Raw genomic sequence first — 287,524 nt, forward strand, 5'->3', positions numbered from 1 at the left:
TCACCCCATATAAGGAGCAAGCTTGCCCTCCCTCAGGGAGCGAGCAAGCAAGGGGACCTGTTGTTTGTTCTCCGCTCCCCCCTGCTGCAGCAGACCCCCAATTTAAAGACTTGCCTGAATTTCTTGTCTGGCCGCTAGTCAATTTCAATTGAGTGGGGAAGGCCAAGAACCCTGGTCGGTGACACAAATATTTAGTTTTGGATTCACAATTTCTGTCCCCAAGGGATAGATAAGAAGAGGAGGCCCGGTATTCCACTAACTTACCAGTTCAGACATATTCCTTCATCTTCCTCTCCTCTCTGTTTGCTTTTTCTTAGGGTAATTAGATGCTAAGTACCAAGGGCGGAAGTCTAGTGATCACACTTGTGATGTTAGGGATTGTAAAGTTGCAGTCTGACGCAAGAAGGAAGAGATATGGGAACATATGTATATGTATAACTGATTCACTGTGTTGTAAAGCAGAAACTAATACACCATTGTAAAACAGTTATACTCCAATAAAGATATTAAAAATAATAATAATAAAATAAAAAGAATTAAAATTAAAAAAGAAAAAGAGTTGTAGTCTGGCTCTGCCTGTATCCTCTCAGGCTTCACCATTTTCAGTGCCTGCTATTGGTGTATAAATACCTCAATTCCCTTGCTCCAATGTGTGATAAGTTTGCAGCATGTGTAGCAGGCGGGCTTCCAGAGTTCCTTAGAGAGATTAAGGCTCAAATTGCTCATAGTTTGTAATTTATTCACACACCCTTTATTAGCTGCCTCCCTTCCCTATCTCAGTTCCTCACTCCCCTGCAGGTTTCGTAGGATCTTCTCCCAATTCCAAGTGAACCCTTGTCTCAGTGTCTGAGTCTGGAGGAGCACAGACCAAGGTGAACATGCCCATGTGCACATGTACACAAACATATACAACAATGAATTGTATTAGTGTCTGGCAGACACACCCTAAGGTGACCTCTAATGAGTCACACCCCTTGTGTAATCCCTTCCCCTTGAATGTAAATGGAACCTGGGACTTACTTCTAGCCAATCAAATAGGATGAATAGTGATGGAATAGGCACTCTAGGGCTTATATTACATTATAAGAGAGAGATTCTCTAGTCAGTTTCAAAGAAGCAGGCCACCATGTTTGAGGTGTTTGTGGGGGTCAGGACACAGAGAGCTGTGGTGGCCCCTATGATCCGAGTGTTGCCTCTGGACAAGTAAGAGGACCCCGCTAAGCTATGTGGAAGCCCTTGACCCGTGGATATTCTGAGATAACAAATGTGTTGTTTTAAGCCACTAAGTTTGTGGTAGATTGTTAAGCAGTAGAAAATGACTGTGTGCTCTGTGGAAATTTTTGACCTGAGGTTGGGATGTGTTTCTCCCATCCCTTAGGACCTTGCTGGCAGGAATTCAACCTCAAGTGCCTCCGGGACCAACTTTGCTCTTTGATTTGTTATCTAGGAACAGTCAGGATTGACACTTTTTCCTATTCCTCCTGAGTTTTTGCTAAAAGTGACTATTTGGATGGTCCACCAATTCTCTGGTAAATGCACATTTGTTCAATAATGGCTCTCTCTAATTCCTTCTGAAGAACTTGATCCAGAAGAGCCTGATCTTTCCAAGGTCAGGACCAGGTCCAGGCTCACAGGACCTTGTTCCATGGCTCATTTAAAAAGTCTGTTGGGTTTTAACAGGATATGTAAGGTTCTTTTCTTCTTCCTGTGTATGTCAGCAACTTGATTTATGAATTAGGGCAATCCTCTAAACTGCTATAATGCTGAGGCTGTCTCTTCTGTTCTCTGAGAAGTTATGAGAAATTTTACATTATGTGGCAGGTGTCTATATTTTCAAGTATTGTTTTATGGGCTTCCAAGAATTTCCCTACAGCTTTGGAGCAGAGGCAGCTTAGCCTCCTCTGTTCTTGCTTTCTGATATCTGCTTTATCTAGCATTTCAGTACCATTTCCAGTCAACATTTAAATATTTCTTCCCTGGGGATGGGGTGCAAGTGGGAGTTATGTGGAAGATTCTTTCAGCATCGCACATTATTTTATTTTATTGAAGTATAGTTGATTTACAATGTTGTGTTAATTTCTGTTGTACAACAAAGTGATTCAGTTATGTGTGTATATATATATTCCTTTTCATTATGGTTTATCACATGATATTGTATGTAGTTCCCTGTGCTACACAGTAAGACCTTGTTGTTTATCCATTCTCTATATAATAGTCTGCATCTGTTAATCGCCAAATCCCAACCCCCCACACACCCCCCCAAGTCTATTCTCTATGTCTGTAGCATCTCACATTTCAGTCTGGCCAAATGGAGCTTTCCACTGACTGCTGCACATGTCAGCCCTCATCTTTGTTGGTTGGCCCCAGTGTGGGCAATAGGCATGTTTTTGTAACCCAAGCTCTACTGTGTTCACCTGTGTCCTAAAAAGAGGATTAGCCTTGTGAGACATTCAGAGACAAAGGCAGAATCTTAAAAAATCACATTAAAGGTATTTCCCTGCTCTGTTATCACACTGGAAGTCAGAAAAATTTAATATCCTAGTAAAGCTGTATTTACTCTCTCTTCTGTGAAAAATTTTGCAAGCCACTTTATACTTGCTCCCATTAAAAAAAAATTCTTCAGGTAGGATCCTTTCAAACTCAGTCTCATCACAGTCCACTGCTATTTCCAAAATCAGCAGTGGTTCTGAGCATCCAGGCCACCGGTGCCATGGATCCTTCACAGGAGCAGACAGCTCTCTCAGATACTGGTCTACTGCTGCAGCTCTAGGTCTTCCTACTGTTCTAATTGTTAGAGAGTGTTCAGGCATGTTCATTGGATGTATTTGACCACTGCTACAGGAAAAGCACTTCTGGTCCAGCTGTTGGCCCATGATTGGGCTCTAAGCTCACCACTGCCTCATGTCCCCCTCTTATGCTCAGCCAGTGTTCCCCAAAGAACAACCACTGTGTTGGGAGAGCTGCTTCCAGGAGTTTATAGAGTCAGCCACAGGCTGGGCCACCCCCTCATTCTCCAGAGCACAGCGTGTCTCCCCCGTCCTAGAACTGCTCATGCAGATGATCCACCTCTTCCCCTGTGACAACTTTGCTCACCGTGAGTCTCAGGAACTTTAATCAAGTGCCGAAACTTTTTGTTAGATTCTTATCCCAGGACAATGACTGCCTGAGGCGATATAGTTATAATATTACTGAGAGTAGCAATTCAAGTGTGTTATTTCTTTAGACGATTTGCTACAGGAGTATAGGACACATGTCACTGTGCTCCCAATTTAATACCTTCCTTGACGAACAATTTCATTAAATCTACTCGATGATCCTAAAAAAAGTCTTTTTTTTTTTTTTCTACTTTACAGATAGAAAAACAACCTCAGAGAGGTTGAATGAGCTGTTCAAGGTCACACAGCTCTTAACTGACAGACCTGGGATTAGAACCCAAGTGCCTTTGACAACAAAATAAATGTTTTGTTCTTGTCTTCTGACAAGAAGGAAGAGAACTCCTGGGCTGATGGGGGAATATAAAGACTTACCTTATGAACCTAAACACGGAAAGGTGTTTCTCAAGCTAGAGTCATGTACCCCTGGTACCTTAAAGGACTAATTTAGGGAGTTTGCTCGTTCTCTGAAAAAACTTCTAAAAGTGTATTTTCATTCTGCTGATAATGTGGGGAAAAAAAATAATTTTCTGTATAATATGCTTAAATACTTTCTGAGGAATGCCTGAGTAATGCATTATTTGCATGCTGCATTTGCATTTATGGTAAAAGTCATTGGCACCAAGTAGTACTTCGTTAATTATGAGTGAATGGGAGAGAATACAGGCTGACTTTCTATGTAACATGGTGTGGAGTTGAGGCTGAGTGATGCAGGGCTGTCAAAGAATGAAGGCCTTGTTGTAGTTTGGAAGGAGAAAAGCTACAGTGATATATGAGTCACAGAGTAACTGTGGAATGCCAAAAGAATCTGAACCGTAGCAAAACATACCAGGCTCCTTTTGTAAGCCTTGTGATTTTTTGGTTGAAACTGGAGGATGCAGTGGCTCTGGAAATTGGATTCTGTCCCTTCTCCAGGGTTTGCTGTGTTTTTTTGTTATTGTTTTTGCTTTTTTTTTTTGACTGTTGTAGGCCATCTCTGTGCTAAAGACCAGCCTGAGGTGTAAACTTAAGCTTTTCTTAGGTGTTTTCTGAGACTTTGCCTTGCCCTGGGCATGCACAGTCACTTTCTATTAATAATTTCCCCACATACATGATTGCTTTTGAATGTCCTAGTCTTTGATGTCTGGCTCCCAAGAGTGGAAAAAGAGGAAAATGAAGCAGGATGGGGGAAAGGGTTCCTGCTCTTTAAATCTTTGGGAAGTCACTGCAGCTTAAAGGGGAGGTGTTGCAAAAACGGAGCAAGGTATGAGGACAATGGCCTCTGTGTTTGCACCTTTGTGGTGAGAAGCATCGGTCAGCAATCAGAGCACAGGTCCCCGATATTTGAGGGATGGGGTGAATTATTCCTTATTGGGAATTTGGATTTATGGTCTATTTAATGATCTCTGTAAATAAATTAACGGTTTAAAGAGATTTTTGTTTCTGTTGGGTATCCCAGGTCATTTCTTCACAGAGAATCTAGTTTATTGGCCTTTTCAGTCAGGAGTTTGGTTTTATGGTCTGTTCATTTGATGATCTCTATAAATGGATTAATAGTTGATAGATCTTATTTCACTGGGTGAGAGGTGACAGAGAATCTGGTTTGTCTTTTCTGTTTGTTGACTCTTTGGAGCTCAAAGTAATTAAGAATTTTGCAGAAAAGAACAGCTCTTTGAAATGGACCGGTGAGTTTTGTAATTATGTGTTTATTCTGACTCATAGCTGAAATTCTAGAATTGAAGTTGTAAACTCCCTTTGTCTCAGTCTGGATGTCTATGTATCAGATTCAAGAGATCTTTACATCTAGTTGTATGAGGGTGTAATATTTTCCTACTTGCCATCGGTGTTAACAAATTAGATTATAAATTATCTTAAGTTAAAGGCTCTCTATTCTGATTAGCTGATGAGATAAATAAGCACTTACATAAATTGAATATTTCTAAAATTCCAAGAAAATAAGGAAATTGAACCTTTATTGTTTTCAATGTATTAGACTTAAAAAGTATCCTTACAGAGAATAACTCAGAAATGTTTTAAGAATTCAAATTCACACAATTTAGGTAAATATTTGGCAAGTGAAGCTAGTTTAATAATTTTAGTTACTAAAAATAGCTGTCTTCACTGATTTATCACAGATGAGTATAAATGTAGATTTTATTCTGTTGTAGGTATATTGTTCCCAAACTTAGACAGATTTACTGATCAAATAAGCTGTCATTATTTCTACTTAATACTTAAAGTTATGAAAAATGTAAAAATATGAAAACTGTGTTTCACCAAATTGACTCATTATTCTGATAAAATTTTATTTTAACAATTATGTTTTGTAGTATATCAACTTGAGGATAATTTCCAAAATGTTTAGGTAATTTAAAACCTTAGACTACGATTAAATTGAATTAATAAATGAAATTTCATTGGATACCTGCATAATTTCTAAGTAAGACAGAGCACTGAAACATTACTTACTAAGCATTATTTTAACTTTCTATGTTTTTGCTTCCTCTTATACGCTACAGAGAAACTATATAGAGACTTTCATAGACTATCTTTGGGTCTATTAAAGAACTGTTCATTTTTGCCATTTTGAGAAGTTGTATAAAGTATGGCTATAGAAAGTTGTATTGTATTTATGAGCTCTGCAGGACTGCGAAGATGCTGGTGTGTAACTCCAGTTGTCTACCCCAAGTTTTTTCTGTGAAATAAAAATTACTTTGGTTAAAAGTGATGATTAGTATATGTGAATGAAACTCTGTTTAGGAACAATAATTTCAGGGAAATACAACTCTGCACATATTTGTTTGCTAAGGAAAAGATTAGTTTTGTCTTAAAGGACTGTTTTGGTGGTCTCTGAACCCCTTTGCACTCTTCAAGCTGATTGAAGACCCCAGGGAGCTTTATTTATGTATTGTAACTATTAATGTTTACCATAACCATATTGAAAATTGAAACAGAAACAGAAGTGTTAAAATGCTTACTTACTGATTCATTTGAAGATAGTGACAATGAATGCATGGCATGTTAATGATATTTTAGCAATGTTATATAAAACTTAGTTTTAACCTCATGAACCCCCTGAGATGGTTGTAAAGTAAAACATCAGTTTGTTCTGGAATATGGAAGGACACAATTTTTAAATAAATGTTATTTGTCTTTGTTTATAATACTTGAATTTGAAAGTTATGAAATATTTAAATTCTTATAAAGTGAGCTTAATTTCAATGTGCTTGTTTCCTAATTTACTGTTTATTGCCTTCAGTTACAAATATAAAGGGTTATTCTTTTTTATTTTCTTTCGGTGACACTTGCCTAGAACAACAAAGATTCAATGTCTACCAGAATAACCTTCTATGGTTTGTGTTGACTTTATCATGTCCTTGATTATTTAAGAAAATAAAGGCTTGTCATTTAAGAAAGAGCTAAAGTTCTTTATAATCATGTTACCTTCTCTCTCTCTCTCTCTTTTAATGTTTTATTGTTTTAATGTTTTATTGAGTATTGTTTCTCAGGCACCATGATCTTTTTCCTATTGTAAGTTTTTGAATCTCCTGACAACTTGATCTTTGCCTTCCTAAAATCAAAATTTACATTCAAAAAAAATTTTTTAAATAATACTTTGGGATATTTTCTGCATGTAAAACTACCTTTAGGATTTCCCAGTTTTCCCAGAGAGCCCCTGGTTAATCACAAAGATTTGTTCTTTCATCTTATAAAAAGACAGCTTCTAGAAATAATTAGATTTATTTAATATATTACTATTGATGAGTTACATGGGAACAGCTGCCAAATCAGAAGAGATGCTTAGCTTTCCCTAAGTTACATTTGTATGAGTAAAATGTTATTAATGTAAATATTTCAGAAATCTTGTACTCTATGAGCTAGAGATTTGTCAGAGCCTCACTGTCCATGAAATATCGCTATTTATCAGCCCTGGTGCTGCTTTGCCTGAGATTAGACAATGGCATACTGTTATTAGTTGCCATTACAGTTATTGGAGATTCACATCAGTAATGTATTTTTAGCTGCTTGACTACCATGACAGAAACTAACATCCTCTGCTGGAACACGGGAGGACAGCCATCTGGGAGTTTATTAATATACATATTATTAATACGTATATTAATAGTAATAATTATATTATATTAATATTAATTATATTATATTAATATCTAATTACTATATTATATTAATATTAATAATTAATTAATATTATATGTTAATATACGTATTATTAATATAAGTATGCTTAGGACCTATGCTAGACCTGCTGAATCTTTTACTTGAAATTGCTATATTCTTGGTATATTCTTACTAACTGCTTGGCATATTCATGTCCTATTACATCAATAATATCATATGGTATATTTGAAGCTTTTTCTCTGTAAGACTTATGTCCATCCATTTTTACAATAATTATTATTTTTTGATCTTTTGGGTGGATCAAAGAAGGAAATAGCATAAACTACTCTTACTCCCTTCAAGGAAGACTTTAAGGCTGAGGATGGGTAAGGAAGAACTGAACTGGCCCAAATGAAAGAGCTGGCAATCCAGACTTCGCCTTCCAGTGCAGGGGGGGGCAGGTTCGATCCCTGGTCGGGGAGCTAAGATCCCACATGCCTCGTGGCCAGAAAACCAAAACATAAAACAGAAGCAATATTGTCACAAATTCAGTAAAGAGTTTAAAAAATGGTCCCCATCAAAAAAAATCTTGAAAAAATGACCAGCAGTGTTTTACACTGTCCTGTTTAAGCCTTAGCCTCTCATGGGAATCGTCCCCGATGCTGTCGAGACTTGGGTCCCATATTCTGCTTCATGTGTCACTCTGACTACTGCTTGTTGAAAGTAACTCTGTCAGACATACCCGCATATGACATCTTGATCCCTGTTTGTGACTGTTTCTAGGGAAGCTGTGCTGACCAGTTCTGCTGTCTCTGCTGTCTGTGACCACACACACGGCTCTATGCCAGCAGTAGCATTGCTGGGAATAGATCCCAGCCACCCTGAGCAAGCAATGCTGTACCTTCAGTGCAGTGCTGCTCTTGGCTCAGTGGTCAGCCTCTGCCGACCTGACTGTAGATTATGTTCCTAAGGCTGGACCAGAGAAAGAAGTATTGAATGTGTTTAATCTGCAGCATAATGTTTGAAAGCATGGACTTTGGAGTCAGACACTCCTGTGTTTGAATCCTGGCTCTAGGGCTTCCCTGGTGGCGCAGTGGTTGAGAGTCCGCCTGCCGATGCAGGGGACGCAGGTTCGTGCCCCGGTCCGGGAGGATCCCACATGCCGCGGAGCGGCTGGGCCCGTGAGCCATGGCCGCTGAGCCTGCGCGTCCAGAGCCTGTGCTCTGCAACGGGAGAGGCCACAGCAGTGGGAGGCCCGCGTATCGCAAAAAAAAAAAGTGAATCCTGGCTCTACCACTTATTATCAAGGGCAGATAGCTTGCCATCTCAGAGACTATTTCTGTAAGGTGGTATGTTTTTGTTTTGAGGATTAAATGAGTTATATGTAAATAGCCAGGAAAGGATCTTTGAGTCATTTTGTTAGTATGTTATGTGAAACTTCCAAACATTTTTCCAAAGTGGCAGCACCCTTTTGCATTCCCACAACAATCTTTGAGGGTTATGGTTGCTGTGCATCCTCACCAACACTTGGTATTAACAGTCTTTTAAATTTTAGCCATTCTAGTAGATGTGTAGTGGTATCACGTTTGGTTTTGTCGTTGCTATTGTTTTGGATTTTTAAAAAGAGCTTTCTTGAGATATAATTCACATACCTTGTAGTTCATACATTTAAAGTGTACAATTCAGTGGTCTGGGCATATTACATCACTACATTTTTTTTTTTTTTTTTAGGTACATAGGGTGAAGTCTGGGAGGGTTCCAAGTGCAGGAGCTTCTGTCCCTGTGGAGTTGGGGGGCATCACCCTCCTGTGGATATGTTCACCCACTGGAAGCTTCTGGAAGTCCATGCTATTGGGATTTTTTTTTTTTCTTTCTTTTTTGCGGTACGCGGGCCTCTCACTGTTGTGGTCTCTCCCGTTGTGGAGCACAGGCTCCAGACGCACAGGCTCATCGGCCATGGCTCACGGGCCCAGCAGCTCCGCGGCACGTGGGATCTTCCCGGACCGGGGCACGAACTCGCGTCCCCCGCATCGGCAGGCAGACTCTCAACCACTGCGCCATCAGGGAAGTCCCACATCACTACATTTTTTGGCAAAATACATAAAGCATAAAACTGGCCATTTTAATAATTTTAAAATGTACAATTCAGAGGTATTATTATATCTACAGTGTTGTACAATTATCACCATTGTTTCCAAAACATTTTTCATTACCCCAAACAGAACCTATGTAACCATTAGGCAATAAATCCCTATTCCCTTGACTCCCTAGGCTCTGGTAACCTCTAACCTACTTTCTATATTTAAGAATTTCCTTATTCTAGATATTTCATGTAAGTGGAATCATATAATATTTGTCCTTTTGTGGCTGACTTACTTTGCTTACTTTTCAAGGTTCATCCATGTTGTAGCATGTACCAAAACTTCATCACTTTTATGGCTGAATAATATTCCACTATATGTATATAAAATATTTTTTTACCCATTCATCTGTTGATGGACACTTTGGTTGTTTCCACATTTTGGCTATAGTGAATAATGCCACAATAAACGTCAGTGTACGAGCATCTGTTCCAGTCCCTGTTTTTTGTTCTTTTGGGTTTATACCTAGGAGCAGAATTTCTGGGTCATTTGATAATTCTATGCTTAGCTTTTTGAGGAATTGCCGAACTGTTTTCCAGAGCAGTTGCACCATTTTACATTCTAACCAGTAATGTACAATTTTCCACATCCTCACCAACACTTTTTTTGTGTATTTTTAGATCATAGCCAGTCTAGTAGGTGTGAGGTAGTATCTTGTTGTGGTTTGATTTGCACTTATTTAATGATTAATTGTATTGAATATATTCTCATGTACTTACTGACCATTGTGACCATTGTGTATCACTTTGGGGAAATGTCTGAGTCCTTTGCCCATTTTTTCAGTTGGGTTGTTTGTCTTTTTGTTGCTGAGTTGTAGGAGTTCTTTTGTATATTCTGGAAATTAAACCCTTATCATATATATGATTTGTAAATATTGTCTCATATTATGTAGGATTTTTTCACTTTATTGAAATGTTTGATGTACAAAAGTTCTTAATTTTGATGAAGTCTAATTAATCATTTTTTTTCTTTTGTTGCTTGTGCTTTTGATGTCATATCTAAGAATCTACTGTCAAATCCAAGGACATGAGGATTTATGCCATATTTTCTTCTAAGGTTTTTATGGTTTAGCTTTTATATTTAGGTCATTCACACATTTTAGGTTTATTTTTGTTTGGTGTGAGGTAGGGGTCCAACTGAATTCTTTTCCATGTGGAAATCCACTTGCCCCAACACCATCTATTGAAGATACTGTCTTTTCTCTATTGAATGGTCTTGACACTTGTTAAAATTAATTGACCATAGATGTATGGGTTTATCTCTGGATTCTCAATTCTGTTCTACTGGTTTGAATGTTTGTCTCTATGCCAATGCCATACTGTCTTGATTAGTGTAGCTTTGCAGAAGTTTTGAAATTGGAGAGTGTGAATACTCCAACTTTGCTCTTCTTTTTCAATATTGTCTTGGCTATTCAGGGCCCCTTGAAATTTCATATGAATTTGAGCGTTGGCTTTTCTATTTCTGCAAAAAACACTGTTGGAATTTTGATAGGAATTACACTGAATCTATAGCTTGCTTTGGGTAGTATTGACATCTTAACAATATTAAATCTTCATATCCATGAACACGGGATGCCTTTCCATTTATTTAGATCTTTTTTTCACTTCTTTCAGCAATGGTTTTTAGTTCTCAGTGTACATATTCTTCACCTCCTTAGTGAAATGTATTCCCAAGTATTTTATTCTCTTAACTGTTATTTAAGATGGAATTGCTTTCTTAATCTCCCTTTTGGATTGTTCATTATTTATTTGGATTGTGTATGAAAACACATGTGATTTTTGCATGTTGATTTGGTACCCTGAAGCTTTTCTGAATTTGCTTATTCACTCTAATAACTTTCTAATAGCTTTCCATATATAGAATCATGAACAGAGATAGTTTTACTTCTTCCTTTCCAATTTGGATGCTTTATATTTCTTTTTCTTGTCTAACTCATCCAGATAGAACTTCTTACAATGTTGAATATTGCGAAAGTAGGAATTCTTGTCTCATGCCTGATTTTGGAGGCAAGTGTTTAGTCCTTCACCATTGAGTATGATGTTAGCTGTAGGTTTTTCAAAAAAGCCTTTTATCATGTTGCAGAAGTTTCTTTTTCATCCTAGTTCCTGAGAGTTTTTATTATGAGAGGGCAATGGACTATGTCAAATGTTTTTCCTTTGTCAATTGAGATCACCATTTGGGTTTTTTCCTTCATTCTGTCAGAGTGATGTATTACATTGATTTTCTTGTGTTGAATCACATTTATATTCCTGGGATAATCACATTTGGTTTTAATTTGCAGAGCTCTAATGACTAGTAATGTTAAATCTCTATTTATGTGCTTTTAGCCATCTGTATATCTTTTTTGGTGAAGTGTCTGTTCACATCTTTTGCTCATTTAAAAATACTGAGTTGGGGCTTCCCTGGTGGCACAGTGGTTGAGAGTCCGCTTGCCGATGCAGGGGACGCGAGTTCGTGCCCGGGTCAGGGAAAGATCCCACATGCCGCGGAGCGGCTGGGCCCATGAGCCATGGCCGCTGCGCTTGCGCGTCCGGAGCCTGTGCCCCGCAGCGGGAGAGGCCACAGCAGTGAGAGGCCCGCGTACCGCAAAAAAAAAATTTTTTTTAAATAAAAATGCTGAGTTGTTTGCCTTTTGATTTGCAAGTCTTTTCTCAGATATATGTTATACAAATATTTTATTCCAGTCTGTAGCATGTTTTTTAGCTTTTTAACAGTATTTTTAAGGACAAAATTTGAACATTTGAAGTACAATTTATAATTTTTTTCTTTTATTGTTCTTGTTTTTTGTGTCCTAAGACATCTTACCCAAGATAACAGAGATTTTCACCTATATTCAATCTTAAAATAAATGGCTTCTGGCTTAGTGTTCATGTTCTCAGATTACTCTCCTCTGTTTTTATTCATGCAGTGACTACAGACTTCACATATAGTAAGTCTGATGGAAATGTGTATTGCATTTTAAAATTAATACTTGGTATGTGCCTTCTTCACTATCTTGGGTCTGTACAGTCATCCCTCAGTATCCATGGGTATTGGTTCCAGGTTCCCCACCCCTACCCCCAAATACCAAAATCTGTGGATGCTCAAGTCCTTTATATAAAATGGTGTATTATTTGCATATAACCTACGCACATCCTCCCCGTATACTTTAAACCATCTTTAAATTGTTTATAACACCTAATACAATGTAAATGCTATGTAAATAGTTGGTGGTGCACAGCAAATGTGAGTTTTGCTTTTTGGAACTTTCTGGATATTTTTTCAAATATTTTTAATCCGTGGTTGGTTGCATCTACGGATGTGGAACCCACAGATACTGAAGGCCAACTGTACTGCTTCCTATGTGGTCATGCACATGCCAGGCAGACCCATAACACAGAGTTTTCTGGGACCCAAGGTTTCTCCCAGATGGCTGTCCTCCCGTGTTCCAGCAGAGGATGTTAGTTTCTGTCATGGTAGTCAAGCAGCTAATTACAATAGCTCACGTGACTTTCATAGAGGACAACTATATTTGTTAATGCTTATGCCAGGCCCCATCCTAAACTGTTTACACATTTTCACTAGTTTGATCCTCAAACCCCACAGGAAGTAAATGACGGCTCAGAGACTCCAGGCTCCATCTCATACAGCCAGTTTGAGGCAGTCAGTCAGATCCAGAGCAGCTTAATTCCAAAGCCTTTGCTCTTCCCACTATAAGAACGACCATAGGCTGCGGCTGGAGTCTTATATAAGTGAGCACATTTTGGGAAACAACATAGACCTGATTTTTCTTCTTACATCAGATGCATCTCCAGATGCATTGAAGTTCAGACATCTGATTCTGAAGTCCTGCCATGGGGTCTAAGGACAGAGTTTTCCACAGGGTGGCCCTTAGTCCCCAGGTAGAGAACCACCTTTCCTGCGCTCAGCCCACATGTGTCAGCAGGGCCATAGATGAGGGCAGTGTGGCTTGTGCACTGCACAAAGGTATATGGCTAAGGGGGCAAGTGAGGGTTAGAATATGGCCTGCTTTGGTCCTGTGGGTCCATGGGGCAGTGTCATCCCAGAGGGGCATCATTCTTTTATAATCCCTACAAAGGCACCATATCTGCTAGCAGTGGCCCTGTCCTTTAGGTGAAGCTGACTAAACCCCTGGGCTCTAGAGAAGTTACACATAAGATAACTTAGCTAAGTTAATCATCACATTCTATCCTCCTGGCCATAGTGATTGGTTGAGGAATGAGCACATAACTCATGCAGGAGACTCTTGGCCAGTGAGGCTTGATTTGGAGGCTTTTGTTTGAGGGCTGTGGTTGTTGCCTGATAAGGTGAGGACTGGAGCTGCTGCAGCCATCTTGCAACTAGGTGGGGCTTGATAATGGAGTTAATTCCCAGAAAAAGTCAAAAAATATCGAGAGAAAACCTTATCCTGGTGACATTGTTGAACCTTTGGTCAAGTTACGCCTGAAGCCCAAATCTACTTACTTATGGACTGTGGAATAACATAAACCAATAAATTCTCTGTTTTGCTTGAGACAGTCTGGCTGTCAGTTGTGACCAAAAGCACACTAACTATTCCATACACACCCGCACACATGCCTGCTCCCTATACCACGTCCTGGCTTTATATTTTCATCATAGCATCTGTCGCTTTCTCATAGTACTTTATTTACGTATTTAGTTAATTGTTTTCCTACATCCACTCCTCACCCCCGCTGAAGTGTATGCTCTAAATGGCAAGGAATTTTATCTTCTTTGTTCACTGATGGATCCCCAGTTCCTGAAATGAGTTCTTAGCACATAGCATGCCTTCAATAACATTTTGTTGAATGATACACACCTACTCAGTGAATTATTAAGGATTACTAAAATTCCAGATGCATAAATGAAAATAAGCACAGTTCTAGAGTTGACCAAGGACCATCCCAGCCTTCTAATAAGACAATGGGAAGGTAATAAAGCTTGCACTGTGCACGTGTACATGCAGTTTGTTGGCATTTCAGCAATTGCAGGGAGGAGGCTTAGTTATTGTTACATCACCAAGATTGTTTTCAGTTGGTGAGGCTTTTCAATTGGAACTCTTTCTAAGTACATTTAAAATACTTTTGGGCTTCCCTGGTGGCGCAGTGGTTGAGAATCCGCCTGCTGATGCAGGGGACACGGGTTCGTGCCCCGGTCCGGGAGGATCCCACATGCCGCGGAGCGGCTGGGCCCGTTAGCCATGGCCGCTGAGCCTGTGCATCCGGAGCCTGTGCTCCGCAACGGGAGAGGCCACAACAGTGAGAGGCCCGCGTACCACAAAAAAAAAAAACTAAAATACTTTTAATATATTTATAGAATGACTGTTAGGTTTTACTTTTTGTTTTGTGTTGGTGTATCTGCTGTTTTTTACTTTTTGGAGTTTTATTTTGTTCACCTCTACTTCTTTACTATCATGATGTATTATTTTTCCTTTGGAAAGTGTAACTGAATTAGGGGAGATAGGTGAGCCATCTTTTATCTCTCATATGTGCGATAGAAAAAAAACTGAGAACCTCTACCTTTTGGGGGGTTTGTCATCCACATTTCATTTACATCCTTTCACTTCTTACAGGTAATACCACAGAATCTGGAACTTAATCTAACAAGGTTTACATGGCTCCTGTCAGTCTGGTAATCCCCATTTATTTACCATCTCCATCATGGAATCTGATATTTTCGTTTGATTCTCCACCAGTGATTTGCCCCAGAGCCCTCCTGGGAGTTGGTGGTTGCTTTTTGCGAAGCTAACTGTATGCTTCGTAAGAATGACCCTTTTCCATCTACCTGTTGGCTTATCTGAACTCTCATCGTTAAGAGATTTATCCTTTGGGTTAACAAGCTATTTAACACTTCGGGGGAGCAATACATTATTTCTGATGTTTTTCTTTGACAACCAAAATGGTGACAAGGTTGTGATGTGAGGAAGGAAGAAGAAAGGAAGGACAGAAGAAGGGGGAGGTGGGTAGGGCCAATGCTCTGTTTCATTTCCCCTCTCTTCTTTCAGCCGGCGCTAGGTAGCTAGTCTTAGGCTGCTTAGGTGATAGGGGATCATCTTCAGGTTGGGGCATAAGATTTTGTGTTTACTAGTCAGCAGTGCCATGTGGGTGAAGTGAGTGGCCATCTGCATAGCCTGGACTGCATGGCCAAGCCATGGGTCCTCTCCCCTCTGGCGATATTTCCTGCTAAGTAACGGGCACGGGATCACACCAAAGCCATGTTTTCTGTAATTGTCAGGTCCATATTGTTTTGTCTTACATTGCCAAGTAGATTCCTGACCTAGGGAGGAAAAAAATTACCTCCTCGGTATTGGAGCCACCACCTCATAAAGAATCACAGGGCTTCCCTGGTGGTGCAGTGGTTGAGAGTCTGCCTGCCGATGCAGAGGACACGGGTTCGTGCCCCGGTCCGGGAGGATCCCACATGCCGCGGAGCGGCTGGGCCCGTGAGCCATGGCCGCTGAGCTTGCGCGTCCGGAGCCTGTGCTCCGCAACGGGAGAGGCCACAACAGTGAGAAGCCCGCCTAGCACAAAAAAAAAAAAAAAAAAGAGGAATCACAAACCTCAGAAGGCAAAGAGACTTGAGCAAGACCACGTGAGTTGTCAGTAGCAGGCGAGAGAAGAGCACCCAAGGCCAGGTCGGCTCCACTGCACCTGCTGTGCCTGTCACCTCCCCTCATGAGCTGCAGAGCTTACAGTGGAATAAACTGCCCCCCACTCAAGCCTGCTTAGAGGTTGGCCAGGCGTGTCACCTCCGTCTCTCCTTTGTCACACCAGGGCTGCAGCTGGGGAGGAGCTCTTCTAAGGGGGGCTGGGAGGCAGAGACTGGAAGGAAGGAAATGGAGAGACACTTGGGCGTGTTTTCTGAGTCGTATTTCACCTCCTCACTCTCATCACTACTGAAGTGGAACAGAGCAGGCTTCTCTGCACACAACCATCTGTTAAAAGGTGGACCTGGAATTTATGGTCCACATCACCCTAGTAGAGACTCTGCTGGTAAATGTTTCCCATGGCAAATGGAACAGTAAGCAGGTGGCTGAGGAGGATGAGGGCAATAGAGAGAGGGCAGGGAGATAAAGGAGCAGAAGGGGGCTAGAGGCTCTTTCCTGAGCTTCTTTCTCCTGTCATCAAATCTTTATCCCCGATGGCCAAAGACCTGGCTCTTTCACCGGTGGCAGATGCGTACCCCTCGTCTGCTGAGGGCAGCTAGAGGGGGGGAGGAGGAGAGTACCATGGAAAGGGGTTATGGGGTGAACATTTAGAGCTAGAAGACACTGTCATACCAATGTTGATGTCCCTGTCCCTGAGCTTAAAAATGTCAGTGCAGTGAGGGCCTCATCAGTCTTAGCGGCTATGTATACTCTCCGAGCCAATGATCAGATCGCCAGCATGGCAGAGAAGGAAGAGGAAAGGGGCTTGAGCAAGGGTTGGCAGGATCTTGATTCTTTTTGCTCTATGGTCGGTACTTCCATAGGAAGTGTTGGAGCTTGCTGCATGCTTTGCTGTTCCAAGTCAAAAAATCTATAAGAAAATAAACAGACCTTTGAATCTGTCTGATTGTGTATTGAGCTTATCAGTGTCCTCGGGGTGTTTTGCTTGGACCCATGGATAAGGTACATAATTTTACTGGTCAGCTTGGCTAGGATGTGGTGCCCAGTTGTTTGGTCAAACACCAGTCTACGTTTTGCCGTGAAGGTATTTTTCTTTTTAGATGTGAGGAGCATTTAAATCAGCAGACTTTGTGTAAAGCGGATTACCCTCCATTATGTAGTAATCATCCAATCAGTGAAGGCCTTAAGAGAAAAGACTGAGGTCCACGGAAGAGGGAGGAATTCTGCCTTCAGACTACCCTCAGCCTCAAGACTGCAGCATTAACTCACAGGAACGTCCAGCCTGCTGACCTGCTCTGTGCACCTCAGACTTGCCAGCCCCACAATCGCATGAACCAATTCCTTAAGATAGATCAATCTCTCTCTCTCTCTCTCCCTTCTATTTCTTCCATTTCTCTGGAGAATCCTGACTCAAAGAGGTACCAACTTTGCTAATGGAAAGAAAAATAATTTAAATGTCACACACAATTGCCGACACTCCACACCAGCACTGCTTTTGAGGGAAGGCAGGGCTTGACGTAAAGCAACTGAAAACGAGAGGCTCTTTCATGTTTGAAACAGGATGCTGTAACGAACAGGCGGTGATCTTTCCTGACGTCCACAGCTGGGGAGCTACAAAGACCCCATCTGAAGTTCAAAGAATTGGAAGCTGCTGAAGCCAGCCATGTCCCATCTGGCCACTCATGTATAAAGAAGGACTGAGAGGAAGGACTTTTGAAGGACTGAAGTATTTTTGAAGAGAGGTCCAATTATTTCCCTTCCAGAAACCAAGCTCCACAGAATCACTTGTCATTCTGGGGCATCTGCCAGAGAGTGATGAGTTGTTCCCCAGCTGGATGTCTGCCTGGCTCTGACTTGCAGATCTGGCCCCGACACCAGTACCAGCGTGTGTTAAGTCGATGGGATGAGAGCCCTGAGAGAGAGGGCATGTAGGCACAGCCAGACAAGGCAGGGTGAGGCGTGCCCCCTCATGCCTCACCTCATGCCTAGTTCTCAGGAGGTATAGAGGATAGGTCCTGCTCGCTCCTGCCGCCACGGGCCCCACAGCGGGGACACAGAGTGTAAATGAGATGGAGATACAAGCATTCTGGGCACTGTTATGGTGTGGGGCAAAGAGAACGTGGCACAAGGCATCAAACAACCAAGGATTAGCAGGCTTCCCCGTGGGCACTAATTTAGGGAGGTGTCTCTTTTCACTCTCTTCCTCCATTCCTCAACACCAGAGGGGCAAGTGCAGGGATGCAGTCTCCCCTCCAGGCCACGAGAGCCACGAGCCAAGACTGCACCGTGATAAGCACTTGACATATATTACGATGATTAGTAGCAGTATTTTCTCTCCTTTACAGAGTGGCATCTGAGGCACAGAGAAGTAAAAAAATCTGGTCAAGGTCACAGAGCTGAGTGCAGGGGCTGGACTCCTAACCCCAGGCATTCAGAATGCAGAGCCCAGGGTTTTGACCTAAACTATATTGAATATGAAATTTATTTTTCAGGTACAGAACCCTAGTTATTGTTATTCAATATCTCAAGGTGGACCAGCAGATAAGTCAGGAGGCACCATGAAATACAATTTTCCAGCGGGTCAGAGTCTTTCTAAATAGATAGAAAAAAGGAACAAGGCCAGTCACACAGACAGGCACACACATAGGATGTGAGTGTGAGGCCTAAGAAAACCTTGTGACTCTTAAAAAAACAATTTAGCCACTGAGTTGGTGAGGCTAAATCTGTTATCCAATTATAAAGTGACATTGATGAGGCTGAGGGAATGTCCTTTTACGTTCTACCTTCACCAGTTTCTAATCCTTGCTTCATTGCTTGTACTTTTCTGCCTTAAGAGCCTGTATTCTGAGAGTGGAGAGCTGTGCTGAGTGAACGGGAAGGGTAGCGTCCAATGGCCTGGCATTCTCAGGTGGACGTCTGGCTTCTGAGCCCCCCCACAGGAAACTTCGTCGTTGGGAAATTTGCTGATGTAAACACGGACTGACAGGGGAAAGATTTCTGTTTGAGAACTTTGTCCAAGTGAAATCTTAGGATCATGGGAGGGACTTGGGGAGGCATCTGGGCCATTGCTTCCCTGAAGCTTGGTCCGGCATCCAGCCCTAGAGATTCTCATGTCGTTGGTCTGAGGCAATCCCTGGAGTTCATATTTTTAAAATGTTCCTCAGTTGACTATCATGTGCTGTGAGCCTCTTTTAACACTTTTAACGCTGCAACTACAACAACAACTACAATGTCCACTTTTGCTTGGTTAACTCTAGTGATGGGTTTCTCACTACTTCCTGGGGTAGCCCATTATGTTTTGAGACAGTGCTGATTGTTCAGTATATTTTTCCTTAGTTTGGATAGAAATCCACATTTTGGTAGGTTCTACCTATTGGTCTTGGTGTGTTCCTTCCACCTGAGATGAATTATTCCTTTAATAGCAGCAGCTGTAGTCTCTGAAAGACTGTGGAAAGTCCTTTCTTGGTCTGTGATATGACCCACTTACCTCTGAGAGTTTACCTAGAGCTTGCTTCAGAGTTTGTCTCCACATGGCCATCATTCATCCTTTGCTGTCAGAAAGTTTTCTCACTCTTTTGTGCATATAAGCTTTATTCCTCAGACAACAGTAAACCCTGTTCCACATCCCTTTCCACCTGAGCCCCAGTACCTGGGTCCTCAGTCTGGGCTGTGTCCCTGACCCACCTCCTGGCTAGTGGGGGAGTCTTAGTGACACTATGATGGCTTTTTAAACCCACTGGGATGTTCTCTTTAATATCAAGTGTGCTTTTTATCTTTGACATTCTGTTTTCTTTTCATATCACTTATTAGCTGTGGTTCTCAAATAGGAGTGATTTTGTCTCCCTAGGGGACATTTAGCAAAGTCTGAAGACACTTTTTGTTGTAACAACCTGTGTCTGTGTGGATGCTACTGACATCTGCTGGTTAGTGACTAGGGTATGCTCAACCTACAATGCAGAGGACAGGCCCCAAGACAAAGCATTACTCACCCCCAAATGTCATTTGTACCAAGGCTGAAAATCTTAGCTTATTAGCATTAAAAAAGCAAAGACTTAAATTTTTTTTTTTTAAAAAAGCAAAGAAATGAAGGCAGGCAAGAGAAACGAGGAGGCTGCAGTGATTGTGTGCAGCCTGCAGCTGAGGTTCTGGGCACTGCATCCTCAGAGAAACAAATGAGGAAATAACCCAGGCAAAGGCGAGGTTTCCAGGGCTCATGGGGAACCCTAACTATAAAGAAGCCAGAAAGGAGTCACATATATTTGCTCCCTGTAGCCTGGTTTTCCCCAAATGTGACATATTTCCCCCTCATGGTATGTAACAGAATTTTAAGATAAACATATTTAAGAAAAAAAGTGAATGTAATTACTTTGCTGCATAGGAGTAATTAACACAGCATTGTAAATCAACTATACTTCAATTTAAAAATGAGTTATTAAAAAATCAAAAAAAAGAAAGAAAAAAGTGAGTGGATTTAAAGAATATATTGATAACTGAACCGCTGGTACAGTGATATGGCAAAGATTGTAAAATGGTCGGTAAATAATGTCTGCGACAAGGCCATTGCCTTGTAGAAAAAAAAGAGTTGCTGGTGTGAAATGGAGCAAAGAGGAGTCAATGTGCATCTTTGCTCTTAATGGGAAAGGGAAGGAGTTGCGATTTGGCAAGGGATGCAATAGAACTTACTGTTCTTGGCGTTCATCTCAGCATAGTACTTGTTGCCACCCACGGACTTGCCAAACATAGTTCTGTAAATATACGTGGCACCATCCAGCCACTTCCACTGTTGCCTCTGCAAATAACAGGAGACAGGAGACATGTACACGTCAGCCTGCCCACCTGCTCACAGCCCAGACCCATGTAAAACATGGTTCTCATTGTAAAAACTGGGAAAGCACAGAAATGTGTAAAGATGGGAAAAGAAGAAAGTCACTCCATTTAATCTCTAGGAGGAAAACATTACTAATATTTTACTATATTTACTTTTGGTGAAACCATTTTTGTCTATCACAATATTTTTATATATTGAAAAATGTGGTGGCCTTTAAAATATATATTCAATTTTGTAGCATCTTGCATTCCAAACATTTTTTAATGGTAAGAATGCACCATAATTTACCGTACTAATTCTCCTATTGATTGATGTTTACGTTGTTTCCAATTTACAATTATTGCAAAGAATACTGCTATGAACCACTTTATTTACAAAGCTGTTTCTGTACTTAAAATTCTTCTTTTTTTTTTTTTTTTTTTTTTTTTGCGTTACGCGGGCCTCTCACCACCGTGGCCTCTCCCGTCGCGGAGCACAGGCTCCGGACTCGCAGGCCCAGCGGCGGCCATAGCTCACGGGCCCAGCCGCTCCGCGGCACGTGGGACCCTCCTGGACTGGGGCACGAACCCGCGTCCCCTGCATCGGCAGGCGGACTCCCAACCATTGCGCCACCAGGGAAGACCTTAAAATTATTCTTTAAAGCTAGAATCACAGAAGTAGAATTAATGGCCAAAGGCATGAATATTTTGAGGATATTGATATTTATTGCCAAACTGCTTTCCAAAAACAGTTCAGTTGTAGGAATTTACATCCTCATTTACTGGGAAATTTCTGCTTATCCTTAAAAATATTATTCATTAAGACAAAGCAAAAGTCTAATAATCTGATAAGCAAATTATATTGTTATTCTAATTTACATTTCTTTGATAACTAGAGACATTGCACAATTTGTTAGACTGTTTATTAGCCTCAGTCATGAAGGTAAAAAAATTAAATTACAAAAAAAATCTGGTAGAAATTGATGTAAGTATTTATCCTATCTCTGAATGAGAGAGCTCTGATTGATAGCAATGTGAATATATAAAAATGTAAAATTCATTGTATAAAATATATGTAACATCTAAGGCAAAGTTTATCAAGAAACAGAAAGTCTGGGGTTTTTCTCCTTGTATTCTTTGCATCTTGGGGGGTTAACATAGAAGCCCCACTAAGAATCTGTAAACTGTAGATCCCACATAGAGACCTCAGCAACCTCACATGTTATTTCTTACTATGAGGTATAGAAGTGGGTAAAATGAGGGACCAGTGAAGAAAGTTTAGGATAACATAAAAAACATGATAGCATCTAGCAAAAAGCTTAGCTGAAAGTTTCCAACTTTAACTCAAGATCTAATGGGAGTTTAACTAAGCTTGGTCTCATAACGGGTCTGTGTGTGTATCTGTTTATTTGTATATACCCATATATACTTACACAAACTTCCTTTGAAAGGCTCTGAAGAGCTGGTAATTTTGTGTTCAAAGATGTAGGAGAACTTTAATTAGATAGGTCTGTAAGTGGAGGAAATTGTTTCCTCCCTAACCTTGAAGCCTTGGCCTCTATCAATCGGAGGCAGGTGACTGAAGAAAATCTGTTGTGTGTTCCCTTGTCAGTAAGCCTGGGGCTGTTTCCCAGAGAGGGGCTATCTATCTGGCTTTCCCAAGGGGCCATTTGTGGGCCAAGTCTGAGGTTACCTTCTGCAGGTCATGCAGGCAGATCCATACGGGCTTGTTTCTTCGATAGCCACCTATGTACATTGCTATGGTGTTGGCTTCCTTTAAATTCAGGATAGATGCCAGGTGGGCTCCATTTCCATACAACTGACACTCAAGCTGAGGGCAAGGAGGAGATGTGAGGTTTAAAAGCACAGCCCACAACCTAAATATCCATTGACAGAGGAATGGATAAAGAAGATGAGGTATGTATACACAATAGAATATTACTCAGCCATAAAAAAGAATGAAATAGTGCCATTTGCAGCAACATGGGTGGACCTAGAGATTATCATACTAACCAAAGTAAGTCAGACAAGGACAAATATCATATGATATCACTTGTATGTGGAATCTAAAAAAATGATACAAATGAACTTATTTACAAAACAGAGATAGACTCGCAGAGTTAGAAAATAAACTTATGGTTACCAAAGGGGAGGTGGGGGGAGGGATAAATTAGGAGCTTGGGATTAATATGTAAACACTACTATATGTAAAATAGATAACCAACAAGGACCTACTGTATAGCACAGGGAGCTCAATATCTTGTAATAACTTATGAGAAAAAAGAATATATATATATGTATATATATGTATAACTGAATCACTTTGCTGTACACCTGAAACTAACACAACATTGTAAATCAACTATATTTCAATAAAAATTAGAGAAAAAAGAAAAGCTCAGCCCTCACCTCAGAACCCTAGAGCACCAGGCAGCATGGGCACACACAGCCCCTGCCTCCCCTTGGGATCTAAGTCCCACAGAAGACTTCCTGTCACCTTGGGAGAAAACACAACTGTCACAGGTGTCAGGCCTCAGAGGGGGAGGCAGCTCGAGGCAAGGACACAAGCTTTAGGGTCAGTGGAAGTGCCTGGGGTCCTGGTCTTGCCTGTCTTTACTGTATGTGACCTTGACAAGTCACTTCACCTCTCTTCCTTATCTGTACATGGAGGAAATAATTAGGGCTACACAAGGGAGTTGTTAGGAGGATAGAATTGTTAAAATTATGTATTATAATACTTCACTTCAACAAACCTAAGAAACCACTGATTGTAAAATGTGCTGTTCTCTAACAAGACACTTACTGCCCAAATAAAGAAATCATTTTAAATACACACATTTTATAGCTAGACAGAGATATATACTTTATGCTCTTTGGGGGTTGTGTTACAGGATCTGCCTACATAATAAAACAAATTAATTTAATAAAAACATGGTTTTGGCTGTGGTTGCTACTCTCATGTTTGCCTTTGAACTTGCTCAGGATTAGATATGGTGACTGCTTAATGATAATTTACCAACCACTTGATAATACCAGAATGTTTTTATACCCATAATTTCTTTTTTTATTTTAATTTTATTTTTTAACATCTTTATTGGAGTATAATTACTTTACAGTGTTGTATTAGTTTCTGCTGTATAACAAAGTGAATCAGCTATACATATGCATATATCACCATATCTCCTCCCTCTTGCATCTCCCTCCCACCCTCCCTATCCCACCCCTCTAGGTGGTCACAAAGCACTGAGATGATCTCCCTGTGCTATGCGGCTGCTTCCCACTAGCTGTCTGTTTTACATTTGGCAGTGTATATATGTTCATGCCACTCTCTCACTTCGTCCCAGCTTACCTTCCCCCTCCCCATGTCCTCAAGTCCACTCTCTACGTCTGTGTCTTTCTTCCTGTCCTGCCCCTAGGTTCTTCAGAATGTTTCTTTTTTTTTTTTAAGATTCCACGTATATGTGTTAGCATACGGTATTTGTTTCTCTCCTTCTGACTTACTTCACTCGGTATGACAGACTCTAGGTCCATCCATATACCCGTAATTTCATTTGACTTTTAAATTTGTGATGCACAGAGAAGCTGGATTACCAGTCAACGTGTAGTGAGTATACCAGTTACAAAAGATTCCTGGGACAGAAGAGGCAACAGGCTCCATCTGTTTAAATGATGTTTCCCTTTCCTTTCAGTTCACACAGCTAGAACTCAGAAGGCTGCATCTTTGGTCCAAGATCGGGTCTTCCTGTCATTTTAATTGCCACCTCCAGAAGTCTTGTGAACTAAGATGCCAGCTAGGAACCAAGGAGCACAGCAGCCATGGTGTCAATTTCTCTGGTCCTTCCTGGCACCTTCTCTGCAATCTGGTTCAGGAGTGGTTAACTCTGCTAAGGCTTGGTATCCATCATGTGGATCGTTTGTGCCTTGAAAACCTGAATTGAGCATCCACCGTGTGCCACAGGCTTTTTGCAAGTTCTTTTCAGGAATCCTCCCAAGAACCCCATGGGATAAAAGTGTTATCCCCATTTTACAGAAGAAAACTGGTAAAGTGAGGTATAGCAGCAACTAATGCATGGCAGAGCGTGATTTAAACTCGGGTCTATATTATTTCAAAGTCCCCCAGATATCTTCCTCTTCGTTTTGGTAGAATCAGTGTTGGACTCTCCAGGGACAGGCAGTACAAACATCTGTCCAGGATTTTTCCAAGTTGCTTCCCAAGAACTGAGGAGAAGTCCACTGCTGTCTATGAGCTTTTTCTTCTTTCAGTGGACAGAATCTGGGAGGCCCTTTCTGTGTTTGGCTCTTTTTTTCTTTTTTGCTATCATTCACATCTGCTTAGGAAAGCATTGCATTGGGGCCAACTTCCCTGGGTTTGCTCTGCTGGTTATTCTCCGTGTAATCTTGGGAAAGTCGCTTATGCTCATACTGCATTGCAATTTTTTGTTTAAATGTCACAATCTTGCATCAGTTCTGCACTTTTTAAGGCCAGAAAAGATCTTTTCATCCTCAGTAGCTATCATGTGATAGGTGCTTCCGCATTCTGAGTTATTGATTTACAGGGATTCTGAGGCCATTCTGGGCCCAGATCACATCGCATTTCCCCACGTAGCTCCCTGGTCAGTCACTTCAGTTTAACCACAATTCAGAGACACAGCAGACTCCCAACACTCTGAAGTAACTTATTCTGACTGGCTATGTGGGTATCTCTTAGAAAAGCGTCAGTGAAATAAAACCAATACATTTGTTGGGTTATGGAGACAGTGAGGCCTTGCATTTGTCTGGAATGCTTCACTCTCCATCAGGTGGCTCTGAGGCTGTCTACACACGGCTCTCTTTTTTTTTTTTTTTTTTGTGGTACGCAGTCCTCTCACTGTTGTGGCCTCTCCCGTTGTGGACCACAGGCTCCGGACGCACAGGCTCAGCGGCCATGGCTCACGGGCCCAGCCGCTCCGCGGCATGTGGGATCTTCCCGGACCGGGGCACGAACCCGTGTCCCCTGCATCGGCAGGTGGACTCTCAAGCACTGCGCCACCAGAGAAGCCCTACACATGGCTCTCTTGCTGGTAAATCTTGTATCGCAATTCAGTTGTTCCTTCTGTAAGTTCCTCATCTCATCGTCTTTGGATTTATGTATTTCTGTCTTTCTCCCAGACAGTGAACTCCTTGAGGGCAGGCTGTTTCTTGCTCATCCTCATGTCTTTGCAGCCCATCCAGGGTCTGGGCCTATAACACATATGCTCCATCAATGCTTACACAGTTAAAGGAGTTGAGCACATAACCCTCTACTCTCCATTTCACCAGCCAGGTTACTTCTCAGGATGCCAAGGAAGGACCCTTGGCTCTGAGTTGAATGATAACCTGGAGCTTTGGGTAGCCCCTTGCTCTAGAGAAGCTTCTCCAAGCATGGGCCAGATTTCTTACCTCAGCATCAGACCAGTTCCTCAGCTTCTGGAAGTATCCCCAGCACCAGGACTTGTAGTAAAACCATCCAGTAGCACAGCTAGGTCTCAGGATGATGGCTGCACACAAACAAAAGGCAATTACAAGTTATGATGGCAAAAAGAAGCAATTCCCACACCTGAGCCAGTTTAAGACCTGGCTCCCCTTGAACGGAGGGAAGGCTAAGTGTCCTGGAGGAAGGATCCCTCCCTGCTGCCGAATCTTCATACTGCTAATCTTTCTCATAGCCTTCTCCAAAAGGGACCGTGGGCTTTTACCAGAGTAACTGTGCATTGGGGGAAAGGAGGTAATCAGCTCTTTGAGGATTACCGGACACTGGCTCTGAACTGACACTAATTCCAGGAGACCCCAAACATCACTGTGGTCTGCCAGTCAGAGTAAGGGTTTATGGAGGTCGGGTGATCAATGGTGTTTTAGCTCAGGACTACTTCAGAGTGGACCCAGTGGGTCCCCAAGCCCATCCTGGGGTAATCTCCAAGGTTATGGAATACATAATTGGAACAGACATCCTCAGCAACTAGCAGAGCTCCCACACTGGTAGCAAGATCAAACAGCTATAATTCAAGACCTCACAAGAGTGGGTGAGGGGCATAAATTGGTAGTTTTAGGTATTACAAGGAGGGAGTGGTGTTTTGGCTAGGGGGATGCAGGACAGGTTAGATGGCAACTTGGCTGGAACTTGAGAATAGGGAGGCTGAAAGTCAGTAGCAAGGGGAGGGGGACATTTTAGACGAAGGGGGTGGATGAGCAGAGGAGTGGTGGCAGCAAGAACAAGCACTTAAGTTTGCCTTAACTGTAGGTCATCTGTCAAGCAAGCACTGTAGAAGAGAAGGAGACAGTCGGGGCCCAGAAGCCAGGCAAGCGGTGATCAAGAAAGGCACAAACTCCTCTAGCTAGTGGGCTGGTGAAAGGGCCACATCACTGAAACTGAGGTTTCTGAAGAAGCGGAGATGTCTGGAGACACAGAGGGCCCAGAGGATGAAGGGGATGCCAAGCTAGGAAATTTGGACTTTGTGCCAGTGTGACTGCACTCCAATGCTCTTGGTGGGTGCAGGGGTCTTTCCACCCCCAGTGCATGTTCACAGACTTTTCTGGGGTCACATAGCATTTCCTCTCTCCCTACTGAGATGAGCACTGTTGTCAATTGCTTACCCCACTCTTCTGTTTTACTTCATTCCTTGCCTATAAATCTCTAGGGGCTTCCTGTTGCTTTCAGATAAGCTCTCCACTCAGTTTGACATTTAAAGGCGCTCACAACCTGGTCTTATGGCCCTATTGAGACACAGCTTCCGTGCAGAAGCCTCAGTTCTATCTTGGAATATGACACTCATTATTGACATAGATCCTTTGCTTGTGCTATGCTTTGTACCTGTGAATGGTGGACAATGACTAACCCAGCTGAGGCACAGCAGACAAGGTTTCAAGGTGAAAACAGCTCTTTTGCCCCTTTCCTCTTTGCCCATTTCTGTTCCCCTTTAACCTTAGAAGAACTTAATTATAGGAATGAGCTCACTAGGCAATTTAACCTAACTCCTGACTTATGCTCTCTTGAATGCACACCATGCCTTGTCTAACTTGCTGATTCTTTTCCTAGATAAAAAGAAGTGAGAATGAAGAATTAAGCAGTTAAAAAATGATGAGCTCTCTATTCTCAACAGCCCCCTTAGCAATCCTGCAGGCTGATCATGCAGGCAAGATAACATCTGAAGAGTCAGCAAGTCTTCAAGCAACGGGGAATGATGCAGAATCCAAATTTCTGCGTTGATGATTCATTGAGATTCTTCCTCCTTTTTCTCCTTTAAAATTGTCATGGCTGAGCAGAATCTTCGGAGTTGGTCTCTGGGCACAAGCCTACCTTCTCCCTAGATTGCTGGCTTTTCTGATTAAAGCACCTTTCCTTTCTACTGACACTTGCCTCTCGAATTATTGACTCTTGAGCAAGAAGCAACCGAACCTGGGTTTGGTAACAAAGGGGTACATCAAATGTACTAGGAACAAACAACATAGACACTCATGTGCTTAAATACCTCATCTTCTACTATCTTTAGAAATACAAACATCATTTGATGTTAAATAAAAAGAATGCCTTTATGCTGAGACAGGCTGGGATCTGGGACCCTTTGCTGCGGTGCTGCAATGCTTGCACCTGGACACACCTCTCCTCAAGCAACAAAATACAAAAAAGCTGTATGAGACTAAACATAACTGCATGCATGCTCAGCTGGTGCAAATTCTCCTACCCAGCTAGCCAATAGCTGGCTTGCCTTGCTCATTTAAGTAATTTTGCAATTCTGTGGTCTCACAATTTATACAACTGAATTTGAAAATATATTTGCCTCATGGATCACCTATTGCAAATAGCAATGTTGTTAAGCATAAAATAATCTCCACAAATTAAATTTATGAAAGCAAATAACTGGAAAAGGAAGGAGGGAGGAAGGAAGGGAGGGGAATGGAATTACTGAGAGGATATAGGAGTCTCAACTTATATTACCTAATTTTTGAACATCTGAAACAAATATGAAAAAGTATTAATGTATTATAATTTTAAAATATAAAATTATACATAGTTATATACTACAGTATTTATATTAGGTGTTTATACATTTCTGTCAGTATTATAGATACATTTTATTGAAGTATAACTCACATTAGTAAAATTCACAAATCTTAAGTAAATTTTACATGAAATTTTATGTATACATTCATGAAATCACCACCAAAGTCAAGGTATTTTCTGTCTCCAAACAGATTTTTCTTGCAGTCTTCTCAGTCAAGAACCCTCTCCCCCAAAAGTACCCACTATTCAGATCTTTATCAACTGTTTGCTTTTCTGACTTATATAATGGAATCATACAGAATGTATTTTTTAGTGTCCAGCTTATTTTGCTCAACATTATGTCAATGACACCTCTATCTTTCTGCATGTTATTCTTTTTCATTTCTGGGTAGTAGTCCATAGAGTGACAGCACCATAATTTATCCATCCTCCTGCTGATGATTATCTTCACTTTGGGTGCTCAAAGACAAGGTGGTGAAGAAACACACTAGTTGATCAGGAAAAGAAGTCAGGATTATCAGTACATAATTTCCCTGCCTTCACATATCAATGGCAGGCTGTCAACAGAAGTTTTTTAGAAATATTATCATTGGAGGATCAATGTTTTGGATAATGTTGTTTGCACCTTCCAGATCCACTCCCTTTCTCCACCAAGATTTCTCCTCCAGGAAGCTGATCTGTATCGATGGTTCAATTCCAAAAGACTCCTTTATTTTCAGACTTCGACTTGGATTCAGCAAATAGAAAGTCCAGGGTGGAAGTGTGGTGGGGAATGAGATCAGGGTGTTCATTTCTTGGCTTCCTTGCAGTGAGAGGGCCTGGGGCTCACCATACCCCTGGCAGAAGTCACAGCTCTCCTTGAGTTAATTTGTTCTATAGGATTCCCTCCTTTCAGTTTCCAGTAACCTCTCCCAGCCTTCACGCCTTTGGACCGGAAAGTGGTAACAGATGCTGACGCTAATCAGGACTTTCTGCACTACCCCTTAGGTTTCCCCTACACCACACACGCATTGCATAATTAGTTTTGATAAATAAGCCCTTCTTAAATTATCCTCATTTGAATTTGCCCAGACTTTGCCGTCAGGACTTGACTGGTGCAGATGTTTTAAATGTGTTTTCTTAAGGTCCTTTTCAAAAGAAGGAAAAGTTGTATTCACTCTTTGTTTCACACACATTCACACACACACACACACACACACTTCACACACACCATCTCTCTTCGGGGCTTTTGCAAGCACCTGATTCATATTTCATTTAAAAAATACTATCACCAGGGAATTCCCTGGCAGTCCAGTGTTAGGACTCCGCGCTTTCACTGCTGCAGGCCCAGGTTGGATCCCTTGTCGGGGAACTAAGAGCCCACAAGCCGCGTGGCACAGTCTAAAGAGAAAAACAATACTGTCACCAAATGAGGTGAATGACCTCAATATCATGCAGCAAGGCTGAGGCAGTGTTTATTGTGAGAACTTGGAAGCAGAGGCAGTAACAAGCTTGTAGCTTGCCTATTGCCCATCACATCATTACAGTGTGCAGACATTAAAGACGCTTGGTCTATTATCATGTTCTGAGAAAAGAATTCACCCCCTCTCCTTGAGCTGTGAGGCCTTTTAGTTGCATGACAGGGAAGCCCAGTCCCTTCCTTGGTGTGACCATGGCCTGGGGTCCAAGTCTATTGTTCCAGCTGTGTGATATGGCAGCCCTTGGCCTCCAGCCCTGCTCTCCCTTCTTGCATTTCATGCCTAGGAAAGCCCTGGATAGTCCCTGCACGATCAAGCACTAGGTTTCTACGCTTGCAGTTGCAGGAATAGGATGTGATGGACAGCCCAGATCCACTGAAGTAGGTTTCCATGGGGCAAATTTTCATTGCCACAGAATCTGAAAGGTTCTGAGAAGCCAGCCTGTAGAGAACCAGACTTGGGCAAGACATTCCTTAGCTCTCAAATTCATTTTCTCTTTACACCATTTCAAAACCCAACATGAGTACCCAAATGTGTTTTATATAAAATTATAACACTCAGGAAAACCAGTATATGATACCAATTGTGTTTAAAATGCCATATATACCATCAAGGTCAAGTATTTGCGTTTAAACATCTCACTGATTGACAAGTAAATGTATGAATGAACTTGGTAACATCTATTTATGCAAAATAATATTATATAGCTGTATATTTCAACTCTATACAAAATTTAAAGAGGAATAATATTGGAAACTAATGGTTTAGTTAATAGCACCATTGATTTTATTAGTTATATCCCAAATCCCAATTCTGGCTTTAGCAAATATTCTACATTTCCACTGGAAGGCACTTTGTCCCGAGCCATTGTCCATTTGTCACCAGTTAGTGCACAGAGAAGTAACTCAATCTTGTGATGCTTCCTATCTGGCAGAAGCTTTCTCCTCAAAAGCATTTATTTATTCTTTGCCTGGTGAAAGAAAAAAAGACTAGTGCTACGCTCTGTGGGATTCAGAATGAAAAGAAAATGTTTTCTCTCTCAGCAAATTATGACATCATAAGGTAAATCATTACAAGACCAGCGATGCTAGAATGGAAAATAAAAACTGCAGTGCCCATTGAGCTTGACATGTAACGTTTTTTATTTTGTGATAAAAATGCTTCCATATAAATTTCGTCTTAACTACTTTTAGAATGAAACTTTGAAAATTAAAAACAAATTGTGCATTTTCCTTACTATGTATAGTCAGGAATATGCAGTCATTTTACTGGTTATGGGTTTCTCATACAAACAGATATCGTATCACTTTTATGAGAAATGTACACAAGGAAGAAGCCACAGTACCAAGCAGTTATGAATGGGAGCCTCAGGGCACATAAACTTGTCCTCTCAAACAGTCATTATACATTCAGTATATTAGTTAAGGCCAAGATCCCCAAACCACCTGCCAACAGAACATTACACCTTTGGTTCTTTTTTATGCAAGAATTATGAACTAGCAAATTTAATAAAAAGATGATATAATGGACTTGCACATCATAGCTGACTGCTTACATAAAATCTTTAGCTCTCAGTCTCTCTTTCCCTCAAACCTCTCCCTCCCTCACCAACATGTAAGTCAGAAAATTACACTTAATACAAAAGAAACAAATAAAAAACATATCCCCAAAGGCAGACAGAAGAGGAATCAAAGGAAGAATTTATAAAGATAAAACAAGAATGTGGGGGGCACAGAGGGTGACCTATACCTGGAATAAAAGTTGTATCCCATACAAACTTAGTCTCCAACTCAGCACCCGTGTGAGAAAGTGATTCTCCATCTTACCTTCTCTTTTACTAGGTACTATACAACTCAAGTGTTCTTACAATCTAAGCAATTCATAAATGCTGGAAAGGCAGTGTCTTCCTCCTCATCATTGAAGCCTGTTGTCTGTAATGGCAGCTTTCACATTCATTTCCCCAAAACCCAAAGAGGAACAAGCAAGTTAGGCCTACAGTGTGCTTGCAGATGGAGGAGGCTACAAGGGATCAAGCTACTGGATCAGAGGCTGACACTTTGAGGAAGCGGGGCTGGAACGGGATGACGGAGTAGTGCAGATGTGTGGGGTCCACAGTGATCCATGAAGATAGGTTCTCCCCACCTGTGAATCAACAAATGGGTCCAAGGATAAAGAGTCACCATTTAGAATGATAAAATACTACATACTAAGAAAGGGGCTGGTAGAGTTGCCATGTGAGAGAATAAAATACAAATGAACAAACAATCTGCTTATATCAGGGAAAAACAAAATTATTTTTTAATTCAATGAACTTGGGCAGGACTGGGAAAATCCTTTGTACACTTCCATGCGAACAGACACACAGGGTTTCCATACGAAGTCACAGACAGATCAATCAGGTAAATGGGAAGAACTGATGAATACTCCCAGGCAAGACAGGAATAAAAACTATCGAAACCAATATGGAGTAGGCAGACCACCTATTAATATCTACAAAATGTCCCCAGAAGAACTAATTTTCCATGTGTCATGACATCATAGTACCAGGCAGAAGTAACAGTGCGGAGACAGGACCAGTTGTTAGCTGACTCATGGAGAAGAGGAAGAAACGTATTTTTCTCTTCTTTTTAGTGTTGGCTAGAATGCTTCGTCCTTGACAGAGGGTCAAAAACGTTGCCAACACCACAAATACAGGAAGCAGACTCAGGTGAGATACAATCACAATCTGAACATGAGGGTGACAAGACAGTGAGTCTGTAATTGTCCATTATCATCTAGCAGGTGACTCTATGAAAGGAAAATGTCCCTGATAAGTGTCCACATTAGTTCCCTAACAGAGAATCTCATGATTGCTTGAAAGGAAAAGAAATGGTAGCAAAAAATAGCAAAGGCTACCTCACAGTTCCTCCCCTTCCAACCTTCTTGTAAGCCAACATTCTATTTCCCACACTCGAACACAGAAAACCCACGTGTTCAGTGAGAACCTACTGGGTGCACCAGTAATCAGACCCCACAGGGAAGCTAGGTGAAGGGGCCTGGGATCAGAAGGAACATCAGGAAGTAGAGACTATGGCCATCTGACTAGGGGAAGACGACTGTCACAGGGGGCCCCTGAGCGGAGGAAATTTCACTTCTAAACAGCGAGGGAATATTGTTTGAGACATTTTCTTCTTGGAGATATATGGAGGGGAAGGCTCAACAGCTAAGATGATCTTCCTCTGCTGGATGTGTGAGTGAAGCAGGCCGAGCGTTCTAATATCAGGGAACAAATGCGTTTCACACTGGCAGTCAATGGAATGCTTGGCAGGGACGGGTCAGTGGGTAACCACTCCTTGCATGAGTTACCTTATCTCTTGGTCATTCCAACATTCCAAACCTTTGTCTGTTTGGGTTTTTAAAGGGCTCATGTTACCTACACTGCCAAGGATAAACCTTCACACTTACTAGGCTCACAAATGGAAAAAACAACAGATTCTTACTCTTCTTCCTGGTAAGGTTTGTAGGAATCCTGCATGCAGGCAAGAGAATTCAGGGGCAGCCTCTTGAAGGGGGTTCTGGTCCCCTAAATGGGTTCAAAGAAAAATATTTTGCTCCCCTTCTTCTTTTACGAATGATATTATGTAGGAGAATGCACTATGTCCATTTTCTAAAGAAACATACTTGAACGTTTTCTGCTGAGAACCATAAAAGTAAACCCTGTGAGACTCCTAGGGACAATGGGAAAATAGGAGGGGAAAAGAAGGCTGCAGGTGCTTTCCAGAGCAGGAATGATTAAAAGCACAAAGGTCCTGCCCTATAACATGCAGGTGGGGTTCCAGCCACAGAGAGGTGCAACAATTACAGCACCAAGTGAAGTCAAAAGACTTTCCAAGGATGAGAATATATGATAGGTCAACTCCAGCAGAATTCCAGGGCACAATTCCCAATAGGACTCTACTATATAATCTTCTCATGGATATAGCAATAGCCCCCAAGGCTGAAAATACAGTCCAAGCTGCAAGAATGTCTGCAACAGGCATCAATCTTGTTGCCCACACTGAAGAGAGGAAACACGGTCCCAAGTCTTGTATTCATCTTGCAATTCCATGGACCTGGGCTTGATGGGCAAGAGATTACAAGGAGCCTTGTCCCTCCCCTGCTCCCCAAACCCTGCAGATACACAGTGAAGCTAATAAAATTGCTTCCTTTGCATCATCTACAAGATAAGAGCATCTCCTCTCCCCTGCCTCTGGAAGCTGGTTCCAGAGATTTCTTCATTTCTCTCCCGGACGACCTTCATTTGCTCCTCAGCAGCATTTACGATAGGAGTTCTGTCCCTACGCTGGAGGCAGAGTGTTTCATGCATAGACCTGCATGTTGCTGCGTGGTGGCTCAGACATGTGTGCCCCAGGTCCCCGCTGACTTCCTCCAGCACCCCCAGGAGTGGGGCTGGTGGTCACATCTGACCAGTCAGAAGCAGAGTGGGGGGATGAACTTGACCACTGGTCAGGAGACTCGGGAGATGGCGTCAGGTAGGGATGCTCACCCTGGAGGTGACCACTGTGACTGGGCGTTCTCTCAGCAGCGTTGGAGGAGGCATAGCTATGCTGTGAAGGGGGTGTGGGATACTTGCCCACAGAGGCTGGAAAGGGATGGTAGGCTGGGAGAATGGTCTGAGCGACCTGCCCGTCCTGCTGGGGCATCATGGCAGTGGGAAAAGCCATACTGGGCAAACGAGCCATTTCTGGGATCTGATACATGGTGGGCAGTGTGCCTGCTAGAGCCGGAGGGCAGCCGGACGGAGGCGGGGCAGCCCCGGCTGGTTGGGCTATGCCGCCTTTGGGGATTAGCTGGAAAGTCACGATGGGGGGCAAGGGCTCTCGAGGGGCAGGTACATGCTTCCCTTCGGGCGGCCTGCTCTGGGGACTTATGCCAGGGTGAGTGCCCTCAGCTGGAGCCAGGACCATACCAAACATCTCGTTGTACTGGGTCTCATTCACCTCCACGCGGTTCACCCAGTCCGCTGGGACAGTGACTGGATGTAGCCTACCCAAGCTGCCCGCACTGCCACTGCCCGGGGGGACAATGTGGTGGTGTGACAGCAGCTGGCTCACTGAGGGAAGCACAGTGCTGGCCCCGTGAGCCAGGGGCTGCATCTCATGAAGGTTAGAGAAAGACAGTGCATGCTGTGCACGGACTGGGGCAGGGGGGGCAGCAGTGGCCAACACAGGGTTGGGTGAGGCCTGTAAGATTCCGGGGGATGTAATCATCGGAGAGGATGTGGTATCGGAAACATATGTGTGAGGAGACTCTAGGGAATCGACGGGGGACAGAGTCACTGAGCTCTCAGACAACTGGCCCTTGTCACTCAGAGACTTCTTCCTCCTACTCCCCTTGGCATCCTTGGCCTCCTTGGCAAGGTTAGGGAGGCTACAGGGCACAACGCTCTTGGCATTGGGCCGTCTAGACTTCTTGCCCATCGGGGTGTGCTTCAGACTGAGAAAAGATCTGTTGGGTCCGCAGATGACAGGTGAGAGAGCAGAAGTCAGCACGGTGCCTGGAGGGCTCGAGGTCACATTGTACTCATCCAGCAGGCGCACAATGTCATGGTGCATGCGGTCCCGAGCCACGTCCCGGGGAAGACGATCCATGTGGTCTGTGATGTCCCGATTGGCGAAATGGTCTAACAGGATCTTGGCTGCTTCATAGCTCCCCTCCCGGGCAGCAAGAAACAGAGGGGTCTCTTCCTACAGAAAAGGCCCACACAGAGCACATTTTAATAACACTCTTGCGAATACAGTGGTGTTTCTCAATCTGTTTGTTATCATCACTTTAGACATTTTTTCCTAACTTCCTTCCCGGATGAAATTTTAATATCACAGATAAAGTGTATAACTACCTATGTACTGAATGGATATCTGTACTTTATACATAAAGAAAGTTAAGATTATCTTACCCCTCCCCAAGAACCAATTTTGCCCCATTGAGTGCTACATCTCCTTAGTGGGGAACATGTGAGATAAAGCATGTCCCCAAGCCAGAAATTCACTTAAAAGAGCACTGAGCTTATTAAAATAGGGTTCTAAAAGGAATAATAGGTAGAAATAAGAAAGGTATGAGGGGAAGAACCTAAAGCATGTATAGGACTGGGAAAAATAAGGGAAAGTAAAAGAAAGAAGAGATAAAACATCTGAGAGAAAGAACTAACATAAGGGAAAAGAGGAAATGAATGAGAGAAGATAAGATGAGCAAGAGAGGGGAAACATGACATAAAACTCAGAGGAAGAAAAGCAAACAGGAAAACATCATGGTGCCCAAGAACAGGGGGGGGAAAAAGTATCAAGAAAACAAATAAGAACAAACAAATGAAAAGGAAGTGACTGTGAACGGAATGAAGACCAGGAGAAAGGGAAATGTCAAAGAAGAGAAACGCAGAGAAAGCTACACCAAAGTTATTGACAGGAGAGCCTGATGCAGACTGAGTACTGAGTAGGCAGAGGGTCAATCCTGACACTTCCCTGGTTAAGCCCAATACGAGCACTCCAGCTCTCTGGACCAAGTTCCAATCTGCTTCCACCTTTGTCTATCCTTATCACAAGAGGAGCTACAGGAGAAAAGCGAAGGCCTTATAATCTGAGGTACTGCTATGCCTGCCCTCCAGCTCAGAGCCCAGACTGTACCTTGTTGTCCTGCATGTCTCGGTTGGCTCCATTTTTCAACAGCAAAAGGGTCGCCTCCACATTATTCACAGCAGCTGCCCAGTGAAGAGCAGATTTTCCTGCAGGGAAAAACATTTTTAGGGCTTCCCTGGTGGTGCAGTGGTTAGGAATCCGCCTGCCAACGCAGGGGACACGGGTTCGAGCCCTGGTCCGGGAAGATCCCACACGCCGCGGAGCAACGAAGCCCGTGCGCCACAACTACTGAGCCTGCGCTCTAGAGCCCGCGTGCCACAACTACTGAAGCCCGCGCGCCTAGAGCCCGTGCTCCGCAACAAAAGAAGCCACCGCAATGAGAAGCCCCTGCACCACAATGAAGAGTAGCCCCTGCTCGCCGCAACTAGAGAAAGCCCACGTGCAGCAACAAAGACCCAATGCAGCCAAAAATAAAAATAAAAATAAAAAATATTAAAAACAAAACAAAACAAACGAAACATTTTTATAAGCAGACAGAGCAGAGGGACATGTCCTACTCCTACTCTCGGGAAGCATCAGGATTTGTACAAGGAAACCTTGAACTTCTCAGACAGCAGTAGGAAGCCAGTTCTCTCTGGGGGCCCATAGGAAAAACCCAAGTATTATCTTCATTTTCCCCTATTCTAGAAATACTTCAGCACAGGCTGCCTAGCCTCCAGAAGACCTCTAAGTAAAAGGATCATCTGTCTATGGTACCACATCCCTCACATAGCAGAATCTACCCTGTCACACACTGAAGACAATAACCTACTTATTGATTACATGCCAGAATGCATAGTTAGAATCACCTCCACAATGACGTTGCCTCTCACATCCTCATATCAATAGCCTGGGAATGTACACAGGGCAACCTTCCATAGACCTCTGCTTTGAGACCCAAGAACCCTCACTAAAAATCCCTTCCCAGCTTCATCTATGGACACCTCCCACTGTCTCAGATCTCTGAACTCAATATGGTAAAAGGAAGAATGAATGACTGAATGAATCTTCAGTGGATTTGGATCTGCGACAGCTCATTAAGGATCGTGCAACAATCCTCCTCCCTAGAGGCTTGCTTTGCAGGTAGGAATGTGAATCCCTGCTTCTCATCCGTACCGTGGTCGTCCACTGCATTCACATCTGCTTGGCAGTTGATCAACTCTGCCACCATTCCCTCCACAGCTAGGCGGGCAGCCAGGATCAGGGGTGTGGTGCCATCATTCATCCTGGCATCTAGATCAGTTACTCGGTTGCGGATCAGTATCTAGAACACGAGAAAGTACAGAAAAGAGAGTCACCTGGATACAAAAAACAATGAAGCTAAGATAAGAAATAACAGCATCAGAGCTGAGGCTACACTGTAAGTCCCTGAAGGACAGGGAACGTCTTGTTATCTTTGTGCCCATGGTTCTACCAAGGTCAGTCAATAAGTATTTGTTGAATGAATGAATGAAGGAGTAAATGGATGAACAAAAATACAAACAAATAGGTGCTCAAGCTTTACAATGGCTATGCAAACTAATGTACTTCTACTTTCTAAAGAAAGAAGAGGGATGTGGGAAAATACCACAACCTCAATTATGGTGTATAGGTTAAGATGATACAGCATGCCTCCAATTTCCTTATAAGGGTAGAATAATAGGGCATCAGGTATACATCATGAACTCATGCCAAGAAACCCACCAAGGAGCAGCTGGAAGCCCATATGGTCAGATATATCTAGAGGGAGAAGCTGACACTAGTCAGAGGCTTCATTAACAGGTATCACTCCCATCTGATCTTTTCATTTGGGAGGCATTTTGCCACATCAGAAACAAAACAAAGCTAAGCAGTGATTAACAATCAGAAGACTGGTGTTCTCTGCTGTTGGCTCTATTATTTCCTGGCTGTAAATAGTCAAGTCTGTTTGCCTGCCTCCCTTTTCCTGCTTTCCCTTTTCCTTTCCAGCAAGCAGGACTCTATCATCTGCCTTATTTTCTCAAAGAATCACTGAACAAATGTAATGGGATATTAAGTGCCTTCATAAAGGGAAAATATACTAGATCCATAAGGAACCAACTCTTTACATGTTCTTTACCTGGAAGACACCTTGGGCATCAGCTGCCACTGCAGCATGGAGAGGGCAGCGGCCCATGTTGTCCTGGGCATTGGCATCTGCACCTGCATCCAGGAGGCGCTTGGCAGCATCAGCCCTCGAGTAGCGGGCTGCAAGATGCAGGGCCATCTCACCAGTCCGGTCTGTCTGGGCTTGGAGGCTGGCACCCTGGTAGACCAAGTCTGTGATGATGTTGGCGGAAGAGTCCTCTGCATCTTCATCTTCATCACTCATATCTGAGCTGCCTCCTCGGAGAGAAGCCAGCATCAGTGGGGTGCACCCATCTAGAGGAAGGGAAAATTCCAAAAAGTATTCGAGGGGAAGGACATTAATGTTCAATTAACCCTATTGTTGTTCAATGTGAAGAAAATTATTATTTTGTGAAAAAACTCTGTGATTCTTGTGGTAATCGGCAATTGACTTTTCCCTGATAATATCCTTTCTGTAAAGAGCAGCTATTCTCTACGTTAAATAAGCTTTCCTGTTCAAGTTCCTAAGTGCTATGTTATTTTAAATTGGACAACTTTTTTTTTTTTTTTTTTTTTGCGGTACGCAGGCCTCTCACTGTTGTGGCCTCTCCTGTTGCGGAGCGCAGGCTCTGGACGCGCTGGCTCAGCGGCCACGGCTCATGGGCCCAGACGCTCCACGGCATGTGGGATCTTCCTAGACCGGGGCACAAACCCGTATCCCCTGCATCGGCAGGTGGACTCTCAACCACTGCGCCACCAGGAAGCCCTGGACAACTTTTAAAAATATCCAGTATTAATAAACTATGTGCACTAAGGTACGAACTAAACAAATTCTCTATCCCTCTGCTTTGGAATATTATTTTTTTGTCCTACTAAAATCTATCCCAAATAATCAGCCTATTTGCTGTAGAGCATGCTGTATGTGAAGCAATGTGAAATCCTTCCCTCTTTTCTCATATAAATTCATAATTTCTGCAAGCCTGCGTTCCTTAAACATTCACTTCCTCAAGCTGATTTCCAATCTGTGAAATCAGAAGGTGGGACAAACACAGGGATAAGGTGGAAGCCAGGGCAGGCATGTGCAACGAAAAAGGGGAGGCTTGCAGGTGCTGACCTGGGCCGCGGACGTTCACATCCAGCACATCCACTTCCTGCTCTGCCTGAGGAGGAGTGAGAGCCAAAGACGGTGTCCTACGGATATCTGCAGCTTCAAGGTGCTGCTGTGTCCACGGCCGTCGATCGATGGGATCATCTTCTTCTGAGAGTAAAGCCTCATCTTCAGCCTGAAAGGAGAAGACAACTCTCCCTATCAATGTGGCCCACGCCAGGAGCTGCAGACAAGGAGCTAGTCCGGAGTCTCCCGTCACTTCTAATCTCCCACCCAGTTTTCTCTGTCCTCCTATCTAACCTTCCAGATTATTATCCACATTGGCTTCCCACCGCTCTCATGATGTGGTTCCTGTTTACCTCTACTGTATCATCTGTACAACTCTCCTAACCTCCCCAATCCCATACTCTAGGCTTCAGCCTTACTACGTCACCTATATTACCTACCTAACATGCCATCTATGGATCCCCAAAGCACCATTTTCCTGCTTCTGGACTTCTGCCTATGTTGTTCCTTCAGCCTGCCATGGTCTCTCCCAATTCTTTGTCTAACTAACTCCTGTCTACCCTTCAAATAGAAAGTAGACTCTAATTCCTCTTGTTGGTCCTAAAGAGCACCCTCTGCTCACTCTTCTTAACTGAGCATGTGTTAAGTACTTACATGGCACTACACGGCAGTTTCCACCGCTACCTGAAAGGTTCCTCACAATAGGCAACAAGCCTTGCTCAAGGTTGTCTCCTTGTACCCTGTATTGAACCCAGTGCCCAGCACAGAGCAAGCATTCAGGAAGTATTTATTGACTATTATTATTTTAAAACCAGCTGCCCTTTATGAAGTATTTAGTATGTGACAGAAAATAGCTAAGGCAAGTTACACGTATTGCTATATTTAAACCTCACAACAACTCATAGAGGAAAGAATTATTATTATTTTCCCTATCTTACAGATTAAGGTAATTAAATACAAAGAGGTTAAGTAAGGTACCAGAGTTTTGGACTTGAATCCAGTTCTGACTATAGCTAAAGCAATGTTCTTAACCATCATGGTGTACTTCATGCCTGTATTCCTCAAGCATTTATTTCCTCAAGCTGATTTAGACTATCCCTGGGATACATGCATATCCCAGCCATTTATATCGATGGGTAAATGGTCTCCTTTTTCATGTCAGACTCAGCCCAATGTACCTCTTACTTCTATATGGCTTCAGTTTCCAGGGCTCAAGCTTTGAAGCCTCCAAACTCAGTGGTCATTGGCTCTCTTCCACTGATTAGTTCCACCTTCCCTTCCAGAAGAAGTACCCAGAGAGGATAAGGGAGAGATCTAGCCATGAAGGAAATTGCTATTTACACACAGTGGTCCTTATTCAAGTACCATCAGCATGACACTTGAGGAAGGAAGCATGTTTATTTTATTGTTTTTAAAGAGTTCTTTTTGAAAAACTTATATAGGTAACCCAAGGCCATCAGTGACCTAAAGATTCCTGCCTTTTCAGACAACCTAGGATAGCCTCTGCCTGGGCAACATGCAAAGAATAGCACCCTTTTCTCCCATTCATGACACTCTAGGTACCAAAGGGCAGAAATATGAAATGTGAGCAGATAATGGATAACAATGGTGGTTCTACCATGGCTAGCTCACCTTGGCTTTCTTTGGCTGGGGCCCTTCATCATCGACCCAATGTTCACTTGTTCCAGAACCAATTAGGTTAGCCTCTGAGACTTGCACTGAGAGATTTCTGATGTGACAGAATTAGGAAGGTGTAAAATAAGAGCAGATGTTATACCATATACGAACATAGCAGTTTTCAATATTTTTTCTACCATCACACACTCTCATGGCTATAGTCAGACTTTCAGGGCCTTTGGCCCAGGAAAAATGGGCAATATTACATCCCATTGCCTGAGGAAATATCCTTTCCTTTCCCACTATAATCAAGAGCTGACAACAAAAGTGTGCCTGCCTCATCACAGAAGCTGAGGACCACTGTGATTATATATGTACAGAATTGAAGCATCCAGACTCTTGTTATTTTGTAGTCACCCAGTAGGCATCCAGAATCATGGTCAAGTGTAATAACACAGCATGGCCAGAGCTCAGAATATAAAATCACGATTCAACAAGATCTGATTTTCCCCTTATCCATGATCATTATTACTGTGAATGGTAGCTTGTTGGCAGACTCCCTTACTTCAGCCCCACGGCATCCTGTCCCACTGGCTCACGACGTTTGTGATTGCTGGAGTCACGGCGAAGGGTGAAGCCCTCAGGCAGCCAGAGGGAACCATGCTTACGCTTTCGTTTTGCCATGATAACCCCCAGCAGGATAATAAACAAGACAATAACAACAGCAACAGCAAGTAGATAGATAAGCTGGGTGCGTTTTGGGGTCAGGGATTCACCTGAAAGTGCAGAGAGACAGGGAAAAGTGATGAATAAAACGTCCACCTCTCAATATTCCCCGTACATTCCTTTAGAGAACAACTTTGACCTCACCATCCCTGAGAAATAGAGAGCTGCACATTGTAAACTATGCCCTGTTCTTTCTGCCCCCAAACTGACACCTTTCTCTCCATACTTTCCCCTTAATTCCAGTGCCACTCACTGACAACAGACACAAGAGGGTATGACAGGGTCCCCTGGATGGCGTGAGATGCCAAAAGAGCTGCTGCTGCATCCGTATTCTTGAAGCACTGGTCTGAATCTTGAACACACTGGCGGTTGTCAATTTCCAGGAATACCTGAGAGCTGTGGGAAGCCGAGGGGAAAGAGGTAAAAGGGAAATGGTGAGAAAACGGAAGGACGTCAGTCCAGGAATCTGAGTTAGAGAGGGTGACATGAGCCTTCTTCCTCACCCTCAGCCTCAGGCTCTCCACCTCTGGAAGCTGCCTCCAGAAAGATCTCAGAATTTAAGATGTTGTCCATCTAGATCCTAAACACTAATTCTCACTTGGGAGATGTCTTGCTATCCTTGGTTTGGCTGAGTCTAAGCATTCTGACTTAGGCAACATAAGACAAAGTGAGAAAATGGGGTGAAGCTGTCTTTGGTGGGCTTCTCCTACCCGGTCCAACGTACTCAACGGTACATAGAGCCACTCTAAAAATACACCCCTGCCCCTTGTTTTTGTTCCTTACTCTCCTTTGTCTCTGCATCTGTACTTCAGCTAGCTATTGAGTTGAACACTGTGAGATATACTAACAATGTGGGGTGTGAATGACAGAACATATGCGGAACATCACCATTGTCAAAGAGACATAAATGGAGGGCCTTGAAAAGAAGGCCAGGATTAATATAAAGAGGAGTCATTACTAGAGGGATTTAAGGTAACTCCGGCAAACGGTTAGAGATTCTAGCACTTGAGGAGGCCATCCTGACATCCTGCCCCCCATTTGCTCCAGCCCACTTTTCAGGATCCCCAAATCAAGGCAAACCTTTGGCACTAACTGTAAATACTGGGATCATGGGCTTGTGTTACTTGGTTGGCTGTTCTTTTTCTGACCTTTCATTTTTATAGATGCAGTGACGACTTCTGTGTATCAAAGTGCTCAGCTTGATGAAATGAAGCTTTAAGAAGTTCATAAATTAAAAAACCTACCCAGCCACTTCCTGTTCTTGATCGCCAGGAAGGGACCTGCGTGCCAATCTCTGCTTCTTCATGGCAGCTGACTTTTCACCATAATAGGGGTAGACCATGAGGTCCCCCTGGGCATCCCGTTTGATGCGTAGGTTGGTGTGGAGCAGGGTGCCCAGCGCCCGCAAGAAGCTGCGAGCATCCTGGAGCAGTTGTTCAGGTGGCATCAGCACCACAATGACCAGGGTACCCTGTGCCAGGTTTTCTGGCCGGTCAGCAGCACAGTCCAGACCGTCCCAGCCACACGCCTCACTGTTGCATCCCTGGTCACAATGGTTGTCTTTGAAGTGGTCTGCACAGTATTTGTCATATCTAGGCAGGGGGAGGCAGAGGAGGAAGAGAACAAGGTAAGGGTCTCAGACCAGACCGGAGCTCTATTTGGTTTCCCCTTGGAACTAATGTGGATTTTCCTACCCATTTTCTATGGCTCAGATTCGATCCCGAATGCCCCATGAAGCCTTCTGTGACTCTCCCATCGCTGTCTTCTTAGAGTCTATATAGTCTACACCCCTTAGTGTCAGTGAGTGCTCTCTGAATGAGAAACAAAACTGTTCTCACTACACTCATGGGCCCCCAGGCAGCTCATAATCTTGTTACATCAGATTTGTAAACAAATCTGGAACAAAAATCTACTTGGTTCATGCTTCCTTTATTTTTTTTTTTATCCATTGCCTCTAGGCTTTCAGAAGTAAAACATGACTCTAGAGAGTGCTTCCAGAAACTGGAGAGTAGCCCTGTACCACCGAGAGATGCTGTACAGTGGACCACATTGATATGGCCCAATTCTTTTCTAATCGAGATTGAATCCCAGCTCTGGAAGGTAGGTGGGGGAGCAGTGTGTCCCACACAGGATACCAGATCTAATGTGTACTGTACCTTTCAAACACTGGGAAAAGGAAATTGAATCCCAAAGCCCAGTGATGCAAAAATCATTTTATTTTCACTCTCCTCTCCTCCTCCACTCCCATCCCTTGATGGTTCCACCACCTAGTACAACTTGTGCCACTCTAGCTCAATGAGGAGGTCAGAAGTAGCTGTACGTGCTTTGGCAAGGTCTTGAACCTCCTAGGTCTCAGTTCCCTCACCTGTGAAAGGCCATTAACAATACCTATGCCTCACAAGGTTGGTGAAAATTAATCACAGTTAAACTAAATGGGATGACTAAATGGAAAGTCATTATGTAACCCACAAAGCCCCCTATAACTGCAACAATGAAGACCTGGAGGGTTAAGTTGCCTAAGCTAACTTATGCTTCCTGACAAACCTGATGGGGAAACCCTGTCTTAGGGAAAGGAATGGGGCAAACAGAGAGAGGTACAGACCTTTCCATCCATCCTGCAGGCAGGTTATGTGACAGGCTGCCTGAGAGTGGGTAACAACACTTCCAAAAGTTATTTCCCCCAGGAGGTTGTGAGAGCAGCAGGCGAGGAAGCAGAGACAGGCAGAGAGAGGGCGGTTGTGCAGTGAGCATTCCTGCACCTCTGTCAGCAAGGGAGAGCACAGGGCAGCGCGTGCTGGGACAAGGCTGACACCGGGAAGAAGAGGGCCCCAGGGCACCAGTCCGAAAAGCAGAGGCAGCTTGGGCTGAAGCACTGGAGTGGTTAGGAGCAAGAACAAGAAACCAAGGTATGTTAGTGACAGTGTCCCTCGGTTCTGGGGACCCTGGATGCTTACTTGCATGTCTTGCTATTCCTCTGGCATTCAAAGTTGTCAAACAGGCACTCAGCCGTGTTGCACAGCTCATCACACTGGTTGTTGATGTAATCCCAGCAGGGAAGCGGGGAGGAGCAGTTGGCCCAGGGGTTCTCCATGGTGAGAGAACAGTCACCCCCATCCCACTGGCAGGCATGGCTGTTGCAGGCCTCATCGCAGATGCCATCCCGAGCTTTGTCGGCACAATACTGGCTCAGACAGGTGGCAGGAGGGGTGCTGGTGGGAGCTGTGTAGAATTCACAGTGGCTGCCCCAGAACGGTGGAGAACACTTGCAAGAGTAATAAGGAGGCTGGCGCTGAGGGTAGCAGCTGCCCCCGTGCTGGCAGGGGCTACTGGCACACCCTGAGCCACAGTCCTGGGGGTTGGGGCAGAAGCAGCGGGGGCCTGAGGCTGTGTGCACACACTGCTCCCCTCTCCTACACTTCACTTGTCCACAGCTGCTCTGGCATCTCGCCCCAGAGAATCCCTGTGGAAATCAGTGAACAAATGAGAATGGCAGGCTGACTCTTGAGGGCATGCCCCATTTCCCCTCCCAATCCCCTCTCGGCCACACCTTTAGGGAGGTAAAGACTAGACCCTTGGCTAAGATCCCTCCGTGTAGCCTCCTGGACCAAGTTCTAGGAAGAGACCTCTTCAAGTCAACCTATAGGTTAGGGCTGGCAGTTCCATAGGATGAATATAGAATTTTCTCACTCTAAGAGCTCAGTTCTAGAAATGAAGTCAACAGTTCATGGTAGGATAAGAGTCAGGTGACACCGTATCTATTAGCACCTTTCCTAAGCGTCATTAGATCACTCATACAGTGACTTTATAGGGGAAAAAACTCACTTCAGAGTACTAGGTGTCTAAAAAACTTTCCTATGCCATTTCATTCTTAGCCTTCTTGCTCAGTCCAGGCCAAGGTTACTGAACAGGTTTCCTTTTGGTATCTTTCCACACATAGCAATCTGTGTTAGAGAGGTTTTAGCCTCTGGCAGTAGCAAAAGTGTTTGCACAGCAAATGGCTAATGTTAGGCTTCCTTCTAGTTGAAGAAGCAGCCTGCTCTCAAATAGTCCCTGCCAAGGAATGTGAGCAGAGTGGCATTTCCAACCAACTCTGGCCCAATCTGGGCAGTAAGACTACCCTCCAGCATAAGACCCAGAAGCCAGAGACACTAGCCCTGATTTCAAGGGAACATTCCATCGCCCTTGGTGCTTCTGAAGATTGACAGTCACAGATCAGGGAGCTCACTGTTTCTGGAAGTATTTTAACAGTTCTAAATGGAAAACTGAAGCACTTTCTCCTAAAGAGGCTAAAATTAAGAAATGTCCCCACCAAGATAGTTCCCCACAGAGCTCAGAAACACCAGGTTTAATCTCAGCTTCGTCACAGACTGTGGAAGAGAGCATCCTCCTTCAATAGGCAACATGGCACTCACCGGCGGACAACGACAAATGAAACCATCAGGCATGTTGCTGGCCACAGCACAAGTCCCTCCATTCAGGCAAGGCATTTGGGGACACACATCGACGAAAGTTTCACAGTGACGACCTCAGAGTAGAAAATGAAAGGGTGTTTTAAAAGGCAAAAGTAGTAACTGCAAGTTACACAACAGAATACTACCGGGATGTGAGCCAGTCAAAGGATTAGAGAAGGAGGAAGAGGTATGAGAATTAAGTTCTAAGCCTAAGGGAACAAAAGAGGATGAGGAAGGCACTCATTGGGTCTCAACATGCGTGGCCAATCACCGACTCAAGGCAGTTCCCTCATTTGTCTTATCTTCAGTAATAAGCACAAATGGCACACATACGTGCCTGAATCGACTCACAAAATAAGAATCGACTCACAAAACAAGATTTTTTACAAAAAAAAAAAAAAAGGAAAATGACATCTAAGCTTTTTTTGAAGGCACTTTAGCTTTCATGAGTCAAAAGAAACATTTAGCAAAAGTGTTCACTGCATTTTAACACCGTCTATTTCATAAGAGAGGCTACACCAGACCAATACATCTAAATGGTGATTAACATATACACACTACTATATATAAAATAGATAACTAATAAGGACCCTATTGTATAGCACAGGACACTCTCCTCAATACTCTGTAATGACCTATATGGGAAAAGAATCTAAAAAAAGAGTGTATATATGTATATGTATAACCGATTCACTTTGCTGTACGGCAGAAAGTAACACAATGTTGTAAATCAACTATACTACGATAAAAATTAAAAGGAAAAAAACTAAGAAAAAGGGTGATTTGCAGTTTATAGCGAATTTTCATCAGTGACGTCTCTTTTCAATCATTTTTTAGCCCTTCTGTAACCTGACTGGCACTGTTTCAAAACACAGCTTACTATTCCCAGAGTTAACGATCTCTAGGCACAGTTCTAAAACAGAAGGTATCCTGAGCCCGCTGTTCCATGACAAACTGAACTAAGCAAATGAAATCATGGTGGGGACATAGGGTAATGTTGGGGCCTTTTGGCAAATGGCAGGATTCAGGCCCCATCTGGCCTTCAGGCACTTGGAAGGGAAGAGATGGCTTTAAAAATTAAAATGAAATTAAAATAGCAGTAATTTTGGCCAACCAGAATTATGAGGCAGGAGTTACAGATATTTGTTTCTTCAAATCATAGCAGCAGACAATAAGCAAGAGCAGCCACCACATTTGCACGGGGCTCGGGGACTGATGGTCCCTTGATGTTCATCTCAGTATCAGCACCCCACCATAATTACAATCAATAAGTCAAAGGATTTTTTTATTCACAAGTGTAGACTATGTAGAAACACCACTTCCTGACTAGGGGACCCCAGTTCAAGGTGGCCTCCATTCCTTCCTTCATCTATTTCCTTCTTTCTTTGTAAGAGCTTATCCTTGTTTCCAGATAAAGGAAGCCTCAGAGGTAATGAAAGGAACAGGAGTCAGTTCTGCTCTTCTGGCTTCTCAAACACATCATGAACAATATGAGACTACAGTCCAGTGTTGCCTCAAAGGCATGATGTTCATAATGGATTGTTTCTCTTTTGATAATGTACCTAGGCATCTTCTATATTTGAAAATCCATCCCATTTTTAATAAAATTCCCAAGTTCTTAAAGGTAGCACATCTTCAAAATTGGAAGGAAGAATGTCTGGATATAATAGGCTCAGAATGTAGCAGAGTCCAACTTGCCAAACTATTAGTAAGTAGACTACTGCAGACTCTCATCTGACTCCCAAGGAATACGTCTACAGCATAAGATTTGGATGGACCCCAGAAGTGCATAACAGATTTCGGAGTATCTGATGATACTGCTATACCTCCAGAAATAATTAGTAAGTGTCTATGATAAAGTCCTTATTCTGAAGCAGGACTTGGTCATCTTTATAATCTGTGATGAACACAGCCAAATCTTATGACTGCAGGTTATACTTGTGACTTCTGAAGTTTTCCTATTCAAACCCTCATCAATCAATTTTGGTTAAACACACCCCAATTTGGATCCACTCCCTTTAAGTGTCCTAGAAGACCCTAAGCCTTTCTGGATTCCCACAGAGGTGGAAAGGTCACAGTGGCAGCGACTACCCAGTAACTCAAGTCACTACATGCCAAAGGAGGCAGGGTGATGAAACCAAAGTTAGATGTAAGGTTCCTGAAAACAAGATGTTATTTTGCTCAGAGGAAGAGTTCTGGAGATGGATGGTGGTGATGGTAGCTTAACAGTGATGAATGTCCTCAACACCACTGAACTGTATACTTAAAAATGGTAAAGATGGTAAACTTTATCTTATGTGTATTTTACCTCAATTTAAAAATGTTATTTTGCTCAACTACTCCCAACATTCTATTTCTTTTTTTAATATTTCTGCTACAGTATGATATAATGAATGTATAACAAAAGAGATAGCGTCTCTCAGGAATAGCAAACGTCGATGGAGCACAGACCTAAGAAAAAATGGGCCCTTGAATTAAGCTGGTTTAGTTTTTCACATATGAGAAAAGCTTCACTCGAGTCTGGGGTGTGTCATACAGGGCCCAATTTCCTCACTAAGATCTCCCTCAGAGGCAGAGTGGCTGGGGAGGCTGGGAAGTCGCTCACCGGTAAAGGCGCTGCGGCAGACACACAGGTAGTCGTTGGTAAGCTGTATGCAGTCTAGGCTGCCCTCAGAGCTGCAGGGGTTGGAGAGGCACTCGTTGATGTCCCCCTCACACCGCTCTCCAGCAAAGCCAGGCAAGCAGCGACAACTGTAGCCCCCAATCCTATCCAAACACTGACCGCCGTTAAGGCAGTGGGGACCCCTGGCACAGTCATCAATGTTCTCTTCACAAAGCAGGCCTGGAGGAAAGAGAGGAGAGAGAGAAAATCATGACAATTCTTGGAACGCTCCTTTCCAGCAAGTGAGAATCACCCTTTTGGCACTTTCACAACTAGTCAGGTTACATTCCTCAGTCTGCGGTGGGAACTTTTAGGTCAGGCAGAGCAAAACACACTCTTGATCAAGGACAGCTGCCATCCTCTTGGTCACCAGTAAGGAAGGAATGTACTCAGGGCTTCACATGTACTCTCCCGCACAACCCAAAGAAGCAGCTCATTAGGTAGTAAGCTAGCATCATTTTCATTAATTTATTCATTTTGATTCAAAATATAAAAACAGTTTAAAAATAACAATAAATAAATAAATAGATTACAAGTAAGAATTGGAAGAATTCTTGGTAAGAATTGGAAGTAAATTTTGAGTGATATAATTGACTTTTCCTGTAAAATAGTATAAGTGCACTAATATCTTATATTGAAAAAACAGAGGGGAAATACCCTGTTGAGAGCTCAAAGGTTACTCCACTTAAAACAGAACTCATTCAATGTGCTGTAGTTGTAAATGAGCCATCAAGCAAGAGTATCTGTAAATATTTTTGAGAAAGAAACAAAAGAAATCAATGACTATTCTAGAAATGATTTCATGATTAATTCAAAAAAATTGCAAAAGAAAGGAAAGTAGTTCTGTATTCCTACCACTTGTAATAGCAAGACTATTGGAAAGAAAAGAAAAATGTAAGAAAAGGCCTCATTTTCAATAGCAATAATAAAAGATAAAATACCCAAGAATAATCTTAACAAGAGATGTGCTACACCTACATGAAGACTTTAAAATAGACCTGAAAGACTCAAAAGGAAACTTGAATAAATGGAAAGACACTATGGTTTGGTTAGGAAGACTCCTCATCATAAAGATATCAGTCTTCTTTACACAAATTCATAAATTTAATGTGACTCCAATAAAAATACTAACAGGATTTTTAATAGACAATCTGATTCTAAAATTATATAGAAAAACAAACTATAACCACAGCCTGGAAAACCCTGAAAAAGAAGATCCTTAATATTTAAAGCAGAGAGGCATTGATAAATTAATAGAATAATAGAACAAAAAAGAAAGTCCAGAAAAATACCCAAATACACATGGGAATTTAGAATTTGATAAAGGTGCCATCTCAGATCACTGTATGAAAGATCAAATATTCAATAAATTGTGTTGGGACAAATCAGTAGCCATATGGAAAAAGTTCTCCAGTATTCTAGTACTTGAAGAAAACATGTGAGAATTCCTTTATAATCTTAGAATGTGAACAGTGTTGCTGACTAGGATTCAAAATACAGAAACCATAAAAAAAACTGATAAATTCAACCTGATTAAAAATTAAAATCTCTGCATGAAAAATCCCCATAAAGAAAATTAAAAAACAAAAAAGTAATACATCGGGAATATACTTATATTTTGTTTCATAGACATCTGTTCTCTGTAAAATATAAACAACATAACAGGAAAAAAGGATACAGATATGAACAGAGAAACCATAGAAAAAAGAAAACCAAATGACTCTTAAGTGAGAGTATGTCCATTCACATTGAGGAGAAGCCCATAGGTTTGCTCATACATTGCAATTCAGTAATATCAACGAAAATTACAAATGCACATATTCTCTAATCCAGCAATTCCATTTCTGAAAATTTATTCTACAAATACACTTACACACAATCTAGACAATTCACATTTCTATCATTAGGGTACTGGTTAAGTAAAATATGGTATGCCCATAAAAGGGATTTCTGCAGAATAAAAAAGATTAAGGAGGTTCTATATTTTGATATAGAAACATCTCCAATTAAGTTAAAAAAAAAACCAAGTGTAAAATACTGTGTCTAATCTATCTTTAGAGTAAGAAATGGGTATTAAAAATATCTTTGTCCTTGGCTTCTATATACATAAAGAAACTCTGAAGGATGCATTAAAAAAAAATTCAAAAAAGATACACAAAAAACTAAAGAAAAGTGGTGTTTACTTGTTTGTGAGAGAAGGAGAACTAGGTATATGGGAAGGAGATTTTTCACTGTATGCTCTGTCTCTGTATGTGTGTGTGTGTGTGTGTGTGTGTTGGGGTGGGGGGTTGTATAAAATTGTGGACCATGTGCATACATTACCTATTAACAAACAAAATCAAAAACTGCAAAGTAAAAGCAAACCAGTATGTGCTCCCACTCTCATAGAATATTTGGTATTCTATGGACTGCTAGTAAAATGAACACAGATGCTTATCCTCCTATCAGAATAGAACCAGCAGTCTTGAACAGACCTATCAAGTAAAAGAGAGGTCAACCTCAGCCTGAGGCAGAAGAACTATTACAGTTAGCTCTTGACGTGGGGGCCTGGAGGCAACCCAGGCCAAGATCCAAAGCTCAGGAGTATAGAAAGAAAAGCAATAGTGGTAACTCTAGCAATGAGGCTGTGGGACTTGAGAGTTCTCTGGAATGTTCACCAATGGCCAGAGAAGTCAAGCCAGGAGAAATAAATACCACTCCACATATCTAACCAAACACAACAGTATAATAACTCAATGAATTTTAAGTATGACAAACTCAAAGAGATCTACACCTACACACGTCATAAAAGACAAAGAGAGAATTTTGAAAGCACCAAGAGAGAAGCGACTCATCATGTACAGGGATCCTTGATAAGGTTAGCAGCTAATTTCTCATTTAAAAAAATGGAGGTCAAATCACATGGGATGGGATGACACATTCAAAGTGCGAGAAGAAAAAGACTTAATAATAATAGGAAAACTACTATTTCAGCCATCCTTAACAAATGGTTAGAAGAGAGAAATTTCGTTGTTATGAAACGATCCATTCTAAGACTGATATCTCTAATTAATAAAAAGTTAACGGTAAAAAAAAAAAAAGTTAATGGTATAGCAGAGATTTTAGTGTAGAAGAATATCTATGTCCTTGCCTACATTTCCCAGTCTCCCTTGAAGTCAGGTTGAGACCATTTTACTACTTCTGGCCAGTATACTGTGAGCAGTAGTGATGGGTGTCACTTCCAGACAGGTATTGAAAGCTGCTGCATGACCCTGCAAGTCTGTCCCTCTTCCCCTGCTGTGGAGGTCTTGGAGGCCCCGTGCTGCAAGCCACATTTCTAAAACATAAAGAGAGGTAGCCCAACACACTCAGACTTGATTTGAGTGACAAAAAAAAAAAAGTGTTGTGTTAAGCCACTGAGATTTGAGGTTTAATTTGCTACTAGCAGAATCACAGCTTGTTCCATACAGGACAAGTATTCAAAGGACCAAGCTAACAACAAGTCAAAATTAACTTCTACTTCTCTTTCAAGTACTGAGCAGAGAACTCAGTACTTTTACAGGACAAATCTTCAAATATTCAAAGGCTGTTTCTCCCTAATTTTTTCTTCCCTGTTAACCCAGTTGCTCAATAACTAGCCTACTAGTGGGGTACTCTTCCATTTTAATTTAGCCAAACTCTGAACTCAAGAAGGGTAAATTATCAAAATTCACTGACGCAAAGGTCTAAGACAGTATAAATATTTCTCAAACATTCTATTCTCTTTGACAATGAGAATCGATTTCCCACCATCATGGATGGCCTCTTGCTTTTTATTTTTTTCACAAGTTGCTCAGAGCAGGTACCATTATAACTACATCTCTTCTAAAAAACAATACTCTAAGCTCCTTCCAAGAGATTGTTTGGAGGCAGGGGAATGCCCCTGGCAAAATGATGGCTCCATCATCCACCATCTAGGGTTGTATCTCATCAGGTCTTAGTGCAATTCTTAGTTACAGTCTTGGGCCATCAGTGTTCTCCTCTGTCCTTATGAAAATAGGCAAATGTTTTCACGTCATTCATTTCCCCACTTTATGGAGGCAAAACTTGGCAAGTTTAAAAAAATACATGAGCTGGTAAATATGAATTACTTTTTCAAGAGGCTACTAGTTGTCTTCCCTTGAAGCACCAAAAAATCTTGCTAACCAGATTAACTTTGTTGCAACCTTATGTCATTTTCACATTCTGTGTTTCATGGATTCCAACAACAACCAGACAGAATTGGAGTCAGAACATCAGAGCTAGGCAAGAGATGAATGAAATGGTTTGAATTACCAGGATTCAGAATAATGCTTGATTTTTAAAAACCCACTCAACACTAAAAATGCATTTATAACTTAGAGAATGCCCTGGATGGAAGACAGGTAAGGCTGATTTCATACCCCGAGTGCCTGGTGGGCAGGAGCACTTGAAATGGTTCACGAGGTCGATACAGGTGCCTCCATTCTGGCATGGCTGGTTCTGGCACTCATCCACTTCATACTCGCAATTGACACCCTGATATCCTGGGACACACTGCCAAGAGCAAGCAAAACGAACAAGAAATATTGGCCCACTGTAGGACACAGACCATGAGAGCAAATGAGATCTGGTAAGTTACTGTGACCCTCTTCCCCCAACCCCTATCCAGCCCTTGTACGCTTCTCTGGCATCATCACACTCTCTACTAACCATCTTGTGCAGAGTTAGCTCACATCTTACTGGCATTTACCACTTTCAGCTGAAAGTGATAAAAAGCCACTTGAAGGGGAAGGCAAAGACTGAATATTCTGAGCGATATTTCAGATGAGGCCTGAGCAAAACTTTTGTCCCTCTTGTGTGCAGGCTTCCCCTAAAATATGTATTCCTTTGTATGTGATGAGGACCCTGTGACTCACTCAAATGGTATGTGTGGATGGTAGTAAAGATATCACATGTATTGATCTCCAGGTTCAGGAAACTACATGTTTAAGTGTGAGAAACTGACTGGTATGGGGTGAGGGCCCAGAGAGGTGGGCTAGCTAGCTGGGCTAGAGGTAGGGGTTCCAGGGCTTTTAGGGCTGATCAAGAAAGAAGATATTGACCACAAAGTGGCTCTATTTGGGAAATGCTTTGAGTCCCTCACAGCATAAGAGCATCCAGAGGGAGAAAGAGGGTAAGGAGAGGAGGGCAGATGAACTTGGAGGGAAGGGGGTTACAGAGATGGGGCTGACGTGTTTGGTGATATCACTCAGCAGCCAGGCCAGGGTCTCTGGATCAGAGAGCTCTGAAGGGCAGCTGTGGCTTGGTATCTTCATGTCCTGGGGCTTATCGTACCTATGGCTAGCAGTGTCTGGTGCAGGTTTGCAGAATATACAAAGTAGGCAGGCTCTAAGTGGCTAAATTCAACTTATTAAGGCTATGTTTAAAACAATCGGATGTGTAAAAATTTGAGTTTGGTTCCAGTGGTTTTTGAGCTAACAGGTCTCAGCCTGCTGTGAAGAAATAAACAACTCAGGGACCAATATACAGATGCCATCTTTGGCTCATTTATGATAAGTAGACAAGCAAAGCTTTTCTCAGTGTTGCTTGGTGGTCTAAATTGGGATCAAATCCATGTCTCTGGTCTTTTGTTAAAATCTTGATCTAACCATTATCAGCCCAGACATTAAGAAGACATGACATGTCCCTTAAAAGACACACACATCCTCAAGTATACACATGTAACAGTATGACACTACACAGAACAGGCTAAGCAACATTTTTTTGAGAGAATTATTAGTTGGTTGATCAATGACTGTATACAAAGATGACATGGGTCAAAGGGACATGCCTCAAAGTAGCTTCTCCTATCTCAACTGCTATTCAGGGAAGTACCAGGGGCCGCTGGGCTGGGTGGGACTGTGAAATGCACAGCAGGCGAATGTTGGCTTTGAATCCTAGAAGCAACCCCGTGGAAGTAAGATGGCTCCAGACCTCTGTAAAAATATCTTACCAGAGCTATTTTAACTTATTGCACAGGGGGACTGGAAAAAAACAGTGATTCGTAAACACCGTAATTGTAACTGGGAAAATAAAATCTATAAATTGTGAAAATAAGACATAGGCAGCTAAACTCAATATGCTAATGTTCGTAGGAGTTGTGCCATCTTCTGGGAGGTCTCTGACCTCTCCCTGCTCATCTTACTCACCTCACATCTGTATCCACCAATGAAGTCCCTGCAGGTGGCTCCGTGCTGGCAGGGGTTGGATGAGCACTCATCAAGCTGATCCTCACAGTAGCTGCCGGTGTAGCCCAGGGGGCACTGGCAGTGATGCGAGTTGCCAGCACTGATACAGATGCCTGAGTGCTGGCACAAGCGGTCAACGGTCACCCCTGGGAAACCCGGTGGAGGAAGAAACATCATGGAAGAGCATACAACACGTCAGGTTCAGACCAACTACTCTAAGCCGGCTGACACATCAAATTTTATTATTGTCTAGTTCACAATCCTCGGTACCAGTTTTATATTAAAAATAAACAAGCCCTGGGCTTCCCTGGTGGCGCAGTGGTTGAGAGTCCGCCTGCCGATGCAGGGGACATGGGTTCGTGCCCCGGTCCGGGAAGATCCCACATGCCGCGGAGCGGCTGGGCCCGTGAGCCGTGGCCGCTGAGCCTGCGCGTCCGGAGCCTGTGCTCCGCAACGGGAGAGGCCACAGCAGCGAGAGGCCCGCGTACCGCCAAAAAATAAAAAAAAATTAAAAAAAATAAAAAAAAAATAATAAAATAAACAAGCCCTGAAAGTGGAATATGCCTTCATTTCACTTCAAATACCTTTCTTTTTGGAATCTCTAGAGCTGTTCCTCTGCCCTTTCACCTTCTGTTTCAGACCCTTTCTCCAGAGTCTTGTCCATCCACTCCTGTCTTCCCTTCCCTCTCCTCCCACGATAACAATATTTGCCCTAAAATGCTGCTGGTCAGTCAATACTTTGTGGACTGACCCTTGAGTCTGAGGGGGCACAGCTCACCTCTGTGGGAGGCTGCAACCTCACAGGAGACATTGGGCACGTCACAGTAAGCACCAGCCCATCCAGATGGACACAGGCACCGGGACTGTGCTTTTTCCTGAATGCAAGTACCTTTGTTTTTACACGGAGACCGACTACAGAGGTTCACCAGGGTCTGAAACAGGGGCATACACATACATCAACATTCAGACACCAGAAACGAAAAAAAAGTTACACTGCATTTTAAGAAATCAAAGGAAAGCATACTAATTAATAATTTTAAAAAAGAGCCCTCACCCAAGCCTTACACTTAGATCCACTGTTCCCAGATAATCTAATCATTTTATACAGTCTAATTCCTTTTAGCTCTGCTATTTAAAAATTCTTACCACATAAGTTTAAGAATCTGAGGAAGCCCAATAGGTTAAGTTATCCCCTACGTCACACTTATGTCTAAAAACATGGCCACCCTATGGGGCTAGAAAGAAGGAGAGAGTTAAAGCTGTCAGACAGCTCCTATGTGCTACTCCTGAGTGAGAAATCCACGTGGGGCTTGATCAAATCTGTCTGTGGTGAATATGAGTGAAAGGACTTAAAGCCTGTTAATAAACCTAAAAACTGTCAAAGAGCTTATCTGATGGGAGAAACTTAGGCTTATGAAAAGCATGAGACAAAGACTGTAAGTGAACTAGCACCTTCTCTGAAACTCACATGTGGTGGCCTGGCCCCCGGGGAGAGGAGGGCCATATTCAACAATACAGACCTTTTGTGAAAGCAAGGGGGAAGGGCCGAGCGCTCCACTAGCACCTGTAGTCTACACTGTGAGAAAAAGCAGGAGCCCTGTGAAGAATATCCTCCTGATCCACAGAATCAGCAACAAGCTGTTTAATAGGCAGAGGTGCTCATAGCACCTTTGCTTACAGCAAAGCCTTATTGAAGTGTACTTTGTAAGTCTAGTTAAACTTGGCCATTTATTCCTAAATTCTTTGGACTGCTGTTATTCTATCATGTACCACTGTTTGAGAGGTAAAGCTACATAAAATTAAACACAGTGCTGTTTGGTATGTAACCTTGGAAAAGTTACTTTGCCCCTCTGGGGCTCAGTTTCTTCTTCCATGAAATGAAAGGCTAGACCAGTCAGCTCTGAGGGGTCCTTACCTTATAAGAGTCTATGAAAACATATATTATTATAAATAGTTGAATTTAAAAGACATGTGAATAGCTTGGTTTTGAGACTGTTACAATATTGCAAGACATGATAATTCTCCTTATCCCCTTAGATGTTGTACCTGAATTTTAAAAATCGTATTTTGATTGTTCTTTATTTCCCTTTTTGTATTTCCTAAATGATATCTATGTGCTTACTTCCCACATGCATTTTCTGCAGTTCTTGGTTAGCCTGTTATAACAATTTTATATTTGTTAATCCATATAATCTTGCCAGTGTCACCATTTTGGAACCTACCAGCTATTAAGAAGCTCTCCAAATTTATCTCAGGGACATCCCTAAGATGTCCTGAACTTTCTCTTTTGGGTGGGGCTTATTCTGCCTAGAAAAGAATAGGTGTAATATTCAACTATTCTGAGGGAGCTGAATGAATGGGATGGAGTCTAATTACCTGACAGTTTTTCCCAGTGTAGCCCAATGGGCAGATGCACCGGTAGGTACCCAGGCCATCAACACATACTCCTTCATTCAGGCATGGATGAGAGTTGCATTCATTGATCTCATGGAGGCAGAAGGGGCCAGTGAAGCCCACAGGGCACAAGCAAGAAAAGGAGTTAATCCCATCGATACATGTGCCACCGTTGAAACAGGAGCTAAGAAGCAAACAGGGAGAACAACATTAGCTACGTAATCTGGTTCCTCTGACATGCTATTTAAAAACTAAGGTTTCTGGAATTTAAGATATTACAGAGGCAAATACTCCTGAGCACCCAAAACTCCTATATCCAGTAAACTTTACCTTTTCCCAAACTAGAATGGGCACCAGTCAGCCTGAGTCTCAGCTTCCTATGCACAGCCAAAAAGATTAAAGGAGTACTTAAAAGTCTGAGCTTATTAGAGGCTCCTAAAGAAAGCGAAGGTTTCCAAGTTTTACCCCATGCTTCTGTAGCTTTCCATGTATCAATTTCATTTTATCCCTAAGTCAATTTAATTTATAAGGGAAGTGTTAAAAAAAATAGCTCTTGACTCTAGATTTCTTTATGGAAGAGAAACAGAACAAATTTGTTGATAATAAAAAAAGAAACAAATCTCCCCAGAAATTACTTAAAGAGGGATGACAAATCTGCAAAGAAATGGGAATTTTTAAATTGTCAACTAAAATGAACAAGAGACCAAAAGGATATGGAATAGAATTATAGCTCTTTCTGTTCCCTATGCAAGCAACAAATGATGATCCATCTCACTAAGTTTTTCAACCTCTAACCTTTGAGCTTGTAACTAGATGCCTACAAGGAATCAGGAACTAGGAAATAAGAGGTGATTATGGGGTGGGATCCAAGTGGATGCCTTATGCCTGTCCCTTGATCCCAGTACTGTGCTCTGTAGTTTCCTCCTGTTTCTCCCTTTGCCCCTAAGACACTGGTGCCTGAGGACACAGGCTGCTCACCTCTCAGTGCACTCGTCAATGTTGTTCTCACAGTGGACTCCATCAAATCCCGCCTGGCACTTGCAGGTGTAACTGTTGACATAGTCAGAGCAGGTCCCTCCATTCTTACAGGGTTCACTCAGACACTCATCCATGTCTGTCTGACACCTGTCCCCAGTGAAGCCCAGAAGGCATAGGCAGGAGAAAGTATTCACTCCGTCTACACAGGAACCTCCATTCTGGCAAGGATCTAAGCCATTGAACACAAGAATCAGAACTCTGAACAGCAGCATCAAGTTAATCTTAGACTCATAAAGGTGAGTACCCTGCACTGAGTCACACAAAGAACAGAAACAATTCTGATGTTTCTTTGCATCTGTTTTGCCTTGCCTCCTCCATTTATGAAAATGAATGCAGTAACACTTCCCTGAGATTCTTAATAATAAGAATCTGTTTAATACCTGGAATGAACTTTACTTATACCACTAACAGTTTTGCAAACTTAATAGTCATAAAACTTGTATCTGTCCCACAAACTTGCATTTGTAAATCAAATATATGCCCCAATACACAGAATCTCAGAAATATCAATAAAGATTTTCAAAAGGTGTATGTGGTGGTGGAGTGGGTTGGGTAGGATGGAACAGATACTAATCAGCTCCCTGCGCTAATCTATCTTTGCTTTCTTTTCCCTCGCTCTCTTCCTTTCTTCCCCCATTTCATTTTTCAAATGCACATAGAACATTTACCAAAACAGACCATACACTGGGCCATATGACATGCTTTAATAAATTTAAAGTAATTCAAATCATGTGAAGTATGTTCACTGATCACAATGGAATTAAACTAGAAATCAGTAACAAAACCTACCTGGAAGGAATCAGCAACAAAAGATATTTGGAAACTAAAGAACACACTTCTAAATAACTTATAAGTCACAGAACAAATCCATATGGAAACCTGAAAGTATTTTGAGCTGAACAAAAAGAACATGACACATCAAAATTTGTGAAATACAGCTAAAGCAGTGTTTTGAGGGAAAAAGTATAGCATTAAATGCTTATTTTAGAAGTAGTAGAATGAAATAAAATCTAGACTTCCATCTTAAGAAACTAGAAAAAGAAGGGCAAACTAAAACCAAAGTAGGCAATGAAAAGACTAAAGAGCAGAAATCAATGAAATAGGAAACAGTAAAACAACTGAGAAAAATCATGAAACTAAAACTGGGTTCATTAAAAAGATTATAAATAAATACATACCTACATACCTACATACGTAAGTACACATAATACATAAACAGGTAGATAGATTACTAAAACCAATAATGCTCTACCAAGAGCAACCAGATGAAAAAAGAGAGAAATCATAAATAACCAATATCTGAAATAAGAAAAGGGAAATAACCCCATTTAAAAATAAACATTAAAAGTACAATAAAGGAATATCATGAAAGACTCAATGCCAACAATTCTGACAACTTAGATAAAGTAAAACTCATTCCTTGAAAGATGCAAATCACCAAAGCTCAATGAAAAAGAAATAGATACCCTGAACACCTATTAAAAGAATTAAATTTATAATTAAAAACCTTCCCAGAAAGAAAATTCCAGGCCTAGATGTTTAGAAGAAATGATACTAATTCTACTCAAAGTCTTCCAGAAAATAGAAAGGGAACACTTCCTGATTTGTTCTATGAGGACAGCATCACCCTCTTATCAAAACTATACAAATATAGTATAAAAAAATTAGAGAACAATATGCCCCATGAACACAGATACAAAAATCCTTAGCAAAATCTGGGTAAATAATATCCAACAATATATGAAAGAGTTAACACATCATGACCAAGTAGAATTTATCCCAGAAATTTAACGTTCGTTCAACATTTGAAAATCAATTAACATAATTCACTTACATTAAAAGACCTTAAAAAAACAGTATTACCACCTCAAGAGATACTGAAAAATCATTTGAAAGAAAAGTAACCCTCATTCATTATTAAAAGGAAGAAAATTCTCAGCAAACTGAAGGTAAATTGCAAAATTCTCACCAAATTGAGGTAAACTGAGGTAAATTCCTCAATTTGATGCTTTTCCCTTAGAATCAAGAACAAGGCAAGACTGGCCTCTCTCACTACTCCTATTCTACATTTACTGAAGTCAGTGCAATAATGCAAGAAAAATAAATAAAATGCATACAGATTTAGAAATAAAAGGACACAGAAAAGAAATAAAAGGTATAACAGTTGTATTTATTTAGAAATAACAGTTTATTATCTCTATTAAAAAAATCCTAGGAATCTAAACTAAACTAGAAGCTATACTAACCTAGAATTAATAAGTGAGTTTAGCAAAATTACAAAACAGAATTACTCATTAAAACCTTTAAAACTCATATTCCCTCTCTTCAAAAAAAGAGTTTTCATTATATGATTCTATTTATATAAAACTAAAAAATTCACACAAATCTATAGTGACAGAGATAGATCCCTGGTTGCCTGGGACAGGAAAGTGGAAAGGAGAGTTAAGTTACAAAAGAGATGAGAATACTTTCAGGGGGGTGGATATGTTCAATATCTTGAGTATTGGTTTCAGTTGTCATACGTCAAAACTTACTGACTGGTACATTTAAATACTGGCAGTGTATTGTATGTTAATTATACTTCAAGAGGTGTGCTTTTTTAAAAAAGCTTTCATAGCATTGTTCACACTTTGTCAATGTATAAAAATCAGTAAGGCAATACTTAGAAGTGACTACCCGGCCTTAACTCCGAAAGCCACTAGCTTCAAAAGGAAGATTTTTAAAGTACAAAGATTAAAGACACGTGGTAAACTATTGGATGGCCAGTCTCAGCACTGAGAGGCAAGTGCCTCCACTGAGTTCTTCTCTGCTCCCTATGTTCTCCTCTCCCTTGGGGGCTTAGGAGCAGGCTGGCATACTCACTGGCAAGGCAGTCATCGATGTCCTCTTCACAGTCCATACCACTGAAGCCTGGAGGACACTCGCACATGTAGCTGCCCTGGGTGTTATGGCAGAGACCGTGGTTCATGCAGGGCTTGGAGACACACTCATCAATGTCAACTGTACACCGCTGACCTGGAAACATAGGGGCAATGAACGGTCCAGTCTTTGGAAGTTGATTCCCACAGAAATTTATGTGGGGCCTGAGCTTCAGCTGGGGTAGGTGGGGCTACTCCAAGGATATTCCAGTTGGTCTCCTGCTTTTGGAAGTCCCTTAAGGCTTCTATGTCCCTAGCAGTTGATGCTACAATCCCCTGTAGAACATCATGGTTTCAGACTCTGGTTGGAGTCCTCTAGCCCCAGAGACATGCAAAATGGAAAGGATTTCTAAAACATTCCAGTTAGCCGCTTCTATACAAGGCCTCCATTCTTAACAAAAAAGGACAAGCCTCAAAAGACCAGGTCCTCCGTGTCATCAGATAACCTGACCACTTTGTTTAAGGCTCTTGGTTTCCCCATTCCCATGTTGTTACCTTGCCAGCCAGGAGCACACAGGCAGGTGTAACTCTCAAAATTTGGTGCCTCTTTGCAAACACCAGCATTCTCACAAGGGTTTGGGGAACAGGGTGCTAATACAGTCTGACAGTTCTTGCCTGTAAATCAAACGACAGAGTTTATTATAGAGAAAAATTCCAAGGAAATGGAAACTCCCCCACACCCTGCCAAATTCTATACTAAAGGATGATCTCTGAATTCAGGTCTAATGTAATGGATAAGAGCTTTGGGATCTGAGAGACCTATGGACTTTTGTGTCTTGGCTCTGATGTGATTACTAACAGTGTGATCTCAGGCAAGTTAACTTCTCTGAGCTTCCACATAAATAAGATGGGAATTAGGATGGTATATAACTCATAGAGGCTTTTTGTGGATTAAATGGAAAAAATGCTTACAAAGTCCTTATTAGCATAGGGCCCAGTACATAGAGTAAGTACTCAACAACTGTTGGGCTGCTGTCATTTTCATATTATTATCATGAGTGGTTACATGTATTTGGAATCCTGCATCAATCAGGGGTGATAGTTTCTGCATCTCCATAGCTAAGATTCAGCTATTCAGAAGCTTAGCCACAAAGATCTACCTTCACATGAGCAGGGAAGAAGTAACACAGCCTCCTACTCCTCAAAACCTCTGCTGGCCTGTTCCAGAAGGCAATGGGGTTGATGAGAAGGCCATCAGAGGTGGAAAACAGTGAAGTAATACTGAATGCCTAGTAACATCTCTCCTTATATCAACATCAACAACATGACATTGATGGCTGCCCATCAACATTTCCTATCTTAGTATGTTGAATATAAGACTCCAGAAAAAAATTAAAAGAATGCTTTTATTAAAGGGGAGATAGGCTTTTTCCAAGATGGCAGAGGAGTTAGGAGGACGTGGAGTTCACCTCTCCCCACAAATGCACTGGGAATACATCTACAAGTGGAACAATTCTCACAGAGCACCTGCTGAACACTAGCAGAGGACCTTGGACACCTAAAAGGACAAGAAAGATCCCCACGTAACCAAGTAGCATGAAAGAAAGAAGAAGGGAAAAGGAAGAGGAGAGAAAGCAGGATGGGACCTGCACCCCTGGCAGGGAGATGAAGGTGAGGAGAGGTTGCCACATCTGGGGAAGCTTCCTCACCGGCAGGGAGATCAGCTGGGACAGAAGGGGAGACTTGGAGACTCACAGGAGAGCCCAGCAACTGGTCTGTGGCAGGCAGGACACAGTGAGACCTATGCAGATGGTCCGTGCCACAGCCCTGTGCACCCCAGCCTGAGATGGGTGCCTGCAGGTGCACACGGGGGCTGGGTGCCAGAATGTGGGGTTTGGAGAGCAGACTTGGGAAGGGGACTGCTCTTGGCTGTGAGGAGACAGAGTGAGGGGAATGAGGAGCTCCACAACAAGGAATGCTTGTGGAGGAAACCCAGACCGCCACAGAAGTGAAGCGCCATGTGCAAAGGGCGGGGTCGCCATTGTGCAGACTCTCTCCTCATGAGACGGCCCCTGTCTCCACAGGCATGAGGGAGGGCTCTGGCTCGAGGCAGTTTGCATACCCCTGCCATTGCTTCCTCTGCCCCCATCCCCCCCACCCCAGCCTGGGCAGCACACTGGCCCCCGTCGCCAGCTGGGCTCCTTCCAGCCTGACGAGCTCCTGTATTCCAGCCACCTCTGGAGCAGATTCCGGCGAGAGGAACACACACAGAGGTGGGGCTGAAACCACAGCTGAGCCCCAGGGGCCGTGTGACTAAGGAAGAAGAGCTTAAACCACTCCTCACAGCTACAGGAACCCAGAGGTACACCTCCTCTGATGGCTTCCTAAATTCAGCGCCTGCAAGACATCCAAAAAGACAAGTGCTCTTGCAGCTGGGATGGGTCTGGCTTTAGCAGCTGTAGGCTTTGTGGGCACATACACAAAGGTTGGGCCAGGTCAGAATCTGAGCTGCTGCCACAGCTCCCACAGCGGGTCCAGGTTCATTACTACTGCAGTCCTGGGACCTGACTTCAGTGGATCTGCGCCAGTGGCCTGCTGCAAACAATGCCTGAGAGTCACCAGGGCCAACTGCCAGCATACCCACAGTTAAAGTGGGAACAAGAGCAATGCCAACAACAGTGTACTTTGTGAGCCTGCACAATGGGCAAAAGGGGACACAAAAGAGCACATTCACAGGTGAACAGCTCCAAAGGAGGAATACTCAGTGACTCCTCTCCCAGTGGGAGCACTCCAATCCCACCTACCTTGCACTGCAGATCAGAAACACAGTTAAGAAACAGATCTGGGGGCCTCTACTCCAACAACTAGGGATCAGGCCCTGCCCCTGACAGGACAGAGCAACCACAGAGCAAAAAGGAGGCCCTGCTCAATATACAGGACCAGCTCTGGTCACCACAACACCAATCAAACTCCCTATCAAGGGGATAATGGTACAAGCCTCTGGACCAACCTCACCCACCAGGGGGCAGACACAAGAAACGAGAGGAACTACAATCCTGCAGACTGTGGAAAGAACACAAACACAGTAAGTGTGACAAAATGAGAAGTAAAAGAAATATATTGCAGACGAAGGAGCAAGACAAAAACCTATAAGAACAACTAAATGAAGAGGACATAGGCAATCTACCTGAAAAAGAATTCAGAGTAATAATAGTAAAGATGATCCAAGATCTCGGAAAAAGAATGAAGGCACGGATCGAGAAGATATAGGCAATGTTTAACAAAGACCTAGAAGAACTATAAAACAAGCAAACAGAGATGAACAATACAGTAACTGAAATTAAAAATACACTAGAAGGAATCAATGGCAGAATAACTGAGGCAGAAGAACAGATAAGTGACCTGGAAGACAAAATGGTAGAAATCTCTGTGGTGGAACAGAATAAAGAAAAAAGTATGAAAAGAAATGCAGACAGTCTCAGAGACCTCTGGGATAACATCAAATGCACCAACATTCGAATTATAGGAGTCCCAGAAGAAAAAGAGAAAGGGCCTGAGAAAGTATTTGAAGAGATTATAGTCAAAAACTTCCTTAACATGAGAAAGGAAATAGTCACCCAAGTTCAGGAAGTACAGAGAGTCCCATACAGGATAAACCCAAGGAGGAACATGCCCAGACACACATTAATCAAACTAACAAAAATTAAATACAAAGAAAAAATATTAAAAGAAACAAGGAAAGGGCAAGAAATAACATACAAGGGAATTCCCCATAAGGTTATCAGCTGATTTTTCAGCAGAAACTCTGCAGGCCAGAAGGGAGTGGCATGATATATTTTAAGAGATGAAAGGGAAAAACCTACAACCAAGAATACTCTGCCCAGAAAAGCTCTCAATCAGATGTGATGGAGAAATCAAAAGCTTTACAGAGAAGCAAAAGCTAAGAGAATTCAGCAGCACCAAGCCAGCTTTACAACAAATGCTAAAGGAACTTCTCTAGGCAGGAAACACAAGAGAAAAGAACAAATGAGGAAAGGAAGAAAAAAGGATCTACAAAAACAAACCCAAAACAATTAAGAAAATGCCAATAGGCACATACGTATCAATACTTAACCTTAAATATAAATGGACTAAATGTTTCAACCAAAAGACATAGACTGGCCGAATGGATACAAAAATAAGACCCATATATATGCTGCCTACAAGAGACCCACTTCAGACCTAGGTACACATACAGACTGAAAGTGAGGGGATGGAGAAAGATATTCCATGCAAATGGAAATCAAAAGAAAGCTGGAGTAGCTATACTCATATCAGACAAAATAGACTTTAAAATAAAGACTATTACAAGAGACAAGGAAGGACACTACATAATGATCAAGGGATCAGTACAAGAAAAAGATACAACAATTTTAAATATATATGCACCCAACACAGGAGCACCTCAATATATAAGGCAAATGCTAACAATCATAAAAGGGGAAATTGACAGTTAACACAGTAATACTGGGGGACTTTAACACCTCACTTACACCAACGGACAGATCATCCAGACAGAAAATTAATAAGAAAACACAAGCCTTAAATGACACATTGGACTTAGATAGACTTAACTGATACTTATAGCACATTCCATCCGAAAGCAGCAGAATACACTTTCTTCTCAAGTGCACATGGAACATTCTCCAGGATAGATCACATCTTGGGTCACAAATCAAGCCTTGATAAATTTAAGAAAACTGAAATCACATCAAACATCTTTTCTGACCACAACACTATGAGATTAGAAATCAATTACAGGAAAAAAACCTGTAAAAAACACAAACACACGGAGGCTAAACAATATGTTACTAAATAACCAAGAGACCACTGAAGAAATCAAAAAGAAAATCAAAAAATACCTAGAGACAAATGACCATGAAAACACGATCATCTAAAACCTACGGGATGCAGCAAAAGCAGTTCTAAGAGGGAATTTTATAGCAATACAATTCTACCTCAAGAAACTAGAAAAATCTCAAATAAACAATCTAACCTTACACCTAAAGCAACTAGAGAAAGAAGAACAAACAAAACCCAAAGTTAGTAGAAGGAAAGAAATCATACAGATCAGAGCAGAAATAAATGAAATAGAGACAAAGAAAACAATAGCAAAGATCAATGAAACTAAAACCTCGTTCTTTGAGAAGATAAACAAAATTGATAAACCTTTAGCCAGACTCCTCAAGAAAAAGAGATGACTCAAATCAATAAAATTGAAATGAAAAAGAAGTTACAATGAACACCATAGAAATACAAAGGATCATAAGAGACTACTACAAGCAGCTGTATGCCAATAATATGGACAACCTGGAAGAAATGGACAAATTCTTAGAAAGGTACAAACTCCCAAGACTGAACCAGGAAGAAATAGAGAATATGAACAGACCAATCACAAGTACTGAAATCGAAACTGGTATTAAAATTCTTCCAACAAACGAAAGTCCAGGACCAGATAGCTTCACGGGCAAATTCTATCAAACATTTAGAGAAGAGTTAACACCTGCCCTTCTGAAACTCTTCCAAAAAACTGCAGAGGGTGGAACACTCCCAAGCTCATTCTAGGAGGCCACCATCCCCCTGATACCAAAACCAGGCAAAGATATCACACAAAAAAAGAAAATTACAGGCCAATATCACTGATGAACATAGATGTAAAAATCCTCAACAAAATACTAGCAAACCAAATTCAACAACACATTAAAAGGCTCATACACCATGATCAAGTGAGATATATTCCAGGGATGCAAGGATTTTTCAGGATCCGCAAATCAATCAATGTGATACACCACATCAACAAATTGAAGAATAAAAACCATATGATCATCTCAATAGATACATTAAAAGCTTTTGACAAAATTCAACACCCATGTATGATAAATGCTCCCAGAGGGAACCCATCTCAACATAATAAAAGCTATATATGACAAACCCACAGAAAACATCATTTTCAATGGTGAAAAACTGAAAGCATTTCCTCTAAGATCAGGAACGAGACAAGGATGTCAACTCTCGCCACTATTATTCAACATGGTTTTGGAAGTCCTAGAAATGGCAATCAGAGAAGAAAAAGAAATTAAAGGAATCCAAATTGGAAAAGAAGAAATAAAACTGTCACTGTTTGCAGATGACATGATACTATACATAGAAAACCCTAAAAACACTACTGAAAAACTACTAGAGCTCATCAATGAATTTGGTAAAGTTGCAGGACACAAAATTAATACACAGACAATGAATTTGGTAAAGTTGCAGGACACAAAATTAATACATAGAAATCTCTTGCATTTCTATGCACTAACAATGAAAGATCAGAAAGAGAAATCGAGGAAACAATCTCATTTACCATCACATCAAAAAGAATAAAATACCTAGGAATAAACCTACCTAAGGAGGCAAAAGACCTGTACTCAGAAAACTATAAGATACTGATGAAAGAAATCAAAGATGACACAAACAGATGGAGAGATGATGCCATGTTCTTGGATTGGAAGAATCAATATTGTGAAAATGACTATACTACCTGAAGCAATCTACAGATTCAATGCAATCCTATCAAATTACCAATGGCAGTTTTCACAGAATTAGAACAAAAAAGTTTACAATTTGTATGGAAACACAAAAGACCCAAAAAAGCTAAAGAAATCTTGAAAAAGAAAGACAGTATGGTGGTACTGGCACAAAAACAGAAATATAGATCAATGGAACAGGATAGAAAGCCCAGAGACAAACCCACGCACCTATGGTCACCTAATCTATGACAAAGGAGGCAAGAATATACAACGGAGAAAAAGACAGTCTCTGCAATAAGAGGTACTGGGAAAACTGAACAGCTACATGTAAACGAGTGAAATCAGAACACTCTCTACACCATAAACAAAAATAAACTCTAAATGGGTTAAAGACCTAAGTGTAAGGCTGGATACTATAAAACTCTTAGAGGAAAACATGGGCAAAATGCTCTTTGGCATAAATCACAGCAAGATCTTTTTCAATCAACCTCCTAGAGTAATGAAAATAAAAACAAAAATAAACAAATGGGACCTAATGAAACTTTAAAGCTTTTGCACAACAAAAGAAGCCATAAACAAGATAAAAAGACAACCCACAGAATGGGACAGAATATTTGCAAATGAAGCAACTGACAAGGGATTAATCTCCAAAATATACAAATAGCTCATGCAGCTCAATTAAAAGAAAACCAAAAAACAATCCAATCAAAAAATGGGCTGAAGATCTAAATAGACATTTCTCCAAAGAAGACATACAGATGGTTAAAAAGCACATGAAAAGACGCACAACATCACTAATTATTAGAGAAATGCAAGTCAAAACTACAATGAGATATCACCACACACCAGTCAGAAGGGCATCATCAAAAACTCTACAAACAATAAATGCTAGAGGGGTTGTGGAGAAAATGGAACCCTCCTACACTGTTGGTGGGAATGTAAATTGATACAACCACTATGGAGAACAGTATGTAGGTTCCTTAAAAAACTAAAAATAGAACTATCATACGACCCAGCAATCCCACTCCTGGGCATATATCTGGAGAAAACCGTAATTCGAAAAGATACATGCACCCAAATGTTCACTGCAGCACTATTTACAATAGCCAGGACATGGAAGCAACCTAAATGTCCATCAACAGAGGAGTGGATGAAGAAGATATGGTACATACATACAATGGAATACTACTCAGCCATAAAAAGAATGAAATAATGCCATTTGCAGCAACATGGATGGACCTAGAGATTGTCATACTGAGTGAAGTAAGTCAGACAAAGACAAATATCATATGATATCACTTATTTGTGGAATCTAAAAAAAGGGGCCAAATGAACTTATTTACAAAACAGAAATAGAGCCATAGATGTAGAAAACAAACTTATGGTTACCAGGCTGTAAGTGGGGGGGATAAATTGGAAGATTGGGATTGACATATACACACTAATATATACAAAATACATAACTAATAAGGACCTACTGTATAGCACAGGGAACTCTACTCAATACTCTGTAATGACCTATATGGGAAAAGAATCTAAAAAAGAGTGTATATACATATATGTATAACTGGTTTACTTTGCTGTGCACCTGAAACTAACACAACATTGTAAATCAACTATACTCCAATAAACTTTTTTTTAAGGGGAGATAAAGTTGTTTTTAAAGTCAAGTTACAACACACACCTGTCAGAATGACTATCATCAAAAAGTCTACAAATAAAAAATGTTGGTGAAGATGTGGAGAAAAGGAAACCCTTGTACACTGCTGGTGGGAAGGTAAATTGGTACAGCCACTATTGAAAACCGTATGGAGGTTCCTCAAAAAACTAAAAACAGAACTACCATATGATCCAGGAATTGCACTCCTGGGTATATATCTGAAGAAAATAAATACACTAATTCAAAAAGATACGTGCACCTCAATGTTCAAAGCAGCCTTATTTATAATAGCCAAGATATGGAAGCAACCTAGGTATCCATCAATAGATAAATGGATAAAGAAGATGTGATATGTGATACACACACACACACACAGAGAGACAGAGAGAGAGAGAGAGAGAGAGAGAGAAAAAGGGGGGGGGAATATTACTCAGCCATAAAAAAGAATTAAATTCTACCATTTGCAACAACATGGATGGACTTAGAGGATATTATGCTTAGTGAAATGAGTTAGACAGAAAAAAACAAATACGGTATGTTATCACTTATATGTCGAATCTAAAAAATAAGACAAACAAATGAATATAACAAAATTGAAACAGACTCACAGATATAGAGAACAAACTAGTGGTTACCAGTGGGGAGAGGAAAGGGGAGTAGGGCAAGATAGGGGTAGGGGATTAAGAGATACATACTACTACATATAAAATAGATAAGCTACATAGATATAATGGACAGCACAAGGAATATAGCCATTATTTTGCAGTAACTTTAAATGGAGTATAATCTTTAAATATACTGAATCACTATAGTGTACACCTGAAACGAATATAATGTTGTAAATCAATTATACTTTAACAAAATAAAGTCAAATTACAACTAACTCAATTTAAATTTTTATCCTAAAATTTTGTATTCAGAAAGAAAAAAATATTACCACAACTTTTCATCAATATCCCTAACCAGTTTTTAATGTGTCTGGTCAGAATAATGGCTCACAAGGAAAGGCAACATTGCCTAGTTCCCTTCACGCTGGCCAAATTCAATGACACTTAGAACACTTAGTGACACTCAGCACTGAAATTTTAATCTGCATAGGTTTCCAGTCTAATGTAATTTCTCAAAATTCACAAGCAGTAAATTCTTTTAATAAGATCCTAATACACAGAAAAACCAACAGCCAGCATTTAGTCAAATATGCTTATAGCATCTGAATAGCAAGAAGACAAATATTTTCAAGATGACCTGTGTACCTCAGTCATATTCAGGTAAGTCTATGATGTGCCTGAGCATAGTGACACCTGCTTATATCTCCCTACAGCCATCAATTCTCAGTCTTTATGGTTGTAAGTGAGATCATCTGCTCAGTACCAACAAATGTGATCAGCACTGTCACTGTGAAATGGCGTTATTTAGACTGTCTGTCTGGGGATAGTTAGAGATCTCCGATAACTTTGATTTTATCAGTCAGGCTGGCTAAATGCACTTTCCCGACATGAATGTTTCTTCTAAACAGGTGTCAAAGATAACAATGTGGTATCAAGTCTTCCAGGTAACAGAGGCATGCTTCTGGCCATGCTGCCACTCCAAACAGCCTAGAGTCACTAACAACAGCTATAATCAACAGCCTAAGACTCCAGGGGAGTAACAACTCAGCCATGCTCCTGCCTGCATGCTATGCACTGCAGAAACATGCAAAGTCATTGTCCATGTTTCTGTTTTGTTCCCCACAGATGAAGAAAATGGCTGATGAAGAGGTAAACGAGCCACACAAATACAACCAATCACAAGATGGCAGTAATGAGGCAGGAGACGACAAAGAAACGTCCAAGCACACTCCTACGATACCACCTGAAACAAAGAACACCTGATATGCAATGAAGCCACACCCATGTCTTCTGTATGTGTGTGATTGCCATCCAAGGGGTAGTACCTCTCTGAATAAGATGCAGTGGCGATGAATGTGAGGAGAAGAATGACAAGAGGACAAGCTTTGGATTCAAAGAGACTTAGGGACAAAGCCTAGATCTACCACTTATCTATGTGACCTTCAGCAAGTAACCTCTCTTTGCCTCAGCTTCCACATGTATAAAATGGTGACAGGAACTTCTAAATACTTTGTAGAATTATTGTGAGCACTAGATCAAATAATGCAAAGTATGTAAAGTGTCTGGCACATAGTAAATGACCAATAAGTGGTAGTTGCTGTGCTAGCAAAACTCAGACTAAGAGCACAGGCCACAGAGACTCTGGGTCCATTCAAATAATGACTAAACCATCAGCTATGTGTCAATTCCAGCCATATATAATTTAAAAAAATTTTCAAACCCTAAAAAATAAAGGCAGCAAATGCGTTTCCCCACCACTTGCATCTAGAGAGGCCACAGTGTTTTCTCAGAGCTGAAGACCCAGTCAGTGAGGGCAGGAAGGGTGACGAGGGAGTGATTCCTCAGAGCAGCATCACTGCCCCACAGACCCCATCTCTGAGACGCAGAGGTTTGGAATGACAAGGCAAGACCAAGCAACCCTTCTGGTCCTTGCACTTGCAGGACTCACCTGTGTATGGCAGCACACAGTGGCAGGTATAACCACTTATATCATCAAAGCAGGTTCCTTGGTTCAGACATGGATTCGAAGCACATTCATCAATATTCACCAGACAGTTATAGCCTGTAGACAGAAAAGGGGAAAAACCAAAGACAGTGAAACTTCGTTAGCCTCCTCATTATCTCATTTACTAAGCAATCCTCTCAGTGGTAAACGTTAAACACCTCAGAAACTGCATTAACTTCTTCAGGCCACTGGAACACCTGTTCATTCATTTCAGTGTCAAGTCCCTGACATAGTCAGTCAGTAAAAAGTGCTTAATCCGTCAAAAAATGAATGGAAGAACAGTATATTCTAATAGCTTGAAAGTCTAATGCACCTCCAAACATAAGTAATTTCTCCATTTTGGACCATGAAGTTCATTAGGGTAAAGACCTACTACTATATCTAAATAGAAGCTCTTTCTATACAGAGTATCTGGTCAGGGCTTAAAAACAGCCTGTAAGTTATCAAGGGATAAAATATTTGAATACTTAAAGCCTCTGGTTTATGCCCACTCTTTCAAATGCACAGTCTCTACCATCAATGTATGTGGTAGGGCTTCCTGAAGTCACAAAGCTGTTTCCCCTGATCCAAGACACGAAATCTACTCCCACTATGAAAAAGAGAAAAGTAAGGAAGCATTCATGGGGACAGGACTGTACCAAATGCCACACGCCTTTGCACCTTCAGTAGGGCCTGACACAGACCCTTAAAACTGAGGAACTACAGCACTGTACAAAAGAAAATGATGGTCTAGGAGTATAGAGGTCTGGGTTCAAACTGTACTCTGCTACTCAATAGCCGTACAACTTTGGACTTTAAATTTTGATTTTTATTTTGTTGATCAGAAAGTCTCAATGAGACAAATAAATAAAAGTGTTTTTAAATCTATAAGTTTCTTTGCAGATGTAATATATCTGAATGTCAGAAAATTACTGACTAAAATATGGTCTCAGAAAATTTTCAAATAAAGTGACACTGAAACATACTGATGTATTACAGTAGCCTGGAACAATTTTTGAGTGGTGAAATCAGTGACTATATGGATAGCGTAGTACAAATGTGAATGATTTACCCACAGGTTTCTCTCTCTTGAGTATCTAAGAAAAAAGCGATGGGAGAAATACAACAGAGACAACTCAGAACATGATTTTACACAATACCCACTAGTATGCATTTTTCCAGAAGGCCATAGGTGACTATGTATCATCTAAGAATATCTTAATGTGTAAGAGAATTTGTTGGAAAGATTTTAAATACATGGATTCTTCCATGATATTTTTGCTACAATTACAGTAAAACAAAATTTTCATTCTACTACCAATATCTCTTTCAAATTATCATAGAATCAAGCCTACAATGGAGCTTATAATAGAACACCTGTCCAAAGTTGTATAGTGGAGTTCTAGTTGCTCACCTTAAATGGTACTGTTTCAATAACTCACCTCTCTGCTAGTCTGAAAATAGAATCCATGTATAAATATATTTATGTTCTTATTCCCCAACTGCCCTATAAATATTAAGTACTCAAATTATGTTTGCTATATGAATGAGCAGGAAAAAAGGGAAAGGAAGAAGTGAGTCAAGCCATATGCACCAACAGAAAGGCAGAGAGAGAAGGGAGATAAAAATATGCACTTCTGCTTTCACCTTTAAAGCCCTTCTTGCAAGTGCACCTGTATCCATTCACCAGATTGTCACAAGTTCCTCCATTCTGGCATGGATTAGAAAGACATTCATTTCTGTCCACTTCACAGTTGATGCCAACCCAGCCTGCATCACAGAGGCACTTGTATCTGAAAGAAGACAGAATTATTTACTGTTGGGGGATGAATGTACAATTGAGTCATAGTTGAAATACACCATTCTGAAAAAATGAAGGACCAAGGAACTCTTGGGTAAGCTTATCTCATTTCTGATCCTCTATGGACCTATACTTGGGTCACCATGTGAATCACGTGGGCCCATCTGGAGTATTCAGTAAACACACCTTCCTGGCCCACAAAGATGCTAGAGAAACTAAGTAAGTATAGTGAGTTTTCATACAACAAATCAGGACAATCTGAAAGACACGTTAACACAGATAAATCTGCAGTTTATTTTATTCTATATAAACTAAAAGTAACGCAAGCCTTAGGATCACTTGTTTCTGGTGTAAAACAGACACCCAGGAAGTAGTGTAGTTATCAGAGACACTAAGCCACTCTGAAGAGCTCCTGGGATGTCTGACTTCTGAGACATGCTTTGTTCTGACCTGAATCCCTGCCCCCAGAAAGCACTGAGGGTACTGAGCAGGAAAAGGAACAAAAATGAAGGTATTTGAAATATATACACATTGTTCACAATCTGAACATCATTAGCACTTAGAATGTGGTATCAGGAGATAATAGCCTCCTAGTCTGGAGATCCTTTTAGATGGGTTGGGATTCTTTGAAGGCTGCTATACTCTGAAACAGGAATACTGAGCTAATTCATCTTGGAAATAACTTGATTTCCTATTTACCTCTAAATACACTCTTCGTTCTTTCACCTGTTGTAAGCATGACAAATGGTAATGCCCAGAGTCCTGTCCTCTGGCAAGCACAGCAAGAGTACACGACTATCTCATGGAACCTAACATCACACTCTGTGATTCTAGAAAATTACTTACCAACACATTACACAACTCTCAGGGGCTTGCAAACTGTGAACATTTCATCAGGGCCATGTCTAAAGTTAGCTGAGACCAGATCTACTTCAGTGGCACCCACTGGTACCCTGATAGAACAAAGTTGGGGTTTTTTTTAAGCCGGGGGGAAAACCAAATAGAACATCCCTCAGAACTCAATCTTGCAATAAGTACTAAAAGTGCAATTGCCAAAGACTCATAAAATTGCCCTGGATTCCTCCCATGTGCTGACTACCCACATGAGGAAAGAGACATTCCTCCTTGTTTTCCACCTACTCAGTCACAGAAGGTAGAGAAGAAGTGGCGATTTGGAAGACTACGACGCAGACTACCGAACTCTTCAGCGAAGTCTCAGCTCAAGTCCTGACTTACTTCTACAGGGTCTGGCCAATACTAAAACTCAACTGGCTTGACACAAGTCAATAAGAAACTATTAACACATGACAGCTACTCACCCACTGAGGCCCCCAGTACAGTTTCCATGGACACAGGGATTGCTCAGGCACTCGTTCACCTGTGAGTAGCAGCTGGGATGATGGGGCCCCTCAGGGCATATACAGCGGAAACCGTTCACATCGTTGATACATGTTGCACCCTTACGACAGGGATTGGAGGCACACTCATCGATGTCAATGTTACATCTCTGCCCTGTAGAGAGGGAGACAGTTTTTGTCAAATACAAAATGCTTAGGGAATAGACACATAACTATGAGATCTACTGTGTTGATACCTTCATCTTCATAGGCTATAAGATGCCTTGGGCACTTGCATGTCAAGACTTAAGGAATAGCGGCTTCCCTGGTGGCGCAGTGGTTGAGAGTCCGGCTGCCGATGCAGGGGACACGGGTTCGTGCCCTGGTCTGAGAAGATCCCACATGCCGCGGAGCAGCTGGGCCCGAGCCATGGCCGCTGAGCCTGTGCGTCCGGAGCCTGTGCTCCGCAACGGGAGAGGCCACAACAGTGAGAGGCCCGCGTACCACACACACACAAAAAAAGACTTAAGGAATAAGACAGCCAACAGCACTTAGTGCCATGTAAGGAAGGAGCAAAGGGCACTGTGCTTTGATAATAAAGTTAACAAAATGCTGGAACAGTGTTGTAGTGTTTTGACATGTATTTCTTCACTCCATCTTAGAAATGGGGAAACTTTACAAGGATTCAAAGAGAGAACATCAGGGCTTCCCTGGTGGCGCAGTGGTTGAGAGTCCGCCTGCCGATGCAGGGGACGCGGGTTCGTGCCCCGGTCCGGGAAGATCCCACATGCCGTGGAGCGGCTGGGCCCGTGAGCCATGGCCGCTGAGCCTGCGCTCCGCAACGGGAGAGGCCACGACAGTGAGAGGCCCGCATACCGCAAAAAAAAAAAAAAAAAAAAAGAGAACATCAAATGTTACCAAAGTTGGCTGCTCCTCTTGTTGCTGTTTGGAGTACTCTCAAAGAAGCTTTCCTTATCACTGCTTTCAGCTGGTTTACTGCATTCATTATTTCAGTTAGTCAATCTCTTACATTTCCATATATGGTGAATCTCAATTAACAGGAATGTTTCGTGAGTAGACTATTAATTTAATGATTAAATTGGTTAAAAAGAAAAGCCTTTTTACTTTCACTTTTAGAGTTGTATTAATCCATCTTCTGCCTCAGGAAGAAGAGTATTCTAAGCCTAATTTTATTGTTCTCTGATCATTGAGAAAACCATCCCGGGTCTCTCAATCTAGACCAGTGGTTCTGAAACTTTAATGTGCAAAAAGAGTTGCTAAAAGTACTTGTTTTAAAAGGACATCCTTAGAGCCCCCAAACCACATTTTAAATAATGTAGGTGATTCAAATACTACATTTTGAGAAACTCTGATGTAGACAATTATTAGTAGTTTATCATCAAATAATAATGTAAATGTTCAGAATATATGAAATTGAACTGAATATGTTCTTCCTCTAAAACATATCCAAGGGCTTCCCTGGTGGCGCAGTGGTTGAGAATCCCCCTGCCGATGCAGGGGACACGGGTTCGTGCCCCGGTCTGGGAAGATCCCACGTGCCGCGGAGCAGCTGGGCCCGTGAGCCACGGCCTCTGAGCCTGCGCGTCCGGAGCCTGTGCTCCGCAACGGGAGAGGCCACAGCAGTGAGAGGCCCGCGTACCGCAAAACAAAACAAAACAAAACAAAAACATATCCAAGACTGCACTTTGAAAAGATGTCTGCTATAACCTTCACATTTATTTCTTTAAGTGGAATAAAGTATGCCAGTTACATAAGAGTTTTGCTTTGTGAAGTTTTGAATAAATGAGATTTAACTATATATTCCAAAATGATATAAAATTTTAAAATAACCCATAATTCTGTAAATGAGTGGCAACAAGCAACTGCTATGAAGGAATTTATAAATTTCTAAGAAGACAATTTTCTGATTTAGATAAAAACAGGCATTTTCATTTAAGAGAGCAACCCTGCATTTAGAACAGGAAATTCCAAATGAAATATATACACACCCCTTTAAAGTATGGGTATTAACATTTTTTCACCCTCCACTGCTCTCTAAACCATTATTGGTGGTTCTTGAGGTAAAAACCCATAATCTGGTAGTAGTTGCTATTTTCCTCTTAAGTGTTTTATTAATAACTTATTTTAAAATACTACTTTCTTAGCTTCAACCTCTGATTTTTTTTTTTTGGTGTTTGCCACTGGCACCAAGATAAGAGCCAGAACTCTTCAACTGTAGCACTATCCTCAGCCTGCAATCCAGTGGAGAATGAGAGGAAAAAGCTTTTTCATTTTCTGTCCTTTTTTTGGGAAGAATCTTCTCAGAAGTCACTCCTCTCACATTTCCTTCGTTTGCTTTTAAAGCTCTTTGCAGAATCAATTTTCAAGTCATCTTTAGCTGAGAGGGTTAAGTGCCTCTTTGTGCAGTCTACTTGATGGACTGACAGCTGCTTCACTAGCAAGGTCCCATGCTTAAAGTAGCATTAGAAACTCCAGCATCAGAAACACCCAGCACAAGGCTATGTGCCTTGTTGGGCTCAGTAACTACTGAATGAGAAATTAACCAGTGTTTCTTATCTTGTAGGTAGGTGCCCCCCAAATTAGTATTTAATGAATGAAAGCATGGTATAGTCCAGACTCGAGAGTCTGGTGTTGGATGTCAGAAGTTCCATATGTGATTCTGGTCATTCATTCAGCAACATTTTCTAAGTGTTCCCTCTGTGCTAGACACTGTTTTAGAAAATGCTGGCTAAAAAGATAATTAGGGAGGTCCCTGCCTTCTGGGAACTCACAGTCCTACCAGTGTGACTCACTAGCTAAGACCATGGACACATCAAGCTCTATCTTTCACTTGCCTTATTTGTTAAATGAGGATAATAAAACCTCCATATCTGCTTTTTTGTTTTGTTAATGTTTAAATTAAGACATAACTGACATATAACATTGTGTAAGTTTAAGGTATACAATGTGCTAGTTTGATATATTTTATATATTGCAATATGATTACCACCACAGAGTTAGCTAACACCTCTATCACTTCACATAGCTATAATTTCTTTTGGGGGTGAAAACAATTAATATCTACTCTCTTAGCAATTTTGAAGTTTATAATGTAGTACTGTTGACTGTAATCACTATACTATGCATTCTATCTCTAGAACTTATTTATCTACTAGTTGCAAATTTGTACCCTTAAACAATATCTCCCCAATCCTCTATCCCCCCAGTCCAGACCCTGGTAAACACCATCCTACTCTCTGGTTTTATGAGTTTGGCTTTTTTATATTCCGCATATAAGAGATATCATATAGCATCTGTCTTTCTCTGTCTGACTTATCTCACTTAACATAATGTCCTCAAATTCCATTCATGTTGTCACAAATGTCAGGATTTCCTTCTCTCTCACGGCTGAATAATATCGCATTGTATATACACAACATATCTTCTTTATCCGTTCATCCATTGATTTACACTTAAGTTGTTTTGCTATCTTGGCTACTGTGAATAATGTTGCTATGGACATGAGTGTGCAGATACCGCTTCGAAGTACTGATTTCACTTCCTTCAGACATATACTCAAGTGTGGGATTCCTGGATCATAGGGTAATTCAATTTTTAATTTTTTGATAACTGCCATATTGTTTTTCCATAATAACTGTACCATTTTACATTTCCATCAACAGTGTATAAGAATTCCCTTTTTTCCACATCCTTGCCAACACTTGTTCTCTCTTATCTTTTTGAGAACAGCCATTCTTTCAGGTGTGAGGTGATTATCTCACTATGGTTTTTTCATTTCCCTGATGATTAGTGATGTTGAGCATCTTTTCATGTACCTGTTGGCCATCTGTATGTCTTCTTTGGAAACAGAAGGTCCTTTGCCCATTTTTCCCCGATTCTAAACATTTTTTTTCCTTCATCACTTTTACTTTTTTTGAAGGTTTCTGATGAATGCAGTCTGGGTTCCGGATCATACTCTAAATCTTGTTAAAGGCATGATCTCATTTTCTACCACCTTTGCCACTACTCAATGCTCCTCACTCCTTGTGCTTAGAAGTGTGCCTGTTCAGGATATGCCATTATTCTCTTGACTAAGGGCTGGAGAACCAAAAGCAATTGCATGTTCAACATTTATAATTTATAAACATTTATACACCTTACTCCTGATTAGAAAATACTGTAAGAGATTTAGAGAGAGACAAGACTGTAAACCTCGTATTTATTTTTTAAATTGTATTTTGGTGATTTTATATAGTTATATAATGACATTTTAATGAGGATTAGCTATATTGGTAGCTACTCATGATTAGCCTTTCAAATGCTATTTGAAAATCACTAGGCTTTGGTAGATTGTAAAGCTTTCAGAACCTCACCTGTTTCAGATGATACTGGATTTCAAAATACAAATAATGATTTACAAGTTAAAAATACAATCAGTCTGTGGCTAAATCATGTAGCTCTGAGAATTAGAGTGAACACTGCCAATATCCTCTATCTGGAAATTACTGGGTATTTTCCAATAATATTTTCCAAAACTGGATATAGCTACTCCTGACTAATGTCTTTTCATTTTTAATTGAGGTATAATTGACATAGAACATTATATTAGTTTCAGGTGTACAACATAATAATTTGATATTTGCATATATTGGAAAATGATCATCACAATAAGTCTAGTTAACATCTGTCACCATACATAGTTACAGAATTCTTTTTCTTGTTATTTGCCCAATTTTTTATTGGATTATTTGCTTCTTTACTATTGAGTTGTATGAGTTCTTTGTATATTTTGGATATTAACCCCTTATTAGATATATTGTTTGCATATATTTTCTCCCACTCTGTAGGTTGCCTTTTCAACTTATTGTTTCCTTTGTTGTGCAGAAGCTCATTAGTTTAATGTAGTCCCATTTGTTTATTTTAGTTTTTGTTACCTGTGCTTTTGGTTTCATATCCAACCTATGTACTTTCATGGACTGTTATAAGAAGTCAGCAAAATAATGGACATCAAGGTGAAACTGAAAAAGTAGTTCATAAAACTGGAAAGTATTATAGGAGGACCACACGATTTCTTACTTTTCCTATTGAATCATTTAGTATACAGAGGTCTGCAGAGAACAGAGAATTTAGTCTTAAAAAAAAAAACCTCCCTTAAATCTGTTCAAGCTGTTATTAAAATTGTAATTAAAAAATAGTAGTATTAAAATAAAACAAAGGCAAGACTAAAACACCTCATATTTACAGGTCATGAGTATATATCACAGTTGTCTCTGATATTTTCAGCAACTGACTTAAAAAAACAAATAGGAAAAACAGCCGTAGAAAACTATTCCAAGAACAGGGTACCACCCAGTAACCAAAACATTCCATTTCTTGGTTATGCAGTTTCATGCTACACCTTAAGTTTATTTTAGAATATTTTTAGCCTATGTCCTCCCTCTTTGACCTTCCTGATTTGTGAAATGTTAAAAAGAGAGAACATATGATCCACTGACATTTCCAAAAAATTTAAGACCAGTCTAAGGCTTACATATGTAAAAAGAAACCACAGCAGGCACCTACTTAGGCTGTCCAGTGAAGTGGGAATGAGTATGGACTCTAGAGTAGGACCCCTGGGGTGGAATGCTGGCCACAGTGCAGTAGTACTGTTACTTAAGCTCTCTTGAGCTCTGGGTTTCTCATCAATACTGTAGAAATAATAATAGCAGTGACAATTCAATGAGGTTAGGCACTTAATTTAATGCCTAGCTCAAAATAAGGCCTTGAAAAATGCATATGTCATTCTATCTAGCAGGAATTTTTGTGTATTCAGTTGGCTGTCACTTAATGTTGGAGTAACACGTTTCAGGACACAGAATTATGTCTGGCTATACCAGCAGTGCTGGGCACTAGATATAAGAGGTTTCACCACACCTGTCTTCTGAGTTATCTTCCATTGAACAGAGATTACAGTGACCCATGTGGGCCATAAACATTCCTCTCTCATGTCCATAATCACACCAAGCAGTGCAAAGGCTTGTGAAGTACAGAGAGAAGTAAGCTTCCAGCAAGTAAGAGGTATCTCTTCACTTGGCTCTGATGGCCTTTTGACATCATAGTTTAAAGAGCTCCATGGGAAGTTTCTCACATTTGTTTCAAATGACCACATGGTATTTATTAAATGGTAACATCATTATGTAAGTGCCTGCTTCTATGTGGCATTGTCTAGAAAGGATGGGACAGGCACATTATATGCTCTCTGATGGTGCCATTAACAAACGGATGTGTCAGTAAAAGCCTTCAGTAGAGGCTCAGTAACCTCTAGCACTTTTTGATCAGGAGGGTAAAAGATAAAAGGTAATCTTATTAGCAACAAAAGAGGTAAAAGAGAAGATGCATGTGAGTTTGAGTGTGTGCACACACGGTGTGTGTATAAATGTTCTAGCTGCTTATAATTTAAGAAGAATTATAACCAATTTTATTTTAGTCACTTACCTTCTTCCTCCTAGAGAGAAAAAAAACCTCTCTGTGCTAGCCAAAAATAGTTTGATCCTCCCAAGTTTTGGCCTTACCCAACAATCCCCCATAAGAGGAAGTACTCAGAAAAAAGCATTTAGTGTTTTCATAGAATTTTACTTCGGCCAAGCCTTTACAGAAGGTATTCACTACTAAGTGTAGAAAAATAAGGGTGGCTTTGAAAGCTATGTAATTCAAGTCTGAAAAGAAATTCTTTTCAGGTAGTTAGTTATAAACACATGGCTTAAAAACCCTAACTAATGAAAAGTTTCATGTTACAGTTTAGGGAAGCCCTGTAAGTAGAAAACTGGGCCAGAGAAGCACAGAAACAAACTTCTAACTTTCCAAGAGACAAAGAAATAGGAAATACTTGAAAAGTAATTTTCCTTTAGATGCCCTTTTCCCAAAATGATGGGGCTGAAGGAGGAGTCACCCAACAAAAAGGAGCATTACCTGTGAATCCTGGTGAGCAGACACAGCTATAACGATTAACGCCGTCCATACAGACTCCATGGACACAAGGACTACTTGCACAGTCATCAAAATTGATTTCACAATTAACACCTGCAAAGATGAAAGCAAAGAGAAACCATGCAATATTAGCACAGAAAATACCAATGATCTCTGCTTGTGATGCCAGGTGTTAAGAAATCTAAAGAGTATCCAGCCAACCCTGAATACAGGAAAGTAGCAGTTCTCAAAGTGCCGTCCTCCAGGCCCCATCAGGGGCATCATGAGGTCAAAATGATTATATTAACCATACTAAGTCACCATTTGTTGTTTTCATTGTGTTGGGATTTGCACTAATGATGCAAAAGCAATGGGGGTAGGACTGCTGGCATCTTAACAGGAATCAAGGCAGTGGCACCAAATTGTACTAGTGGTCTTTTTATTCTTCACCTCCATGTACTCAGTTAAAACAAACAAACAAAAAGATAGTTTCACTTAAGGATGACTTTGGTGAAGCTGTCAAAATTATTAACTTTATAATTTGATTATACCTTGACCCTTGAGTATACCTCTACTGTTCTATGTGATGAAATAGAAAACATTCATAAAGCAATTCTGTGGCATGTCAATGTTCAGAGATGTCTCCAGGAAAATTGTTTGAGTACTGAATTGAAACAGTTGCTTTTTTCAAAGAATCCCATTTTAATTGAAAGAACAACTGACAGACAAACCAGGGCTATTCATACCTAAGTATGTAGCAAACATTAAGTGAGAGAAATAAACCTGCCATTTCAAGGAAAACAACTGTGACAGTACTGTGCTCCAAAGATAAAATTTAAGCTTTCGCATGAAAATTAGAATTTTGGAACTTGTATCTACTACTGTAAGCTTGATACTGACTGTCCCTGTGATGGGCTAAAGTTCAGGATAAAGAGTCTGGTAACTTCCTCCTGGGGTATGCTGCCTTTCTTCTGGTCTGTTCCCCAGATGAATGGTAGAGTTTGGCTCTGTTTAGGAAGGTTTAATTGTAGATATGGGTAACTAAATAGTAGAGATACACCAATCATTATTGTTACCATTATTCTCTAAAACTACTCATGACATTTCATTATTTATTTAACATGAACTTAGTGAGGTGGTTGGGTATCATAGTAGAAGAATATCTTGATAGTTTAAAAAGTCTAAAAATAAAGCCTGATAATTAGGACACAAACTAATAAACGAAATGTCCACAACAAAATGCCATAGTTTTTATTCACTCACACTTTATATTAATATTTATTGATAATAATTACTATATTAACAATTTGTTGAGCCATTATCATGAGCCAAGTACTCTGCCTCCTACATTCCATAACTTTATTCTCCTCACTCCACTGCCAAATCAAGTTGTGTTACACCCATTTTATCACGAACTTGCACAACTGCATCAGCACAGTTAGGACATGAATCCAGCTCTCTGGATTCCATACACTTCACCACACCATACTGGTTATTCTGTGATTAATGAGGCTATACTGCCTTACTAGCCACAGATGAGGCAAGGCTTCAATATTCCTTGATTACAAATGGATACCTTTAGGAGATGTGTCTAGCCCTTGTTTGACAACCCCCGTTTACTCACAATGGACCAAGGCAGGCCCCAAACAGCCATGGAGATCCAATGTGTCTCTGCCCCCAAATCCATGTTTCATTCTAGCAGGAAGAGACACCCAGCTCAAGCTGGGCCAATGAGATTATCTCACTGAGACGTTGGAGCATGAACTGGGTGACCTATGGTCTGCATGTGGCCCTTACTTCCTGTTCATCCCCCCAAAGCCTCATTGTTCAGTTCTCACTTGGCATCTGTAAGATACTTCTGTGTGCTTTCACAAAATTCTTTCTGCTTGTCTGTATTGTAGTTGTTGTTTGCTTGTTTGTTGATGATTCTTTTAGCTAGTCAAGGTGGTTTATGTGACTTGGAACCCAAAAAAACTCACTTAAGATCACAGGTATCAAAGGCATCAAAAGTGATCAAAAGGCATCGAAAGTGATTCTGGGTAGTGTATTGCACTTTAAGTACTTAGTGAGTGAGAAACCACAATTATAACCAGCAAATTGTAAAGCATCCCTCTATCCACACACTCATCCAAACCCCAACCTACCAACTCAGAGTATATTATGAATGGGTTGTGGGTTCTTATTCTAGAACTCGAGTCTATTCATAATGATTGATTGAATGAATCCTTTCACCCAGGCTCCTGGTACATGCCAGGTCTTTCTCCACCCATTTCAGGCTAAGATCTCTTTATGCTGCCTGCATCTCTTTGCTTTAATTCTCCAAACAGCCACAGGAATGGATTTGGCAGTTTTCTGAGAGAACCAGGGCCTTCCTTCTCTACGCTGCCTGCACACCACTGATATTCACTGCTTGCCTTTCTCACTGACAGCTACTTTCACCTTGACTTCTCTTTCCTCCCCAGGGAACACACCTGACCCAACCTGGCATAATGATGTAATCCCAGAGAAAACAAAGTGCTTGCCAGCCTACCACTCACCCAGGTGTCCAGTACATTTGTTGTAACGGGGAAAGACAGCAAAGCCTAAAAGAGCCCCACCATTCTAAAGGCATCCATTCAGTTGCTTGTAAATCTCTCAAATTTCTTTTCGTACTGCAATTTCTCATGTCGGGGAGACCAGTCCGGAAGCAAATTGCTTTTGGAAGGTTTCACAAAGATCTATTCAGCTCTTTTAGTGAGTTATCTAAATGTGGGGAGGGGGAAGGCATTTTCAACTGAGAAGGCATGGGATGTTTCTCGTATGCTTGAGCAACTCAAAAAGGACTTTGTTTTCAAACTTGGCATGTATGAGTTCCTGGATGAAGACCAGGCCTTTGACAAGTTTGAAGAAATGGATTTGGAAATAACAAGATGAAATGAGGGCAGCTAACCTCCTCCCCCACCTCTGCCCCCTACATAGGCCATTTTCCTTAAATGGAAAATGAGTTCTCAATAAATCACTCCTCATATTGGCAGGTTCCCTTCTAACAAAGGCACACACTAGTTAACCTTCCACTAATACATTTTCCTTTGATTGGAGACACAGAACTTCTCTGTCCATTAACCACAGTTGTGACCACAATTATTCCTCGAATAAATAAAACGGGATCTACTGAAACCTGTGAAATGCTGCTGCCTGAGAAAACAATTCAACATTTCCCCAGCAAGGAGCAGCATGCCCTCACGACTAACAAGCAGTCATTCAACTGGAGTCAGGAAACAGCAAGGAACTTGGGATGGGAAATGGCAGCTCTGAATTCTAACTGACAGTGGAACGTGTTGCAAAGTCTCTCCTCTCCTTTAGATTCCTCCCCCAAATGGCCAAGGCCCACCAGAGAAAAATATCAGGAGAAAAGTGTCACATTAAAAATACTGGACTCTGAAACAGAGGAAAAACTACTGGAAGAGCTGGAGGGAGGGAGGGAAGACCAACTTCATTAATCTGATTGAGGTGGAGGTTAAAGAAAAAAAGACAATCAAATCAAGCCACAAAGGCAAGATGGCTTTCAATTTTAAATAATAATTTCAATTTTTTGAAGTGGTGTGCCTCCTTTTAATGAAAAACACATACACACAGTCATCAGCTTTGCAAAGCTTTTGTCTCTAATTTCTCTACTGGCTAGAGCCATCTGCCTCTGAGACATTTCTGGCTGTGGCTTTGGCTGAGCTTCTTAGAATCAAGACTATTTTTTAGGTATCTAAGCATATGCCAAGAAAGTCTGAGACATCTGCGTAAATTGTGTCTGAAAAACAGTGAACACTCCAAAGGAAATACAGTGTGGGCTTACCTGATGTGCCTGGCTGGCAGTTGCACTGGTAACCATTTACCAGGTCAATGCAGCGACCCTCATTCAAGCAAGGGCTGCTGTAACATTCATCTATCTGGTCGCTGCAGATGGCGCCCATGTACCCTGGATTGCAGATGCAGGTGTAGGAATCAATCCCATCCTGACACTGGCCATGGTGGCAAGGATCAGGGTCACAGTTGTCGATGTTCTCCTCACACAACACACCAGTGAATCCTTGGAAGAAATTGTACCAAAGATGCTTAAAAACAGGCAGACATTGCATACTTGAACATAAATGTAGCAGGCATCCACTTATCCTACACATTCCAAGTCTTAAACAATTCATACTGCAAAAAGCAATAAGCAGTTGAAACTGACTATTTGCATTGATTTATAAGGCAAGCCTAGAGAGTTTTGCTTAAAATTAAGTTTTTCAAGTCTGATTTGTAGAATTCAAATAGCTTTTTCTAAATAATCAATAATTTCATTGCAGAGATGCTTTAACTGCATCTTCATTTAATATTGGACTTCAGTGGGGAATAGCTCTCAATATTTTTCCTTAATATATTTATCTCTATATTCCTTTCCTCCCAAACCCAAGTGCATATACAGGTACTATATTAATGGTTTCATGTACCTTATCTTCCCAATTCTGACCTGAGAGGACAGAGAACTTTTCTCTGTTCCTCTCAGCCTCCCAGGGATCTATGCATATACAGTAAGTTTTTAACAAATACTTGTTAAATAAAACGAATGAACAAGTTATGATGGTTAAAAGAAAAGGGACAAATAAAAGTTCCTTTATTCAACATTAAATCCTTTTAAAAGACTCTAGGAGGGCTCTCCTCCCGTTTAAACATGAGTTCAAGGTTTGTAAATTCTCTCCAGTGAAGGTTATTCTCCACAAGCATAATCTGGCCAGAGGAAGACAAAACCTGAAACCTCTCCAACCAGAGACAAACGTCCGTGAAAAGAGAAGAAAATTAAGTGGATCATCTGACAGGGCCCTCTCTAAGTAGGCCTAATAAGTGGTAATGTTCCAATACTACTGAAATAGTAATTCTCCTTGTTTATTGTTATGACTTAGTTTGCTTTTCTGTGATCACAAAAAAAATCATGCACATGATGCTTAAAATCCTTTAAGAATCCATCTTCTAAAATAAGACAAAATATCTTGAATTATATCATAACTCCTTTCTTAAACAGTCACATGAAAAAAGAAACTGGGAATTCACCTTTTCTACTAATTTCTAGTCCTTTTCTACACAATGATGGTCTGTGCAAAAGCAAATGTGTAATAAGGAACATTTGGCTTATTCAAATCCACTCCCAAATTAGAAATGTCGCCACAGATCAGAAATGTAGAATATTTGTAAACATTCTTTTTGACCCTAGTAGCAAAAGTCAGGAAACAGGACCCAAACTTTCCCAGACAGAGCTCCCTCCCCTGTTCAAATACACATCCAACTCTCAAAGCATCAGTCATCTTTTATGCAGAAAACCTCTGCACTTGCACACCACTGCCCCCAGATTTCTGGGCCTTTGTTCGATCACTTGCCTCAAGAAACAGAGACAGGTCTCCTGCTGAGAAGCCCCAGTGAAAACTAGCTTTCAACTGGAACTCTTCCCTTTTCCAAAGGAGTAGGTCAAGCCAGCTGGAAACTCACCGTTGCCAACATCTGCCCAAGAAAGACAGGAGCACCAAATGGAAATGTCCAGGCCAGGCCATGATTGTGGTGAAGGAGGCGGGGGTTGTAGAGGAAACAGTGAGAGTAGCAAGAAAGAGTCTTGGAAGGAGCTCTTTCTAAACCCAGAGCAGCCCATGTTAGTGGACTGGCCTGGCAGGGCAGCTAGAAGAGGACGGTCTCCTGTTCTGTTCAGGCAGACCTACCAGGGGAATAAGAAGTGAAAAATTCTTACCTGTGGCGCACTGGCATTCATAACCATTTGGGTGATCTATACACTTTGCCCCATTCAGACATGGAGTACTGGAACAGTCGTCAATATCAATCTGGCAAACTGGCCCAGTGAAACCTGAAAAGGGTACAGCAATGACACAAGTCAAAGGATTATCCTATGTTTTCCTTACTATGAGAATGATGCCCAAAGAGAACTGGGTTGTTATTGGCAGGGTTTATACCCATGGGTCAGCAAATGTAGAATTATTCTCCCCAACAGGTAACTAGGATAACTGGGTGAGGCTCAGGGCATCAGAGGTACCTGTGTGTCTCTCTCTACCTTTTTCTTCCCAGCACAGATTTCACTTCTAGTTAGAGTAGGGACTGAATGGTGATAGGCAGTGCCCCCTAATAATAAGTGAATGTAGCTTCAGAAGGACTGGGACCTCCTCTCTAAAGAAACAAGAGAGGCTATAGACTCTGGCAGAAAATTTAGCATTCTGGCAGAAAATTTAGCATGTCTTCAACAACAGTTTTGGGGAGCAAAAGGAGAGACACAGCGTTCTCTGGAAAGAATTGCCTTGGGCTGTTCCCGTACCCATAGGTGAAATGTCTAAAAATAATCATCCCACAGAAAGGTTTCAAGAATATGACCCACAGGAAAAAAATAAAATCCTGAATAACCTAGAACTAAGGCTTCCGGGAGGTATGAACTTTCCCAAATGTACACACAGACAGAGAGGTCATGGGCCATTCAGAATAGACTTGGACTTCTGGCCACAGAGGATTTGGAAGATACACTAGCTGAAACAAATCCCCCATTTCTGTACACATACACTCCTATCCTGAAGCACTCGCTTTAATGACTTCCTCATGTACAGCCCACACACGTTCTCTCCCTCCTCCCTTCCCTGTGGCCAGTCAGCTTTGTGCTTTCAAAGAAAACAGGGGCAGCTGGTGGGCACTTACCAGGCGGACACAGACACTGGAAGCGATTGACTTTATCCACACACTGCCCATTGTTCACACAAGGGTTGCTCTGACATTCATTTATCTCCAATTCACAATGCACACCTTTGAAACCTGAACAAAATGGACCACACAAGAGGCTTAGAAAAAGACAAAGGCATGTTCTAGCCAAGAAAGCACAAAGTTGCAAAGATGACTATATCCTCTATGAGTATCAACATTTCTGCAGAGGGAAAAGAGGACTCTGCTATGATTGGAAACAGTCACTGTAAGCATCAGCCAGACAGGGGAATATTCTAGGATATCCATGTCTCTGTGGAGAGGGGGAAGAGGTCACCTCCAGAGACCTTGGTAAGACCTAGCATGCCAACAAAGACTGAACCACATTCTCTGATCAGTCCAGGCTTTGCTTTCAGGACAGTGCCAGGCCCACTGGGTCCCCAGTCCAAGTTCCAAAAGACCAGCTGAGTCAGAGATGCTGCTGCTCTCAGGATGCAAGTCAAGGTCAGGAAGGCCTGCCAAGGCTAGAGAGGCCAGCACCCTCAATCAGGCAAAGCAGCCACTGGCAGCCATCATTTTTAAGCTGGGTTTAGCTGTGCTGTCTGAGGATTCAAGCAATAGTCTCTGCAGAAGAGTTCCAGAGTATAACAAAGCATGTGTATCTCACTATGAGATAAATGGCAAGTTCCTATACAATTATGGGTAAAATTATTTTCTATAAATGGAATGGTATGCTATTTGTAACATATCAGGGGATAAGGAAAGCCTGCTATTTAAAGAATTTTTATGATAAATCCTTTATTAAATCAAAGTATACTTGCATTTTAAAAATCTTCTGAATTTTTCTCTCACATGTATCTGGGTTTCGACATAATGGGATTGCTTTCCATAGCTCTAAGAATTCTAAGATGGCCTTACTCCTTAAGGGTCCCCTTGGCGGGGGATTAAATAGTAACAGAGCTTACGGAATTGCCACACTATACTGAGTGCTCTGCCTAAGAGAAGCACAGTGCAGTGCCTCCTGTCTAGATCCCACAGACTGATGGCCCATGTACCTGGCATGCACAGACATGTGAAGCCTCCAATCTTATCCAGACAGGTGGCATCATTCTTGCAGGGGTCTGAATGGCACTCATTGATGTCCATCTCGCAACGAGGCCCTGCATAGCCCTTCAGACACTCACAGTGGAAGGCACCATCTGTGTTCACACATTTTCCCGCATGCTCACAAGGATTGCTGTTGGCTGGAAGACACAAGCACCAAGCACCAGGATCAGAGCACTTGATGGAGTGTCCACAAATGTGGACTACAGAAGTGGGTCAGATTATTAGCATTAGGGCCAGGTCTTTAATAATCTGGTTCTCAATTTCCTATTTTCTTCTAATCAATCAATCAATAAGAAAGTAAGTAAATAAATAAACAAGATGAAGGAAGGAAGGAGGGAGGGAGGGAAGGAAGAAAGGGAGGAAGGGAGGAAAGAAGGAAAGAAAGACAAACTAGGACAACCTCAACTCTTGCGAGTCTCTACTGTTCTTATGTCCATACTGTCACTAAGGTAGGGCTTTATGTTAAGAGTCAAGTACAAACCTTCTATATATTTCAATTCCCAGAATAGAATATATGGTTACACCGAAAGGTTAGCCGTGAAGAGTGGGCATATAACAGGTGAGATCCGAGGTTTGGGTGAAACGTGCTCGTAGAGTAAAATGCGCCTCAGCTTAAATGCTTGCTGAGCTCGACAGACACCATGAGGAATCGGAAAGGTTCTGTGTACTCACCCATGGCACACTCATCCACATCTTCTGTACAGTCACCCCCTTTGTAGCCTTGTGGACAGGTGCAAATATACTGCCCATTCAGAGGGTTGGTATCACACAGTGCCCCCTTGTGGCAGGGGTTGCTGATGCATGCATCATCCAGATGACATAAGAGACCTGTCACAGGGTGGAGTAAGGAGAAGAAAGAGAAAATGTCCCTTACTTGGGGAACAGTTTTCTCTTTCATGGAAGAGGGAAAACCTTATGACTGGCATATCAAAATCCAATATGAAGATTTAGAGGCAATTTCCTGACCCAATCTTAGGGACATGCTGCAGCCAGCAGCAAAGCAAGGAGCTTCTGCAGACAACCCTGATACTCTGACCCTGAGCCCTTAGCTGGACCCCTCCCCAAGGGTAGATAAAGTGAGGCCATAAAGTGAGATGGTTAGATGATAGAGACAGGAAAAGGGAGATACGCTTCCCATTGTGCTGTCATGTTTAACAAATAAAAATAGAGGACTCCCAGTTCAATCTGAATTTCAGAGAAACAACAAATAATTATTTACTATATGTCCCAAACATTACATACATCCTATATTTTATTAGGCAACCTACTTTCCCAAGATCATGCTACCTGATGATCTTGGGGCCACCTGCATTTCACTAGCCTCAGAAGAAAAAACCAGCTGAACATCATCAGCCTATACTTGGGCAGCTTTTTAATAGTGTCAACATTCCTGGCTCAAGTGCCCTCAGGACTCTGCAGATATTACTAGGCCTCATGTTCTGCATAGTTCACATGGGAACTGGATTTTCCAGTCTGAAATTAGCTTAAGAAGAGGTGACTAAGGCTTCTTCTACAAAGCTGGAGGTGGGGCTTTTGGAAAGGCATAGATATAAGAACATTTCAAAACTGCTAGGCACAAAGTTCTCTCACTAAGCAATCTCCTTCCATCACATTCCTCCCTTCACTGCTCTATTCCTAGAACCAGAAGCTGTTAAACTGAAAGACTAGAGCAATATTAACTTTGCAGTTGGTAAAAACCTTCCCTTAGAGGACAATATGGAGAGCTGGAATGCACTTAATTGTTTCCCTCTTGCCAACTTTTTCTGAGTAAATAGATTATTTCTTCTTAAAATTAACTGCCTACATCCATTTGTGAGTAATTTTGTCTTAATTTCTGAGAAATTCATCTTAACTTTGGAGTTGCCTTTCAGCTTAAAATCTTAAGGAGGGCTATAGATGTTCCCAAGGCAATAGCTGCTAACTTTCATTTTGGGGGGATGAAAAACTGAGGTACACAGAATTGAGAGCCAAAAGTCCTAAGGAAGAAGACTAATTTCACAGTACTTTGGCTAGCAATTACATTTCCAGAAGAACAGCTTTGAGAAGCATGTTCCTACAGATGGAAATTAAAAGGACATACCCCGAAAGGGATGAAAGAGAAGGAGGCAGAAATCCCGATTGCTCACCAGCCCTTTCCCTCATTTCCAGCTCTGTTCTTCTGCTGGCCTTACCTGCCTTTCCTTCTGGGCACATGCAAGAGAAGGAGGCCACACGATCAATGCAGGTGGAGCCTGGAGTGCAGGAGGCGAAGGCGCAGTCATCAATGTTCTCACTGCAGTCATCTCCACTCCAGCCATTAACACACACACAGCCATAGCCCCCATTGCGGTTGGTACAGGTGCCCCCATTCTGACAGGCATTGGGTTGCAGCAGGCACTCATCCACATCCTCTGTGCAGAACTGTCCTTTGGGTGGAAAAGTGCCTTTGATTAGGGCTCTTCAGTCTCAGAGGATTAGTACCATACCAGCCCCCCCACACTCTTCACCCTCAAGTGACCTGCCTGAAATTGAGGCAAAATTAACTCACAGCAGACCAGGTCCTCACATGAATTTTAAGGCCACCTTGAGACATCCATATAGTTATTCCAGGCAAATAATTTAGAGAATGAAAGTTGCCATCCCTAGAAACTCTGACACCATGAAATCTAGCCAGCCTATCAAAGAGAAAATTGAGTCTTACAAGATCCTTAAATCTGATTTGGTTAAATCCCTGGGACAATGAATACATTAAGTGAGAAGAGAAAGGAGAGAAGAGTCTAAGAGATGAGTAAGGACAAGAATAATGAGAAACAACCTAAAAATCAAAGCTTTAGGGCTACTGTTCTATATCTTGACCATATCAATATCAACACCCTGATTACGATGCTGGATAGTAGTTTTGCAAGATGATGTTACCATTGGGGAAGACTTGGTTAAGGGTAAACAGTATCTCTCTGTTAATTCTTATAACCTTGTGGGAAACTATAATTATCTCAAAATAAAAGGTTTAATTAAAAATAATGGTAGGGCTTCCCTGGTGGCGCAGTGGTTGAGAATCTGCCTGCCAATGCAGGAGACACGGGTTCGAGCCCTGGTCTGGGGAGATCCCACATGCCATGGAGTATCTAGGCCCATGAGCCACAACTACTGAGCCTGCGCATCTGGAGCCTGTGCTCCGCAACGAGAGAGGCTGCGATAGTGAGAGGCCCGCACACCGCGATGAAGAGTGGCGCCCCGCTTGCCGCAACTAGAGAAAGCCAGAACAGAAGACCCAACACAGCCAAAAATAAATAAAATAAATTAAGTAATAATAAAAATTAATAATGGTAAGGGCAAGCAAGGGTAGAGAAGAAATTAAGGAACTAAGGACAATAAGAGCCATGATAAAATATGAATGTGAAAGGCAAAGCCAAGATGATGAGACTGGAGCAAATACTGGATTAGTGGAATAAGATGTGGGAAGTCGACCTAATGCAATAGAAGATGGAAAAGGATCAGTTTGTTCTGCCTAAGAAAGCAAACTGAAGGATGGTAATAAGACCACTTCTGAAGGGACTGCAGGTCCCTATGAGAACAAGGATGGGGGACTATGGCAAAGGCTCTTAGGCCCAGTGACAATCGACTTATAAGCAAGGAATTTGTGATTAGCAAGCATTTAGTGCCAGGCCACCTGAGTTGTAAAACAAACTGATGAATCTGTCTTATCAGAGGTCTTTTGTTGTTGTTGTTGTTTGTTTGTTTGTTTGTTTTTCAGTACACTGGCCTCTCACTGTTGTGGCCTCTCCCGTTGCGGAGCACAGGCTCCGGACGCACAGGCTCAGCAGCCATGGCTCACGGGCCCAGCCGCTCCGCGGCACGTGGGATCTTCCTGGACCGGGGCACGAACCCGTGTCCCCTGCATCGGCAGACGGACTCTCAACCACTGCGCCACCAGGGAAGCCCCAGAGGTCTTTTAATACCAGTTTAAGGAACTACCAAAGGGAATGAATATTCAGAACTACCAAAGGGAATGAATATTCGGATCATATGAATTCTCTAAAACAGAACATGACAAGTGGCTAAAACCCAAAAAACCTCAAGGTGTCCTTAATTCTTCCTCTGTAAAAAACTCACTGAATAACTCAAAAAGGCACTCTGATGAAGAGGCCTCTTAATGACAAAGCACAGGACTTTTATACTCAGAAAATGCCAAGGCTATACCTAGTCCCCAGATAACAATTCAACTTGGCTCAAGTATTTTCAGAGTCTGCAAAGTGCCTAACTGTGTAGCCATCACTGCTAACAGAAGCTAGTTGTGTCTGATCCAACCTAACTGACAACCTATTCTTTACTCCTATCTAACCTATACATCCATTATTACAGAACCAACATCATTCTATTGCACTTCTTCGATTGCACAGCAATCTCCCATCACTTGGCTGCAAGCAACCTCAGTTCAGGAATATTTTTTTTATTCCCAGCTAAGATCCCTCTACCTAAGATGGCAGAATGGGTGTGTGGGCATCTCTGGAACTCTGTGCTCAGGACCCTGCTTCTGTGCTTTTCTCCTCACCCCACTTCATCCATATAATTCTTGAAAGAGCCACCATATCTTTACATGATCATGCATGCCTTCCTGGTCACAGCTGACTGATCCAGGATGGGCATCTTATACAAACTGTCACTGTGTCTCTTTTCCAAACTTTTGGACTAGAGACCCTCTACCACATGGACCAAAAGAATAACATGACCAGTCTCCACACAAAATGATAACAGTGAATCAGAAGTACACAGAAAAGAAAAATAGAATCTGGTGGCATTCAAGTTACTGATTCCAATTGTTCCCAAAGACCGACTCTTCATAAGTCCATTCAAGAGCACAGCCATTCTGAGAGATGTCCCTTCCAACAGGTTTCCCTAATTTCAGATGGGGATCTGTCAACTGCAACCTGCAGTATTAACTAATACAAAGTAAGTGAGTGAGTGAGTGAGTGAGTGAGTGCAGGAGCAATCATTTCCCCAGGGTAGATGATGTCATTTAGTGTAGAAAGCTTTGCTCCCCTACTTTATTGGCAGAAATGTCACCTCTGATTAAAGACAGGTGTGTAATTAAGATGCAGGTGGGATTTAGAAATGAAAACATAACCAAGAAGCAGGTGAAGAGTTTCTGTAACCTGGAAATTACTGAGAGTCTTGTCTCTTACACTTATGACTCAAATACTGTGCTATCGTCAAACCAAACTGACTTGCTGAATGTGAGAAATTTGGATGTTATTTTTCTTTCTTATTGGCTCTGTGATAATTCTGAGTATAGGACACTGATTTTAAAACATCTCATATGTATTTTGTATGCATTATAATTCCCAGACACTTAAATATTGTAGTAAGACAGACTAGGTTAATGAAACAATGCTTGGAATGAAAATTTTGTTCTCTTGGTAAAGGAAACCAAGAGTCACTGATTGCATACTATGAACCAGGCATTGTGCTTAAGTTGTCACAATCATTATCTCATTTATAGTTGAGGAAATGGGCTCAGAGAAGTAAAATAACTTGCCTGTTGTGAGGCAGGGAGTGCAGGAGAGCTGGGATTTAAACTAGAGCTGCTGACTCTCAAATTTGTAACAAAGACTTGAGGTGTGAATCTCACCATATCAAAATAATCTCTGTGCATCTCAGTTTTTCCAAGCACACAAAGGCATGGGGAAGGAGACAGGACAGGAAAGGTGAAGAGTAAAATCATGATTTGCACCATAAAATTACTGGGAAAAATTATAGCTTCAAATTACTGTCCAAAAATCAAATGTATTTTTTGAGTACAGTTGACTGTTTTTCTAATGAGGTTGATTTTTGAAGGTTAGATACCTTCATCAAATACCTTTGTTGTTTGGTGTTAGATACTGTTAGAGAAATCAAATCTACAGAGTCAAGAGAATACTGGCTTATAAATAATCTTTTATAGAATGGATCATTTTTCTCTAAGGTTCAGGCACATTTCTCCAGAACAAAACCCTTCTCAGGCATATTTATGCCAGAATTTTTCCCTCATTCCAATTCTAGCAACCAGTCATTACATTCAGAATATAAAAACAGTAACCAGGGTGCCACTAAATTGCTTGTTCCAAAGCTCCCAGTGGAAAGTATGCCAACATACTGCACTTCCTTCATGTCACCACCCCTCTCGGCAAAGGAGGAAACCAATGCAGAAGCCTAAAAATAAGAAACAAATGAATGGACAAAGAAGATGTGGCACATATATACAATGGAATATTACTCACCATAAAAAGAAACGAAATTGAGTTATTTGTAGTGAGGTGGATGGACCTGGAGTCTGTCATACAGAGTGAAGTAAGTCAGAAGGAGAAAAACAAATACCGTATGCTAACACATATATATGGAATCTAAGAAAAAAAAAATGTCATGAAGAAACTAGGGGTAGGACGGGAATAAAACACAGACCTACTAGAGCATGGACTTGAGGATATGGGGAGGGGGAAAGGTAAGCTGTGACGAAGTGAGAGAGTGGCATGGACATATATACACTACCAAACATAGGGTGGATAGCTAGTGGGAAGCAGCCGCACAGCACAGGGAGATCAGCTAGGTGGTTTGTGACCACCTAGACGGATGGGATAGGGAGGGTGGGAGGGAGGGAGACGCAAGAGGGAAGAGATATGGGAACATATGTATATGTATAACTGATTCACTTTGTTGTAAAGCAGAAACTAACATACCATTGTAGAGCAATTATGCTCCAATAAAGATGTTAAAAAGAAACGTGAGGCTCAGAAAGGTTAGGTAACCACCAACCCCACCATCCCCACCCAGAGTCATAAACTGGTAAGTCAGAGCACTATCATTCAAACTCAGATCAATTTGACTCTAAAACTACTGTTCTTTCTATTGCAGCACCGTTAATTATCCAGCCCTGGGTTTGACCCACAAGGTCTACAGACTAAGTCCCTTATCCTAGGATCTTAAAGCACACAGAGAAGGCATGGAAGCATGAGACAATAAAAGAAGACCCTTGGTAGAAATGAATAAAGACAAAAAATCACTAAGTATTGAAATAGGAAAGTTTCTTGGAGATCTACTAGAAGGGCTGGGTCCACTGTCTGAGGTCATTCAGCTTTTCCCACTACTCCATGGCAAGAAAGCGTCAGCCTGGGCTGGAGGAAGAAGGCTTACTCAGGTTGGTAGCATTAGGTCTTGAAGACGTCAAAATGACTGGAGTCTATTCCTAGTTGGGGTTTGAAATGAGAAAAGGCTGGAGACCATTTGAGGCTTTGAATTCTAATATGAATTCTGAACTTGATACAACAAGCAAAGGGAAGTTATTGTAGGCTCTCAGGTGGGAGAAGGTATGATCAAAGTTGCATGTGAACATTAGCCTGCCAGTAGAATACAGGAGGGACAAAAACAAATGACTTTCTTTTAGTAGGGAGAGAAGGAAAAAGCACTAAGTTAGGAGCTACCTAGCATATAAAAGCCTCTGGTGAAAAGCAAGAGTTGCGTTCTTTCCATGCCCTACCTAGCTACTACACCTTCAATCCAAACAAGTCTCAGCATGTGTCAGCACACAAACTCTGCTGGTGGACTCCCAAAATATGTTGCACAAAGCTCAATTAGGCAAGTTTTTGAGGGCATCAATTATCCTTCTTACTAATTTCACCTCCCAGGTATTGCAGGCTACTGGCATCTGACATTGGGACTAAGGCAGTGGGCTATTAGGCTTTTCCCACCTCCTATTAGAAAGGAAACCACTTGTTTCTAGAAACTACTTTCTCTATTGCCACTATGAGTCTGTACTAATTTGGTATGAAATGCTACACTACCAAATCCTTGGCTGACACCTTAAACACTTAGAGCCACCTGTATATACTGATAATTCTCTGGGTGATAGCTTTTGTTTCATAAATACATCTCAAATCTCTATCTTTCCTTCATATATTTTACTCTATAGCCACAATGGCTTACTGTTGGCTCCTTAAGCATTAAATTCTTTCCTACCTCAGAGCCTCTGCATATCCTGTTCTCTTCACCTCAAATATCCTTCTTCCTCTTATTCATATGGCTAATTAATATTTCATACCTTGACCTTCCTTATAATTTACGTAGACCTCCAAGCTCACACTCCTCATTTTTCTCCTTCATTGCACCTACTCCATTCAGTCTGTCTTGTCATTTATCAAATGGTGTAATTTTATATTCATTTGTGTTTTGCAGTCTGTGTCTCTGTTAGATCATAAGCTCCATGAGAGCAAGGACTTTATTGGCCATTCACCTCGGTTTACATGTCTGGCACTGTACCAGACACTTAGCGTCAGTGGCAAAATAGACCTTAGATTCAACCTAATGTGCTCATTTTACAGACAAAACTAGGACCAGAGAGGTGCAGTGACTTGTCAACATTTACACAGCTAGTTGGAAGAAGAATTAGAAATAAACAAAATTAAAAACAGAAATCAAGTGCTGAAAAGGACATTGGGGTGTGAGATCACAACACTTCAAGTTAGTCTTCAAAATGACTGTTGAGGGAAAGGGCAGGGTTGAGAAACATATGGGAAGAGCAAGATGCCTAAGCAGTGCCTACAAATGAAGACAATACAACTAAGAACGAGTATGCTATTTTATATATAGTAGTATATATATGTTAATCCAGCCTCCTAATTTATCCCTCCCCCCACCCCCCTTTCCCTTTGGTAAACTTAAGTTTGTTTTCTATGTCTGTTTTGTAAATAAGTTCATTTCTATCTTTTTTTAGATCCTACATATAATTGATATCATATGATATTTATCTTTCTCTGTCTGACTTACTTCACTTAGTATGATAATCTCTAGGTCCATCCATGTTGCTGCAAATGGCATTATTTCATTCTTTCCTATGGTTGAGTAATATCCCATTGTATATATGTACCACATCTTCTTTATCCATTCATCTGTCGATGGACACTTAGGTTGCTTCCATGTCTTGGCTATTGTAAATAGCCCTGCAACGAACATTGGGGTGCATGTGTCTTTTCGAATTACGGTTTTCTCTGGATATATGGCCAGGAGTGGGATTGCAGGATCATATGGTAGCTCTACTTTTAGTTTTTTAAGGAACCTTCATACTGTTCTCCACAGTGGCTGTACCAATTTACATTCCCACCAACAGTGTAGGAGGGTTCCCTTTTCTCCATACCCTCACCAGCATTTATTATACGTAGACTTTTTGATGACAGCCATTCCGACTGGTGTGAGGTGGTAGCTCACTGTTGTTTTGATTTGCATTCCTCTAATAATTAGTGATGTCAAGGACCTACTGTATGGCACAAAGAACTGTACTCAATATTTTGTAATAACCTATAAGGGAAGAGAATCTGAAGAAGAATATATATATATATATATATATATATTTGTTTGTTTATTTATTTATTTATTTAACTGAATCACCATGCTGTATGCCTGAAACTAAAACAATACTGCAAATCAACTATACTTTGATTAAAAATAAATAAAATATGACACAAATGAACCTATCTACAAAACAGAAACACACTCACACAGAGAACAGACTTGTGGTTGCCAAGGGGGAGGGGGGTGGGGAAGGGAGTCTGTGGTTAGCAGATGCAAACTATTATATATAGGATAGATAAACAAGGTCCTACTGTATAGCACAGGGAACTATATTCAATTATCCTATGATAAACCATAATGGAAAAGAATTTTTAAAAGAATGTATACATATGTATAACTGAATCACTTTGCTGTACAGCAGAAATTAACACAACACTGTAAATCTACTATACTTCAATAAAAAATAAATTTATTTAAAAAAAGAAAAATAAGTACGTGGTATTGATTTTGTAGGAGTGGGGTCACTTTCATAATGATCTTTTCTTATTGCACCGTCCTATGGTCTTAAAAGCAAAGGATGAATAAGTAAGACTATGGGCAGTGCCTGTGTCAGAAATATAATAGAGTGAACCCAACAGGACTGTACTGAAATGGAAACTATGACCTGAGCCTCCCAAGCATCAGGTTCTAGCCATGTGAGCTTAGGACCACTAAACAGACACCATTTTATGAGCTGTAAGACATCGGGATACAAACAGCTCATTATGGTTTTCTCAGGACACCACAAACAAACCATCAATCTGACTTGGAATTACAAGTGACTGGGAAACAAGAAGAGGAAGGGGAAAAAAAGGAAAGAAAAGAAATGGTCGCTGAGTTTTAGCACTTCTGGAAGAAGCCCTCCCCTCCTAGTCACCTCTCAACTTGGCAGGGAAAACCTTTCACCACATCAACAGCCCTGCTAAGGGGCAACTCTCATTAGCAACAACAATCACCATGTGAGGAACATGTAAAAATGAGCTTGGGTGACCCCTGCCCTGACCCTGCTACCTCCTCTTCTTTGGTTAAGTCAAGAGAATTCGGTCCCCAATATATGCTTCCAGCCAGCAGTCACCCAGGCTCCTGAGTTGGGGAGTTTCATCTTTTCGTATCATAGCAGGGCATTCTTGTAACCTCTGTCCTACAAACCTTCTCCTCTACACACAGGAGAGTTTCTATTCCGCTCCTGAAGTGAAAGGGCAGAGGACAAGCTTGACTATTCTACAACTTCCCAGGACGAAAGATGGTTGAAACATTTTGCACAAACACTGGACTCTACAGGGTCTGCCTAATGAGAGGCTGTGTGTGTGCACTAACGTACAAGCACACACATGTATATATGAGGCTAGGGTTACAAGTGGCTAAGGGGATCCTGTAGGTGTGTGGCATACACATGCAGATAAACGCAAGAATCTCAGTGAATGTTCCCATGAATCCTAGACACCATCATCTTTTTCAGGCCTCCTCAAAAGCCTGGTTTCCCTGCATCCTGATCAGTTATTTTTTTCTAAAGAGTCACCAACTTAATCTCATCATGTACAGTGGATTGTGCCATTTGCCTGTTCAAGCTCTTTATGCCTTCCATTACACTTAGGATAAAATTCTAAATCCTATCTACATTTTCTGCCTACCTCTCCAGTCTCTCCCCTTGAAATACCACTCGTGCCAGGCACTCTGGCTTTTTATTTTTATCCTTTCTCAACATGATCACAATCTTTCCCCCCTACGGGTCTTTGCACAAGCTGTTCCCTGTACCCGGAGCACTCTTAGGCTGAACCATCTCCTAATAATTCATACCCACTGTCCATAGCTGAAAGAGACAGTACATACCTACCCCAAACTCAACTAATTCTACCTGTTAATAAGCTAATAACCTCTACTTTTCCCACTAGGTATTTATTATAGTTCAAAATCTTACAGATAATATGCTTTATGTCTATGTTACTAGACTGTAGGTTCCATGGAGAAATGGGTGTACCATTTACTTCATCAGTGAATCCCTAGCACTTAGCACAGTGCCCAGCTAATAATATTTCTTGAGAAGTAATCAAAAATATTTGTTAAACAAATTTGATTTGCTCTTGTCTTCTCTCACTTAAGTCATTCTAACCTCAAAATAATAATCATCTTTCAACTTATCTCCCTCACACCTTTAGGGTGTCTCTATCCTATTCATACACTCCAACTTTCCATCACTCCCTTATTTACATCCCCCCATCAATACACATGCCTCTCATTCCACCCTCTTCCTTAGCTGCTGAACTCCCATCTCATTTATTCCACACCAAATTCACCTTGCCTTTTGACCTTAATCCTTCAACTGTGTCTCAAGGGTGACTCTATATTGTGAGGTACCTTACTTCTTCAATTGAAACTCAAGATTTCCCTAAAGACTACATCCCCTCTGCGGGCAGCCCTCCTCAGTAGAGGTCCTCCTCTTCCAGTTGCCTCCATCTGCATGAAGGTAAATAGGCAAAGAATCACTCTTTCCTTTACTTCCTAATGGTGCTACTGACTTCAAATAGTGAAAATAGATTTATTCAGCTATTTCTAGGTACTAGACACTGTGATGAGTGCTTACACTGATTGTCAAATGTAATATTATCATACAAAATTAGTCCAGATTTACAGACATAGTACAGACCCGGTCCACACTGAAGAAAGATACTAAAGTATCTCAGGGAAGTAAGGAGAAGAGACCCTGACAGCACCCAATAATAGCCCTGAATTTGGAGGCATGAAATTGGGCCAGGAACAAACTGGAAAATTTAATGCTCCATTCATTCATTCATTCAACAAATATGTATATACTACATGCCAGGCTCGACCTGAGACTAAAATGGTAAACAAAAGAGTTGTGGATTCTACCCAGAACGTACAGACAAGAGCAGAACAGAGAAGAACTATGTTCTGCAGGTCCAGTGAAGGATGCTATGTTTCATTGGCAAGCCAAGATTATGGCCTAATGGAAGCCTGTATCAAGGCAGTGTGGGTTTTTTTGACAATTCACTTTCCTACAGACTATACCTTCAAACCACCTAAGGCTGCATTCACAACAAAAATTTATCATCCAAATATTAACAGCAATGGCAGCATATGTCTTGATATTCTAAGATCACAATGGTCTCCTGCTTTAACTATTTCTGAGGTTCTTTTATCCATTTGTTCACTGCTGTATGTTCCAAACCCAGAATGATGCCCTTGTGCCAGAGAGTGCACAGATCTATAAAACAGACGGAGATAAGTAGAACAGTAATCTCATGAACAGACTCAAAAGTATGCCACATGATGCTACTTTAAAGTCAGAATAAGTGCATTACAGCTGAATAAATTGTAAATTACTGTTAAGAAAGAAAGAGAGAGGAGAGAGACTCTATATGTTAACCAGGTTGTGTAAGAATGTGTACGTATGTGAGAGGATGTGTAGAAAGGGGGATGGTGGGGAGGGTACTTCAGGCGGAAGGAGGTGTATGTGCACAGGTTTGAATAGAAGGCAAAATGTGACTTATTTGAGGCAATGACAAAAAACACTGTGGTTCAATTACAAGGCATGCATCAGTGGAGATAAAGCTGGAGAGGGAGTTATACTCAGAGCCTTGGAACTCTATCCAAAGACAAGGGGGACCTACTGAATCACTGTAGGCAAAGAAACAACACAATCCAATTTGTGTTACAGAAAGCCCGCCATGCTGCTACAGGGAGAATGGACTGAACTCCATCCCATCCTTCCAGGTCAACAGCAATTTAAAGCACTGAGGAGTCCCAGGGCTCCTGTGGCCGCTATAGCAACAAGAAAGTCTGTGGTGCTTCTGGGGCAAATTCCGGATGCAACAGCACCAAAGAGCATCCAGCCTCAGCCACTATATGGGAGTGATGGATGTTGTGTCAATGCCGGATATTCAGAAAGCTGATGCTGGCACAGAGGCTTCTCCACACAGAGAAGAAAATGGTGCCACACTTCTGTCTCCCTGCTAGGAGGTCCACACTCTGGCTCTTGCACTTCCGTGGGCTGCTGGGCTGTTAAACAGTTTACATAAAGAGCCCCTCACTTCCCTGGAAGAAAAAAACTGTAGCAGGGGTTCCAAAGAGAATCAACCTACTCTATTTATGGGCAAGCCATTACTAATGAGCAGAATGAGTAAAACAAGCAAACAAAAAACAACCTGGAGTCCATTAGAACATTTTTCAATATAAAAGATGCAGAGGTACCACTTAAGATGTAGATGAAAAGCATACTTGTGAAAAATGTACACTTCCAGAAACTAGTATATTATAGAAAGAATTGGTTCTGTATTCTCAAGAATTTTATACACATGTAGAAATGAAAATATAGGGCATCATACTCTGATGAAATGGGATGGGCTGAGAGAAAGGCAGAAATAGAGAGGACCTAGATGCAATGAGTAAATATTATAAGAATATAAGAATATAAATCAACTATACTCCAATAAAATTCTTTTTAAAAAATATAAGAATGCCGTTCAAATACAAATCAGAATTGAAAATGATAAAGGACAGAACTGACAATGAAGAAAAATCAGTTATGGAGGAAAAATTAGGAAGCTCTTGTGAAATGCAAGGGAAAAAACAAGCAGATTAAAATATGTAGAGAAAAGATTTTAGCTATGAGGAAGAATGAAGACCTAGTGTAAAGGTAATAGGTGTTCCTGAAGACACAAAAACAAATGAGAAACATAATCTTTTCTGAGGTGAGAACAGACCTAAGTCTGCAGATCCAAAGGGCTCGAAAAGACTAGGAAAAAATAACAGGAAATATACCTATACCAATATTGGTTAAAGTTCTGATTTTAAAGAGGGAGGAGAGAGGTGAAAGGAGAGACAGAAAGACAGAGAGGGAGAGAGAGAATGACTGAGCAGACACTGGACTTCCTATAATACTCATTACAAGAAGCAAAGGAACAATGTCTAGGAACTTCATAACAATGTAATTTGTGACCCAAGAATTCAGTATCTATACAAGATGCTATATGTGTATGAAGGCAAGTAAATTAAAAAAATTTTTTCAAATATACCAGAGCTCTGAGGATATGCCAACATGTCACTTTTCTGTAAAAAAATTCTCAAAGATATACTCATTTGACTGAAAAAGTAAATGAAAATAAAAAACTCAGGAATGAGAAGGCTGTGATATAAATGTACTGGTAGTTAGCACAGAACAACTTATACAGAGAACTAAGTCTAAAGTGTTATAAATTGGATTTTAAAACAGTATACATAGCAATAATTTTTAAAGAACATGGGTAAGACTTTAAATTTCAGTAATAATAATACTATAATATAAATTTTAAAATCCCAGATCACATGAACAAAATCTGGAGAGTGAAGAGAAGATTAAGAGAAGTATGCTCATTCCTTACCTTACAGAAAAGGATATACTTTCATTTTTGACAGAAAAAAGTAGAGAGATGAATGCAAATCCAAATTATTCTAAACATGTATATCTTTTAAAATTAAAAAAACACTAAATACTAAATATAATTTAAATCATTTCACCTCTACTGTCCTTGTGGACTAACTTCCACTTCCTTGAATTACTTAAGCACATGGTTTATGTTCCTCTCATTCTTTGCTCTCCCATCTCCCATGAAATCAACATCTGGGTTGAGGACCAATAAGGTCATCTGAGCCAAGAGTTCTTACTTTTCTCAACTCAACAGACCTCCACATCCACTCATTATCACAAACAGACTCACATTCTGGATCTCATTATAAGACACTCATTGTTCCAACTCCAAGATCTCAAACTGGTACTTCCACTCTCTGAATATAACTTCCAATCTCCCTTCTCTCCCATTCTTAACAACCATTTCACTTAATTTTTCCCCACTAAAACTTGAAAGAGTAAACTGCTCCTAAATAACCCAGTTCACTAACCAACCCCTTTCCAGATGCCTTAACTCTTTGCCTAGCCAAGATTCTATGGTTGGTCGCATGAATGAACTTTCCATCCCTAAAGCTACTGCCCTGCTGCCCCGTCTCTCTCTTTCTGTCCCCCCATTTTTTACTGTACAAAATCTTGAAAAAGTGATTTACTCCCACTCCTCCTTTTACTCCTCCCTTAATATCCACTTTTCTCTTTAACCTCTTGCAATCTGGCTTTCTTCTCTCCTTTATAGAGAAACTCCATTTTAGAAGATTTCCAATGACCTCAAAAATTCTGACTAACTCTCTGCAATTATCATTGCATTTGAGACTCCAGGTTGTCATTCATTCAATAACCATCATTTGTTAAAATTGGTCCTGGGAATGCCAAAATAAGTAAGGCCAGTTCCCAATTCCCCAGAGGCTGAGAGTATATCAGGCGAGGTAATAAGCATATAAAGCAGTAAGAGCAGTATAATATTGCAGGCACTGTAACAGAGGTATGTAGAGTTGAGTCAAAGGTACAATCTTAAAATGCGTCCCCTGACTCAGTGATGCTATAATGGCAGAGCTTCTTCCGAACTCTTACACATCCCCTTCTCTCATCTTCGTTCTTTGGATCCCTTTCCTCATCAATTTTCTTAAGTGTAGACTTAAGATCCAGACCCTCTGGCCTTCTCATTCCACACACTTTCCTTACAGACTTGAACATTTCCAAGGCAACCAAAAATAAGACTCAAAATCTGAGTCTCTAGCCCCTACCTCCATTTTGACCTCCTAGGTCTTACTGCTGAATGTTTTCACTTGGAAAACTCACCTCAAACTCACCACTATCTCTAGCCTATTTCTTTCTTTTTTTTTTTTTTTTTTTTTTGCAGTACGTGGGCCTCGTACTGCTGTGGTCTCTCCCATTGCGGAGCACAGGCTCCAGACGTGCAGGCTCAGCAGCCATAGCTCACAGGCCCAGCATCTCCGCGGCATGCAGGATCCTCCCAGACAGGGGCATGAACCCGTATCCCCTGCATTGGAAGGCAGACTCGCAACCACTGCGCCACCAGGGAAGACCTAGCCTATTTCTTTATCTCTGTCAACAGTCCCCACATTCTCCCACTACTCAGATTTTAAAGTAGAAGTTAACTCTTCTCAATCTCCCCCTTCACCCAAACAAGTGCTTAGATCAGTGGTCCCCAACCTTTTTGGCACCAGGGACCGGTTTCTTGAAAGACAAATTTTCTAAGGACTGGAGGGCAGGGGAATGGTTTTGGGATGTTTCAAGCACATTACATTTATTGTGCACTTTATTTCTATTATTATTGCATTGCAATATATAATGAAATGATTATACAACTCACCATAATGCAGAATCAGTGGGAGCCCTGTGCTTGTTTTCCTGCAACTAGATGGTCCCATCCGGGGGGTGATGGGAGACAGTGACACCAAAGTGTGTTGCTTATGTCCAGTCTACTCCATAAGATGCAGCTTCATTGTCACTTGCCACTCACTGACAGGGTTTTGATATGAGTCTACAAGCAATGGATTTATTATGGGCTCTGTGCAGTCAGACCTCTCTGCTAATGATCATCTGTATTTGCAGCCGCTCCCCAGCATTGGTATCACCGCCTTGGCTCCACCTCAGATCATCAGGCATTAGATTCTCATAAGGAGCACGCAACCTAGATCTCTCGCATGTGCAGTTCACAGTAGGGGTTGTGCTCCTATGAAAATCAAATGCCACTGCTGATCTGACAGGAGGCCGAACTCAGGTGGTAATGAGAGTGATGGGAAGTGGCTGTAAATACAGATGAAGCTTCGCTCGCTCACCCAACACTCACCTCCTGCTGTGCAGCCCAGTTCCTAACAGGCCATGGACTGCTACCAATCCGTGGCCTGGGGGTTGGGTACCAATGACTTAGATGGTCCCCAATTCCTATCCATGTTTCTTTCAAACTCATGATCATACCTACTTTTTAACTCCTATTATGGTTATGTGTTGACTTTCTTATTTCTTCCTAGTGAATTTGACCATTTTTCAAGATTAGGAATTGATATATTTTTTCTTTGTGTCTCTTATAGCATGTAGCATAGTATGTAACTGTAAGTTAATCAGTAAATATCTGTTATTGAAGCTACCTTACAACCATTCTCTGAGGGCTTGAAAAGTCATGAAATGAAACTGGATCTTTCCTGGGATGCAGCAAAAGCCAGACATTGAGTCATGGACCTACTAGGGCAGAAAAGATCCCTCAGTCTCACCTCCTGCATTTATTGGGCCACACTAACCACTCACCTCTGTTCCCACCAACACAAGCACTAATTAGCTCTGAGACCTCTGGGATGACAGTGCTTTAGGTTAGCACTCCGGCAGTCTGCCCAAATGATAGCAAACTGAGGTTGGGTTGAGGGGAGGGGGAGCAGAATTCAAAAAAACAGGCTTATTTTCAAATCCCCACAATCAAGTTGACAGCAGAGAAATTGAAACGCGAGATGCATTTTTCCATTCCTCCATGCAGACTACAAATGAAAAAACTTCTGCAGTCCCAGATATACTTAGTTTCCACTCTCACCAAAAAGCTCCATTTCTATAGTATTAAAAATACAGAAAAGTGATTTTGAGAAAAGCCTCATTCTAGAGAACAACTTGCACCAACTAGAGGTAAGTCTGAAATAGGAGCACTGAGTTCAAAATCAAAATACCACCATGAAAAGACTCCATTCCCAGAGAGCACATCTGGCAGTATGTACTTGGTGATTTGTGCCAAAAATTTTTGCTAAAGTTGGAGCAATTGACAGCAAAGGGAATCTTAACTAACACTTTAGGTTCATCGTGCTATAAAGGAGAGCTGAGAGAAAATGTGACTGGTTTTATTTGACTCATGTCCACCTAACTTCCATTGTTCACTTCTGCTTAGTGTCCCAAAGCACTATTCCAAGCCCAAGCTGAAATTACATTTCTGGGTTCTGCACAGGAAAATAAATCATGTCTGCCCTAGGAGTGAACCCAAAACCAAAAGCTGCCAGAGAGGAATTTGTGAGTTGAGTTTAGAGTCAACTTTAATTCTGAAGGAAATGAACCTTTAAAAGAAAAATTCAAATAACAACCTATGTAGACAAAACATTAATCTACACTGCTTCAATTAATTTGGGGACCTTTTATAACTTTTTTTTTACGTGGATAACTGCCAGAGCAGACCTTCTCTCATAAGATGGCTTGGAGCCAAATACAGTAATAGTCAAGATATTTGTGCTCAGGCTTCCTAAGATCCTTAGGTATACATACATATCCTCAAGGAACATCCAAATACCAACTTATCTCTATAACAAGTTTCCTATTAAAAAAAATAAAATAAACAATTTGCCCAACTCCCAACACCAATTTCTTTCTTCCACCTGGGCTTTGTTTGTCCAGAAGAGTGGTAGCCTTTGAAGGCACAAATTAGTACTATTCTAGACAACCATGTCAGGTAAAACCACTCTACACTGGGCTAGGACACAGTTCTGTCCACAACTGATGTGGAAACCACACCAGAACAAGGTCAACATACTTTCCTCTAGTGAGGCCAACACAAGGGCACCTTGAGGATAGCTGCAAATCCAGCCCTCTACCACCCAGGGTCAAAGAGGATGCTTCTACACAGTACATCTTTGCATCTAAAGTAGGGTTGTCCACTCTATGACATAAATCACAGCAAGATCCTTTTGACCCACCTCCTAGAGAAATGGAAATAAAAACAAAAATAAACAAATGGGACCGAATGAAACTTAAAAGCTTTTGCACAGCAAAGGAAAACATAAACAAGACAAAAAGACAACCCTCAGAATGGGAGAAAATATTTGCAAATGAAGCAACTGACAAAGGATTAATCTCCAAAACTTACAAGCAGCTCATGCAGCTCAATATCAAAAAAACAAACAACCCAATCCCAAAATGGGCAGAAGAACTAAATAGACATTTCTCCAAAGAAGATATTCAGATTGCCAACAAACACAAGAAAGGATGCTCAATATCACTAATCATTAGAGAAATACAAATCAAAACTACAATGAGGTATCACCTCACGCCAGTCAGAATGGCCATCATCAAAAAATCTACAAACAATAAATGCTGGAGAGGGCGTGGAGAAAAGGGAACACTCTTGCACTGTTGGTGGGAATGTAAATTGATACAGCCACTATGGAGAACAGTATGGAGGTTCCTTAAAAAACTACAAATAGAACTACCGTACGACCCAGCAATCCCACTACTGGGCATATACCCTGAGAAAGCCATAATTCAAAAAGAGTCATGTACCAAAGTGTTCATTGCAGCACTATTTACAATAGCCAAGACATGGAAGCAACCTACGTGTCCATCGACAGATGAGTAGATAAAGAAGATGTGGCACATATATACAATGGAATATTAGCCATAAAAAGAAATGAAATTGAGTTATTTGTAGTGAGATGGATGGACCTCACTAGAGGTCCATGGATAGAGACTGTCATACATAGTGAAGTAAATCAGAAAGAGAAAAATAAATAACGTATGTTAACACATATATGTGGAATCTAAAAGAAAAAAAAAAAGGTTCTGAAGAACCTAGGGGCAGGACAGGAATAAAAAAGACACAGACATAGATAATGGACTTGAGGAAATGGGGAGGGGGCACGTTAAGCCGGGACGAAGTGAGAGAGTGGCATGGACTTATATATACACTAGCAAATGTAAAATAGATACCTAGTGGGAAGCAGCCGCATAGCACAGGGAGATCAGCTTGGTGCTTTGTGACCACCTAGAGGGGTGGGATAGGGAGGGTGGGAGGCAGATGCAAGAGGAAGGAGATATGGGGATATATGTATATGTATAGCTGATTCACTTTATTATAAAGCAGAAATTAACACACCATTGTAAAGCAATTATACTCCAATAAAGATGTTATAAAAATAAAATAAAGTGTTGTCCAATAGAACTATCATGAGAGATACAGATGTCACTTAAAATTCTCTGATAGCACTTTTAAAAAGGAAACAGAGGGCTTCCGGGCTTCCCTGGTGGCACAGTGGTTGAGAGTCTGCCTGCCGATGCAGGGGATACGGGTTCGTGCCCCGGTCCGGGAAGATCCCACACGCCACAGAGCAGCTAGGCCCGTGAGCCATGGCCGCTGAGCCTGTGCGTCCGGAGCCTGTGCCCCGCAATGGGAGAGGCCACAACAGTGAAAGGACTGTGTACCGCAAAAAAAAAAATTAAAATTAAAAAAAATAATAAAATAAAAAAATAAAAAGGAAACAAACTGGTGAAATTAATATATTTTATTTAACTCGATGTATTCAATGCATTATCATTTTATCATCTAATCAATATTTAAAACATTTTTAGTGAGACATTTTACTTTTTTTCATACTGAGTCTTCAAAATCAGGTATTTTACAGTTGAGGCACATCTCAGTCCAGACCAGTTACATATCAGATGCTTGAGAGCAAGATGTGGCTAGTGGCTACCATATCAAACAGTATGGACCTAAAATGTTTTACATGATAACTGTTTGATAAATAAATGGAAAGCTCAAAAAGTTTTTTACTGCACCATTTATTCTCCCAATAAGAGGTATCAGTTCTGTGAATAGCAAATAAAACCTTCCGAAGAAAGGGAAGCCGACTCATTTATCCCAAATCAAACCATGAGTAGACTTGGAAAAAATTTCTGGTCATCCTGAAGTCCAGAACTTGCTACAAAAGATCAAGCCTTCCATGTAGGTGTACTTAGAAAAAAACATGGTACCTATCAGGCTCTTCTCATTAAAAATGTGGCCAATTCCCAAATCTCCATTTACTGCAAATTGATACCTAGGTTTTTTTAGCTATATAATCCCACCCATTTTTTTTCAGATAGCTGGCAACTTCATTTCCTCTCCTAGTAGCCTGCTCAAACCCTTCCTTCTCTCTCTCTTTTTTTTTTTTTTTTTTTTTTTTTGCAGAACGCGGGCCTCTCACTGTTGTGGCCTCTCCCGTTGCGGAGCACAGGCTCCAGACAGGCAGGCTCAGCAGCCATGGTTCACGGGCCTAGACGCTCCGCGGCATGTGGGATCTTCCCGGACCGGGGCATGAACCCGTGTCCCCTGCATTGGCTGGCGGACTCCCAACCACTGTGCCACCAGGGAAGTCCTTTCCTTCTCTATTTTGTCAAAAGCCAGACCAAACAGTTCATGCTTCGAATGGTTCAACTCTGCAGCTGAAAATTGTAAAGGGAATTCTGAACAAAGTTGCAATAAGGCTCTTAGGCATAGTGAAAAAACCACCAGACTGAATATGAAACACTTACTTAATATTAACTTCTAATCTCAAAGTAACCAGGAACACGAACACACACTCACGCACACACAAGGAATAAGTCACCATATCCTAAAATAATAAAACTATAAATTGAACATTCAACCTGCTAAAAATTACTCAAAGTCCTTAATAAATAAAAAAAAATTTAAAGATAACCCATAGAGTCAATTTGTATTAAAAAAGACTACAGGTTTGAGCATAGACTTGTAGTTCAGCAAGTCTAGATTCAAACGCTAATCCAACCACTATGTGCCTTGAGTAAATTGTTTAACCCTTCTGAATATCCATTATCATCTGTAAAAGTAATATTAAAAAAACCCTCTACCCCTCATAAAGTTATTGTGAAGATTACATAAATAAAACACTGTAATTAGCTCATTATTTGGGCGCTAATAAACCTTAGTTAACTCTCAGCTCCCAGCCCCATTCATTTTTTTAATTTGTATAAGGCAGAAAATACTAATGTGACTTTACTTACAGCTCTAATGTCAATATCAATAGAACACTACAACCCAAAATTTTCTTTCTATTCTTCTCAGAATGAGGTTGGGGCTGGGATCAGGAACAGCTCAACTATATGCTACTGACAACAAAGGTCTGTAAAGCGCTCTGGTAACTGATGTCATCGACAGTTCAGTGACCCCATTCCCTCACCTCAAGCACATAATAATGCTAATATTAATGTGGTGAGCATTATCACAGAGGAATGTATGGGGTAGTAAGGGAGCCCAGAGGGTAACACTTAGCTCAGCCTAGAGAGAGGGCACGGGGAGGGGGGGAGCGCTTCCTGAAGGTGGTACCCACTTGATCTGAGCCAGGCAGGCAAAAATGGTGAGGACTATAGGGAGAGGAGAGGAGAAGGGAAATCCAGAGAAAAGAAATGGTGTGAACAAGGACATATAGGACGTGGCTGATACAGGAAGCCGTTCTTATTGCTGAAGAAGCAGATGGGGCTGAGGCCAGGGAGGACTTCACATAATGAAGGAAGGACCTTGGACTTTATCCTGTTGGTCACCGGGACAGTAAAAAAAAAAAACAAAAACAAAGCTGTCACTGGAAGTCAAAGATTGGCATCAGTGAAAAAGAGGAAGGAAACCTGTGGTGGGAAACCAAAGACTGAGGGTATTTTAAATGACAGCAGATCAAAAGAAATAAATACTGACACATTGAACTTATCTATCATTTCTGCCATCCCCTCTAGAAAAAGTACAAAAGCACGTGGAAAAAGAAACATCTTCTAAGGGCTTTCATAGAAAAAAGGTATTTAGTAAACACCCTGGGGTAAGAAATTTTGGTAAAATATCATTGCACTGGGAAACTTTCCCTCAAGATTGGACCTTCCTAATTAATATCAAAGCAGGAAACTGAGTGTGCTTTCAAAGAAAAATCAGCAGTGAAATCACAATTATCATTTAATCTTCATTGGCATCAGGAGCCTTGGTACCACACAGAGCCACTCTCTCCCACAGGGCAAGGGAGAGATTAGAATGGGGTCAAGTTCCTAACAAGTATCTCATCCTGCCCAATACCACTGTGAGGATCATTAAAAAGAGAAAAATTCAAATCTTTCCAGTTACTATTTGTCACATAATTAACTTTACAGTAATCTTTTTAAGTTGGAAAAAAAAATGGCCTACGAAAAAAATCACCAGAGAAATGGCAAAAGCTAAAGAGAAGACAGAGTATGACAGAAAGAGCAGAGGGTTGGGAGTAAAGTCCTAGGATCAAGAAATAAAGAAGAAATTCTAGGGGAAGTCCAATTTTAGGGAAACCCAGTGGGAAAGTATCTTAAAAAAAAAAAAAAAGACTGTTTGGGGATTAAAAGCAGAAATGTGTGCCCTTCCAGGAAATCGTATTATTGAAGTTTTAAATCCTTTTAATCTTTTTCTATTCCTAAGTCTACAGCTCTAAAGAGTACTCTGAATAATTAGCTGCTGCAGATGAGGGAAGGCAATTCAGAGACTCTAAGGAATACCAGGTAGTAACAACAGCAATCCAATTTCAAGACTTCTTTGCTGGGCACAATCCTTCACTGGTACTGGAGTTTCTTCCTTATAACATTAACTTATTCTTGGGTTTCCACATTAAATCAATCAACTTCTCTCAAAAAGGCTCAGTTTTGGGCTTCCCTGGTGGCGCAGTGGTTGAGAGTCCGCCTGCCGGTGCGGGGGTCACGGGTTCGTGCCCCGGTCCGGGAGGATCCCACATGCCGCGGAGCGGCTGGGCCCGTGGGCCATGGCCGCTGCGCCTGCGCGTCCGGAGCCTGTGCTCCTCAACGGGGGAGGCCACGACAGTGAGGGGCCCGCATGCCACAAAAAAAAAAAGGCTCAGTTTTAATCACTTAATCAGTTCTTACTTGTCTCCACTTTCAGTTTGATAAATAGATATAAACAGAAATTGGAAACAAATGTCTGCATAAACTCACTTAATTTCAAAAACAAGAGGAAAACCTGCTTAAGACAACATTAGAAACTTCCAAGAGGTTGTAAATTTAAGCAAGACTACTCTTCTAATGTCAGAGGCAGAAAAATCTGTGTGCAAAAAGGGATACAAAGAAGGAAAAAATAGGGCTTCCCTGGTGGCGCAGTGGTTGAGAGTCTGCCTGCCAATGCAGGGGACACGGGTTTGTGCCCTGGTCCGAGAAGATCCCACATGCCGCGGAGCGGCTGGGCCCGTGAGCCATGGCCGCTGAGCCTGCACGTCCGGAGCCTGTGCTCCGCAACGGAAGAGGCCACAACAGGGAGAGGCCCGTGTACCGCAAAAAAAAAAAAAAAGAAGGAAAAATAATGTCATCAAGAGGACCTACCCAACCCTTTGCATAATTATAGGACATGACAATAAGATGAGATAGATTTCTGTCTGTGAACAAACAATAAGCTCTGAACTCTCGCAGCCTGCATAATTTATTTTCATTTTTCTTTTAGTTGGAAGGAAGAGCATTTTAATAACCTTTTCATGTAATTATGAATATTCTTCGATACTACACCAAAACTTGACAAGTTGTAGCTTCTTCTTTTCCAGCTTTATTGAGCTATATTTAACATAACATTTGTGTAAGTTTAAGGAGTACAACATGATTTGATATACATATGTATTGTGAAATGATTACCATGATAAGATCAGTTAACACATCCATTACTTCACACAGTTACCATTTTTTGTGTGTATATGGTAAAAACGTTTATATTTTTGCATTTAAGTATGATCCTTTCCTCTCAAATATTTAATAAGCATCTACTATGTTCCAGGCAATGTGCTGTTTTACCAGATAATAACGTCAGAGTCTTTCAATAATGTTCTTTCTCATATCTCCCACAGCACCTGGCATGGCGCTTGAGTTCACATCAGCTGCCCAATAAATACCCGTGAAAATATTTCTTCCTTTAAGTGAATACAGGGGAACATATGGGGTTAGCACTATACCCAATGATGTAGCACAGAGACCCTTGTAAAAGATGCCCACTTCAATAACAGACTGCCTCTGGTTACCAACCTATGCCCCATTCTGACTGATTTGTCACACCGTACATACCTGTCCACTGAGGGGGGCAGCGGCAGTTGTAAGTGTTGACCCCATCCACACAAACCCCTCCATTCTGACACTTGTGATTAGGACAGTCATCAATATTCCACTCACAGGTGACCCCTTCAAAACCTAGTAAGACAAGAACAGAGAAAATGATAAATTCTCATACAGATGGTGTGATCTGCTCTTCTCCACAGGGCATAGTCATCAGAACAGACTGACTTCATTATTTCAATTCAATAGCAAGCAGCTGGTCAACCCAAGACTCACCATATAAAAATCCTCCAATCTTCTGTCTTCTCTTGCCTCAAGCATAGACACTTAAAATGACTCATTATGCCAATGACATGCCTTCATAGTTACCTCACAAGTATTTCAAAGTGTTTTCATGAAATAAAATCCCAGTGAAGATAAATGTCTACTCAGAACAGCTATTTACTCACTCTAAAAAAAAGGGTATTAGATTTTCCCCAGCTCCATGCTAGATTAATGGGAAGAACAGATAAAAGATTACCTAATTAAATTTAAATTCCTTTTTTTTTTCCCTTGGGAAAATCAGCGTGGTGGCGGGGAACATAAGAAAAAATATTGAACTTAAAAGTCTGAAGATACGGGTCAAGTTCCAACCTCACTGCTTATAAGCTATTTAATACATGGTAAATTACAAACTCTGAAGTAGCTTCCTCATCTGTAAAATGAGGCTGACTGCACCTGCCCAGCCTGCCCTTCTAGGTTGTTATAAGTGCCACATCATGAGTAAGGTAGAAATAAATATAAAAAGCTATCTGAATATGGAGTGGCATTATTACTAACTAAACTTGCTAACTATTATTACTAACTAACCAACCCTTCAAATTCTTCATCCTCCTCTTAACATTAACAGCATTGCTTCCTTCTGCTTGATTTTTCCCTTTCATGAAAAATGAAACTAGCACACCAAACTTCACCCTAACTGCCCATAGAATGTTCCTCTATAATTTATACATTGGGCTTTTACTTTCTCTCTCCTTGTTACCAAATCTCTTAGCTATTAAAATAGAAGACTACCAGCTTTAAAACAAGAGAGAAAGTTCACTGATCATCCTCTTATTTGAAATACATGTGACTAAGTATTTGCCCTCTTCAAAATGTCCCTTAAGTTTCTCTCTCTTACTCAAAACACTTATTGGGTCTTATACTAAGCACTGGTATAGGTGAGTAAAAGAAAGAGTCTCTGCTTTGGGGGCATTGCAGTCTGGTGAGTGGGACAGACATCAATCACACTTTGCTTTATTCATTCCTTACCACAAGCTACTGTGGTATTCTACATCTGCTCTGTTACACTGGAACATGGCTGGTTTCTCTGAATACAGTAGCAGTCATGTAAATGAGTATGAACCAAGTAACCAAAAAAATTACCCAGAGAGCAAAGGAAATCACTTCGTAGAAGATGGAGATAATCAAGAGCTTGACTGAAGAGAATTCTGTTTCTCTAGGTGTTTGGTACTCAGTACATTCAAGCAGGTGAGTCATTAAGTAAGCTTAAGAAAGACTATGAAAAATTTTATAGACTCAGAGTTTTTAAAAGATTAATCACATTACTCATACATCTGTTTAATCACATGAAAGTCTTACAAATGGACTAATGAGTCAGTAAATGTTGAATTGTTTAAGCCCACCCATAATTATGATAAAGTGAGGGCAAATCTACAGATCCAGAAAGAACAGTCCCTGAACAATAACTGAGGTCTCTGTTTCTAGCCTAGTGCTCTTAAATGGAAACATTCTTCAGAAAAGTCAAAGATAGTTTTAGAGTGTAGGAGGGAAATAAGGGGTCCTGGCCCACCACTGTTAGAACCTGTGTGGTCTGGTGGTGTTCCAGAACTACTATTGGTCATCCTCCCCCTAACTTGATCTCCCTGGTGACTAAATATGGTTGACTAGGGTGTCAAGGAGGTGATGAAGACTTTGTAGCCAAACTATAAGGATGTGAAACTGTGACCTTGAATTTATATTTGCCAGTGCTACAACTAACTGAATTCACCAACCACAGACAAATTAAGAAAGCAGAAGCATTTCAACATAACCACAATATATAAGAAATAAAATATCTTCTTTTTATGACTGACTAACTATTTTAGTTCTTACCTGTCACTATGTAGGTAGGTAAGAAGACAAGTAGGTGAAAGAGTTAATTCATGGTTGAAGCATGGCCTCTGGGGCCAAACTGCCTAGATTCAATTCTCACCCTTGCCATGCAGTAGCTGAGTGAACATGGGCAAGATACTTAAACTTTCTTTCTTCTCTGGTGTAATTAACAGGACCTACCTGAAAGGTTGTTTTAAAGATTAAATGAGTCAGATATAAAAAACACTTAATTCAGTAAATTGTGTTGGAACAACTGAATATCTAGATGCAAAAGAATAAAGTTGGACCCCTTCCTCATCCCATACACAAAAATGAACTCAAAATGTAAGAGTTTAAATTACAAGACCCTTAGGATAAAACATAGGAGTAAATCTCTGTGATGTGGGCTAAGCAGAGATTTCTTAAATATGACCAAAAGCACAAGCAACAACAAAAAAAATTGATAGTTTGGAATTCCTCAAAATTAAAAACATTTGGGCTTCAAAGGATACCATAAAGAAAGTAAAAAGCCCACAGAATGGGAGAAAATACTTGCAAATCATGTATCTGTTAGGAGACTTATGTCTAGGTTATATAAAGAATTCTTACAATAAAAATTAAAATAAAATATACATAATATAATAATACAAATAGCCCGGTTATAAAATGGATAAAAAATCTAAATAGACATTTCTCCAAAGAAGATATATAAATGGCCAATAAGCACATGAAACAATGCTCAACACCAGCCATGAAGGAAATGCAAATCACATCACGATAAGCTATCATATCACACCCACTAGGATGGCTATAATTAAAAAGACAGATAACAACAAGTGTTGGTAAGGATATGAAGAAATTGGGAATCCTCATACACTGCTGGTTGGAATGTAAAATAGTGCAGCCACTATGGGATATAGTGTGGCAGTCACAAAGAGATTAGAGTTACCATATCACCCAGCAATTCTTCTCATAAGTATATACCCCAAAGAAATGAAAACATATGTCCACTCAAAAACTTGTACAAGAATGTTCACAGCAGCATTATTCAAAATAGCCAGAAAAAGTGGAAGAAGCCCAAATGTCTTCAAAATAGCCAGAAAAAGTGGAAGAAGCCCAAATGTCAATTCCCTGGTGAATGGATAAATACTGATACAAAGTGGAAGATCCATACAATGGAATATGATTCAGCCATAAAAAGGAATGAAGTACTGATACCTCCTGCAACACAGATGAATTTTGAAAACATTAAGTGAAAGAAGCCAATCACGAATGACCACATACCGTGTGTTCCCATTTATATGAAATGTCCAGAATAGGAAGCTCTATAGAGAAAGTAGATTAGGAATTGCCTAGTGCTGGGAAGGAGTTAGGGGGAGGTTAGGGAATGACTGCTAATGAATACTAAGTTTCTTTTGAAGTGATAAAAATGAGCTAAAATTGATTGTGGTGATGGTTACATATATCTAAATATACTAAAAACCACTAAATATACTAAAAACCACTGAACTGTACACTTTGAAAGAGACAATTACATGGTATGCAAATTATATCTCAATAAAGCTGTTATATTAGAAGGAAAAGCACTTAAAACAATGCCTGTTGCACAGGAAGGGTTTTACACATATTAGCTAATACTATTGGCTTGGCCAAAAAGTTCGCTTGGGTTTTGCCGTAACATGTTACAGAAAAACCCAAACGAACTTCCTGGCCAACTCAATATTATATATCAATGGGATCAAAGCATCCCTGAGAGATTATCTACTCTGATCCTTCTAAGTTACAGATAAAGAAGGTAAAGGTCATGTGGCTGACCTACCCAAGTTTAAATGCCTAGTAGGTAGGAGTCAGTACTCAACCAGAAATTTTATTCAGTTTCAATCAGTATGATCTCTGGGACCCCAGAGTTCCCTTTCATTAATATGAAAAACTGATCTTGGGTCAAAAGTTCCCATCTCTGAGAAAACCCTAACCAAATCAGTTCTCCTCCAAAGTTAAGACAGGATTTATGCTTTAAAAATAGAGTTACAGCACTCTTTTTGGAAATAGCTAGCAAATTCTTATAAGAAAGTCTACCCAAGGGCAAGGGGAGTAGGGAGGGAGGGTAAGGCTTAAATGAATAAGTTATAGTGGAATCACTTCTTAAAAATGTTTTAAGGGAAAGGGAAACAGACAAGTCTCCAGACCTGTGGGTGGGATGGGTGTAAAAGACTTACAGAAAGGCACACATGACTGTACTAAAAGGAGTCCACTGCTTAAAGCCAATTCACATCCTTAAAAGGCCAAAAAGAAAGAAATTAAACTCAGAAGGAACATTTTAAGGCTGTGCTCTTATAAAACCACGGGCCACATAACTGATAAATGATGACAGTGAGGGTGGGGAGAAGAAAAGTGTCTTTAGAACTTGTCATCCCACGTAGAGAACAGAATCTCTCAAGACAGCTTCCATATCTTTCCATTTTCAGCCCCCAGGAGGTGTGAGGGTGGAAAGGCTTGGTACAGAGGCACAAAGAAGACAGCAGAAAGGGGAAGCTGAAATGACACAACCAGGATTCTCCCAGGCCAGGCTGAAGGTCCTCAGGAAGAGTTTCTGTGCACAGGGATGAAAGAGTGAGGAAAACCCAGGGATGCCCGGAACTGGACAAAGGCACAAAAGTAAACAGCTACGTGCTACCTTCTCCCCCGCCTCTGGGAAGAAACCTGTCACAAGAGCAAGCGGGGCCCACCTCTGTCCCACTGGTTTCCTCGGCACACTGCATCCGTCCTCTGAATGGGCCCCAATGAGCTCACCGACCCCATGACTGGCCCCTGGATGCCTGCCCCACCACCCACCCAGGTGGCTGCTCCTACCTGCCTCCCTCTGTAGCTCCCAAATCATCTCCACTTCCCTTTCTAACTTCACCTCCAAAGAAGTCAGAGAAATGAATAAAGGGGTTCAAAAGAAATAAATTCCGAGCATTTTAAAAAATTATAGAATATAGGAATTCTCCTCTCTATCACATTCAATTCATTCATTTGTCAAATATTCATTAAGTCTCAATTTTGTGCCAGGCAGTAAGCTGGATACTGGGGGTGGGGGGGATTAAAATGAGGGTGTCTACTGGCAAGGATGAACAGTCAGTTTGATAAATGCCGTGCTAGATGTATACAGGTTGTGAAAGACCTCAGAAGGTCTCTAGTTCCCAGGGGGTAGGGAATATGGAAGGCATTTCAGTGAAGTAGGTGCCTTTGACACATCATAAGGAATAAGCTCTATATTAAAAGGCAGGGTGGGTGGGGGAGGTAAGTGACAGAAGGCTGAGGAGATAGCATGGGCAAAACTGCCAAGCATGGCAGAACAGGAAAAACTTCCAGGAACATCAAGTAAAACTAGATGAAGGGCCCAGGTTAGAGGAGCTAAAATAATGCGCCCTGCAAAATGGTATGACAATTTCTGCATCTGCTCCAGTGAAACCTGCCAGAATATGATTAGTATAATACCCAAGAGAACATCACATGCCCGTGCATATGAGAATGCAAGAGGGAACTATTTCTAACAGTTTTTAAGCTCAGCAACTGCAGAGCAGACACAAAAGCCAAAAAATGTGGTTAAGCTTTATTTTAATGATATAGGGATATTACATATAATCAGCCTATAAAGTACAGAGGTGATTTACAAAGGATAAACCTTCCTTGTTTGGAGAGGATGGATCAGACAGCTTTTTATGAAGTTTAAAAATCATAAAGAAATAAGGAGGTACAGGAGAGAAAGAAAAAGGGAAAGTCCATCAATGGACTGTCCTATCCAACTGTGAACTCACAGGTACAGCCAGGAGATACAAACAACCCACTGCTTTCTGATTGACTGTGTTACTTCTTAAAATATCCACAAACATAAAACCAGTTTAACTCATTCTCTCCCCACTAACCCAAAAAAATGGGGAATCCGTGATTCAAGAATTTATTTTCTATTTTGTTCTTTTGTTAAAATTACTCTGGTTGAGTGTTCCTCCTCAGGGCTTCTGCTAAAAACTTTACCTAATGGTAGTTCATAAGGATCTGGATTATTAACAGTTGCTGATCCAAGAAGATGAAATACAGTTCCTTGGTTTGATTCTATCAGTTCCCTCTTGAATATATTCCTTTTTTCTTCCCTCTATGGAGAAACACTTCTGTCTTTATTACACAGGATGAGTCATTCTTGCAGTTTTAATTCCCTCCCCATCAGTCTTAAAATAATTCTAAAATCAACTCAGTAACTACAGTGCCCTTTGCAGGAAAAGAACTATATCTTAACCACTCAAAAATAATCACTAACTTATGTGGGGTTCACTGACTTTCAGAGTTGAAAAGAACTCCAATTCTTTTTACGCAGTACTAGTATAAACAAGTACAGAAGGAGAAGACAGACTAAGTCTAGGGTGCATGTTACCAGGAAGAAAACGAAAAGACCAAAGTTACGTTCTCAATACTACCATATTATACTAAACTCAATCTGTCAATCAATAGGTATGTGCCTATTATATACCTGGCATGGTTTCTAGGTGCTTGGGACATATCACTAAATAAAAACAAAGATCCTAGCTTTCACTCTGGAGAGGGGAAGAGGCAGCAGAATTTAGAAAAGACAGACAATAAACAATAGACATAATGAGGTAAATTATATAGCACAAATTATATAGTAAGATGATGACAAGTGCTACAAAAAAAGAAAAGAAAAGAAAAGAAAAAGTAGACAAAGGTTAGTAATGAAGGGGGAAGGGAATGGTTACAACCTGAAATAGGGTGATCAAGGTAGGCTTCAGTTAAAACTGCAAAGACTTGAAATGTGGTGGGAAGTAGCCATCTGAGAATTGCAGAACCTGGACAAAAGCTACTTTGCCTCTTGCTGACTTGGTTTCCCCACCTTTAGAACTGAAATAATGATTCTCTTCAAATAATGGTCTTGTTTACATTGAGATAGTAATTATTATTTTAAGTAACATTTTAGTCTCGTAGACAGTGTGGAGGGCAATGGGGGAGGGACAAGGAGAATGGTACTGCATTATGAAAAGGACTCTGTAAAAGAAAATCATCTCCAGGCATTATTTCCCCATGTGGAAATAAAGTTAATACTTTGCAAACTCCACCTGGGACATAAAAACAATGAGCATAAAATCGTATACACTGTATAAATATATATTTATTCACAGTGTTATTGCATTATCTATTGTTTTAAATTCTTTTTTAATTTCCTTCTATATATGGTCCAAGCTGTCGTCATCTGTTTTAGATCATGTGACCCTGAAAGGCAAGAACTAGCCTACTTAACTGTTTTTAAATATCTGCATGATATGTATGTATGTAACAAATACTGTCTGATCATAATTAGAAGTGTCTCCTTTTTCTTCTAACATGAACCTACATTTTTTAAATCCAAACACCTCTAAGCATTTAACAAAAAGTCTTAACACATTTCAAAGCACCTTCAGGGGAAGACAAGTAGTACAATGTCATGCAACAAGATGTACAAAGCACGGGCTTTGGAAATAACCTGCTTGGATTTCAGGACTCAGCCTAACCACATGTCAGCTGTGCAACTTTGAGTGAATCACTTAACATCTCCAAACTTGAGTTGCTTCACCTGGGAAACTAGAAAAACAATACCTATCCCCAAGGTTTTTGTGTAATGGAGCTAATGGAAGCAGAAGTACCTGGCACAGTGCCTGACTCATAAAAGGCATTAAACACATGTTAGTAAGCTCTTGGCCAAATCTTCTGCCCCCAGAGCTGCACCCCCCATCCTGATCCCAAACACACACATACACACACATACACACACTTCGTCAGTGTGTAAAAAACTGTCTTGCTTTAAACTATAAGCGGAGTGTCAGAGATAGCCAGGATCTCCTTACTCCATCCCACCAGCCCTGGCAACCTCTCAGCTGTGGAATCCTTGGTTATTTCCTTTCTCAAGGAGGAGATACTATTCTGGTTTGACAGATCCTTTCCTGGACACACTCTCAGAATTCCCTAAGGTTGTTATCGCGGCTAATGGATAACAATGCAGAGGGTATGGGAGTGAATAATCACTCTCTCCCTGCTAAAAACTTCCTTTATTGACTTCTCTAACTTCCCGTTAGTACTTTGCTGCCAAATCAACCTCTTGTTCTAGGCAACTGTTAAAAGTAATTTTCTTGAAACTAAAAAACACATTTAGCCTTCTACAATAAACTGCACTAACCTCAATTACTAGCCACTTAGGCTATTAGAATATTAGACTATAAGAAAATTTGCAAAATTAAATTGTTTACATTTCTATTTCCTTCTTTTAACCCTTAAAATGCAAACAAAAACAGGAGTGAAGAAAGATATCTTTTAGTTATTCCTTCTACAAGATAATGTGGATGACAGTAATATTAGGTAAATAAATATTTAGTGTCTAAAATGACAGCATTATCTATTCTTCATTGAAAGAGAAACTGAAAGCAATGCAACTAAATAGTTTGTTCTTGTGGCTTAGAGTTAAATGGTATCCTTTTCTATTATGTGGCAGTCTTGTATTGCTGTATCTCAAGCACATAGCACTGTGCCTAGAACATAGCTGGCAGCCAGTAAATTTTAACTGAATGAAATGAATAAATTACCATTTGCTTTTATCCCGAGGACCAACATATGACCTTTAATCCCCAAAAGATAAAACAAACGATCCCATTATATGTGAACCATATCCACAACACCAGAATCTAAGATTCCTACTCCAAAAGACTGGCTAAAACAACTTCTTTTTGAGGCAGTTCTGCTTACTTAGCACATTATTCCCCCCTACAGTTTTCTTTCTTTTGTTTTTGCACTAAGGTTATTTGTATAAAAAGCAGAATCTTTGTTGCCTAGTAATTCATCTGCTCCAGCTGCTTGTGCTCTGTTCCCAATCAAAATTCTCGGTTTTCAGCCTCCTCATCATTTTTATAAGGAGTTCTGTGAATCCGCCAGCCGGGCTCCTTTTTCCATCCTACAGAACACTGGGCCCCAAGCTCCCATACACTGTTCCTCTTTTTGCTTCTACCTTGGGGTTATGTATGGCTATGCCATACATAATCTATCAAGAGGGAAAGAGATATGGGAACATATGTATATGTATAACTGATTCACTTTGTTGTAAAGCAGAAACTAACATACCATTGTAAAGCAATTATACTCCAATAAAGATGTTAAAAAAATTAAATTAAATTAAAGAGTGTCCACTGATTAACAGAGCACCACTGCCACCCCAGTTCTAAAATTCTCCAACTTCAAGTCTGGGCAGGGCTACCCCAAAGTCAGAGAGACTACATGGAGAGGGTTCTAAAGATCAGAAGCTCAGTGAAAATCACAGAAGAGTAGGTGGGTACAATTAGGTAGATAGTAAAATAATCCATTATTCTATCAGAGGTAGAAACATATAGGAAAGTTGATCATCGATTATTATTGTCAATTCAGTTTAAAGCATTTTATTAATCATACATACACATTTTTCAATGTCTAATTCTCATTGTGCTCCTTTCCATTCCATAGACTTGTCTATCGCTTTCCCAGAGCTCTGTGTCCCTTATTTCTCACTGTTCCTCCAAAAAGTACAATAAACAATTTCCAAGCCACTCATCATCATAAACCCTGACATGTTAAATTACCCCCTGCTCAATTTACGGACCACATGGGCCCATAAAACTCCTCTCTCACCAGCAAACCACCCCACACAAAATTCTCACTTCCCCTTTTCCCTCCTGGGAAGGATACTTCTTAAAGGAACAATTGAACCGCACCCATCCCCTTCCTTCCTGCTGGAGGTGCATCCCCCAACCCAGGACACTAGGGGGACTCCTTACCTGGAAGGCAGTTGCACTCAAAGGCGAAGTCACCAGTCTGCCGGCAGGTGCCTCCATTGACACAAGGGGAGGGCGCACAGGGCACGTAGGGACTGTCACAGTGCTGGCCTGTGAAGCCCTGGGGGCACTGGCACTGATAGGAACCCGGGAGGTTGAGGCAGGTGCCACCGTGCTGGCATTGTCCTGGAACGTCACACTCATTGACATCACTTGCACACTTCTGCCCTGTGAAGCCTGAGAGGCATGTGCAGGAGAACTGGTTGGCCACAGTGGTACAGGTACTTCCATTTGCACAGGGCTGAGATAGACAGGTATCGGTCCATTGGCACAGTTTACCTAGAGGAAAGATAACAGAACTCAGTACTGCCCACAGAAATGAGGGTCAGCCCCATCCCACCACCCCACATCTCCCACCCAAAGGGTGACGTAAGGGAGCCACTGCGTGGAGAGTCCCTAAGCTCTTTGAATTTTATAGGAAGTCCATATCAGAGCTTCCTCAAGTTCACCTGACAGGGGCACTCACTCTCCAGGACCCTCAGCTGAGACACAAACACTCAGTGGATCACATGGGAGGGGGAGGGACTGTAGGTTAGTCACAGGAAGCCTACATCAATCCCTGCAGCACAGGATCCAGAAGGGTCTGGATCCACCTACTGTCTCACACCTGCTTGTCTTTGCATAAGCTGCTCCTCTGTTTGGAAGGCCATCTTCCTTTGTGGTTACCTAATGGGCTTCAACTTATCTTGACAGCTCTACTCATAAGTCATCACTGCTGTAAAGTCATCCTTAATGCTCCCCTCAGCTCCCCAAATCCCCACCCCCTCTCCCTCACACACACACACCCTGGCACATGCAAACATATACCCCAAGTTTGCTGTTTCTTTTTATATCACCTGTCACACTGGCAGGGGTCAGATCCCTGTAGTAGGCTCTCAAATCATGTCTTTTGAATGAATAAAATGTATTGATATTTTCCACAATAAATTATGACTAAACAGACCTCTTAGATGATAGAAACAAGTCAATGTGACTTCTATTTCCCTTAAACACAACACACATGCACACGTATTCTGGGAAACATTTTGTTGATTGTGGTCTTGACAAAAATATTGCTGGATGTGTTTGAAGGAGATAAAGACTCTCTGGCTTCTTATATATGGAAATAACTAGAAGCTGTCATGAGAATAAAGGTCTAGAAAGGTAATTCTTGTGGACTCTCTCAGGTAGGAAAGTACTAGAAAGAAGCAGGAAGAAAGTACTGAATCTCAAGGCATAACTCAAAGGAATCAAAGCAGTTTCTTTGAGGTAGAAAGAGAGAGAAAAAAAAATACTCCCATGCTACTAGTAAATTTGGTATTCACGTGGTTTTTTGTTTTCATTAGTTTAAGCTTTTTTCAAAACTAGAGATATGAGAACCCCCGGAATTTGTTAGTACTGCAACTGGTTGTCTAGATAAACATCCAAATCTTTGACCCCAGAGAAACGCAAATGACAGTCATGACAGCTTCTCTAAAAGGGAGAGAGAGGTGACACTTGAGCACATAGAAGCGCTCTCTGCCTATAAGGAATATCAAATCAAAGGGAAAAGGTGCAATAAAAATTTGGGTACAGCATGTATATCTCAGAGTGCTAAGCAGAGAGAAAATGAAGGAGCCTCAATTTTTCTTCCTAGTTTTTCTTCTGAGAGTTACTTACCTACAATGGAGAACAGATAAAAATGGTTACTTTTGAAAACTGTGTATATCAGAGTATTTGCTTACAACTGAAACAAGAAGGTCTCTGACCTTGGTTTCCCATATACGTTTTGTACAAGCACTAACTTCCTGCCTCTGTTTCTTTATGAGTGAGGTGAGCTCATACGGTCTGACGAGGTGGTATAGTGAGCTATCCCAAAACCAAAAGGGTGAGCTTGACCTGTGGCAGTTCCTAAAGTGACAGACAAAAGTGGCAGATGTGTAAAGATGATCAGAACCCTGCAGACCACCAAGAAGAGTTTATTTTCATGGCAAAGGAATACATTTTAATTTGAGGGTTATTTCAGAGTAACATTTTAGTTATGAAGAAGGCACTACTGCCATTTCCACTAGTCAGGAATAAAATGTGTTAAATAGATATGCCTTCCCTTTGCCTTGTGGAGCCAAACAACTCGAAACTGACAATCAGGAAAAAATTATTCTCTTAACCACCAAATCTCTTCAGTGACTCACAGTATCAATGCTGTCATAGTCATGATGGAAATAACGGATCATCCTAACTATCTTCTACCCGTAACAACACCTTTTAATGAAAAATCAGTAGAACAAGTATTCCAAACTAAATGAGCCAGTCTAGTTTTCTGAATATGTCTTTCATTTTTTATTAGATTTACAGAATTGTTGATATAGTGGGGGACAAAATGATGGATAGTTCTCTTTTTCTCGTCTAACTTCATAAACACGTGTGGTTCATTCTGAATAAAGCTCAGACCCAGCTTTGAAGAACCCACAATATAGTCAGATGAGACATGTAAAAATTAATTACAGTAATATGTGACACATAAAATAACATAGCATAGAGACTAACTGTGTAAAGGAATCAAGAAAGAGTCACTAAGAGTTTACAATAACATTGGGCAATCCCCAGTCGTAGAAAAGGGCGTTCCAGGCAAAGGGGTGTGCAAAATCATGGAGGCAACAGGAAGCATGACATTTTCAGGAAATGATGAGAACGCTGGCGTCACTAGAGCTAGATGCGTGTGAGGAAGTGAGGCTATAAGAAGATGTAAGGCCTAGACTGTAAGGGCTACGCAAGCCATGTAAAAGAGTTTGTACTCTGCAGACGATGAACAGTCACTAGGCTGGTAAGCAGGTGAGTTTGTGAGAAGATCTGCATTTATGCTAAAGATCCGTGGTAATGTGACAGGTGAACAAGAGGGGGAGAAAGTAAAGGCAAGGAAACCAGTTAGGAAACAACTGCAGGAGTCCAGGTGAGAGATGACCTGGACCTCACCTACAGAGCAGAAGAGGAAATGGAGAGGAGTAGACAGGTGAGAGGTATTTCAGAGATTAGACTGGGTGACTGAGTCTAAGTGGGGTACAGAGAAGTGAGAGGGAGCTTCTAGTTTGGAGTGTTTGGAGTGTACATTGGTGCCACTATTATATCAACATGTTGAGTTTGAGGTACCTGTCGAATTTCTAAGAATAATATGCAACGGATGGTTAGAAATATGAGCCTGAATGGCAGGGTTGGCGTGGAGCTAAAAGGATGACCACGAGAGGCATCAGCAAGGGATGAAGATGGTGAGAGTTGAAGCAACTGAAGACAGCGAGATTCCCTGGGGAAAGCTGTGCTATGACTCAAAACAGGGCTCAAAACAGAATTCCAAAGAACACAAAAATTAAATGCGTGAGGACAAGGATAAGGCAATGTAGAAGCAAATGGAACAATCAGTTTAGAAAGCTCGAAAAGCCAGTGCCCTGAACGTTTGGGGAGAGGAGATTTCAAGGAATAAGTTATCAGTAACACGAACAACTCTTCTTCCGGTGACAGTGAAGTCATTCTGATCCCCAATCCTGATATATATTCTTCAGGCAGTCAACTACTTCTGAGTATCTGACCCTTTTTCTTTCTCTCTCCCCTTTCAAAAGGAACTGAAGGATAGTTGATTGGGACATTCCAGTTCCTTACCACAATGTTAAACATGTACCAGAGTTGGGGGACCCTAAAGAACCAGATAACAGTATCTAAAAGATGCTAAATAAAAGTACCTGCTGACAAGGGGAAAGTATGGCCTTGAGTCCCATTTGTTACCTGTAAAACCGACTTGGCAGGTGCACTCATAGGTATCCCGGCTAAGCACATGGCAGGCGCCTCCATTCAGGCAAGGGTGAGACACAAAGCAGGGGTGAGTGGTCGAGTACTGGCAGTCCTCGCCTGTGAAGCCCGGGGCACACTGGCATGTGGCTTTCCCCAACATAGCCTGGGCCACACACGTCCCACCATTCTGGCAGCGGTTCTTCTCACAGGGGTCTCGATGTTGACAATATTCTCCCAAGAATCCCTCTGGGCATCTGTATGGAAAAGAGAGGAAGGAGTCCATGAAAACTCTTGACTTCTTATAAGTCCCCAAACTTACAAGATAACGCAGTCCATTCAAGAAAACACTAGACTGTAAATTGAGAAACCTAAAGGTACAACTGTAAAACTGACTCACTTTAGGAGAAGAAGTGTTTAGAGTACTTAACTGCATACTCTCATATCTTTTTGAGTTTTGGCAGGTGACAGAATATCAGGTGGGTGACCCAGCATGGTCTGCCATGGCCAGTCAGCATGACCCTTATTCAGAGGCAAAATACAGCCATAGCTTTTTTTCATGTAGATGCATGCTGGTATGCTGTAACAGCACCTATTTGTGCAGCACTGTTGATACTTGTCATTAAATTCATTAACTTTCTCATTTTGACTAAGTCAATTGATAGAATTAAGACATTCACATGATAATGTATGGACTGAGCCTCTTATCCTCTCCAATTTAAAATATATAAAATATCTCTCAAGCATTGAGAAATAATAAGTTCTACTTTTCTTGTTTCCACTGAGACGTCAGTTGGCCTATACTTAGACTTCGGGGTTATGTTCAAGGGGTTGAGACTGTGATAAAGAAAAAGGAGGTACAGGAATGGGGAAGGGTTCAAAGGGGCTTTTCAGAAACTTAAATCTGTTAAGATATTAGTAGCAGGCAGCTTTCCTAACCAAAAAAAGAGCACAGAATATAATTAAAATAACATTTAAAATATCTAAGGTACCATACAAACACCAAAGTGAAGAAGGGAAAACAATTCAAGAATAACATTCTATAACATTTTCCACACACTGTGTTGAGGAATCTTTTTATATGCCATCCATTGATTCATAAGATACACAACCATCCCAAATTGTGTGTAATATTTACAACAGCTTTCTCTAAACACCATAAAAAAGGCATGGAAAGTCTCCATTTTCATAACGAAGAGGTTGTTCAAATGGGACCTCTAAGAAGCATTTAAATGGAACACAAAGTCTTTGATTCTAACTATAAATCTTGCCATTTGGCCATAACCCAGATATTTGGTTCAGCCTCTTTCTCCATTTTACGTTTTGGAGGATAGAAAACTAACTGCAGGGCTGTTCCACCATTACCTCAAAGATAACACATTTAAACCAATGTGTTTAAATGCTATCACATCTTCTGATGCTCAATCACTATGTTCTGACCCTCCCAATCACCCAGACTTGAAGCACTGGGGTCCCGTCTCACTCCTTCTTGTCTTTGCCAACCATATCTGTGATGTTTTATTAGCCACTGGTTGACCAGGTGAGGTCTTTAGAGGTCACAGTTTTGAGAAAAGGAGAACCAGATATTTGGGAACTAAGACAGTACATGCCCAGATGAATTACACAGTAGCTAAAATGGCTGGAGGAGGAAACAGAGCTAGCAAGTAGCTACAGTGGCAGTGATTTAACTGACCCCAGCCTCCTCACCTTTTCCCAGAGCCCTGAACTGTAAGAGTGGCAGAGCCAGGAGCAGCTAGAGCTCTGAGCATCCTCATGAACAGATGAAGCTAGAGAATAAGAGGCAGTGAGGAGAGGGCACAGCACTGAAACAAAAGACTGGCTGAGGTTTTCAGTGAGGAGTCTGCACCTCATATGGTGAAGAGGCCCATTTGGAGTCCTGGTGCTATGACCTTGGACAAGTTATTGGGTTGGCCAAAAGGTTCGTTCAGTTTTTTCCGGAATATGGCTCTAGTAGAGCTTAGTTGTCTTTAACTTCATTCGAAACAATTTTGTTACACTGTATTGTGACAGCTGTCATATCAGTGTACATTTTTTTAAAAACATCAAAATTGGTGAATTTTTGTGTAGTACTGAAGATGGAAGAAAAAAGGCAACATTTTCGGCATATTATGCTTTATTATTTCAAGAAAGGTAAAAACGCAACAGAAACGCAAAAGGAAAAGATTTGTGCAGTGTATGGAGAAGGTGCTGTGACTGATCAAACGTGTCAAAAGTGGTTTGCAAAGTTTAGTGCTGGAGATTTCTCGCTGGACGATGCCCCATGGTCAGGTAGACTAGTTGAAGTTGATAGTGATCAAATAAAGACATCAATTGAGAACAATCAATGTTCTACCATGCAGGAGACAGCCGACATACTCAAAATACCCAAATCAAGCGTTGAAAATCATTTGCACCAGCTTGGTTATGTGAATCGCTTTGATGTTTGGGTTCCACATAAGTTAAGTGAAAAAAAACCTTCTTGAGAGTATCTCCACATGTGATTCTCTACTTAAACATAATGAAAACATTGCGTTTTTAAAACAAATAGTGATGGGCAATGAAAAGTGGATACTGTACAATAATGTGGAACGGAAGAGGTCGTGGGGCAAGTGAAAGGAACCACCACCAACCACACCAAAGGCCGGTCTTCATCCAAAGAAGGTGATGTTGTGTATATGGTGGGATTGGAAGGAAGTCCTTTATTATGAGCTCCTTCCAGAAAACCAAATGATTAATTCCAACAAGTACTGCTCTGAATCAGACCAAATGAAAGCAGCACTCAACAAGAAGCATCCCGAATTAGTCAACAGAAAATGCACAATCTTCCATCAGGATAACACAAGACTTCCTGCTTCTTCGATGACCAGGCAAAAACTGTTACAGCTTGGCTGGGAAGTTCTGATTCATCTGCTGTGTTCACCGGACATTGCACCTTTGGATTTCCAATTATTTCCATCTTTACAAAATTCTCTTAATTGAAAAAATTTCAATTCCCTGGAAGACTATATAAGGCACCTGGAACAGTTCTTTGCTCAAAATGATAAAAAGTTTTGGGAAGATGGAATTATGAAGTTGACTGAAAAATGGCAGGAGGTAGTGGAACAAAACGGTGAATATGCTGTTCAATAAAGTTCTTGGTGAAAATTAAAAAATGTGTCTTTTATTTTTACTTAAAAACCGAAGGAACTTTTTGACCAATCCAATACTTAACTTCACCATCAGCTCTCACATTTTAAATAGTTAATAAAGCTACCTGCATCATGAAGCTGTTGTAAGAATTGAACAAAATCAAGTATGTGAAAAACTTTATAAATACATAAACGTTTTGCAGATGAAAAACATTTTTTTCTCTCTTTGCACTTATTGAGGAAAAATATAATGCTTTATTCAAATCACAGCTTGATTTTATAATAGAATAGGTTATTTGTTGATTATTTTTTAAGTAAAGGAGGAAAAATTGCCAACGTAGCATAGGTAAAATTAACCCTGAGCTATATTATTAAAAGCATTTTCAGCTTATTCAAGATATCTGTTATGGATGATATTAGAAACTGCAACACAATTCTCATTCACAGTGACAGTCCTCTGGGCATTAAGCCTGGCTAACACCTCTGGATTCTCCCACACGGGAATTCTTTGCCTTGTAAATAATGGCAAACTTTTAAACCTGGGTGGGCTTTGCCCAGCTTTGCTTCCACCACCTCCCCAACACTATCATATGGCATCTGCTCGGAGAATGCAAACTCATTCAAAAATGAGCTTCACATGGGCTTCCCTGGTGGCGCAGTGGTTGAGAGTTCGCCTGCCGAGGCAGGGGACATGGGTTCGTGCCCCGTTCTGGGAGGATCCCACGTGCCGCGGAGCGGCTGGGCCGTTGAGCCTGCGCGTCCGGAGCCTGTGCTACACAACGGTGAGAGGCCCGCGTACAGAAAAAAAAAAAAAAAAAAAAAAAATGAGCTTCATAAACATGTAATGAAAACGTAAGGTTCCCAGGAAAATGAAAACAATATGCCAGATTCTGAAGCCAAACAAACGTATTCCTGAATTATCTATTACTAAGGTTTAATCTACATTGTTGCTTCCTACCAGTATGAAAAAATAAGTTTCAACTAAGGTATGTTTAAGAAACCAGTAAAAATAGAGGTGGTAACTACAGCTTGTGGGTCTACTCTGACCCACTGCCTGTTTTTTATGGCTGGAGAGCTAAGAATGGTTTTTACATTTTTAAATGGTTGAGGGGAAAAAATCAAATAACAATAATATTTTACGACATTTGAAAATTATGTAAAATTCAAAGTTCAGGGTCCATACATAAAGTCTTATTGGAACGCAACCATACTCATGTATGGAGGGATTGTCTGTGGCTACTTTCGCACTACAATAACAGGGTTGAGTAGTTGTGATGAAATGATATGGCTTGAAAAAGTGTTTGCTATCCCGTGCTTTACAGAAAAAGTTTGCCAATTCCTGACTGATAGAATATCTGAAGCTTAATTCTATGTATAGCATCCAACATGCTTATTAATAATGATGTTGATGATGAAGAAGAACATTCTCCTATCAGTTTCCACAAAGAATGTTTCACTCATTCATTCATGCAACAAACATTTACTAAGTGCCAGGCATTGTTCTAATGCGAGGAAAATCCTTGAACTCGTGGAGTTTAAATTCTAGTAGGAGAAGACAAAAAGCAAAATTAGTAAGTAAAATATATAATTTGTTATGTGACATTAAGTGCTATGTAAAACAATAAAACAAGAAAGGGGCACAGGAAGGGAATGAACTGGGGATAATGGAGGTGGATAAGTGAGGTATTTCAGTTTCAAATAGGAAATGCAGAAAAGGCCTCACTGAAAGGCACATTTGAGTCAAAACGTGAATGGGGTGAGGGACTAGCCATGTAGGTATGTAGGGAAAGCATGTTCAAGGCAGAGCGAACAGCAAAAGCAAAGGACCTTAAATAGGAAACAGTCCTGGCATGTTTGAGGAATAGCCAGGAGACCTCTGTGGCTCCACCAAAGGGATTAAGAAAAAAAAGTAGCAGAAAATAGATTACAGCTATAACTGGGAGGCAGATCATGATGGGTCTTCATCTAAATGAGATAATACTTAGATATGATGTACAACTGATTTATTCTCCTGAAGTCCATGTACAGAAACACGTCTTATTTTTATGGGAAACTAGACCCACTGTTGGTATAATAATTAAGACTTTCTTATTTAAAATGTTCTAGAGGGCTAGACATCAGCCTATTCCTTTACCTTAAAACATGTACAAGTCTCTTTTAACCTACATTTTTCACTAAGCCTCATTTCCCTTTCCAAATTCTTCCTTCACAAACAAACTTCTATAATTGTAGCCTAATTTTACAGCTATTTTCCCTTTCTTTTCCATTTTCTTATTTGTTCCTTTGCAGTAAAACTTACATTCTACTTACTGCCCAGAAACTATGTCCTAAGAGCAATGACTTTCCCCTTGTCAAGTTCAATGGTCTCATCTGAGATTTCTTCATAAGGAAATTCTCTCTCTTATAGGAGGTACTGCTGACCATGCCTCCATCACTCTACTTGTTTTACATTTGGCTTTTATGACTCCCTCTGTATCTCAAAGCTTGGTAAATTCTTAGTCTAGATTTCTGAATCCTCTTCTCCTTCTTCCCCATCAATTTGTGGTCACTTGCAACTTAAGTCTGGGCTGGACTACTCTTTTCTCTCTTAGGCATTTGTTATTTTCGTCATTGTTCATTTTGTTTTAAGCAACGCCCTTCATGTATACAGCTCCAGTTCCATATGTTCAGTTTACTAAAGGTCATCTACTTACCCTAATATATCCTGCCAATACTTGAAACTAAACATTTCAAAAGTAGGATTCTATTTCCATGAAACTTTAATTCCTCCATTTTTCTAAGGTTTCCATTCACAATCTCAAAAGTCATTTTTGGTTAATCCTTTTACATTATATATAACTTATGAACATGTTCTGATGTCTTGTTAACTGAATTCCTATAGTACTCATCATTCACACGCACTGTTCCCTTTCTGATAAAAAATTCTGATCATCTTAAAAGCCTCAGGCCAGACATCTTGTTGCTGTCTTTTTCCCCACTTCCATCCATCCTTGTAATAACAGAACCTTGGGATTAAAGACACTCTAAGATAATTTCTACCCAAAGAGATAATTCTTTCCAAAATATCCCTAAAAGACGACCACAGCCTCTACTTGAATAAAAGTAGTTAAGCATTATGTCTGAGAAATAGAATTTAATAAATACTTGAAGTTATTTTGTCCTATTATTAAAAGCAAAGACACTAGAACCAGATCTCCTGGAATTCAGTCCCATGTATTCTATGAGTGATCTTGAGCAAGTTACTAAACCTCCTTGTTGTAAAATAAATTTAAAAATAGTGCCTACCTTGTAGGGTTTTAAATAATTGTAAAGCACTTAGAACAGTATGTAGCACATAGTAAATGCCATGTATTTGTTAAGTAAAATAAAATTACTGGCTCACTACTTTAACAATAGAACTCTCTTCAGTGTGGGTGGATCCCCATGTCAGGAAGCTCTTTCTTTCTGATGTCTTCAAATTCTACCTTCCTTCCTAGGTATGTATATACCAAGAGGGATAAAATGTAAGTCCATGAAAAAATCCGTAAAGAATGTTCAGAGCAGTATTATTCATAATAACGAAAAGTAGAAACAACCCAAATGTCCATAGCTGATGAATGGATAAATAACATGTGGCATATCCATAAAATGAAATATCATTTGCCATAAAAAGGAATAAAGATTTGATACATGCTGTGACACAGATGAACCTTGAAAATACCATGCTAAGTGAAAGAAGCTAGACACAAAAGGCCACATATTGTATGATTTCATTTTTGTGAAATGTCAAGAATAGGCAAATCTATACAGATAGAAAGTAGATTAGTGTTGCCAGGGGCTGGAAAGAGGGGGAACTGAAGAGGGACTACTAAGGAGTAGAGAGTTCCTTTGGAAGGTAATGAAAATGTTTTAAAATTAGATAATGTTGATGGTTACACTTAACTGTGAATATACTAAAAACCACTGAATTGTACACTTCAAAAGGGTGAATTTTATAGCATGTGAATTACTATTGGTGGGAATGTAAATTGGTGCAGCCACTATGGAAAACAGTATGGAAGTTCCCTAAAAAAACTAAAAATAGAGTTACCATATGATACAGCAATCCCACTCCTGGGCATATATCAATATCTAGACAAAACTCTTTAATTTGAAAAGATACATACACCCCAATGTTCACAGCAGCACTATTTACAATAGCCAAGACATGGAAGCAACCTGTCCATGCCCATCAACAGATGAATGGGTAAAGAAGATGTGATATATATGTATATACCCATACACACACACACACACACACACACACACACACACACACACACACACACTGGAATATTACTCAGCCATAAAAAAGAATGAAATAATGCCATTTTGCAGCAACATGGATGGACCTAGAGATTATCCTACTAAGTGAAGTAAGTCAGAAAGAGAAAGACAAATACCATATGATATCACTTTTATGTGGAATCTAAAATACGATACAAATGAACTTATTTACAAAAGAGAAACAGACTCACAGACATAGAAAACAAACTTATGGTTACCAAAGGGGAAAGGGAATGGGCAAAGGACAAATTAGGAGTATAGGATTAACAGATACAAACTACTGTATATAAAATAAACAGTAAGGTCCTACTGTGTACCACAGGGAACTATATTTAATATCCTGTAATAAACCATAATGTAAAAGTATATATATGTGTGTGTGTGTCTGTGTGTGTGTGTGTGTGTATATATATATATATATATATATATATATATATATAAAACTGAATCACTTTGCTGTACACCAGAAACTAACACAACATTGCAAGTCAACTATACTTCAATAAAAATGTTTTAATTAAATAGTATGTGAGTTATATCTTATTTAAAAAAATAATTTTGCCTCCCTATAATTTCCACCTGCTGGCTATGCCTGTCTTCTAGAACAAAATGGAACAAGCCTTCCGCTTCTCTTACATGTGGCCCTTCAAGAATTTAAAGATTGGACTTCCCTGGTGGCGCAGTGGTTAAGAATCCACCTGGCAATGCAGGGGACATGGGTTTGAGCCCTTGTCTGGGAAGATCTCCCATGCCGCAGAGCAACTAAGCCCATGTGCCACAGCTACTGAGACTGTGCTCTAGAGCCCGTGAGCTACAACTACTGAGGCCACGTGACACAACTACTGAATCCTGCGCACCTAGAGCCCGTGCTCCGCAGCAAGAGAAGCCACCACAATGAGAAGCCCACGCACCACAACGAAGAGTAGCCCCCGCTCGCCGCAACTAGAGAAAGCCTGTGCACAGCAACAAAGACCCAATGCAGCCAAAAATAAATAAATAAATAAATAAATAAATAAATTTGTATATATATTTAAAAAAAGAATTTAAAGATAGCTATGTTGACTCTTTGTTTTCTTTTTTCCAGGATTCAGTGCTTTGGACTATTCCAGACTTACTCACCATTTTAGTGGCTCTCTGATGCTTAAGATAACAATAGTAATAATAATAACAGTGAACAACATTTTTGAAGCACTTACTATGTATTATGTATTTGCTAAGCATTTTATTCTTATTACTCCCTATTAACAGTTATGTTATATTATGATCTCCATTCTGTATACGAGGACCTTGAAGCTTAGAAAGATGAAGATTTCAGAGCTACAAGATATCAGAAGCAGGATTCAAAGCCAGGTATGACTCCAGAGCCCACGTACTTCAAAACTGGGCTATCCTGCCTAGCCCCAACTAGATGATTCTAGTTCATCAAAAACCTCTTTAAAAGGTAGGGCCCAAAATGAAAAAAAAACATCTGACACATATGTTCTTACCACTACAGCATAGAGCTGGACCATCACCTCCTGTGACACTGTTGTTTCTAATATTGCAGACTAAAGTGGTGTTCACTTTTTTAGAAGTCACAAAATCCAGTCAGTTAAAAAGTCCATATTTTTTTTCACATGAACTATTTTTATGCCATATTCCTCCCATCCTATATTAGTACAACTTGTTTTTTGAACCCAATAATTGGACCTGTAATTTCTTTCTTTTAAATTCACCATGTTGAATCTTTACCCCAAGTTTCCTTGATTGAGATAACTTTTACACTTTATTCATATAATCACAGAATCTCAGCACTGCACCAAACCTCAGAAGTCAACTGATCTGAACCCCTATTGCACTGATAAGAACACCAAAGCTAACTGACCTGCCCCAAGTTTGTCTGCAAATGTAGAAATTTCCCCGAGTTTTGCATCATCTACAACTGTATTTCTATCTTTACCTAGATCCTTTATCAAAACACAGACTATCACTTAACTGAAAGTATTCTACGAAGTCTTGCCCCAAGACCGGTAGCCATTCAGTCAGCTCTATCATCTCAATTACCCCAGCATCCTGTCCACACCTCTCCATTAAGGGCAGCCAGAAAATTGCTCATGGAAAGAATGACCCTTCTCAATTATAATTTTGATCATGTCACTCTTCTGCTCAGAAACTAGCTTTTGGGCCCAGCCCCTCAAATCCTTAGAATCTATGACCTACTTGTCTGCCACACTCCTACCACCCATCTTACTCCGCAGAGATCCATAACTTAAGCACTCCAGATTATTTCCACATTCATGTCTACTCTTCCCTATATAAATATCTTCTTTCTAATCTCCAGTGAGAAACATCACATTTTCCCATCTGATAATGTCTCTAATTTATTTTCCTTCCATCGATCCTTGCTTCAGAGACCTGCTCAAAACCTATGTCCATTATTAACCTTTCTCCACACCATCTCACCATCTCACTGATCAGATCATCGCTGATCTAACAGTAGTTGCATTCTATGTTACATGCTACATAATTTCTAACAGTGTGGCTCTTCTTCATTTAAGCCATAATTAGGTCTTTCCTGTGCCTCTCTCAAACTCCCATTTGATATTTTTTTTGTGAGAAAGGGCATATCTTCAGACCCTGGCACAGGTGCCTTGAATACCATGAACACCTATGTTGCAAAATCCCCTCCCAACCTCACACTATGCTCTGCCTGGTAGAACACAGGCCAAGGCCACCGTAAGAATTATCCTGAGGTATAAGATTATCTCTCACACCCCAGGAGGCTACGCAGAATTATGAACATGGGAAGAAAGGGGAGAAATGGGAGAGACAGCCAGAAATAAAGGGCCCCTGTTTCCTAAAGCAGGAGACCTTTCGACTTTGCAAATCCCTATTCAACTGTAATACAAGTACACCATATACCCTGTTAGTCTGAGTGGGAATTAAGGCTCTCCGCTGAAAACAGGAGCTTAAATAGCCCTCTTCTTGAGATGGCTCAAGTTGAGTTTATCATCCAAGTTCCCTTATAAATCTTTAGTTCTATTAAGTTATTAGAACTTCTATTAAGTTCTATTAAGTACAACTTTTGGAAAATAACCTAAATCTTGAACTAAAGGTGTATATAAAAAATTTCTAAAAGATAACCAAAAAACTCTAACAGCTGCCTTTTGTTCCCAAAACAATATGAATGCCCACCTCTCTGGAGGGAATTTATCACTTATTTAAGTAGTATTCTCAGTGACTTCCTCCTAATCTCTTCCTTTCTCTGGCTTTGGATCTCTGAAAGAATATAGTTCACAGAGGAGGCTGTGAGTACAGGGAAAGTTCTGGGGGGCTTTTTCCCTGTAAAATAATTTCACAAACTAATCTGAATACTTATCAGCTCCATACAGATATATTCATGCCTTTTTCGGAAAAAGTCTGCCATTTCTGACACAAAGAGGTCCACTCTTTCATTGTTAATGTTCAAACACACACATGGCGAATGAGGTGAAGGGGAGGGATGGAGGAAAGAAAAGAGAGAGGAAAACAAGGGATTCTTCCTAATGGAACTAGAAAACATTCCAACTGAATGGATGCCCATACAGTCCCCCCTCAATAAAACAGATGAAAACCAGACCCCAACTCTCACATGTCACCAGCAGCCTGGAATCGTTTACATGTAGCCACTTTACAGATTTCAACGAAGCTGGTATTTGAATAGCAATTCCAATCTATCTGGCAATGGCTGCAGTTCAGGATCAGTCTCCCTAGTAATACAGGACAGAAAAATTTGTTCTTTCAAGTTTCCTAAGTGAATAGCCACTCGTCTAGAGAAAAGCTTAAAACACTGCAGCAGCTTGTGTCAGCTCCAAGATGACTGTAGTTTGAGCAGGAAATAAGCCCCTTTTCCAAATAAAAGCCAGTGTTCTCTCTCCTTGTTTTCTCCACCGAATGTTCTGTATCAGCAGGGTGAGCCCAAATGGCATGCAGGGCTTCGCTGCAGCTCTGCCTTTAGCTTTTTTTAGCGAGGATTTGGTCATTAAAAAAATAAAACAACAACGCAAAACCCCACCACATACAAGAAGAAGAAAAAAAGAGGCGTGCTTTACGAAACAGCTATTTCAAAATCATGATTTTTAAAAAACTATACAGAATGTGGAACGGAGGGGAAAAAAAAATGTCTCATGTGGGTTGTGTCGGCCCTGCAGCTGCTCCTCATTAAAGCTCCTCTTTACTCCCTCTGGGCTGGTTTCCAGCAGAAAATTCTTTAAACAGAACTCCGCTTTCAACCCACTTTCTTCTTGCTCTGGGCCTCTCGGCCCCCCAATCCACAGTGGCAGCCTGCCCTAGCTGAGCTCTAGAGGGGGAGCTGTCGTTAAGGGAAATGAGGTAAGAGCAGAGGGAAAAAATAAGAAACCAAATTAAGCATTGGTCAGTAACAAAGGTCTGCAGTTTGAAAAGGCCCCAAATCAGTCTGTTCTTTCCTGTGACCATAATGCCAGCTTAGTTTCCTGCCCCCTCCCCCAGGCCCCGTTGAAGTGATAAAAAATAATTGCTAACAGCCAAGGCTAACTGTAACCAGTTAAAGTTCCTATATAACACTTAATTCCCAAGGCTCTGGCTTACAAACTCCTAGATGCCCCAGAACCTACAGAATCAAGTCTAAACTCTTGGTTGGCATTCAAGAGGCCCAACCTACTAATCCAACCTCACCGTCCCCCTCCTCTCAGTACCATCAGTTTGACGTCTCATCAGACTGTCAACTTTTTAATTCTATAACTCTGCATAAAGGTAACCAACTGGGTTGTGCTAATTACTCATTTTGTTTAAAAAAAAAAAAAGAACAAAACAAAACAAAATAGTACATGAAGACTTCTCGTTAACTTCCTGGTAAAGAGGGGAAAAGGGAAGAGCTCTGTGATGCTAACTTCTTCTTGCCATTCCCACTCCCACTGTCACCTCCCCTCCCACCAAAAAAGAAAGAAAAAAAAAAGGAAATACTATAGCTTACTCAGCAAGAAGGAAAAAGAACTAAAAAAAGCATTCATGAAATGGTACAGATGAACTGGTTTGCAGGGCAGAAATAGAGACACAGATGTAGAGAACAAACGTATAGACACCAAGGGGGGAAGCGGCAGGGGGGTGGGGATGGTGGTGGCATGAATTAGGAGATTGGGATTGACATGTATACACTGATATGTATAAAATAGATAACTAATAAGAACCTGCTATATTAAAATTTAAAAAAATTTTTAAAAAGTATTCAGGTATAGAGTTAGGGCCCAGTGCTGGGCTGTTTGCGGTAAAACACACTTTCTAGGGCTTTGCTGGTTTGATGTAAAGGAAACAAAGACAAATATACAATCAATTTCTCTCTCTCTCACTCACTCACACACTCACACACATACACACACCTTTTTTTTTTTTTTTTTTTACCACAACTAATAAAGACTACCAAATACTGCAGGACAGCCCATTTTTCTACTATGTAAATTCAGCTTCCTGAACAGAACATTTCTGCTTTTCTTGTAGAAGTAGTTCAGAAAATGTTAATCTTGGTTCCCACATTAGGCTGAACGCTTCCAAATTAAAAGTTTCCCACAGGAAAAGGATTTCATGGGGAGTTGTGAGGCTGGGAATTGTCTTCTGAAACTCCACCTCGCTGGGTTTCCACGTGTTCAGCTTTTTCAACCACCCCCCCCCATCTGAATAAAGCAATAAACACACACCGATTTTAATAAATCCAAACCAACCAGAAGCTGCCGTGGTATATGCTTTAAAACTGTTCATTCATAGCACTGTTCATCTTCGTCAGAGACTATGAAATCAGTAACCACTGCAATGGGAAACCATGCTTTATTTACGTAAGAATTTGCAAACACCCTTATCTTCCAGTTTATAGTCTGGGCTCATTTATCAGAACTCAAAAGCTGAACTGAGTGCCTAGCCTCTTCAATCATCACTTGAAAGATTGGGCAAGGGCACACAAACAGCACTGAAAGAGTTCTGTTGCTGCTATAACAGAAGATGGTCTTTCCTCTGTCTTCTAGCACACAATCAGTACCTTACCATATTTCACTGCACTGGACCCTGAGAAAATATCTACTTGTGATTAAAACATGGCAAACATACTCTAAACACATAAGTTTACAAAAAACACCCTTCACAGTAATAGGCAAAAATGAATGAGTTAAGCCAGTTGTTCCCAAGCTATGCACTGTACAGTAGCTGCATGGAGTCTGTAAACGCTTATAAAACACTCACTAGACTACTAAATAATGTCCTGTCCATATTAAATGGACTGTAAATGCTGTGACAATTTATTAAAATTTTGAGGTATTATGAAGGGTTATTGAATTCTGAGTAGATTTTGACATTATGCATTGTATTCAAACAAGAGACCGTGAAATGGCTTCATCTCAAGATCATCTCTCCTTTATGCCTCACTCTCGCGAGGCTCAGCTTCTTTAGCTCCTAGAACATGTTACAGTGCACCTCCAGACCTTTGTACATGCTGTTCACTCAGCCCAAAACACTTTTCCCCTCCCGCTTCTTAAGCCCTAAAATTCCTTTAAGCTTCAGCTCAAATTTTATTTCTTTTGAGAAACAGGCTTGATGCTCCCTGCTGTATATTCCCATAACCCTAACATATATCACTCATTACCTTGTATTATGATTATTTGTCTGCCCAACAGACTAAGAATTATTCATCACCATATTCCCAGTGCCTAATACAGCAACTGGCATATAGAAGGCATTCAACTATTCAGTGCTTATATTCTTAACAGAAGCCAAAAGGCAAAATGCAAGGGTCCATGGAGTCTTTACACCTTCAAAAGACTTTAATTATACTCAAAGTTTGGGAACCACTAGGTTGAGCTATTTACCCAAAGGATTATCAATACTAATTAAGATTCCTGATATATAGAGGACTTCTTAACCTTCACTTACCCCTAAATCATTTAAAGTAGGCAAGCCAAATCTATATGGAGTAGATTTTTTAAATCACATATTCCCCCAAAATATGAAGTTAACACACACACACATACACACACACACACACACACACACACACACACACAGAGTCTGCATTTTCTTTTATACTTTCATTAATCTTTGATAAAACACTGACTACATGAAGCACCAGGATCCTGAGTGACAGAACATCCTGCAAAGTGGCCTCAGTAACATAAACTGCTACACTCTTTTTAGAAACTTAGCAGTAAAAATTAAACAAAATTTCAGAGAAAAATATTGAGTGTGGGTGCTTGCTTTCTGTTCTCCAACATGAGTAGGTGAACACCTGTAAAATTCTGAAGTCTAAAAAATATTTGAAAACAGAAAGTTCCAAAAGCTTATGGTTTGGTCTGAAAGGATTCCTAGTTCGAAAATAATTGTACTCAAATCATATCAAACCAAACCTGAATGTGAGAGTAGGCTGGAGAAATACCTGCATTTCTCCAAACTTTAAGAGGGTAAAAAATATTTCTTTGTAGATTCTGAATACATCATTCTCGAAAATAAAGTAATAATCACACATATAGGTATGCAAAACCATTCAATGAATAATTGGAAAACACAATTTCAAAATGCTCTGAAACACTACAAAATCCCATTTAAATGGCCTTAATTAGAACCAGAGATAATAAAAATAGCAGGCATCATGGGAAAAATAAATAACAGTCCCTTGAACCCTATTTCAAGACAAAAACCACTACTTTGAATAGAAGATAGGACAATGGCCCGAAGGGTTAAAAAAATGGTTCTTGGGGGTAAAAAAAATCTTAGATATTACAGTGGTTTGTGAACTTCCAAAGGGCCACAGTAGATAAACTGATATACAATTTATCTATGGTATTAAAATTGCATGGGGCAGGGGTGGAGAGATTAGGAAAAAACTCTAAAATGGCTCCTTTGGGGCAAGGGGTGATAATGATAAAAAGGTTGAGAAACAATGATATAGCATATCCAAATAAATTTTTAGCACTCATAACTCTCATAAATGTTAGCTGAATTAAACAGAAAAGTTTCCTACAAATGTTGCCTATATTCGTATATATTCAAACTCACAAGTCTTCAAAGAAGTGTTCCTCAGCTTTGGAAATTCCTTCACCTATGCCTGATCTGCTGTATGAAATCAAATTCTATGCCTCCATAGGGTCAAAGTGAAAATCTTGCAAAGCTAAACAGTGGTCTAATGAGAAAATTTATCTAACATACATGCATATACCATACAGATTATTTCTTTTTTTTTTTTTTTTTTTTTTGCGGTATGCGGGCCTCTCACTGTTGTGGTCTCTCCCGTTGCGGAGCACAGGCTCCGGACGCGCAGGCTCAGCGGCCATGGCTCACGGGCTTAGTTGCTCCGCGGCATGTGGGATCTTCCCGGACCAGGGCACGAACCCGTGTTCCCTGCATCGGCAGGCGGACTCTCAACCACTGCGCCACCAGGGAAGCCCCAGATTATTTCTTTTAAAAATACAATGCTATCATTATTTTATGTACTCTTGCATTCTTATAACAAAAACAGCAAAACCTTCAAACCCTCATTGCATGACAATGCTTGTAGTGCACGTGAAAGTCTTAGCCTGCTGGTATCTATACTTGGAAGCATGCTCTATCATCAACTACACGGCTGGGACTGGATTTGGTTTGTTTATCTGTTTCCCTCTAGATTATAAGCTTTTGAGAACAAACAATTATTAAAATCATCACCATCACAATAATCACCCAAAAAACTTTTCCACACAAAGGATAACTTTCATGAAGTTAATGACATCTCACAACATTCATTACTTTTATGACAATAAGGGAACAGTTACCGTCAAAGAAAAAAATGTAATGTTTTTATTCATTTTATTGAAAACACTTATTAATTTAACAGGATCTTGGCTTTAGTGCAGACCTCCAGCATAGGTCATCTCAACTAGAAAAGTGGCATCAACCAAAAACTGATACAGGAAGATTCAGCTATAATTCGTTGTTCTAATTTCAGCAACATCTGCTTTAAGAATTTCTTTTGTATATTAAAAAAAAAAAAAAAAAGCTTAGCCCCAAAATGGCTCTTCCAGTCTATACCGCATGCCCTCCAAGGACATGAAGCATTTCAAGTGGTTATTATGCTCTAAGGTAAAGGTCAACAAATATTGCCCTGGGCAAAATCCATGGGCCACCTGTTTTTATACCTCCAGTCCAGGCGCTAAAGCTGGCTTTTACATTTTTTTAATGGTTATGCTTTAACGAGGTATATAAGTACCTGCATTATATCCTCAATTTGCTTCTTAGCCAGGAAAGCTTAAAACCTTTACCATCTGGCACTTTAAGAAAAAAGTCTGCTGATCCCTGCTCTAAGGCCAGGACAGCATTAAAGTACACATAGGCTAAAAACACCTTCAAAACATGTGCTTACAATTTAGGTAACTGTTTTTGTTTACTAGAAGTCAGGGCACTTCAGGAGCACTTGTTATGAACTGCGTTTAATTTCAGAAAGGCAATCCAATGGTCAAAGAATCATCGTTGTCAATTGTCATACCTCTGCGTAATTAGAACCAAAGATAATAAAAATAACGAACATCAAGGAAAAAAATTATGGTGTATAACCTTCATGTGGTGACTCAAGACAAAAACTGCTACTTCCTTTAAAAGATGGGACCGGGTTTCCCTGGTGGCGCAGTGGTTGAGAGTCCACATGCCATGCGGGAGAAATGGGTTTTTGCCCCGGTCCAGGAGGATCCCACATGCTGCGGAGCGGCTGGGCCCGTGAGCCATGGCCGCTGAGCCTGAGCGTCCAGAGCCTGTGCTCCACAACGGGAGAGGCCACAGCAGTGAGAGGCCCGTGTACCGCAAAAAAATAAATAAATAAAAATTAAAATTAAAAAAAAGATGGGACCATGGCCCAAAGGGTCAAAAAAAATCTAAAATATTACAATGATTTGTGGCCTTCCAAACCAAAGAAACTGAATATCAAGCAAGAATCCTGAAAGTATGCACTCAAGTTCACACACAGTGAAGATAAATGCATCCTGAGAGGCACTTCACTTACTAAACTGAGTCAAGGCAAAGCCATGCCTGATGTGGCTACATTCTCCTGCACCATTCTGCTTAAAAAACCCATGTCTTCTGGTAAGTGAGATGTACTTATGGCATACCTAAGGATGGATAGATAGATAGATAGATAGATAGCTATGTAGTTATGAGTTTGTTTTTTATCTGAATAAGAATAAAAATATATTGGGCTTCCCTGGTGGTGCAGTGGTTGGGAATCCGTCTGCCAATGCAGGGGACACAGGTTTGAGCCCTGGTCTAGGAAGATCCCACGTGCCACGGAATAACTAAGCCCATGTGCCACAACTACTGAGCCTGCACTCTAGAGCCTGCGAGCCACAACTACGGAGCCAAGTCTGAGCACCTGAAGCCCGTGCTCTGCAACAAGAGAAGCCACTGCAGTGAGAACACCGCGTGCAGCAACAAAGACCCAACATAGCCATAAATAAATAAATAAACAAATAAATTTATTTTTTTTAAAAGAATAAAAATATAACTAGTATATTGTTTTACGAAAACTCTCACCCAAGATTTTATCATATGTTCTCAGAGCTTTTGATTGAGTGGCTCCCCGCAGACCTTTCCTCTAGATCAGCCCTGGCTCTTCCATCAGATGTAAACCTTGAATTGGCCACTTTACTTCTCTGAGCCTCAGCCTCCTCATGTATTAAAACAAGATGCTAGGCCAAATAATCTCTAATATTCCCTGTAACTCTAAAATTGTATGATTCCATTAGGTATGTTCTATAGCCCCCTTGGATATTAATATCCTTTAGGACGATTAAAGACCTCCTTTAGAAGGAACGCAAAAGAATTTCCACATTGTTTTTGTTTCATGGAATGTTAAAAAATAAAATGTATAGCTAGAGTTAAAATTCTTGGTCTTTCAAACTGCCTCATAAAAGCCCTAAATTGTTTGTTTTTAATTCTACTTTCCTCTCTTCTTCTCTCCTCCCCTTCTCCTTATATATTCACCCTGTTCCTTGAGGGTTGGTACCAAAAATGAAAAGAAATAGCACTGAATCTTTAGGTCACCTAATGGGGACTGAGAAACAGCTTTTAGTCCCACTCTACATTCTAATCAGTTATGTAATACAGGATAAGTCACTTGGCTATATTAAGCCTTGGGTTCCTCACGTATAAAACAAGATGAATGGGAAAGGTGCACGACAAAATCCCTTCCACCTCCTAAGTACGATGACTACAATTTTGGCTGTTGAATTCCCTCAGCGATACTGCCCGAGAATGTAATGATGCCTGCTGATGGTAATGTTTGGGGTCAGTGGTTGTGTATGTCTCAACCATCAACCCACTCCAAGCAGGGGCTCCCTGGGGCAAGAATTGTGCCTGTGTCTCTTCTTTTATATCCTTCACACTGCCCAACTATTATCCTTCTAAGTGCACAGAGAGTTCAATACATACTTGTGTAAATGAACTGTTGCACAACTCACACTTTCAGCTAATCCCTCACAGGAAGCATAAGGAGTAAAGAATAAGCAAAAGAGAAAGAGTGATGTATTTAAACAAGATATGGAGAATAACGAGGAACCCTGAGCCTAAAAGGGAAAGAAAGTTCTTCCCATCTTCCCCAAGACATCTGGCCAACATGAGAGCCTGTTTTCTTCAGCACAGAATGGTGGTAGACATTGCAGTCCCTTTATGGAATCTGATCTACTGAAAAATTTCACAAGACTAAAAATGACCGATGTGTGTGTCTGGGAAGAGATGCACCAAATTTAAACTTGCAGGGAATCAATCACTTAATTAAATTCATGTAGGACCTTTTACCAGATACAGTTTTTATATATCCTCTCAACACAGCATAAGTACCTGACTTACTCATTTCCCCAGCTCAAGATGCTCTCATTAATTCTTATAAAATTTAGGGGGCTTCCCTGGTGGCGCAGTGGTTGAGAGTCCGCCTGCCGATGCAGGGGACGCGGGTTCGTGCCCCGGTCCGGGAAGATCCCACATGCCGCGGAGCTGCTGTGCCCGTGAGCCATGGCCGCTGAGCCTGCGCGTCCAGAGCCTGTGCTCCGCAACAGGAGAGGCCACGACAGTGAGAGGCCCGCATAACGCCAAAAAAAAAATAAATAAAAATAAAATTTAGGAAAGAATAGGTGATATCCCATAATTAGAGAGTATGCTTCTCTGAAGACTAATTATAAACTCTGATTGTCAGTGTCAACCTTTGCCTGGAAGGAAATGAGTCAACTTTTCATTAGTAATCAAACTCTGTCCACTTTTTTAAGAGTAACCAGAAATTCAAGGCCATGAGTCTTAACAACATGAGACAGAGAATCAGACACCACAAATATTATATACAAATGGGACTAAGACAGAAAAATTAAAGTCAAAGAGGCTCCTGAGGTACTTTTCAGGCTGAGTGAGGTTTCAGAAGGGGCAAGTTACCCAGTAAAATAACTACCCAAGGAGATGTCTCTGGCTTACACAATAAGAACCCCAGCATTTCAAAACTTTAAAGGGACAGGTGGTTAAATGGCTAAGGCACTACCAGGGTCAAGGCAAAAAATCATAACCACTGTCAAATGTTTTCCACATAGAATAGGCATCCCTGGTTTATTCTGGATAATTGAGGGTTTGGAATATGTACTATATAATCAGAGGAAACAAGCAGTAAAGGACATGAGCTAATTTGGGGTAACCAGAGATGTGGCTAACAGATGCTTGCTTACTCTGGATCCCTGAACTGAACTGGATCAGGCCAATGATAAGCTGGACAGAAGAGATCTGAGGTGAGAACACCTAAATTCTCAGCTACAAGAATGCACTATGCCTTATATATGAAGACCGATCCTGTTCCTGGTGTCTCTGTTTTTCCACCACTCTTCCTATCCCAACCCATTGTTTTTCTTGCCTCAGAGATTCTTGAATTCTGAGTTTCCCTGCAAATGGTGTCCACAAGCCTACCTGGCCACTATGCTCTGGAAGCAGCACAAGACTCAACAGTCAAGGCCAAAAGGGGGAGGGGAGGACAGATGACTGCTCCCAGCTGCCCTCTCTTCTTGTCCCTGGTCTCCCCACTCACCCCTAACTCTAGACAGTCTATCTTCAAGCATTCAAGCCAGCATGTGCTAAAGGAATGATTTTTTTAATCAGCTATCTATCACTGTGAAACAGATTAATCCACATACCAGTTTAGTAAAACCTCACACAAACTGAAGTATAGACAGAAGGGAACAACCCAAGATGTAGAAAAGTTTTAAAACTATGTCATTAAGGAAAAAAAAGATGAAGATATTGGTAACAATTATTCCAGTTAATAATAGCTCTCTAGTCCCCTCAGTCTCTACTTCCGGCCTTCTACCTATCCATCTCCTAAGACACAGTCAATATTCTCAGATTTATTCTCAGATTCTAAGTGAACCACAAAAAAATCCTCTGATTGTAGTCTTCTGTCCCATAGTAGTCATTCCCTTGTCTGAATCTTCATAGTTCTTATCATCTGTGCTGCTCCATTGGGCACTTATAGACTGTATGTGTGTGTGTATGTATATATATATACACACACACATATATATGCCTCATCTCCCCAACAAGATGGCAAGACATCAGAGGGCTGCCACCATGTCTTACGCAGGAAAAACACAACATTCATTAGCAGACACTCCCAGTACAGGTACTTATGAATAAGAAAGTCAGACAGCACAGGCCTCCTCTCGGCCTTTATGTCTGTTCACAACACCCAGCACAGTGCTCAATCATAGTAGCCAGCTCAATAAATAGCAGTTTGATGAATATTAAACTTTCCTTTGAAGAGTGCTATGGACTGAGTGTGCCCCCTCAAAATTCTTATGTTGAAACCAACATCCTCAATGTGATGATATTTGGAGCTGAGGCCTTTGGGAAATAATTAGGTAGATGAAATCATGAGGGTGGGGTCCTCGTGATGGGATTAGTGCCCTTAAAAGGAGACAAGGGACCAGAGCTTTCTTTCCCTACCATGTGAGGATATAGTGAGAAGGTGGCCATCTACAAAGCAGGAAGCAGGTCCTTACAGGGAACCAAGTAAGCCAGCTCCTTGATCTGGGACTTCCCAGCCTCCAGAACAGTGAAAATAAATGTCTGTTGGTTAAGCCACCTGGTCTGTGCAGACCAAGACAGAGTGAGGATCCTAAAATGCCTCAGAGTCTTACTTTCAGAGTTCAGGATACAGGACTATACATATAGTCACTGCAGGAAAGTTACTGAATCTTTACAAACTCAAGTACCCTAAATGCTACTATTCTACATAAGGTCTAATCAGGCTCTTTTCTTATTAACACCTACCTTCTCCTCATACTTTAATGAAGAAAAGAAATGGATATAATGTTCCATTTGGATGTGTTTCCTGAGTAATACCACCTGTTACTTAAATAATGCCTTTATTAGTCTTTGCTTTCACCTTTTCATAAAGGCCTTTTCATAAACGTCCAAGTAGGAGATTGTTTAGAAGAACATTTTAAACAGAAGATAACTGCATTAATAAGGGAAGGCTGAAGGCATCAGTATAAGAGTCAGTAATACATTTTTGGACACAGAGGATGAAGTGCTAATGAAGATTACTGATGATGGATAAATAGTATATAGAAAACTTTGGGAAGCCCCAGACAAACTGTCAATCATCTAGATATAAAATAAAACACAACTAAGACAAATATGAAAACAAAACACATAACATACACACACACACACACAAACAAAAAACAAAACACACACACACACACACACACACACACACACACACACTCTCTCTCTCTCTCTCTCTCACACATGATGGGGTGGAAGAAACACTAAACTTCATTTCTACCTACAAAATTCCTAGCAACAGGATGCTGAGAAGAGGACTTAATGAAAACCCCCATCATGCCCACACATTTATGCTAGCTTAACAGAGAAAAAAGCACTTGGAAATTTTTAGATAATTACATTTTTATCACATTCTGACTTCTTCAATCCCTTTGTATTCAATCTTGCTAGCCTTGATGAAAGACAGATAGCCAAATTTTAAATGAAGGGTTTAGTTAATTACTCCAGATCGAGAAAGAGAAGTGTTTCTCATCCTGCTTAGTCACAAGAAAAAGGGGGATAAAGGAATTACTATACGAAATTAATGGTGCTGACATGCCACAATGGAACAATGAGAAAGAAACTTCACTTAGGATTATGGTTAACCTGGGGATGGTGTTGAAAGAAGCCTAGCTAAACTCCTATCTATTCATGCCAGGTTTGCAGGCCAAAATTAGTTGATTTAACTTACTGGCAGTGACCCAAGACAGGCAAAAGGATACAGGCAGAGCCTATGAACCACCTTCTCCTACTTCTCTACCTAACACTGAAGTTTATAAAGTTTCCAACCTAAAGAATAAAAATCAGCTGAAAAGAACATGAGAATTCTGTTGTTATATATTGATAAGAAGCTATTCATCAAGACTTCCTTTATGAAAAATTCCTCAGGGACACAACACATTTGTTAAAGGAGTTTTCAAGGACATAAGTGTTAATAAGAATAGCTTAGTACTGTTAAAGGGTCCAGACCCCAAGTCCTAAACAAGGAAAGCCTCACAGGACATACATCTATCTATACATCTATAACTCACAATGCAAGTATAAGGCACTATGTTTAACAACCTGTGACTTCTGTGCTGGCAGTACCATTTATCAAAAGTTGTAGAATTTAACCTGTCTCAGTTTCACAGGTGCATAAAATCTGCCTGGACTTGCTCATCTTCCATTAGGAAAAAGAAGGGGGACGTTTCAAGTTTTTAAGTTTAGTTTTCTCTACTAAAAAGCATTTTAGTACACAATATCCTCTACCCCCACCTTCACTGCTCTCTTCTTATATTTCATCTGCATTAATTGCACTCAACTTTCAAGTGCAAGGCCACTTCTCAGAATTGCAGCATTAGCCAAGCCTGGCCCATGTACACTCATATAGCTACAAGCAAGTTCAATACTCTAGTATTATGTAGTATTATGAGCTGCCCAGGCCTATCTATGTCTCTACTTTAAAATCAGGAACTATATATAGAGTTTTAATCATAATCCTGATCTGACAAGCTACCTTGTATATACTTTCAAATGTTCCACACTTCCTTTTCAGAAGGTCCTGTTTGAAATACCACTTTAAAATAGGTAATTTTGTCCCATTTTACTAATAAGCAAACTGAGACTCAGAGCAAAAGCACATTTTGAAAGAGCACATCTCAAGTCAGATACTTAAGAGTTACGTGATCTTGGGCAAATTATTTAACCTCTCTGAGTTTCCATATACTCATTGGTAAAACAGGGATATCAAGACTCTCTACCTTACATGAGGACTAAAATAATACCTGTAAAGAGCTTAACTGAGCACACAGACTAGTATGTAATAAGTGCTTAATAAATATTAGCTAGCATAATATTCTTCAGCTTGCCAAAGATCCAATTACTGACAGGATTTAGGGCTCCAATTCAAGTCTATCTGGCATAGAAACCTGTCCTCTCCATGTCACCAAGCAGGGCTCTTCCAGATGCCTTAATCCACTCACCAGTGCCAGACTGAACCATACAGGAGCCTGGCACAAAATAAAAAAATCAGCAGTACTGATTTTATCTTTTTAAAAATTTGGATAGTTTTAATCATAATTTTTGCATTAATTTTGATTTTTGAACTATTGCCTTAAAGTATTATTTATCTCAACTGAAGGAACCTTGCTGGCAGAACCAGTTTCAGCAGAAAAAGAGAAAGTGATTTAACAGTTGATATTTTTCCCAGTGCATTTCTTTGATCTGATACTGCCCCTGAACAGCACTCACCAACAAGGTGAGTGAAAGGGGAAAATGCTGAGTCAGTCATGACTTTTGAAAATGCCTTTCTAGGGCAGTATGGCCACAACACAAACACTGATAACGCATCCTCTACTATAAGCAAGGCTCTGGAAGATTCTGAGTATCTCTATTCTCTCGCAACTATACAGAAACTCATCAAGAGGACAAAGAAGGCAATGGCTCCAGTTTTCTTGGATGGCTTTTGGAGGCCTGGACCACCAATATTACTCTCTAATCCTGGCAAGGAAAATTGTTGTTAAAGTTTAATGTTTCTTTTAGCTAATAGATAAATTTTAGGTAAAATGTGACACAGTTATATTTTATAACATTTTCTATTTATAATAATTTACTTTAAAATGTAGTTTCTAGTTAGATACTTTGGCAAAAAGTAGAGATTCTCAAATGCAATCACCCATCCACAGGAGCCTATATAGCTCATGGTGACTTTCCATTGTTTAACAAATATTGTGCTAGTTACCTCCTAAGTGGTATGTAGAAAACTTTGAAAGACTCCTTTAAAATTATAATTCTTACCATTAAAAATAATGGCAGAGAAACTTAGATCAACTCACCTGTTCATAATAACTATAAACTCCAGACAAAATATTAAAGGTACCAGAGAGCAATCAAAGCGGGCAGAAATTAGAAGGGATATGAGCCTCGAAGGAAAAAACAAACTACGTAAGGTATTCCCCAGTTCATGAAGCACAAAGAGAAACAGAAAGCAAGCAGAGAATGCAAGTCTTACTTGAGCTAAAGAGTCAGAGGTGTCTGGAATTGTCAAAGTAGTTGAAATTTGAGGTGGAGAAATCCTGGAAAAAACAGAACCACAGAGGAGGTAGCCCTAAAATATGTAATGTAACTCCACAACAAGATGATATTTAGGAACACAATGGAAAGCAAGAGCTGGAAGGCTGAAATGCTGAGCATGGTTCCGGGGAGTCAGAGGTTTTACTTTAAATCCTACCAAATTAGAGGGGCTTGGGATACACCCCAGAATATGATAAAAACCTCACGCTTTCCACTGAACCCACTGAGGGGTCATACCTTGGGAGTAAGGATTATATCTAGACCCCAAGTCTAGACCAAGACGCACCATCAGACTAACAGCAAAACAGACTCCCCATAGCACAGCCCAAATAGCATCAAGGTGATCTTCCAGTAACATTCTTTAGTAGAAGATAAAGTTTAAAATGCATCACTCACAATGTCCAGAAAACAATAAAAACTACCATAAACATGAAGTAAAGGGAAACCGTACCCACAGTCGAGTGAAAGAGCTGTTTATGGAAACACATCCAAAGACAACCCAGATGTTAAAGAACTGGCAAACAAGGACTTTAAATAACTATGATAAATGCGTCCTTAAAAATACACATTTGGTGAATTTTACAAATCATAACCTCACCTACCCCCAACATTCTAGTGAACTTGAGTTGCCCACAATTTTTAATCAAATTGGGATTTGGAATGGTTTACATTTGAAAGTCTGAGAAAACAACTTGAAAGTGATTAATGACCGCCAAATTTAATTATATATTTACACCTCCCAGTAGGACAAGCGAGAGAATGAAATGCCTTATCTCTCTGTAGTGAGAGGGCTTTATTAAGATATGACAACAACTATTTAGGAGCAATAATTGAGTTTTATGCAAGATTACACCAGTTTTCCTTGTCTGGCTCCCAATCTAATCACAGACTGGTAGAGTACTTAGACTCTTAACAGTTAGAAAAAACAGTTGAGCTGTGTACAAAACTAACCTTTAAAAGTACTTATCCTCATCTGTCAATGTGATCTTATCAAGGATTTCTATAACTTCCATAAACAACCATTATAATTTAGCTGAATCAATAACATTATGCTCTTTAAAGAGACAGTCAGATACCTTCTACTTTAAAACATTTTCCATTAACTCCTACCCACCCACCCCAGTAAAAAAAAATTGGCCTCAGCTTTCTTTTCTTAATCCACTAAGCAATCTCATGACTAAAAAGACAATCATACGTCCTGCATATCTGATGTAATTTTTATAAACCTTCTAAGTGTTCTAATATTTATTACCATTTTGTGAAAATAGTATTTACTGAGCAAGCTGGAGTAACTTCTTTCCCCAGGGAAAAAAAGCAAAGCTGGTGAAGATATACTGAAAGGTCTGCTAAATAAATGTTATTTTTACTTATTTGCTTAACATTCTGTGGAGGTTGGCTGGCATGGCACTGTAGGATGACTGATTTGGCTTCCCTGATATTGTTCTTGCTTTTCCTGTGTCCACTTATGTTGACACTGATACTCCTGAAGGTGCTAACATTACTTTTATTGAAGTAGAGAAACATTCTCTTTTTACAAGTTTTGTTGTTCACATCGGTCTCCCGAAAAGATGGCCTTGCCCATTTTATTCCCTTACTCTCCTTTTCTCTAGAAGCTTGTTTCCCTCACAACAGGATTGGAAGACATCTGAGGGATGTCCAGGACTAAATCCAGAACTATATCCATAAGCAACCCACCCCATCAATAATTAACAAGTATCCAGGGACAGAATTCAGGTAGCTCCATTTTTGTCAATCACAAAGTGAGTTCCCTGTTTCCTAGCAACGTTTCTTCCAAAAACTAGTGTCAACTTTGTCTCTCTCACCTTGGTTACAGAGTCGGAGACTAACAGCTCACAAATCTGTTTTCTCCCCGAAATGACCCTTAGTGTCCATTCCTGGTAAGTGCTCAGAGATTGGTCTCCTCTACAGCCCTCTTTCCCCATGTCAGACCACAAATATGTAGGCCAACACTTAGAACGTATTTGAAATTCTCCCTACATAAGTCAGCAAGTTGAATTATCTCTAAATAGAACTAAATTGCCTCTCTGTAGAGTACTACCATCCTGAACGCTACATGAAGCCAACAAAATTCTCAGAGGAAAGGACCAGTTTCTACTTATTTAAGACAAACAGATTTAAAGACATGTGAATGATATCTACTGAGCACTTTTGGTTCAAGAAACATATCGTTGAGTGCTAGCTACATACCAGGAGCTGTACTAGGCATTAACTGTGCAAAAGCACACAAGACCAGGACTTCACACTCTAGTGGGAGAAACCAACACATCAACAAATGATCATAGTATAATGGGTTAACTACCACGAGAGAGATAAATAATAGAATAAAGCAAGTAACTAAGACACCAGATGCCAAAAAGAGATTTAACAAGATTTCAGTGGCCAATTCTAAGGTACTAAGTTCCTTTCCTTATTATCTCCAGTTGTGTTTCCATTCTTAGAGGAGACTACATCACATGTTTTTGGCTGGATTTTTTTTCCCAGCTAGAAAAACTAAGTGAACAGCCCATAATCAGTTACATAAAAAATTTCACTCCCAGTGTTATATTTATTCCAATCCAAACAACCTATTGTTAAGCTTTACTGTCATCACAGCTTAAAATATTTTCACTTTGGGGCTTCCCTGGTGGCGCAGTGGTTGAGAATCCGCCTGCCGATGCAGGAGACACGGGTTCGTGCCCTGGTCCGGGAAGATCCCACATGCCGCGGAGCAACTAAGCCCGTGAGCCATGGCCGCTGGGCCTGCGCGTTCGGAGCCTGTGCTCCGCAATGGGAGAGGCCACAACAGTGAGAGGCCCGCATACCGCAAAAAAAAAAAAAAAAAAAAAAAAAAAAAAAAAAAAAAAAAAATATTTTCACTTTGGTGAAGAAAATTTTTTCTGACTTGGAAAATTCTTGTTCATAACATTAAAGAACTTAGATCCTGGTGTCAGAATAGACTTGATTGGAAAAATGTCATTATTATAGTTATGTTTTTCAGTTAAATATCCAGAAAAGAAACAAACTCACGTTGGATAAACTCACTTCAAATGCTTATCAAGGGCTTCCCTGGTGGCACAGTGGTTAGGAATCTGCCTGCCAATGCAGGGGACACAGGTTTGAGCCCTGTGTCCAGGAAGATCCCACATGCCGCGGAGCAACTAAGCCTGTGCACCACAACTACTGAGCCTGCGTTCTAGAGCCCGTGAGCCACAACTACTGAGCCTACATGCTACAACTACTGAAGCCCACCTGCTACAACTACTGAAGCCCACGTGCCTAGAGCCTGTGCTCCACAAGAGAAGCCCCCGCACCGCAACAAAGAGTAGCCCCTGCTCACCGCAACTAGAGAAAGTCTGTGCGCAGCAACGAAGACCCAATGCAGCCCAAAATAAATAAATTATTTTTAAAAAAATGCTTATCAAGCAAATACTTCTGCCAAAGCAAAGAACAAATATATCCCATAAAAGTGTTAAAGAAGATAAATGTCATATTACCAAATCTTATTTTCCATTAAAGAAATAGAATGGAAACATGTTCCTAACAAAAATTTTCAACTGAGGTTGAAGAGGGAAACAAATTATCCATAGGCAACCTAGAGAAGCAATTTATGAGATTACCTCACAGGTTTCTTCAAACAAAAAGTATGGCTACACTAGAGGATGATCAGAGAGAAAGAAAAGAAATGCTCCTGAGGACTAGCCTAAACCCCCTCATCCTATCTACTCCTCATCCTTATTCTTTTAAACCTATATAATGACGTTCAGCCACAGCCCCTTCTCCCTACCCCATCCCTACAGGCATGTGTGAATCTTCTCTCAGTCTCTCTTTCAGAATTGATTTTTTATATAGATAAAAACGTTTCACATGGCTGTAGTATTTACTTACAGTAGGCAAAATTAAAGTTAACATCTATTTGGTTTGACTTAAAAACAAGATCACAGCTAACACATTGAGAAGCGATCCTGAGGCTTTGCCTGAAACTGAAAAATGTAAAAGAATGTGCTCACTATATTTAACTAGCTACTCACTGAAAGTCTTTTTCATGATGAAAAAGATAAGACAGTAAGTTCTTATTAACCATTTATCTGACATCCACATCCTCATCCCCCAAAAAAACTACATCAGAAAAGTTAGAGAACCAGTAACATTTCACAGAAGTATTAAAAAGAGTAGTATTACCAAATCTTGTCCAATTTCCTATTGAGGAAAAATAAAATACATAAAGAAGGAAAAAAACAGAGAAAAACTTACTTGCAGTACCCTGTACCATTGTGGTAGGTAACACATATTCCTTCATTTACACAGGGCTCATAGCCGTCCCGACATTGCAATGCTAAAAACAAAAACAAATACACATTAGAAATAAGTCACTAGTCATAACCCTCAGACATCAGAGAAACATCATCCAAACCAGGTCAACATTCATTCCCATATCCAACTTGATTTAGGTTTCCCTTTAGAGTTTTAATTATCTTTTTATCTCTTGGCTCCTGCGGTCATAGAAGTACAGAAGCTCATCCCAAGAGTCTCTTCCCACGATAACTGTTCTGTGGTCCTGAATGATACTCTTAATTCTCTGTGCCTCTATCTCTCTGGCTGTTACATCCCTATTTCCCAATGATACTGAGAAAATTAAAGCTATACTATCCATGATATGCCATGAGCATCTTGGGATTTGGATACTTCAGATGAGCAATGTAAGGATTCATCAATGAATATTTAGGAAGACCTGGGTAGATACTAGGTCACCATGATATTAATGAATTACTTAAGCCTCAGGTGAAGTTTCAAAACAGGGCAATTCAAGAAATAATCAGAAACAACAATAATATTCATTCAACAAACTGTATTTGAGAGCCTAGTGTGTACCAGACACTACATTAGGATCCAGAGGAAAAAGGGGAAATGGAATTTATAGGGAAATGAATAAAACATAATCTCTAACTTTAAGGGGCTCACATAAATATGGGGAGTAGACTATAAATAGAGATTGTAGAGGAGGGAGGATTAAAGCAAAGAAAATGAGAAGTTAATTTTATATATATAAATAAAACAATAATTCTCAAATTCTTGAACCCTAGTCCCTTTAATAAAAAGGTACTTCATCATCCTAATCCCTCCCAAAAGCAGATTACCCAGAAATAAACAGCAATAGTAGAAACTTTCATTGATTTCAGCCAGAAGAGGAGGAAGGCCACCCAAAGCCTCATTTGCTGGATAATTATAGTACCTTAATTGTTTAGCTTCTAGAGTTGGAATTTTCATCACCAAAATGTTTATCAAGAATACTAATAACAAGTGGAAGGGCAACACAGAAAGAAACCTTGTCAAACAATAAAAATCAAAATTGAAGTCCATGAACTTTTTCTGGAAGATTATTAAGATCTTCACCTCCTAGGATGGCTCATGTATAAATACCTGAAAGCAAAACCGAGAAGTCTCCACTTTTGAGTTTCCTCTGTGCGTACCACTCTGAATAAACTGCAATATCAGAGGCTCTAGGTCTGCCCTTCTGGGGCATCAAAACCAGCTTCTTCTCACAGCAGGGCCCAAGCACAAGCTGGATGTTAGAACAGCTCCTCCATTAACAATTACTGCATAAGAGCCTTCTATTTGCCCAGTACCATTATCAAATGATGAAACCCTTTGAGAATATGTTTACAAAAATCTCAGCTCTTAAGGTAATAATACTTTTTAAAACTAGTGATAACAATAGCAGCTAACACACAGCACTTACTAAATACCAGGTATTGCTCTAAACCCTTTACACAGACTAATTCAGTCTTCCCAACAACCCTAGGAAGTAGTTAATTTCATTAAAACCAACCCACAGATAGGATAAGTGACCCGCCTATTGTCACAACAGTGAGTGAAAGAACCAGGATTTGAACCTAGGGAGTCTGGACCTCATGAGAGCGTCTGTGCTCTTATCTACAGTAATACACCGCTTCCCACCATCTGACATTTTTCTTCTCAAGATGGGCAAAATAGGTATTATTATACCCACGTATTAGGAAGTGAAGGCCAAGGAGGTTAAGAGGCCTCCTCATGGGGCATTCCTCCATAGCACTAGCTGTGACACTGCTGGGCCTTGCCGAGTGCAGCCCCACCTCCATGACAGCTATTGGTACCACACAAGCGGTCACTGGGCTGCAGCCTGAGCAGGCATATTCAGGAAGAGGCTCATCTTGTCGTCCATGTCCCACTTCCCTGTAGGGCTCCAAAGCTCCCTCTTCCCACACTGATAAGCCCCATGCAACAACTATAATTAAAACAGTTAATGTCAGGTTATTTCCTCCATACCAAAGTTCTCAAACTGATTTTTTTATTCTCTTTAGACACTTTTATTAGTTTCAATGAGAACTTCCTGACTTTTTTTCTATTTGCTTTTTTCTTTAAATAGGAAAGGAATGTCCCGCAGGCCCAGAGCAAGCCACAGCTCTGGCCTCCCCCCTGCAGGAATCCTGGGGCAGTGGAGGGACTCAGGAGTCCTGAAACCCTGGCTCTACCACAAACTAGCTGCACTACTGCAAGGAAAGCACCACCTCATGGGGGCTCAATTTCCCAACCTGTAAACCAAACTGGGGTAAACGAAATGCTGCTGAAGGATCCCCTGTGATCCAACAGTGACAACTCCCTCATTAAAAGCAGATGAATGGGGCTTCCCTGGTGGCGCAGTGGTTGAGAATCCGCCTGCCGATGCAGGGGACGCGGGTTCGTGCCCCGGTCCGGGAAGATCCCACATGCCGCGGAGCGGCTGGGCCCGTGAGCCACAGCCGCTGAGCCTGCGTGTCCGGAGCCTGTGCTCCGCAAAGGGAGAGGCCACAACAGTGAGAGGCCCGTGTATCGCGCCAAAAAAAAAAAAAAGCAGATGAATGGCATGCCTGGTACCTAGAGAAATCTATCCAGAAGGACAAAAGAAGCCAGCCACCCATGACTCAGAAAGCCATGGGTGCAAAAAAAAAAAAAAAACAGTCTGTTCCTATTAAGCATCCTGGCAAATCATTACAGTGACAGGTGCAGAGAAATACAAACAACCTAAAGTCAATATGTGGCAATCAATCTAGAAAATAACTTCACAGCCTAGCCTAAGTAAACCAGTCAAATTCAGGGACCAAAAAGGAGGTAGGCCCACCAGGCTAATAATTAATGCCACTTGGCTGAACCGTAGGATCATGCTACCTTGAACCTTTAACATTTACTAAGCCACGGTTCTCAAACTTTAGTGTGTATCAGAATCATCTGGAGGGCTTGTTAAAACACAGATTGCTGGACTCCACCCCCCTCCCCCAGTTTCTGAGTGAGTCCGTCTAAAGGAGGCCTGGGAATGTGCATGCCTAACAAGCTCCCAGGTGATGCTGCTACTCTGAGGAGCCACATGTGAAGACAATACCTGTACTAAGGCATGATGGTCCCCTTTAAGGAATCCCCTAAGACTATATAATCCACCAGAAGTCTTGGATAATCTAGACGACAATGTATTGCCTGGATGAATAACAACAACAACAAAAAAGTAAAATTTGAGACTCACAACTTTGCTCAGAGGCTATTTCTAAATGAATACTGTAATTATTTGTCATAAATATAGAAGTTAAAGCTTTGATAACTAAAAACCATGACAGTGAGGCTGGGAAAGATCTCATTTCAAAATTCAATTTACTTTTTTCCCAACATAAAACACTTCAATTTAACAATAAAATTAAAAACAGCTTTATATTTGTAAAGTAAAAAGTGAAACGTTCCATCATACCAGTTAGACATTAAACTGATGTTTTAATAGACTCAGAGAAACCGGTCACTCACAAAAGGAGTGACTCTTTTACGAATTTTCATCTTAAGCTACAGAGGTTACTCAATAAATGCTGGCTGACGAATATCAATCTCATATATGTACGTGCCCCCTGCCCCCCAAAAGGGAAAAAACAAAAAGAAGCAGTGGATTCCAATTTCATCACTCCATCACTTGGCAATGTGACACAATATCTAGAATATTCCAATTTTCACACATTTCCTGCACTGCATACTTGGGGACTAGTCTTCCAATACTCAGAAACATACTTACAGATGGAATTCCCTGGAGGTCCAGGGGTTAGGACTCCACACTTTCACTGCAGAGGACACGGGTTCAATCCCTGGTCGGGGAACTAAGATCCCACAGGCCTCAGGGAGCAGCCAAATTCATTTCAAAAAAAAAAAAAGTACAGAGCATCTACTATGTGAGGTGCAGGCCCTGATGTCAGGGAAACCACGGTTAACAGAATAAAGTCCCTGTCCTCAAGAACCTTATTTCTACTAGGGAAAGACAGATAATGAATAAGTAAATTTATTTATTATCTCACAGTGGTAAGTGATAGATTCTATTGGAAACAGAAACCAGTTATGGGATACAACGTAATCAGGAAGGCTGGAGGTGTACGGACATACTTTAGATAAAGTGACTAGGAAAGGCCTCTCTCAGGTGGTTTCCTTTGAGCTAAGACTTAAATGAACAAGAATCATGAAGATATGGGGAAACAGTGATCCCAAGCAGAGGAAACAGCAAGAGTAAAGGCCTGGAGATGGAATAAGACTGGTAATTCCATGTCTGTATGGCTAGAAATTATTAAACAACGGGGAGGGTAATAGGAAACAGCAAGGAAGGCAGGTAGGGGTTAGATTACGGCTCCTACTCTAAGGGTGAGCATGAATTTACTGGGCTGCTCTAAGCAAGGAAAGCAACACAACCAGATCTGTGTTTGAAAAAAGTCAAAACTGTTAAATGTTCCAGTGTGTGAAGGCTTTTCTTCCTTTCTTATATAAGCTTATGCAGGTCACCCCATTTTAGACTAGGCCGAAGCCACTCATTTTCTCAGCTCCCCCGCAAATGGTAAGGATTTTATTCTAATCCCATCTAACCTCCCAGAATGACAATGTTACACGTGTCAGTCCACCACTCGCTGATCTGCAGTGGCTTTCAGTTCTTACTCAGTTTTCAGAACTTATTCTCAGCTTGGCTTCAGAAGAACCAGTTGAGAGGTGGATGCAGTACCTTCGGTAGGTACAGAGCCCAGCCTGGCACTTTTTCTTCCAGGGACGAGTCATTCCTTCCTTCTTCCAGTCGAAGCTCTCACCCTGGCCTTCAAGATCGCAGCCTACATTATGGGCCCAGCGTTTCACCTCGAACCTCTTTGAATGCAGCCTCTTGCTTGAACAGACCATCGTGAACTCAGTTCCTTGCCTCCACTAGTATCTCAGCTTCCTCTGACTGCCACTTCCCCTTTACTATCTAAATTCTGCTCCTTCCTCCCAGGCCCAGCTCACCTTCTGCCTGGCCCACAAAGCTTCCACTGGACGGTTCTGTCCTCACGGGCCAACCCCTACCCTTGTAACACTCATAACTCACAATTTAGCATTTAATTCTGTACTGTCTCCTAACTCTCTCGGCTTTTACACTTTTAAGTTCCTAGATGATAGAAACCATTTCTTCTCTTCTGTATATTTGAGGCAATATAGTTTAGTGACTGAAAGCATAAATGCTGAAATCAGTATCTCAGTTGGAATTCCAGCCCCACCGTTTACTGTCTATCTCTGTATCCTCTTTGTACTTTCATTTCTTCATGTACAAAATAATCTCTCTCAGAGCCCTGGCAAGAATGGACTAAATTAATACATTTAAAGAGCCTAGAACAATGCCTGACACATAGTAAGAGCTCAAAAAAGGACTGCTCACATAGTAGTTACTTAAATTCTTTGTAATTGATTCCATGATAAATGGTGGCTTTAGAGGAAATTGTTATATCAATCAAACCCCAGTTTAACAAACTGAGAAATCTGGAAAAATAGAAGAGCCCTAAGCAATTTAGGACATAATATCAATAAATGGAATAAATTCTTCCCAGTTGCCAACAATAAAGGTCTAGTAAAAGATATCCTGAACTACTACAAAAAAAACAGTCACTGACTGCTCAAAAAAAAAAAAAAAAGGTATAGCACTGCAAGCATAGGGAGAAGTGATTCATGAAAGGTAAAGTAACACTATATATGAGCAAAAACGTCATTCAGTTTTAATATGGTGCTTTTACTATTTGTTGAACGACTACTCTGAGTATGGCCCTCTACTAAGCACTGCATGAAAATCAAACAGGGACAAAACAAACAATTCCTATTCTCATGGTGCACACAATCTAGGGAAGTTAGGAATACGGACAGACAGAAAATGACCTACCCAACTGACTCTAAGATAAATAGGAGTAAAATAAAAATTGTTTTTACTGTATACCTTTAGCAGACCCTCTCAATATCAATTTCAGAATCACTCCAGAAAGAATCTTTAAGAAATACAACACAAATCTTTGTTGTTTAGCACTAAGTATAACTCAGTCCAGACAAGGTTCTAGTAAAGTTTATCAGCCTCATTTGTATATAAATACTACAAACAACAGAATAAACTGTCATTGATTTTTACCAGTTCCAGTGCCTAAGGAATTTGCCCATTTAGGGACAGGCCCAAGATATCCAGACTTAATGGAATTGTCCTTAAAACTTCCTCTAGGCATTTACCTAGGTTTTCCAGGGCTTTTCAGTATCATGCCAGCTACATATCACTGGTTTAAAAGCCTCCCTTTGTTTTAGGAATCTCTAACATGAGTAATTAAGTCTGCACCCCAGCCGGTGTAATCTGAGCAGCCTTCAAATGTGTTTCACTTGTTGCATTAACATGTAATCGTTTTAAATTGGCATTACTTGTTGCTTTGTAGACTCTTGAAATAAGCCTCTGTCGTCTATCTCACATGATTTTTTTCATATCCTGCCCCCTCTGTCTGCAGGATGGCATCTGTTTTTGCTTTTACATCCACTGATGACTCAAAAGACATTTTAATGCCTTGAATGGCTGGGGTTCCTAAAATATGTGAAGAGGAGGCATAGAGGGCCCCTTTAATTTTCTTTTCAACGTTTATGCAAATCTCAAGTAGCAGCATTTGAGAAAGATGAAGTCTGAGTTTATGCCCTAGGACCTTGGCTGTGGCTGGCTGCTATTGCTTCAGGCACATGGTGCTGGAAAAGGCTCAGTAAAATGAACAAAGCAAAGTTTTCTAAAATGACTGCTTGCATTATTACCAAAAATAGGAGAATTGAGGGCAGACAGGGAGACATCAGGGATTTGCAATAAGTCTCGCAGCACCCTGCAATTTCAAACAACAAAGCTTTCGCTAAATTTTTTATTCCATTTTTTGGGATTAAGCCATGAAAAAAAAAAAATCCAAATAAACAGAAGAAGTGCAGAAGCTTCAAATCCCAAGTAGTACATTTAAAGAAAAACAAAATGGAGAAACATCTGTCTTCCTCCTTGAAATCTGTCTTGATTAAAAGGCACATAAATGAAACAAGGAAGATATTAATTTTATTTTCCTGATAGCGTTCCGAGGATTTCTATGCCCCTTAAAGGTATCATCTAATAGAACATTGTTTTCTACTTAAAAGATGAGGATACCAGACCCACAGAAATTAAGGCTTAAGCTATAAGCTTCATAGCAAAATATTACTACTTTTCAAAAACAGGTATGCCTTGATTTAAGAAAATATAACCAACAAAAAACTGAATTTATAAATAACATAAGGGTTTTTTTTTAATTATTAACAGCATTTTTGTTGTATAAAGATATTCATCCCAGTGAGTTGGTGAATCTATAATAATCTTTCATTTTTAAAATTCCAATTTTTGTCCTATTTTATAATCTTGGATTTATTGCAAAAAACAAAATTTGGCACACTTGCTGTACTATGTTAACATATATTATGCACTGTTTTTTTCTTTTTCTTTTATTTTGCTGTATTTTTAAAGACTGCAGAAAAAATTTACTTATGAGTTAAATTTTAATTTCTTAGTTTTGGGGATGAAAATGGACTTCCTCTTCCATATGAAATGCAAGATATGAAAAATACACATATACTTATAAATCATGTGACCAATTTGTTAATAATCATCTCTACACACACATACATTCTTCCACCTGGAAAATACTTCCCCTCCCTTTCTTCCTTCTCCATCTTGCTAATTCCTACTTTATTTCAAATCACGAATAAAGCATTACCTTCCTTAAGAAGCCCTCAGAGACCCTCGAGTCTGATTTACATGTCCCTTCTCTGTACTCCCCTTACATCTTGGACAGATGCAATTTCTCTCCACCTCTGAGCAAATTCCCTAAAGGCAGTGACCATGATTGGCTCATCTTTGTATAACCAGGACCTAGCACAGTGCCTGGAACACAGCAGGTATACTCAATATTCATAAAATATTCAATGAACTAACTATCTCTAACTTTTTTTTTTTTTAAGATGTCAGGGGTAGGAGTTTATTAATTAATTTATTTATTTTTGCTGTGTTGCGTCTTCATTTCTGTGTGACAGCTTTCTTTAGTTGTGGCAAGTGGGGGCCACTCTTCATCGTGGTGCATGGGCCTCTCACTATCACGGCCTCTCTTGTTGCGGAGCACAGGCTCCAGACGTGCAGGCTCAGTAGTTGTGGCTCACGGGCCTAGTTGCTCCGCGGCATGTGGGATCCTCCCAGACCAGGGCTCGAACCCGTGTCCCCTGCATTAGCAGGCAGATTCTCAACCACTGCGCCACCAGGAAAGCCCCTAACTATCTCTAACTTTGACAAAACCCTTTAACAAACTCAACAATCAGCTTATGTGTTTAAAATATTCCAAGGCTCCAATTTTAATAAGTACAGGGATACCCAAATGTGACTGTGCCTAACAATTCTGAGTTCATATTGTGTAAGGAGTAGAAAAGTAAAATAAGGAGGAAAAAATGGTGCAAATTTCCTGGCCTTTAACAGAGATGAAAAGTTGAGAAAGTGGACCCATACTTTTTAATCTTGACAAACCTAAAACATCTTTGGAAGTTCCTATATTAAAATTTGCATGAATAAAGAAACACCCTCCCCCATGAATCTTAAGCCATGTGTATTATGGTAAGAATTGATTTAAATGGTTTGAACGGAAGCCAAATAATTTACATCTAAACGGCAAATGCAGAAAACATAGGTATAAAAATTCCAAGTGAATGCTAAGCTAAGATAGTATGCATTTTTTTAAAACATCTTTATTGGAGTATAATTGCTTTACAGAAGTGTGTTAGGTTCTGCTTTATAACAAAGTGAATCAGCTATACACATACATATATCCCTCCCTTCCACCCTCCCTATTCCACCTCTCTAGGTGATCACAAAGCACAGAGCTGATCTCCCTGTGCTATGCGGCAGCTTCCCACTAGCTATAGGTTTTACGTTTGGTAGTGTATATATGTTCATGCCACTCTCTCACTTTGTACCAGCTTACCTTTCCCCTTCCCCGTGACCTCAAGTCCATTCTCTACACCTGCATCTTTATTCCCATCCTGCCCCTAGGTTCTTCATGACCTTTTTTTTTTTCTTTTTTTTTTAGATTCCATATATATGTGTTAGCATACGGTATTTGTTTTTATCCTTCTGACTTTACTTCACTCTGTATGACAGGCTCTAGGTCCATCCACCTCACTACAAATAACACAATTTCGTTTCTCTTTATGGCTGAGTAATATTCCATTGTATATATGTGCCACATCTTCCTTATGCATTCATCTGTTGATGGACACTTAGGTTGCTTCCATGTCCTGGCAATTGTAAATAGAGCTTCAATGAACATTGTGGTACATGACTCTTTTTGAATTATGGTTTTCTCAGGGTATATGCCCAGTAGTGGGATTGCTGGGTCATATGGTAGTTCTATTTGTAGTTTTTTAAGGAACCTCCATACTGTTCTCCATAGTGGCTGTAACAATTTACATTCCCATCAACAGTGCAACAGGGTTCCCTTTTCTCCACACCCTCTCCAGCATTTATTGTTTGTAGATTTTTTGATGATGGCCATTCTGACTGGTGTGAGGTGATACCTCATTGTAGTTTGATTTGCATTTCTCAAATGATTAGTGATGTTGAGCATCCTTTCTTGTGTTTGTTGGCAATCTGTATATCTTCTTTGGAGAAATGTCTATTTAGCTCTGCCCATTTTGGGATTGGGTTGTTTGTTTTTTTTGATATTGAGCTGCATGAGCTGCTTGTAAATTTTGGATATTAATCCTTTGTCAGTTGCTTCATTTGCAAATATTTTCTCCCATTCTGAGGGTTGTCTTTTTGTCTTGTTTTATGGTATCCTTTGCTGTGCAAAAGCTTTTAAGCTTCATTAGGTCCCATTTGTTTATTTTTATTTCCATTTCTCTAGGAGGTGGGTCAAAAAGGATCTTGCTGTGATTTATGTCACAGAGTGTTCTGCCTATGTTTTCCTCTAAGAGTTTTATAGTGTCTGGCCTTACATGTAGGTCTTTAATCCATTTTGAGTTTATTTTTGTGTATGGTGTTAGGGAGTGTTCTCATTTCATTCTTTTACATGTAGCTGTCCAGTTTTCCCAGCACCACTTATTGAAGAGGCTGTCTTTTCTCCATTGTATATTCTTGCCTCCTTTATCAAAGATAAGGTGACCATATGTGCATGGGTTTATCTCTGGGCTTTCTATCCTGTTCCATTTATCTATATTTCTGTTTTATGTGCCAGTACCATACTGTCTTGATTACTGTAGCTTTGTAGTATAGTCTGAAGTCAGGGAGCCTGATTCCTCCAGCTCTGTTTTTCTTTCTCAAGATTGCTTTGGCTATTCAAGGTCTTTTGTGTTTTCATACAAATTGTGAAATTTTTTGTTCAAGTTCTGTGAAAAATGCCATTGGTAGTTTGATAGGGATTGCATTGAATCTGTAGATTGCTTTGGATAGTATAGTCATTTTCACAATGTTGATTCTTCCAATCCAAGAACATGTTATATCTCTCCATCTGTTTGTATCATCTTTAATTTCTTTCATCAGTGTCTTAGAGTGATAGTATGCTTTTATTGCATGGTACCATTTTCCCCATGGGTAGATACACTGATATACAGCCACAAAACAATAAGCATCAATATGCTCCGAAACAGCTCCAATGTATTTCTTCTCTGTAAGTATCTAACCCTTTGTAAAATGACACTGACCAAAATAGTTACAAGTTTTTCATGTCCAAAAGGGTCAGGACCTTACTGTAATAAAACCCAACAGAGGGTAAGAAGTTATATTGTATTTGGAGTTAAATTATTCTCCACACAAAGGACTATATATTTCTGTACTGCTTAGTGGTCATAAAAGGCCAATATGAGGTATTACTCCATTATCTTATATCTTCTATTATCTGTTCTGTTCTATGGTCTCTATCTGTTCTCTTATCAGAGACAAACTCTGCCTGTCACCAATTTCCTGTGCTTTTAGTAAACACTCCCTTTGTAAAATTTTTAAAAGACTATTTTGTTAAGCACAGCTCCATTTTTCAAAAAACCCTGAATTTCAAATACATGCTTTTAAGTACCCTTGCCAGAAAAGAATTTTATAAATATATATAATTTTCTTGATACCCACCCAAAAGAAACAAAGTGTTCTTTTAGCTTAAATTGTTCAGAATGCTTTTTAAATGGAGTAGACAGTTTCTCCTGTTTGTTAATTTAGAGGCAGACCCTAGAAAGAAAGAATAAGGGACAAAATTATGTCAAAAATGAAAATGGAAAAATCTAAATTGTTATATATTATATAAAATCATGGAAACTTCCCAAAACCAAATGGGGAAAACCCAGGGAACAACTTCAGATTTCCCCATGGGCATCCTTCCCCACAGGAAGGACTTTTTTAAATCCTTGGTTGGTAGCAGTAAATGTTACCCCAAGAATCAAGTCACTGGAACACCATAATCAGTGTATTATGCTAATGGATGATAGAAGGTCTGAATCTTTATACAAAGTCGCACTAAATGTTCTGAAGTCAGGGTTTGCACAGGCTAAGTTCCTAACATTTGGGTCATTTCTATGTTATTATCCGGGTCACTGAGGTTCTGTATCTTCAGCCAAAAGTAAACCCTATTCACCTGTGGACAATATTCAATTCAAAATTCCTTCACACATCACTGAGAACTGTCTAAACCCAAGAGCTCAAAAGGTTCTAAACTGTAGGCTCATACCCAGAATATCCCAGAAAGCAGAGAAACCAGCACTGTGAGGAATATACCTAAATCTGAACATGGTAAATGCATATCATTCCCATTTCCAGAGAACATGCCTGGGGCAACAACCTTGGAACAGAGGAAGGTAACAGAAGGAAAATAATCTTTATTAAATATCAAGGGTAAAAGAAAACATGAAATACAGCCTCAAACTTCCATTTTTATGTAGTTTTGTTTTCAATCCCTCCCTTCTTTTGTTTCTTCAAACACAAATCTAATCTATGCCAACTCACGCAAACAAAACTTTGGCCCCATGGTCAACAGAAAAGAATAATAAAAATGCATGTTTTAAAATATTTGATGAAGAGCTGATAATTTCAATGTTCAATCAATCCCTCCGAAAAACCCTAGTCCTCCAACTCCATAAAACTTTCAACTACTCACATTCTTTCTTTATTGTGTATGTAAGCAAGAATTTATCTCTAAGACTACTTAGATTTCTGTGGTTAACACCAGTCATTTGAATAAAAACAGCCCAGCACACTAACAGTCACAATTTGGCCTGCAAATGCTCATGTCCATTCTTGCTCATCTAACTGTTGCTGGATGAGCCAAGAAAGACAGCAAACAGAAAATCTTGTATACAGGCTTATCTCATTTTACTGCATTTTGCTTTATTGCATTTTTACAAATTAAAGGTTTGTGGCAACCATGCATGGAACCAATATGTCATGCCATTTTCCCAACGGCTATTCCTCGCTTCATGTCTCTGTATCACATTTTGGTAATTTTCACAAAATTTCATTTTTTTTCTTTATCATTGTATTTGTTATGATAAGCTGTGATCAGTGATTGTTGATGTTTCTACTTTAATTGTTTTGGAGTGCCATGAACTGTGTCCGTGTAAGATAGTGAACTTAATAAATGTGTGTGTTCTGACCACTCCACCAACCAGCCATTCTCCTATCTTTCTCCCTCTCCTCAGGCTTTTATAGTCCCTGAGACACAACAAAAGTGAAATTAGGTCAGTTAATAACTCTACAATGACCTCTAAGTGTTCAAGTGAAGGGAAGAGTCACACATCTCTCACTTTATATCAAAAGTTAAAAATGATTAAGCTTAGTGAGGAACGCATGTTGAAAGCCGAGACAGGATGAAAGCTGGGCCTCCTGCACCAAACACTTAGCCAAGTTGTAAATGCAAAAGAAAAGTTCTTTTTTGTTGTTCGTTTTTTTGGTTTTGGGGTTTTTTTTGCGTTACGTGGGCCTCTCACTTGTTGTGGCCTCTCCCATTGCAGAGCACAGGCTCTGGACGCGCAGGCTCAGCGGCCATGGCTCATGGGCCCAGCTGCTCCGTGGCATGTGGGATCTTCCCGGACCGGGACACGAACCCACGTCCCCTGCATCGGCAGGCAGACTCTCAACCACTGCGCCATCAGGGAAGCCCCAAAAGAAAAGTTCTTGAAGGAAATTAAAAGTGATTCTCCAGTGAACACACAAATAATAAGAAAGTGAAACAGCCTTATTGCTGATATGGAGAAAGTTTTAGTGGTCTGGATAGAAGAACAAACCAGCCACAATATTCCCTTAAGTCAAAAACGTAATCCAGAGGAAGGCTCCAACTCTCTTCATTTCTATGAAGAGAGCTAAGATAATTAATGAAGGTGCTACACTAAATAACAGGTTTTTAGTATAGATGAAACATCCCTGTATTGGAAGAAGATGCCATCTAGGACTTTCATAGCTAGAGAGAAGTCAACATCTGGCTTCAGAGCTTCAAAAAACAGGCTCTTTTGTTAGGGGTTAATATAGCTGGTAACTTTAGGTTGAAGCCAATGCTTATTTACTGAATACTACTCCAAAAATCCTAGGGCCCTTAAGAATTATGCTAAATCTACTCTGCCTGTGCTCCATAAATGGACCGACACAGCCTAGGTAAGAGTACACCCATTTACAACATGGCTTACTGAATGTTCTACACCCACCATTGAGACCTACTACTCAGAAAAATAGAGTCCTTTCAAAATATTACTGCTCAATAACAATGCACCTAGTTACCCAAGAGCTCTGACGGACATGTACTATGAGATTAATGTTGTTTTCATTGCTACTATCACAACATCCTTTCTGAAGCCCATGGATCAATAAGTAATTTTGACTTTCAAGTCTTATTATTTAAGAAATACATTTTGTAAGGCTATAGCTGCCATAGGTAGAGATTTCTCTGATGGATCTGGGCAAGGAAATTGAAAACCTCCTAGAAAGGATTCACCATTCTAAATGTTATTGAGCTCATTTGTGATTCGTGGGAAGAGGTCAAAGTATCACCATTAACAGGAGCTTGGAAGAAGTTGATTCAAACCCTCTTGGATGACTTTGAGGGGTTCAAGACTTCAGTGGAAGCCCTGCTCTCCAGGAGGCTAGCACCAGCCCTGAAGCCCCCTCAAGCCAAACAGTCAATTGCATGGGAAACCTACCCTTCCCTCCAGCTGGCCCACAGCTACTGCATGAGACATGGCCTTGCAGTCAACCAGGCCAGGGACCAGCCCCACTTATCAGCATGCACACAGGAGTTATCCCTGCCACAACAGTAGGGTACACAGAGCCCACATAGGAGATACCCCCAGAACATATAGCTCTGGTAATCAGAGTGGAGCATGTTGCTGGGCCTTATCACACATCCCCTACATAAGGCCACTTCTCCAATAACAGGAAACATAACTGACTTACCTAACACACAGAAATAAACATGGAGAATTGGGCAAAATGAGGAGATGGAGGATATGTTCCAAAGGATGGAACAAGATAAAATCTCATTAAAAGAACTAAACAAAGTGGAGATAAGCAATCTGCCCAATAAAGAGTTCAAGGTAATGATCATAAAGATGCTCAACAAGCTCAGGAGAAGAATGGATGAACACAGTGAGAATTTTACCAAAGAGTTACAAAATATAAAGAAGAACCAAACAGGGCTGAAGAATACAATAACTGAAATTTAAAAATACAATAGAAGGAATCAACAGTGGATTAGATGATACAGAGGAACAGATCAACAATCTGAAAGACAGAGTAGTGGAAATCACTGAAGCTAAACAGAAAAAAAAAAGGAAAACAACTTTTTAAAATGAGGACCATTTAAGAGACCTCTGGGACAATATCAAGAATACTGATTTTGCATGACAGGGGTCCCAGAATAAACAGAGAGAGAGAAAGGAGCAGAGAACTTATTTGAAGATTAATAGCTGAAAACTTCCCTAAACTGGGGGCGGAAACAGACATACAAGTCCAGGAAGCAAAGAGAGTCCCAAACAAAATGAACCCAAAAAGGTCCACACCAAGAGACACTATAATTAAAATGGCAAAAAATAAAAATAAAGACAGAATCTTAAAAGCAGGAAGAAAAAAGCAACAAGTACAAGGAAACTCCCATAATACTATTAGCTGACTTTTCATCAGAAACTTTACAGGCCAGAAGAGAGTGGCACAATATATTCAAAGTGATAAAAGGGAAAAACCTACAACAAAGAACAGTCTACCCAAAAAGTTTATCACTCAGAGTTGAAGGAGAGATAAAAAGAGTTTTACAGACAAGCAAAAGCTGAAAGAGTTCAGCACCACTAAACAGGCTTTACAGGAAATGTAAAAGGGACTTCTTTAAGCAGAAAAAAGGCCATAACTAGAAATATGAAAATTATGTAAGAAAAAAAATCTCACTGGTAAAGGTAAAAATACAGTAAAGGTAGTAGATCAACCACGTATAAAGCTAATAGGAAGTTTAAAAGACAAAAGTAGTGAAATATATAGATGTTTATGTTGTTATATATGAGACTCAGGGTAACCACAAACCAAAAATCTGTGATACACAAACAAAAGAAAAAGGAATCCAAATACAACACAAGAGATAGCCATCAAATCAAAAGGGAAGAGAGCAAAAGAAGAAGAAAAAACAAAAAAGAAATTTAAAAAACAACCAGAAAACAATTAACAAAATGGCAATAAGTACATATCTATCAATAATTACTTTAAATGTAAATAGACTAAATATTCTAATCAAAAGACAGAGAGTGGCTGAATGGATGCAAAAACAAGACCCATATATATGCTGCCTACAAGAGATTCACTTCAGATCTAAAGACACACAAACTGAAAGTGAGAGAATGGAAAAAGATATTCCATACAAATATAAATGAAAAGAGAGCTAGGGTAGCAATACTTATATCAAACAAAATAGACTTTAAAACAAAGATTGTAACAAGACAAAGAAGGACATTACATAATGACAAAAGGATTGATCTAAGAAGAAGGTATAACAATTGTAAATTTTTGTGCACCCAGCATAGGAACACCTAAATACATAAAGCAAATATTAACAAATGTAAAGGGAGAAATTGACAGTAACACAATAATAGGGGACTTTTAACATCCCACTTACATCAATGCACAGATCATTGAGAGAGAAAATCAATTAGGAAACACTGGCCTTAAATGACACATTAGATCAAGTGGATTTAATAGATATATACAGAACACTTCATCCAAAACCCAGCGGAATACTCATTCTTTTCAAGTGCCCATGGAACATTCTCCAAGATAGATCACATGCTAGGCCACAAAACAAGTATCAATAAATTTAAGAAGACTGGGGCTTCCCTGGGGGCACAGTGGTTGATAATCTGCCTGCCAATGCAGGGGACACGGGTTCGAGCGCTGGTCAGGGAAGATTCCACATGCTGTGGAGCAACTAGGCCCGTGAGCCACAACTACTGAGCCTGTGCACCTGGAGCCTGCGTGTTTGGAGCCTGTGTTCCGCAACAAGAGAGGCCACAACAGTGAGAGGCCTGCGCACTGCGATGAAGAGTGGCCCCCACTCGCCGCAACTAGAGAAAGCCCTCGCACAGAAACGAAGACCCAACACAGCCAAAAATAATAAATAAATAAATAAAAATTTTTTAAAAAAATTTAAGAAGACTGAAATCATATCAAGCATCTTTTCCAACCATAACAGTATGAGACTAGAAATCAATTACAAGAAAAAAAGGCAAAAAAAAAAACCCATACACACATGGAGTCTAAACAACATGCTACTAAATAATCAATTGAAAAAATCAAAGAGAAAAAAAAAAAATACCTAGAGACAAATGAAAATAGAAACACAATGACCAAAATCTATGGGATACAGCAAAAGCAGTTCTAAAAGGGAAGTTTATAGCAATAGAAGTCTACCTCAGAAAACAAGAAAAATCTCAAATAAACAATCTAACCTTACACTGAAAGGTACTAGAAAAAGAAGAATAAACAAAACACAAAGTTAGTTGAAGGAAAGAAATAAAAAAGATCAGAGTGGAAATAAATGAAATAGAGACTAAAAACAATAGAAAAGATCAATGATACTAAGAGCTGGTTCTTTGAAAGATAAACAAAATGGATAATTCTTTAGCCAGAGTCATCAAGAAAAAAAGAGAGAGTACTGAAATCAATAAAGTCAGAAATGAAAGAGAACTTACAACAAACACCACAGAAATACAAAGAATCATAAGAGATTACTACAAACAGTTATGTCAGTAAAATGGACAATCTAGAAAAAAATGGATAAATTCTTAGAAGTGGACAATTTCCCAAGATTGAATCAGAAAGAAGTAGAAAATATGAACAGACTCATTATCAGAATTGAAACTGAATCAGTAATTTTAAAACTCCCAACAAACAAAATTGAAGAATAGAAATCATATGATCATCTCAATAGATGCAGAAAAAGCTTTAGACAAAATTCAACATCCATTTATGATAAAAACTCTCAATAAGTGAGTACAGAAGGAACATACCTCAACATAATAAAGGCCATATATGACAAACCCTCAGCTTAATGGTGAAAAGCTGAAAGCATTTACTCCAAGATTAGGAACAAGACAAGGATGCCCACTCTTGCCACTTTTATTCAACATAGTAGCAGCAGTTCTAGCCACAGCAATGGGACAAGAAAAAAATATAAATTGAATTCAACTTGGAAAGGAAGAAGTAAAACTGTCACTGTTTGCAGATGACATGATACTATCTGTAGAAAATCTAAAGATGCTATTAAAAAAAACTATTATAATAAATAAATTCAGTAAAGTTGCAGGATGCAAAATACAGAAAACTGTTGCATTTCTATACACTAATAATAATCAGAAAGAGAAATTAAGAAAACCATCTCATTTACAATTGTATCAAAAAGAATAAAATACCAAGGAATAAACCTAAAAGGTAAAAGACTTATACTGGGAAAACTATATGACATTGATGAAAGGAACTAAAGATGACACAAACAAATGAACAGATATACCATGCTCATGGATTAGAAGAAGCAATACTGTTTAAATGTCCTAACTACACAAAGCAATCTAAGATTCAAGACAATCCCTATCAAAATATCAGTGGTATTTTTCACAGAACCAGAACAAATAATCCTAAAATTTGTATGAAACCTCAAAAGACCCTCAACAGCCAAAGCAATCTTGAGAAAGAACAAAGCTGGAGGTATCATGCTCCCAAACTGAAACTATACTACAAAGCTACAGTAATCAAAACAGTATGACATGGCACAAAAAGATACATTGATCAATGGAACAGAATAGAGAGCCCAGAAGTAAACCCAGGTTTATATGGCCAATTAATCTACAACAAAGGAGGCAAGAATATACAATGGGGGGAAGACAGCCTCTTCAATAAATGATGTTGGGGAAAACTAGACAGCTGCATGCAAAAGAATCAAACTGGACTACTTTTCACACCATATACAAAAATTAATTCAAAATGGATTAAAGACTTAAATGCAAGACCTGAAACCATGAAACTCCTGGAAGAAAACATAGTACGATCTTTGATACTGATCTTAGCAATATTTTTGGGGGATCTATCTCTTCAGGCAAGGGAAACAAAAGCAAAAATAAACAAATGGGACTACATCAAACTAAAAAGCTTTTGCACAGCAAAGGAAACTATCAACAAAACAAAAAGGCAGCCTGCTGAATGGGAGAAGATATTTGCAAGTGATATATCTGATAAGGGGTAAATATCCAAAATGTACAAAGAACTCATATAAATCAACATCAAAAAAAAAACAAACAACCCTATCAAAAATTGGGCCAGGGCTTCCCTGGTGGCGCAGTGGTTGAGAGTCCGCCTGCCGATGCAGGGGACACGGGTTCGTGCCCCGGTCCGGGAAGATCCCACATGCCGCGAAGCGGCTGGGCCCGTGAGCCATGGCCACAGAGTCTGCACGTCCAGAGCCTGTACTCCCCAACGGGAGAGGCCACAGCAGTGAGAGGTCCACGTACCACAAAAAAAAAAAAAAAAAAAAAATTGGGCCAAGAATCTGAATAGACATTTTTCTGAAGAAGACATACATACGGCCAATAGACACATGAAAAGATGCCCAACATCACTAATCATTAGGGAAATGCAAATCTAAACCATGAGATGTCTCCTCACACCTGTCAGAATGGCTATCATCAAAAAGACAACAAATAACAAGTGCTGGTGAGCACGTTTAGAAAAGGGAACCCTCTTAAAATGTTGATGGGAATATAAATGGGTGCAGCCACTATAGAAAATAATATGGTGGCTCCTCACAAAGACTAAAAATAGAATTGCCATATGATTCAGTAATTTCTGGGTATTTACCCAAAGAAAACAAAAACACTAATTTGAAAAGATACATGCACCCCAATGTTCATAACAGCATTATTAACAATAGCCAAGATATGGGAGCAACCTAAGTGTCCATCAATAGAAGAATGGATAAAGAAGATGTGGTATTTATAAACATATAACAGAATATTACTCAGCCATAAAAAAAAATCTTTCCATTTGCAACAACATTGATGAATCTAGAGAGCATTATGCTAAGTGAAATAAGTCAGACAGAGAGAGACAAATACCATATGATCTCACTTTATATGTGGAATCTAAAACACAAAACAAAAAAGGCCAAAATGAAAACAGACTCACAGATACAGAGAACAAATGGGTGGTTGCCAGAGGGGAGAGGGTGGGGTGAGGCAAAATAGGTGAAGGGGATTAAGACATATGAACATCCAGTTATAGAATAAATAAGGCACAGGAATGTAATATAAGGAATATGGTCAATAATACTGAAATAACTTTGTATGGGACAGATGGTTACTAGACTTATCATGGTGAACATTTCATAATGTATGCAAATGTCAAATCTCTATGTGGTACACCTGAATCTAACATAATATTGTACATCAACTATATTTCAATTTTCAAAAAAAGACCTCAGTGGACAAAATAACTGCAGATGTGGTGGAAATAGCAGGAGAATTTTAATTAGAAGCAGACCCTGAAGATATCACTGAATTGCTCAATCTCATGATAAAACTTTAACGGATAAGGATACACTTCTTATGGATGAGCAAAGAAGGTGGTTTCTTGAGATGGAATCTACTCCTAGTGAAGATGCTGTGAAGACTGTTGAAATGACAACATAGGATTTAGAATATTTTATTAAACTTAGTTGACAAAGCAGCAGCAGAGGTTGAGAAGACTGACTCCAATTTTGAAAAAAGTTCTACTGTGGGTAAAATGCTATCAAACAGCATTGCACGCTACAGAGAAATCATTCACAAAAGTAAGAGTCAATCGATGCAGCAAACTTCACTGTCATCTTATTTTAAGAAATTGCCACAGCCCCCCCAATCTTCAGCAACCACCACCTGATCAGTCAGCAGCCACCAATATCAAGACAAGACCCTCCACCAACAAAAAGATTACCATCTGATGAAGGCTCAAATGATAGTCAGCATTTTTAGCAACAAAGTATTTTTAATTAAGATATGTACATTGTTTTTTTACATATAATGCTATTAGACATGTAAGACTACAATACAATGTAAACATAACTTTTATATGCACTGAGAAACCAAAAAATTCATGTAACTTGCTTTATTGTGACATTCACTTTATTGCAGTGGTCTGGTACTGAACCCACAATATCTCCAAGGTACACCTGTACATCAATAAGTGACCATATCGGGAACATATGTATATGTATAACTGATTCACTTTGTTGTAAAGCAGAAACTAACACACCATTGTAAAGCAATTATACTCCAATAAAGATGTTAAAAAAAAAAAAGATGAAAAAAAAAAGTGACCATATCGAAATTTGTCTTCCATGTTTGTGTCTTCAAACAAGGGAAGGAAATCTAGATTTCTCTATTTGCAGCAACACCTGATCTGGCAAAAGTTACATTGCCTTTCACAAAGGTTTTTTTTGTTCTAGAGAGGCCAAAAGACTTCCCTTGTCCCAGCTTCAGTCCAGAGTTCTCAGAAAGAGCAAAAGCAATGATCTAAACTCCAATATATTAGATTAAAATTTGGGGGGTAAATCCAGTAAGGGGTGTTGACTTTCTGGAGCTCAGTGCTTCCCCTACTCTCATAAGTGAGTCATAAATTCCTAGAAAAAAATTTTTTAAGCACATGCCCTGGCCTACCACTCATTTCATCTGCTTTGCTGCCACTCTTCCTGCCTGACAGCCCAAGGGAGTTCCAGCAAAAGAGAGACTCTGGACGGGCAACACCCACACCATGTCTGCTCTACCTAGCTTCAACCCAGCTAAGATGCCAGGCACAGGGGAAATGCTTGGAAAATGTTTGCCAAGCCAAACTGTTGAAGGAGCAGGCCAGTCGTTTTCTATCTCTCTTGAAGAGAACATAAACAAGTCCTTAATTTCCCACAAAAGAAGACAAAAATAAAATCTGCAAAATGATAGTTTATTGTAGCTTTCTAAGGTCACAGTGACCTGACAGAGGAGATATTTTAATCTCTTTTGTTTATCACTCTTAAAATACTCTCCTCAATAAAAATTCGTTCTACTTTGGGGAAATGGGAGTGACACTCATGTTGAACAAGAGGGATTTACAAAGGGAGTTTTACCAGTTATACCACTCCAGGCCCAGTGGGAATGTGCTTCTCACCATCACTTCACATTAACAGGATTAAGCCCTCTGGAAAACCGGTATTAAAGCAAGTAACCCTCAGTTCAAGCAAAGGGACAAAGGATTCAGTGAATGTGGTTATTAGTGTATTAGTGTTTGCTGGCGATTAAATAACATCTCTCCCCCTCCCCACCAAAGCACACATCACCTCATCAAAAACACTAAAACCAAGGCATTGTAATCACTTTGGCACTGAGCCTGAATATAAATTACCATAGAAAATCTCAAATACTCTAAGTTTTATATTAAAAACATCAAGTGAATCAAGTATTCTCTCCCTCGACGTAATCTGGCTTTAGAATAGCTAAGTAGAACATGTTTATAAATTTAAGCACAGCGAGCTTCCATCTCCACAGAAAATAACCCCAAAGCATCAACCTTCCAAAGACACAGTACCTTACCCCTCAAGGGGTAACTCTAAAGATGTGAATTTCAGAAATTGGCCAGTCATATCCTAAGTTCTTTGGCTGGTCAGTGTCCTCCCAGTAAAATGAGAGTAATAAGCACCTACAGATGGAGTTGGTATTGACTTGGCAACATGTACCCAGGATTAACATCCCAGCTTCTAAAGGGCAGGAATTTTCAGCTTATTTCTACCTATGTTCCCCCACCCAAACCTATAGGCGTTCTAAGGCCAATGTGAACACTGCGGCCAAGCAAATCAGAAAAGTCAGGTCACACCCTCAATTTCTCAGCCCTGAGAAGGCTGAAATACCCAGATCAACTGGCCAAAGATAAAACACTATGATAAAAGTACCTCCGTACTTTACAAAAAACATTTTCATACAAACGATCTCATTTGATCCTCACAACAATCTTGTAAGCATGCAAATTGGTATTAGCACCATTTTACAGAAGAGGAAACTGCAATTCAAAGAAATTAGGGACTTGTCCAAAGTTATTAAAGTCAAGATGGTCAAACCAGGACTAAAGCACAATTCTTTGACCAACTAGTCCAGCGTCCTTTCACTCACCTGCTGTGATGCAGTCAGAACATTCTGATATCCACCAAAACCTGCAAACCTGTTTAATATACATTTGTTACTCTAACATTTTCATGTAGCTAAGCACCCACATACCAGCTGTGTACACAAAAAAAAACACCTATGCCAAAGATCAGCTAATGACCACACTCTTGTCAAAAACAAAGGCAATACTGAGTTCCCAGGATAAGAACCACTCTTCATGCACATGCCCTAACAAGGACTGACATCCATTCATTAGTATCACTCCTACCTCTACAACAAAAGAACCCCACTTTTGAAAACGTGCCAACCCTAGGATTCAATACACTACTATGTATTATCAATATTTCTTAGGAAAAAGACAAAAACAAACTGCTCTATGAGATAAAAGACCAGGTGAAATTGTATAGAGTTCTTCCTTTGTGAAATTGTGACTAGATACCATTTCTTCTCAACAATAGAGTAGCATCACAGAAGCAAAAGGAAATTATGGAACCAGATTATAAGAATGATGACACCTTATCTTGACAAGATTTTACTCTAACAAATGATGACCCTATTAAAAGCAGGCAATCTATCTTCATTTGATTAAGCTACCCTCAATTCAACTGATTAGAAATAAATCCCTTCAAAGAACACATCTGCAATTAAGTTAATGAAAACTGAACCACTAAACAGGAAAAGTGTGGTCTGCTACTCAGAGAAGGTGGGTAATAACTAAAGTGGTAAACCGAGAATCCATAAAAGAATATTTTTCTCATCTGGTCTGCTTCTCTCCAATTGAAGGAATCCACCGAGAGGGAAAAAAGACAAAAACTCACCTTCCCAAACCAAGAAATAAACTATCCAGACACATATCCATAATGATACTGGATCCTACTCAAGAAAACCTCAGACAGCTCAGAACACTGTTTTTCCACAGGCTGAGAATACAAGACTCGTCTCTTCCAAAGTCAAAAGGATAAATTTCATTACTACATTTTGGTATATTGTTCCATAAAATACTACCTAATTTCATGTCCACACCACTAAAGAACTGTAGAAAATAATGACTTGTTAAAATAGATTACTGTTCTGTTTCCCTTACAACATTTTTTAAAGGATCTCTGATACCATATACCAACCCGGGTCCATAAATTGGTGGAGAAACTCAAAACAAAGTTTCAAATTATAATTGGTCTATAACAAATAATATATTCTCTATAAATAAGTATTCCATCAAAATTCAGGAAATCTGATGATAGAAATGTAAGGAGAAAATGGGTTTTTGAAAAGGCTCAGGCAAAAAGAAAAATAAATGGCTATAATTGAGAAAAGAAAAGGGGAAGTTTTTTTTGTTTTTTTTTTTTTTTTTTTTGCATCTAAGCCCCACTTCTGAAACAACAGCTCTTTGCTCAGCTGGAGGAAAACCACAGGACTTGGAATAAGTCACTTAATATACTGTCCCTCCTTACGTTAAAATGACACTGTTTACTCACCCTCAGTAGGATATGTGCTTGGTTTAACTTGTTTTTCCAGTAACAGTAGTGAACTGAGCTGCTCTAATATTGAAATGATTTGCATCCTCACAAATGACAAAAGTATTGGGAAATACATATACATAATACATGTATATATAATATACATTTCTATTATGTATATTTCATATATTTCATAAAATATAATATATATTATGTATATATATCAGAGTATATTTATATACTCTATGATATGCACTATATATATAAAATATACTCTATAAATATACTAAAATAGAGTATATTTATATACTCTATTTCACACATACATAATACATGTATATACATAATACATGTCCCTGAGTTTCTCTGGCTCTGCTGTGTAGCCAGTGACTTGTATCCCTCTCTTTAATTTGCCCTCCAGAGTCTCTCCACAAATGATGGCCATGTTATTCCTTTTTATTTTACTACAAAAATGGAATTTCTTATTACCAAAATTAATTTTCATTGCATTTACTCAGTGTATCCTTGCCTTAGCTAATCCTCATAGTCCTGGGCTTCCAAACCCTGAAACAAAACGAACAAATTTATTTTCATTACTTCTGATTACAAGTCTTGCTCAACTTTGGGTAATACTGCAGAAGGTCTAAAACAAATTAACACTTTCACACTACCAGTAGCATTCAACAGCATTCCATAGGAATGCGTGGTATATTCTCCATCCTGCTTCTCTGTCATCTCTAATTTGCTCTCTAGTTAAGGCTGAAAGTATTTTTTTTTTAATCAGCAAACATTTACCAAGCCCTAATATGGATTATGAAGCAGGTTAATCACTATAGCAGTGGGGAGGGAAGACTTAATGACATCAAACAAGGGTTTTGTACCAACACAGACCATAAAAGGGAAAGTTGTTCATTCTCCTTAGATCAAAAACAGCATTCTTTCTTAAGGAGAAATTCAACCTAATTCACATACATCCTCCATCCTTATCTCTTCCACTCTGGAAAGACAGCTTTTTAATTCAAAACCTCAAAAACTACTTTGCAGAGGGACATTCAAATTATTGGGATTAAAAAGTAATCTATCTAATGAAAGAACCAATAGCTTCGACGTTAAACTGTTCAATTTTCAGTCTGGACCAGTAGTCTGCAAAATGAGATGTGTGTATCCCAGAGGTGGAGGGGTTCAAGATCATCCACTGGGGAACCAGAAGAACTTTTAGAATGTCTACATATTTACAGTCTAAAACATATAATTGAACTTTACTAAGACTTAACATATGCACATATGGTATAATAGTTGTATAGGTACATAATTTATAAATATTTATTTACTTACTTGGAGGAGAGGGTCCATGCTCAAAAAAAAAGTTTTTCTTGGGGCATACATTTGTCTAAAGTTTGGAGGTTCCTTCACCCTGGCATTTCTCAAACTAGGACATACATAGCCCTGGGGAGGCAGGGGGCGGTGGGGGGGGGGCAGGTCACAGCATTTGGGGGAAAATGCAAAGAAATTGAATAAACCTGGTACACGTTCCTGGTGCCTCTGTTTCATTCATGCTAGGGTAAGGGAGAGTCACTCTTTTCTGTAATCAGGTGCTTTGAAAGACAACTCCAGGAAACATGTCTTAGGATGAAAGGGGCCACAGAATGATGACCTAGGTTCCATGCCTGGCTATCACCTAGCTGCCACCTGACCGAAGGCCAATCATTTCACTCTTCCAGGCCTTTTAGGCTCCTTCTAATTCAAATTTTATGATTCACAATTGAAAGTTTTCACCCCATCCTTCCTTGCTTCTACATATTCTTCTAACTGGAACGTGCAAGCCTCCCCTCCCCACGAGGGGAGGCCTTGACTTTTCATTCACTCAGCTTCATGCATTATTTGCATATTTCCAGCACTTGCTGGAAGGTTTGTAAGTATTCTCAAGTTATTTCCAAGTGTCCCCCAGTACTCCTGGACAGACTGTAGTAAGCTCCTTCATGTATAGGGTTCGGGCAGCATTCTGCACGAGGGAACCAATGTACACCATCACCTATTCATGCTGACAATCTACAGCCCTGGCCCTGATGCAGATCAGCAATGTACTAATTTAAGGGGAAAGGTAACAGGAACCTAAATTACCCACTTTACAAAGGTGGATGTTCTGAAACAAGAAAATAAAGCTGAGACCATGTTCAGGTAAGCCAGGCTATGAGGAAAAATAGCTCTGAACTCAGTAGGAACAAAATGAGGAACTGGAGACAGCACAGAGGAGTGTTAGCGCATGCTGGTATAATGCCCCCTCTCACTCAAAACAGCCGTTCACGACCCAGCCATGGCCACCCTGTCAAAATAATTGGTACTTAAATGAGTTAGTATATGAAACATGCTTACAGCCTGGCACTGTTAGTTAATATTATCCTCATTCCATCAAGTACACCAGCGTTAGCAGAAGAAACGTTAGAGCTTTATCTGTAGACTTTGGGGGCTCCATGGCAGAATTTTCACCTACCCAGAGCAGGCTGATTCAACTTCCCTTTTCAGGTTTTGTCAACATCTGTAAAGGTTCCATGGCATATTTCCTATTACATGAAAAGATAAGACTCAATTCCCAGGCAATACACTGCACTTTTAAGGAAGCAGCACGGTGTGAGGAATAAAGCAGTGGTCCAGGGGCTGAAAAGTCAAGACATCTTGTCTTTGTACTGCCACTAATTTTTGTGCTCTTGTAAAATTACTTACTTTCTTAAGGCCTAAATTTTCTAATCTGTCTTTTAAAATAATTAGATGACCTAAAGTCCCATAGTCAAGAAGGCAGTAGCTTACAAACATTTTTACTATGATCTACTGTAACAAATAGTCACATATATATGTACACAGCCAAAACAAAAATTTCAAGAAACAATGCTTATCCCTACCTTGTGATTTTTCTATTCGATTCGATTTTTTCCCCAAAAAATGCAGTTTGAGACCTACCAAACTGGCTTCATGACCCACTAGTGGTCACAATCTGCAGTTAAAAAAGTATGGTAGTAAACAGTGTGGTTTTGCAGTCAAACAGACCTAGCGCCACCGTTAACTAGCTGCATCATCTTGGGTAAGTTACCAACCTTTTTAAAGTTCATCTTTTAGATCAAGATGAAAACACCAGGGTTGTTCTAAAGATTAAATGCAATAATGAATGTAAAGCACTTAGCTGCACAGTATGTGACACAGAACAAACACTCAATAAAAAGTTATGGTGATGATTAATAATATCAATGTCACTATTACTAAATTCAAAGATTCCAAAAGAAAGTAAAAATAAGTAGAAGGAAGCTAGGAAAAGAAACAGGCTCACCTGCAAGCACTGATAACTAGAAGGACTGATAATCAGGTTAATCCTGGCCTATGCTCATGGAAGTTTCACAAATGGAGGCATTTTTGTATGCTTTCTTCACAGTATCCCCTAACAACTGAAATGCTCATGTGTTTGCTGAATGAATTAATACACCTGGAAACTCACCTCTACACACTGCAGGAACTATAAGAAGACCCCAACGAAGCTTATGTAGCTCCCCAAACTTAAACACCTGAGGATGCTCTAAGCCAATGGTTCTTAAAGTGTTGTTCCCAAAACATTAGCAGCGTCACCTGAGAACTTGTCAGAAACGTGAATGATCCGGTCCCACGCCAGGCCTACAGAATCAGAAACTCTGGGAGTGGGCTCAGCAATCTGTGTTCTAACAAATCCTCCAAAACTTGATGCACATTCAAGCTGGAATACTACTATTCCAAACAGTGATGACTTGGAACCCTATAGCAATCCCAGGGAGCTATACATACAAGCAAAGGGACTTCTGCAAAGTTTGCTTGTCCTAGGACTAGTTACTCAGCAGCTCAACCAAGACTCTTTAGAGCCAGCTATAACCTCTAAGGAAGTTCTCAAGAATTGCTTCTCCTCTTCTTCTTTTCCTTAGCTCACCAATAGAAGCCTAAACTAGACAAAGAAGCACAAGGCCTCATGCTCAGAAGCAATGCAAAGCCTATTTCTTAATGGTCTCTGACCTAAGCACATTCCCTGGGCTCACACTGTCCCAGGCCAGGACTTCTATACACAGCTCAGAGTGCTTCCTGAAACTCTGCATCAGCTCTCAAATAACGAGCTTGGTCTCACAACCAGTAAGCACACAGAAACCCTGGCACTGAAGTTACACGGCACTGCTCTACCCATACTCACCTTGCATTTTACCGCTTGCCAAATTAATGAGAACTTATTAAGCATCCATTGTGTGTACAGGTATATATATGCTCCAAAAAGAAGGTAATCAAATATTAAAACTCCAAAATCAAAGTCTGTAATCTGTTACTAAATCAAAGAATACATTTGTATCACTAAATTTAGTCTACTCCTTTAAAAAGTCATGGAAAAGCTCGTTAATTTCTATAAAACCTGGAGAAGGCAGACAGCAGAACCAAGAAGAACTACAATCCTGCAGTCTGTGGAAAAAAAAACACATTCACAGAAAGATAGACAAGGTGAAAAGGCAGAGGGCTATGTACCAGATGAAGGAACAAGATAAAACCCCAGAAAAATAACTAAATGAAATGGAGATAGGCAATCTTCCAGAAAAAGAATTCAGAATAATGATAGTGAAGATGATCCAGGACCTCGGAAAAAGAATGGAGGCAAAGATTGAGAAGATGCAAGAATGTTTAACAAAGATCTAGAAGAATTAGAGAACAAACAAACAGAGATGAACAGTACAATAACTGAAATGAAAAATACACTAGAAGGAATCAATAGCAGAATAACTGAGGCAGAACAACAGATAAGTGACCTGGAAGACAGAATGGTGGAATTCACTGCTGTGGAAAAAATACAGAAAAAAGAATGAAAAGAAATGAAGACAGCCTAAAAGACCTCTGGGACAACATTAAACACAACAACATTTGCATTATAGGGGTCCCAGAAGGAGGAGAGGGAGAGAGAAAGGACCTGAGAAAATATTTGAAGAGATTATAGTTGAAAACTTCCCTAACATGGGAAAGGAAATAGCCACCCAAGTCCAGGAAGCACAGAGAGTCACATACAGGATAAACCCAAGGAGAAACATGCCTAGACATAGTAATCAAATTGGAAAAATTAAAGACAAAGAAAAATTATTGAAAGCAGCAAGGGAAATACGACAAATAATGTACAAGGGAACTCCCATAGGTTAACAGCTGATTTCTCAGCAGAAACTCTACAAGCCAGAAGGGAGTGGCATGATATACTTAAAATGATAAAAGGGAAGAACCTACAACCAAGATTACTCCACCCAACAAGGATCTCATTCATATTTGATGGAGAAATCAAAAGCTTTACAGACAAGCAAAAGCTAAGAGAATTCAGCACCACCAAACCAGCTCTACAACAAATGCTAAAGGAACTTCTCTAAGTGGGAAACACAAGAGAAGAAAAGGACCTACAAAAACAAACCCCCCAAAATTAAGAAAATGGTAATAAGAACATACATATCAATAATTACCTTAAATGTGAATAGATTAAATGCTCCAAGCAAAAGGCCCAGGCTTGCTGAATGGATACAAAAATAAGACCCATATATATGCTGTCTACAAGAGACCCACTTCAGACCTAGGGACACATACAGACTGAAAGTGAGGGGATGGAAAAAGATATTCCATGCAAATGGAAATCAAAAGAAAGCTGGAGTAGCAACACACAGATAAAATAGACATTAAAATAAAGAATGTTACAAGAGACAAGGAAGGACACTATGTAATGATAAAGGAACCAATCCAAGAAGAAGATATAACAATTATAAATATATATGCACCCAACATAGGAGCACCTCAATACATAAGGCAACTGCTAACAGCTAATAAAAGAGGAAATCAACAGTAACACAATAATAGTGGGGGACTTTAACACCTCACTTACACCAATGGACAGATCATCCAAACAGAAAATTAATAAGGAAACACAAGCTTTAAATGACACAACAGACCAGCTAGATTTAGCTGATATATATAGGACATTCCATCCAAAAACAGCAGATTACACTTTTTTCTCAAGTGCACATGGAACACTCTCCAGGGTAGATCACATCTTGGGTCACAAATCAAGCCTCAGTAAATTTAAGAAAACTGAAATCATATCAAGCACCTTTTCTGACCACAACACTATGAGTTTAGAAATCAATTACAGGGAAAAAAATGTAAAAAACACAAACACATGGAGGCTAAACAATACGTTATTAAATAACCAAGAGATCACTGAAGAAATCAAAGAGGAAATAAAAAAATACCTAGAGACAAATGACAACAAAAACACAATGATCCAAAACCTATGGGATGCAGCAAAAGCAGTTCTAAGAGGGAAGTTTATAGCTATACAAGCCTACCTCAAGAAACAAGAAAAATCTCAAATAAACAATCTAACTTTACACCTAAAGGAACTAGAGAAAGAAGAACAAACAAAACCCAAAGTTAGTAGAAGGAAAGAAATTATAAAGATCAGACTGTAATAAATGAAACAGAAACAAAGAAAACAATAGCAAAGGTCAATAAAACTAAAAGCTGGTTCGTTGAGAAGATAAACAAAATTGATAAACCATTAGCCAGACTCGTCAAGAAAAAGAGGGAGAGGACTCAAATCAATAAAATTAGAAATGAAAAAGGAGACGTTACAAAAGACACCACAGAAATACAAAGCATCCTAAGAGACTACTATAAGCAATGCTATGCCAATAAAAAGGACAACCTGGAAGAAATGGACAAATTCTTAGAAAGGTATAACCTTCCAAGACTGAACCAGGAAGAAACAGAAAATATGAACACACAAATCCAAGCACTGAAGTTGAAACTGTGATTAAAAATCTTCCAACAAACAAAAGTCCAGAACCAGATGGCTTCACAGGTAAATTCTATCAAACATTTAGAGAAGAGCTAACACCCATCCTTCTCAAACTCTTCCAAAAAATTGCAGAGGAAGGAATACTCCCAAACTCATTCTATGAGGCCACTATCACCCTGATACCAAAACCAGACAAAGATACTACAAAAAAAGAAAATTACAGACTAATACCACTGATGAATATAGATGCAAAAATCCTCAACAAAATACTAGGAAACAGAATCCAACAACACACTAAAAGGATCATACACCATAATCAAGTGGGATTTATCCCAGGGATGCAAGGATTCTTCAACATATGCAAATCAATCAATGTGATATACCATATTAACAAATTGAAGAATAAAAACCATATGATCATCTCAATAGATGCAGAAAAAGCTTCTGACAAAATTCAACACCCATTTACCATAAAAAACTCTCCAAAAAGTGGGCATAGAGGGAAACTACCTCAACGTAATAAAGACCATATACGACAAACCCACAGCAAACATCATTCTCAATGGTGGAAAACTGATAGCATTTCCTCTAAGATCGGGAACAAGTCAAGGATGTCCACTCTTGTCACTATTATTTAGCATAGTTTTGAAAGTCCTAGCTATGGAAATCAGAGAAGAAAAAGAAATAAAAGGAATACAAGGGGCTTCCCTAGTGGCGCAGTGGTTGAGAATCCGCCTGCCAATGCAGGGGACACGGGTTCGTGCCCTGGTCTGGGAGGATCCCACATGCCGTGGAGCAGCTGGGCCCGTGAGCCAGAACTACTGAGCCTGCGCATCTGGAGCCTGTGCTCCGCAACAAGAGAGGCCGCGATAGTGAGAGGCCCGCGCACCGCGATGAAGAGTGGCCCCCACTTGCCACAACTAGAGAAAGCCCTCGCACAGAAACGAAGACCCAACACAGCCAAAAATAAATAAATTAATTAATTAATTTAAAAAAAAAAAAAAAGGAATACAAAATGGAAAAGTAGAAGTAAAACTGTCACTGTTTGCAGATAACATGATAGTATACATAGAGAATCCTAAAGATGCCACCAGAAAACTACTAGAGCTAATCAATGAATTTGGTAAAGTAGCAGGATTTAAAATTAATGCACAGAAATCTCCTGCATTCCTATATACTAATGTTGAAAAATCTGAAAGAGAAATTAAGGAAACACTCCCATTTACCACTGCAACAAAAAGAATAAAATATCTAGGAATAAACCGACCTAGGGAGACAAAAGACCTGTATGCAGAAAACTATACGACACTGATGAAAGAAATTAAAGATGATACAAACAGATGGAGAGATTTACATGTTCTTGGATTGGAAGAATCAACATTGTGAAAATGACTCCACTACCCAAAGCAATCTACAGATTCAATGCAACCCCTATCAAATTATCAATGGCATTTTTTACAGAACTAGAACAAAAAATCTTAAAATTTGTATGGAGACACAAAAGACCCCAAATAGCCAAAGCAATCTTGAGAAAGAGAAACGGAGCTGGAGGAATCAGGCTCCCAGCCTTCAGACTATACTACAAAGCTACAGTAATCAAGACAGTATGTTACTGGCACAAAAACAGAAACATAGATCAATGGAACAAGATAGAAAGCCCAGAGATAAACCCATGCACCTACGGTCAACTAATCTATTACAAAGGAGGCAAAGATATACAATGGAGAAAAGAAAGCCTCTTCAATAAGTGGTGCTGGGAATACTGGACAGCTACATGTAAAAGAAAGAAATTAGAACACTCCCTAACACCATACACAAAAATAAATTCAAAATGGATTAGAGACCTAAATGTAAGACTTATATAAGTGTAAATTTAAAACTCTTAGAGGAAAACATAGGAAGAACACTCTTTGACATAAATCACAGCAAGATCTTTTTTGATCCACCTCCTTGAGTAATGGAAATAAAAACAAAAATAAACAAATGGGACCTAATGAAACTTAAAAGCTTTGCACAGCAAAGGAAAACATAAACAAGATGAAAAGACAACCCTCAGAATGGGAGAAAATATTTGCAAATGAAGCAACTGACAAAGGATTAATCTCCAAAATTTAAAAGCAGCTCATGCAGCTCAATATGAAAAAAACAAACAACCCAATCCAAAAATGGGCAGAAGACCTAAATAGACATTTCTCCATAGAAGACATACAGACAGCCAAGAAGCACATGAAAAGCTGCTCAACATCACTAATTATTAAAGAAATGCAAATCAAAACTACAATGAGGTTATCACCTCACACCAGTTAGAATGGGCATCATCAGGGGCTTCCCTGGTGGCACAGTGGTTGAGAGTCCACCTGCTGATGCAGGGGACACAGGTTTGTGCCCTGGTATGGGAAGATGCCACATGCCACGGAGCAGCTAGGCCCGTGAGCCATGGCTGCTGAACCTGCGCGTCCGGAGCCTGCGCTCCACAACAGGAGAGGCCACAACAGTGAGAGGCCCAAACAGTGAGAGGCTAAAAACAAAAAAATGGGCATCATCAGAAAATCTACAGACAACAAATGCTGGAGAGGGTGTGGAGAAGAGGGAACCCTCTTGCACTGTTGGTGGGAATGTAAATTGATACAGCCACTATGGAAAATGGTATGGAGGTTCCTTAAAGAACTAAAAATAGAATTACCATATGACCCAGCAATATCACTATTGGGCATATACCCAGAGAAACCATAATTCAAAAAGACACATGCACCCCAGTGTTCACTGCAGCTCTATCTACAACAGCCAGGTCATGGAAGCAACCTAAATGCCCATCGACAGACGAATGGATAAAGAAGATGTGGTATATATATATATATATATATATATATATATATATATACACACACACATACAATGGAATATTACTCAGCCATAAAAAGGAATGAAATCGGGTCGTTTTTAGAGACGTGGATGCATCTAGAGACCGTCATACAGAGTAAGTCAGAAAGAGAAAAACAAATATCGTATATTAACACATATATGTGGAACCTAGAAAACAGTACAGATGAATCGGTTTGCAGGGCAGAAACTGAGACACAGAAGTAGAGAACAAACATATGGACACCAATGGGGAAAGCAGAGGGGGCTGGGGGTGGTGGTGTGATGTATTGGGAGATTGGGATTGACATGTATACACTGATGTGTATAAAAGTGATGACTAATAAAATAAATGAATAAATAAATAATTTTTTAAAGATTTCTGTAAAACCTTACTTTTCCAAAAGGCACCTTAGTCAAAAGCCCTGCAATGCTACAAGATTCTAGTTAGAAACAAAAAAATTTAGAGAAAAAACTGATTTTTATCAAAAAGCAGAAAAATATAACTGCTGTCTTTCCACTCTGGAAAGAACTGCTAACATAGCTTCCAAAGGCAAAAGGGTACCTTTTAAAAACAGAAAGATCCCAAATTTCTGTCAATAAAATGATGATCCAGTTATACACCAAGGAACAGACAGAAGACCTGGCTTCGGTTCTCCAACTATCCCTGGTACCTACAGTGTGACTTTGGATTTGGTCTCACAGGGTGTCTGCCTCAGTCTCCACAAATGAACACATGATCTTATAAAAAATATAATGTACATGAAAGTGCTTTGCCATCTATTAGATATTATCTTCTCAACATGTCAATTTATTCCTGTGAACTGATTCCTTCCCTCCAACTCACAGTGACCAATATGATTTATTTTAGCAAGTGCTCATAAGTGGTTTGACAGCAGGGGTAACAAAGGTGTAAGCTAGAAAAGATACTGAATACTTTCATACACATAAAGCAGCAGGAAGCCATGGACATGAACAGTTATGACAAAGATATGGGTTAGAAAAATGACCCACAGTACATTGCCCTTCCTGGTTCCGGCAAAAATTTGAGCTGGAAAGACACGGTATCTAAAAAGGAAAACTAATGACAAACAAGAAATAATTTCAAAACCTCAGAAAACGGTAGTTTGAGAGCAAGCGGTCAGGGAGGGCTATGTTTTTGTTAGGTCTGACTTGCCCTTAGCTATGGGTGCACTGTCTTTTCATGTGGCCCCAAAGAAATAGCTGAGCCATTACTGTTGTTGATAATGATGAGCAGATGCTGATGCGCTGATTGCACGTCAACAGTTCTCAGACTCAGGTCTTGTGTAATTGGGTGTGTCGATCTATGTCACTCCACAGATGGTTATTAAACCAGTTACAACTTCCCTAAATCTTTTCACTAGAAGTGAACAACACTGTGGATAGTTATTCTCTGGTGACAACTGAGAATAGGCACTATCATAAAAAAATTTTTTTAAACAGTTTCAAGGTTTATCCGTCCTCCTCCCAACACACACACACGCACGCACACACGCACACTCTTAAAGTAGGGATGTTTGTTTAATTCAAAAATCCAATTATCAAATTTGAAATTTAAATACCATAAATACTTCTTTACTATAGTGACTATAACAAGTCTATTAATTTCAAACTGGCATGAATAAAAAAATATAATCAATTCCCAATTTTCTATCAACAAATGATATGCATTTTGGATAATCTATGTGCCTCAGGAACAATAACAATCCTGCTGTCAAAGCTCCCCTCAGGTTGATGGAACACGGGGAATCCCAGCTCTCATGACATAGAATTGCCAAATTCTTCCCAGTGAGAGAGGTGCAGCCCCACCCCCGATGCGGCTAGATGCCAGTGACCTTTATCCAGGAAGCTCTCAGCTGAACACAGGGCATGGCCAAATGTCCAACTGGACTGCTAGAGGAGACAAAATGGTCCATTTGGCAGTCTGTTGATACTGAGGTGTCAAACCTTCAAATAATTGGCCACTCTTTGCAGTAAGCTTTCCTACACTGTACACCTGAAAGAACACTTGTCGAGATGGCTCCGTTGAATGAGAAGCACAACTTTTGAAATGCACTCTTGGGGAAAGGCCAGCATACTTTCATGTACAAATAGATCTAACAAGCCACAGGCTCATATGTTTTTAGCCTCCGAATTAGTAAGCTAAACTGAAGTGCCATATGTGAATTTCATCATTTTTCTTTCTTTCCCCATGACCATTTGGCAGAGTTAAAATTTTAGCTATCATGCATTTTCTTCCCTAAAATGTATCAGTTACAGTTCCCACAGAAGCTAGCTATGCATTTCCTTGTGGGTGTATGCGTAAAACTACCATAACAAAACATTTTCTATTTCCTCATTTTGATCAAAAGGAAAGAAGAAATGCTAAAGTGCACTTACATAAGTGACAGTGCAAAACTGACATGCCTACCTGTATAAACAATTTATATTCTGTTTAAATTTAAGGTTATGAAGATTAAGGAGATAAATGCCAAGAGCTATGAAATAAAATTACATTAAGGGGTAGCCCATGCTGCATGCTCTTGAGAGACTTAAGAGAAACTTTAAGGAAAAGCAAAGTCACTTCAGGCGACTCAGGAAGAACTAAGGCTTGAGACAGTAAAAACAGCTGGGGAAAAATACTAAGAAACAGACACCAGAACACATAAAATGCTTGTAAATGAACACAACATTATGGGCCCATTGGCAGAACATGTGGAAGTTGTGACGGGTTAAGGTGAGTCAGCCACACTATCCAGCCTATTTCACTTTGGATCAAGAGCAGCAGGGACAATTAGTTACTGCAGGCACAGAACAGCTTTAAGAAAAGCTAACTTACCCATCTAGAGAAAGACTCCTCGACCTCTGCTTCATTACTGTCATGCTCTAACTGACACAACTAATCAAACAAAAGGAAAGAGAATCCTTTCAAATCATGGGGAACAGAACTCAGATTTAGAGACATTGTGGAGCAAGCGATGTGATGTAATGAAGCAAGAACTGCCCTAGAAATCAGACCTGGATTCTAATCATGGCTTTGCCATATACTCACCATGCAATCTAGAGGAATTCCCTTAAGCTATTTGAGACTTACTGTTCTCACCTGTAAAACTAAAATATCACCAGCCCCTCCTTCCTTAGCAGATTTCATTTGTGGCTCAAATAAGATTGTGTTTATAAAAGTGATTATAAACCAGGAAGCACTATTTAATGTAAAATATTATTGTATGTAAAATTCCCAATCCAAAATTTTGTGAAACAGAAAAACTTCACCATCTAGCCCCCAAATGATAAACTATTACATGACTCAAATTAGATCACGTACATCTATATTATGAGAACAGCCTAAATGGGATGGGAGGTATTATGCGTGTTAGGTTGGTGTAACCAACTTCAACCATTTTGAAAAATATTTCCCCACTGCTCTCCTAGTGTCTCAAAAATGCTCAGGAATTACAAGCAAGAGCGATAATCTCCTCAACCTCCCCTAGCCTTCTCTGGCACAGAAATCTGACATAGGCCACTTCACATGCCTGATTAGATAAGCTTTCCCAATGCTGAAAGCCAACTGCTTCTAACATTTCAAACCTGATTTCCATGAAGACTCAGGGGTGAAAGATGGAAACAAATAAGCCAACCAAGTAGATCCTCCTTATTGAAAGAGTTCTCCAGCTTTGATTTGAAGTACTAAATAATTTTTTTCTATGAACCAATTGCTTCTGAGGTGATAGGTACAAGTTGCTGCAAACTGAGCAGACAAAAGTGTTAGAAAGGCTTTTAACTTATACACAATCCTGCAAACTTTAAATTACTAAAATGATAGTGTTTTAGTCTGTTCTTTAGGTGATCCATAATCCTGCCTTGGCAATGGAGCAGAGTCTAAAGGGAATCATTAAAATATATTAAAACAAGAAGTCCAGAGACAAGTATTCCCAGACTACATCTTCCAAAGGAGGAATTGCCATGAGACTAATGAAGTTTAAACTTTGGGGCCCCCTGCACTTGAGCGCCTATTCTGTGCCCAGAACCATGCAGTTAAGTATGCAGTTTCCAATATTTACAAACAATCCTGCAAGTTAGGTATTACTATTATTACAATTATATAAATCAGGGAATTGAGACTTAGAGAACCTAAGTGGCTTGCCCAATACCCTTAGCCAAGAATCGGAGCCAGGCCTAGCTGGTTCCAAAACTCACCAGCTACGCTAAGTAAACATCGAAATGTATTTGGAAGGGTATCTAAAAGTCATAAATAATCAGCCTTTACTGTCATTTATCTCTCATTATGCTTCATATCCCTGGGAATTCTCTCCTTCACCATTCAACTGGCAGCTGAACACAACTAAACCTGAAGGAGAAAGTCCAGTATGTCTGAAAGGACCCACATGTCTGATCATGCATGTTTAGACTGTATTTTAAAACAGAAGGGATTATCTGGGATTCTGTTGATGTCAAACATACTTCTCTCATCTATTAGTATTGATGACCATCAATTTTCAGTGACAAAGGAGATAATAAGGAAAATGTTCACAGAAAAGAAGAAAATCCAAGGTTATCCCCATGCTTTTTCTGTAACACTATGTGTAGAAATGCTACACACAGTTAATTTCAAAGTTCCCAGGCCTAGATAGGTTAGTCCTGGGCAGTTTTAGTATTGGCTATGTCCACTTTCATATGCTGAGGCATTCCAATCATTTTACATGGTCTTTTATATCCCTTTCAGAAAGATACAATAAGAATACAAGCACACAGTCAAGAAAAGCTATCTGCAATTTAAAAGGCTGGCACAAATAGGACTCTGGATTGCCATTTTCAGACTTTCAAAATGTTTTTTATTCTTTTAAAAAAGCTACACATTCATTCCTAGTCTTAATCTACTAAAGAATTTCTTTTAAGATCAAGAAGTAATAGAGAGAGAAATGCTAAACTTTCCAAAGCGATTTAGAAAGAACTGCAACTCGTCAAAATGGAATTTTGATATTTAAATAATTTCCACATTATGTAAATGTTCATTCAGAAGTAAGATGTTACAAAGAGTAAAACTTAAGTCAATTTAATACAGAAAATATTACTAAATCCAAAGTTACACTATCTGTAGGGCTACAGGACTCCACCAAATAACAAAGGCATCACTTAATAGTGGGTAAATGTGTGAGCTCTGGAATCAGGCAAGGGGGTTCCAGCTCCTGGTCTTTATCACTAACTGGGTGACCTAGATGACCATGCCTTAATCTTTCAGTAAGTAGGAATTATAACACCTACTGTGAGGACTAAAGCAAACACGTAAAGCACTTTTTCCCCAGGCATCTGTCATGTAATAAACCCTCAGTAATATGGAAGCTATTGTTACTTCTTATAAGCTCCACGAGGATAGAGTTTTTTGTCTGTTTCGTTCACTCTATTAATAAAGAAGCATGCCTCGGTCAGCTCTCAGGCAAATACAGTTCCTCCAAAGTGACATTCACATTTATCTACATTAATTACATTCAAATGCTGCTACCCTTAGTATATACCTCCTCCCTTTTACTATAAGTGGCTGCAGCTGCCTTTGCAGGATGATTTAAATTACTGGAAAATATTTTAAGTGTTTTAAGGGTATCTGAGTTAACATATGCACCACTTACATTTTCAGTGTGCTTACACATAATTATAAATATCTCAGACCATAAAAGAAAACCTTTCATAGTACTCCCACAACTGAAAAACAAAGTCTTAGAAATAATTACAGAGGGAGCAGAAGGGAGTGGTAGGTAGAATAGTTTACTAAATTGGCAAAATAAAATTTGGAGTTTTGTCTTAAAACAAAACAAAACAAAAAACCTGACAACCATTTGTTCAAGGCTGCCAAAATTTGAGAATAAGTAAACTGTCATGGGAAACAAATGTTAAAATATGAAACCTTTTTCTGAGAAAGTTACTCCACCAGTCCTGGCTAATCCAATTCTGAATCACTAACGACTCCAGTCCTGCTGGGTTGTCTTAACCACTACAAAGAAGTCCAAAGGGACAGGCAGGGTCTCACAGGCAAATATTTTCTCTGCTGTCACTGACATTTACAATATAGCCACACTTCTCCCCTCCCCCACCCTTCCCACTCCTTCACTGTGCCCTTTTCAGATTTCAAAAATCAGAGGGTCAACATACCGATATATCATTCGACTAAGGCGTATAGAGGAGAGATCACTTGACTAGAAAACGAGAGCTTGGATTCTGGCCCCAACCTTGACCTAGCTCTGGGCCCTCTGGCCAGTCACTTGGGCTTTGCTTTCCTCATCTGTAAAACAAGGATGGACTAGATGGGTGGTTCCCAGCCCGAGATCCCAAAATCTCCAGGAGCCCCTAAAGTTGTAATAACAGATCATGAGGTATTTCTATTATTCCAAAGAGATTCCATTAAGTGCTATAAGGCTAATTAAAACATCAAATGCATGGTGACACCAGATGGCACATGATGATGTTTATCATATCATAGGAAAGGGGGGAACAAGAGTGTTGGACCTGATATTGTCCTCAAAGCTACACCTCAGAAAAATCATAGTTTCTGTACTAAACATAATCCAACCACAAATGTCTGGTGAATAAATAAGGGGGAAATGATTTAATACCTATCAATACAATTTGTATAGTAGACAAATTCTCCAAATTGAAGATACACCCCATTAAGGGAACAGACTCAAATAATACCCTTAAATATTTACAGGTTCATGGGAAACCAGTAAACAATCTACATGCTGCAAACATGAAGCTCCTATTTCTCACCAAGGATCTGAATCACTCATCCACTTTTGATTAAAGAAAAGTGAAAGCAACAAAAAGCCAGTCTAAAATGCAACATAAAATAACACCACCAACAATAACTACTATTCACTGCACTCTTACTATGTGCCAGGCACCATACTACAAATATAACACTGATTAACTTATTTAATCCTCATAACAACCCTAGCAATTACATGCTATTACCTTCATTTTATAAATAATGAAATTTAAGCATAGAGTGCTTAAGAAACAGGGACACAGGGCTAGTCAGTTAAGAGCCCTGTGTATCCCCACCCTTTCTCCCTCTAAGCTGACAACTCCTTCTCAAAGAGAAGTCTCTCAAGAGCTTCCCTGATGGCGCAGTGGTTGAGCGTCCGCCTGCCAACGCAGGGGACACAGGTTTGTGCCCCGGTCCGGTAAGATCCCACATGCCGCGGAGCGGCTGGGCCCGTGAACCATGGCCGCTGAGCCTGCGCGTCCGGAGCCTGTGCTCCGCAACGGGAGAGGCCACAACAGTGAGAGGCCCGTGTACCGCAAAAAAAAAAAAAAGAGAAGTCTCTCAAAACACAAACAGAAATGTCCCCAAGCAGAGCCCTTAGGAGTTGGGCCACTGCTCTTGAGAGCAGGCTTCTGAGGAGCTCATAGCTGTGGCCCATTCGGGCTTAAAGACATCCTTAATGGGAACTCCCCTCTTCTCAACCCAAATTCATTCTGCTTGTCCTGATGATAGAAATCAACTGAGATAAGCCCAGGGCCATTAGTCAACTAAAATCAACCCATTTATTCAGAAGATACAAATGATTCCTAACAGCTGGCTCCTACATTCAGAGAACCTATGACAAAAAACATGCATTTTCAGTGTACTAGAATGAGTAAGGGTTATGGAGACAAATAGACCAAAACAATCAGTCAATCAATCAATCAATTCCAAACCTGCCGCTTACTAACTGCATTATCCTGAGCATGTTACAGGTCTCAGTTTCCCCTACTCCCCATCTCAAAGGGTTGTTGTGCTGGGTAATCGTGTGAATGTACAGAAAGTGCCATGGCTGACTGCAGAGTCCCTAGAACCAAAGGTCTGAATCCTGGCTCCATCCCAACACCCAAAGCTGCGAATCTAAGCTCCTATTTCCTTACCTGTAATATAGCTAATTACTGTCTACCCCAAAGGATAGCCACGCAAATTAAATGAGGAAATATATGTAAAGTCCCTAGGAGAAGAACTGACACGCAGTAAGAATTAAGCAATTTTTTTTAAAAAAAGCTGAGGTTTTAAAAGTCAAACCACAAATTTAAGTCCCAGCTCTGTTACTTATTATCTAGGGCTAAACAATGGTATACAAGCCAACTAACCCCTCAGAGGCTCAGTTTCAACCAAGATTTTGTAAAGATTAAAGGAGGCAATTGTGTAAGAGTGTTCTGTAAACTCTGCATTGCTATGTAAATGTTAGGGTTGTTTTACGTTTTATGTTAATTGTATCGAGTGGTCCTTTCAAATACTATCTTCATCTTTAAAATGGAAAAACTGAGGCAGAGAAATTTTAAGCCATAGGGGGAAGGTTGATAATCCCAAAAGTAGGATGGAGAAAAGGATTGGGCCAAAATAAATTCAAATCATGACAAAGCAGAAAAGTAATAAGCCTTCAAGAGGAAAGATGAGAATAAACATCCATTAACCTATGTTTTTAATCAGCAACTTCACCTGCTGATTAAGCCTCCCAGTGCCCAGTCCAGGCGTAAGAATTCTCTAATTTCCTCCCAGAAACAGTATTAGACTTCAGGGTGAGAAAGAGCTTCACTATCAAGCCTCTCTTCCCATCCGTAAGTTAATTTTGTGGCTGGGGCAAAGACCAGGGGACACAAACTGGAATCTCACTCTAACTGGCTTTCTCTTAACCACACCTTTAAAAAAAAAAAAAAAAAAGTTGCAATCTTTCAGAGAGGAAATTTCCTTCTTTGGTTGGTCAGAAATGTCCTTGTTCCCCAGGTCTCCTCATGCTAAATATGGTAATAGCTGGCAAACAAACAGCCCAGTAAATTCCAATGATACTTAGGAAAGCATTAATACTGCCTGAAATTACTCTGAATCAAACACTTAAGACCTACAGGGCTGCCACATAGAGCAGTTCAGCTGGAACTCTTATGCCAAAAGCAGCAGGATGCCTTAAGAACATACAAGCTTGAAAAAAAAAAAAAGCAAATCTACTCTTCTTTATTGCAACATTCTTCAGCAACAACACTGATCTCCTACCCACTGTGCACACAGCACTGCACTAGGACAGTGGGAGGCTGGAGGGAGAAATCTAAGAAACAGGTGGTGTTCGTGGGGTGCCAAAACAACAGGTTGATTCAGTCAGTTCTGTCCCACAACTAATCAATTTGGTGAAGGGAGAGGGGAAGGAATCTTAGTCATCCTGTTGGCCGACCAAACTGACTGGCTAGACCATTGCACAATTATCAATTAGGCCAAAATGTCAGATTTAATAGTGCATATTAGCCCTGCCTAATGGGATGTTACTTCCAAGATCTTGGATATCTCAGAAGACAACACAGAAGCAGATTATGCTCTACCCACACAAAAATCACATATCAGGCTCCAGAATACACTTTTTTTTCTAGTATCTTTTTATAAGGTATTAAAGTAAATGTGCATTTTCTGGGCACATACAACTGACAGCTTGTTGATTTATGACAGTCAGATTAGAATTTTAAAGTAATTACAGAAAATACCAGTTAACAAATACATAGAAAATTGATCAAGCACATTAGAAATCAAAGGATTTTTTTAAACTATCAAATAAATTTTTGATATCAATATTGGTAGCAATTTGATATTATGTAGTTTAACGTGTCCATACATGTTTTGACACATTTAAGATAGACAAAGAGATAATACCTTTAACATTTAAAGAAATATTTTAAATCAGTAACCAAAAACTAAATACCTTGATGAATAAAAGACACAATATACCAAAATAAATAAATAAAAAGGCAATACAAATGGCCACTGACCATATGAAAAACATTCAACCTCCCTGTAAGCAGAGAGACCAATTAAGATGAGGTAGCATTTACCACTTATCCCATTGGTAAAGAGTTGTAAAAATAAAAACTAGTGTTAACAATGGCTGGAAACACTGAGAGTCTCATATTCTGCAGATAGAAGTATAACTTGGTCAAACTATATGGAAGGAAATTTGGCAGTGTGTATCAAGAGCCACACAAAGATCCATACTCTTTAAAACAATAATTTGACTTCTTGGAATTTATGTTAAGAAAATAAATATTCCTATCAAGATTTATATATAAGAATGTTCGGGCTTCCCTGGTGGCGCAGTGGTTGAGAATCCGCCTGCCAATGCAGGGGACACAGGTTCGTGCCCTGGTCCGGGAAGATCCCACATGCCGCGGAGCAACTAAGCCCGTGAGCCATGGCCGCTAGGCCTGCGCATCCGGAGCCTGTGCTCCGCAATGGGAGAGGCCACAACAGTGAGAGGCCCGCATACAGAAAAAAAAAAAAAAAAAAAAAAGAATGTTCATCACAGCATTATTTACAAATTATGAAAATTGGAAACTAAGAATAGATTTCAGTTTAAATAAAATATAATAGAATCTTCAGATAGAACAATATGCAGCCTTTAAAACCATGTTCTTAAAAAAATATTTATACACAAGTATATTCAATATCTTGTAATAAACTATAATGGAAAATCTGAAAAAAGATTTTTTATATATATATATTCTTTTTGAATCACTTTGCTGTACACCAGAAACTAACACAATATTGTAAATCAACTATACTCAATGAAAAGGAAGAAAGAAAAAAATAAGAAAGAAATATTTATATATGGGAAAATGTTCACAATATTTTAAGTGGTGAAGTATACAGTAAAACTGTAATATGTTAAAGTACTAATTATAGTAAGAGACACAGAAACAAAACTGTATGAAATGTAACAAAATATTAAGTGTGGGTTTTGATTGGAGGTGATAGGATTATTGGAGATTTTAATTTTCTCTTATGTTTTTCTGTTTAAAAAATTCTATTTCCCAATTTTTAAAAATCACTCTCTTTGAGATAGTAATTTCTCTTCTGGAAATCTAGCTTAATGGAAAAATCCTAAAGAGGGAAATTTTTGTATAAAGAAGATCAGTGTCATTTATATAGAAAAAAAAAAAGATGGAGCCAAATATGCAACCAAAGCAAAGGAGAAATCACCAAAGAAAGGCAGAACAGAAAACTGTATATACATTATAAATATACAATTTTTAAAACTAAGAGTAGATAAAAAGACCAAATGATGTACACCAAAATATGAACAGTGGTTAAGACTGTGGATTTTTCTTACACTTTTCTAGACTTTTCAAAGGTCCTTAACTACCTTTAAAAGTAATTACTTTAAAAACAACCCCCTCAAGAAAAAATCTTATAAAGGTGCCAGAGAAAAATCAACAAAGTATAAATATGAGTTAATTACACGTAAACATAAGGAATAATTCTGTTGCTATGCAACCCTACCTTAAAATGTAACAATGTTTGTTTTCAGTTACAACCATTTTCCTTAAATCTCTTAGAAAGTTTGTCACAGGAGCCATGACATATTGTTACTTACTTTATATAGTAACATCCAAAACTTGCATGATTTACAAATGTTTTTTTCTCTAATAATCCTCATAAAGATTTGAAAGTGCTTTAGATGTTGTAATAAAGTAAATATCCTTCATGTTTCCAATTTAAAAAGATATAGCAAATAAATAAAGGCATATTCTCTGCAAAGAAAACATAGTAAAAAGTAATAATCGGGCTTCCCTGGTGGCGCAGTGGTTGAGAGTCCGCCTGCCGATGCAGGCGACACGGGTTCGTGCCCCGGTCCGGGAAGATCCCACGTGCCGCGGAGCGGCTGGGCCCGTGAGCCATGGCCGCTGAGCCTACGCGTCCAGAGCCTGTGCTCCGCAACGGGAGAGGCCACAACAGTGAGAGGCCCAGGTACCGCAAAAAAAAAAAAAAAAAAAAAAGTAATAATCAAAACATACATGTCCTCAAACTTCAATGAGTCTCCACACTTTAGAGATAAACAAAAGCATGTGAAAGCAGAGAATAACAAAAGTTTCTTTGCAGCATACCACACTAACCATTCAGAGAAGTTAACAAATCAGCACTATCTAGTTTTCTTACTATCCATATTCATAAACTCAACAGAACATATTAGTGTATAAATAGTTCTCAATTTTTCTTATTTGAATGTTGGATAAGTATGCCAACACAGCAACCTCTCCCTGTTAGGTACTAGTTAAAATAGCCTATTTAATCTTTGAGGCTTAAAAGCCTCCCAGAATCTCCTCACAAAAGAGAGAGAGTAAAAAGAGATGAAAAAGAAGCAAACAACAATTTTAAAAGGCATCTGCCTCTGAACAAGGTAGTATACTTTAGAATGTAACCACAGCTTCTTTACAACACTTTAGTCAGCAAGCAAAACTGTATTTTAAAGGGATACTATCTGTTAAAAGACAACAGACTATTAGGGAGACAATATCTGACTCCAATCAAAATATTATCATCATGTTTTCCTTACCTCACAAAATACACACACGCTTTCTTCATATGAATAAATATATGAGGGTGGGAGCGCTACCCTTAACCCAGAAACAGGTTCTGCAACACCCATAGATCCAACCTGTCTTTGTGAGATGATGAGTCCATCCTGGCACAATGTTTGACTGAGGCATTCAAAGAACCAGAGTCACTGCCAATATCCTGCAGAAGGAACTGACTTGAAAACCAGAAACTTCCCTAGAGGCCTCTGGGGAAGGTGCTCCAGTCCACTGGGAAGAGAGACACAGGCCCCTCACCGCCTGACTAGGAGAGCAAGAGCAAGGGCACCAGAAATGGACCGTGGTAACCCGCCTGCAGTTCCAGAGTGGCACGGGACAGTAAAATGACCCCCCAAGAGTTTGTCCAATCATCTAGTAAACCCCAAACTTTGAGGGGCTAGTAGGACAGGGTTTTGCCAAGACAAGCACAAGAGGGTGCGGGAGATGTCGGCATGATTAATCAATGCCACCTGAGGCAGCAACTCGGGGTGTGTCCACACTACACCTCAGTCATTGCCTGACTGTGATGAGAAGTTCCTTCAGCTGCTGCCACTGAGAGCTCGATCTTCCAAAGGAGCTCCTTCCACCTTAACTTGTCCTAGATCAGGCTCAGTCAGCATCCAAGACTGAGAACACAGCCCTCTCTCTATTGCCACAAACCCACTAAGACACCACAGCAGGTGCCAAATTTATATTTACACCCCCACCAAACAAGGGGTCTTTGTCTTTTCCCCAAGTCAAGTTTTGATACTTCTGAATTCCAACCGAGAAAGAGGAGAACAGCAGACAAGCCCAGCAGGGGTGAGTTGGGGATTGCAGTTTCCTGGTGGTCCTAGAGTTTCCTCCCTCAGACCCTACAGCTCTTAGTCACCCTGACTCCAGGAAACTGCTCTCAGAGAGTGTAGATAAGTTACTAAATAACTGTACTTCATGTTCCTAATTTTGTGTACTCATCTGTCTTGTCTCCCTGATGATGTCAGCTCCTTGGGGGCAGGACTCTATCTTGGATTTGGTCAGTGATTCCCACACAGCTAGAAAAGTAAAATACCCTGTACTCCCTACCACATGATACTACGGAAAACACACAAATTAAGGATGACAACACGCCACAGTCCTCCCTAACACACCACTAAGGAGAGCTACACAGGTAATAAATCTTAGAGCCAATATAGCTAGGGCTCCTACTAGAGTATTATATACTTATATCTTTACATATATAAGTAAATTAATACAATAATTTCTTTGCTTTGCTCATTCCTAGCTATGGCTTTTCATCCCGCCTTCTTGGCTTTACTATTCTTTTTAAAGTCGCAATGTATTTTCTGCCACAAAGCTGGTCCTCCCTTCAAAAAGGAGAGGAGAAAAGAAAGAACAGACCTACAGCCAACTTCCTACCACTGCCAACGAACAGTGCTGTTTGTCCCATCCAGAGGCCATGAGCATATCCTTTCAGATCTGAAGCCACTTCCTTCTTCCTATCAAGAACAGCAAGACCAAATGTCTTTGTCAGAGGAGCACTCCTGGCCCCTTCTTGCAGACTGCTCAGTTCTGCTCAAGAGGTCCTCCATTCCTCCTTTATTCTCCCTTCCTTATTCCATTCACTGCAGCAGCCTAGACACCATACCCCCAAAGGCACTGCCTGAAATGAGTGACCTTTATATCTTTTTGCACTAACATATCTGAGGAAAATCCCTGCACCAGACATGTGTTCATAGGTTAACAAAACAGACATCCTCAAAGACAGCATCATTCACAAGGGCTGAGAACAGAATTCCTTAATGGACACCAAAAAGTCTGTGGAACTTTTAAGTATCTGGTATCTCAAGTAACATTCTGATGGACGGATAAGGAGGCTTCCACCAAAGTCATACATGACACACACATGGCAGTCCTAAGACTTTGGATAGATCACAAAAATTTTTTTTTTTTTTTTTTTTTTTTTACAACAAAACAACTTTACTAGACTTATGGGGACACGAGAGCAGCTTCCTTCTCCCTGGTGAGCTAGACATTCCGTAAGAAGCAGGGGAAGAAAATGACCACAAGACGCAGTCAAAGCAACCCACCTCTAGCACTGGTTTGTGACCACCTAGAGGGGTGGGATAGGGAGGGTGGGAGGGAGGGAGACGCAAGAGGGAAGAGATATGGTAACATATGTATATGTATAACTGATTCACTTTGCTGTAAAGCAGAAACTAACACACCACTGTAAAGCAATTATACTCCAATAAAGATGTTAAAAATAAATAATTAATTTTTAAAAAGAATAAACAAAAACAAAACAAAAAGCCCTTGGCTTCCCTAGATTCACTCTGCAGTGATTCCAAAACTTCCCTAGTATAAGAATTACCTGGCTATTTCTTAAATATACAAATTCCCAGACACTATTCCATACTCGCTGAATCAGAATCTCCAGGAGAAGACCCCAGGTATTCCTATTACAAGAGAGGTTAGGGAAACACTGCTCAACAAATGCTTCCCTCCCACAAGTGCCCCTGTGGGCAGGGAAGTATAAAATACATAGGGCTAAGGTGATTAACCCAAGCAATCACCCCAGACAGGATCATCTTCATGCTCCTCACCGAGTTTAACTCCTTCTATGGAGGGGTGGGTGTCAGTTCAGTAAAGGGTACCTTTGGATCCCTGTCACCCACAAAGAGCTCAGGACTCTTTGAGACAAATGCCTGAGAAGAATGCCAATGGAGGCAAGTCATAAGGAGGCAGATTACAGCTGAATATAAAAAAGAAGATCTTTCTAAGAATTACAGCTGTCCAAATCTAGACTCATCTGCCTCTGAAGGCAGGGAGCTGTCTATCACAAAAGGTGTTCAAGGAGAAAACAGGTAGGCTACATCTTAACCAGGATGTTCTAAGAGGATCAGAATCAGCACGGGAAAGATAAGACTAGGTGAACTTTTTAAAGTTCCTCCCAATACATAACTCAATAAAGAGGAAAATTTCAGCTACCCATTAATTAATAAAAAGAGATAGTATAAAAGTCTGTAGGTGGGGTCAGCCTTCAACTGATCTTTTCTCTTCAAAGGAGAAAGGAGTATAAGGACACATCCCTGACTCACCATTGCTCTCTTCCAGAATGTCCCGGCTGGGGAGGACAGAGCAGGAGTCACAGGTGCTCTAACCAGGACCTGCTGCCCAGCTAACTCTGCATGCTGGGCACAGGTCACAGAAGGGATGTGTGTGACATGGCCCTCAAGGAACAAATCTCATTTTGGAGATAGCGCACACTCTATGATTCTCTCAAAAATTTATTTATCATGTCTCACAGAGTTTTTTGTCAGTGGTGGTGGTTTTCAAAGGAACCCTCTTGGTGGGAAAAAACAAATACACGTAATGTAAATATCCTCTTAGTCTAGTACAAGTTTGCAATATCCAGCTCAGGATGAAAAAAAACTCAGAATAATCATATAAACAAACTTAGTTAATTCTAAGTTTGGGATTGACATGTACACACTACTATATTTAAAATAGATAACCCACAAGGGCCTAACAGGGAACTCAGCTCAATATTCTGTAATAACCTAAATGGGAAAAGAACCTGAAAAATAAAGGATACTTGGATGGGTATAACTGAATCACTTTGCTGTACACCTGCAACTAACACATCATTGTTAATCAACTACACTCCAATATAAAACAAAAAAAAATTTCTTAATTCTAATTTTAAAAACACTATATTCCAAGAGTCCCCAAAATGTCCAAATTACAGTAAGGTGTGGCAACTCTGGACAAAATAATAGAAATTGCTGCCATAGTAATATAGTAATACAGGAAGCAGTAGAAGCAACTCAAGTGAGAGGCTGGGGGTGGATGCCAGCACCTCTGAGGTTAAATTCCAAAGTAAAAGTGACCTTTATGAATTGCAGAAGTGATCAGAAAAAAAAAAAAAGAAAGAAAGAAAGAGAGAGAGAAGAAACTACACACACACACACACACACACACACACACAAAGAGGGAAATTCAAAATGGCAAGTTTAAATAAAACATCTGGGGAAGGGAAAAATTTGGTTTTTCCCCCAAATGTAAGGTAAACAATAACTCTTGCAAATACTGTCTTTTAAAAAACTGACTTGAGGGCTTCCTTGGTGACGCAGTGGTTGAGAGTCCACCTGCCGATGCAGGGGACGCGGGTTCGTGCTGCAGTCCGGGAAGATCCCACATGCCACGGAGCGGCTGGGCCCGTGAGCCATGGCCGCTGCGCCTGCGCGTCCGGAGCCTGTGCTCCACAACTGGAGAGGCCACAACAGTGAGAGGCCCGCGTACCGCAAAAACAAACAAACAAAAAAAAAACTGACTTGAAGTACCACAGTAGTCCAGAATAAGAAAATGACTAAAAGTAATTGTTCAATTAAACAAATATTTATTGAGTGCCAATTAGATGCCAAGGCACCATACTAGGTACAAGGGGGGGCATTAGAATAAACACAACTGAAAGGACACAATTCTTTTCCTCAAGAGGCACACATTAACAATAAGCACTTGAGGAAGTTCTAAGTATTTTTGTGTACGTGAGCTCATTTGTACAAGAGATGGAAGTGGTGTGGAGAATGAAGGAGGCACTAGACTAAGGACCAGAAGAGAGCAATTCTAGTCTCAACTCTATAATTGGCTCAGTGATTATGAACAACGTGCCTCAGTAAATGGAGGAACAAACCAGTGCCCCTCCAGCAACAGCACAAGACTAATTAATAACTGACCTGGAGGAGAATTCTGGTCTTCTGGCTTCTAGTCCAGTGATCTACCCAAAATATAATGCATATCGTAGCCCGATAAGAAAGAAAAGTAGAGGAAAAGAAAACCCTTTGGTTTCAAGTCATTTGCAGAGTAAGGAAAGAAGAGAGAAGGAGAATAAGGAAAGGGTGGGAGTAAAATAAAAGGTTCAAGCTGCGGCATCCAGACAGAGATGTCAAGAAAAGAAGCACTTAAATAAGCACTGTACACACAGTATAATGTAAAATCTCTGATTATATTCTCATTCAATTCATGGCTTAGAATTTTTCGCTCTAAAACCGTTAAGGACCAATAGACAAACTGTCCAAAAATGATACATATGAATGAAGCTTGAAGAAAAAGAGATAAGAGAGAAGAAAGGGAGGAGGCAGTTTATAATAATCCTGCAAATATATGAAGTCCTTCTAAAGAGACAATGTGGACCCATTGTGCCCAGATGAACAAGAAGAAATAGTATTTTACTCTATAGCTTTTATGCTAGCAATTTAAAAAAATCTTTGGGAGTCAGAAGGGTTAAATACTGGAATGGCTGATTAAGGTTCAGTCCATTCTGGAAATCATTAAAATTAAAAAGGAAAGACCCCATATACACACCTGAAGGCAGAATAATGAAATATCATGGAGTTCCAACCAAGTTACTGTATCAGAATCACCTATAAACCTTGAAAAACACAGAATCTCAGATCTACTGTACCAAAAGCACGCCAGCTGATTTTGATGCAGCCAGGATGTGGAGCTTTGTTCTGCTGCAGTGGACAGGGTAAGGAGGAAGACCACTAGGAATGGCATTGGAGAGTGGGAACTAGATCAATGCAAATTTTGTGGGCAAAATAGAATTTCTGCGGGTGTGATATTTTTAAAATGTATTGTAAGGCTGGTCTGAAGCATCCAAGCATATCCCACTGAATTTAAACATTTTCTAAGGGTCCTGAAGTCAGCAACTCTAGTTCAGGTGAACCAAAAGTTACTCCTATGCTATAAGAAGTCCACGGAAGAGGCAGGAGAGTGGGAATGGTACAAGGAGATGCCAAAAAGATGTGGTAAATATTTTTTAAAATCAAAAAATCAGGAAAAAGAAAAGAGAGACTAAAAAAAAAAAAAAAATCACTCTCCTTCATCCCTCCTCCCCAAAAAGAAATAATAACAATACAGAGAGAGAACAAGAAGAAAAAGGAAAACAGTTTGAGGGTAAGTTTTATCTCCATCTGAAAGAAAAAACAATTTGTGATTTTTTTTTAAAGCAAGAGAATAATTCAACTGAGAAATCATCTAGCAGGCAGCAAAACCAGGGAGTCACTTCCCATTGCAAAGCAAAAGAAAACAAGGGGCAAGGGGTGGTCTTTGATAGCTGTTTAGACAATCAGACAGATGGGTTGACAGCTCCTTGCCTTAGGAACTCAGCGATGTTTAAATTAACAATTGGCCACTAGCCAAATACAGGAACACTCAAAAGTTTGGAAGGGTGTGTTATAATTGGTACCTTGGCAAAACACAATGATAATAAATTGAGAAGATTCAAGAAGCTTTCACTGCTAGACTCTGAAAAGATTCAAGATTTGTACCAATAAACAGGTTTTTTAATCTCTTCTATTTTTGTGTAGTTTAGCATCTGAAGAACACCTGTCTAAAAATCAAAATACCTAAATCCTGTCCTTTGAGCTAACACTAACATTTGACTTGTCCACCTAAAAGCTAGCTAGTAAGAGCAGTACCTCATCAGTGCAGAAGTATAGGTCCTAGAATGAGAGAAACCTTGTGTGTCACAGTAATCCTATTTCTGACATCAGTCTCATCATTAAACACTTAATTTAGCAAATCGCTTTGCAAACATATTTATTATTCCCTCCAACTCTCTAAAGTAAGTGATCTTTTTGGTTCCCTTCCATAGATGAGGAGACAACAGGCCATGAAGATTAAATTATTTACTAAAACAAGCTAATGGTAGACCAAGGATTATAACCCCAGACTAGCCCATTGTTTATACTCCCCTCTATCCTAAATTTACACTTATACTAGAGCTTTCACTCAAAGAAAAAGTAAAGGCAAAAATACTATCATATGTGTTTTGTTAAACGCTTCTGAAACAAGAGCTTTGGTTCATCATCACACAGCATCCTAGCCCACTTCTGAAATTCTGAGGGACCCAGAGGTGTATGGAATTTGAACTTTCCAAGAAGGATCTGGTTGGTGTTGAACAACCCAGCTGTGATAAATAACGTTGATGTCTTTTAAACATCTGTGATTGGCATGTCGACTGTCTGTTAACAATGAACAAAGAGCAAAGTTTTCTGAAGCTCATCTTCATAACATTCTCTTTGCAAAGAGACATAGATCATGTACTAGTTTTCTTGGTAAGGGTAAAAATCTTCCTTCAGATTAGGCTAGGAAAAGAAGGGGCCCCTTTCGGTTCAACAAACATGCACAAGCCACCATCCCACTGGAAGCAGAGAGTTCAAAAAAAAAATAAAACACAGCCCTGCCCTGAAAGGACTTTCTGAATACCTTTTGACTGCCATGGGTTTAATATACATTCTCTTAATTAATCCTATTAGCTGGGTAATTTCATTCCCATTTTATTGGTGAGTTCATACAACAGAGCTGGATTTGAACCCAGGATTAAAGAGCAGAGCTCCAAAGCCCAAGCTCCTTCCACTAAACAGTCTGAAGAAATCTGCAATCTAAGAGTGTGGGTGGGATGGGTAAGATATGATTCGATTTCCTTTCCTTGATCCAACCGTGTTCAGAAAGACTGTTGCAAATATCCAACCATAAAGAAGCTTTCGAAGGCACCACTTTGAATTAACGTATCCACTGTTACTCACCCGCCCCCGCCCCACCTCCAACCTTGCCAAAAGAACAGCAAAAGCTGCTGCCAGGTTGGAGGAGTTGGTGATCGTCACACCACATTCCTGGGGCTGGACACAGACTGTGAAACAGCGCCCGAGCTCTGCGCCTCGGAAAGAATAACAGCAGTGGAGATTTTTAAATCATGTGGCTCAGCATGCAGCCACACCAGTTTTCCTACTGCTCCTGCCTCCACCTTTCAAAGACTCGAGAAAAACTTTACACCGGATTCATGGGGACCATGGATTCAGAGTGTCAGAACTCAGGCGCGCCGCAAAACCCTGTCCCCATCCAAACCAAACTCACCCACTCAGACTGTGGGCCTCCTCTTAGCAAAGCTAAGTCTGGCTGTGAAGGTGTAAGCCGTTGGCCTTGGAGGCCCTGCCCCCGCTCCCTCCACGCCAGGATCTGGCATTCCTCCGCTCAGCCCATCTGCGCTCCGCGGCCGGCGATGGTTGTCCCGGGCAGCCCGCCCTTGGCTCTCCCTCGACCCCAGGAAACGCGGAGCCAAGTGGGCAAAACTGCCCAATTCCCCAAACTCAAGTGCTCCAGAAAGGGAGTTTCTGAGACTTGCTGCCCGCCTCCGGCCGAGGAGGCGTGCGTGCGGCCACCGGCAGAGGGGAGCAGGAGGCGGCGAGGAGCGCGGGGGAGGGGGCGCGCCCAGGGAGGGGGGGCGATGATGTCCAAACTTTAAGAACTAAGTGGCCTCACTCCACGCCGACGGCGAGCCCGGCCTTCTCGCAGAGTGGAGGACTGAAGGGTGGGAAGGGTCGCCCCAGGTGGCCGGCCGGGCCAGAGGGGCGTGGGCTGGGGCGCAGGGGACAGCACCCCACGCCCCGATACTCACCACGCGCGGGGGTCGCACGGCACAGCCACAGTGCCAGCAGCGCCCACAGCGGAGCGGGGCGCAGGGTAGGCATCTTCTCGGTCGCCGCCTCCTCCGCCGCCGCCGCCTGGGCAGATCCACATGGGGAGGGGGTCCCGACAGAGGAGCCCCCACTTTTCCCTCCTCTCCTCCTGCTTCTGCCGCTCACGGCCTAGCGCTGAGCCCCGAAGCTCGAGCTTCCGTGGCTCCACTCCCTGCACCCCAAGTCTGCCGCTCTTGGGCCGCCGCCTCAGCCGCCGCCCGAAGTTTGGCTGAAACTTTCTTGGGTGTGCAGGGAAGCAACCTCGTGTGTCCTTCCGCCTCGGCCTCCTCCTTCCACCGCAAACCCCGCCCCGCTGTCGCGGCGGCCAGGCTCCGCCGCCTTCAGCACCCAGGGGTTTCCCGCAGGAAGAAGCGCCGGCCCGGGCTGCGCGCGGAGGGATCTACTATGAGTCCTCAGACACCCCTTCCAGCCTCGCCAACCCGCGTCGGCTCCCGACGCGCCTTAACTCGATCGGCGCTGGAGCGTCTCTCGGGGCCCGACCTCAGCCGATGGGGTGGGTGTTAGGACCCTGAACTTGAATCACTAGGGCTGTCGAGATCCTGAACTTGCCGGAGCTACAGACATCATCCAGTGAGATTAGGTTTCGCCCCCACACACTCACACGTCCATCCACACACTCCCGGGCCAGCAAGAGGAATGCGGTAGAGAGGGACCAGTGCTGTCAAAGAAGGTAACGGGCCAAGACGCCAAAGTCCATTTAAAATGAACAGAGCCATCAACTGGGTTGTGTTGCACCCTTCATTCATTCATTCATTCATTCATGCAGTCAGTCAGTCATTTAGCAAATATTTCTTAAGCGCCTTACTTTGCGTAGCGGTGTGCCCTGCACAATGGACTATTACTAAAGACGCATGATGCACAAGCTAGTTTTGAGGACTGAGACATGACTGCTGCGGGCTGCAGGATTCAGGGAAGGCTTTCATGAAGAAGCTGGGATGAGAGCAGGATCTTGAAAGGTTAGTAAAATTGGCATAGGACAAGAAGATCAGCTAAGGATATCCCATTGTAAGATGTTGATACATAGCTAAAAATAGGAAACAACCTAAATGCCCACCCATAGAGGAATGGATGAATAATGTATGGTATATTTGTAAAATGAAACACAATACAGCAATTGAAAAGACTGTATTCATATATGTCAATAGAGATAAGTCTTAAAAATAAAAAGATAGTTAAAAAACTAATTGCAGAAGGAACTATAAAGTATACCATTTCTGTATATTTAAATGTTTTCCAAACAATACTATGTATTATTTATGAATACATAATACACAGTATATGGTAGAAGACTATAACCCAATAATGGTTACTTCCCCGGCAGGAGAGTGGGGAATGTGATCAGGTATGGATACAAGTGGGCTTGCTATTTGTAAGAAAAGAGCTGAAATAATCAAAAAGTTTGTGTGAGCATAACATTCCAGAGGAAAGCCATCATTAAAAGCAAATAAGATAAGGAAATCAGTAGATGAGTTCTGGCACTATTAGCAACGACCCACCGGAGTCAAGGCGGGAAAGGAGGTTGGCAGAAGATTCTGCAGGACCTTGAATGACAAGCAGGGGATGGGGGGTACAGTTATCTCTCAGGTCATAGAAAACCATTGAAGGTTTTTGAACAGGAGTGAGACTTGATGGAAAGGAAAGTTGCTCTGATAATCCTCTGCAAAATTGTCGGGAGCAAAAGGTGAACTGGAGTCCAAGGACCAGTCAGGAGTTTGTGAAACATTCCAGGCATGGGGTGATGAAGGCCTGCAGTAATGAGGTAAATTCCAGAATGGAAAGGAAGGAATGGATCTGAGACAATCTTGAAGGAAAAAAAAAGGGGGGGTGGGAGGTGGAAGGGGAGGCAAACCTATGTGACTAGTTGGATGTGGGAGTTTATGATCCTGTTGGGAAGGGGAATCCTACCCACAGAGCCTCTCCCTGGCTCCTGCAGGATAAAATCCAAACTTCTACAAATGGTAAACATAAGGCCTTTCCTTCACTGGACTCCAAATCTTGTCCTCTCTGCCTCCACTGTGAACTTTACACAATAGCAATATTGAATGACTTGAGATTCCCCTGAACATATCTTCTTGCTTCAGTCTCTGCACCTTCTGTCCCCTGATTTGGAATGACTCTTGTAGTCCCCTTCCCTCTTCCTCTTGGTGAACTTCTAATCACTCATCCTTCAGTCCTGAGAAGGCTCTACGGAAACTGTAATGAATTTCCATCCCTCACTGACAGTCCCTCCACTGTACTGCTTCTTTGTCTTACACTGTTATCTATTTTTTCACACAGGACCGTTTGTATTTCTATCTTCTCAACCAGATTAAGAGGGCCGTATGGGCAAGGACCATGGCCTTATTCATTCCCAGTATCTATCACATAAGAACTAGAATGTAAAACACCAAACAAGTGCAAGTCAGTATGACCATAGGCCTATGAATTTCCAAACTGGATTTTAATAAGCACTTTATAATAGAGAAGCAAGTACTCTTATTGAAAGTAGTCAGCTTGAGATGCTAAAAACTCTTTTCAAAAATAACATAATTAGGGCTTCCCTGGTGGCGCAGGGGTTGAGAGTCCTCCTGCCGATGAAGGGGACGTGGGTTCGTGCCCCGGTCCGGGAAGATCCCATTAAAAAAAAAAAAAAAAAAAACATAATTAGTCAAAATAGTTTTGGAATTTCCCTTGTACAAACATGTTCAGAAAAAAAGATGATTAAATTACTTTTTAGGTGTTGACCCGTGGGGTTACCAGCTTGATCATTCACCTTACTCACTAAGTACAGTTCATAATGACTTGGCTGTATAAAAATTTTTGAAATCACCTGCAAAGATTTGATTTGTCATTATTAATAGATCCAGAAGAATGTAAAAGTAATCACCCCCCAAAGAGCAGCTCCAGAAATGACTGTGGCTATGACAACATTATTAAAATATGTATGTGATTTCTCAAGGTGACTGCCTCAAGGAAAGCAATTATTTTGTTCACATGTAAGTTTTGTTGGATTTGTTATTATGTTAAATTTATGGCATACATCCCCATAAGGACAACAGTAATAAAGGATAAATGTCATGAATGGAAGTAGGGGAAGAGGTATTTGAAGGGACGTGTTTTGAAGGAAGCTATGCATATAAATTGGTAAAAATGAAACAGAAGAGGAGCTGAAAATCAAGGGAAGAAATTGGAATCAGCAAAGACTGAGATATGAGAGCAAGTAAGTCCAACCCATCAACTGGCATTCTGGTGAATATTTACCATGGTCCAGATCCTGTATGAGGAGTTGAGGGGTAAAGAAAGAGAGAGAGAAGTAACAGACAATTAATATCCAATGCAACAAGTAGAATGTTCACAGCTGAACATTCACAGCTGAGGGACTGTGTGTCATGTCCCAGCCCAGGGGTGGTCAGGGAAGGCTTCCTGGAAGACCTCAACAGCTGGACTAAGAATTGGAGGACCAGAAGATTAATGAGGTAAAGAAGAGGCGATTTCTCATGGTTAGAGGTCTAAGCTGTCTCAAGGACAGAGAATGAGTGTAGAGGCAGGTGAACAATAGAGATGAGAGATTGTTCCCTACAGTGGGAAGATAAGAAGTTAGGCAGGGGCTGTGGGCATGCAGAAAAGATAGGCATTGGCTCCTAAGACTCGTAACTGCTTAGGTGAGAGAGGAAAGGTAGACCAAGGTGTCAGCAATGACCTCAGTATCTTGAGGTATTATGAGCTATTCCCAGATGCAGGAGATACAGAAGGAAAAGGAGGTTTGGTGGAATAGATAAGCAGGCAAAAAGCAGTGTAGCTGAAGTGGAAAAACTGTGTTTAGCAGTAGCAGCTAGGGCTGTTGACTGCTTTAAGGAGAGCTGGGAGGAGCCCAACTGATTAGCAGGATGGAATAGCACTGAAATATGCTTTCTACTATGTGTCTCTCCCCAAAGCTAAACCTAAATTCCACTACATGCATTTAGATGACTGTTTCCCTGATCCCTATCAGAAGCCGGGGGTCTAGTGGTGTTGTCTCAAAACATGAGTAGCATCTGAGGACATAAGATGCCAGGATCTACCTGGTGATGTCAACCCAAAATGTACTCAGCAGTTTAATTACTCAACTAGATTGGGGGATGGCCTTCCCCAAGGACAGTACTTCTAGTCCAAGAAAATTCTACTGTATAGGAGAAATTGTCAGGAAAACATTCAGGTGATCCTATAACTAAGCAGAGCTATTGCTATTCCTTAAAGTTCTATAGCTTGACTGATACAAAGGCAAGTGAGATCCCACAAACTTTCATCCGGGGGAAAAAAAAAATCAGTCTCCAAGACCAAATTAAAATCTATAGACCATTAGTAGTAGAAAAACATGAATAAAAGCCACCACTAGTTTTGGTTTTGTCAAAACTAAAAATATACATATATCTCTTTACTAATTATAACTCACACATAAAATTGCCTCCCAAGACAAATGCAGAATTAGGCACTTACTTGTTCTCATGTCTATTCTCTCAAACCCAATAAGCTGAAAAAACCCTCAGTGGCAGAGATCCTGTGTTGTCTATTTTGCCCCAGTTGTAGCACAGTAGTTAGTGCACATAAGTGCTCAACAATACATGTTTTAAATAAATGTGGAGCGAGGAGCATATATATCTATATGAATTGGCGAGAGGTGCAATATTGACAGAAAGTTAAGGTGTTTTGGAAAATCCAGTGCTAAATCAGCTAAACACTATATATGTTGAAGAAGAGATTCTGGAGTTCTTATCAAGCATAGGTTGATGTATCAAGGCACTTCATAGCCTGACATATAAAGCTACTCCATACATCTTACCATATAACCCAGGGATGCGTAATGAAATGTTTGTGGAACAGGAAATAAAAGGAAGATTTCTTCGCAAAATAATGCCTTGCATTTGTGCTGTGCTTTAGGCTTTCCAAAACACTTTAAAGTGTATTATCTCATTTGATCCTCAAAGCAGTTGTGGGGAATAGCCAAGCCAGTCATTATTATCCCCATTTCACAGGTGAAGAAACTGAGATAGAGCATAAGCGTCTTGCCTAAGGTTAAATAAGTAATTGGTGACAGAGCTGAGACAAAACCCCACTATTGCTGATTTCTTATTCAGTCACATTCCACTGTCCCTTCCTGCAACACTGTGAAGCATATCCAAGATGATATTTAGTGCGGGGACCTCTGGGCACAGAGGTCTGGGCACAGCTTCTCATCACTTCCATTTCGGTACAGGACAAGCTGACCCACTTGTAACTAGGAAACCTAAGCAAGCGAATGCATTCTTTTATTTAAAAGCATTTTTTTGAGAGCCTACCTTCTGCAAAGCATGTCCTTGACTCTGTGGCAGTACAGACAGGAATCAGACCCAGCCCCTGTTCTCCAGAGATCACAGTGCAGTGTGGGAGGCCAACATACAAACAACATAACTACAACAGTGATAAAGCACAGGACTATGGGAAAGTAAAGAGCACTGCGATTAATTCTAAGGCCACTTTCATTTCGCCTTGTCTCCAGCCAGCAATATATAAATGACCTGAGGTGGCCTATACAACTGGAGTGTAAGCAGTATAAATACAAGAACCATTTCTTATTCATATTTATAATCCCACAGTAGTTAGTTCTATGTCTTGCATGGAATAAGTGTCCAATAAAGACTCACATTCTGAGAGGTCTGCAAGTTCAGCCAAACAGAGGACAAGTTCCAGAAGGCAGGAGTTAATCTCAAGATTCAAACTAGCTCTGAGAATTAGAAGCCAGTCAGACCCTTCAACTGAACATAGACCCAAATGAGTAATATAAGAAATCTTAATGTGAGCTTCTTGAAATATGTTTGCCCTTTTAGGAATGTGATTATCTCAATTTAATTGATGTCAAGGAGAGGAAAATTTAAGATTGTCCTTTTATAATTAAATCTTCCTCATATGCATGCGCTCTGTATACTATATGGCAATGTCACCTACAAAACTTAACTAGGAATCCAAAATTCTCTGCTATCCATGAGATAAGCAGGAAAGTTAGTATAGGAATGCTCACTTTAGTACTACCTGACTTAAAATTTTCTTTTAAGGGCTTCCCTGGTGGCGCAGTGGTTGAGGGTCTGCCTGCCGATGCAGGGGACGCGGGTTTGTGCCCTGGTCCGGGAGGATCCCACATGCCGCGGAGCGGCTGGGCCCTTGAGACATGGCCGCTGAGCCTGCGCGTCCGGAGCCTGTGCTCCGCAACGGGAGAGGCCACAACAGTGAGAGGCCTGCGTACCACAAAAAAAAAAAAAAAAAATTTCTTTTAAGTATTTTATGCTTCAATTCCTAAGTGGGCGTATACTTTTTATACACAATGATGTAAAAGAGAATTGACCTGTATGTACCAGAATGTCACCCCAACTCAAGAACAGCACAAATCCACAACTGTGTAATTATCAAACCACAATATTATTGGATGAGTTGCAGCATTTCAGTCACTAAAATGGTTATGTAACTCCAGATATTTGTAAAGTGTTAAGGTTTTTGTTCTCAGAAAGTATTCAGTTGTTTCCACCCAACACTCTTATTTTCTTCCCTCACAATTAGCCAAGAAATTCTTGAGCAGTGAGGTCCAGGCATACAGAAAGTTTCCACCTTGAAGTTTGGCAAAATGTTTAAACTATCTGAGTGCAGATCACATCTAAGTCCACTTATGTGGAATTCAAAATAGTTAACTAAGTGTGAGGACGGGGGCATCGAGAGCAAGGAAAAGAAATCCCACTTTTAAAAGTAAGAATAGGGGCTTCCCTGGTGGCGCGGTGGTTGAGAGTCCGCCTGCCGATGCAGGGGACACGGATTCGTGCCCCTGTCCGGGAAGATCCCATGTGCCGCGGAACGGCTGGACCCGTGAGCCATGTCCGCTGAGCCTGCGCGTCCGGAGCCTGTGCTCTGCAACGGAAGAGGCCACAACAGTGAGAGGCCTGCGTACCTCAAAAAAAAATAAAAAATAAAAAAAATAAAAGTAAGAATTTAAAAAAAGCTTCTAAAGTAATTTATCAGGAGATAATTAATGGGTGGCAACAGGTATTTACAATGGAAGTGTACATGGCCTTAACAACGGGGTTTGCTCTGAAGACATTCTAATTAAAAAGGGATAGAGTAGTTTTGTAGCAAAGTACAAATCAGTGCTGTGTATGCATGCTAATGTGTACAGAGACAGAGGTGGTAATTGCTGGGCTGAGAGCAGGTATCTGTTGCTGAAGATAATGACCTTGTAAATATACCAATAGGGTTTCCAACAAAGCTGAGAGTATATCATTATTATTCGTCAATGTGGAAAGGAATGTGAACTTGGAATTCAGCAGGTGAATCTGCTGGATACCAACTTGTTTTTGTTTTTAATTATTCTGATTTCTGTTGAGAACAGTATAAGATGAATAGTTGTTCTCTCGCTCAGACCAAAGACCTGTTCATTTTTCTTTCAAACCGTTGACTCCCTCCCTCGTATCACACTTCCTGAAAGTCTAAGCGAGAAAAGAAGAACAGATGCTAGCAAGACAGAGAATGTTCCCCACATTACGATCTACATCTGAGTCCAGAAAAGTACACCTCATCGCTGAGAAGAGCCCTGTGGACAGCTGACATCTCCATTGGTTTCTTTTGCAAGATATAGTTACTTCAAAAGAGCCTTCCTTAATTGAACTCTTATGGTCTGGAATACTTGCCTGTCTACTGATGACTGTCATTTAAGAGTATTTACTCAAGACAATGGTTAGGGGTATAGATATATTTGTAGGTAAGTGAAGGAGTGGATAGAGTGAACACAGACTGATTTCTGTAAACTCCAAGTGCTGAAATCAGTAGACAAGCTTTAAGTTTTGAAAAGGCCAACTTGGAACATGCAAAATATAGTATAGTTCCTTGCTCCTCCACCACTTGGGGTTTTGAGAAGAAAAGGGAAGTAGGAAGAGTTGAAGAGAAGAAAAACAGAAGAGTGGGAGAGGAAGGTGAAAGGGTGCTCTGGAGTAATATGCACCTGTTTAGATGTGGGGAAGTAGCCTGAACACTAGCAAAAGAAGAGCCAGTGTGGAGTTCCTCCTTGCACAGCTCCTTCTTCACTCCTGAAGGCTTGGGGTGAACTCACAGCACTAGTCTAGAGGTAAAAGAGAACCTCACTCAGGACACCTCCCTGAATTCCCTCCAAATAACTCAGAGTGTCCCTACTCTAAATCAGTTCCCTCCATCATAAATATTTATGGGTAATAATATCAATAACAACAATCATTAACAATGATAATGGGGCTTCCCTGGTGGCGCAGAGGTTGAGAGTCCACCTGCCGATGATGCAGGGGACACAGGTTCGTGTCCCAGTCCGGGAAGATCCCACATGCCGCAGAGCGGCTGGGCCGGTGAGCCATGGCCGCTGAGCCTGCGCGTCCGGAGCCTGTGCTCTGCAAAGGGAGAGGCCACAACAGTGAGAGGCCCGCGTACCACAAAAAAGAAAAAATGATAATGGCAGTTAACTTTTATGGACAGCTTACTGTGAAGCACTGTGTTAAGCACTTTACCCACTTCATTGTTTATAATGCTCCAGACAGTTGATGAGTAGCTATTAGTATTCCCACGTTGCAGAGAAAGTAGAGCCTGAGAAGTTGCCCAGGATCACACACCTGCTAAGCAGTGACACAGCCCAGGTAGCTGACCACCTCCAGTGGCACACGGTTGACCTCTGCGTGGTATATGCCTGCCCACAGGTCTCTGCCTGGGAGAGCCAATCCCATCCATTGTTCAGACCATCCACTTGAGCACCGTATAAGCTGTTCTCTTGTCATTTGTTTTAAGCCTGGTGTCCCAAACTTTTTGCGAGACAGGGCTTGATCACATACCTCCTTTGTGCTCCCCTACAGCATGAAGCCCCAAATCAGGCTTGTCAGCTTCCAACCCTGGGACATCTTGAGGACTTCATTTCCCTGCTTCTGTCCCCGAGATAAGAGAAGGTCAGACAATTCTGCCAGTTGGTTCTATACCACAATTTTTTATTCTGAAATACTGCCTTCTGTGTGTACCTAATGAAAGAAAACGCCAGTAGAGAAAGAACCAATTCTATTTATTGCCATATCATTGTTTAAATTGTAAACAATACATATGTATATATATAATATATATTTTTAAATATATATATATTTAAAAATTAAAGGAAAATCACCTATAATACCACCACTGATAGCATTTTGGTATATTTTATTCAGTTGTTCCTTCATATGCACATTTCAAATAGTTATAATCAATACTGCTTTCTCAGCTAATTCACATAGCATAAATCTTGTCCTGTGTTGCTACATAGGCTACATAGTTATTATATGTAAAGCAACATGGTTATTGTCTGCAGTATATTACAGCATTGATGACGTAGAGAGCTAGAATGCTTTCTACATAGGTGTTGGGATCTGTAGCCAGAGTGAGTTGTCCATCCTATTGCAGAAACAGCCTCTCCAGACAATCCACCTATACTGCTTCCATTGCCAAAGCCAGTGGGGTGAATGGGTGGGCCCTTCAGCAGCTGCTGCTCTCTAACCTCAGTCCTTCCCCCCAGCCCCTTACCACCTCCACAGCTTTTACAAACCTTTCCCACTGTCCTCTAGCCTCTTTCTGTTCCCTGTTTCCTTCCCAACAAAAGGCCTTACTTCCCACTTCACTTAAAGACATCTCCTAGCTCAAACATCACCTCCCCTGTAACCTTCCCTAGCCCTCCCCATTTCTATACTGGCAGGCCATCTAAAAACCCCCCAACCTCTCTCCCTTCAACCTCACAACTTATCTCTTGTGCACCCACTTTTACTTCCTTTTCCTGTATCTCAGAGAAAGGCCTTTCCTCCATTCCTTCTGCACTGGCCACTGATTTCATCCCATTCTGCCTTTCCCCAAACCATGTCGCCATTCATTATCCATCTGCCTCCACTGTCACTCTCATTCATCTCTCCCTCTCTGATGGCTTAATCCTCCCAGCCAACAATTTTCTTCAGCCTTAACTCACACTTGCACAAGTAATTTCTATGGTAGGCTCAGGCACATGTCTCTTTCCTTGCACTTCCCAACCTCTTCAAAGTGTAGTTTGTCCCTTTTGTTCTTACTTCTTCACCCACGACAACTTCCTCTCCCTACATTTGTTGAGCATCTACTATGTGAAAACAATGGGGAAATAGAGATGAACAAGGCAGTCCCTACTCCTGAGGGGCTTCCAGCTAGTGGGGAAGACAGATAGTAAAGCAAACAACACAATACAATAAAACAAGTCGCATAATAGTAATATGTGCAAAAAAGGATCTGTAGAAAGGCTGCCTGGGGAATATTAGAAAGACTTCTAAGGGAGGTGACACTTGAGTTAAGCCTTGCAGAATGAATTCCATATCACCAGGTAGAGACTATATATGTACATATATTGCATTGGGGAGAGCACACAACTGACAGAAGAAATGGCTTAGGCAGAGGGCGGAGAAACCATAAGATTAACAGTTCTTTAGGGAATTAGCAGACAGCTCAGTTATTGGAAGGGTAGGGTTCCTAGTAAGGAATGCTTAGAGAAGAGATGGAGAAAGATTTGTTTAGGCCACTGGTTCTCAAGCTTTCACGTGTTCAGAATCACCCAGAGGGCATTTGAAAACAAATTTCTGGACTCCAGCTCCAGAGTTTTAGGGTGGGGGCTGGGCAATTTGCATATCCAGCAAGTTCCCAGGTGATATTGAGGTGTTGGTCTGGAGACCACACTTTGAAAACCCTTGGCTTAGTAACCTGACTTCTGCTTGAATTGTTCCGGTGAAATTACTTTCAGATGTGTCACCAGAGACCTTCAACTGCCAAATCCAGTGAACTCCTTCTCAGTCTCATTCTCCTTGACCATTTTGCAGCACCTGACACAACTGATTTCTGGTACGTGGGCCTCTCACTGCTGTGGCCTCTCCCTTTGTGGAGCACAGGCTCCGGACGCGCAGGCTCAGCGGCCATGGCTCACGGGCCCAGCCGCTCCACGGCATGTGGGATCTTCCCGGACCGGGGCAGGAACCCGTGTCCCCTGCATCCGCAGGCAGATTCTCAACCACTGCGCCACCAGGGAAGCCCAACTGATTTCTTAATTGGTCTCCCAGCTTCCAGTCTCACCTTCTTTCAGTCCCTTCACTACACTGATGCCCACAGGACTATCCAAAATACAAGTAAAATCCTGTCACTCTGTACTTAAAACCCACCAGTGCCTCCCCATTCATAGTGGTTAGAGCCCAAACTCCACAGGCTGGAACAGAAAACCCTGGCATTCTGGCCATATTACCTCCTCTCCTGCTGTTACCCCATATGGTACAGCCCATATTCCAGGTACATCAACCTACCAGCTAGTTCCCAGATGTGCTGTGGGCCCATGTACTCCTCAAATCTGCTCCTGCACTTTCCTTTGCCTGACATGCCCTTCCTCCCTCCCCTCGTCCACCCCGTCTTCCCCTTGACCTGTGGAATCCTAGCTCAAGGACTAGCTCAAATGTCATCTCCTCTGTGAAGCGTTCTTCAGCTTTGTTGCACCTTTCCCCAAGCCCCTCTGCAGTTGCTTTCGGTATATATTATACATACCACTTACCAGTTAGTTGAAGATATGAGTACTACACTGGGACCTACTTGAGTGCACAGTCTGAGTCTATCTTATTATTTTGTTATTCTCATAGAAAGTGTTCAGTGTAGATGTGTTGTGTTGTGTGAATGAAGGTTGGTTATGTAGTACTCACTGAATAAATAGTGATTGGGGTAGACACTCACTGCCTACCCGGTGGAACCCAGCAGTAGGCAGGCAGACAAATAGGAGGAGTAGGAGGACATACAGAGAAACTCTGTTAATAAGCAAGAGTCAGATGTGCCACTTCACAGCCACCTGACTCCCTGACTGGGAGGTTGAACCACAGGCTTTTATTTCCCATGACTCTCTCTTTCTCTGATGACACACTGGTTTGTCAGCTCCATGGGCTAGGCGGTTATGCAGCTGCCTTTCTTGCTTTCAGCAAAATGCTCTCCAGGGGACTTATCCAGACTAAGGAACAACATCTGTGGAGACCGGGCAGGAAACACTTTGGTTGTTTGGCTTGGTGAGCACACCACCAGCAGGCAGCCATTTCTTTTCATTCTTGTCCCACTGCTGGCGGAATGCTAGAGGTTCTTTACCTTTGAAAAGTACAGATTCCCCATTTTCTCTCTCTGTCTCTCTGTCTTCCTCACCCCCCCTCCCTTACTCCTCCTGTGCATTCTTATTGTGGGGTGACCAGATCCTGCAGAAATAAAACAGGCCTGGATTTCCATGGGGCCAGGCTGCATTCTCCCCATTCTCTAATGATACCATAAGGTTAGGAAACAATTGAGCAGCGAATGCACTCAGAACACCCATGCTTTTTGTCACCTAGCCTCTTCTCATCTCTGCACAGATATTCCTATGAGAGCAGCCATGTATTTAGTGACTCCTATATACTAGGTGTTTTATATATACATGATCCCATCAGATCCTCACAACATTCCTGCAAGGCACATATCTTTATCTCCATTTAACAGATAAAGACACTGAGGCTCAAAGAATTTAAACAACTTGTCCAAACACAACAAGCTAATAAGTGGTAAGGGTAGGATTTGAACACATGTTGTAATAATTCCAACACCTGTGTGTTTTCCATTAGTCATATATCTTGGAGAACCAAAAAGGCTGAAAGCTACAGAGTCAGCCAATGTCACAGCAGGGATTAAATTCAAGGTGTTCTGATTTCTAGGTCAGCTTACAAATATCCACTATATTGAAAGAACTGTTTGAATGAGTAAATATGATGTTCCAAGAATTTACAAAACTTAAAAAATGTATTGAGGCTGCAATGTGAAAATGACCCAGAACGGGAAAAGCTGTCTAATTACTTACCAGTGTCCCTCGTCTCTATTCTTCTGTGGTCAATGGCCCCTCTCACTTGGGTGCACCCAAGCAGAGATGCCTTGCTATCCCCTAAAGTGATACCCTTTTCTGTGGCTCAACCCCCCCCACTCAAAGCAGTGTTTTAAAAATCTCCCTTCTCCTGTTTTCCATCCTCTGAAGTACAAAGTCTGACCAGGAAGAAGGAATAAAACTGTGACTACATGCACAAGTAGTTTGACAAAATATAAATGACTGTTTATTTCTATAACAATGCCAAATTCAATAAAACAATGATGTTTCTTCTTTTCTGGTCAACTTGACACTTAACGAGTATGTTTTCCTGAAGATTTCCCTGTTCAACTGGTGCTCTTGGCATTGTGAATAAACAGAACTGATGATAACATCCATCAGAGTTAAGCACACAGAGTGGGTGATAAAGTCAACAAGAAGCTGAAGGCAAGATTTACCCCTGATAAGCTGCCAAGAGCTGGCTATGGATTCTCAGTGGGACACTGTGACTCATTCATCTTCCCCCTTCAGCCTTCCACAACCACCATCATCCCTGCTTCAGCACTCAGGACAAAAGCAGGAAAGCAGGAGAGAAGAAAAGCTCAGGAGTCAAGTACATGAGATGAATACATAGCAGAGATGATCTGACTAGGATAAAAGGCGAAGACTCAGTGGTAGATTCTAAATGCATGCCATAAGAGAACAAAGAAGGGCACTTTAAAAGTCAAAGCAAACAACCAAATAAAGGTCACACTCTAGAAGAGCAGGCAGACACCCGTGATTACTAGGCTTCCTTTAAGCACCCTTCCGTTTTCTTGTCCTAGCCTCCTCTAGCCCAGCCAAGGAGGTTCCAGAGTCTATCCATTGTTCCAAGACTTGAAATTGTTTGCCTTGGATTATTCCCACTCCTGTATTTTCTTTGCCTCTCTTTTCAAAAGTAGGTTAAGGATGTTCAGGTTTCCCTCAAGCATCTTAATCAGTAAGTCTTGATTACAATTGCATCTTTTAAATTGCTCAGCCCATTGAAAGGCTGCCATGAAAGGAGCTTCTACAAACTGCAAGCTGGGCTGTGTTTTTCATTTTATTATGTTGCAAAATGTGAACGAGGAGTTACCTCCAAGTGTGTAATTAGCATAAAAGCTACCCAAGCAGAGAAGAGAGAGGTGGGCTACTGTCTCAGTGGAAAACATTGCTATTGTTCCCACAAGGGACATGTCCATTGAGACTAAAATAAAGAGAAGCTTTTTGCTAACAAATGTGAAAGTGTTTCACACAGCTCATGGCTCATAATACTAAATGCTCAAAATGCGTTTGCTAGATTGGAATCTTCTCCATGATCTACTTCTCAGTCAAGTAACCAACCATGGTCACCTCCATTTCCTCACCATTCACTCTTCTTGTACTCCTCTTGGCGCTTGAATTTGTTCCTCAACATTTCTCCCATGGTTGCCCTCCTATGGAGCCTTTTTAGACATTTTTAATTGCTCCCCCCACTATATATATATATATATATATATATATATATATATATATATATATATATATATATATATTTTTTTTTTTTTTTTTTTTTTTTTTTTTTTGGTGGTACGCGGGCCTCTCACTGTTGTGGCCTCTCCCGTTGCGGAGCACAGGCTCCGGACGAGCAGGCTCAGTGGCCATGGCTCATGGGCCCAGCCGCTCCGCGGCATGTGGGATCTTTGCGGACTGGGGCACGAACCCGTGTCCCCTGCATCTGCAGGCGGACTCTCAACCACTGCACCACCAGGGAAGCCCTCACAATATTTTAATACCATAGATATATTGTTATATCAGTTTAAGTTCTGTATTTATATCTGTACTATACATTAAAATATTATTTTTCATCCCCCAAGAACTATTCTCACACTCCTGTTGAGAATGCATGACCTACCAAGCCAGAGTAGACTGATCTAGGACATAACAGAAACAGAACACAGAACTAAATGCTGGATGAAATCGATTTGGGGGAAAATCCAGGCAGGTGGCAGGCATAAGAGTTTGTCTAAATCAGGCTTGAAATGGGTCAAGACAGACATCTGGCCATAAACGTTAGCCAAGCAGGATGTAGGTTGGAGAAAGCAGCTTTGGTGGAAGAGAGGAGAGCAAGGTTCAAGGCAGGCAGAGGTGTGGAGAATACTGGTCTGTTGGGTCAGATAATGCCTCATATAGAGAAATCCCAATACCCAGAAAAGCTCCATGGAAGAGAAATTGCTCCCAGCTCTGAAACCAGATTCGACATTTGCCTTTGATCTTAAAGAGCCCCTTGACGACCAGGCTGACTATGCCCCATTGATGAAAATCTCTGGTTATTATAGGGGAACACGTCAAGTTGATGCCCGCGTTCCCTGAGAACCAACATCTCCCAGGACTTTGAACCTTCTGTATCAGATGAAAGAACCAAGCCTTCTAACCTGACTTGGAGCTTTGCTGTGGCGTTCATGTCCTCAGGCATTCAAACAGGTTGGTCAGATAAGAAGTCTGGCTTTCCTCTTCCTCAAGTCATCTACCTTCTGGAGAACCTTCCTCTCCTGACCTAAAAACAGGAGAGGACCCAGGGCCCTGACTGAGCACACCCGAAGCTGTGCTCACAAAAGCCATTAGAATCTCTCAAAGGTCAACTCCATCAGCCATCGTCACTGACTTCCCAGGTCAGTGTCTCAATGACATTTGGCACTGCTGTGCACACTCTCCTCCTTAGTTAATGGTCACGCACTCTACCCAGGGTGTTCATCACACTCTACTTCCTTGGTCCCCTGAACACTCACCTTCTCAGTCTCCTGATTCTTCTTTACCTTCCTCAAGGGCATCCTTGATCTTTGGTTCCTTCCCATGGCCCTCGATGCTCATCTGTGGCCTTGGCCCGTGGCCCCTGTGCTGATCTGTTCATACGTTCAATTTAATTTCATAAACATGGTTGAGCACTTGCTATATGCCTAGCATGGGTGTAAACAAGATATGGTTCTTGCCCACTCTTATGGGGGAACAGATATGTACATAACCAAGCAAAACACAATGTGAGGTATGTAATACAGATATGTACAAAATCTCTCAGCACCCCAATGAGGAAATGATGAATTGTGTATTGAAGAGACTGTAACAGGCATGAATTTTCCCAGAGGGAAAATGTTTGATTTGTGCCTTGAAGAATGAATAGAGATTCATAAAATAGAAAAGGTGGAGGAAGAGCATTACAGATAGAGAGATGAGGATGGGAAAGGCACGGCATGATCAAGAAGGGTTAGAAAGCCCTTGTGACTTGAGGGGAAGTAGGTGTGAAAGTGGGCAGGGTTGGGGGAGGAGTGATAGGAGATGAGGCTGGAGAGTCCAGGACACACTTCAATCACCATTTAAATTTACGTTTCTAGGTAACATGAAATGGATCATCACATTGCCCAGCATATTTTAAAAAACAAATAAATTTAGCTCATATTTACTATATGCTGTGTACTGTGCTAGGTGCTGGTGATACAAAGATAAATAAGCTGCCCCCTTGGGAGTTCCTAGTAGAGAGATAGACACATCTAAAAAATTAATGTATGCAATATAAGCTAATCCATGCAGTGATGGTAGCTTGTACATGACACAAAATACAGAGGGACTGGCTTTGAGTGGAATGGATTAGCAGAGGATGCTTCAGAGAAAAAGTGATATGTGAGCTGAGCTTTAAGAGATCAACTGGCGAGCTTCCCTGGTGGCGCCGTGGTTGAGAGTCCGCCTGCTGATGCAGGGGACACGGGTTCGTGCCCCGGTGCGGAGTGGCTGGGCCCGTGAGCCATGGCTGCTGAGCCTGTGCATCCGGAGCCTATGCTCCGCAACGGGAGAGGCCACGACAGTGAGAGAGGCTCACATACTGCAAAAAAAAAAAAAAAAAAAAAAAATTAAAAATAAATAAATAAATAAATAAAAATACAATTAAAAAAAAAAAAAAGAGATCAACTGGAACTGGATGGTGTGGTAGGCAGAATAACGGCTCCCCAAAGATGTCCACGTCCTAAACCTGTGAATATGTTAAGTATCATAGCAATGGGGACTTTGAAGATGTGATTAAATTCAGGGATGATATAAAGATTACAGATTATCCAGATGGGCCCATTGTAATCATGAGTGCCCTTATATTAAAAGGGATGGGAGTGTCAAAGACAGAGAAAGAGATGTGGCAATGGAAGCAGCGGTTGGGATGATGTGGCCATCAGCCAAAAAAGCATGAGCAGTCTCTAGAAGCTGGAAAAGACAAAGAATAGATTGTCTCCTAGAACCTCCAGAAGGTATGCCGCTCTGCTGACACTTTGATTTTAGCCCCACAAGACTCACTTCAGACTTATGATTTGCAGTAAAGCAAGATAATAAGTTTGTGTCATTTTTAAGCCACTAAGTTTGTGGTAATTGTTACAGCAGCAAAAGAACACTGATACATATGGGGCAGTAGGCAGGCTGTGGGATGGAGAGACTTCCAGACAAAAGGAATAGCATCAGCAAAGGCATAGAGGCACAAACTACATGGCACATCCTGGAGCGGGGCTTGCAAGTAGTTTAGTGTTGCTGAGGCTCAAGGATCACCAGGTAAGGAGCAGAAGAAAAGGCTGGAGTGTGAGGCAAGTGCCAGATGACAGAAGGCCTTGTAAGCTCCTACCAAGGAGCATAGGTATAGTTTAAGCTTAGAAAGTAAATCAGGGGAGGTTAACGCTTTTAAACAAAAAAGTCTAAGTACCAGATTTTCAATTTGAAAGGAAGGTTGAATGGGAAAGAGCCCGGGGCAGGGAGACTACTTAAGAAACTATTGCTATGTATAACTGAGTCACTTTGTTGTAAAGCAGAAACTAACAACACACCATTGTAAAGCAATTATACTCCAATAAAGATGTTGAAAGAAAAAAATACTGTAAAAAAAAAAAAAAAAAAGAAACTATTGCAAATGTCCTGGGGAGAGACTCTGCAGCTTGAACTACAGGAGTGTAAGACAAGTCAGAATAAAGAGATATTTAGGACTCAGGGAGTGACAGACTACTGGGGGCAAAAACAAAGGGAAAAGTCAAGGATGACTCCAGAGTTCTGAACTGGACCTTAGGGGATGGCCATGCTGCCAGCTTAGAAGGGAAAAACTGGAGGTTACTCCCAATAATTCTTAGATGCATATTTTCTTTATTCCTGTGTCCACTAGGCTGATTAGTCCCATCAACCTATATTTAAACTGTCTTTAAATTCTCCTGCTAGCCTTTCCTCTCCTCAATCTATTCTCTATGTTGTAGTTAGAACAATTAACTCCATATTTAACAGATTCTTACTGAGTGCCTACCATGTGCCAGATACTGTTATAGACCCTAGGCATATTGTAATGAACAAAATAACTTAAAAAATAAGCTAGCTTACATTTAATCTAGAAGGTCTTCTTAGAAGGTAATTTTGGACATTTCCATCACCAGTTCACATCTTCTACACTGAATTCCAATTTCCTCTCATTTTATAGCTAAATTTTGGGGATGTGCTGAAGCTCTCTGTCAACTAACTTGTCTCAAACTATTAGAAATCTTAACGTACAAATGGGTTGTGTTCTGAATCTGTGCTTCTCAAACTATCTGGGGGTGGGGTGGTGGGGTAGTTGTATGGGTGGTTTGTTTGGTTTTTTTTTTAGTTTTTAAAAAATTTCCAAACTACTGTTGTCTGCTACCTGGTCCTCCTACACAAGACTAGTGCACAGGTCATGCCCCATGTGACTCACTATGTGAATTCCACAACACCAAAAGTCATCCATACCCTGCTCAGTGACACAGGTCCACTGATGACTTGTTTGTATGTCACAGAATTCTTGATTTGCTCTGAATATTTCTAAGTGCTTCCTCTCAATTTCTGTACCCTCAAGTTCAGCACTGTCCATAGAACACATGTTGAATCCCCACATTTACCAAGTCCCTTAGTAAAACAGTTTTGAGGAATTTGAAACAAATTATATGGTGATTGCATTTTTTCTGGCCCACTGAAGCCTATATCGGCCATGCTAGCTTATAGTTTTCCTATAAATAGACCCTAGACTATGTGGAGGCAGGAGAATAAAGACCTCTAGGACAGCTGTTTGGCAGATCACCTTTTTAAAGAGTAAACACTTCTTATTTCCCCTTCTTTTTCATGTTTTTTAAACTTCTTTAGTCAGCTACCTCCTTAACCCAATCCCAATTCACACAAGTTAAGAACAAAATTAATGTGAGAGTCCCTCAATTCTTTATCAAGTTCTTGCCAGAGATAATCCAACAACCTCAGTTTCACTAGCCCTAAATAGATGAAGCTACTTAGCATAAACCATAGTTTAAGTCAGCCTCAGGCTTATGGACTGGATGGATCTAGGAAATAAAAGGAGCCTTTTGTCTGATTCATTGGCTCAACGCTGGGGCTGGCTTATCCTGGACTTCCTCCAGCCCCCGATGAGTATGTTTGCAGCCTTATATTACAGTTCTTCTAGAACTTTTTTTCAATCCTCATCATCCTTGTCCTTGCTTCACTTTTGACACCATTAACTCTTTCTTTTCCGTGAATAAACTCTCTTATTCGATAGCTTCCATGACTCCACATTGGATTTGTTCCTACTTTTTTGTTTCATCCAATTTAGTCTTTGTGATCTCATCTTCCTTTCTCTCCTCCTTTCCCAAGAGCCTTATCCTAGACCTTCTTCCCTCACTCTTACATGATGCTCTCACTCTCCAGATGCTCTCATCCTCTCCTATGGACTCAGTTATCATCTAGATATTCTCATGACCTAAACTCTTTCCTGAGCATGATACACATAATTCCAACCATTCTCAACATCTTCATCTAAGTATCTTACACGCATCACAAACTCAACTTAATGTTACTTCTCAAAAACCTCTCCTTCCTGCATTTCATATCAGGACACTGCCATCCACTTAAACATTCAAGATCAATGCTTGGAATCATTCACGACTCCTCCCTTCTCCTCATTCCTCATCCTCAGTCAGTCACCACTCATCATTCCACCACTGCTGTGTCTCTTCAATCATTCTCTTTTTCTCCACCTCCACTGCCTGACGTCATGCTCTCATCACTTCTCACCAAGACCATTCCCAGTTCTCTGAACCCTCAGTTCTCCACAACCCTCAGTGCTGGAGGGAGGGTCTTCCCAGGACTCAGAGCTCCCAGTCCCGTCCATCTCTAGAGCAGCCTCTGCTCAGTTGCTGCATTGCCCTTTCTTTTGACAGGAAAATCCAATCATTCATACTCTTGAATACTGACTTTCACAACTCTTCTTTCTTTAACTTCTTATAATACAATCAAAATTTTTTTTCTTTTTAAAAAAATATTTATTTATTTATTTATGGCTGTGTTAGGTCTCCGTTTCTGTGCGAGGGCTCTCTCCAGTTGCGGCGAGTGGGGGCCGCTCTTCATTGTGGTGCACGGGCCTCTCACCGTCGAGGCCTCTCTTGTTGCAGAGCACAAGCTCCAGATGCGCAGGCTCAGTAGTTGTGGCTCACGGGCCTAGTTGCTCCGCGGCATGTGGGATCTTCCCAGACCAGGGCTCGAACCCATGTCCCCTGCATTGGCGGGCAGATTCTTAACCACTGCGCCACCAGGGAAGCCCCCAATTTTTTTTTTTTTCTTTTAATGGATTACCAGGACTTTCACACATATGCCTTGACTGACTTTTATAAACTCTTCTAGTTTAACAACAACAAAAACCCAGCATTTGTCAAACTTGCCACCATTTCTCAGACCTCTGCATTCTATTCTTGCCACCAAGTATGAGCCAATGACTGCCGTCTGCTTAGACGGGTTACTAATCGTCTAAAACTTGGTGCATATGCTTTATCTTCTGGGGCACTCCTCCAAGCACTGATCACTGCTCCTTCCGTTGTGTTGCCATAGCACTTTGTAAGGGCCTCTGTGGGCAGTTCATTCAATGGAGTTTTATGAGCAAGTTGCTCTAAAGGTACAAAGTAGATGGTACTGCCATCAAGGAGCTTACCTTCAATTAACCGAGAAAGACATGAGTGTAAATAGCAAACACGTTTATTTATTTTTAAGAAATCAACATTACAAAGTACTACAAGTGCTGTAGGAGAAGTATAGGCAGGACACGGTGGACAATAAACAAAGGAGGGAGTGTCCACTCCTACCTGTGAGACTGGAGATTGGAGGAGAGAAACCTAATGAAATATGTTATAAAAAAAGATAACCCTCCTAGCAGATGATGTAAAGAGGGCATTCCGGGCAGAGGAGAGCGTACGCAAAGGCCTGGCAGGATGGAGCAGCAGGTCATGTTTCGGGAAAAGCAACTGGTTCTCTATGGCTAAACTGGGGCATCAGCATAGATGCAGTAAGACAGGAGGTCAGAGAACAAAGAGAAAGATTTACCTTATAGGCAATGAGGAGCCACTGCAGGATTTTAAGCAGAGACAGATAGGATGTTCCAATTTGTATTTTTAGAAAAATCATTCTAGCAATAGTGTACAGAATATAACATAAAGCTTTTTTGGCAGGGGGAGGGAAATCTGTCAAAGTATCTATTTTCCCTATTAGATCTTGAGCTCCTTGATGTCAAGTACTATATCTCTTACATTTTTATCTTCCCAGTGCCTAACACACTCATTCATCAAGCAATAAGAGAGAGGCTTCATGATGTTTGTGCTGGAGTGTGGGTCTAAGAGTCAGGGGAACTGAGCTTTGCCCCAGCCCCCATGAGGCATCAACAAGTCACTCTCTGCTTCAGTTTTTTCATCTATAAAATGGTGGTTTATTCAAGATAATCTTTCAGTTCTCTTTTGCTCTAACATTCTGTAATTCTATAAGGGAGTTTCCTTTTTTCAAAGTTTGCAGTCAATATTTGGTCATACAAAAAACAAATCTGTCTCCATCTTATAGAGGTGAGTGTCAAGAGCTTAGTGCACCATGAAGCACAAGTTGACCCAAAGGTTATATAAACCATTCTCTGAATAGTGAGCTCTGATTCTGGTTAAACTATTCACACGGTAAAAGGACGGGTTCTTCCTGCTGAAGGGGTATAGAATTTTCTCTTCAAATGTTTATTCCTTTTTTAAGGAAAATACACAGAACTTAGGTTACTGTTACTATAAGCCTTTAAGTGATAAGACAAATACATTTTGAAAATATTAGAAGCTTGAGAGACCCATCAGTTTTATCCCTCTCGAATTAGTTAGTTCTCTACTTATCAGCTCAGCAGAATACACAGAGTTCTATCAGGTTCTCCATGGTCCTTTCATCATTTTAATACATCTTTGACTTGTTAGAATATCCTCTGACATTGCTGCTTCATCAGTGTAATACTGACCTGATTACCAGAATTTAAATTTCAGGATCTCTAGCAACAAAGCTAATTTGTATTGACTGCACCAGCAAAGGCTTTTCTTAGCCTTCATACTATTTGATCTTTATCTTCACAAGCCTATAACCTTCAACTCTCTTCAACTTTCTTTTTTGACTGATGATGTGATTTTACTATCTTTTACCTAGAGGTTTTTCTTAGTTTAAAACAAGCTTCCTCAGTGTACTTCTCTACTATGGTCTTTCTCCATTGATATTGCAATGTAATTATTTAAATTTAATTTATTGGAGATATTGTTTTTAAATTTTAAAATGTAATGTCTTATGAGCCTTTTCCTAAGAAATAATTTACTGTCTAGTACTGAGCTCAAATATATAAATTATCTAATTTCTTAATATACTATACATTCATTAAACAAAATTCTCACTTCTACCACATTCTCATAATAAACAATGTGCCTGGGTTTCTTTTTACTGTAAAACAGCTGATAAATTTGTTCCAGGGCATAATTTTACAGTGTGGCTTGTAAACCAGCCACAGTAATTTGAAGATGCTTCAAATTACTGAGTTGTGCCTCCTTTATAGCAAACATTTAGACCAGGAAAGGAGGCTTGTTTATTAGATTGGTGGACACAAAGAGAAAGATAGTGCTGACACCACCCTTCCCTATTCTCTCACAGACATTCTCATGTCAGGTGGGCGAGTGTAGCCTGTGATGCTAGTAATCCCTTGGGCTTTTTTTTTTTTTTTTTTTTTTGCGGTACGCAGGCCTCTCACGGTTGTGGCCTCTCCCGTTGCGGAGCACAGGCTCCGGACGCGCAGGCTCAGCGGCCATGGCTCACGGGCCCAGCCGCTCCGCAGCATGTGGGATCTTCCCGGACCGGGGCACGAACCCGTGTCCCCTGCATCAGCAGGCGGACTCTCAACCACTGCGCCACCAGGGAAGCCCATCTCTTGGGCTTTGACTTAGCTGAGCGTGGACCATGTTTTCAGTTGCTTGGCTCGTTCTTAGAGAATAAGCCAGCGGAGTGGATTTGGGGTTCAGAATATCATCCAAACAAACAAGATGTGTGGTGCAGCAGTTCCACCTCCAGAGAGGGACTCGCCCTCTTACCGTGCTCCTTTCTTGACCCCCTCAGCCCTCCTATACATGGGAAGAAGCAGGACTGTCCCTGACTGGTCCATCTCCCTGAGGCTGTCATTTCAGAAAGGGCTTATTTTCATTGGCTCATTTACCCCTAAATCCATGAAGAGCATCTAATTTTCATTTGTTGAACTACATATGAAATATACTTGGGGGTATAGGATTAATCATCTTGAGGAACCAAAAACGTCTCCTGACCAGGTCACCAAGCCACGATGAAAGTTCTAAAATTCACGTCGTATTTTGAAACAAAACGCACTGTCTGAAACTTAAACAGTTTAGAGTATAACTTTAGCTTCTCTTTTATCTCATGAAGAAGTTCAAAATAATGTTCTCTAGGAAAATCCCCAGTATACAGGCTGTACTTGCTTTTCCTTTCCTTATCACCAGAATGAGATTTTTAAATAGTTTTAAAAATATCCTATGCAAGAACTAATAATGAGAAGGAGAAATGTTGTCACTCCAGATGAGTTTCTCCTCCCCATCGTAGTCCTAGCAGGAGCTGGAGAAAATAGCATGATAAGAGTTACTAAAATGCTAAAAATCATAAATTAACAAATAATAAGTCTGAACTCTTCCCCATCCACTTCTTTTTCCTGGTTTTTCCTTAAAGGTATCAGATATGAAAAGGCTAGTCTTATATCAAACCTGGGAGAAATGAGAGGGAATTATGTACTGACAAGAAAAATAGCAAATAAGAAAAATGAAAGGTACTTTTTTTATAAAGCAAGATTTTAATGCATATAAATAAGCAAATTTATAATCTTTTTCATTAGTATGTAGATTACCTTCGCATACTGGCAACTGAAACCTATTCAAAACAAGTTTCTGGTTATGGAGAACAAACTAGTGGTTACCAGTGGGGAGAGGGAAGCAAGGACGGGGCATGATAGGAGTAGGGGATTACAAGCTACAAACTACTATGTATAAAATACAATACAATACAATACACTACAGTAAAAATAAATATGCTACAAGGATATATTTTATAGCACAGGGAATATAGCCAATATTTTATAATAACTTTTAATCTATAAAAATATGAATCACTATGTTGTACACCTGAAACTAATATAATATTGTAAATCAACTATACTTCACTAAAAACAAAAAACAAAAACAAAGTTCTGGGATGCTGGCCCAACTCATGAAAGAATGGCCTTCTACCATTTGTCCTCACAAAAGTAACTCTACACTCATTTTGTTTCTTTAAAGTTTACTATCCAAACAACTACCTCTTGTGGAAAAGAAAGCAACAAAAGATGGTTTAAAAAGCTAAACATGCTGGGACGAAGTGAGAGTAGCATCGCACTACAGAATATAAAATAGTTGGCTGGTGGGAAGCAGCCGCATAGCACAGGGAGATCAGCTGGGTGCTTTGTGACCACCTAGAGGGGTGGGATAGGGAGGGTGGGCGGGAGGCTCAAGAGGGAGGGGATAAGGGGACATGTGTATGCATATGGCTGACTTTCTTTGTTGTACAACAGAAACTAACACAGCATTGTGAAGCAATTATACTCCAATAAAGCTCTATTAAAAAACAAAACTAAGCGTGTTGCTTTTAGAAACGAAGTTAACAAATTTCAAAGCGCAATAGGTAATCATCCAACAAATGGGTGCCAAACATTTAAACATCTAAGAGTTGTTTTAATAAACCATTTACTTGGAGACGTGTACTGGGAAAACTAAATCTGCCCAGCTAAGGTAGTATGGTGGTTGCCAGTGTGGCCTCAGGAATCAGACCGGGCGGTAACCCTGACTGTCACTCACTAGCTGTGAGATCTTGGACAAGTTACTTACTCTCTGTGCCTCAATTTCCTCCTAGGTAAAACTGATTTTAATGAGTTAATACATGTAAAATGATTAGAAAAGTGCCCGGTATAGATTAGGCCCTTAATAAATGTTAAGATTGAACTACACTGATTGATTCTGCTTTAAAATTCTTTGTAGGAATGAACGGCCTAAATTTTTAAGGGGGTATTGGTCTAAGACTAAAATAACACAGACCACAGATCTAGAAACTTTTAAAAGAAGCTCCTAAAATCTGTCTCCTGGATTCCTCATTGTTTACAAAAGCAGAGATTAAAATCTTTTCAGTTAGAACCCATACCTATAATCATATATCCATAAATAAATATGGTTTTAAAGGGAACTTTCATTTTCGCTCCTCCTCTTGTTTCTTCTACTATTCTTTCCCCCTTTTTTCTACTGGTATAAAAATTTTTTTCAATTAATATAATTTGAGTTCCAGTTATAGAAAAGACAGTGGGCTACAGGTTGTATAGGAGTCTGCAGTCTGTATAGGAGAAAGAGAGAGAGAGAGAGAGAGAGAGAGATTTAAATGGACTATTACAGAAATCTTACAAGTATGTACAACACTGTTACTAGGGAAAACACATTCCACAAAGGCAAAAAATTGTTTGAGTATTCATCTCCATTCTATTTAATAAGTCAAGAAACTGGGTTGTTGATTACACCAGCTCTGTTTCTTCAATTCCCTTCTAGTAACTAAGAGGAATACTCTTACCATGGAAAATAGGAGTAATCTCGTAGGCCCACTTGCAGGCTGAGTGAAAGGGGGCAAACACCCTAACTTGGGAATTTCATAGCCAGGTTGCCCTTATGAGTTAAGTGGTTACCAAATGTAGTACCTAAAGGGTTTGCGGGGGATCATCGCTCCAGATTATCTGCGCACTGACCTCTACCCTTGCAGTGATTTAAAATCCCTACACTCTACTGTGGCTTTCCCCTGTGATTTATGGTTTGGCCATATAATAAAGGGGTGATGGATCATACCCTTTCCCCTGTTTGCTGCTGCTTCTATTGAGTGATTTGAACTACATTTGTTTTAAGTGATTATTAAGCCCAGTAATTTAGGCACACTGCTGCATTTAGGACTGAAAAATCAAAAGTCCCTCCCCTGCCCCCCACAAAAAATGTCATAACTGTATATCTAGAAATTACTTAAAGAAAGCATAAAGTAGTTAACTTGCTTATCAAACGTAAATAAATAATATCAAGTTGAGCATAGAAAATAAACACAAATTCCCAGGACAGTATAAATATTATATCAGCCAGACCATGCTGTCCCCAACCTGGTCTCTCTGCCCAAGCCACTGTCCACCCCTTGCAGATGCAGCCCTGCCCAGTCCTTGTGCCAGTGAGAGCCAGACGTCATTCCAATTCTTTCTCCAGAAGAGATGGGAGAAATCAGGAAATAGTTTATTAGGAGCTTGATTCCCAGCACCTAGCCCAGTGCCTGGCCCAGTGCCTGACATATAAAGTGCACTCAGTAAATATTGACTGATTGAATAAATACCCTGCCAACCCCCAGAGCCAGTATCTAGTGTGACTTGGGATGGATTTTGCCTTTTGATGCTTCTTGTACATATGACTTCTCAGTTTCCCTACCTGCCTCTCACCATGTGTGACTGACCATCCTTGCTGGTCCTTGTGATCCCGTCATCTGCCCCTGATTCCCCTTCCAAAACCCCTGGAAGGATCACAGTATATTCTGCAACACCAGCTGATGGACCAGGGGTGAGGGGGAAGGTGAAGTGGTCTGACCTTGTTACCTGGGTCCTACAGTTCCTTTTCCCTAAACTAAGTCCTGTTTCAAGGGCCTCTTACGTTGCCCAGGAACCTCATGATTAACAACCCCTCGTCATACTGTTAAGACTCCCCTGTCCCCAAGGCTTTACACTGCTTCCTGACTCATTCCTTGGACACTCTTGTCAGAATCTTCTCCATGTTAGGACACAACTTTGACTCTTTTTGCCACAAGGTCTTTTACTCTCATCTGTTTTGCAGTTAAAATCCAATTATGAAATCCACATTAACTTTACTATAAATATGCTCAAAGCTGCAAGGGCTTACATTTACTTGATCTGTTTTTTTCTTCCTGAAATAAATTGAAGTTACCTCCCTCTTAGAGGAAATCCCCCTTTCCTCATTTGATTTTTATGGGCTACTTCTAGCAGTGCATTGAATTCTGTCTCCCATGTTTCTAATCAATCTTCACAGTTTCTTTCCTTTCCATCTCATTTTTTTCCTGTTCCCATTTCTACCGTATCAGATAAGGCTTTTGTTAGCTCTTGCCTCAGCTTTAGCAATACCTCCTACACGGTCTTCATACCTACTATACTAGTTTATTCTGGCCTTGGCCCTTATTATCTGTGGGGCCTGGGGCAAGTTGCTTTTGCTCTAACCCCCAATTTCCTCATCTGTAAAATAGGCATATTATAGTATGTACCTTATAGGGTTATTATAAATGAAAGCAAATATTCTAGGTTCCTCTAGGCTATAAATCCAGATGCTAATTAAAATCTTAATGATTCTCATCCTTACCCAAATTTGGGAGAGACTTACAAAATGGATGAACTCAGTGACTATTTATTGAATACTCTGTGCCAGTCACTGAGCTAGACTCTGGGGACACAGCAATAAACACATAGACCTGGACGCTACTTTCATGGGTTTACATTCTAGAGTAGGAAAAAGACAATTTTTAAAAAAGAAGAAGAAATAAGAAAAACGATGGTACGTGAAATGGTGGTAAATGCTGTGGAGAAAAAGTTGGGGTGGGTGGTATTAGGGAGGTGGGGCGGCGAGGGTGTTTGGTTTTATACAGGGTTGAAGGTGTTGTTTGTGCAGCGCAAAAGGTGGGAAAGGTATTGTTGAATCATTAGTGACCAGCTCTTACCTGTGTTCTTGAATCAGTTATGCCATCATTTGTTGTTACAGTTAGCTTCACCTAACGCCATGACGCTGGCTCTGATAGCACCACGGTAAGCTAGAAGCCCACACCCATGCCTCATTTGGAGCCCTGCATTGTTCCCCTAGTCAACGATGCTTTTGAAAAACAGGAAGTAAGAGAGTCCATTTTTTTCAGCATTAATGCTCAAGGTAAAATGTTACCCAACTAACTGAAGTCTGCTACCGTTACCTTGCTGCGAATTAAAGAAAAACTTTTTCTGCCACCACGGCTGGCCCCGTGGTGTTAGTTTTGTGGGAAATTTAGGGCTGGATAGCCCCTGTGATGCCTGTCAGCATCCTCTCTCAAAATGAGAAAGGAAAGGCTCTTTTCCCGGTTGCTACACTCAGTTACCCACAGGGTGATAGGCCCTAGGGCATTTCAGAGTTTCACAAAATGGCTCTTTCTGTTACACAGAGGACATTCTTTGTTTTCTTCTGGAAAGACACACACGAGGAAGCTGAGTTAGGCCCTGCCACATAACAGCCAGACTGGCCACGGCCTTGCAGGACTAAATCCCAGCCTTACCATTGCAGGCTCCTTCCTCAACAGGCTGTGCTTTCCCTGGGGACCCCACTATACCTGCCAGTCATGTCTACCTCTGGAACTACCCCCAGACACGGCTATGCACCAACAAAACCCTCCTAAAGCCAGAATTTGAGTTTTCCCCCAATAAACTCTTAGCCCCCTTGTAAAACAGTGGATGTTAATTATTGCTTGAGGGGAGGGGATATTGTCTTACTCGATGTCACAGACATATCTGTCTTAATTCTGGCCCAGCTGGGACTTTATATCACACAGTAAATAGAAACACTATTTATAAAGTGACTAGAACAATTCTTCTGTTTAGTAGGTGCTCAAAAATGAGTAACTATCATAATTATGTAGGTAGTTGAATTATGGGGAATTATACATTTATTGCTTATAATTTTTATTTTTTCAAAATGTTGGACAAAATTATGTATTACACAATCAGAGCAAACTTTTAAAGTTAAAAAAAAAACACACATCTTGACATGTAGATGTTTCCTTCCCCTCCTTTTCATCTAAACTTCTCAGAAGAGTAGTCTATACTCACTATTTCCACTTCCTCAACCTGCTTCTATCTGGTTTCTACCCCAATCATTCCTCTAAAATTGTTCTCACTGAAGCCACCAACTATTTCTTAATGTCATGCACTCAGGAATATGTTGGTGGGCTGGGAAAGGAAGGCACCCTCAGGCAAATGATAACTTGAAGCAGAGTGAATTGGAGTAGAAAGGAGGGGGCAAGGGCACAAGATGTGAGACCATTTCATCCAAGTTGAAAGCATGATCCAGAACCAAAGCTGAATCCAAACACTTACCTTGTCCAAGAGTCAAGCAGTCTAGTTAGAAGCCAACTCACCTAAGTAGAAGAGAGTCCAGAAAGAGCCAACTGCAAACAGGTAAGAAGCTGACAAACCAAGGTAGTCCCAGAAGAAAGAGTGCAGAGATGGCAGGCCAAGAGGAATTCCAAACTCAGCAAGTTACCAGCTGCATTTACCTGGGCATTCCTGGGAATGCCTGGTGAAAAGTTCTAACTTACAAAGTCACTTTTCAGAGATGAGAGATGGGCTCCCAGGAGCACTCCTATACTGGATATGTCAACAAAGTGCCTGCCACACCCAACTTCCTCTTCAAGATGAAACTGCCCCACCCACAGCCCCCTGCTCTGAGAAGCAGAGCTAGATTGTTCTTTACCCAGGGATGGCTCCTGATTGGACCAGGAATTGGGCCCTGACATTAGGGCTGCCCCTCCAAAAACCAGGGCTTGAATGGAAAAGGTGAGTTTGGTCAATCAGATTCTCTCCTTCTGGGATTTGAACTGGGAAACAGGGAGATAAAGGGGCAGTTAGCTATGGAAAGTGGAGTTGAAAGGATGCCATACCATGGAGTGGTGGCCATGGAGGGTCATACTAAAGCCACTACTTTACTACTCTACTAAAAGCCACTTTCCTGCCACCCAGATTTACTAGGGTTCCTGGGTTCTTCATCGAGCCAACCCCAAATTCCTGTATTCTGTGCTAATATTTGTCAGTCACCTACTACTAGCTAGGCATGGTTCTAGGTATTTGGGATCCATTAGTGAATGAAACAGGGAAGTAGTAGTTATAACAAACCCTTCATTACTTTGAGTAGGGTCTCTGTTTCAAAAGGCCAAATTAAAACTTCTCTCACTCTTTCCCATGGTCCAGTTGGTGAGGTCAGTCACAGTGTCATAATGAGTCTACTTCCTCTTGGGAATACAGTTCATGTTTATTCCCCCTCCTCGTTGGGGTTGTGGCTGGAGATTTAGGAGTAGAGAAAAGAATAGAAGGAGCTGGGAGGTTGGACATGGAGGAAGTTAGTTGATATATGACAATGACAGCAAGGTGGCTGAATGCCCAGGCTTTAAATTAACTGGGGTTTGAAATTTGGCTCTACCACTTACTCATTATGTGATCTTTGGCAAGTCAGTTTTCTCAGCTATAAATTAGAGGTAAAATAGTATCCTTTTTATGGCATTGTTGTGAGGATTAAGTGAGAAAATATATGCAAAGCATGTAGCACACTACCTGACCCAGAGTGAGTGCTCAAGAAATGATAGATCTCTTTGCTGGTGGTGTTATTATTATCAGCAATCCTTAGCTTTCATATTAGATAGGTAGAATGAATGTGCTAGGGGAGAATGAGATGGCATCCCATACTCAATCTTCCTCTCTGAAGGCTGCTGCCAGCAAAAACTTGGTATAGTCATCAAAATTCCTTCAAGTTGGTGCATACCTTCCCAGGTACTCTCTAGCCGCAGGAATATCAATAGTGCAAGGAAGAGGGGGTGCAAGAAAATGATAAAGATGCAAAATATTGTTGCACAGAAAAGCAGTTCTGAAAAGAGGGAAGCAATAAATTCTGAAAGCAAATTCTGTGGCAGTGACACTAGACAGAGCTGTCAATTGTGTGTGTGCAGTAGAAGAATGCAGGTATTCCTTAAGCGCTACTCTTGTCACCCATTTAGGGGTAGCACGCAGGTGGATGTGGACCCGATAGGCCCAAGGGCTCCGGTTGGAAAGCAGTGCTTTGACAGACCATGGAAGTAGAAACTCTCTTTTACCCATCAGGGTATAAGGGGCTGGAGTGGATAAAGGAGCAATGCAGGGAGGGAAGCCTGCCTCCTTTATCAAGCTGTCACTGCCAGGACAGAGAAATGATTGGGCAACAAGAGAGGCAGACCAGAGATGGGAGTCCCATAGGTGGAGTCCTGGAGGTGTGGGGGGGTCAGAAGGAGTCGCAGCTACTCTTCAGGAAACCCAGGTAATATCTGCGTGAGGTCCAGGTCTTGTTGTGGTAGTGTACCAGAACACATCATGTTGAAGAGGGCCAAAGATTGTGTTTTGGTAGAGGAGCAGATGGGTGGCTGAGCTGAGGCTACATTCAGGTCTTCCTGGCAGGATGTGCACCACCCTACTCTTATAGACGTCTTCCTAGTATTTCATACCTCTCTGAGTTGCACCCAAAAGGCTATGGATCTGGATTAGGAACACATGTACATGACTGAAAGATAATTTGGGCTGAATGACTGTGAAATATTCAAGTCAGACTCTTCCAAGGTTGATGGCCTCTGCTGCCCCCTTGTATTCAGGCTTACAACCTAGACCATCTGCCCTGTAGTTCTGTTGCTGGGTGTGTAGCTGATGGAGCACCCAAGGCTCATAAAATAAGGCAAGCCACCTTGCATAGCATGAGCTAAGCTTCCAGGTTTGTAGTGGATGCTTCAGGCTACTGCAGACTGAGCTCACTATCATGCATTAGACCCTCTAGGCCTTGAAGACATCTTCACAGCAAGCCATTCTCCTTCCCAAATGGGGATAATGGAGGACAGAACATGGCCCTCCTTGGTCAGGAGCACCAGTGTCAGCAACACCAGTCCCAACAGTGTTAGGCTGAACCAAGCTGGGTCCAGGCTACCTAAAGTTGGCACAAAGGTTAAGAGGACAGACTCGGGGACTAGACTGCCCACATTTGAATCCCAGTTTTTACTTCTCAGCAACTTTTTAACCTGTGTGACCTTACAGGAATTACTTAATCTCTCTGTCTCGCTTCTTCATCTGTAAAACAGCAATGGTAACAGCATATACCTCATAGGGTTATTATAAGCATTGAATTTATCAATACAGGTAAAGTTCTGTATTGATAAATTCAATGTAGAAGAGTTTCTGGCACATAGTAAGTGCCAGCTAGTGCTATAATGGGGCAAAGGTGAAGGGAGTCTTGATTTGCATGAAAAATATTGTCCAGCTCGGCACATCAGGCCAACTTCCCTCTCTCTTTAGGAGGTCATTACTAGGTCAGTTGCACAAAAAAGAACAAAATGCTATCAAGCCGAATTTGGAATGTCTATGTCAACTGACAAGGGGCCTCTCACTCCAGAATCATAGACACCTGGCTACACCAAACTGGAGTTGTCTGGAGATGGTTTTGGAGGTGTTGATGCTTCAGGTAATCCAGGATTGCCGGACTGGAGAATTATATGAGGCATAGTTGGACAGGGTATGTGTGGAGGTGTTCAAGGGTATGTTAGGACATTGTCCAGGAAATGCAAAAACCATCCCCTGGACAGTCATGCAGGATACTGATCATTTGGTGCTGCCACAGATCAAGGATATCATGGTCTCTACAAACTGTCTAGACACTTCTAAAAAGCCATCTTTCCCTCTTTGTCTTCCAAAGACAAAGATGGAAGCTGATGGAAGGCAAACAAGGTTCTAGACACTCAGGAGGTGTAATTTCATGGATCCCCTGGAACTGCCCCAGTAGCATAGGGGACCAGACAGGATCAAGACCCCAGTAATCATAGCTAAGGCCCAGTTCTCTGCTTTTATTCTTCACAAAGTGCCCCAGTGCCTTCCTGGGAGAAGTGGAGACCAATGGATCCCAAGACCTATGAACCCTTACTGAGTCTCAGGTAATGGGGATTGTGGTGCCCATAGGATTGTCCAGTAAAATACAGGACACCTAGTTGAATTTGAATTTCAGATAAATAATGAATAATTTCTTAGTATAAGTATATCCCAAATGTTGTATAGCACATACTAAAAAAGTATTTGTTGTTTATCTGAAATTCAAGTTTAACGGGGTGTCCTGTATTTTTTTTTTTTTTTGCGGTATGCGGGCCTCTCACTGTTGTGGCCTCTCCCGTTGCGGAGCACAGGCTCCGGACGCACAGGCCTGGCGGCCATGGCTCACGGGCTTAGTTGCTCCGCGGCATGTGGGATCTTCCCGGACCAGGGCACGAACCCGTGTCTCCTGCATCGGCAGGCGGATTCTCAACCACTGCGCCACCAGGGAAGCCCTGTATTTTTATTCAATAAATCTGGTAACCCTTGCTGGGGGGTTGTGGTCATAGAAAGGTGATGGATGTGTGCAGCATCCAACTGAACACAAAGAGCAGAGACGCTGAAGGATCCTAGAGCCCTTACCTCGGGGGAACCCATAATACTGGTTCATTCAGTTCAAGCTGCTGCGAGTAGAGGCGATCTGGATACTCATCCGCTCTAACGGTGAAGTTGGTGGGCACTCCATGGACAAAGGGCTCTTACCGGTCAGTCATGGCTATGAAAAGGTCCCAGTGGTGCCCACAGTGTAGCCTTCCCAGGTATAGTTGAACAGCTGTTCAGCATCCTGTTTTCCCAGCAGACATGAAAAGTCCCATTTACATTAGTGTCCTCTTGTCCCCAAATATAACTCTCATAGCTCCATAAACTGCTGGAGCTGGATTAAAAAGCATGGCAACTGGAAGGGCTCACCTGAAGACTGAGAGGCTGCTCCGACAAAAGGCACTGTAAGGCTTGGCAAGGTCTAACCAGCAACCTGTGATCTCAAAGCCAGCAGCCCTACTGTCAGTAATTTGCCACATCATACAGCAGCCACCATCTGAAACCACACTCCTCATTTCAATTCTGGAAGGTGAGTTGCAGAGAATTAGCAGGAGACACAGCCCTGTGGATTGAGGGACAGTGTCCGACCTTACTTCCTCAAGTTGGGAGTAGGTAGTAACCAAGAGTAGTGTAAGCCTTACACCATGTGGTGTAAGGCTGCGTTTCCTAAGCAGAGAAAACAGGCCAGAACCTCAGACATGTACACACAGGTACAGAGTCCAAGAGCCGGGTCACCAAGACCCAGAAACAAAGACCTACTCAAACAGGTCAAAAAGTCAAGGCAGTCTCTGGAGGCAGGGTTCAAAGAGAATGAACCAGCGACAGGTTGGTGTTTACAAAGTCCTCATGTGACCAGACACCTACAGTTGATATTTTACTCCTGGGGTTCTGGGTGGGGAATATAGCCAGTTATGGATGCTTCTGTGAGGGTATAGGTATTTTCAGGGACTAGACCTAGCTGCCAACACCCATGGACCTTTCCCAGCCCTGCTCTTCAAGTACTCTGCAGTCGCTGCCTCTGTTAGACACTCTCTTTTCATTGTCACTCTCTACACACTTGGCTTCTGAGACTTTGCACTCTTCTTGTTTCCTCCTACTTGTTCCTCCTCTGTCTTCTTTAAGGCATCTTCTTCCTGATCCTTGAATATTCATATTCCTCAGAGTCCTACAATTGACCCACTGTTCTTATCTTCTCTCTCTTTCTGTAGTGCCTGGATGTTCTCATTTGCTGTCATGGTTCCAACTAAGAGCATACTTCATTGAAATGTGGGTTGTGGAGGCAAAGCACTTGGGTCCTTTTTTGCAAATTCCTAGCTGTGAGACAGGCAAAGTTTTGTTTTGCTTTTTAAAGCTTCTTTAGATTTCATACCCTTATCTACACCATAAGGATAAACAACACGGACCAGGGATATGATGAGAATTAAGTAAGAAAATGTATGTAAATTGCTTCTCACAGTGCCTGACATAGTAAGTGCTCAATAAATATAATCATAATAGCTATCACTTATGACTACTTATATGTGATTGAATCTCAGATCTTTGCCTCTAGCTCAGTACTCTCTTGGGAGCCACACCCATATAGTCATCTGTCTACTGAATATTTCTACATGGATGTTCCAAAGACACCTCATGTTCACTGGGTCAAAAATAAAACTTGCCCCCCAAAAAGAGGAGGAGAGAGTGAAAGAACCAATAAAGTGGGTTTTCAGGAGACAGCTGTAAGGAGCAATAAAGTTGTCTTCTCAATCTAAAACAAAAACAAACTTGCCCTTTCTCCTTCTAAACCTCCTCTCCTTCTCTGTTCTCTATCTCAATTGTTGGCATTATCACTCATCAGTCCTGGAGTCCTAGAAGTCATCTTTGACTCTTGTCTTTTCCTTAATGTTTGCCATCCACCTCTGTTCCTCAACAAATCAATCACTAGAATCTGACAATTTTGCCTCTTCAACTCTTTCACTTTGTATTCTTCCCCCATTTCTTGCTAAAAACTTCTTGAAAATGTAGTGATTCAATGCCAAAGCCCTGGCTCTGAGGAAGTTCATGACGTTGGTGACAAAGACAGAGTCCTGTGGTAGATTATATTATTGCTCAGAATATTCACTACCCCTGCCTGTGGGGCCTGTAGGAAGAATATACATCTCTGCCCTATTGACATCTGGCTTGGCTATTGACTTGCATTGGCCAATGGAATGTCAATGCAAGAAAAAAATTGGCATATGGAACATGTTTCACTTCTGAGCAATTCTGAGCAGAAGCTATAAGAGTTATCATGTTGTTCCACCATCATTCTTTCCTCCTACTATGATACCATCATGTCCCAAATAGGGCCTGCTCCTTTAGTCTAAATGATGAACGTACACATGAAACAGGGCTGGAACCAATACATGATGAACACATAATATGAACAAGAAATAAATCTTTTTTTTGTGGTTAGAATATTGGGATCTTTTGTTATTTCATCATAACCTAGCCTAAACTACGCTGATACAACTCCTTTCATGATTATTTATTGAGTATTTTAAGCTAATGCACAATGCTATGGAAATCAGTGAGTCACAGTGATGTGAGGCATAGTGTTCTCCAACAAAGTAAGAAAGCTGGATGTCTGCCAAACAGCACAGATACTTCACATATGAAGATTCTTCTTCTGGTCAGAGTTCTGTTTGGCAAAGTAAATTTTTACCATTTTGAAGATGTTAGTAGCTATAGGACTTTCCAAAATAGGCCAACAAAATCAGACTTAAAAAAAAAAAATCTGGGGTTTCCCTGGTGGCACAGTGGTTGAGAGTCCGCCTGCCGATGCAGGAGACACGGGTTCGTGCCCTGGTCCGGGAAGATCCCACGTGCCGCGGAGCAACCAAGCCCGTGAGCCATGGCCGCTAGGCCTGCGCATCCGGAGCCTGTGCTGCGCAACGGGAGAGGCCGCAACAGTGAGAGGCCCGCGTACCGCAAAAAAAAAAAAAAAAAATGTCTCTAGACATTGCCAAATGTTCCTGAAGTGTCTTCCTGTTCTAAAGGAATGACGCTGGTGGTGGCAAATGAGAACCATGGCATACTAAACTGAAGATACTTCCTAGTGGACAGGCCTTTGGTTTATCTAATTAGTTCAGGCAGTTAGCTCTTCACTTTGCTTATAAATCAAGCTACACCTGCCCCAATACCTAGTAACAGCTATTGATTGAGTACCTTATTGTAGGCAGTAATCATAATTTGCATAGTCAGTATAACATGGAGATTAAGCACTTGGCTTTGGTGTCAGACAGCCTGGGTGAGAATCCTGGCTCTGCTATTTGTTTGCTGTGTGACCTGGGGTAAGTCTCTTTACCTCTGCCATTGTTTCCTCATCTATGAAGTGAAATAACATAGCACATATGAACTAACCTAGGGCTGTTGTGAGAATTCAGTGAGTCAGTGCACATGAGGTGCTTAGAACTGAGCTGAGGGTAAAGAAAATAGTCAGTAGATGCTTACTGTTATTTTTAATCCTTACAGAAGCCTCCACAACTTAACAACATCGTCTCCATTTTATACATATGGAAGCAAATATTCAAGAAAATCAAATCCAGAATCACACAGCTGCTAAATTACTTGGCTGGCAAGAAGGGGAATCAGGATTCAAATTCCAAGACTGAAGTGTTTCTCACTACACCCCAGGCTGGGTGGAAGACAGGTTAAACCCGGGAGGAGGAGTTTTCTTTCAGAGATAAAAATTGGAACTTGTCCACTTGGCTTGTTGTGTTTGCACATAGTAATGGAAAGACCCACCAAACAGGCAGTAAAAAAACGGCTTTTACCACTGACTAGCTGTGAGAACTTGGGCAAGTCTCTCAAACATCCTGAGGCTGTTTACTCATCTGCAAAATGGACACAAAAACACCTGCTCTGTGTTCTTCACGGGTGGTGGTCAGAGTGATGTGAGAAAAAGTATGCAGCAGAGTACTGTAAAACCGTCAAGTGCTCGACAGCTGTCGGGTTGGATTTGTGCCGTGGGGTAGGCATACCTAAGACCTGCCTTTCCTTGGTCCCGTCCAGCAGCTCCCTCAAAGCGAGTTTTTCGGGGACCCCCCCCCCGCCGCGGTCATTGGGCCTCAGCCGCAGCAGACGGCCCCGGAGGCCTTGTGGTCCCCTACCCCCCAGTGGGCAGAGGTTGGCCCTTCTCTGCCTGGTTCCAGGGTGGGCAATCTGCATCCAATGTGGATGCAGCAGCTGCTGCTTATCTGTAGTTAGTCAGCAACTCAGACAGATGAGGTGTCCGTGGCGACCTTCCTGCCTCAGTGAGTGTGGGAACTCGGGGCTTCCCAGGGCCGAGGGGTGGGAATGTAAACGAAATGGTCCCTGCTGAAGGCTGGCCTCGCGTCCTCCCCCTGCTGCCCTAAGGAGGCATGAGAGATGTGGAAGCTCCCGCACCAGAGTGCAGAGGGGAAAAAACCAGGGCTTTAGGGTGGCAGGGTTGCTCTACCTCCTGGCCTGATCCTGACTCCCCCAGAGATGGACACTTCCTGTCAAAAGTCCCACTACTGCCACTGTTTGCTGTCAACAAGGCAGAGTCAGAAATACCTCACCCTGGTGGAAACTCTCCTTCCCTCCCTCTTGCCCTCTGTATTCTGTAGTCAGTCATCTGTAGAGAGCAGGAGTCCTGATCTCTTTCTAGCAAAAGGCAGCCAACAAGAGGCTGAGAAATGTCTTGTTCTCAGCCCCCTTTCATTCATCTGTCGAAGATTGGGCCTAGGATGGGCTCTTCCCTGTGTTTGTTACTCTTTACTTTGATTTGCTGCTCCATGCCTTTCTTGTACGTTGGAGTCTTTCCTTCAGTTCCTTCCAGTTGCCCAGTCTGCATTTCCTCAATCCTCCAATAGAGGAGTGAATCTGTGGCTCAGAGTATATCTGTGGCAAAATGGTAAAACATTTTATGTTCCAGTTGGTATCTTCTCACTTTTTTCTTAATCTTCTTCCTCTCCATCTTTGTATTGACCAGCACCTGCTCTGCATTTAACAAATGTGCCAGACACCGTAAAGGTGCTGGGGATACATCAGCCAGCAAGCAGGAGAAAGTTGATGATTTCTCACTGCTTACATTCCAGCTGGGGAGAGAGATTGGACAAGTATTCTCACAAGAAGGCATTCAGGGTGCTGTGGGTCCTTGTATCAGTAGGTGAAAACCTAGACCAGGCTCAGGAGAGCCTCCATGAAGAGCTGTTTGTGTTGAGCCTGGAAGCCTGGAGCATTATTCAGGTGAAAGATCGGGGAGAGGAGGGAAGGCAGGTGGGAAAGAGCACAATATATGTGAAGGTGCTGAGGGAAGACAGCATTTGCAGGACCAAAAATGAATAGCACAGCCGCTTGTGGTACTGGGCCTGGGCCTTGTCTCTCCCCCCGCACCCCTTGAGCAGTGCTTTATCTCTAAACACTCCGGCTACTCACCCACCATAAAACTGTCAGGAATGCTCTTCCTCTGAGGCTCTGCTTTTTTCCTTCCATGATTGCAGTGTCAACTGATAATTTCCTAAAATGGGCTTGGAGTCTGGAGACTTAGATTCTTAACTGAATTTCACCACTTAACTGTACAACCTGAACAAGTAACTTAGCATCTCTGAGCTGTGGGTCCTCATCAGTAATATGAGCCAGTCATGTACTAATAGTAACATTTAATACTGTTTGCTCTGTGCCAGCCCCCAATGCTAAGTAGTTTATTGAATTTAATCCTCACAAATTTAATCCTCATGAAGTAGGTAATATTTTTATCCTTTTCTACCATCTCAAAGGGAAGTCTGAGTGTGACACTAATCATGGATGTGCTTTATAAACATTAAGGTTTAACGCAAAAATGACATAATATTACCACGGTGTTCACAAGTGCATGTGCAATGAATAAATTCATTTGTTAAATGCCACAACAGTTCTGGGCTATACATAATTAAATGAGGATCAAATCTTTTGTGTCTGCGTCCTAAGCAAACCAAACAAAAAGCAGTAGCAAGAATGAAGTGTTGTCATCACCAAAGAGCTAATTGCATGTAGTACCAAACCACTGAAGGGAGAATTCCACAGATGTGATCCCGAACCTCTGAAGTTTACAGTGTGATGACCACCACTGCCCAGAACACATATGTAGACAACAGAGTGAAAGCTCAGAATCAGCTCATGAAGAGACACTGAGGTGTCAAACCTATTGCCCACCAAGGGTAAGGGCCTTTCAAGGAGGCTGAATGAGCTGGGAAAAATTCATAAGCTTATAGCAGAATTCAAAGTTGGAGGTGAAGCCAGAAGGGTCTAAGTTTCTTGGTATTCTCCTTAGTACGTATCCCTCCACTTTCTATCACTTTATCACAGCATTTTTCACTCTAAAGCCCAATTCTGGGAAATTATTTGTACATGATATATGCACTGTCATAATAATGACAAACTCTTAAATTGTCAGGTTCTGAAACCATGGATGTGCGTACAAAGTAATATGAATATATGTGCGTGCGCGTGCATGTGTTGATGAGTGTGGGCATTTGTGTGCTTGCTTGTGAGTGTGTGAGCTTGGCTTCCTACACTTACACTCCTCCACTTGGCAAGAAGTGGTGCTGGCTGGCCCTGAAAGCAGCCAGTGTGGGAGGAGAACTGACACCCAAAGCAAATGAGGTGAAAGAGGATAACTGTGGTTTGATACTCTCAGATCCACATGAAAAGCAATGAATAAGAAAGTCAATGAGCTGAAAATGACTTGAGTACAGGCACCTCCTTGGGATTATAACCCCTCTGAATGATTGTAGTAAACATTTGCTTAAACTCCTTTAAAGTGTTTTGAAACTTTACTATCCATTTCTCCCATCAAAATATAGGTAGTCTATCTTGGAGGTTAAGAGTACATTCTGTGCTCAAGTCCAATGTCTTTTAGATTCTGCCACTTACTAGCTGAATGATATCGGGCAAGTCACAATTCTCTAAGCCTGTATTTCTTCACCTCTGATATGGGAAGAGTACTATCTACCTTGGGGAGTCCTTGTGAGGATAAAGGAAAATAAAATGTGGTGAGTGTTTTTGATGACATTTTATAGGTTACAAAACAGATGTGCAGAGACGTTAACTTCCTCTTCTGGGGCCCCCAGGCTAGTTAGTGGCAGGGCTGGGGAAGCAGTCAGGCATCCCGTCTCTGGCCCAGGGCTCTTTCTACTCAACCACGTGGAGCACCAACCCCACACTGAAATAATTTTCAGGTCACAAGTGATTTTTTATGCATAACCTTTTTATTTTGCACTTCTCTGCCAAATCCACACACTAGCAAGCTTGGAGCCCTGAAGAGAACGGTTATGTAGGACCTTCTGGAAAATTAGTCTAGGTCTAAGGTGGCCGGAGGAGACCTAAAGAACTATATGTGAGAGAAGAAAAAAGACACCCTCTCACACTCCCTTCCATTGTGGACATGTAGATTATTTACTCTGTGGATTGATGTAATGCAATCTTTAATCCCATGTTGGCTACGCTCTACCACTTCCCTCCACCATCAGGGGGTGTGTGCTCAAGCAATGTAAACTCAGGAAAGTAATGCAAAACCGGGGAAGTAAATCTGCTTTTTACAACTTTCACCCCACTTCAGCCTCCTCCTCTCTTTCTATTTCATCCCTCTCAAGCTTTAGAAAACCAGGGATAAATGCATTTTCTATTATCTTTGCTCAACTCCCATTATGGAAATGATAGAAAGACAGCTGGACTAGGAGTCAGGAAGCCAGGGGCTTTAGTCCAGGGATGACATTGGTTAATCAGGCAAGTTAGATCAATTTTTCAGGCTTTGGTTCCTCATCTATAAAATAAAAGGAAGAAACGAGCATTTACAGGGTGCCCACTCTTTGCCAAGTGCCTTCAATTATGTCACTTTATTTAGTCCTTTTAAAAAACACTGCTTGATAAAAATTTTGATCTGTATTATGCAAATGAGAAAATAAAGGGGCAGAGAAGCTAAGTAAATTGCCCCAGGCCCAGGTGGCAATGAGAATCTGAGCTGAAAATTGAACCTAGGACCATCTGATTCCAAATTTCATGCTTGTGCCAGTAATCCAATACAATCTATGATGTTCCTTCCTATTCTAATATTACGCTGCTCTGTGAGCACAGTTAATCAATAGTTGTCTGAGTTTGTCACAGTGAGTCATTCCTGCATGTCTTGAGGTCTTATTCTGAGTGGGCAGAGGACCTGAGGAGATTTACTATCGCCCTTATTTGATCAGCTGTATATCTTAATATTATAAGAAGTAGTTTTATCACCATCAATGGAAGTTTGATACTTACCTTCATCTTAAATGCTTCTCCCAATGAGGAAAACATTTCCTTAGAAGTCCTTCCTTTCCTTGGAAGCTTAATATTTATATAATTGACATTATCCTCAATTATTGAAGTGTGTTCATTAAGAAACCAAAGATATTTCACATTTATCTATTTAAAAGCTTCTAACCCATATAGAATCGGGGTAGTATGAAGGGTACTGGATTCCTGAGATGGAGGAAGTTGAGAATATTGGTGAGGAGCACAGGATGTGGAGGTCCCAGCTACTCACCATTGTATGGAGATCTGTCCTTCTCCCTCCTCTTCTCAGGTGCCTCTGAAGTTGGACTCAAAGAAGAACTTAACACATCTAAACTGTAACTTCACTGCATGATGGCTGGGAGAGTGAAGTACTATAGTGGAGTGTACTTCACTCTACAGGAGGAGAGACAGGTATACTAAGTGTTACCTATTCCTTTTGTAGTCAGCCAGGTATATCATCAAGCCTAGTACTTTCACACTGTAGTGATGCTTTCTAAAGGTAAGGATGACGTTTATTTGTTGTTGCACCCTAAGGCTAGCCCAATGCCTAGCATACAGTCAATAAATATGTGTTAAAAAATAAATTGGACAAGGCAGGCCAATAGGGAAGATAATTAGGGTAACCTAGGTCATCACTGGATTAAATGTTAGTTAGCAATTTAAATCTACCTAAATCATGTGTTAGTAGCTCCTTGAGAGCAGTGACCATATATTACTCATCTTTGTGTTCCCCAGAATTTAGCCTTGTATAATAGGAGTTCAAATGTTTCTATGGAATTAAATCATCTTTAGGGACTCTTATGACAGTATAGTAAAAGCACCCTAGAAGACGAGATGGTGAAGGGATGAAAAAAGTTTAAGTGATTTGAAGGCAGTAATGATAAGGACAATAACAATGATCACATAATCAAACTTGGTGCTGGTGGAAGACCAAGTGCGCCTGGAAAGGAATGATACTAGTGCTGGTGAAACTGCAGCAAACGTTGTCCAGGGAAGGGTTGTGGTTTCTGAGTCCTTTCTCTGCTGCTTCAGGGGTGCCAAAATAGGGTCCATCCACATTGGTACTTTAGGGAAAGGGATTCCTCAACATTCCACTCCGTTTTCCCCCCATAATATTGTAACTCTCACTGATCAGGTTGTTTTTTCTCTTTTCCTGGTCTCATATACAGCCACTTCCTGGATACATGATCCAGGATGAATTCCAGTGTCTGCCATCCTGGACTCACTACCACATCCCTCTTTCTCTCTAATGACAACTTTTCACCAAAGGGTGGGGCGGGGGATTTCATTATACCCATGACTCCTCTCCTTGCACTATCCCTCTAAAGATAGCCATGCTTAGTGATTCCTATTCTACACTGTGAATGACAACTTCTACTAAAGAGGAGAAAAACCATATTTTTAAATCTTTACTGGGATAGCTCTGGTTAAGAAGGCATCTTGTTATGTAAGAAGCCCAGGATGGGAGAACAGAGGATGTAATGATGCTTCATAGACTTTTGGTTGTGGGGTCAATGTAGGAATTGACTCAAATCCCATTTACCATTGCAACAAAAAGAATAAAATATATAGGAATAAACCTACCTAAGGAGGCAAGAGACCTGTACTCAGAAAACTATAAGATACTGATAAAAGAAATCAAAGACAACAAAAACAGATGGAGATATATACCATGTTCCGGGATTAGAAGAATCAACATTGTGAAAATGACTATACTACCCAAAGCAATCTACGGATTCAACGCAATCCCTATCAAATTACCAATGGCATTTTTCACAGAACTAGAACAAAAAATTTCACAACTTGTTTGGAAACACAAGAGACCCCGAATAGCCAAAGCAATCTTGAGAAAGAAAAACAGCTAGAGGAATCAGGCTCTCTGACTTCAGACTATACTACAAAGCTACAGTAATCAGGACAGTATAGTACTGGTACAAAAACAGAAATATAGATCAATGGAACAGGATAGAATGCCCAGAGATAAACCCACACATCTATGGTCACCTAATCTATGACAAAGGAGGCAAGTATATACAATGGAGAAAAGACAGTCTCTTCAATAAGTGGTGCTGGGAAAACTGGATAACTACATGTAAAAGAATGAGATTAGAACACTCCCTAACACCATACACAAAAGTAAACTCAAAATAGATTAAAGACATGAATGTAAGACCAGACACTATAAAACTCTTAGAGGAAAACATAGGAAGAACACTCTTTGACATAAATCACAGCAAGATCTTTTTTGACCCACCTCCTAGAGTAATGAAAATAAAAACAAAAATAAACAAATGGGACCTAATGAAACTTAAGTTTTTGCATAGCAGAGGAAACCATAAACAAGATGAAAAGATAACCCTCAGAATGGGAGAAAATATTTGCAAACAAAGCAACTGACAAGGGATTAATCTCCAAAATATACAAACAGCTCATGCAGCTCAATATGAAAAAAACAAACAACCCAATCCAAAAATGGGCAGAAGACCTAAACAGACATTTCTCTAAAGAAGACATACAGATGGCCAAGAGGCACATGAAAAGATACTCAACACTGCTAATTATTAGAGAAATACAAATCAAAGCTGCAAATACAAATCCTCACACTGGTCAGAATGGCCATCATCAAAAACCCCACAAATGATAAATGCTGGAGAGGGTGTGGAGAAAAGGGAACCCTCTTGCACTGTTGGTGGGAATGTAAATTGATACAGCTGCTATGGAGAACGGTATGGAGGTTCCTTAAAAAACTAAAAGTAGAATTACCATATGACCCAGCAATCGCACTGCTGGGCATATACCCTGAGAAAACCATAATTCAAAAAGACACATGCACCCCAATATTCATTGCAGCACTATTTATAATAGCCAGCATATGGAAGCAACCGAACTGTCCATCTACAGATGAATGGATAAATAAGATGTGATACATATATACAATGGAATATTACTCAGTCATAAAAAGGAACGAAGTTGGGTCATTTGTAGAGATGTGGATGGACCTAGAGATTGTCATACAGAGTGAAGTAAGTCAGAAAGAGAAAAACAAATATTGTATATTAATGCATATACATGGGATCTAGAAAAATGGTACAGGTGAACCTATTTGCAAAGCAGAAATAGAGGCACAGACATACAGAACAAACGTACGGACACCAAGGGGGGAAAGGAAGGGTGGGATGAATTGGGACATTGGGACTGACATGTATACACTCTTATGTATAAAATAGATAACTAATGAGAGCCTGCAGTATAGCACAGGAACTCTGTGGTGACCTAAATGGGAAGGAAACCACAAAAGGAGGGGATATATGTATACGTATAGCTGATTCACTTTGCTGTACAGCAGAAACTAACACAACATTGTAAAGCAACTATACCCCAATAAGAAAAAAAAGAATATGTTGTGAACTTTTTCTCTGTTCAATAAATATGAAAATTTTGTTATTAAAAAAAAGCTGGCATAAATAGGAATAAATTAATGCCTTTGGTTGAGTAAGACTGCTTTAAAGTCTGGAGGGAGCAGTGTCCTACATAGGTTAATAAGACAGGAAATATTCTTAAATGGAGCAAGAATGTTGGAAACATTTGGATGAGAAAACTGAGATGAATAAAGAAATGCAGAGAGCTTTAAAGTCCACATTGAAGGTTTTGGAAGATAATAATAACTAACATCCACCTAGCACTCCTCTAAGCTCTTTAGATATACTACTCTATTTAATCCTCACAACAAGTCCAGGAGGTAGATATTAGTTTTATCCCCGTTTTACAGAAGGGGAAACCAAGGTACCAACCTATGGAGTAACTTACCCAAGGCTACATACAACTAAATGATAAAGAAATCTGGAATTTGAAGCTGTATCTGGATCTAACATTTATTCAGAACTATGTACTAGGTAGTATGCTTTAGTCTACATCTGGGGTGACCCCAGGAGACCTAAAGCGCTATGAGTGAGAGGGGAAAAAAAATTCCTGTCACACTTCCTGCAATTGTCAACATGTAGATTATTTACTTTGTGAACTGATATGACACAGTCTTTAATCCCACATTTTTTATACACATCCTTCCCGTACACGCTGTAAGTATGTATACATTGTGGTATTTATATATTCAAATACAACTTACCACCAGTCTTCAAGATCACAAGATCATGCCTCATTATTACCTCTAGTTTTTAGTATGGTTTCCATTAGCTGTTCCTGGGGGGAAATGAGCCAGTCCTTCCATTTTACAGATGGTGAAAGTGGTTGGGAGGAGGTCAATGGCTGGAGCAAGGCCACGAATCAAGTTAGCAGCATTTGGCTTAAATCAGGATCAATAACCTCTGTCTCTCCAGCCTGATCCTCAGAGGGTTTGCCTGTCCTGGGGCCTGGGCCACATTCCAAATTGGGTAATCTGGTGCACGTTGCCTGTCTGAAATTCCCCTTGTGATTTTGCTCACATCTGGTGTTTTTCACTTCTCTTTCTAAACACGTGCTTTGATCCTATTGCTGCTACAGCAGAAAGATGTCCATAGTTCCAAGGAGCATAGTTAATTTAGTGAGAGGTGAAAGATACTCCTCTCAACAGGAGTTCTAAAAATAAACAGTATCAGGGCCTCACCATGTCATGCTTGAAGCACTTCCCGGAAACCTCCACACTTAGTAACTTCTTCACAGTGTCTCTATAGCCCCCAAACCTCTAATGTGCCTGGACTCCTAGCTCTCCAGCTCTTCGCAAATGCCAGGCAGGTCTGAAGTCTTGTGTTGTTTTTCGTTTTGTTCATCCTCAAAGTAGACAGGCTGATGTGTGGTTAACTGTCTTCCATAAGAATTCTGTGGTCATATTTCTCCATTGGTTCACACACACTGAGCTGAGAGCTATGTATACTTACTTCCAGAAAACCTTATCTATAATTAGGTTTCCTGTTTTATTTATTTTATCAGACTTCCTTATTCAATCTGCCCTTTACCTAATCTTAATAAGTCTGATTCTTAATTATAAAAGCATTTTTCTGTTACATTAAAAATTTTACATCAATAAAGAATAAGAAAAAACTCCACAATCCTAGTACTCTAACATAACCATTATTAATTATTTAGTTTGTTTTCTTCTAGGCCTATTGTCCTTGTATGTGTGTGTGTATTGTTTATTTGTTTATTTGTTTTTACATTGCCAGAATCATAATTTACATGCAATTTTTGTGTTGTCTTCTTTTCACTATTAAATAGTATAACTGCTTCCCACGTTGCTACAGAATCTTGCAGGTATAAAATCAAAGGGGACATGAAGGTTTTGGCAAGAGGAGTGGGCAAAAGCCATCAGTGACCTCCCATGAAGGCATGAATTGTGAATATCATTTGTGGGGACCCAATTTTTCCCTAAGTTGCTGGGATTTTGAGTGGGGATAGAAAAGACACAGCTGAGTATAAAGAAGCAAAAAAGCCCCCAATTTTTGGAGACCAAGGATTAGTTTGAAGTCATACATGGTTAAACTCAAGGTGCAAGACAATTAACCCTCCCTGCTCAGATAAGTCAGAGGCAAAGCTAAATGTTTTAGTAGCGTCTACCTAAACAGTCTCCAGAAAAGCACATCTTATCACAGGTCTGGATAGAAAGGGGATATTTGGGGAACAACCCTCCTCAGGAAAGAACATCTTCCCATGGGCTGTGGAAAGTTATAAGTAAATTGTGTTGCCCACACCATTCCCGGAGTGTTTTCAGAGAAGAAATGAGGAGGCAGGGCATTCTCCCTATTGGAGGGAATTGCTTGACTTCCTGACTGTTTTCTACTTTATTTTGGTCCCTCTTTCCTTTTCAGTCGCCCCATCAGACCCCCACCCCAAACCGAGAAACATTACCCCCAATGGACTGTTATCATCATTTAATTAATCTTCCTCCAATCAACCTTCCAACCTCTCTTGCTTTTCTTTGCCCAAAGCATCTAGCCAGCTCCGTTGTGCCATCCCACTCCCCATATCCACGCTTACCACACGAGGAGACCAGTGCTTAGCAGCCTTGGCAAAGCCTCCTTTTATGAACTGAGCAGTCCCCTAATAATGAACAGAAGAACCACAGGCTGTTATGCCCGGCTTTACTTCTTTGGAGCTGCTCTCCCTAGTCTAGGGACACCGACTGACATACTGTGTGGCTGACACTTTAATCCTCACAACAATCCTGGAAGATTGGTATGGCTGTTCTCAAATTACAGATGAAGCTAGAGGATTTGTCTACGTAATAATAAGTAATATTGCAGAAATGTAAGAGAAGTGAGAAAATACCTAAAGGTTCAGGGAAAAATACAAAGCAAAATCACCCATCATCCACCTCCCCCAAAGAACCACTGTACACTTTTGTATATATTTTCTTTTATTTGTGTGTATGAGATAAGAGAGGAGAAGGAGAATCCCTAGCATACACAAGTCTGCTTTGTTTAACAAAATGGGGATTATACTATTTCTATTAGTTTGCTAGGGCTGCCACAACAATGTACCATAAGCTGAGCAGCTTAGACAACAGAAATGTCTTGTCTCACAGTTCTGGAGGCTGGAAATCTAAGATCAAGATGTTGGTAGAGTTGGTTCCTTTCGGGATCATGAGGGAGAATCTGTTCCAGGCCTTTCCCCTGGCTTTGGGTGGCTTTCTGGAATCTTTGTCGTTCCTCGGCTTCTGCTGTCGATCTCTGCCTTCATCTCCATATGGCGTTCTCCCCGGATGTGTGTCTGTATCTCCACATTGTGTTCTTTTTATAAGAACAACAGTCAAATTGTAGTAGGGATCCACCCTACTCCAATATGACCTCATTTTAAACTTGAATAATTACATTAACGATGACCCTATTTTCAAATGAGGTACTGGGGCTTAGGACTTCAACATATGAATTGAGGGTAGGTAAAACTCAACTCATAGCAACTATTTATACAATATTTTATCTTACTCTGTTATTTTCACTTACCATTCTATTGAGAACATTTTCTGGGACGGGTACATTTTTGTCAGCGAAAGGGACTAGAATATGCAGAGGGTGTGTGTGGGGGCAGAGAGAGAAGAGCTGAGTGGGGCACCGCAATGGGGAGGAACCCAAAGCCATGGGGAGAAGGCAGGAAGTGAGAAGAGAATATAGAAAGTGCAGGAGAGCGGTCAGAACACTGATCGGCATCACGGTTTGCCCGCCTCACAGGTTTTCTGAGGGCTTCTCAGAAACATGTGTTAGAAAAGGAAAGCCGCCAGGACCGCCCGGTCTCCTCCATGACCAGTTCCCCACTAGGCACCAGTATCCAGCTTGGAACAGATTCAGGGAGGAGGACACAAGAGGAAGCATGAAAACCATCAAGAAGGCATAAGCGTGAGGGCGGTTTTGGAAGGTGGATGTAGAAGGTTTGTCAGCTAGGAAGCCCTATAACATGATAATTAAGAAGTCCTACATAGAGTCAGAGAAACGTATTTTCAAATTCTAGCTCTGACACTCATTCTCCTGTAAGATCTTGGGTAGTGTTACTCAGTCGTTTTAAGCTTCAGTTTCCTTGCCTGATAATAGGGGTTGAATATGGGTCGAGTGAGAGTAAAAATGAGGTGACTTATGTAAAGAATTAACTGTAGTGCCTAGCATGAAGAAATCACTTCATTCATTCGACAAAAATTAGTATTTACTGTTCAAGGGACTGTACTGAATGCTAAGTATAAGGTGGTAAACAAAACTGACACGGTTCCTGTTCTCATGGAATTGACACTCTGGAGAGAAAGGTAGATATTTAAGCAAATTAACGTATAATGAAACGAAAGCCTGTGATTACAAACTGTAAAAATATTTTGAAGAAAAAAAAAAAAAGATTTCTAAGACCAAAAAGTGGGAAAGCAGATTTAGTTTTGTGGAGGTCGGGTGGGGAGGCTATTCAGGAGGAGCAGCCTGAGGAAGTGATAGGAAGCTGAGACCTAAAAGTCAAGCTGGAAATAGCCAGATGCAGGGGTGGGTAAGAGCAGCCCAGGTAGAGGGAAGAGGCCCTAAGGCAATAAGAGCTGCGTGCATTAGAGGAGATGAAAGAAAAGTCAGTGTGACCAGAGAGTAGTAAGCAAGGGAGACAGGGTACACATGAGGTGGGAGACAGAGGCCAGATCTGGTGGGGAGTCAGTGGATTTCTGGGGATGCCTATTCTTCAGAGGTGGATGGAGGAGAGGGCAGCCAAAGAGAGACTAAGAGAGGTGGGAAAACCAGGAAGTGTGAGAGGTGCAGAATATGGGAGAAGGAAGGGAATTGAGAGAGAGACAGAGACAGAGAGCTAGCAGGAAGAGGTTTTAAAAATCAAAGGCTTAGAGAGGTTGAAGAAGATGAGGACTAGATAGGACCAAGGGTTTAGCAGGTAGGAAGTCCTGAGACCTCTGAGGTAGCAGGTTCAGTGCGATGGTCAGAGTGAAAGCCAGGTTGCGCAAGGTGAAGAGGCAGCATGTGGTGAGGAAGTAAAGGAAGAAAAGGAAGTTAGCGTGTGTTGTTTTTAGAAGTACTACGATGAAGGAAAAGAGAAAGTCGAGGTGATAGCTAAAGTGAGAATTTCTTCTTTGATCATTTTTTATTTTAGATGGGTAATTTTTGAGCATTTTTCTAGGCTGAGGAGAAGGATCCAATGGAGAGAGATTGAAGACAGGATGAGAAAAGAGGACTGAGTCAGCTTTCAAGAGGCCTCATCCCCATGGATATTTAGCCTGCAATAGAAAGTGGCAGACTCTGGTGTCCTGATGGGGCCACAGACCTAAACAATGTGATTTCAGTCATAGAGATGGTTAAGCAAAACTCTGTAGAAAGCATTTCCATGTTTTCTTTAAATTAAAATTATAAATCAAAATAGTCATATTTTTAAATTTTGGATTTTAAGGCAATAGGCATTTAAAGTAAAATTTCAAGAACTGTATATCCAGACACATTTAAGAATTTATTCCACTGACACTTTAGTGCTATTAATATCCCCCTTAATGTAATGCTGTTTTTATTTTTTTATTTGGTAGGATTATTTCTTTGCAATTACCTGGATCATTTCCTTGGGTCAAAATCCTCCTAGGTCAGCCCCAGATTTCAGGTCAGTTTGGCATCAACAGCTGTTTGAAAAATTTTTAAGTCTTAATTTCCCAGTTGCTCATAATTTTTTTTCCCTGCCTCAACAGGAGATGAAAAGACAATGGCCTTGCTGGGTTGATAGACTCAAGAAACAAGTTTCACTTTACCTTCCCAGCTTCCTTCTCAGCTAGGAATGGTGCACATTCTCCATCTCACTTCCTCCCTTTTTCATACAGCAGAATAAAAAAGATAAATTACCAATTTTTATTATTTATATCAAAATTAAATATGCACATAGTTTAACGAATTGAATAGTTCTACGTTACTAAATAGCAGCCCCCCACTCCACATCCCCCCACTTCCCACTCCTCAGAGAAATCACTTCTAATGCTTTAACTAATCCTTTTTTTTGACTCACCATATCTCTAAATAGCTCCTTCTTAATTTAATCTATTGACTTTCTAATGTGGGAAATGGGGATTTACCTTTCACCCCTTCCATACTACACACACACACATATATTTCCTGGACTTATATAGCTATATCATTATTAGGTTGATACACAGTATTTACATTATTTTGACCAAATAAATACTACTCACACCTGTGTTGTATAATAAATTATAATCATTTTCCTAAAAAACATTTTGCTTCCTCTGGAGTTAATAATTGCCTAGATTTCCTATGCATGCCACTAATTTAATCCCTACTGTCCCCCAGTTGTTTAAGTCTCCCCTCAATTCCACCTCTTCCTCTTTCTTGATTCACTCCACTGTTTGGGCAGTGGAGTGAATCCTACTACATCCTCCAGTAGTTTCCTAAGAAACAGTGCAGGAAAGATAGAACAGCTGTCCTCAGTGCCTGCCCATGTTCTCTTGGTACCTACTATATCCAGGCATTCTAAATTACCAGCACAATGTTCCTTTGCATGAGGGCTTTTTCTGGCCAGTGAAGGTTTGCTTAGGAAGTATTGGTGAATTAACTCCCTCCTCCCTAGGAGCAGCCCTTAATGAGAATTGGTAGATAAATACCCCAGCTTCCCCAGCCCTGAGTGGGGGTACACTGAGGTATGATTTCTACACTGGCCTCCCAGAGTTCCCCAAAGGAATTAAGTTACAGCTAGTCACAGTAACTTGCTGGTTATATTGGTTTCCTTGTTTCACTTCCCTACTGCCCTTCAGGTGTTTGCTGGGATCATCTCCAAAATAAACTACTTTTGCTCTTTATCTTCCATTTCCCACATCTCATCTCTCTGCTTTATTTTCTACCTTCCAAAGCTTCTACTGAGCTTTGTATTTCTGCAATCATATTTAAATTTCTAAGATCTCGCTTTTGTTCTCTAAATGTTTCTTTAAAAAATAGCCTTCCATTCTTATTTCATATGTGCACTATCCCCTCTTATCTCTCTGAGGATATTCATAATTTTTTGTCTTCTTGTCCTCTCAGAGATGCTGCCGTTTCCAAATGATCTTTAGGGCATTTCTCTCCAGTGTGTCAGGCTCCAAGAGAATGCTTTCCTATCTCCTGGCTGGATGCCAGGACTGTACAACCTATGTAAGGGAAGAAGGCAGGGGGTCTCTAGTAATGTTTTCGGTATTTTGTCCTTTCACACAACTGTGCCTGGTCCTCCCTCTGTTTTGCTATCCCATCAGAAGAAAAAAAAAAAAAACCCTCTGTTCTTTGGCCACTGCAGGGAATGGGCCGTCCACCTGACAGCAGCAAGGGGAAAACGGGGTCTAGGGACCTCGCTGCTTCTTGAACTGAATTTCAACTCAGCCTACTGTTTTAACCACAACTTTACTCACAAAAGTACCTGGTGTCTCCAGTTGCTGGGTACATGGAGGATTATGAAATGTAAAGCAAGTTGCTGTAGCTTTCTCTTCTGCTGGCTTAGAACTCAGCTTTCTCTTGATTCATGTATCACTCATTTATCTACATTCCAGCTATTAAAGTCATCCTGCTGTTGTCCCTTTCACATTCTCTTTGTCTTTGTAGGCTTATCCTTTTACCTAAGTCTTTATTGCCTTACATACGCATAAAGAAACTGGAAACACACATGAGAAACTAGTAACAGCGCTTACGTATGAACAGGAAGGAGGTGGGTCCTGGGCCAGTGGGAGACATGGATGAGGGAAACGTTTTGGTCTGTGTCTTTTTACATTTTTTGGCTTTAGAACCACATGAATGTGTTACTTCATCAAACATTAAATTTTGGTTGAGCTCTAGGAGGGATCAGAACACAGTGCATGAGTTTAATCTGCTGTCTTCAACCAGAAATCTCAAGTGTTGTTTTTCTAAATAAGCAGCTTTGATGTTGAGACCATAAGAAGCTTCCCAACCAAAAGGCCTTCTAAGCAAAAATATGGGCAAATTTGACTCCATAAAAATTAAAGATTTCTGTGAGGCAAAATTTTTTAAAAATTGGGTAAAGTGAGCAAGGTCAGAAGACCAAAAAAAATTGGGAAAAAAATATTTGTAACAAATATGAAAAAGGGCTAGTTCTCTTAAAATATGGAGTTCTTACAAAATAATTTAAAACATCAAAATCCAATTTAAAAAACAGGCAAAGGGCATGAATAGGATACATAGGTAAATAAATAGTACATATAAGAAAATGCTTTTTCTTTTTATATATAAGAAAAATACTCAACCTCACTTATGGTTTAAAGAATAAACATTAAGACAATGAGAAATCATTTTTCACCTATCAGAATGGCAACACTATAAAAATCTAATAACACACATTCATTGGGTGAGACTATGGGGAGACATGGAGTTTAAAGCATTTTAGCAGGATTAAAAATTGATGCAGGGCTTCCCTGGTGGCGCAGTGGTGGAGAGCCCGCCTGCCAATGCAGGGGACGCGGGTTCGTGCCCCGGTCCAGGAGGATCCCACGTACCGCGGAGCTGCTGGGTCCGTGAGCCATGGCCGCTGGGCCTGCGCGTCCGGAGCCTGTGCTTCGCAACAGGAGAGGCAACAACGGTGAGAGGGCCGAGTACCGCAAAAAAAAAATTGATGCAATCTCCTTGTAGTATAGTTTGGTGCTATCTGTCAAAATTTAAAAGTTATACCCTTTGACCCAGCAACTTCACTGTCAGAAATTTATCCTAGGAATATGCTTGCACTGAGCATTAAGACATATTTTCAACTTCTATAAAGGGGGGTTGTCTCTGTAACCCATCAGGGCCCATAAAGTGGGGTGTGTCCCAAATACAGAAAGTTTAGATAATGGGTTGTAGCAAAGAAAAGAGGAGTAGGGGAGGAAGAGAGTTTTCCATCAATTTTCACTTTGGTTTGGAGGAAAGTAAGAACTTCCCTACTGGCTCCTATCTGTCATGCTCACTTTCCTAGCTGGGTCTTTGCATGCACCGTATTCAGAACCATAGGTCTTCAGAGTAGAAACATCCCTATAGGTTATTTGGTTTAACAGCCTTGTTTTATCATCGAGAAATCCAAACTCAAGTTAAGTTTGGGCAAATTCAAGTTGCCCAAGATGACTAAATGAGAGTTTTGATGATGTGATTAGGGCCTCCCAGTCTGGGCCTCTACCCTCTGTAGAATCTGTGCATACTCAGTACTTTAGCAAGGGCTCTAATGAAGTATAAAGATGCAGATTTGTTTCTAGCAGAGCCTCTTCTTGAAGAGCAGGTGCCACTTATTACAACTATCGTTGAAACATTTGTATAGGACTTCTAAGCTTTATTTTTAAAACAATTTTATCTTTAATTATTAAAATAGTTTATTGAAAACAAGCTAACGATATAGAAGGATTTAAAGTAAATGATAAAATTTCTACCCTCATCTCCACTCTCCTACATCCTAGGAATAATCAATGTTAAAAGTATGGTGGGTGTCTCTCAGTTCTTTTTCGGGGTATAAACTCATATATTTATATTTATTTATAGATATATACAACATACAAATAGTCTTTTATAACTTGCTGTCTCACTCTACGTATATAATGGACATTGCTGAGACTGAATGAAAGTGGCTCCATGTCAGTAGTTACTGGTGGTTTGGTAAGCCCCTCATAGAAACACAGTGTCTGAGGTGGGGATGTCATGCACCATGGAAGGCTGGTGGTAAGGTGATGTTTTTGGTCCAGTGGGCCTCACGGTGCCCCTCAAAGTGTAGTTGCCTCATGTAGAAAACCACCAACTTCATCTATATTCACGGCTGCTTTAGAGCATGAAGGGACCTCCATAATCATGTAGTCCAACCTCATTTGTAGGTAAAGAGCTATTTTCCCGAGAGGAGAGGAGGGAGAAGTGGTTAGGGGCCTCACCTAAGATCACCCAGCCAGGGAGAGTGACAGAATTGAAACTTCTCCAAGATCCTTGCTCATTGTATCGTGTTGTGTTGTTTTCTGAAGCTTTAGGAGGAAGAGGGAAGGCAGTGCTCAGTTTGAAAACATTCAGATGCTCAGACCACATTTGATTTCTCAGACAGCAGAGCTGGTGCTCCATATCTGACTTTGTGCCCATGGTTCTTCCACGATGCTTTACTTTTGCCTGTTGTGTGCATTAAACTACCATTAACTATCTTCTTTGGGACTTTCAGTCTTGCACTTTTAATTAATTAATTTATAATTGAAGCATAGTTGATGTACAATGTTGTGTTAGTTTCTGTTGTACAGCAAAGTGATTCAGTTCTATATATACATTTATAATTGAATATGTATATATTTTCTTTTTCATATTCTTTTCCATTATAATTTATTACAAGATATTGAATATAGTTCCCTGTGCTATACAGTAGAACCTTGTTGTTTATCTATTTTATATATAGTAGCTTGTATCTGCTAATCTCAAACTTCTAATTTATTCCCCTCCCCCTTTCCCCTTTTGTAACCATACGTTTGTTTTCTATGTCCATGAGTCTCTTTCTGTTTTGTAAATAAGTTCATTTGTATCATTTTTTAGATTCCACATGTGATATCATATGATATTTGTCTTTCTGTTTCTGACTTACTTCACTTAGTATGATAATCTCTAGGTCCATCTATGTTGCTGCAAATGGCTTTATTTCATTTTTTTTTATGGCTGAGTAATATTCCATTGTATATATGTACCACATATTCTTTATCCATTCATCTGTAGATGGAAATATGGGTTGCTTCCATGTCTTGACTATTGTAAATAGTGCTTCAGTGAACATTGGGGTGCATGTATCTTTTTGAATTAGTTTTCATCTTTTCTGGGTATATGCCCAGGAGTGGGATTGCAGGATCATATGGTAAGTCTATTTTTAGGTTTTTGTTTGTTGTTGTTGTTTTGGCCATGCTGCACTTTATGTGGGATCTTAGTTCCCCGACCAGGGATAGAACCTGTGCCCCCTGCAATGGAAGCACAGAGCCTTAACCACTGGACCGCCAGGGAAGTCCCTATTTTTAGTTTTTATACTGTTTTCCATAGTGGTTGCACCAATTTACATTCCCACCAACAGTGTAGGAGGGTTCCCTTTTCTCCACACCCTCTCCAGCATTTATTATTTGTAGATTTTTAAATAATGGCCATTTCTGACCTGTGTGAGGAAGTACCTCATTGTAGTTTTGATTTGCATTTCTCTAATAGTTAGCGATGTTAAGCATCTTTTAATGTATATTGTATGTCTGTATGCCATCTGTATGTCTCCTTTGGAGAAATGTCTATTTAGGTCTTCTGCCCAATTTTTGATTGGGGTTGTTTGGTTTTTGTTATTGAGTTGTATGAGCTGTTTGTATATTTTGGAATTTAATCACTTGTCAGTCTCATCGTTTGAAAATATTTTCTCCCATTCTGTAGGCTTTTTGTTTTGTTTATGCTTTCTTTTGCAAAAGCTTATAAGTTTGATTAGGTTCCACTTGTTAATTTTTGCTTTTATTTCTATTTCAGTTTTGTACTTTTCAACCTTCTCATGGCACTTGCACTCTTCACTTCTCAAACACAGCTTTATTATTTGCTCAGATCTTGGCAGAATATTGAACAAGACATGGGATTATATCAGACGGATGACAAAAGGAGGGGAAAAAGCAAAGAAAGACAACCAAGTTCATATAGATGCCAAATTCATTTGTTTGGGGAATGGTTAAGTGCTAGATACAAATCAGAAATAAGCACATCTCTGGCCCTTGAGGGGCTTATATTCTAGACCAGTTATGTCCAAATTCTTTTCATCATTCCACTCCATCAAAAATATTGAGCATGTACTCCCAATAATTGCATATTTGTTATAATTTATATATGTTATACGGTACTAATCTTTAAATATTCGTAAAGCTTAATTTTCTTAGTATTTTAAAGAATAAATAGAAGCAAGTGTTCACATATTTCCTTCCCACGTCTCAGTGTATCATCTTAGGCAACCCACTTTGGAGCTCACTGTTCCAAGGGGAAATCAGATGGATACTCAATAATACCGTAACATGAGAGAGTGTGAAGAAGGCTCTAATAGCAGGGTAAACAAAGTATTCTTAGAGCATCAAGGAAGTACTGCCAAAGGAAAGGAAAGTTGAGAATATTCAAGGACTTCTGACCTAACCCCCGAGCCCAATTTCCCTGGGCTTGGGCTAGGGATTAGTGTCAGGCTTGATTTCCTAGCTGGTGTCTGTGTAAAGACTGCTTGATAAAAAAAGCTGCACATGAAAGCCTACCTCACCCGTGAAGCATCCATTTCCCAGTACCTCGAGCATGTGAGGGCTTAATAAATAACATGTCATTCTGTGATGCTAGGGACAGACAATTCTGACCCATGGCCCAGAGCCACCTTCAACAATCTACACTCAGCAGTGGAGTGGCAAGTGCCCTGGATGTGGTGTAAGGAGGCTGAGCTGAATCCTGACTCTCTTACTAACCAGTTGTAAGACTACAGCCCTTTAGCCTCTCTGAGCCTTAATTTCTTCATCTGTAAAAAGGGTACAATAAATGCCTCCTAGGGTATTAACAACTTCTACATTTGTTGGGTTTTTCATTGTGCATAACATGTACCATCCCGTGAAATCTTCATGAAAATATGACAAAGTAGATGCTACGATTGTTTCCGTTTCACACATGTGGAAACTAAGTTGTGGAGAGAGTAGATAATTTGTTCAAGTTCACACAGCTACAATGTGCAGAGCCTGAGTCCTGAGGCTTGTTGGACTCTAAAGCCCATGCCCTGCCCACTCTGCTCAGCCACTGACCTCACAATGCTGCCTGGAGGGGCAGATGAGTAACATGAACTCTGAAGTACACACAAGGTACACAGAGGGTAAGATTTAGTTCTTGTCCTTAAGTCTAAATTCAAAATACGTTTTTCTACATAGCCCTAAAGGTCAACAAAATAGAATTTGGTTTGAAAGAAAAGGTGGAGAAAGAGAACTTGAAAGTTAACTTCCCTACTTTTAGCCCCTTACAACAGTGTATGATAATATGGAAAAGGCACTAGGTTGGGAACAAAGAGACCAGTTCTGCCCCAGGCTTAGTCTCCACCTTTGGGCACATCATTTAAGTCAAGTTTACTCCTCCTCGATTAGGGGTCCTAGTAAATGAGCTCTACAGAGTCTTCTTGTTTGACAATAGCCAAACTCCAATCTAAAAACACTCTGCAATGTGGACTCTCCCTGCTCTCCGGGGAGAGCACTGGAGAGAGGCCTGAGGACAGGAGGCGCTGGCCAGGTCAGCCAGGGCTTACCCAAACAAGGCCGTGGGGGCAACAGAGAGGGGGTGGGTGGGCACTCTAGCCAGAGCTCTGGTGGGCCGGGCCAGTAATTTTAAGGAAACATTGCAGAGAAAGTTTCTGTTGTGGTTGCTCCCTCTGTTTACTTTGGGCAGTTCTGTCATTTTTTAACTGACCCTTCCCAGATGAGATCGTCAGTTTTCAACTGAGTTAAGTCAGAGCCTTGAAACTGATGGAGTATTTGAATTCTCTGTGGCTCCGTTGTTAGAGGGAGGCCAGGGCAGCTGACCCCCCTCTCTCACCCCAGTTCAGGGAAGTGAAGCCAGGGCTTCAAACTTGCTGACAGTGGCCGGCGGCCTGCAAACCCAAACATCCTCCTCTCCTCTGCTTTGGTGTAGCAATGCGAAGAAAACAAAGCCGCAAGCTTTCCAGAGCAGGGGAAGGCTCCAGCCATTCCCTTCCAGCCTTTCCCTCCTGGCTTCAGCTCACAGCCATGTGGGTACAAGGTTATAGTTACAGTTGAAAACTGCTGACATCTACTTTTCAGTCACTACTTTAAAAAAACAAAACAAAACCACATACATACACTTTCCTTCATGGCTTAAAACTTCACATAGTTGATTCAAACCCAAAGGTGAATATTTATTTTGTTTTGCTTTTCATATTTTCTTAAGTTTGAACAATATGAATGTGACGGTTTAAGAGTCGGAGAGAAAGAAAGCTCATCTGCTTAGTACTTTTCCTAAACTTTCCAGTTTCTTTTGGCTTCTGAAAACCAAAGAATAGAGCCTTTTATGCGCTTAAGATTAGAAACATCTGGCCATCACATTTGAGTAAGGCTGGGCCGAAGTGGGGCAAAGCCAGGTGGAATGGCTTGCCTATGTGAATTATGAAATTCTAAGCACTGATGGCACTAAAAGTCACTAAATTCAACCTCTTCATTTTACAGTTAAGGAAACAGGCCCAGAGAGGTTAGGATTCGCTTAATGTCACACATCTGGTAAGTGTCAGAGGTGAAACCAGACTCAGGAGGTAACTGGGAGAACCTCACCCCCAGCCTACCACTCTGTTCACATACCCATGCATAGGGAGGACTTGATTATTTAAAAAATAAAATGAAATATTCTTAATCCCTCTATCTGACAATACCCAACTATTTCTACTTTTGTATCCACCCAGTTCTTATTCACTGGATATACAGTCTTCCTCAGGAGAAGATAGGAATTTAATGTTCACAGAGCACCTACTATGTGCCAGGTGTTCACTTATAGTTTCTCATTGAATTTTTACAACAGTACTACAAGGGAGGCATTATCATACCTGGTTCACAGAGGGTGAAACCGAGAGGTTACGTCCACTTGCCCAAGGTCACACAACTAGAAGGTGGCAGAGTCAGGATCTGAGTCCAGACCTCTCCAATTCTGCAGCTCCCAGACTGCACTACTCCCAGGCCACACTGCCACTGCCACCATGCACCATGGTGCATGCACCATGTCACCGTTTATATCTTTATATTTTCCCACTTGCAAAATTACACACTAGTTTTGATAATTACTAATTTTATGGAAGTATTCATTCATTCAACAAATATTTTTTAGACAGCTACTCTGTTCAAGGCAAGTCAAGACACTGACAATATGGTAGCGAGCAACATACATAAATCCCTGTTCCCATAGAGCACAGATTCTATGGGGAGAATCGGACAGTAACCCAAATACATAAGTCAGATAAGTGCAATGGGGAAGAATAAAGCAAGGAAGGGAAATAGGAAATGCTGGGAGCTGGGCATTGGGGGCAGAGAGCAATTTAAAATAGGATGGTCCAGGGAAAGAAAGTCTCACCTATGACATTTGAGCAGAGAGCTGAAGGTGGTGAGGGAACAAGCCAAATGGATATTTGGGAGAAAAGGGAAGAGTGGGTTCAAAGTCACTGAGGCAGGAGAAGGCCTGGTGTGTTCAGCAAACAGTAAGGAGGGCTGTATGGTCAGAGTGGGGCGTGAAAGAGGAAAAGTAGCATCAGATGAGGTCAGAGAGTAATGGGGGCCAGAGGAGGTAGGGCCTGGGACCAACAAAAGGCATCAGCTTTAAATGAGAGGGGAGCCAAAGTTTTTACATAGAGGATTGACATGTTTAAGTTTTTAAAGGGCTCCAATGACTATTGTGTTGAGAGTAGACAAGGGAGTGGGGTGAAAGCAGAAAAACGAGTTGGGAGGTCACTGAAATAATTCAGGTGAGAGATGATGTGACTTGAACCCAGGGTAGTAGAGAATGCAGTGTGAAGTGATGCCATTCAGGGTGTATTTTGACCATGGAACTGGTATGATAATCTACCATATCTACATGCCATGATGTCATAAAACATTTATTTTAGAGATTTAGGTTGTCTCAGCTGGTGCTATTATATATAACATCCTCATTAACATTGCCACTCACAGCTTTTTCATGTTTTATTTCCTTAGGACAAACTATCAGGAGTTGGATTCCTGAGTCAAAGAATGTGATCATCCTGAAACCTCTTGTTACATATTGTCATATTCCATAGTGGGCTCCTCCCACGGTACCTTAAAGATCTTTTATTTTAAGTGCTCCAGAATTCCTCTCCCACTCCAGCATCTCTAACCCTCTCTCCCAGTATGGTTTTCTTCTTTTTCTCCCTCCCCTCCCTCTCCTTTTGGGGAACTTATAAAGGGGAAGGGGAACAAAGATGGACGAAGGTTAGGGCTGGCCACAGAGAGAGGTAAGAAAAGACAGGGAGGAATTTCTTCATTTTTTCTTGTCTTACAGCCCTATGAAAGGGCCAGCTGCTTCCCTTAGTTAGATGAGAATCTTCTTCTGTAAGAATCAACAAACTAACAATACTGCTTACTTGGAGATCTTTTTTTCTTCTGGGGAGATCAATGGACTCAACAATTTCAATTATCTTTCACAATGTCCCCTGGTGCTAGATCAAACTGCCTCCTCTGAACAAACATTCCTCTCACTAGGGTGGGAAGTTCACCAAACTTTTTGGCTCCCTTATTCCCCTCCTCCATCAGTTTGGTCCCCTTTTCAAAGGACCACCCTGCTTTACACAACTCCAAAGTGTACTTTACTCAATCCTTCTTATCCAATTTCATCTTGAGTATGGAAGAAAATGTTTTAATAATTTAATAAAAGTGGGGACTGAATTTTAGGACCAGTTTGTCAATTTCAGTTGATCCTAAAATTCATATGGAAATGTAAGGAACTCAGAATAGTCAGATGATCTTGAAAAAGAAAAAAGTTGGTGGACTCACACTTCCTGATCTCAAAGCTTACTGAAAAACTACAATAATCAAGACAGTGTAGTACTAGAATAAGGACAGACATATAAATCAATGAAACAGAATTAAGAATCTACAAATAAACCCTAACAGTTCAACTGATTTTTGACAAAGAGGCCAAGACAATTCAATAGGGAAAAAATAGTCCTTTCAACAAATAGTGCTGGGACAAGTGAATATCTATGTGCAAAAAAATTAATTTGGACCTCTACCGAATAGCATACACAAAAATTAACTCAAAATGGATCACGGACCTAAATGTAGAAGCTAAAACTATTAGACTTGTAGTAGAAAACATGGGAGGAAGTCTTTGTGACCTTGAGTTACGAAACAATTTCTTAGGTATGACACCAAATGCACATGCGATAAAAGAGAAGATTGATAAATTGAACTTGATCAAAATTAAAAACTTTTGTGTTTTAAAAGAGGACTGTATGAAGAAAGTGAAAAGACAACCCATAAATTGGAGAAAATATTTGCAAATCATAAATCTGAGAAGGGACTTGTATCTAGAACTCTTACAATTCAATAATAAAAAGACAAATAATCCAATTTAAAAATGGGTAATTACAATGGACATTTTCCCAAAGAAAATGCTTATACAAATAGTTAATAAGCACATAGAAAGTCATTCAGGAAATGCAAATGAAAATCACAATGAGATACCACTTCTCACTCACTAGACTAGCTATAATAAAAAAAAAAGGCAGACATTAACAAATTTTGGTGAGGATGTGGAGAAATTGGAACCCTCATACACTGCTTATGAGAAAGTAAATAGTATGATGCAGCCACTTCAGAAAACAATTTGGCAGTCCCTCTAAATGCTAAAAATAGAGTTTACCTTATGACCTAGCAATTCCAATCCTAGGTTTCTATCCAAGAAAAATGGAAACTTACGTCCACACAAAAGCTTGTACATAAATGTTCATAGTAATTTTATTCGTATAATAGCCAAAAAATGAAAATAACCTAAAAGTTCATCAACTGATGAATGGATAAACAGAAAGTGATATAGTCATACAATAGAATATTATTTGGCAATAAAGAGGAATGAAGTACAGATGCCAAATGCTACAATATAGTTGAACCTCGAAAACATTATGTAGGTGAAAGAAGCCAGTCACAAAAGACCACTAATGTGTGGATCTCATTTATGTAAAATGTTTAGAAAAGGCAGATCTATAAAAACAGAAAGTCGATTACTGGTTGCCTAGAATTAGCGGGAGCAAAAGGGTGAGGAGGGGAGTGAAAATAGTGAGTGACTGTTAACTGGTGTAAGGTTTCTTTGGGGAATAATGAAAATGTTCTAAAATTAATTAAGGTGATAGATGTACAACTCTTTCTACTTATATATCAATACTATAAACCACTGAATTGTACACCCTAAACATTTGAACTTTACAGTATATAAATTATACCTGAATATGGCCATTTTTCATTCATTATTGGAAAAAGACACCAGGTTGTTCCTTTCAATGCCCTCAAAAAATTTGTTCATGTAATGCATGAAGGAGCATGCTATGGATTGGCCTGAGGGGTTGCTAGTAATAAAAGCTGGAGGTGGAGAGGGGCCGGGGGAAGAGGAGGATGGACTAAGGGATGGAGGAGGGACGATAAGGAATAGGTGGAGATGCGCCCAGAAATGAAGGCATAAATTATCTCAAGTTTGGAAAGCCACAAGGGAAAGGGAGAGGAAATGTGGGAGTGGAATTTGTAGGATATCTTTACTGCAAACTGTGTAGGAATGGGGGTGGGATGGCTCAAAGCAAAGTTGCAAAGCAAATAATTACGAGGATAAAGACTGATTCGCTGAGTATATAAAGCTGTGTAGAGCTGATGGGAATTGTTTGATAAAAAGAATCATGATTTAAAAAAAAAAAAAAGAATCATGATTGCTGTGGCCAAATTTGCTTCAAAGCAAAATTATAATGTGATCCTGTACATAGCCAGAAAAGATAAGAGGTTAACCCTTCCTACAAAAGCTGTGGATTAACATTAGGTAACTTCTAGGAAACTGCTCCTTTGTCTAAGCAGAAATTCATGTCTATAATATTATTGGTACATTCCCTTGTATTTCAAGAAGAGTATTTTTAGTTTCTAAAAATGTTTTCCCTAAATTAGAGCTTTTTGGAGAGATGTTGGATCTGAATGTGTCCATTTTTTAAATAAGAATTTAAAAATAATAGATAATAAAATAAGAAACAAAAATAGTATTATTTAATATTAGTATTATTAATAGTATTATTAATAGTATTATTTGGTAACAAAGTATCTAGTAAGACACACACATGCACATACATACAGACACCATCCCCCAAGGTTCAAAGCATGACAAGATACAAATCACACCACTATTTATTAGCCTCTTCCTTGTAAGTCTTGGCCCTGCCTACTCGAGAGCCCATCTCGTCCTCACAGCTGTCATAGGGTAGAAGACACAGAGACAGAACAGCTGTGACCAGGGCTTACTCATCTGTATAGTCACTAGATGATGATAGTTATAATAATCAACATGTTTAAAAGGGCTTTGCGGTGTTCAAGCTACTTCTGTGGATTTGATTTTAATTTCATTGTAATCTTCATAGAAACTTCCTTTTTTCCTCAGATGAGAGACTCAACGTTTAGAATGAAGTAACTTGCTTAAGATCTCTCACCACACTCTTTCTCCTCAAGTATGAGCACTTACCGAAACCTCTCAATTAAAAAAAAAAAAAGAAATCCATTCTTTACTCCGTATGTCCTCTAGCCAACCTCTCTTCTTTCATAAATAAGCTTTTTCAAAAAGTAGCTCCCATTCCCTGTCTCCCCCTTTGCACTCATATTGTGAATTTTCCTTGTCTAAGGAATGGAACATATTAAGGCAGGTCACTGGCTGAAAGATGGCACCTGGTGAGCACAGTCACCTAGCTCCTGCAGCTTGGATCACACATAATTATTAAACACAACTTGAGGGTTTAACAAGAGGAATATCCTTGACCGCTGAAGAAAGTAGGCAACCTCTGGGCGGGCACTCAGTCTTGGGAAGCTTGCAGCATTCCTCTGAGCTTCAGGGAGCTTCCCATTCTATGGCTACCTTTCCCTTTCCTCCTTTCTGAGAGGAAGGGAGGAAAGAAGGAGGCAGGAAAGGAGGGAAGGAGGATAGTTTCAAAATAGTCATCCGACTACAATTCCATTCCCTTTTTCCTTGATTAGGATCCCTTCCAACTCACTGCTGTTGGTGTTGCTAAAACAGAGGCCACATTTTTACCACTTGTAGCTCTGGCCTTGTGAGAGAAGATGGTCCATCTACTCAAGAATTGTTTCCCTCACCTCCTATCTAAGTGCCCATACTCCCCCATTTAAATTTTGTTGATGATCTAGATCTTGGAAGATTTTCTGGGTTGAAGAGAAGAAAGAAGCTGAACATGACTGGAGAGGTGAGACTGCTGCAAGGGAAGGGGGTACACCTCAGGGGACGTTTCACCTGCTTCCCAGTGCTCCCACACTTGGTCCCTGTCACTTACAGGATAGAAAAGTGTGATGCAGAAAGGTCAATGAGTAACTTAATGGTCTTGGGTACACAGTAAGTTTGCTCTCACCTCTCAGCTGCACTAACCATACTTCCTGTTCTGTTATCTGAAGTGTGAGTCTGGCACTCTGTGAACACACAAGTGCCCACTTCCAGCCAAGCAAAGCAGACTTTTCAGACCAAGATGGTCACCCCTGGTCTCTGTGCTCTCCCTCTCCAGCCGCAAAAGTGGGGCCCAGCTCTCACCTCCCAAGATTCTGAGGTAATGAGTAATGAGCTGCTATGAGACTCTGCAATTCCAAGGAGTTCCCAACCTTAACAGTGATTAAAATCTAGACCTAGTTACTACACATTTTTCCATACTTTTCATCCCCTTCCCTAGAACTCTGGCTGCTGAGAATTAGTATCTCCTTTGATAGCAAAGGTGACAAGCATAAATAGTCAAGGTAGGCATGGGCTAAATTATAAAGTAGGTAGAATACATCTTTGATGCTCTCACCTCCTCCCCTTCTCCTTCTCCCTCTACTGAAGTCAGGAAAGAATCTAAAAATAGTCATTTATACCTTAATGTGAATTTAAAGCTCTCTAATTATATCTCACAGGGGCTTTATCTTCAGTTATAAAATAAAAAAGTTTTGGCCACTACTAAAGCAGCCTTTCAGCCAGGTAGCAAAGGTATTTTCAGGGAACATGGGAGCCTACATTTGGGAATCACCCCAGGTAGAGAGCTCCTTTGAAACACTCATATACCCGGGATCTTCCTGCTCACAGAGCTGGACCGTGTGGGGAGTTTGAGATAAATGGTCCACAGTCATTCATTTCAGGGACTTTCCCCCAGCCTCTACCTCTCTGGTGGCTTTTCTGTCCTCACCCACCTTCTTAGGCCAGTACCTGTGTCACTCATGGTGACCCAGGAAGGCTGGATCATGGGAAATGGAGAACGGGCTGTGCTGCTGATTTATTAAGCTCTGTGGCTTCTTACTCCTCCACAAGACTCCTCATCAGAGGGTGCGGCTTGGGTCATGCTGGGCACTCAGCAGCTTTGTGGTGGGTATCGGTTTGTGCTTCCTCCCCCTTGCTTTCGATTCAATGCTTTCCTGTTGCAGTCTGAGCAGTTCTATTTAACCGCAGCCCCACAGCAGCTACCGTTGCATGCAAACTGGATCCACTGAGGGGCAAGTGTAGGGTAACCAGAGGGGAAGGGTTGAGAAGTAAGAAAGGAGAGTAGTAGAAACCAACTGGAAATGAACAAAAAATTCCAAAGATAGAATGTCATGATGAATAATAATCAAGAAAACATTCCAGTAATTTAAAAAATATGTTCCAGTTCACATTCAGCTATGGAAAAACTCAATCCTGATCTAAGTTAATTAGATCAAATACATTTTCATTAGAACACACCCTTGGATGTATTTTTCAGAGAAATAAGAAAAACATCAGATGAGATAAGGTTAATTTGGGTTTTAATTCAAGAACTGGTTTAAAATTAAGTATCCAAATTCAGTTCTGATTGAGGAATAAGATAAATGACAATTTGGGGGTAGAATTTAGACTGGATATGTTTGAGGTCCTATAATAGAGTGTTCCAGGCAAAGGAAAGAGCATTTGTGAAGACCAAGAAGCAAGAGGAAGTACTGTGTATTTGAAACATTGGAATCCAGTGGGAGTGGAGCACAGACTGATGGCAGGTAGGCAGGCTGCCGATCATGAAGGGCTTATAAGCCATGCTAAGAAGTTTGGACTCTAGCCTAAGGACAGTGGGAAGCAACTAAATGATTTTAAACAAAGGAGGTGAATTTATCAGAATTATATTTATAAAAAGCTTTCTGGTGACTGGTAGAAAACAATCCAAGGGGAGAAAAACTGGAGTCAGGAAACTAGCAAAGACTTGCAAAAATCCAGAGGTGATCACTTAGGTCAGATGGGGATAAGGGTAAGTGGGTAGATCCAAAGAAGCAGATTTTACTGGACTTGGTTATTGATTGAATGTGGAAGGTGAGCAAAAGAGTAATCGAGGATGAATCCTACATTTCTGGCTAGAGTATCTGGCTGGATGTTGTGGCATATATTTGGATAAGAAACATTAGAAGAGGAATAGTTTGAAGGAGTGAGTTAATATGGTTTTAGGAGTTTCCAACTGGACAGATTCTAGAAGGCAGTTGATACATAAGTCTAGAGTTCAGTGGAAGTAGAGATTTGGAAGTCATTGGCATATAGATCTCAACTAAAGCCATGGAAGGGGACGTGACTTCTCAGAGAATGTGTAGAAGAAAGAGAGGCTGACATAAGATTGGGTCCTAAGGAACACCAACACTTAAAAGTTCCTAAAGAAAGAGGAGCTTGCAAAGGATACTGAAGATCCATGACTAAAGTAGGAAAATAACAGTGTGTGGAAACCAAAGGAAGATGGTGGGTCCATCAAGAAGGTCAAGAGCATCAGATGCTGTGCAGTCAAGTAAGATAGAGACTGATGTATCCACTGACTGGATTTAGTAATATGGGGGGGCATTACTGTCCTTAGTGAAAGCCCCTTCAACACAGTGGGAGCCAATGCTGGATTAGACTGGGTTGAAAAGTGAGGGTGAAATGAAGAATTAGAAACAACAGCGTAGACAGCTCATTCAGAGAGGCACACATGCTACTCCCTCTACCTCAAAGGCCCTTCCACACCATTCCTACTTGGTAAAATCTTGCTCATTCCAAGTATATGGCCGAAGTGAAGGAGATTTATAAACAAATAAACTAAAATCTGAGATATACTTTTTTTCCAGAGACAAATTCAGCCAGGGCTGGGAGTCAGGAAGTGAGTGACTTATTCTGTGCTCACCAGACAAGAACTTTCAACCAATGAAGAAGAGGCCTGTACACTCCCTGGTGCCAGTGTGGGGGTGCTGGTCTACGGTAAGCCCAGAATGTGATGCAATTCTTAGGAACAGGAAGAGGTTTAGCTGTAATGGAAAGAGGACTCTGACTTGGGGAAGGCAACGGAGGGGGCAGAGTGAGAAACAGGGATTTTTTCAAAGTGCAGAGCCAGAAATGAACCGACAAAAGCAGAATGAATTGAAAAACTGTCACTGAAAGCCTTTCTACCCATCTCTGATTGTAGTAAAGCAGACAGAAAAAAGCATCAGTTTCTGAATTGGCTCTTCTATCATTCATTAGGAAAGAGAAAACACCCACCCCTTGGGACTCTCTTGACATATGAGGCATCTCCCTGAACTTTCCTTTTTAAGCAGAGAGCAGCTAGTCTGCTTACAGATGAGAAAATGTATCTGTAAAGTGGGGAGCCTGGCTATCAACCTCACATGAAAACAGGTATGAGAGTACCTTATATGCTATTAAGAACAGTTCAAAAAAAAAAACAGATCAGTTCAAATGTTAGCTGCTGATGTTCTTAGAAGGTATAAAAGCAGAAGGATATTTTAAAACAAATTTAAATCATAAAATATAAGAAAGATAGATATAGATAACGTTTGCTCCAAATGACACAGACACACTCTATAACAGACATTTAGACACCAGTGGAAATCATTCTTTGGACTTTTAGCTGGGCACCTTAAATGGAATTAGGCCTAAGAAACAGACCTAAACGTCTTACTTTTATCTTATTAAAAACATTTTTATTTAAAAACCTGTGCAATGTGAGATCTAAAAATCTGGGGTTAAATGGAAAAACTGGCTGGAGGCGGGACCGGGGGGGGGTGTTCTGGCTACACAGGTCAAATCATTAAAATGAGATTAAAGAAACAGCCCCGATTATTTTCTTCAGAGGTTACAGAAAAGGAAAATATTATTTGAAATGAGTGAATGTTTGTTGTGGCATTTATAGTATCAGGATTTGCCTCATCTGTCACCTAAAAACCATCATTTTTTAAGGGCTGTTGCTCTCTTTACTGTTCCGTTGTTTTCCTGTTAAGGAAACACTGCTTTACTTTGAGGAAGTGGCAGACTCTTCATATTGGAGTTTTGCTGCCCTCTTCTGGAAACACTAAGTCATGGCCTGAGAAATGGACTGTGCTAAAGGATCCTAAATACTGCAGTACAGCCAGACTGCAGTATCAAGAATAAAATAATTATGGAACTGGGTTATTAGTTTTCAGAGGAACAGGCAGGGCTTCACTCATAATGAATGATTTCATTGCTCAGTCAGAATAATAATAATAGTAATACAGTGCAGTATTTACAGGTCACTTCACAGTCCATAAAACCCTCAGAACTATTATTGCATTTTTACCTCCTTTTATACTCAAATAGTTCATGTGAAGTAGGCAGAGCAGATACCATTCCCATTTTTTCAACCATGGGAAATTGAGGTACACAGTGCCTAAATAACTTACCCAAAGTCTTACAGCTGCAGAGTGTGAGATGATCTAGAAGCCAAGTCTCCTGACTCCCAACTCAGTATTTTCTACCCTTTCATATCCACAGACCACTGCTGCATGTGATGTCAGTAATGTCTCTGTTGCAGTTCATATAAATCTCTATCCTTCTTCAGCAATGTCCATTTTACACTATCGTGTTCACCTAATTGAGGAAAATAAATATGTATATGATTCTAGCAAGGCTATGGTTATTGTAGCAAAAACAATAACATCCCCCCCCCAAATATATCTACATAAATACCACAAGCACGGGGATGGGCTATAGCAGAAATTCTTAAACTTTTGCTTGGAAGTTCTTTACAGTCTTTTTATTTTTAAAGAATCTTTAGCAAGCAGCGTTTTGTACTATTAACTCCCAACTCTACTACTGGGGAAAATCGAGTTTGAGAAAGATGGAAGAAAAAGCAGAGTGTAAAAATGAAAAAAAAATCAAGAAAAACCAATTTGAAAGTCAAATTACTTTTATTCTAAAGTTCTAGGTGTGAAAATTAACACACTCTGAATATTTATGCAAATAGCCAAATAAAAGACATACAAATGATAAACTCTTCAGTCCTCACTACCTCCCCCTGTGTGCACAGTTCAACATACCTCATTGCCTACCTACACTATTTGCAAGGGAATCCTTGAGAGAAGTCTGGCAGGTGCAAACTGCCATCGGTTGGTCAAAACTAAGTCTTAAACCAGTTTCTTATCTTTAGCATGGTAAAATATGTCTTACTTTGTATGGCATATGGGTCAAGGTATTTATAGCTGAACTGGAGTCACTTTTTCAGATGACAAATTGGTAAGGAGTTAAGTGACATGAAAAGCTCATTTAATATTATCCACACAACATACAAGCAACCATAGGCTCTGTGGTCAACTGGAAACATTTCCAGACTGAGATCTGCCAGTCTGATTTTTGTGCTTTCTCTTCAAGTCTAATTTGACTCCATGCCTTACTCTTCACCCTTTTACCTTTCAACTGTTTCTGTCCTAAAGAACCAATTTCATTTGCTATTATCTTTCTTCCTCTTCCCCAATGTGTTTACTATAGATAGATAGAATCTTCTAGAATCTTCCTGTTGGTCCTCTTTTTTTTTTTTTCGGTACGGGGGCCTCTCACTGTTGTGGCCTCTCCCGTTGCGGAGCACAGACTCTGGACGCACAGGCTCAGCGGCCATGGCTCAAGGGCCTAGCGGCATGTGGGATCTTCCCAAACCTGGGGCACGAAACCATGTCCCCTGCATCGGCAGGCGGACTCTCAGTCACTGCGCCACCAGGGAAGCCCTGGTCCTCTTTTTTGTTCTGACTTCTTTGTAATGTGCCTCTCTCCTTTCCAATTCCCTTATTAGGCCTATACCATTTTACCCCACTTTGTTTTCCCCTTCCATTCAAATTATGTATATATCCATGACTTAAAGCACAGCCCAGTTCCAGAAAACTTGTGCATAAATTTTTGTAATCCAATGTACTCATTCTGCAATGATTTGCTGAGTACCTCCAATGTGTCACTGTACTGAGTGCCAAGAACTCAAAGACATGAATATCAATTTGTCTCTACCTTAGGGACCTCACATGGTATACAGCCAAGGAGACAAACGAGTACACATCAAACACTATTTTAAATTGGTAGGTTCTATGCTGGAAATATGAACACATTGCTATGGGAGGATGAAACCACAACTTCTCCCAGGTTGATAAGAAAGAGGATGTGAGAACATTAGAAAGGCTTTACAAGGAGGTGTTAGAGCTGGGTCTTTGAGAAATGAGCAGAACTTTAGTAGGTTAAAAGTGAAAAGGAAAGGGGTAAAGTACACACACAAAAAGAAATTCTGGAGAGAAGGTCCCAATGAGCCAAGGCACAAGGTAAAGTGGTAATCTGACTGATTAGAGAAAGCTAGAGAATTCGGTGTGGATGAAACAAAAGAGGTGGTGGGGAGTGGCAGATGAGTCTGAAAGGATACGAGGTCACACTGTGGAAGGCAGACTGGATGGAGTATGTGACCTTTTATTCTATAGGAAATGGGGGTGTGATTGGCTCTTTATGAAAGTTTTTGGTATTAACATTGTAGTAGTACTGGGTTGAAAGAGGGACGTATGTAAGGAAAGTAGTAAGAAGAGTCCAACTACTGCAGTAGTTGCAGTCCAACTACTGCAACTACTGCAAGAGTCCAACTTAAAGTTAATGAGAGCTTGAATCTAAGACCAAAAAGAAAGGAAGTGATGAATGAGAAATATCTTGGCCGTTAAGAAAAACAAGTTTTGGTTAACAGTTGAGAGGTGGAAGGAGAAAACAGAGGAGTCAAATGCAATTCATGACTTGTAGCTCAGGTAAAGGAGTTGCAGGTGATGTCTAAAAATTAGAAATACATTAGGAAGCACAGGTGAGGTTTTAACTTTGAAGGTAATGGAATGAAGGTAATAAGATGTTTTAGGTGCACTTAAGTTTTATGGGATATTCAAACACAGATATCCAATAAGCAGCAAAAAATTGGATCTAGATCTCAAGTTTAAGGATAGACAGGTATATTTGGAACTATCAGTAATACAAGTGATAGTTGAAGCCCTAAATATAGAAGACAAACTAGAGGAGCTTCTTCCTGAATTCTTGCAGTGTTTGAAATATTTTATAAAGGGATTCCTTAAAGCAGGGGCATATCTGCATTGACTAATAAGAGAACACAGTATATTATGAAATCAATTAAAGGTAAGATAAATTAAGATCTAAAAATAACAAGTAAGTATAACAGTTAATTTTAAAGCTCTCACAGAAGTAAAGTTGTAGTAAAATATTAACTGCTAAGTAAAAGCAGCATCTAGGGAAATGAAGTAAAATGGAGAGGAATAGGAGTGAGGAAAAAGTAGGGGGAAAAGAGAAGAGAATGGGCAAAAGGACATAAGAAAAAAAGGGGAGATTTATTTTAAAAAATCACTTTGCTAAACCTTAAGTGAATCAGATGTAGAAAAATGTTGAATTAACACTGAGATCAAATGTAAAAGTAAAGGAACAAATAAAATAAGATGTATTACAGGAGATTAGCTCAAGATGGAGGAGTAGAGGACGTGAGCTCACCCCCTTCTTACGAAACACCAAAACCAAAATTAACTGCTGAACAACCATTGATGAAAAACACTGGAACCTACCAAAAAAGGATACCCTACATCCAAAGACAAAAAGGAGGCCACAGCAAGATGGTAGGCGGGGTGCAATCACGATAAACTCAAATCCCACACCTGCTGGGTGGGCGACGTACAAACTGGAAAACAATTATACCACAGAAGTTATCCCACGGGAGTGAAAGTTCTGAGCCCCACATCAGGCTTCCCAGACTGGGAGTCCAGCAATGGGAGGAAGAGTCCCCAGAGAATCTACCTTTGAAGGCTAGTGGGATTTGAACACAGGACTTCCACAGGACTGGGGGAAACAGAGACTCCACTCTCGGACGGTGTGCACCAGGACCCATGGGAAAAAACAGTGACCCCATAAAAGACTGGGCCAGACTTACCTGCTAGTATTGAAGGGTCTCCTGAGGAGGTGGGGGCAGCTAGGGCTCATTGAGGGGACAAGGACACTGCCAGCAGCAGTTCTGGGAAGTACCCATTGGCATAAGCCCTCCTTGAGGCCATCATTAGCCCCACCAAACAGCCTGTAGGCTCCAGTGCAGGGTTGCCTCAGGCCAGACAACCAACAGGGTGGGAGCACAGTCCCATCCATGAGTGTACAAGCGGATTAAGGTTTTACTGAGCACAGCCCTGCCCACCAGAGGGACAAGACCCACCACCAGGCCCTCCCATCAGGAAGCTTGCACAAGACTCTTAGATAGCCTCATCTACCAGCGTTACCCACTTCTGCAGACAGCAGAAGTGAGAACTACAATCCTGCAGCCTGTGGAATGGAATCCACAATCACAGAAAATTAAACAAAATGAAATGGCAAAGGTATATGTCCCAGATGAAGAAACAAGATAAAACCCCAGAAAAACTAAGTGAAGTGGAGATAGGCAAACTTCCAGAAAAATAATTCAGAATAATGATAGTGAAGATGATCCAGGATCTCGAAAAAGAATGGAAGCAAGGATCGAGAAGATGCAAGAAATGTTTAACAAAGACCTAGAAGAACTAAAGAACAAACAAACAGAGATGAACAATATAAAAACTGCAATGAAAAATACACTAGAAGGAATCAATAGCAGAATAACTGAGGCAGAAGAACGAATAAGTGGCCTGGAAGACAGAATGGTGGAAATCACTGCCACAGAACAGAATAAAGAAAAAAGAATAAAAAGAAATTAAGACAATCTAAGAGACATC

At 40.6% G+C, this 287,524-nt stretch overlaps 3 protein-coding genes and 1 pseudogene across 4 annotated transcripts in view; 1 reads left to right on the top strand and 3 right to left on the bottom strand.

The window, feature by feature from the left end:
* HMGCS2 (3-hydroxy-3-methylglutaryl-CoA synthase 2) overlaps nucleotides 1-8,005 on the bottom strand; it is a 17,716-nt gene extending 9,711 nt beyond the window's left edge. The window contains 1 exon segment of the mRNA XM_059057522.2: nucleotides 7,993-8,005. Coding sequence (XP_058913505.2) covers nucleotides 7,993-8,005 — 13 coding nt within the window.
* Nucleotides 8,006-16,840: 8,835 nt separating this feature from the next.
* Nucleotides 16,841-26,534, bottom strand: REG4 (regenerating family member 4). The gene is made up of 5 exons (XM_059064302.1): nucleotides 26,519-26,534; nucleotides 26,223-26,320; nucleotides 22,498-22,635; nucleotides 20,682-20,787; nucleotides 16,841-16,908 (listed from the first exon to the last, which is right to left on the bottom strand). Exons 1-5 carry the CDS (start codon nucleotides 26,532-26,534, stop codon nucleotides 16,841-16,843), a joined length of 426 nt encoding a protein of 141 aa, XP_058920285.1.
* Nucleotides 26,535-31,396: 4,862 nt separating this feature from the next.
* NOTCH2 (notch receptor 2) lies at nucleotides 31,397-213,859 on the bottom strand. Of its 2 annotated transcripts, none has more exons than XM_059071567.2 (34): nucleotides 213,499-213,859; nucleotides 158,826-158,907; nucleotides 129,514-129,773; nucleotides 125,725-126,060; nucleotides 115,802-115,924; nucleotides 92,916-93,149; nucleotides 91,417-91,572; nucleotides 90,693-90,881; nucleotides 89,638-89,751; nucleotides 88,691-88,804; nucleotides 86,771-87,004; nucleotides 82,948-83,058; nucleotides 75,982-76,174; nucleotides 74,509-74,654; nucleotides 72,826-72,939; nucleotides 62,614-62,733; nucleotides 62,063-62,215; nucleotides 59,141-59,369; nucleotides 58,145-58,346; nucleotides 56,547-56,700; nucleotides 55,730-55,914; nucleotides 53,963-54,095; nucleotides 49,506-49,742; nucleotides 46,862-46,974; nucleotides 45,404-45,909; nucleotides 43,694-44,041; nucleotides 42,703-42,845; nucleotides 42,289-42,499; nucleotides 41,739-41,835; nucleotides 40,107-40,275; nucleotides 39,006-39,307; nucleotides 38,045-38,192; nucleotides 36,938-37,035; nucleotides 31,397-32,420 (listed from the first exon to the last, which is right to left on the bottom strand). In XM_059071567.2, exons 1-34 carry the CDS (start codon nucleotides 213,569-213,571, stop codon nucleotides 32,313-32,315), a joined length of 6,135 nt encoding a protein of 2,044 aa, XP_058927550.1. In that variant the 5' UTR covers nucleotides 213,572-213,859; the 3' UTR covers nucleotides 31,397-32,312. The 2 variants fall into 2 exon arrangements, with proteins under 2 accessions (XP_058927550.1, XP_058927542.1); XM_059071559.2 differs by having other exon boundaries at nucleotides 31,397-36,004.
* LOC131765082 (ubiquitin-conjugating enzyme E2 D3 pseudogene) lies at nucleotides 103,014-103,369 on the top strand (annotated as a pseudogene).
* Nucleotides 213,860-287,524: the final 73,665 nt, after the last annotated feature.

This window comes from Kogia breviceps, chromosome 1 (genome assembly GCF_026419965.1).
Source record: "Kogia breviceps isolate mKogBre1 chromosome 1, mKogBre1 haplotype 1, whole genome shotgun sequence".
NCBI lineage: Eukaryota > Metazoa > Chordata > Mammalia > Artiodactyla > Physeteridae > Kogia > Kogia breviceps.

Excerpts from the sequence above, each read along its gene's own strand:
- REG4 (XM_059064302.1), bottom strand. Across the intron at positions 20,788-22,497 it reads GCCTGCATGACCTGCAGAAG|AGGCAACAGTGGAAGTGGCT; the intron begins GTAACCTCAGAC and ends TGTTATTTGCAG. Across the intron at positions 16,909-20,681 it reads TGAGATGAACGCCAAGAACA|ATTTTTTGACTTGGAACAGC; the intron begins GTAAGTTCTATT and ends ATTTTCTTATAG.
- NOTCH2 (XM_059071559.2), bottom strand. The coding sequence starts at position 213,571 with ATGCCTACCCTGCGCCCCGCTCCGCTGTGGGCGCTGCTGGCACTGTGG. Across the intron at positions 93,150-115,801 it reads CTGCCCCCCTCAGTGGACAG|GACAGTTCTGCACAGAGGAT; the intron begins GTATGTACGGTG and ends TTCCACCCAAAG. Across the intron at positions 88,805-89,637 it reads CCAGTGTCTGTGTCCGCCTG|GTTTCACTGGGCCAGTTTGC; the intron begins GTAAGTGCCCAC and ends TACCCTTTTCAG.